We start from the raw sequence: 288,358 nt of genomic DNA, 5'->3' as shown, positions 1-288,358 counted from the left end.
TGTTCACAGTGATGTTAGTGCATGAGCCCCATGGATAGAGCACCTTGTTGTTCAGCCTACTTGGGTTTAAAGAAGGTCTTTGTAGAAGCTCAGGCATTAGAAAGCTACATATACCATTGTTTATCAGTTGCTGTTAGCAGGTGTATTTGCCAACTCTTGCTCAAGTTAAACAGGAAGTAATTAAAGGACTCCTTGAAGTTAGGAAGGTAAGAAGAACAAACACTCATAATTATGAAACAGCAGAGTCTAACCCTTTATTATGGGCTTTCCATGTGTCAACATATCCAAGCCTCTGAACAATACTAAGATGACAGTATTATGATCTTAAGTTTTACTATCTGCATTGCATATGTGAGAAAACTGAGGCTAAATTGATAAAACTCTAGAAGAAAACATAGGCATAAATATTAATAACCTTGGATTAGGCAGTGGTTGCTTACATAGAGTAAGAAAAGCACAAGCCAAACAATAATAAAAATGGCTAAACTGGACTTTTTCAAAATTAAGAACATTTGTGCTTCAAAAAATGCTCAAGAACATGAAAATACAGTCCACAGACTGGGGGAAACATTTGCAAATTATATATCTTATAAGGCACTAGTATTCAGAATGTATTTTAAAACTCTTATAGTTCAACAGTAAAAGGACAAATAACTGATTTTTTAACGGTCTAAGCATTTATATAGATATTTCTCCAAATGGTTACACAAGTGACCAATAAGCCCATGAAAAATCCTCAACTTCGTTAGTTATTAGAGAAATGCAAATCAGAACCATAATGAGATGTCATTTCATATCTACTAGAATGGCTGAAATACAAAAGGTTAATAATAACAAGTGTTGGCAAGGATGTGAAGGCACTGGAAACTTTATACATTGCTAGTAAGAATGTTAAATGGTACAGCATTTTGGAAAACAATTTGCAAGTTCCTCGAAAAATTAAAAATACAATTATCATGTGCTTAGCAATTCTACTTCTAGGTACATGCCCAAGATAATTGAAAACATATTTCTACACAAAATATTGTATACCAGTATTCATAGCAACATTATTTACGTTAGACAAAATGTGGGAACAACCCAAATGTCAATCAACTGATGAATGAATAAGCAAAATGTAACTTATCCATACAAGGAAATACTATTCAGTCATAAAAAAAAAGTGCTGATGCATGTTGCAATATGAATAAACATTGAAACAAGCCAGACACAAAAGATCACACGTTGAATTATTTCATTTATACAAACTCTCCGGTATAGGAAAATTTATAGAGACAGAAAGTAAGTTAGTGGTTGCCAGGGGCTGGGAGAACAGGAGTTTGAGAGGTGATTGCTACTAGGTATGAGGTTTATTTTGGGGATATTGAAAACATTCTGAAATTAAATAGTGGTGATGATTTTATAACTTTTTGAATATACTGAAAACCACTGAATTGTACATTTTAAAAGAATGAATTCTAGGGTATATAAATTATATCTTAATAAAAATTAATAATTAATAAATTTAATTAATTAATGGAAAGTGCAACGGGAACTCAGAAAAGATGAAACTCAAAAGTAGCAGGAGGGATCCAGAAAGGCTTCCCTGAGGAGGTAACACAAGTTCTCCCCTTCTTAACTCTCAAGGCCCTGAAGCATAGTACATGCACAATTACTTTAGAAACTAATGTCTCAGCAGAGCAGAATGGTCCTACATCACATCCTGATACTCCTTCCCAGTGCCTTCCTCTCCTCTATACAGGCTTTACGTAATAATCACAAAATCCCCTAGCCCCATCTGTTCACCTATTTTTCAGTAGAAGCTTCTTCTACACCTAAATACATTTTTTATTGCCATTTTAAAATCAATTTCTAACAGACATCTTGCACAAAAATTCTCCTATTTTCCCTATGTTCAAGTTCAGAGCTGGGTGGGAAAGGCTGATCATGGGGACGTAAGGAAGGGGGCTACTAGAGGCTGAATGCCAGAGTGTAAGGGGCATTATTCTGTGACTTGTAGCATGGAAGCATAGTGACCAAGCACTATGCTTCAGCATAAAAGAACCACAGAAGCAATGCTGGTAAGGATGTCGTGGCCCAATGCCAGTATCCATTAGGAATGTATTCATCTGAATAGGAGACAGAAGACAGAAACAATCTAAAGGCAGTGGTGGAAGTCTCCAAGTGGATGGATGAAGGACAGATTTGGAAATGGGCAGGGCTGGGTGGAGCGGAATCGTAACTCAAAGTCCTGAAGCAGAGAATGTTCACATTTAGAACAGGAGGTGGCTTCCCCTCTGGCTTTCTGGACCTTCATATTGCTGAGGTTTGAGAAAATCGCACCCTTTTAGTTGGGATGTTTTTGAGATGAGGGTAAAGGCACTGATTGAAGGCCATGGAACTTAACTGATAAATGAAAGGGAGGGAATGATATGACATGAGACTAGACAAGAGACAAGGTCCAGAACACAGAAACCCTTACAGGCCAGGTTGAGGATTTGGGGCTGACCGGGTGCAGTGGCTTAAGTCTGTAATCCCAGCACTTTGGGAGGGCAAGGCAGGAGGACCCCTTGAGCCCAGGAGTTCGAGACTAGCTTGGGCAACATAGCAAGACTCTATATTTACAAATAATAAATTTTAAAAATTAGGTGGGCACGGTGATGCACACCTGTAACCTCAGCACTTTAAGAGGCCAAGGCGGCCGGGCGCGGTGGCTCAAGCCTGTAATCCCAGCACTTTGGGAGGCCGAGATGGGTGGATCACGAGGTCAGGAGATCGAGACCATCCTGGCTAACACGGTGAAACCCCATCTCTACTAAAAAATACAAAAAACTAGCCGGGCGAGGTGGCGGGCGCCTGTAGTCCCAGCTACTCAGGAGGCTGAGGCAGGAGAATGGCGTGAACCCAGGAGGCGGAGCTTGCAGTGAGCCGAGATCCGGCCACTGCACTCCAGCCTGGGCGACAGAGCGAGACTCCGTCTCAAAAAAAAAAAAAAAAAAAAAAAAAAAGGCCAAGGCAGATGGATTGCTTAAGCCCAGGAGTTCGAGGCTGTAGCGAGCTATTATTGTACCACTGTGCTCCAGACTGGGTGACGGAGAGAGAACTTGTCTCAGAAAAAAAAAGAAAAAAAAAAAGATTTGGGGCTTGATGCTAAATGCAATTGGAGGTATTAAAAGGGTTTAAGCAGAAGCTGATATAATCCAGTTTATATTTTGGCATTGTGGTACAAATAACCATCCATCCGTCTAGGTGGAGGGGATGTAGGGAGTCCAGTTGAGGCTATTTATGGACATCCAGGTGAAAGATGGTGATGGCTTGGACCATGGTGGTGGCAGTGGAAATGGAGAAAAGAGCAACAGAAGATGACTGGGCTTATGGGGGAAGGACATGAGTTCTGTCTGGCATTGTTTTGGCTGATGTGTCTTTGTGACAGCCAAGTGGAGATTTAGAGAAGGAGATTGAATATGAGAGTTTGCAGCTCAGAGAAGTCTGGGTGGGGATATAGATGTGCAAGTCTTTGCTATGGAGTTGGTAACTGAAGTGTTGGTGGTGGATGAGGTTTCCCAGGGAGCAGTTTTAGATGGAAGACAGAAAAGAGCCTGACTAAGCCTTGAGGAATCCACTATACTGAATAGCCTGGTGGGGAGGAAGAGTCTGCAAGGGGGACCAGAATGAGTATCCAGAGCACCAGGAAGAAAACGTGGAGTGAGAGTTTCCCAAAGTATAAGGAAGAGGGTATTTCAAGAAAAAAAGAATGGTCAAGTAAAGTAAGGGTGGATGAATGCCCTCCGGATTTGGTGATTTGGTGGCCTTCATTGACCTGAGCAAGAGGTGTTTCAGTGGGGGGGAAGAGAACAGAAACCAGACTGGAAAGATAAGTGCTTGTTTTGCCAGGCATGGAGGCACACACCTGTAATTCCAGCACTTTGGGCTGCAGCGGGAGGATCGTTGGAGATCAGGAGTTTGAGACCAGCCTAAGCAACATAGTAAGACACTGACTCTATTTAAAAAATTTTTTTTCATAGAAATGAAGTGTTTGTTTTGAGAAATTTTGACTGAGATAGAAGAGAGAAACAAAATAACACAACAGAGGGGAGGTCCTGTGTGCTTTTGTTTAACAAAGTGAAGCTTGAGCAGATTTAAATGTTCTTGGGAAAGGTTGATTGAGAAGTAATTGAATATATGGGAAAGATAAGCAATAATTAATGGCATAGGGTTCTGAGAAGAGAAAGAGGGTAGGACCCCAGGCAGCAGGAGAGAAAGGCTGAAGGGGGCAAATTTTGATTCATTTGTAGGATTGGTGTTAGAAATTTGAGGAAATTCCCATTTGATGACTTCAATTTTCTTTGAGAAGAGGAAAATGTGCTGTTAACAAAGCAGGAATTAAGATGATCAGAAGGTTGAGAGAATAAGAGCTTAAGACAATAGTTGAATTTCACGGAAGAGAATTGCAGATGTCACATAAGCACAAGAAGAGATGTTCAACATCATTTGGCATTAGAGAAATGCAGATTAAAACCACAATGAGAGAACTGCTTCCAGGAAAACGAAATAGAGGAATGCTTTCCTATTCTTCCTGCTAAGAGACACTAAACACCCTCAATATTTTATGTATAAAACAAATACAGGAAACTGAAAGACGCAGAGAAGGAAAAGCTGCCTAGAGATCTCAAGATGGGAGAATGACACAGTGATGAGTTCTCTAGGTTTTCTTTTTGCCTCATTTATCCAAGATTTGAAACTAAAGAAGAAGTCAGTGGCTCAGTCAAGATAATTAATGTAGCAAAAAAAAAAAAAAAATACAGTCCCAATAAAAGGGCTGTTTAGCCAAATAAATGGGAAAGGGGCAGCCTTTAGGCAATAGCTGTCCCACTCCAGCAAAACTCCTTGGAAAAGACCATGGCCCCCATCCCCACCAGCCCAACAAAGGTTGAATGAGGAGCCTAGACTTCCACTTTGGCAGGGCTGTAAAAAGGCAACAAAGACCCCTTTTGAGATGGTGTCAGGTAAGTCTAAGTAGGGAACTGAGACTTTTATTCTCAATAATCAGTAATGAGCCCACCCCAAATTGTCAGTGGAGACCACATGGGCAACCTGGACTTCCACTTCCATCTGGCAGTAATGAGGGGCCCTCCCCCAACCTCAGATGTCAACAGAGGCCAGGTGGAGAACCTGGACTTCTACTTCTACCTGGAAGTAACAAAGAGGTGATCCCTCCTTCCCTTGCCAGAAAAGTGCCAGGGAATATCAGCTAAAACAGAAAGTTTCAATAAGATCCACAGGCTCATATTATAGGAAAATATCCAGATTGCAAGTGAAAATTACTCATCATGTGAAGAACCAGGAAGATCTCAAACTAGATGAAAAACAAACAATTATAGATGCCAGTGCTAAGATGAGAAATTGATTAGGATTATCTGACAAATACTTCAAAGCAGCCCATATATAATATATATAATATATGCTTCAAAGCAGCCCTTATATAATATATATATTTATTATATATATATAGTTTGTGTGTGTGTGTGTTTTGAGACAGAGTCTCGCTCTGTTGCCCTGGCTGGAGTGCAGTGGCCCAGTCTCAGCTCACTGCAGCCACCACCTCCCGGGTTCAGGCAATCCTCGAGCCTCAGCCTCCCAATTAGCTGTGATTACAGGCACGCACCACCACGCCCAGCTAATTTTTTGTATTTTTAGTAGAGTGGGGGTTTCACCATGTTGGCCAGGCTGGTCTCAAACTCCTGGCCTCAAGCAGTTGGCCTGCCTTGACCTCCCAAAGTGTTGGGATTACAGGTGTAAGCCACTGCACCCGGCCAATATTTTTTTAACAAAAAATTTGGAACGTGCATGAAACAAATGAAAAGAACTAGAAAAACTCATCTAGGAAATAGATTATATAAAGAAAAAACTCTGGATGGGCTCAACAGCATAATGGAGGGGAGAGAAGAAATGTTAAACAAAATAAAGCAGGAGCAGCTACACTAATGTCAGACAAAGTAGATATCAGAGCAAAGAAAATTGCCAAAGAGAGAGAAGAACCCTATATATGATAAAGTGGAAATCCTCCAAGAAGACTTAATAATTCTGAATGTGTGTGCACCAAATGCCAGAACTGAAAAATATGTGAAGCAAAAAGTGATGGAATTGAAAGCAGAATTAAACAATGGAAACTTCAATAACTCCCTCTCAATAATTGTGAGAACAACTAGGCAGAAAATAAGCAAGGATGTACAAAGAACTCAACACACCATCAAGGAACAGTTTCTAATCAACATTTATAGAATGTTCCACTCATCAGTAGCAGAATACACATACTTTTCAAATGCCCATAAAACATATACCATGATAGGTAATATCTTGTGTCATGGAGTGTAGTGGCATGATCTCAGCTCACTGCAACCTCCACCTCCCAAGCTCAAGCAAATCTCATGCCTCAGCCTCCCTAGTAGCTGGGATTACAGGCATGTGCCACCACGCCCAGCTAATTTTTGTATTTTTAGTAGAGACAGGGTTTCGCCAGGTTGGCCAGGCTAGTCTTGGCCTCCCAAAGTGCTGGGATTACAGGTGTGAGCCACCACACCCAGCCAAAAAATTTAAAATAACTGAAATGATATAGAGTATGTTCTCTAATCACAATGAACCAAAATAGAAATCAACAACAGAAAGATAACAGGAAAATCTTCCCATACTTGCAAACTAAACAAAATACTTTTAAATGATTCACGAGTGAAAGGGAAAGCATCAAGGGAAATTTTTAAAATGCATTTAACTGAATGAAAATTTTAAAATATAACATATGAAAATGCATGAGGCACAGCTACAGTAGTGCTGAAAGGGAAATTAATAGCACTAAATACATTCATTAGAAAAGAGAAAAGATTTCAACTCAATTGTCTAAGCTCCCACCTCAAGAATCTACAAAAGAAGAGCAAAATAAGCCCAAAGCAAGCAGAATAAAGCAAATAATAAAGATAACAAAATTGACTGGACGCGGTGGCTCACGCCTATAATCCCAGCACTTTGGGAGGCCAAGGCAGTTGGATGACCTGAGGACAGGAGTTTGAGACCAACCTGGTCAACATGGTGAAACCCCATCTCAACTAATAATACAAGAAAATTTAGCCAGGCATGGTGGTGCACACCTGTAATCTCAGCTACTCCAGAGGCTAAGGCAGGAGAATCGCTTGAACCCAGGAGGCAGAGGTTGCAGTGAACCAAGATTGTGCCATTGCACTCCAGCCTGGGTGACAAGAGGGAAACTCTGTCTCAAAAATAAATAAATATATAAATAAATAACAGCAAAATCACTTGAATTAAAAACACAAAACTACAGAAAACCAGTAAAACAAAGAGCTTTTTTTTTTTTTTTGAAAAGGTAAATTCACAAAACTCTTGTAAGAATGACAAAGAATAAAAGAGAGAAGACTAAAATCTCAAATATCAAGAATGAAACTGGGATGTCTCTATAGATCCTGCAGACAGCAAAAGGATAATATGGAAATACTACAATCTACACTCATAAATCTCCGAGCCTAGATGAAATAGATCAATCCCTCAAAAAAGCACAAACTACCACAGTTCACCCAATATGAAACAGATAACTTAAGTAGCCTTTTAGCCTGGTGTTGTGGCGCGTGCCTGTAATCCCAGCTACTAGGGAGGTTGAGACACGAGAATCGTTTGAACTTGGTAGGCGGAAGTTGCAGTGAGCTGAGATCATGTTACTACACTCCAGCATGGGTGACAGAGCAACATTCCATCTAAAAAAAAAATAAAAAATAAAAACATAAGTAACTAAATAGCCCAACAACTAATAAGTAAAATGAATTTATAATTTCAAAACTCTAAAAAAAGAAATTCCAGACCCGGATGATTTTATTGGAGAATTCCATCAAATGTTTAAAGAAGAATGAATACCCATTCTATGCAATATTGTCTAGAAAATGGAAGCAGAGGAAACACTTCTCAATTCATTTTATGAAGTTAGTATTAACTTGATACCCAAACCAGACATGACAAGAAAATAAAACTACAGACCAATATCTCTCAAGAATATAGATGCAAAAACCTTCAACAGAATATCATAAAATAGAAATTAACAACTTACAAAAAGGATTATATACCATGATCAAATAGGGTTTATTCCCAGGGATACAAGGCTAATTTTAAAATGGGAAAATTTATCATTGTAACCCACCACACTAACATACTAAATAATTTAAAATCCCATGATCATATCAATAGATATAGAAAAGGTACTTGACAAAATTCAACACCCCATTCATAGCAAAAACTTTCAGAAATATAAGAATAGAGGAGAACTTCTTTAACTTGATACAAAATCTACAAAAACTTATAGCTAACATATTTAATGGTGAAAAACTGAATTCTTTCCTCCTGAGATCAGGAGCAAAGCAAGCTGTCTGCTCTGCTCTTGCCAATCTTATTCAACATAGTGCTAGAATTTCTAGCTAGTGCAATTAAGGCAAGAAAAGGAAATAAAGTGCATACAGGTTAGAAAGGAAGAAATCAAACTGCTTCAATTTGCAGATGACATGATTGTCTGCATAGAAAATCCCAAGGCATCTACAAATAAGCTCCCAGAATTAATTCATCATCAATGCAGGCTGCAGGATAAACATCTAAAAAGCAAATTTTTTCTGTATACTAGCAACACATGGAAACTGAAAATTAGAATACAATACCGCTTACAATTGCTCAAAGAAAATTAAATACTTAGGTGCAAATATAAAATAACATATGCAGGATTTGCATACTGAAAACTATGCAATGCTGATGAAAGAAATCAAAGAATATCTGGATGCACAGAAAGACGCATCATGTTCATGAACTGGACTACTCAGCACTGTTAAATATTAATTCTCCCCAAATTGATATACAGGTAGAAAGCAATGACTATTAAAATCCTAGCAAAATGTTTGTAGCTATAGATTATTCTCAAATTCATAACAAAGGCAAAAAAGCAAGATTACTTTAAAGTTTTTGGAAAAGAAAAAGAAGGAGAAATCTGTCTATTCGATTTTAATACACAGAGCTACAGTAACCAAAACTATGTAATTTGGTGGAAGGATAGTCACACAGATCAGTGGAACAGCACAGAGAACCCAGAAACAAACCCATACCAACATACCTAACTGATTTTGACAATGGTGCAGAAGCAATTCAACAGAAGGATAATCTTCCAACGAATGATACAATTGGACATCCACAGGCAAAAACAAATAAACAACAAACAAAAAGAAACCTGACATATGTCCTACATCTTACACAAAAATTAACTCAAAATAGATCACGGATATAGATATAAAATGTAAAACTATACAACTTTTAGTAAAAAACTTGGGAGAAAATCTACAGAATAGAGGGCCAGGCAGAGTGTTCTTAGAATTGATATCAAAAGGACAAGTCATAAAAGGAAAACCTGATAAATTTCTCTTCATAAAATTAAAAACTTTCGATCTGCAAAAGGACTCTGTTATGACGATGAAAAGAAAAGCTCCAGAATGGAAGAAAATATTTGGAAACGATGTCTGACAAAGTGCTACTGTCTAGAGTATATAAAGAACCTCAAGACTCAACAATTAAAAAATAATGCAACTCAAAGTGGGCAAATATATGTAGAGATATTGTACTGAAGAGAATATACAGATGGCAAATAAGCACATGAAAAGATGTTCAACCTTATTACCCACTAAGAAAATGCAAATGAAAACCAGAATGAGATAACCTCACATAGCTATCAAAATGACTGAAATTTAAAACAGGCCACACATGTTGGCTCATGCCTGTAATCTCAAAATTTTAGGAGGCTGAAGCAGAAGGATGACTTGAGCACAGGAGTTTGAGACCAGCCTGGGCAACATAGTGAGACCCCGTCATTATAAACAAATAAATAAATACAGAGACAACATCAATGCCAGTGAGAATTGCGGAAAATTCACCACTGACACATTGCTGCTGGGCATGTAAAATGGTACAGCCACTCTGAAAGACAGCTTGGTAGTTTTCTTAAAAACTGAACGTGCAACTACCATACCACCTAGTACACCTCCGGACATTTATTCCAGAGAAATGAAGGCTTTTGTTCACACAAAAAACCTATACCCAAATGTTGATATACCCAGCTTTTTGCCCCACAGTGGAATAAACATAGCTCTCCTTCAAAAGGTGAATGATTAAACAAACTGTAGTATGTACGTACATGGAATACTATTCAGTAATCAAAAAGAATGAACTCTTGGTGTACACAACTATCTGGATGAATCTCCAGAAACTTATACTGAGAAAAAAATCCCTGTAACAAAAGGTTACACACTGAATGAGCCCATCTATATAACATTTGTGAAATGACAAAATTTTAGAAATGGAAGACAGATTAGGATTTTTCTGGAGTTAGGGATGGGGCGGGGGTACGAGGAAGGTGGGGGTGACTATAAAAGAATACATGACGAATCCTTGTGCTGTTACAGTTGTTTAGTATCTTTGTTACGATAAAGAATACACGAACCTACACAGGTGATAAAATTGTATAGAATTTATAAACACACACACAAATGAGGACAAGAAAAATAGAAATTGGCATAAGAACAGTGAGTTATATCAATGTTAGTATTCTTGTTGTCATATTATGCTATAATTCTGCAAAATATTCCTGCTGGAGGAAACTGGGAAAGCTATGCAAAGGATCTCTGTATTATTTTTCTTTCTTTTTTTTTTGAGACAATTTTGCTCTGTCACCCAGGCTGAAGTGCAATGGTTCCATCTCGGCTCACTGCAACCTCTGCCTCCTGGATTCAGGCCTTTCTCCTGCCTCAGCATCCCAAGTAGCTGGGACTACAGGCACGTACCATCACGTTTGGCTAGTTTTTGTATTTTTAATAGAGACGGGGTTTTACCATGTTGGCCAGGATGATCTCGATCTCCCGACTTCAAGTGATTTGCCCACCTCGGCCTCCCAAAATGCTGGGATTGCAGGCATGAGCCACCGCACCCGGTCTGGATCTCTGTATTATTTCTTACAGCTGCATGTGTATCTATAATTGTTTTTCCATATATAAATTAATAAAATTATAGATTTTGTTTCATATAAAAATATAAGTTGACTGGAGAGTATAGTAGGAGAAGCTTGGGACAGTAACCATGATCATTTGAGGTAGGTGACTATAGTCCTGTTGTTGAAGTTCCTCTAGCACCTCTTGGCTGCTCAGGTAAGGCCTTGAGAGGAAACTATTTGGGTTCATCCAGAGGTGGGGTTTTGTTGATGACCATGAGAAAAAAAAAAAGATTTGGGGCCATTAAAGTGACAGTGTTGAGAATCTAGTCCTTCCGAGCAGTATAATGAAGAGAAAGAGGTGATGCTTTGGATGAAAGCAAAAGAGTCAACAGACTAGAAATCCTAATGAAGTAAAAACACAGAGTGGGTATGTGAGCATGCAAGCTGGTTGTAAAGGAGCAGTCAGAGAGAATGAAATTCTAATTAGACTATGAAGGCAGACCATCTTGGAGCGGACACAAGGTCAAGGATGACTATGCAAGTCATGGGTGAGGTAGAGTGGACAAGGAGTTCACTGGTAATAAGGACGTCAAGGAAACAAGAGTCGCAGATATTGGATGCTGAAGTCATCAGATTTATGGACAGCTGATAGAATGAATAGCAGGACTTTGCACCATGAACCTAATGCTTTAGCCTGCGAAGTGGTGTAGTGGCTTAGTAACACATCAGCTTGCCTAGGTGGAAGCAGGTTTCCTAGAATCCCTTCCCTGTTTGTTTCCGGTTAGGCTTGGCCACAAGAGACAAATTGCAAGGCATGGAGACATTTTTCTAACACTTGAAAAGCCTATGCAAGGGCACCAGGCAGCTCATGCACCTTGTTACTTATCTACTGGGTCCCCTCATTGGCATGGGACACCAGCCAGGCTTGCAGCTGCTCCATTCTCCCCTGAATTTGTACTTCAGCTTCTCCATTCATGGGTAAGATATGTGTTCATCTGCATGAAGAAAAGCACCAGCTTTATTTACAAGACACCATATATTTAAAATTGGAGGCAGTGCAATAGTAACATGGGTTCCAGTCCTTCTGTGTTCATTTCAGCTCATGTTTGTCACCTCCAGCTTGTCCTTGCTCTCTTCCACTTTGCAATCATCTTCCCTTCCCTTCCCAGCCTGCCCTGAGGACTTCATGGTTCAGCAACAGATATGAAGATGACAGCCCTATAGAGACTATTTAACCAGCTTCTAAGGTGGTTAAATATCTTACCAGCCTATGTAAGGTCAAATTCTACTAACAAATCACTAGCATATGTAATATCCCAGTGGTTTGCTTCTCTAATCAAACCCTGACTATTACAGGTAAGAATTTTGACAAGAATATATTAACAGCTTCTAGGAGGAAGAAAGGGAAACTCATTTCAGGTCAATAGAGATTGTCATTTGGGACCCCTTCAAGACAACCAAAACCAATTATGACTCTCTCTAAAATATCCAGCCTCCATTCCTCACTTTTGTCCTAGTGGTAATAAGGCATTCATCATGTATCTTTCAGAAGTCTAGATACCACTGTCTGAGTAGTTCTTTAATCTGCTTGTCTGGTTATTCCATCAAGAATGGCTCAAGTAAGTCTGGCACGCCTTGGGCTTGGTGTGATTTTCTACACAAAACACACGTTATAGGTGGACCCAACAATTAATCTAATTAATAAGAAATGCTACAGTCAAGGCATTTTATCCCAGACTCAGCTATCTCAGTTATAAGAAAAATATGTTTTCTATTTGAGAACCCGTGGATTTATGCATTCAATTTGGAGGTTAAAAGGAATAAGGATGACAGTTCGTAGTGTTTGCTGTATCCAAACATTTTTACAAGGTGAAGATGTGTTAACTAGTTACTATTCTGAGCTCTTCATACTAAAGTTTTGAGTGAAAAACGCAATCTGCTAAGTCAAGGCAACAATATTTTTCTTTTTTTGAACTTACTACACCATTTAAATTATGAAGAAATCAAATGTTAATAATCATAAACACTTTTCGTTGTAAAACTGCTTTCCCCTCTTTCCTTTCCTTCACTGTACACTGTACTGAAAACGTTTCAAATACTTCCAAAGACAATTGCCTTTAGGCCAGTCACACACATTCTCCTTTAGCCTGGACATTAACTCAGCGAGCAGCAGCTTCAGAATAATGCACCTGTGATCAGGCCAATTGGGATAGAGGCATCATCTGCCCTTATCTTCTCAGAGCCAAAGAACCTAACTTTCTTTTCCATATTAGCTTCATTTTCCCCCTTACTCACTGCCCAGAGATTAATTCTTGGTCTCAGCCCCACCCCCTGAAAAGGCTGTCTATTCAATGAGAGAGACACAAAGATGGCTTGTACAAACCAAGCAAAAAAGACACAAGAGGAATTTATTCTGGTTAATAAGCTGGGAGCAAACATGTACAGGCTAATTGTATGGTGAGTACAAGAAGAGTTTCTTATCTGGGGAGTCTATAATGTTGGAGTAGACACTGTCATTTGTTTTCTTATCCAATAGCCATCATTCTTCATTGCTTAGAAAAACCTTTGCGCTACAGCCATCAGGCAAGTGGCATGGGATTTAGGAGAAAATTATTTGCTGTCAGCCCTGAAGGATGAAGGAATCACAATTTCTCTGTACAATCATGGTAGTCAGCTTTCAAGATTCCTCAAATGATTCTCATCTCCTGCTATTCATGCCCTTGTGTAGTTATCTCTTGCATAGAATAGGGCTGATGTGTGACCAGTAGGATATTGTGGAAATGGTAGAATTTGATGTTCATAAAAGACATTGCAGCTTTTACCTTGCTCTCTCAGATTATTCACGCTGGAGAAGGTTGCTGCCAAGTTGTGAAAACATTCAAGTGGCGCTCTGTGAAGTCCATGTGATCAGGACTTCAGGCTTCCTGACAACAGCCACCATGAATTTGCCGACCATGTGAGTGGCACAACTTTGTTCAGGTGACTGGAGGTCCAGCTGGCATTTTGCCTCTATTTCATAAGAGACTTCAAGCCAGAACCACCAAACAGAGCCAACTAAATCTCTTCCAAATTCCTGGCCTGAAGAAACTCTGAGATACAATACATATTTATTGTTGTTTAAGCCACTAAATTTCAGAGTAATTTGCTATGCAGAAAAAAATAACACCAATTGTGTTCAATCCCATTTCTCTCTCATGGTATATATGTAGTCAGAAAACCATAGACTAAAATCCACAGGCATATATGATAGTCCTTGATATTACCCATGCCTTATTTTAATAATCTGGGCTAGTTAAGTACTGCTAAGCCATATATCTAGAAAAATTTAGAAAGCCCTAATTTGCAGTGTTTACCTAGTTGTGTGGTGCAAATATTCCCACTGGTTGACATCATACTACCAACACAGAGTTGGGAAGAAATGCCCACAGTTGGTTCTTGCAAGCTTATATGAGCCCCAAAGCACCACTGAATTGAGCTCAGAAGAAACAGATTGGGTCAAGTAATCATACCTCTGCCTAGTTGGCCAGAAGGATCTTCAGATGTAGTGTAATGTTTTGACAATAGCTTTAGGACCAAATGACCAGGAGCCTAATTTTGCCTCTGCTGTTTCCTGGCTGAGTGACCTCAACAGGTACTGCTTATTGGCAATAAGTGTCAGATTCTTCATCTGTAAAATGAGGATGGCAATTTCTGCTTATCAGAGATTTGAGAGAATTAAATGAAAATAACAATAGCAAAACAACAGTTATAAGTACTTACTATATATCAGGCCAGAGTTGCTTATAAGATATCATTACTTAATTTAATAATACAGGCAAAGCAGTAGGGACTAAATGAATGTTAATTATCAGTGTTGTTATTACCTTTCTGAGCAGGGAGCTGTTCATTAGAATGAACTGAATCAGAAATTGTTGGAACTGACCTGTCTCCTATTTTCCAACCTCGATTCATCGTCTTCCTATGTTGGGCAAAAGACTCCAGTGAAGAGCTGTGAAGCTTATCTATGGGGACTCACCAGGGGTCAGCCCAGGCTGCCCACAAGACCATGAGCCACTCTGTGACTGAAGGAAGTGGAGAGAAGGGAAAGTAGTTAGGAAATCAAGAAAAGTGTCTTTCAGCACCATGGCCAGAAGTTGTGCCACAGAATTGGAACAGGAAAACCCGGGGAGCCGGTGCTGTCCTAGTCCTAGTTCTGAATGATCCCACTGGTCCCCTTAGAAGGGCTCTGACTTAAGCCCACCAGCAGCATGTGCACTCATCAGCTTTCTAGCAGAGTTGGAGATCCCCAAGAACAAGAAATCTCTTAAAATGAAATGAAACTTCAATCAACCAAGGCCTTCTAGCCTGATGTGAGCTGTCTTTACACATATAGACCTTTTTAACAATGAAGAAGAAAAGAATGGACATTGATAGAACTTGCATTCTGTGTTCATCACCAGGATAGTTGCTTTATAAGCATCATTTTGTTTTCAGTCACAACCCCATGCAGCATTTTCCCTACTGACAAAGAACCTGAGGCATAGAGAATTTAAGTAACTCGCTGAAGGCCACCCAGCTAATCAGCAGTGGGAAAAAAATTTAATTATAGATCTTTCACTCCAAAGCCCAACTCCTTACACTTTGGAAACTACTATTTCCAAAAAGTCCACAACACTGTAGACTATCAACCTAAACAGTATTTGAAGCAGTAATGCAAATTGTTTTCTAATTTATTATGGTCGGTTCTCTTCTTTGAATCCAGGTGATACTGATGTCTCCATACCTCCTCTTCACCCTTCAGAGGAGGTCTTCTTGCTTCTAGAAAGAGAATACAAATATCTACATTCTTACTCAGTGGGAGAAAGTGAGACTGTTCCAGAAGATGAGGACTCAGGCTGGTAATGTCCTGAGGAAATGACTATGCCAACCTAGAGATCCCCTTGTGTGTGGTAAGGTCCCAATGAACAGAATGGGGCCGACACCTGACCACATCTCAGGCATGGCTTCAAGATGGGTTTCAAACCAGAAAGTAATCATGTTGTATGATTACTACATACTACATACATTGCCATCCTCATTTTACAGATGAAGAATCTGACTCTTATTGCCAATAAGCAGTGCATATTGAGGTCACTCAGCCAGGAAACAGCAGAGACAAATTTAGGCTCCTGGTCATTTGGTCCTAAAGCTATTGTCAGTAATCTCAGTATACCTGAGATGTGGTCAGGTCAGCATACTTTAGAATGAGATTTTATGCTAAGATAATAACATGGTGGTTAAGTATTGACTCAGATTGTCTACATTAGCATTAAGTTTTCACTGTGTTATTTGGGGGCACTAACTCCATAAGCCTCAGGATTTTTTTGTTTTTGTTTTTTATTAGATGGAGTCTCACTCTGTTGCCCAGGCTGGAGTGCAGTGGTGTGATCTCGGCTCACTGCAATCTCCACCTCCCAGGTTCCAGCAATTCTCTGCCTCAGCCTCCTGAGTAGCTGGGATTACAGGCACCCACCACCATGCCAGGCTTATTTTTGTATTTTTAGTAGAGATGGGGTTTCATCATGTTGGCCAGGCTGGTCTTGAACTCCTGACGTCATTATACACTCATCTCGGCTTCCTAAAGTGCTTGAATTACAGGCATGAACCACTGTGCCCGGCGGGTTTTGCAGCTTTAAAATGGGAACTATAGGGTTGTTTACATGCAATTATGTGTGTCATGTACTTTCCCTAAGGAAATTATTCAATAAACTTTAGGTAGTTTTATTATTATGATTATTATTGCTGTGCAGTGATGCAGGTCACTGAAGGAAAAGGGGAACATTTTCAACAATAAAAGAGAGACATTCCTTTAGTGTATCTCCATATTCCCTGAAGGGGAGCTGAAATGACAGGACAGACTTGGCCTCTCGGCCCCAGGCCTTCCCTGTTGGAGTCTCCATGATACTCCTCAGAAGCAGCAGCCTCAGTCATATCTGGAACCATTCCTTACCAGACAGGAGGACCTTAACTCGTGATCTGTACCAAGCCAAGCCTCTTTTGGGGTACCCACCAAGCCTCAGGCCTCTCCTTCTCCGCCCTGTTGTCCCTGCCCATGACCTGCTTTCTGACTAGTTTCCACTACTGGACACTTGTCTGAGGCTAGGTCCCCACCTGGATCTTGCGGCCTCTTGCCCAGGGCTTGGTGGGAAGTTGCTCCCACACTTGAAGATGGCGGCTGAGCATGGTCCTTTGTGGATGTGCTGTCAGGAAGACGACAGTGCAATCTGTTTAATGTGCCAGTTGTCTCTGTGAGCTTCTCATCCGGATGAGCACTTGTCACAGCCCTGCAGAGCCCCAGCTGGTTCTCAGAGAGGTGCTCCAGCTCTGTGATTACCTAATCTGTCTTCCCAATCTACCCCACAATGTGTCATTGCTGAGGTCCCTGTGGGTCTTGCAGATAAACTTGCTACAGACATCCTACACACAAAAGCAGCTCGTTGTCATGAAACCGGCCTGCTCTTTAGCTCCTGGGCCCTAACTCACCCCAGATTGCTGCCAGCTCTTTTGTTTTCCCACTTAGACCAAAGGGATTGAGAAGCTTTCCCATTCCTTAGAGCTGCCACCCTCCATTCTGTATCCTCTGGTGGAACACAGTAAAAGGCAGTCTTCCCCCTTCACCCGGCTTGCTACACCCCAGATGCTGCAAAGCCCATGTGCTGTTCTTGACTTCAGTACTTCAGATTGCTGTAGGAACACAGGCAGCAGCCAGATGAGAAATGGAGTTTGACTCCGGAGTATTATAAAGTCCTTATAGTTACTGGCCTTAGGTATAGGGTCTGTATTATTAAAGAGAAATTATTTACCAAACACTTGTTAAAAATGGCAAGACAGTTTATTTAAGAGTATCGCAATAGGGAAGTGCTATGGTCTCAATGTCTGTGTCTCCCTCAAATTCGTAAGTTGAAACTTCACTTCCAAGATGAAGGAATTATGAGGTGGGCACTTTGAGGGATGATTATGTCATAGGTTAGAGCCCTCATAAACGAGATCAGTGCTCTTCTAAAAGAGGTATTGGGAGAGACCCCTCACCCCCTCCATCATCTGAGGACACAGCCAGGAAGCATCATCCATGAACCAGAAAATTGGCCCTTACCAGACACTGAATCTGCTGATGTCCTGACCAGGGGCTTCTGAGCGTTCTGAACTGAGAGATAAATTTCTGTTGCTTATAAGCCTTCCAGTTGATGATATTTTGTTACAGCAGCCCAAACAGACTGAGACAGGGAGAGAGATGGAACTCAGCTTCAAATACAAACAGTGACAAGTGGGGATTTATAGGCAGTGGGCCCAGTGAGGGAGAGGACAGAGAATTACTATGGGGAACTTGGGGTAGGGGAGAGAGATCTGATTAGATATCAAGGGCAGGGGGGATTCTCAATAAACTGCCTCAGGATAATTTTTTGCTAAAACTGGGCTCAGCAGGCCATGGAGGAGGCCTAGTTGAGAAGAGGGCTCAGAGTTTGGTCAATGAGAGAGGCTTTGTCCATTTCAGTCAGGGTTCTTCAGAGAAACAGACACAATAAGAAAGAGAGAGATTGAGATTTATTTTAAGGGACTGAGTCATGCAATTTTGGATGCTGGCAAGTCTGAAATCTAGGGCAGGCCCCTTGGATATAAATTCAGACAAGAATTGAAACTGTAATCTTGGACCCAAAGTCTTCAGGGCAAACCAGTGGGCTGGAAATCTAGACTGGATTTCTATGTCAGTTTTGAGGCAGAATGACTTCTTCCTCAGACAAGGCAGCTTTTGCTCCTAAGGCCTTCAACTGATTGGCTGAGGCCCACCCACATCATGGAGGGTAATCTGCTTTACTTAAAGTCCCCCAATTGTAAATGTTAATCACATCTACAAAATAACTTCCTAACGGCATCCAGACTGGTTGACCAAACAACTGGCCCCCTTTGCCTAGCCAAGTTGACAAGAAAAATTAGCCATCACATGGTCTGAAGAGAGTATGTGGACACCCAGACAGATATGTTCTGTCCACCTTCACTTCCAAGGGATGCTCGCAAGTCTCCCCAGTTGATCATATTTTTAGGGAATACAATGCAGAGGATCCTCCCCCACCCCCATCACCCCTTTCCATAACCTAGAGATAAAAATGAGGTAAGAAAGATTTGTTTCTGGGCCGGGTGTGGTGGCTCACACCTGTAATCCTAGCACTTTCGGAGGCCGAGGTGGGTGGATCACAAGGTCAGAAGTTCGAGACCAGCCTGGCCAACATGGCAAAAACCCATCTCTACTAATAATACAAAAATTAGCCAGGTGTGGTGGTGGGCGCCTGTAATCCCAGCTACTCAGGAGGCTGAGGCAGGAGAATTGCTTGAACCCAGGAGGCGGATGTTGCAGTGAGCCAAGATTGTGTCTCTGCACTCCAGGCTGGGCAACAAGAGCAAAACTCTGTCTCAAAAAACAAAAAAACAAAAAAATTAAAAACAAACAACAAAAAAAGATTTGTTCCTGTACCTCAAGTGGACAACTGATGTCCAGAGACCCACTGGACTGAGAACATCCACCTCCCTCAGTTTCTGACTGCCGAACAATGACAACTGGGGACATTTCATGCAGGTACATCACCAAGGAGTGAAGAAAGTAGTCACCTGAACCAAATAGTAAGGTCTCTGTCCCAGAGAGGCTGGGGGTTTGGCAAAAATGCTGTGAACACCGATATGGGCATTGCATTGTTAATCTGTACAAGTGAACAAGAAAGGATTAGGCTCCAGACCTCATACTCAAGGATGACTGGAGTGGAAAGTCCCACTTGCTATTGTGCTTCTGCTTCCTGATGCTCAATAATAAGCTTTAGGCTTGACCAAGTGGGGGTGGGGGGAAACACAGACAGAAACTGCCACTATCCTCCCCACAAGGAGAAAATTTTAAGAGTGTCTTGTGCTCTAATGAAGTTTTGTAACAGTGCCTATGTGGTGAAAATGAAGCAGCTTCCAGCATGCTCAAAACCAGGTTTAAGCTGCTGGCTGCTACTGTTGCTTCACCAAGCACCTTAGCTCCAAGGAATGGGCTTCACCTCTGTTTCATAGAGAAGTCCCCTTTGTCAAAGAATGTGGGTGGTCTACAGGGAAGCAGGGCAGTGAACATACTTTCCCTACCTTCTGTGATGCATATTCTTCGTGCAGCTCAAAAGCAAGATTGTTTGTTGTTATAATGATGGCCTTTCTGTCTTTACTTACAACATCCTGTTCTCCCAGGACATTAAAGGCTGGGCTGAGAGACAAAAGCTGAGGGACGCCTAGTCTGCCTGCCTCCCTGGTGCCAACCAAGTTCCTGATTGGATCAGGCTCAACCTACAGGAATTCCTCCCCCCGTCATTCACTCACTACTGTGTTTTAAAAACATGTTTTGAGTGCCTACTGCCGGTGCTGGGGAAACAGCTGTGAGTAACCATCTCTGACATTCTGGGGTGCCCATCCTCACTAAGGAGACCTCTGCTCCCAGCACACCAGTGGCAGATGTGTCCACATAGATCTGATTCTAGTTCAAACTCAAGATGACCTCTTTTACTCCTGCTATGTTATATATATTTAAATATTTTTAAAACATTTGTTAAATAGCATTTCACGGGGATATAGTTTCTCTTTCTCTCTCTTCTTTCTCTTTCTTTCCTTCTTTCTTTCTTTCTTTTTCTTTCTTTCTTTCTTTTTTTTTTTTCAGCCTCCCTCTGTCGCCCAGGACGAAATGCAGTGGCTCAATCTTGGCTCACGGCAACCTCCACCTCCTGTGTTCAAACAATTCTCCTGCCTCAGCCTCCTGAGTAGCTGGGACTACAGGCATGCACCACCACACCTGGCTAACTTTTTTGTATTTTTAGTAGAGATGAACTTTCACCACGTTGGTCAGTCTGGTCTCGAACTCCTGACCTCAAGTGATCTGCCCATCTTTGCCTCCCAAAGTGCTGAAATTTCAGGTGCGAGCCATGGTGCCCTGCCAGATGGTAGACATAGTTTCAAAAATTAGATATAGTTTCTGCAATTAGAAAAATGCAGAAAAGTGGGCCAAATGCAGTAACTCATGCCTGTAATCCCAGGACTTTGGGAGGCCAAGGTGGTCAAATCACTTTAGGCCAGGAGTTCAAGACCAGCCTCGCTAAAATAGCAAAACCCCATCTCTACTAAAAATACAAAAACTAGCTGGACTTATTGGCGCACGCCTATAATCCCAGCTACTTGGGCAGCTGAGGTAGAAGAATCGCTTGAACCCAGGTGGCAGAGATTGCAGTGAGCCAAGATCGTGCCACTGCACTCCAGTCTGGGTGACAGAACAAGACTCTGTCTAAAAAGGAAAGAAAGAAAAGAAAAGAAATAAGGAAGGAAGGAAGGAAGGAAGGAAGGAAGGAAGGAAGGAAGGAAGGAAGGGGAAAGAGAGAAAGGTAAAAAAGAAAATAAGCAAAAACAATAAAATCAGAAAGAAAAATGCAGAAAAGTATAAAAAAGAAAAAGTATCGCTTCTACATTCATATCCAGAGATAACAACTAGTAAAATACTGGTATGTTTTCTTTCAGCCTGTTTCCCATCAATATATGTAAAATAGGAAACATGTAACACATCCTTGGCTATTATCTCCCTTTCCTTCAGAAGGACTTGGGAGAACAAAGACTCTTGCCTAAAAACAAAATGAAGGTCTTTTTGGAAAGGCCATTTCACAGCCCCTCTCAGGGTAACCAAGGGAGCCTCCTTTGAAGCATAATGTGGCTTTTTATTTTCCAGGCTGGCCCCAAAAGGCAGGAAGCAAGCCAAACAGGACACAGGCGCAGCATAACAATGTGGTGTACTGACTCCCAGGAAAACGGAGGCGTGCTCCTAATTAGGAGGATGTTAAGGAAAGGGCTCCTTCCTCATTGTGGGTTTGGGCATGGCCCCTGACAATTGGTACTAGTGTTTGTCCTTGGGAGATGTGGGTGGTGATGCTTGATGTAACAGGTGCATAATTTAAGGAGGCAGAAAAGCCCGAAGGTTGCACTGGGAGGGATGTTGCCAAGAAAAGCTGACCCAGTGGTAGTGTCCACCTGGGCTCCTGGTATCTGAGCACCAAAGTCCCTCCCATCCCAGGATGCATAGGGAATGTCTTCAATGGGGGGCTTCCTGCCCACCTGCTGAAGCCCGGGGGCTGCTCAGGATGAAAGACTCAGACTAGAGGAAGGCACTGGAGTCATAGAAAGAGATGGGAGTGGGGCAGGAGATCCTGTTGCTCAGACAGGGGGCCTCTGTTGCCCAAAAGGGAATGGAGGTTTAAAGAACAATGCATCACCACAGCAAGGCTGGACCTGGGACATGTCCTCAGTTACAACTCTGTGAGGGGCCCATCGACCATTGCCATCCCTTTGTCTTGTTTGTTTGTTTTTCTTGAGACGGAATCTCGTTCTATCGCCAGGCTGGAGTGCAATGGCACAATCTCTGCTCACTGCAACCTCCGCCTCCTGGGTTCAAGCGATTCTTGTGCCTCAGCCTCCCGAGTAGCTGAGATTACAGGCACACGCCACCACACCCAGCCAATTTTTGTATCTTTAGTAGAGACGGGGTTTCACAATGTTGGCCAGGCTGGTCTCGAACTCCAGACCTCGTCATCTGCCCGCCTTGGCCTCCCAAAGTGCTGGGATTACAGGTGTGAGTCACTGCACCTGTCCCCTATCCCTTTGGATTTTGGGGAGAAGTGCTAATCACTACCCTCAATGAAGCAAATCTTCTTCCTCAACTGCCCAAATCAAAGCCCCCGAATGATGTCAGGACAACCCAGATTGTAGTGGGGGACAGAGGCCATGGGAAGGGAGCTTTTCTCCTGGGCTGGGTGGGGGGAGGGGAGGATAACTCTGTATCTGATACCACAGAGACCTTGTTTTTGTGTTTATTGTCTAACCGAAGTAAAGAATGTTAGGACATTAGAAAAGAAAGACACAGCTATACAAGAAGGACAATGTGGTCAAAACGCCCTCCTTAGCTCTACAAAGAACACTGTCAATGTGGACCTAATAAAGTAACCTCTGTTTATTGATTTGACCAAAAATAGAAATAGAGCTACATTAGGAGAATGAAGAGAGGGGAGGGAGATGTAAGAGAGCTAAGTCATGGTCTATAGGAGGTAAAGCAGCAATGTCCAAATTTAATAAACTACAGCTATGAGTGTACGCTTGGGGAGAGATAGGGTATGGTTAGAGGTGGCACAACACAGTGCTTTATCATAATCTTCATCGCCATCTCATCATCATGTATCCTCTTAGTACTCTTAGCAATGTTTGTGTATAACTTTTACTAAAAATGTATACACCTATAAAGAAAAACTGCCCGAACCATCTGTAAAATGAAAATGTGCCTTCTGGGGTGGCTGCTGTAGGAAGCAGGTACCCTGGGGCTAGCAAGGGGGTTGGAGGAGAGGGGCCTCATGCACTGTCCTACCATCCCTGTGCTGCCTTGGAGGACGAGCAGCAGCCAGGCCCAGGTGACCTGGCAGAGACCAGTCACCCAGCAGGTCATGCTCTTCCAGCCATCCAGCAGGAAAGAGCTCCTGATGCTAAGGACCCCCAGAGAGGATCCCTCCCGAACCCTGGGTCAGAACCTACTCTCTGCTTCCACATATGAGAAGCAGCTGGCCCTCACTGGGGAAGGCCAGGTCAACTCTCCAGTTTCACACAGCTCTGTATATGACTTTTTCCATTTAACATTATCTTGCGGGCATTTTTATGCAATACGTATCTTTTGGAATTTGGTGTAAATGCTATCTGGTCTCGTTGTGTGGCTATACCATGTTAACAGCATATCTAAAACACAACACTGTGGTGGCTAAGAGTGCAGGTGCATCAATCCTATTTTCTCAACTAGAATCCTGGCTCTGTCACTTTCCAACTATGTGACATGGGGGGACACACAGCTTCAGCTTCTATCTCTATAAAATAAGGTAATAAGAGTACCTAATTCACAGGGCACTTGTGAGATTTAAATAAATAAGTATTTATTTATAATTATAAATATTGCAAAGTGCTCAGAGCAAGACCCACTGCTTAATAAGCACATAATACATTCTAGCTATTACTATTTTTTAGCAATCCTAGCCAGATTAGGTGGCTGGTGCCTGAAATTCCAACTACTCAAGAGGCTGAGGTAGGAGGATCCCTTGAGCTCAACTGTTCGAGGCTGCAGTGAGCTATGACTGTGCCACTGCACTCCAGCTTGGGAGACAGAGTAAGACGCTGTCTCTAATAATAATAATAATAAGAAGAAGCCATCCTTATTTTATTTTATGTATTTATTTATTTTGAGACAGAGTCTCGCTCTGTTGCCCAGGCTGCAGTGCTGTGCATGATCTTGGTTCCCTTCAACTTCTGCCTCCTGGGTTCGAGCAATTCTCTTGCCTCAGCCTCCCCAGTAGCTAGCTGGGACTACAGGCACACACAACTATGCCTGGCTAATTTTGGTATTTTTAGTAGAGACAGGGTTTCACCATGTTGGCCAGGCTTGTCTCGAACTCCTGACCTGAGGTGACCCACCTGCCTCTGTCTCCCAAAGTCCTGGGCTTATAGGAGTGAGTGACTGCTCCTGGCTGCCATCCTCATTTTAAATACAGGGTCTCTTTTTCCTAAAGCTCACTTTAATAAACCTCCTTACACAATTTATTTTGTAAAACTTAATCACACACAAAAAATCATATTCATTAAAGAAAAAAATAGACAATGCATATGAGCAAAAAACAAAACACAAAAGCTACTTGGAATATTACCCTTTTCCGCCAAAGATAACCACAATATATTTGGTGTATATATTTCAAATCTCTTTCCTTCACGTGTGTGTGTATATATATGTATGTATACATATATACACACACATATATACACATATACACACCATGTATTTATACACTATATACACACATAACTCCTTACAAAAGTTTGTTTTGTGATACTGTTTTGTAGTTTTCTTTTTACCAGTTAAGAATAGATCTTTGGAGTTATGTGTGTATATAGTGTATATTGTGTGTGTATGTGTATATACGTATATGTATATGTATACATATATATACATACACACGCAAAGGAAAGAGATTTGAAATTTCCCCCTTTGGGGGAAAAGGGTAATATTCCAATTAACTGGATGTGGTGGCAGGTGCCTGTAGTCCCAACTACTTGGGAGGCTGAGACAGGTGAATGGTGTGAACCTGGGAGGCGGAGCTTGCAGTGAGCCTAGATCATGCCACTGCACTCCAGCCTGGGCGACAGAGCAAGACTGTCTCAATAAAAAAAAAGAATAGATCATTTATAGTTTTCTTTTTCCATTTAAGAAAAAAGTCAATAATAATTTTTAATGGCTGCCTGGTATTCCTTTTCATGTTTGTATTACTCTTTGTCAGTACCCATTGTCCATCACAAACAGCATGTTATTATTCCAAGTTTTATGTGCGTTCTGAGATAAAAAGTTGACACAGTCTACTCAGGTCCAAAGAGTATAGCTTTTCATTCTCTCTGTAATGATCATAAGACAGTCTCCACTGCGTGTAATAATGAGAAAAACTTAGATGTGCCATTTAAAAGTTTAGCTATCTCGTCTGGTTTATGTCTCTGATTATTCTGTCAATATTCAGTCTCCTACTTCTGAAATCAGCATCTGGGCTCATGGGGAGAACAGCGTATCTTCAGCAGGCCTCCCAGCTGTGTGCCCTGTCACATCTGGCCATGGAGTGGAGCAGGCACTTTGGCCTCATGGAAGCCTCCCTGTGCAAACTCCTGCAAGCCCTCCATGCCTAGACCATTTCGTCATCAGCCTCCTGGCCAGTCTGTCCAGACTGGTACTTTCAGATTTCAGCATGCATGCAAATCACCTGGAAAGTTTGTGAAAACAGACTCCCAGGCACCACACCCACAGATCCTGATCAGTAAGTCTCGGGTGGGATGGAGAGTTTGCACTTCTCACAAGCTCCCAGGTGAGGCAGGTCCCAAAGCCACACTTTGAGTACCCTCGTCGACATCTCCACCACAGCCTTGCTGTGCAGTCACTTTGCTCTCACCAAGGTAGTACCTTGGCTGGTCTCTGGCTCTCAACCGACCTGCCTCCCCACACATTACCAACAGCTTAAGAGATATCTTAGATTCCTGGCTTTCCACAAGGGAAACCAGAGTGGGGAAGGGGGCAGTGCTGTCTGCAGCCCTCCCTCTGAGGACATCCCATGCTGCCTCCTCTCCCCCAGGTTGATGTGAGGGTTCCTTTTCAGAGGCGTCTTTCCAAAGCACCAACTGGAAAGAGAAACGCAAGCTCTTCCCCGCCCCCCTTACTTCAGACTTTTGTTCCAAGGTAATTTTTATCTGCCATCTTCTTCCATTTTAATATTAAACCTGAATGTGTAGAGAGGTAGACGCAGGGACAGTTATCTGACATCCTACGCATCTTTCTTACTCCTCACTTTCCTCCCAGAACCAGAGAGCCTTTCTTTTGTTTCCCTCTTGTCTGGAAGTCACTCCTCCATTGTTAATACCTTGTTTTGTTGTATGTGTGTGTGTGTGTGGTGGGGGGGGGTTGACATTTGGCCACCTTCCCTAGGGCCATAATGGCAGAGTGGCTTCTGGGGAATATAATTTATAGAATGTTAAAAATACACAGTTTAATGTTTTCAAAATGTCTCTGGTACACATAGTAATTGTGTTTTTTCATTACATTTGCCAGATTTTATCTATTCGTTTATGCTGTTTTATTTGATTTTACTTATTAATTTTACTTTTTTCCTATTTTCACTCAATAATTATGTTACCTTTATTATATAGGGTAATTATATGTAATACCCTATTATATGTTTTATATTTTTTTTCTTCTACCCTTCTAGGTTTTCTCTGGGATCCTGTACCAAAAGGAAGATTAACAAGCAGAAGTTTATTAACATATATATCTAATAAATAGATGGGAGACGCCAAAGACATGACTTTAAGCTAAAACAAAGGAAGAAAGGTGTGAGGGAGGCAAGTTATGGGAAGGTAGCCAGAAAACCAGGTGACCAGGTGAGGTTATGCAGACTGAAGCTGGAGCCTTCTCCATGGATTAGAGTATTAAGAGTTGTGATTTTTTATTTTCTTGACACCAAGTCTTGCTCTGTCGCCTGGGCTGGAGTGCAGTCGCGCGATCTTGGCTCATTGCAATTTCAACCTCCCAGGTTCAAGCGATTCTCCTGCCTCAGCCTCCTGAGTGACTGGGACTACAGGTGCGCATTACCATGACCAGCTAACTTTTGTATTTTTGTGATTTTTTAAAAGTATATTTTTAGATTTTTTGTTTCGTTTTGTTTTCAGTTTTTCAACTTCTATTTTAGATTAAGGGCATAGGTGCATTTTTGTTAGATGGGTATGTTGCATGATGCTGAGGTTTGGGGGACAATTGATCCCATCACCCAGGTACTGAGCAGAGTGCCTAATATTATTTCAACCCTTGTGCTCCCCACCCTACTGTAGTCCTCAGTGTCTGTTGTTGCTATCTTTATGTCCATGAGTACCCAATGTTTAGGTCCCACTTATAAGTGAAAACACGCAGTATTTGGTTTTCTGTTTCTGCATTAATTTGCTTAAGGTAATAGCCTCCAGCTGCATCCACATTGCTGCAAAGAACATGATTTCACTCTTTTTTATGGCTGCGTATCTTTTGATTCAGAGCCACCCTTCTCTTCCTGGTACAGAGAAGAAGACACTCTTACAAATGGAGATTTCCTCTATAAATTTAAATTTCCTTTACCAAAGGGTAACTTATACTCTCTTTCAGAGCTTCTCCTGTGGCCACTGTTGCTGAAAATAATCAGCTCAAGATAATCCTTATGCCAAAGAAGCATATTTGGTGCAGTATATTCTGGTTTCCTACAGTCATATTTTGGGGTAGCATATTCTGGTCTCCTACAGCTATGTTCTACATTTTTAGATTCTTTTCCTTGTTTTTCCTAACACCCTGAATGGAAGGTTTCTTTTGTTTTCATCATTTTGAACTTTAAAGATATATTTCACACTCACATAGAAGTATGTAACTGTACATACATGGGATCATGCCATAGGTGCCGTTTTTACTGTAGAGGACTTCTCTGCCACTCCCACCTCCACCATCCCTTCACCTCACATCTTTCTTCTTATATAATAAAACATCTGAAGCTAGAAGCTTATTCTTTCTTTTCTTTTTTTGAGATGGAATTTTTGCTTTGTTGCCCAGGCCAGAGTGCAATGGTGTGATCTTAGCTCACTGCAAACTCTGCCTCCTGGATTCAAGCAGTTCTCCTGCCTCAGCCTCCCAAGTAGCTGGGATTACAGGTGCCCACCACCATGCCCAGCTAATTTTTGTAGTTTTAGTAGAGACGGAGTTTAACCATGTTGGCCAGGCTGGTCTCAAACTCCTGACCTCAGGTGATCCAACCGCCTCTGCCTCCCAAAGTGCTAGGATTACAGGCATGAGCCACTGCGCCCAGCCTAGAAGCTTATCTTTTTATATGACTTGACTGTATCCATTACTTCAACATGTAGTATTATCACTGTCTTTTAATTTCTAAAGACATGAAAATCCGGCTGTAGTTTGAGCCATAAATAATGTGAATTTGGAGACAATGCATATCTAGATCTATTGAGATTGGGGCTTTCTTTCCTCTTCTGAACTCTCTCTTCCTTTTCAAACGGGGCAAGCTAAAATTCTTATCTCCCACAGAGGAAGGAGGATATTAAGAGGAGGAGAGATTGGGCAGTGAAATGAAGAGAACATGACTACCAACTTCATGGGATTCTCCTGACCCATTCTCCCCCATCAACTCGATACCAACCAGCCTTGAGATTCCTGATGACATGGTTAGGCTTTGTGTCCCCACCCAAATCTCATCTTGAATTATAATCCCCATAATCCCCATGTGTCAAGGGAGAGACCAGGTGGAGGTAATTGAATCATAGGGCCAGTTTCCCCCATGCTGCACTGGTGATAATGAGTTCTCACAGCATCTGATGGTTTTATAAGGGGCTCTTCCCTCTTCTCTTGGCGCTTCTCCTTCCTGCTACCTTATGAAGAAGGTGCTTGCTTCCCCTTTGCCTTCCACCATGATTGTAAGTTCCCTGAGGCCTCCCCAGAAATGCTGAACTCTCTTTCCTTTATAAATTACCCAGTCTTGGGCAGTGTTTTATGGCAGCATGAAAATGAACTAATACACCTGAGATTATTGCTTCTGTCCTGGATGTCTGAATCAGCCACAGAACCTAGCATTGCCCTCATATTTAAGTTGAGGCAGTCATCTAAGAGCAGGTATTAAAGAAAAATTACTTAAGACACTTGTTAAGGATGGTAGGAAGACTTTTCTCAAGAGGAGTTACTGCAATGAGGGCTTTGCAGTGTGGAGGAGAGAGATCAAGCTCCACTCTAAATACAAGAAGGACACATGGAATGTTTAGCTGAGTGAAATGGGAGTTAGTGGATGGAAAATTCCTCAGAGGGAACATCAAAGCTAGGGGGACTCCTGCTAGGCCAACTTTTTTTTTTTTTTTTTTGAAAAACCACTTTATTGAGGCATGAAAAAAGCTATACATATATAATGTATATAACTCAGAGTTTGGGGATGAATACACAGCCGTGGAGCTATCACTATCATCAAGATCATAAACATATCCATCACCTCCCAAAGTTTCCTCCAACTGCCTTTATTATTATTATTATTTGCGTGTGTATGCACGCATGTATGTGTGTAGTAAGAACACTTAATGTAAGAGCCACCGTCCTAGAAAATTTTAAGTATACAATGCGGTATTGTTAACTATAGGCATCTGCTGTATAGTGGATCTTCAGAACTTATTTTTCTTAACTGAAATTTTGTACCCTTTGACCATCACCTCCCCATTTCCCACTTCATGCAGCACCTGGAAATCACCATTCTACTTTCTGTTTTTATGAGTTTTTTAGATTCCACATGTAAGTTGTAGATCAGATAGTATTTATCTTTCTGTGTCTGGCATATTTTATTTAGCATAATATCCTCCAGATACATCCATGTTGTCCCAATGGCAGTATTTTCTTCTTTTTATAAGGCTGAATAATATTCCATAATGCATCTATACTGTATTTTCCTTATTTGTTCATATGGAAATGTGTAGGTTGTTTCCATACCTTGGCTATTGTGAATAATGCTGCAATGAACATGGGAGCGCAGGTATCTCTTTGAGATCCTGATTTCAGTTTCTTTAGATAAATACCCAGAAGTGGGGTTGCTGAGTTATATGGGAGTTCTATTTTTAATTTTCTGAGAAACTACCATACTATTTACCATAATGGTGGTGCCAACTTACATTTCTACCAGCAGTGCACAAGAATTTTCTTGTCTTCATATCCTCACCAGCCCTTTTTATCTTCTGTTTTTGACTCAACAGGATTCTTGTTTGCTGAAGGCAGGCCAGCATGATAAATAATGTGAATTGGGGGTGGGAGGTGAGGAATTTGATCAGATATTGAGAGTAATCAGCTACCAAGGTGCGGCAGTTCCACTAAACTGACTCAGCAGTCCAGCATCTTGCTGGACTAAGTGGTCCAAAGACAGAGGCCAAGGTGGGGACCTAGTCAAGAAGAGGAGTCAGAGGAGCCTGGCTCAGGTTTGGTAGAGGACAGAATCTTTGTTACAGATAGCACCAAATGCAGTCAGGACCTGGATGGATTTGGGGAACTCCCAGCTATAAACACTTGTCCTGATCAGGCACAGTGCCTCATGGCTATAATCTCAGCACTTTGGGAAGCTGAAGCGGGAGGATCACCACTTGAGGCCACAAATTTGAGACCAGCCTGGGAAACAGAGTGAGATCTTGTCTGTACAAAAAAAAAAAAAAAAAAAAAAAAAAATCATGACTCACTACTTTCCACCTCATCCTCCTGTAACTGGCAGTCTTCTTGACTAAGGGTGTGCCACCACGCCTGGCTAATTTTTCTAATTTTTTTAGAGATGGGGTCTTACTATGTTGCCCAGGCTGGTCTTGAGCTCCTGAGCTCAAGTGATCTTCCCACCTCTATCTCCCAAAGTGCTAAGATTACAAGTGTGAATCACTGCGCTTAGCCTATGAAAATGTTTTTTAAAACATTAACCAGACATGGTAGCATGCACCTGTAGTCCCCATTACTCAGAAGCCTGAGGTAGGAGGATCACTTGAGCCCAGTAAGCTGAGTTTACAGTGAGCTATGATTATGCCACTGTACTCCAGTCTGGGTGACAGAGCAAAACCCTGTGTATAAACATAAATAAATAAATAAAAATATTTTTTTTTGGAAAAAAGGATAAAATTTGGTTCTCTAAAGCCATCTCATTTCTTAATGATTCTAGATAATGTAAAGAAAAAAAAAAGACAATTACAACACCTGCCCTGCATCCTTCATTTCATTAGCCTCTCAATAACATGATCTCATACATTTTACAAGACTGAATTTTTCTGGACCATTTTAAGTGAGTTATGGTGGGGGTTAACTGTCTGCTCCCATCCCCCTATCCCATGAATGCTCAGCCCCAGAGAATAGCTCCCTCTCTCTGACGCTCACTCACCCATCTGCTCTCCTGGCTTATTCACATCACACTGTGGTCCCAAACTCCTGGCTTTTCTGCATCTCACATTCTTGGTTCTCAGCGCTGCCTGCTCTTTCCTCCCTCAAGCCTGCTTGCTTCAACCACTGATTCTGGTACTTTTCAGTTGTGTTTTCTTCTTCTTATTTTCTAATTTGTATTGATTTTCTATTATGAATAGGTATTTTATGTACATGGTACAGCATCGAAAAGCTACACAGGGTATATGTACAGAAGAAATTAAGTCCCCTTTCACCCACATCTCATAGTAATGGAATCTTCCTCTGTGAAAGTAACCATTGTTACCAGTTTCTTGAGGATCTTCCCAGAGAAGACCTGTGAATTTATAAATATTTATGTATATACACATATTTCTTTTCTTCTATACAGATCGAGCATACTATACAGATTGCTTAGTATCTGGCATTTCCCCATTGATATCATAGCTTGGAGAGTGCTCCATTTCAGTGCACAGAGAGCTGCTCATTTTTGTTATTACTGTCACTTTTCTTTGGCTTTGACCCTTGGAAAAAAATGTCTTGGGCCATTCTGGGAGTGTCTCCAAACCTGCCCTCTGCTCCCTGTACTGCAGTTTCTAGCAAGAGGTACCCTTTGTCCACCCTCCTCAGGGACTTGCACCATCCGCACGCCTCTCCCTGGCCTTCCTGCCAGTGATGGAGAGGAATGAGCCATTCTAGCCTACAGAACTTTCCATTTCTCCAAAGAACAGCTGAGCTGAAAAGGGAAATGGCTCTTCCTGTAAGGGAGTCTGAGGACTTTTCAACAACGACATGCTGGTGCCTGGCAAGGAGCCCAGACTCACAAAACCCTCCCAGCCGTATCAGATAAACGGCATTTATACCACTAGGACCAAGATCAGCAATATCAAATCAGCAATCCTTCCTGCTTAATATGTATGCTTCTCTTTTAACATAAACAAGGGGTCACTTTGCGCAAGAAATAGTCATCATCCTTCTCAGGGCCCAGGGCTGCATAGCATCTCAATTTTGTTACAACTTCATCATACATGTAAGTTTCAAGCAGGGGCCCTCTTAGCAGGTTGTGTAATTACCACTGCCTAAAAATTTAGCCTCTTCTCCTCTAATTCAATGCAGAGACAAACATACAAGTCCAAAAGTTAGACTTGGTTAAAAAAGAATTTAGGGGCTGGGCCCGGTGGCTCACCCCCATAATTCCAGCACTTCGGGAGGTCAAGGTGGGAGGACTGCTTGAGTCACCAGTTTGAGACCAGCCTAGGCAACAGAGCAAAACCCTGTCTCTACAAAAATATATATTTTTTCAATTAGCTGGGCATGCTAGCACATGCCTGTAGTTCCAGCTACTTGGGAAGCTGAAGTAGTTGGACTGTTTGAGCCCAGGAGGCCACGGCTGTAGTGAGCTCACCATGCACTCCAGCCTGGGTGATGGAGCGAGACCCTGTCTCAAGAAAAAAAAAGAGTTTCAGTAAAATTTGGTTAAGAAAAGAATCTTTGTTAAGGGCCAGAGTCTAGGAATGAGGGACTGCAAAAAAAAAAAAAAACCTGAAGGAATCCACGTCCATACTAACCTTGTACCACATCCATCATGATTGGCTTCACTTCTTACCACGGACTTTTGGTACCCCCATTTTCCCGAAAACAGCGGGTCAACTCTCTACTTTTTCCTAGTGCAGGAGCACAACTTCTCCCAAATGCTGCCATAAGGTATTGAAAGCTACCACCTCTCTCCATATATTTAGACACAATCTTAGAAAGAAAAGCAAAACTGGAGGCAGCTATTGAGATCTTGGGCCTCTTTATCTAACACTGATTGAAGACTTCTTAAAAGATATTATTCGAAAGATCACCTGTATCCAAGTTTTAAATAGATTAATATTTTGTAATTATTTTTTCACAAAAAACAGCAGATACTCAGGAAAAAATCCAGATTACTTATAGTCAAATAAAGGAATTTCTCTTTTCCTACCATTATGGGCTGAATTGTGTCCTCTTAAAATTCATGTTGATAGACTGGGTTTCTTAAAAAAAAAAATTATAATAATAAAATGAAAATATATTGTTATTAGTATAAAAAAATTTACTCGCTGAGCACAGTGGCTCATATCTGTAATCCCAGCACTTTGGGAAGCCAAGGCAGGCAGATCACCTGAGGTGGGGAGTTCGAGACCAGCATGGCCCTTGTGGAGAAACCCCATCTCTATTAAAAATACAAAATTACCTGGACATGATGGCACATGTCTGTAATCCCAGCTACTCGGAAGGCTGAGGCAGAAGAATCACTTGAACCTGGGAGGAGGAGGTTTCAGTGAGGCAAGATCATGCCATTGCACTCCAGCATGGAGAGCAAAACTCTGTCTCAAAAAAAAAAAAAAAAAATTAAAAAATATATGTTAGACTGGTCATAGTGGTTTATACCTGTAATCCCAGCACTTTGGGAGGCCGAAACAGGAGGATCACTTGAGGCCCAGAGTTCAAGAGCAGTCTGAGCAACATAGTGAGATCTTGTCTGTACAAAAAATTTAAAAATTAGCCAGGTGTTGTGGCGTGTGCCTATAGTCCCAGCTACTAGGGAGGCAGGGGTGGGAGGATGGCTCAAGCCTGGGAGGTGAAGGCTGCAGTGAGCTGTGATTGCATCACTATACTCCAGCCAGGGCAACCTAGTGAGACCCTGTCTCAACAACAACAAAAAAGTGGTTTGACCTAACCCCCAGATGGGAGGAACAGATCTGAGTCCAGCCTTCCAGCTCCTTGCTGGCTGACCTTGCAATAAAGCGTTTTATGTTTTCAAAAGCTGGTGCCCTAGTATTGTCTTCTATGTGCATCGGACAGTGAGCCCTTTTCTTGGAAACACCTTAAATTTTTCACATAAATGGGAGCATGTTGTAATATCCAGTTATTTAGCACTTCCTATGTGCCACGCTTACATATGTAAACTCACTTAATTTTCTTAGCAACCTAATTTATTCTCCATTTACAAACATGAAAACTGGGGGACAGAAAAATAAAGTAGCTTGCCCAAAGCCTCACAACATGGAAGTGACAAGTGGCAGAGCCAGGATTTACAGCAAGGTGGGAGGCTGTGCCACCACCTGGGAAGTTTCTTCCCAGACACAGAGAAACTTGTTTTTTCACTTAAATATACTTTCTGGTAGTTTCCAGGGATGGTGGTTCATGCCTGTAATCACAGCACTTTGGGAGGCCAAGATGGGTGGATCACTTGAGGTTAGGAGTTCAAGATAGACTGGCCAACATGGTGAAACCCCGTCTCCACTAAAAATATAAAAATCAGCCAGGCGTGGTGGCGGGCACCTGTAATCCCAGCTACTCGGGAGGCTGAGGAAGGAGAATCGCTTGAACCTGGGAGGCGGAGGTTGCAGTGAGCTGACATGGCGCAACTGCACTCCAGCCTGGGCGACAGAATGACACTCTGTCTCAAAAAAAAAAACAAAGATACTTCCTGGTAGTTTCCCACCTCATTGCACATATATTTACTGCATTTGTTTTAAGAGCCACGTGGAATTCCATGTCTTATTCTAGGGTATAAAAATGAAGCCCGCATATTGCTGCTTTAACAAGTAGCCTTCTGTCCACCTTCAAGAACAGTGACTCAACTGGAAAGAATGAAGGCATTTCTCTCATCAATAGAAGTAGAGATTGGTCATTGTGTTTCTAAAGACTAGTGTATGCTCCTTAACTTAGAGGGAAGACACTTTTTTCTTCGTTAACACTTAGAGCTTCTTTTTGAGAAGCTTTACCTGAGAGGACATTAAGCCTTATTATAAGAGAAAGGAGGCAAAATGAGTGTTTGCAGGAGTGGTACTAGAAAGATTTGGAGCTGGCACCCTAAGGCATGACTGGGAGTAGGGAACAGGGCCGAGGTCTCTGGGTCCTGAGGCTGGGAACCTGGCCATTGGTGAATGGTCCCACCTGTGCTTTGTGGCCTGGAATAGATCTGAATGGAGGAAGGGGCTTTAGGGGGTTCCGGACAAGTGCCCAAGAGGGTTATCAGACCAGGGAAGGGGCGTCCTGCACCCAGAGGCAACTCAGCAGGGCAGGCCCAGTGGTGGGAAAGGAGTCTGCTGCGGTGGTCATGTCTCCTGCCTGCCCCGCCCAGTGTGGCCTTAAGTCCATGTCCCACCACGAATCCTCCTCACAGCTCAGCTGCCAGTGAAGGTCTTCCCCTTAGTGCCCCAGGAATTTGGCAAGCTTTCAAGATCATCTTTTTCTCCTATTCTCAATCTCTTTTTCTGTTTGCTCCCATTTGCAGATATCCTCAACTTTATTTTCTAGTCCTTCTATTGAGTTTTCATCACTGCTATATCTTTTTCATTTCGAAGGACTCTTTTGTGTTTTTTATAACATTTATTCTTGTTTCATGGATGCAATATTTTTTCTGATTTCTCTGGACTTATCATTTATAGTTTTTAGGAAGGAAGCATAAGGGGGGTAGTTTTCTTCCTCTTGCAGTTTCCAGGTGCTTTCAGTTTGTTTGCCTGGGTCTCTATCTTCTATGCTACAGGTTGTTCTCTAGTGTCTTGCAATTTTGGTTTCTTATTTGTTGTTAAATGGGGAGAGCAAAATAACAGATCTTACCAAACAATAATGAATTCTATATATATATAGAAGACAAAATTACCTTCTTTTTCAAATGAACATAAAACATTCATGAAAATTGACCACATATTAGGCCACCAAGAAAATCTTAAGAAATTCCATACAATAGAAATTAAAAATTGCGGCCGGGGGCGGTGGCTCATGCCTGTAATCCCAGAACTTTAGGAGGCTGAGGTGGGCGGATCACAAGGTCAGGAGATCGAGACCATCCTGGCTAACACCGTGAAACCCCGTCTCTACTAAAAATACAAAAAACTTAGCCTGGTGTGGTGGCGGGAGCCTGTAGTCCCAGCTACTCAGGAGACTGAGGCAGGAGAATAGCATGAACCTGGGAGGCAGAGCTTGCAGTAAGCTGAGATCACACCACTGCACTCCAGCTTGGGCAACAGAGTGAGACTCTGTCTCAAAAAAAAAAAAAAAAAAAAAAAAAATTAAAAATTGCATTCTCTGATCACAATGCAATAAAACTAGAAATTAATGACAGATTTTTTTTAATCTGAAAATTCCTTTTTCCCGGTAATTTAAAAATACTCTTTTAAGCAGCTCTTTGGAGAATAAAAAATAAAATTATTGAATTTCTTGAAAATAATAATAAAAACAAGACATAGAATCTCTGTGATAATGCTAAAGTAGCTGTGTTTGTTGTTATGACATGTATATTGTTCTTTGTCCACAGTTCCTGGCTCATAACTCCCATAACCTTTGTTAGTCTTCTGTTACAATGTTGGGTGTGTTGGGTCTCAGGAAAGAGAATCTCTCTGACCTTCTCCTGCCCTTCTTTCACCTGCCCCAAGGCAGGACTCTAATCTTTCCTCATTTCTGACTGTGGGTCCTAAGGCCCTTATTCCAAAGAGGGTTCCACTCCATTCCCTGCGGGAAGAATGCTGAGGTCCTGAAGCTTCCATGAAAACCCAAGAGCCCTGAGTTCAGAGAGGTTCTAGGTAGCTGAATACCTGGAAGGTTCTGGGAGTGACCCACCCCTTCTCCCCTACCTCTGCCTATGCATCTCTTCATCTGTATCCTTTGTTAGATCCTTTCAAATAAACCATTAGGCCAGGCGTGGTGGCTCACACCTGTAATGCCAGCACTTTGGGAGGCCGAGGCGGGTGGATCATGAGGTCAGGAGTTCGAGACCAGCCTGGTCAACATGATGAAACCCCGTCTCTACTAAAAATACAAAAATTAGCTGGGCATGGTGTCTGTGCCTGTAATCCCAGCTACTCCAGATGCTAAGGGAGGAGAATTGCTTAAACCTGGGAGGTGGAGGTTGCAGTGAGTTGAGATTGCACCACTGCACTCCAGTCTGGGCGACAGAGCAAGACTCCATCTCGGAAAAAAATAAATAAAATAAAATAAACCACTAAATATAAGTGTTTCCTTGAGTTCTAAGAGCCACTCCAGCAAATTAATCAAACCCAAAGAGGGTCATAATAATCCCAACTTTTTTTATTTAATAGAGATGGGATCTCAATATGTTGCCCAGGCTGGTGGCAAACTCCTGTCATCAAGTGATCCTCCTGCTCCCAAAGTGTTGGGATTACAGGCATGAGCCACCATGCCCAGCTGGGAACCCCAACTTGAAGCCGATCAGTCAGAAGGTCCAGAGTCTCGGACTTGCCACTGGGTGTTTAAAGGGAGGGAGAGTACTCTAAGGACTGAGAGCCCTCAACCTGTGGGATCCGATGCTATCTCCAAGTAGATAGTATCAGAATGGAATTGGAGGATATGCAGCTGGTGTCCACTGCTTGTTGGTGGGGGAAAAATTCACACATTTGTCGATTGCTGTGGTGGTGTAAAAGCAGAGAAAAAACACGGTTTGAGAATTTTTCCCAAAGAGCAGTTATTACAGGAAAATTTAGATCTTTAAGTATCTGGTGCAACAAAAATGAAAGCATAAATATAAATAAATTTAATCTCCAAAATAGAAAACAAAATGGCAAAGTAAACCAAGAGAAGCAAAAAAGGAATTAATAAAGATAAAATTATAAATAATGATTTGGAAAACGGAAGAGTAAAGATAATAAATTTAAAAGCTAGGTATTTGAAAAACACAAAAAATACACAAACTCTTATCTAATTTAAGCTTTAAAGAGAGAAAATACAAATACATAAATATAGAAATAATAGCATAAAAAACAGAAAGCAATTTAAGAAGAAAGTACTTTTTTCAACTCTGTGCAAGTAAGTATGAAAATCTAGAAGAAATGGGTATTTTTTAGACAAATACAACTTACTAAAATTGAAACCAGTAGAAACAGAGAGTCTAAACAAACTACTTTCTGAGGAGGAAATGAAAAGCTGAAAAGTTCTTTCACAAAAACAAAGAAACACTAAGCCACATGATATGACAAAGAACTACATAACCTTTAAGGATCTGCTAATTCCATTGTTACTTAAACTATATCAGGACATTTCATTTTAGGAAGCACTTATACTATTAATCCCCCAACCTGACAAAGATTGCATTGTTTTTATTCCAATACATTTCAGATTTGTTTGGAATAAATTTCAAAGACTTTTATTCCAATAAAAGAAAACCACAGACAGTTCTCCCTTAAGAATTTCAATTCAGAAAACTTAAAATAGACCCTAACAGCAGATTAAATGATGCATTGTGATCAAGTGGGGTTGATTTTAAGAATGCAGTGTCTCAATGTCAAATTGAAATTTGAGAATGCAAAGTGTTTCATTAATATATGATCATCTCTACAGATGTACAAAAGGCATTTAGCAAATTCAATGTCTGTGTATTTTTTAAGACAAGACATTCAGTAAACTAGGAATTGATAGATATATCCTTAACATGATAAAAAAGATATCATAGCCCAAAAGTCAGCATCTTAGTAGCTTTTCTGCTAAAGCAATGAACAAAACAAAGATTTCACTATGGCCTCTGCCATAAAACATAATGTTGGCAGCATTAGCCAATAAATGCTATTTACAGAGGTCATGATTATGTCTGGAAAACCTTGGAGAATTGGTGAGAAAACTCATACAAACAAGATAATGTAGTAAAGTACCAAATGTTTACAATCAAATTAACATATAAATACCAAAGACATGCATACACACAAACTAGAAACAGAAAACATAATGGAAAACAAGACCCTACTTATTACAGCACACAAAATACCGGGCATAAAAATAAGAGATAATGTCCAAAAGATGAAAGCTACAAAATAATTCTGAAATCACAAAAATGAATTTGAAAAAATAGAAAGACATGCCAAGTTGCTGGATAAGAATATTCAATCTTATAAAGATGAGGTCTTATATGACGTATTATAAAACTAATTTATAAATGCAAAGCAGGCTTGGTAGGCTCATGCCTGTAATCCTAGTCCTTTGGGAGGCTGAGGCAGGAGGATTGTTTGAGGACAGTTCAAGACCAGCCTGATTAACATAGTGAGACTATTGTCTCTACAAAAAATATAATAAATAAATAAATATAAAGCAATTCCAATAAAAATACCATCTACCTTTTCACCTGGAACTAGATAAGTTGATTATAAAATTTATTTGGAAGAACAGAGAAACAAAAATAACCAGCAAACCCGTGGAAAAAAATTTAAAAAGGGTGAGACTGGGGGCTAGCTTTACCAGGTATTAAAATATATTATTCAGTTTCTATATTTAAAACATTTTGAGGCTGGGCGAATTGGCTCACGCCTGTAATCCTAGCACTTTGGGAGGCCGAGGTGGGTGAATCATGAGGTCAGGATTTCGAGACCAGCCTGACCAACATGGTGAAACCCCGTCTCTACTAAAAATACAAAAATTAACCGGGCGTGGTGGCATGCACCTGTAATCCCAGCTACTCAGGAGGCTGAGGTAGGAGAATCGCTTGAACCCAGGAAGGCAGAGGTTGCAGTGAGTTGAGATCACGCCATTGCACTACAGCATGGGTGAGAGAGCAAGACTCCGTCTCAAAAAAAAAAAAAAAAAAAAAAAAAAAAAAAAATTTGATAATGGTTCATTATAGAGAACATTTAAAATCCAAAAATAGACTAAATTGAATTTGAAAAGGTGATACATGACAAAGCAGCATCTTAAACCAGTGAGGAAATAATAGACTTTAAAAAACACTCTTTTTTTTTTTTTTTGAGACAGGTCTTGCTCTGTCGCCCAGGCTGGAGTGCCGTGGCGCAATCATGGCTCACTGCAGCCTCAACCTCCCAGGCTCAAGTAATCCTCCCACCTCAACCTCCCCAGTAGCTGGGACTACAAGTGCACACCATCACACCTGGCTAATTTTTGTAGAGATAAGGTTTCACCACGTTGCCCAGTCTTGTCTCCAACTCCTGGACTCAAGCGATCCACCCACCTAGGCCTCCTAAAGGGCTGGTATTACCAGCATGAGCCACCATGCTCAGCCAAAACAATATTCTTTAATTGAGGTTATTATATTAAAATGCACAGCTTTTATTTGAATGGTTCAATGAATTTTGACAAATTTATACACCAATGAAACCACCATGACGATCAAAACATAGAGCATTTCCAGGACACCAGAAAATATTATCTTGCAACTTTTCCTTCACCATCTTCCCATTTGCCCCCAAGGCAACCACCATTTTGATTTCTGTCATCACAGGCTAATTTTTTTCTGTGGTAGAATTTTATATAAATGAAATAATACAGTATGCACTGTTTAGTGTCTGGCTTCTGTTGCATGTTTCAGTGGTTCATTCCTTTTAAATGCTGATCTACTATTCTCTTGTATGAGTATACCACAATTTGTTTATCCATTTACCTGTTCATAAACAAGTAATTATTTCCAGTTTTGGCCTTTATGAACATACTCACTTAAGTCATTTTGTGGACATATGTTTTTATTTCTCTTGAGTAAATACCTAAAACTGAAGTTGCTGGATCACATAGCAAGGACATGTTTAACTTTATGAAAAACTAACAGAGTGAGCTTCAAAATAGTTTTATCATTTTAAATTCTCACCAGCAGTATATGAGAGAGTTCCAGGGGCTTCATATTCTTCCTAACATTTGGTGTTGTCAGTCCTTTGAAATTCTTAGCCAAATTATATGTTAATGTGAAGTGAGATGTCATTGGACTTTAACGTGCATTTACTTGGTGATTAATGATGTTAAGCACCTTTTCTTATGCTCATTTATGTGTCTTCTCTTGTGAAGTGTATATTTAGTACTGTTGCCCATTTCAAAATTTGGTTTGTCTTTTCATTATTAATTTGGTGAGTTCTTTAAGTATTCTTAGTACAAGTTGTTTTTCAGATTCACAGTTTTCTTGTGGTAATTAGTTTTTCTTTGAAATATTCAATTTGTATTTTTAGTAGAGACGGAGTTTCACCATGTTGGCCAGGCTGGTCTTGAACTCCTGACCTCAGGTAATCCACCCGCCTTGGCCTCTCAAAGTGCTGTGATTACAGGCGTGAGCCACCACACCTGGGCAATAGTTTCTTTTAGAGTTTAAAAAAGCATTCCAGATCTCTTCCACCTTGAATTAAATTTGATAATTTTGAGGGGAAATTTTTCTTTCATTGAGATTATCAAATTTATAACTATAAAACCAGTCATACTTAGAATTTTTAAATAATTAAGTCTTTTAAGGGTCTATTGTTAGCCTACATGTTAATATTCATGATTAACTTCAGTTGCTTCTTATTATATGATATTTAATTCATTTAATTCTCATAAGAAAAATATATTTCTTAGCTTTTGCAGGTCTGCCTATGTCACTGACATAGTTTGATATATGTCCCTGCCAAATCTCATGTTGAACTCTAATCCCCAATGCTGGAGGTGGGGCCTGGTGGGAGGTGTTTGGATCGTGGGGATGGATCCCTCATGAATGGTTTGGCCGTCCCCCTGGTGATAAGTGAGCTCTTCCTCTGAGTTCATAAGATATCTGGTCATTTAAAGTGTGTGGCATCCCTCCCCTCCACTCTCTCTCTCGCTCCTGCTTTTGCCATGTGATGTACCTGCTTCTCCTTCATCTTCTGTCATGATTGTAAGCCTCCTGAGGCCTCCTTAGAAGGCAAGCTGATGCCAGTGTCATGCTTCGTATAAAGCCTGCAGAACTGTGAGCCACTTAAACCACTTTGTAAATTACCCAGTCTCATGTATTTATTTCTTTTTCTTTTTTTTTTTTTTTTGAGACGGAGTCTTGCTCTGTCCCCCAGGCTGGAGTGCAGTGGCGCGATCTCGGCTCACTGCAAGCTCCGCCTCCTGGGTTTACGCCATTCTCCTGCCTCAGCCTCCCGAGTTATTTCTTTTTCTTTTCTTTTTTTTTTTTTTTTTGATATGGAGCCTCATTCTATCGCCCAGGCCAGAGTGCAGTGGCACAATCTTGGCTCACTGCAACCTTCGCCTCCTGGGTTCAAGCGGTTCTCATGCTTCAGCCTCCCGAGTAGCTGGGATTACAGGCACCCGCCACCACGCCCAGCTAATTTTTTGTATTTTTAATAGAGACAGCGTTTCACCATGTTGGCCAGGCTGGTCTTGAACTCCTGACTTCAGGTGATCCACCTGCCTTAGCCTCCCAAAGTGTTAGGATTACTGGCGGGAGCCACTGCACCTGGCCTCAGGTATTTCTTTGTAGCAATGCAAGAATGGATTCACACACTGCTGTAGAAATCAGTATGACATTTCCTCAAAAATTTAAAAAAGAATTACCATATGATCTGGCAATTTCACTTCTGAGTAAATAACCAAAAGAATGGAAAGCACAGTCTTGAAGAGATACCTGCACACTCACGTTCATAGTAGCATTGTTCATGATAGCCAAAAGAAGGAAGATACCTAAGTGTCCACCAACGGATGCACAGATAAGCAAAATGTGGTTTATGCATCCAATGGAATGTTATTCAGCCTTAAAAAGAAAAATACTGACACATCCTACAACATGAATGAACCTTGAAGACATTCTGCTAAGTGAAATAAGCCAGACATGAAAAGACAAACACTGTATGATTCCACATATATGAGGCACACAGAGTAATGAAATTCATAGAGACAGAGAGTAGAACAGTGGTTCCCAGGGAATGGGGGAGAGGGGAATGGGGAATTGTTGTTTCATGGGTATAGAGTTTCAGTTTTGCATGATGAGAACAGTTCTGGAGGCGGATGGTGGTGATGGTTGCACAGCAACATGAGTGTACTTAATACTACTGAGCTATACAATTAAAACTGGTTAAGAGGGTAAACTTCATGTGTATTTTACCACAACAATTAAAAAAAAAACTCTAGTGCATATCAGGTTCACAATCATGTTAGTTTAATTTTTCCTTTACAGGAGAGGAAAACATAGAAGCAATGTGAACGCTCCATGCATTTGTAAGCTAAATCACATAGAATCCATACTCTCTCTGGAACCTCTATAGCAGGATGGCAAACTGCAATACTTACAGGAACCAGGCAAGCAAATGAGTGGATAGAGTTAGTGTAGACAAAAGGGGCTTGAATGACTCTGGCCAATTGGAGAGAACTGAAAATGTGGATTTTTTAAATGTGTGAAATTCATCAACTTTAAATTTTTGGTAATGAATTCAATTTTTAAAAATCATGGCATGGCCAAATAAAATGTACCTGTTGGCTGAATTTTATCTAAAGCTGTTATTTTGTACGCTCTGTACAAGAGATGAAGGGAAGGATGCTAAGGTACAGGCATCGTGCCTGCTGTGGCCAGGCAAAGAGGCTATGGTGATAGGGATGGAGGTTATGAATGGGCTCAGCAACATGGACTTCCACTCACCAAGGCTGACCTGGCTACGGCTACCATTAAGTGCCCAATTTCCCAGCAGCAGAGACCAACACTGAGCCTTTGATGTAGCACCATTCCTTGGGGTGATCAGCCAGCTACTTGTTGGCAGGTTGATAATATTGGACCTCTTCCATCATGGAAAGGACAGCAGTTTGTCTTCACTGGAATAGACACTTGATCCAGATATGGATTTGCCTATCCTGCACACAATGCTTTTGCCAAGATTACCATCCGTGGGACTCATGGAATGCCTTATCCAGCATCATGTTACTCCACACAGCATTGCCTCTGACAAAGGCACTCACTTTACAGCTAAAGAAGTGCAGCAGTGGGCTCATGCTCATGGAATTCACTGGCCTTGCCATGTTCCCCATCATCCTGAAGCAGCTGAATTAATAAAATGGTGGAATGGCCTTTGAAAGTCACAATTACAATGCCAACTAGGTGACAATACTTTGAAGGGCTGGCAAAAAATTCTCTAGCAGACTGTGTATACCTTGAATCTGCGTCCAATGTATGACACTATTTCTCCTGTGGATTCTCCTTGAGGATTCATGGATCCAGGAGTCAAGGGGTGGAAATGGAAGTGGCACCACTCAACATCACCTCCACCCATCATCACCCCTAGTGACCTACTAGCAAAATTTATGCTTCCTGTTCCTGCAACATTATGTCCTACTGACCTGGAGGTCTTAGTTCCAGAAGGAGGAATGCTGCCACCAGGAGACACAACGATTCCATTGAGCTGGAAGTTAAGATTGCCACCTGGCCACTTTGGACTCCTCCTACCTCTAAGTCAACAGGTTAAGAGGGAGTTACAGTGTTGGTTGGGGTGATTGAGCCATACTATCAAGATGACATCAGTCTACTACTCCACAATGGAGGTAAGGAAGAGTATGAATGGAACACAGGAGATCCATTAGGGTGTCTCTTAGTATTACCATGCCCTATGATTAAGGTCAATGGGAAACTACAACAACTCAATTCAGGCAGGACTACAAATGGCCCAGACCCTTCAGGAATGAAGGTTTGGGTCACTCTACCAGGTAAAAAACCATGCCCTTTTGAGGTGCTTGCTTAGGGCAAGGGGAATACAGAGTGAATAGTAGAAGAAGGTAGTCGTCAAGACCAGCTACGACCACATGACCAGTTGCAGCAACAAGGACTGTAATTGTCATTAGTATTTCCTCCTCCTTTTGTTAAGAACATATTTGTGCATGTGTACACTTGTACTAAGAAAATATATTCATTTTATCTCCTTTTTCCTTTGTCATGTGACACAAGATTTATTGACTTCATATCAGCATTTAAGTGTTGTTAACTTTATGAAATAGCATTTAGGTTAAGGATTAGTACACTTCCGGTTGTATGAAGGATAGCTGTTTTGTTAGGCATAATTATGACCTTATTATTATCTTTATTTGAAGATTATGTATGATTTCAGGAGATGTGTATGGGTTCAAGGTTGACAAGGGGTGAACTTGTGGTGGTTAATATTGTCAACTTGATTGAACTGAAGGATGCAAAGTACTGTTCCTGGGTATGTCTGGGAGGGTGTTGTCAAAGGAGATTAACATTTGAGTCAGTGGGCTGGGAGAGGCAGACCCACCCTCAATGTGGGTAGGTACCATCTAATCAGCTGCCAGCACAGCTAGAATAAGGCAGGCAGGAGAAGATGGAAGGACTAGACTTGCTGAGTCTTCTGGTCTTCATCTTTCTCCCGTGCTGGATGCTTCCTGCCCTCAAACATCAGATTCCAAGTTCTTCAGCTTTTGGACTCTTGGACTTACACCAGCGATTTGCTGGGGGCTCTTGGACCTTTGGCCACAGACTGAAGGCTGCACTGTCGCCTTCCCTACTTTTGAGGCTTTTGGGACTCGGACTGGCTTCCTTGCTTCTCATCTTGCAGATGGGACTTCATGTTGCAATCGTGTGAGTCAATACTCCATAATAAACTCCCTTTCATATATACATCTATCTTATTAGTTCTGTCCCTCTAGGGAATTCTGACTAATACATTATTTTTCACTTTCTGGGCCTTGCCAAGCAATTTAGGGAATGAAAAGAAGGAGTTCATTCTACTTTGCTCCTGTTTGTCATCTTCACAGCTGAAAAGCAGGCTTTCTACAGGAGGCCAGATCTTGGATACTCCGTCCTTTACTGGTAAAGATGCTCCTTGTTGCTGGATTCTAGATCCAGAAGGCATCAAGGCATGCAAAGCCTTCAAAATTAGGGCCAAGAAGGAAAAATTTCTGTGACTGTGGGAGCCAAGAGTTCCCATCATCAGACTGCCTTCTGTGAAGAACTGGTGGTCTCTTCTAGAAAATCAGTCCCATTGACTCCTGTCCTTATTCATGACTTAATCCAGAACAGTGCCTGTGGATGCTCAGTAAATATTTGTGAGATGAAAGGAGATTTCTTTTTTATTCTTATTTATTTACAGATGGGATCTCACTGTTTCCCAGGTTGGAGTGCAGTGGTGCAATCATAGCTCACTGCAACCTCAAACTCCTGAGTTCAAGCAATTCTCCCACCTCAGCCTTCTGAGTAGCCAGAACTACAAGTGTGCACCACAAACCACATCCAGCTAACTTTTATTATATTTTTATTTTTGTAGAGATGGGGGGTTCTCACCATGTTGCCCAGGCCGGTCACAACTCCTGAACTCAAGTTATCTTCCTGCCTTGGCCACCCAAAGCTCTTGCTTGAGCCACCATGCCTAGCCAGGAGATTTCATCAGAGATTCTTATATGTTGTATTTTTTTTTTCTTAGAGACAGGGTCTTGCTATGTTGCCCAGGTGGGGCTTGAATTCCTGGCCTCAGGCAATCCTCCAGACTCAACCTCACAAGTAGCTGGAATTACAGGTGTGTGGGACTGCACCCAACTTGTCTGTTTTTGGATGGTCTCCAGAATCATCTCCTACTGGGGCTCTGACCAACTGTTTCATTGTGCTGTTTGTCATGGAACCCTAAAACTTCCCCTGAAAGAATGTTTCTCTCTTACCTCAAGAGGATGCCAAAAAAGGAGAATTTAGGTTGCAGATGGAATTAAGGCTGTTAATCAACTGGCCTTAAAATAAGGTTGTTATTCTAGAGCATCCAATTGGACCCAACATAATCACGTGTCTTTAAAAGTAGAAGACTGAGACAGAAGAGGAGGTCAGAGTGATGCAATGTGGGAAGGACTCAAACTACTCTTGCTGGTTTTGAAGATGGAGGAAGGACAGGCCGGACACGGTGGCTCACACTGGTAATCCCAGCACTTTGAGAGGCCGAAGCGGAAGGATCACTTGAGGTCAAGATTTGAGGCCATCGTGGCCAACATGGTGAAATTCTGTCTCTACTAAAAATACAAAAATTAGCTGGGCGTGGTGACACATGCCTGTAATCCCAGCTATTTGGAAGGCTGAGGCAGGAGAAGCGCATGAACCTGGGGAGGTGGAGGCTGCTGCGGTGAGCCCAGATCTCGCCACTGCACTCCAGTGTGGGCAACAGAGCAAGATTCCGTCTCAAAAAAAAAAAAAAAAAGAAAGAAAGAAAGGACCCAGGAAAATCAACTGAAAACAAATAAAACATATCAAGGATGCTTATAAAATTAGGAAAATACACTAAAATGCTATTGTGATTCTACTAAGTATGTACATGTATTAGCATTATGGGAAAGTTTTTTCCTAGCCTTTTTTTTTTTTTGAGAGAGGATCTTGCTCTGTCACTCAGGCTGGAGTGAAGTGACATAATCATAGCTCACTGTAGTCTCAACCTCCTGGGCTCAAGTAATCTTACTGCCTCAGTCTTCTGAATAGCCAGAACTACAGGCATATGTCACTAAGCCTGGTTAATTTTGTTTTTTTCATAGACTAGGTTTCTATGTTACCCAGGCTGATCTTGAACTCCTAGGCTCAAGTGATCCTCTCACCTCAGCCTCTCAAAGTGTTGAGGTCGTGAGCCACCACCCCTGGTCTGTGTATGTATTGTATTGTATTGTACTGTATTGTATTGTATTGTATTTTTGAGACGGAGTCATGCTCTGTCTCCCAGGCTGGAGTGCAATGGCGTGATCACAGCTCACTGCAACCTCTGCCTTCCAAGTTCAAGCAATTCTCCTGCCTCAGCCTCCTGAGTAGCTGGGATTACAGGAATGTGCCACCATGCCCGGGTAATTTGTTTGTATTTTTAGTAGAGATGGGGTTTCACCATATCGGCCAGGCTGGTGTCGAACTCCTGACCTTGTGATCATCCCACCTCAGCCTCACAAAGTGCTGGGATTACAGGCATGAGCCACCGTGCCCGGCCTGGTGTTTGCTTTCTTAATCTCACTTAATCCAAAGAGAAATTGCACAGCATTTAGACCTAGTCTTTCTCAACATTTTAAGCACACACATTATTGTCCAATAAATTAAATATTTTAAGATTGACATTTAAAAGACATTATTTTCTAAATATAAAAGTATATTATTAAATGAAATGTGGTTATACAAATCAGGCATTCCATCTACTTTTTCCATTCGAGTATCATTGATCCGGAGACATGAAAGAACGGGATATTTTTCAAGCAGTTCCCTTGAAATGTTATTTATTGCAATCCAGCTGTTGGGGCCGACAAAGATTTCAGAGAACTGCAAGTCTACAACTAGATAAGGGCAGCTCCAGAGCTTTAAACAGCCGGCCAGGCCCTGAAGTCTTCCAGGCTGAGGACTCTCAGAGGCAGGATTGGCCGTGGTAGAGGAAAAGAAGAGGGGAAAAGATGGCCTCTGGGGGATGGAGGCCCCAAAGGGAAGAAAGACCTGGTTTCTGGCAAAGAAACCACGTTGGCCAGGAGCTGTGGCTCACGCCTGTAATCCCAGCACTTTGGGAGGCCAAGGTGGGAGGATTGCTTGAGCCCAGGAGTTTGAGATCAGCCTTTAAGACCACTTTCCCCATCTCTAAAAGGAAAAAATAAAAATTAGCCGGGTATTTGGGTCAATATGTGATAGTTTACTTTGACTAGTGTGGTCTTAGCTGTAATTATTTCGGAGGCGTGGTGATGCACGCCAGAGGTGAGAGGATCACTTGAGCCCAGGAGGCTGCAAGTGAGCGGTGATAGCGCCACCGAACTCCAACCTGGGTGACAGGGCGAGACCCTGTTTCAAAAAAAAAAAAAAAGGAAAACCAGATCAGCACTTGGGGTGCCCTTCCTCTCAGCCTTAGCAAGATCCTGTGTTTTGATGCGGTAGGCAGGTGCGTGGTTCAGTCATGTCCAATACTGAGATCACTCCTCACTTTTCACATCCTGGAGGAGGAGCTGTCAGGTTTGACAGCGGTCAAGCAGCAAATGTAGTCCAGGGGACGGCTAGAGGTGAGGTCAGCCGCAAGACTGGCGTCACTGCTTGGGCCGAGCAAAAACCTGAGTCAGGAGGCGGCCAGGCAAGGTCAGTGGAGGGGGCGGGGCCCGAAGCAGAGGCGGAGCTTAGGAAAGCCTCGCGTGAGGGCGGGGCGGGGCCAGAGGTGGGCTGAGGCTGGATCAGGCGGTGGGGGCGGGCCCCGTAGCCCCGTGAGGCTCGCGCCTGCGCACGGGCCCGCGGCGGGGCGGGGCTGCGCGCGCGCGGTGCGCGGGCCTTGGAGGGCGGAGTCCGGGCGGGCGCCGGCCAAGGGAGGGGGCGCGGCGGCTTTGGAGTCCGGCGCTCCCTCAGGCCGCGGACGCGATGCTGATTGCTGCGGCTCAGGCGGCTGGGCTGGCGGAGATGTGACGGGCGGCCCTTCGCCTCACCTTCCGTCCTCGGGCCCGCAGGTCGCTGGGCGGCCTGCAGCCTGGCCGCGGCCGAGGAGGCAGCGCGACCTCCGCACGGTGAGATCCGGGCTCAGGGCCAGAGCCGGGACCGGGGTCGCGGCGGGCGCCGGGGGCAGCCCAAGACCAGGCACGCAGTCCGGGGCGGGGCGGAGGCCCGGGCTCCCGGGCTGAGGCGGTGGCACCCTCTGGTCTCCCGGCCTCCAGGGTGAGCCTCTCTAGCCCCTCGCGAGCCGCCCGACGCGGGGCGGGCGCGGACCTGGGAGGCCGGAGGGCGCCCTCCCTGCGGCTGTGACAGCGCGGGGCCTCGGGCCGCGGGCGCCGCCGCCTTTTAGGAGAAATCAGGGCGAGGCTGAGGCACTCAGTGATTTCGGAGCCTGGTTGCGTGTGAGGGTGGATGGGGAAAGTACCGGGGCTCTCCGAATGAGTTCGATTTTTTTTTTCTTTTAATTGCAGGGCTAAATGAAAGACACACCCTAAAACACATCCTGAGGTGAAACTTTGGTGGGGCACATCGTTGCCGTAGGTTCAGATCTTCTCTCTTCTCTTTAGACATGTATTTTCATACAGTTTTAAATAATGCATCTACTTTCTTGATAAAGTAAAAGGAGGAATGAAAGGACTCCTTTGTGGTGGTCCTTGGTGGTGAAGCTTAAGTTTCCATTTCAATAATTGCATATTCATCTGTGTGGGCTCCCCGACCAATGAGGCTGGCTGCTCCCAGACAAGGCCTTAGCGGAGTGGAAATGACTGATGCAGGGACGCTGTGGTCTCAGATTAATATTGGTAGCTCACTTCAATAGGTGAGAGAAATTGAGGTTTAAGCTTTTTAAAATAGCCATAGGAAAGGCATTCCTTTTCTCCTGAGCATTAAAATATAACGGAACCTATTAATTTGGCCAATTTTTTTTTTAAAGCATCATCTTTTAGACTTTTTTTTTTAAAGCATCATCTTTTAGACTAGAGACTTTAGAGATGGCAGCTGCTCTTTGACCAAAAGGAACTTAAGATGCTGTCCTGAAAAAGATAGGTTCAAAACATGTCTTATCCGTCATCCATATGTGATAAAGATGTAAATATTCCTGTTTGCCTGAAATCAGTCTTTTTCCTCTTGGACTTTATTACTGTTTGTTTCTCTTAATTTAGGAAAGCTCGTTACTATTATTTTTTGTTTTCGTTTGTGTTCTAAACAACATTGGCTTCAAATAATCTTCAGGTTAAAAATGCACATTTTGTTGAACCCTTTAGCCATAATTCATACTGTCGTACTTCAGCATAAGCCATAGTTAAGAAAGCACTAGATGCCATCCTGAAAGCAAGCAGAAAGTCTCCATTAAGAATTCTGTAAAAATTCTACCTTTCCACATTCAGACCTGCATTTTTTGTTGCTTTGACTCAACTCCTTTGACTGTAGTTTGGAGGAAGGGACTTTGAATCCGTATTTACAAGTCCTTCAGTGACTCTCCATAGTCTATATCAATAAAATTAAAAGTCCTTCATGATTAGTAGTATTTGTCTACATTCTAGTGTCATCTTCTACCATTCTGCTTGCCCTCTCTATATAAGACTGTTGCACTTCTCTGAAGATGACATCTTCCTCTGTGGTTTTTCGGTGTTCCTTGTTGAGAATTCTCTGCCTAGTAAACAACTTGCCCTTGAAGACCTTATGAAAGTATCACTTCAGAGCCTTGTCTAGACATCTCATCTCATCCCTTTTGTCTTGACTGATTCGTACACTCTGCAGTTAGTATGTGTCAGCTGGGCGTTAGTGATTTGTTTATGTGTCTGTCTCCACCAGGTTTTGGGGCTTCTTTTTTTTTTTTTTTTTTTGGTACAGAGTCTTGCACTGTCGCCTGCGCTGGAGTGCAGTGGGCTCATCTCGGCTCACTGCAACCTCCGCCTCCCGGGTTCAAGCGATTCTCCTGCCTCAGTCTCCTGAGTAGCTGGAATTATAGGCACACATCACCACACCTGGCTAATTTTTTTTTTAGTAGAGACAGGTTTCACTATGTTGGGTCTTGAACTCCTGACCTCGTGATCCGCCCACCTCGGCCTCCCAAAGTGCTGGGATTATAGGCTGGTTAGGAATGAAACCCCAGTTATTAAAAAAAAAAAACAAAACAACAACAACAAAAAAAAGTTTTATGATATAGGAGTAAACAGGGCATGACCAATAAGGATTGCTGCTTCATCGGTCGTACAACTTTATTTTGAGGTGCAAAGTCATGCACGTAGAAAGGAACGGCAGGGATTACAGTCCAGGTCTTTTGACCCTAGTCTCCTAAGTCTAAATCTTAATTGTTTTACAATTTGAATGGGGGTTGTGAGCTACTTGGATGTGTACTGAAAAAAGGGTCTGTTAAATTAATAGAGTATTGAACTTGAAAGAATTAACAGATTATTTGGTTCAACTTTAAAAATTTTACCATTAAACAACTCAGCCTAAAAAGACAAATAACTTGTTTGAGATTGCGTAGGCTCACCTACATCTCATATCTCCTGACCTCCTCATTGTGTGTTTTTCACTACTCCATGGTGCTTTGGGGTGAAATGAAGGAGCTGCCAGTTTTTCAGAGGGAGTGCAAATCTGCTTGCACTTTCTCCCTCTTTGAATCCATAGCTGCCACTCATAGGGACTCAGATCCCTTGTGGCTGAGAAACATGATAATTCATTTGGGGATATAGGAGAAACCTAACCTTCACTATTCCTCTCAGCTAGATAGTTTTAACTTCAGTGCCTGGGGAACTCTCTCCAGATGCCCCATAACAAGTGGCTTCTGGATCACCATATGGAGAGCTCACATACAATTAAGTTTTGATGGTACAATGAGATTTTAATATAAGAAGGTTGCAGCTGGCTAATAGCATGGCTAAAATTACTTGTATGGCTTGTCTGCAAGAAGAGCCTGTCTTACTCCTATGTGATAGGATTTTGGGGGAAAAAGTTGATGACTGTGACTGCCTCTAAAAAGTTGAAATGCATACTTAGTGGTGTGGGCCTGACCAATTCAAAAGGCTTTTTATCTTGCAAACAACTGAATGGTCAAATAAATTTTAAAAATCAAAACAGACTTTTAATTTTTCTTCTTATTTCTTGTCATATCTAAGTGATTTTATATGATAAAGCATAAATGTAATGTTTAATATTTGCTTTCATATTTGATGTTTTATTTTTGCTATAGTTTTTATACCTTTAGGTGATTATACAGTGTTACAATGACATTTCTTAATAATTGGACATCTAGATTGTTTACTATGTTGCAGGTAATGCAGTTAGTATATAGCTGTTCATCATTTTGCTTCTTTCCTTTGGGCTTAAAGCCCAGGAGCAGGATTACAAAGTCAGGGTATGAAGGTTTTGTTAATTTTGAAAGATATTACCAGATTTACTTCTAAATATACTGATTTACACTGACTCCAGTAGAGTTTGGTTGACCAGTTCTGTCATACTTTGTAGGTTTTTGCTTTTAAAAGTTGGTTTTTTAAAAATGAGGATAAGGTTACTTGCAGTTTAACATCATAGTCCATAATAGAGAAGCAAATGCAGTATTCTTCTGGTTTTATTTTCTCCTTTATTTGTCCATCGTCCATACATTTACTGGAATCTTCTCACCAATTTTCATTAGCACTAACATCATAAATATATTAATCTCTTGAAAAATATTTCTGATCTATTTTTTCTTATTGCAGGCTTTATAGGTTTTATATTATTAAATTTATATCATATATATATATATTTTTTGAGACAGAGTCTTGCTCTGTCGGCAAGCTGGAGTGCGGTGGTGCCATCTTGGCTCACTGCAACCTCCACCTCCGGGGTTCCAGCGATTCTCTTGCCTCAGCCTTCTGAATAGCTGGGACTACAGGCGTGCGCCACCACGCCCGGCTAATTTTTGTGTTTTTAATAGAGACAGGGTAATCCCTGTGTCATATTTTTAAAAGTCAGTGTGGCTGGGTGTGGTGGATCACACCTGTAATCTCAGCACTTTGGGAGGCTGAGGTGGGAGAATCGCTTGAGCCTAGGAGTTCAAGACCAGCCTAGGCAACATAGTGAGACCCCATATCTATTTAAAAGAAAAAAGATAAAAGAAAAAAGTCAGTGATTTTTGTCTTTTGATTGTGTTTTTTGAGAATGAATGCCATGCACCTGTTTGATGCATACTTTTATTTTCTTAAGCTTCTAGAGTTCATTTTGTTATGTATATATATTTAGAAAGTTAATATACAACTGAGATCAAATTTCATTTATGTGTATTTTATATTATAGAAAACTACATTATTATGTTTCCATTCTTTTTTTCTGAACTTAAATAGGAAAACAGAACAAAATAACCTAACTTTAATAAAAATGTGTTCTTGTTTTTAATAAATTATGGTAAGTTTTAGATAAACTAAAACTTTTATGACAGCAATATATTGGTTAATTGAAATTTTTGTCTGTTCAATATTAACCAGAAGGTTGTCTTTAACTCTTATTGTTAATCATTCTAAAATATATGAAAGGAAACCTTAGTAATCTCCTCCCATTGTGGAGTAGATTACTCCCATTCTAGATGGATGAGACAGCCCAGGATAGTAGTTAACATTGAGTGCTGGGTTTTATGCTGGTTAGTTTCTTACCTAATCCTCATAGCAGCCCTAGGAGGAAGATTCTTTTAGTATCCTCATTTTTTGGATATGAAAATTTAGAGAACGTGACCTGCGAAAGATAATATAGGTGGTAAGCATTGCAACTGGAACTCAGTCAGCCTGCTTTTAAAAGATGCTATTTCAAAAGTATTATCTTATTTTCCATGCCAAGGATTTGGACTTCATTTCTTAGACATTGGAAAGATTAAGTGTTGCAAACCAAGGGGATGATACGGTATATTATCTCTTTTAGGGAGATTGCTCATGTGACAATGTGGCTATATATTGAATTATGTTTATAATAGGAAGTGGTTGAAATAGTCATGTGAGAAATGAAGCCTAAACCTTGAGGTGGAAGTGGAGATCGGGATAGTTTGGAAAGATGCAGGATTTAGTAACTGATATACAACAGAGTGGGAAGGCAGAGTATTGATTTGGAAGACATTGAGTAGGGTAATGACGGATGAATATGTGCTCACAGCACTTTGTTATATTTCTTTCACAGCATTGACTGTGATGTATTGTACCTAATTCTAGTGACATATCTGTCTCCCCCACTGGATTGTGTCCTTGTCAAAGATAGGAACTAAGTAGAGGAATGAGTGAATATAGGATGAGATAATACAGAAAGAGGTCGAGAGACTGAACTGGGAAACACCAGATTACCAAAATGAAAGAGTGGGTGGAGGAAGAGTAGCTCTAGAATATGACAGCTGTCAGGGAGGATGGGGGAAGAGCCATCAGGGAGGGAGCAGAGGGGAGGGAAGTATTAGCACAGATGTGAGCATGTAGAATGGTGCCACCTCAGGCTACAAACAGTTGTGGTTGGTGTGCCCTAGTGTCATAAGCTGATTGTGGTTGTATAGGGTGAACTTGTCTTTCCTTTGTTATTGACTAAAGTTTTCTCTGAGTATCTGATGGCTTTCTGTCTCTTTGGCTTCTGGCTTCTGCTTGCTACAGGTGCTGATGCTGGGGTGTGATTCAGCCTATTGAGATCAACCAATGAGAACAGTCCTCTCTTTTTAAGTGAATTGACCATTCACAGTATGTGAGGTGTAATCTTTGAGTTTTTAGCTCTTCTCTGGTGAGCTGATTGCTTGGGAATGTCCTAGAGTTACTTCTCTACCTTTAAAGACTTTTGGTTGCTTGTATTAAGGTTTGGAGCCATTGGAAAGCCAGAGGTTTCTTGAAGGTTGGATCCATGAGCCCTGAAGTTTTTTACCTGTTTACTTTTTCATATTGATCAGTAACTTAGTTTCAGTGTAGTTGGATCATCTTTGAAGATTGTTGGTCTTAAAAATGCCACAGATTATTCCGAATAATTAAGAATCTATGTTTTCTTTGTACTTTATAGCTATGTAAGACAGGGGCTTGTTTTAAATTTTCTTGGTCAGCTCCTAACTTACTTCATATGTCTGTTTTTCAAAGAGTTACTTGGTAAAGGAATTTGCTCTTGATTTTTTCTACAACCATTTGCTTCAGGTCATCCTTACCCTCTGTTCTCTGCCTTCTCCTGTTTTCATCTACCTGATTTCTGTCCTTGGTAAGGACAGTGGGAAGGAGAAAAGAGAAAAAGCATGAGTGATTACTCCTTCCTTCCCTTTGTTATGATAGTTGTTACTGCTCTCCTCCCTTCCGTCACTGCTCCCAGCTGTTCCCTTTGGCATGGTCTCCTACCCTGTATCTTGAGTTCTGTGTGTGGGAATAGAAATGCAAGGCATGGCTCTAGCTGAGGAACGATGGGCATCTCAGGGTTTTGGTCCTTCTGTGATCTCTCTTTTGGTGCCTGGTATTGAAAAGCCCAGTGACATCTTGTATCTGAGCAAGTGTTTTCTGTTCCCCAGCATTTTACTTCTCTCTCTCTCTTTTTTTTTTTTTTTTTTGAGACAGGGTCTCTGGACCCAGGCAGGAGTGCAGTGGTGTCATTATGGCTCACTGCAGCGTTGACCTCCCGGGCTCTAGCTATCCTCCTGCCTTGGCTTCCCAACCTGTACTCAACCTGTAGCTGGGACTACAGGCATGTACCACCATGCCTGGCTAATTTCTAAAATTTTTCATAGAGACAGGGTCTCCCCACGTTGCCCAGGCTGGGCTCAAACTCCTGGGCTCAGTTGATCCTCCTGCTTTTACCTCCCAAAGTGCTGGCATTACAGGTGTGAGCCACCACAACTGGCCCTGCTTTTCTTTAAAATGCAAAATTAAATTCCAGTCCTGTTTTTTTGAATTGCCTACGCTCCTCCCCAACACTGCCCCCATATCAAGATAGCAAAACCTTTGATGAGGAAGCCCCTAGTAAATACGCTAGGGACAAAGAAGCAAGACAGATTCCAGAAGGTACTTTGAATTGTTGTTGTCATCATATTAATGATATTTCGTTGCAGCCTGAGTGCTTTAGGGCAATTTGAGAGCTTTCTCTGACCATTATCTCTTGGCAGCCAGTGTTAGGGTTGGGAGTTATATAATAATTTTCTCTGAAAACCTTAGCTTAGAAAAACAGGGACTATTCATAACAGCTCTTTAAGTCTGTAGAATGGACTTGATGATATTTTGGTCAGAGTTGGTTGTCCACTTTATAGGAAACATCCAGGTGATGTTTCTTTTTTGGGGTGGGGAGGCAAGGATGGCCATCTTTTTGTTTTGTTTTATTTCTTTTCCTTATTTAAAATTTTTTCTCAGGTATATTTTCCTCATTTTAGGAATATTATGGTATGGCTTGTCAACCTTTATTTATTATTGGTACTAGCTAGAGTTGTAGACTTGGCCATTGTTGTGGCCTTTCTTGCAGTCATGTTTTTCCAGACCTTGAGATGTTTTACATTCTAAATTCCTTCAATCCTGTCTTAGAGAATAGATCCTCAGTCTGGATTTTTCTCATTCATTCATTCAAGAAATGTATTCTGAGCACTTGCTAGGAATAGTTCAGTGAACAAAACAAATTTTCTGCCTTTGTGGAGCTTACATTCTAATGACAAGATACAGAAAATAAGTATATGTGTAATATGTCATCTATTGTATTGCTGTAGAGAAAAGTAAAGCAGGAAAAGGTGAAAAGAACATGTGAGGGTGATGCTGCTGTTTTATCTAAGGTGGTTAGGGAAGGCTGTAATAAAAACTAGTATTTGAGCAGAGATCTTGAAGAAGTGAGAATGTGATCTATGCAGATATTAGGAGAGAGAGTACTTGATGAAGATAGATCTAGAATGCAAAGATCCTGTGGCTGAAGCTTGCTTGACCTGTTCTAGGAGTGGCAAGTAGGCCAGTGGAGGCATTGAGGGGAAATGATGAGGTCAGAGAGGTGGGTTGGGTTGGGGGGATGTCTGATCATATATGGCGTTGTAGGCCAGTGAGACTGGTTTTTAAAAGGTGGGGAGCCACCAGAGTTTTGACTTGTTTTAAGTAGAACTCTCAGCTGCTATGTAGAGAATGTCAGGGGTAGCACATAATAAGATTATTTAGCAGGCTGCAGCAGTAATCCTAAGTGGGAGATGATGATTTTAGGCCGGGATTGGGAGAAGTGCTCACATTTTGTATACATTTTGAAGGCAGAGCCAACAATTTAATGATGGATTGAATGTAGGCTGTGAGTTTGGCTTGAACAGCTGGACAAGTGGAGTTAACATTTACTGAGAAGGGTAAGAGCACAGAAGAAGCAGGGTTTTAGCAGGGGAAGTAATGAGTTCAATTTTGGACATTTTAAGTTAGTAATCTAAGTGGAGATATTGTGAAGAGAGCTGGATATGCACGAGTCCGCAGTTCACAGCTGAGGTCTGGGTTAGAGATATATAAATTTCCAGTTATTAGCAGAGAGATAGTATGTAATGCCATGAGAATGGATTAAAATAATTTAGGGAGTGGGTGTGGCTGGAGAAGTCCCACAAGTTAGCCTTGGGATCCTGTAATGTTTTCAGAGGGAGAGAAACTAGCAGAGGAGACCAAGAAGCAACACTCCCATAAAGAAGGAAGACAATTAAGACTGAGTGGTATCAATGAAGCCAAGTGAAAGTTTTAAGAAGCGAGTGAGTAATCAGCTATGTCAGAAGCTGTTAGATTGAGGACTAAGATATAGCAGTATGAAAATCATTGGTGACCTTAAGTTGTTTCTGGTTTAGTAGTGGAAGTGAAGACTTGATTGGAGTGTGCTTAAGAGAGAATTGGAGGAAAGGAATTGTAGACTACTGGGATAGACAGTTCCTCAAGGAGTTTACTATAAAGCGAAGCTAAATAACAGGTGGTAGCTGGAGGGGATGTCCAGTCAAGGAATTCTTTTTTAAAAGATGGATGCTTTTCTTTTTTTGTATTCTTATTTATATACTGTAAACCAAAAAGTATCTGAGACAGGTCTCAATCTATTTAAAAGTTTATTTTGCCAAGGTTAAGGATGCATGCCAGGGAGACAAGTCTGTCTTTCTCCAAAGATGATTTTGAGGGCTTCAATATTTAAGTGGAAAAAGCAGGCTGGAGGGGCAAGAGAGAGGGTATTATCACATTACTGAATCCACATGCTGTGAAAGAAAAGGAGCAGATAGGGGAATAGTCAGTTATGTATTTGTTTAGTGTTAGTAAATTGGCGCTTTACATAAGACAAGGTGAACACTGAGTAGTTACCCGTGGACATATTTAACTTTTTATCTGTAGCGTGGACATATTTAACTTTTTATCGGTAGCTATCAGCTTAGAAACAAAAGGAAAGGGGGCTGGGCATGCTGGCTCAGCCTGTAATCTCAGCACTTTGGGAGGCCAGGGCAGGCAGATCACCTGAGGTCAGGAATTGGAGACCAGCATGACCAACATGGTGAAACCCCATCTCTACTAAAAATACAGCATTAGCTGGGCGTGGTGGCGCATGCCTGTAATCCCAGCTACTTGGGAAGCTGAGTTGAGGCAGGAGAATTGCTTGAACCTGGTAGGCAGAGGTTGTGGTGAGCCAAGATCGTGTCATTGCACTCCAGCCTGGGCAACAAGAGAGAAACTCCAAAAAAAACACTTCAAAAAAAAAAAAAAAACACCCCAACAAAAACAAAAGGAAAGGCAGCTTCTTTTGTGACTCAGCTTTCAGCTTACTTTTTTCTTTGGCATAGTGAAATTAGGGTCCCAGGTTTTTACTTTCACAATACAAATATATGTAGTTAACAAAATGTTTCGACAGAGGAAAAAAAATACAGGATCTATGTCGTTGAAACATAAATGAAATTAATTTTATCCTAATCTGTGCGCTCAAGCTCCATCATCATCATCATGATGGACTGTACTGCAGTTTTGTGCAGTGCTTGCCTTGTAGTAGCTTCGAAATTTTGATTTAGCAACGTGTTTGTTATGGTAGTTTTACCTTTTTAAAAATAAAAGTTAAATTGAAGAATAAATGAGCAACTATTCCAGGGAAATTTTGACGGCTACTCTTCTCCACCACTCCTTTTTTTCTAATGTACCTGATCTCATTTTACTGTAATTGCTTATGATTATTGAGTTGATGTTTGAGATTTCAGAAACTATGTTGAAAGCACATAGTACAGTTATAGCACTTTATATGCCTCTTTTCGTGGTTCATTTATGTTTAAGTAAGTAGTAGTCAATATTTAGTGTTGGAGCATCATTGCAGTTGCTTCTTAACCCTCTTCATTGGTCTTTCTCCAGATTTTCTTCCCTTAGCCACTGATCCATGCCCCTGACTTGCGGATTTCCGAAACACACATCTGACTAGGTTGTGTTTTTGCTAAAAAAATCTTCTGTGTCTCCCTATTCTCTACAGAAGTTAGTTTCCTTTCCTTTCCTTTTTCCTTTCCCTTTTCCTTTCCCTTCCCTTTTCCTTTCCCTTCCCTTCCCTTCCCTTCCCTTCCCTTCCCTTCCCTTTTCCTTTCCCTTCCCTTTTCCTTTCCCTCCCCTCCCCTCCCCTCCCCTCCCCTCCCCTCCCCTCCCCTCCCCTCCCCTCCCCTCCCCTCCCCTCCCCTGTTTACCCACCTTTTGCCTGCACATGCTTTAGGGGATCTGGAGTGCTCCCTAGGGTGTCTTGCTGTGTTGGCCAGGCTGGTCTCAAACTCCTAATGTCAAGCCATTTTCCCACCTTGGCCTCCCAAAGTGCTGGGATTATAGACGTGAGCCACCGTGCCCAACCTCCCTAGGGGATTCTAATGCACATGTGATGTTTCTTACCATAAGGCTATAGAATAAAGATCAGATTTTTTATTAGCATACAGATAGTCCTCCAAGAGGAGGTTCCATGAAAATGAGAAATGCTTTGGCATCTCTTGGCTTTTGCACATACTGTTACTTTTTTTTTTAAATTTATTTTTTATTTTTTGAGACAGAGTTTCACTCTTGTTGCCCAGGCTGGAGTGCAACCGCGTGATCTTGGCTCACTGCAACCTATGCCTCCCAGGTTCAAGCGATTATCCTGCCTCGGGGGATTACAAGCATGTGCCACCACGCCTGGCTGGTTTTGTATTTCTAGTAGAAATGGGGTTTCTCCATGTTGGTCAGGCTGGTCTGGAACTCCTAACCTCAGGTGATATGCCCGCCTTGGCCTCCCAAAGTGCTGGGATTACAGGCATGAGCGACCATGCCCGGCTGCTATTTCTTTTTTTGTAGAATACCATTCATCTTCTCAGTCTTCTCATTAAATCACTTTATCTTTTTTATATTTATTTATTTATTTATTTATTTATTGAGACGGAGTCTTGCTCTGTCGCCCAGGCTGGAGTGCAAAGGCACAATCTCTGCTCACAGCAGCCTCCGCCTCCCAGGTTCAAACAATTCTCCTGACTCAGCCTCCCAAGTAGCTGGGATTACAGGTGCGTACCACCACGCCCGGCTAATTTTTTATATTTTAAGCACAGGCAGGGTTTCACTATGTTGGCCAGGCTGGTCTTGAGTTCCTGACCTCAAGTAATCCACCTGCCTTGGCCCCCAAAGTGCTGGGATTTCAGGTGTGAGCCACTGTACCCCGCCATCACTTTATCTTTTTAAGAGGCTAACATAGATGCCTCTTCTTCCAGGAAAGCTGCTAGACATATGTTCATTATGCCTCTTCCGTCTGTCCTTCGTTGTATTCTGTTACCTGTGTTCCTGTTAACATTATGCAGTTATTTTGTTACAGTATTTGCTGTATCTTACTGTTTGTTTTCGTGACAGGTTCCTCTTGCCCTCAACTTATAGACACTCGATAACTTTTTTATTGAATGAATGAGTAAAGCAAGTAATTATTCAGTGTTAACCCAGTTTTGATTGACCCATTTGGTTGGGAATTTACGCCTCAATTTGTACAGAATATACAAATGAACAATTCGAATAGTGTTCTTAAAGACAGTCATATCCTAAACTGTTAGGAATTCATATTTATTAAATATTTTTGTTCATGAGCAAATAATGAGACTTGTTGATTTATTTTCTAAATATCTCTTATTTTTGTCTGAATTTTTTCCTCTTCTGGTTTTATTTTTTTTCCTCTTTGACATCTCTATTTGGATGTTGACCTTAACCATCCTCTACCCTAACTAACTCATCCCCTAAACTTGATCCCCCTCTTGGCTTCTCCATTAGTGTTTTCTCTGTCACCATCTTACAAGTCATTTAGGTTTCTCGGTAGTATCTGTAGGTCTTACTTCTACATCTGATGAGTTACTGAGTTCAACAAACATTTTTTTAGCCACTTCCTGTGTTCCTGACTTGTTAGTGTTAGTAATAAGGGGCTGAACAACAGAAGGTCCCCGTCTGCAAATGATTATGATACAATGTGATGAGTATGGTAATATAGTAATAGTGAATATATAGGGCACTATTAGAACATAGAAAAAAAAAAGAAAAAAACAGTGTTTTTTCCTACTCTCAAATACCACTCAATATAACCCCTTTTTTTTTTTTTTTTTTTGAGACAATGTCTTGTTCTGTCACCCAGGCTGGAGTGCAGTGGCTTGATTATAGGTCACTGCAGCCTTAACCTCCTGGGCTCAAGTGATGTGCCCTCCCGAGTAGCTGGGACTACAAGTGTGTGCCACCATGCCCAGCTAATTTTCTTTTTATAACATTTTTATGTAGATATGGGGTTTTGCCAAGTTGCCCAGGCTTGTCTCAAACTCCTGGCCTCTAGGAGCCTCCTACCTTGGCCTCCCAAAGTGTTAGAATTACAGGCACAAGCCACCGTACCTGGCCTTTGTAACTCTTTTTTTTTTTTTTTAAAGAGGCGGAGTTTTGCTCTCTTGCCTGGGCTGGTCTCAAACTCCTAGCCTAAAGTGATCCTCCTGCTTTGACCTTTCAAAGTGCTGGGATTACAAGAGTGAGCCACACAGCACTTGGCCACACAGCACCTCTTAAACTAAATGTATGGAGATTGTTTTGCCGGACACCAAGCAATTCTGACACCAGAATCTCCAGTGAAGAACAGCTGGATGTCCTGTAATTTAGTTCAAATCTGACACTGTCTGCCTGTAGATAGTGTTAAATCCTGGAGGATAAGGGCTCAGTCCCACAAGACAGCCCCCCACTCCCACTTCAGATGCATGCTCCAGGTTGTGACCTGTGTCTGTGACCAGCCATAAATTGGGGTTCCCACGACCCCCTTCTTGGGTTCAGTTAATTTGCTAGAGCAGCTCATAGAACTTAGGGAAACACTTTACTTGTTTGCCCATTTATTAAACAGCATATTACAAAAAATATAGATGAACAGCCAGATGGAGGAGATGAATAGGGTAGCTCATGGAAACGGGCGTGGAGCTTCTCTGCCCTCTCTGGGTGTACCACTCTCCAGGTATGTCCACGTATTCAGCTCTCTGAACCCTGTCCTTTTGGCCTTTTATGGAGGTTTTATTACATAGGTATGATTGCTTACATCATTGGCCATTGGTGATTAACTCAACCTTCAGTCCCCTTCCCCTCCCTCAAGGTTGGGGGATGGGGCTAAAAAGTCCCAACCTGTACTCATGCTCTGGTCTTTCTGGTGACCAGCTTCCATCCTGAGGTTAACTAGGGGTCCCCAACTAGCAGTCCTCATCAGCATACAAAAGACACTCACTCATCACTCTGGAGATTCCATGGGTTTTAGGAGTTATGTGTCAGGAACCAGGGGCAGAGACCAAGTATATGTTATATATGGGATATGATGTCATATCACAGTATCACAGGCAGCCTGGGAATAAAGAATATCTCTTTCACATATTCCTTATTTTTTACTTTGGCTACTGCCAGTCTCTTTCAGGTCCTCATTACTATGTTTAGATAATTGTAAGACCTCTTAGTAGCTTCTCCTGCCTTAACTCTTGTCATTCCAGTTCCTCATGTACTGTGTCATCAGAAAGCGTTGAGAAAATTGTCTTATAAAGGAAAAAAGATGTTACATGCCTTTCCTTCTCCTATTCACAGAATAAACTCCAAGAATAAAATCTAGAATTCAAAGCCCTTGACTCAGACTTCGTTTTCTTGTCTTCTGCTACATGAACCTTTCATCCAGCAAAACTCTTCTACATTCTGTTTGAAACATGCTTCACACATTCTTTTTTTTTTTTGCCTTGATTGTGTAGTACTCATTCCCCCAGAACATTTTACTTTTGCTTCCTCTATTTACAGAAACTATGTCTATCTGTTGACATAGTTCTTAATTGTTAAATCCACTGTGAACCTTAGACCATCATGCCCATGTTCTTGAACTTTCTTTGCCTTCAAAAGCATCACTTTCTTGTTTCTCTTTCTTTTTCTTTTCTTTTCTTTTTTTTTTTTGAGATGGAGTCTTGCACTGTCTCCCAGTGCAGTTGTGCAATCTCTGCTCACTGCAACCTCTGCCTTCTGGGTTCAAGCAATTCTCCTGCTTCAGCCTCCCAAGTAGCTGGGATTACAGGCACCTGCCACTACACCCAGCTCATTTTTGTATTTTTAGGAGGATCCGGGGTTTACCATGTTGGCCAGGCTGATCTCAAACTCCTGACCTCCAGTGACCCGGCCACCTTGGCCTCCCAAAGTGGTGGGATTACAAGTGTAAGCCATTATGCCTGGCCGTGTTTCTCTTTCATACCTATTCTTTTCCAGCTGTCTTTACTGTCTCTTGTTCATGTATTCAGCTAATTTTCCCGTCTTAGTTAATGATACTGCCAGTCATTCAGTTGCCCGAAGTATAAACCTGGGAGTAATCCAGACTTCTCTTATCTCTCATTTTCCATTTGTTGTCAAGTCTTTATGAGGTATCTCTTCTCTCTTCATTCTCTTTACTGTTTCCTTGGGCTAGGTCTAATATCTAGAGTAAACCACTATAAAAAGCCCCGTCAGCGTAAGTACTCTACCTGGTCCTGGGTATTATACATGACACGTATTCAGGAAATGCATTTTGGTTATAGCCAGTAGGAATGTCAAACACAAAATACAGTTTTGAGTTGACCACCCAAGAATAGTGTTTTAACCACGGACTGATTATTCTGTATCCATTAAAGGTCGATTTCCTAAAATATCTCAATTAGATGACATTGTTATGAAGTAATTTTTACTTCTTACAAAAAATTTATTTAAGGTTTAAGAAGATGATGTATTAGTATTACAAGGAAAAGGCAAGAAAAGTTGTATGGAAACAGGGCTCTGGATGGGATATGTGCCAGAAATGATCTTGTAGATGTTTTATTAATGTGCTAGAAAAGAGTTTAAAAGTTTGCAGGTAATGTTTGGTGCTTATTTATTCACATGACAGTATAGGAGCAATTAGCTACAGGAAGATCTTGAGACTGGAATAGACAAAATTTGAGTATTAGTGTGTGGAATTGTAACCTAATATAGTTGAGTAGTACTGTGAAGATGCTGTTTAATTGTCAGTTAATACCCAGGAGAAACTCCTGATATCACTGTTTCATGTTCCTGGAAGATACTGACATAATATGCTGATGCTTAAGATGTGGTAACATAATCACTGTACCTCTGCATCATTTAATATGTTTCATAAGCACAAGCTGTTTAGTATTGAAGAATTCTTTTTTGACCCCAGACGTAGTCATAGAAGAGCCCTTTAGTCTCGACATTTTTTTTGGTTTGCTAATAGTAGATCTTAGGATTTGTCTTACTTGTGCCATTAAAGAAAAGTCCAAATTTGCATTATTTTCTACTTTAAAACTTAAGATCCCCTTATTCTAAATGTATTTTGCACGTATTTCAAAATAACTGAATTTATATTTTGTGAATATTTTACAAAAGTATTTAGAACTTTTTTTTTTTTTTTTTTTGCTGTCGCTTTATTTTTTTCTTTTTCGATGTTATCTTTTGAATATATGTTTCTTTATTGTTGATCTTTACTTTCTGATGAATTTAGGGGTTTATGAGGCTGGCACTAGATTGTCACATGGACGTCACCTTGGAAAATCTATCTGAGTACTCTGTATTGTAGCATTTTGAAGTTGATAGTGGGATGTGTATATCATTTTGGCTTATGTTATTCTGTCCAGGGGATTTTCCGTAGGGAAGGTGGGAAAGAAAGGAGGAACGCTTTGCAGAGAATTCCCCTGGTGGACAAGTAGCATTTTGAGTCAAGGGAGTAATGTGCACTCTGGTAAGGAGTCCTGAAAGAGCATCTTATGGTTACAGATCCTTAGGTGGTTTGGTCTGGTTGGAAGGCAGGCTTTGTTGGTTAGAGGTAAGAGGGAGCAGCTGTAAAGGAATACCAAAGCCGCAATTTGAAGGCTTGGGTAATTTTAGCTGCATGCACTCATTAACTGTGCATCTATATGTGATTTCCCTAAGTTTCAATTTCCTTAAATGTGCAAAATGAGAATAATAAAAATATCTACACTGTAGGATTGTTGTGAGGTTTAAATTAGGTAACATTGGTACCTGGCACATAAGTACTTAATAAATATAAGCTGCTGTTTTTAGGTATTTGTACTTTAGAGACTTATTGAAGGATTTTAAAATTGAAGAGTGACATGATCAGAATTAGAATTTAGAATATTAACCTCAGGAACAGTGTAAAAAATGGATTGAAGGGGAAGAAACTGAAGGCAGAAAATTAAGTAGGCCTGTGCTAGAATACTGGCTAGTAAGATTCTAGATTAAGAAATGAGGAGAGGACAGGACGGGTTTGAGAACTATTGCAGATTGTCATGTGCATTATATTCCATGAGTTGGGGAGATCTTAAGGGAACTAGGGGAATTGACAGCAAGAATACGGACAGAATACCTAGCTGAGTAAGAAACATTGTATTTTCCTCCTCTTAATACAATTCAGAAACATACTTTAAAAGTATTTGGTATTTTGACATTTGGTTCTGGGACATTTTGAAGTATTACCATATAATCATTTTTGGATAAAGATACATGTCTATTTACACAGTTTTTTTTTTGGAGTACTTTATGTACATTCTGGTTGAATACTCTTCTATTTGGCAAGTTTCGTTATAGCATTTGAAAAACTGCCCTTTCCCAGTAAAATGATTAGATTTTAATTTGTTTACTCAATTCAGTGTTCTTACCTTACATAATTTTAGATTATTTGATAACAGAGAATAAAGTTCTCTCTAGACTATGACGTGTTTTCTTGTCACTGAAGTGTTCCTAGCATTGTATTGCCCATTTGTACTATTGGTTAAATATAATGTACTTTAATTTTAAGGTGTGGTTGAGACTCAGGCCCAAGATATTTTACTTTTTATTGGTCATATTTTATGAAATTATAATGATAATTATTGAAGTAAACAAGATTTTGGGATTGTGTATAAGGTCATAGGCATTTTCACTTGTTTATCAGCAACCGCTAGAAGTTATGTCTCCTTCGCTATTGAATTAGAGTAAGACTCTATACATACTGCTATATCCAAGGGCAAAAAAAGTAACGTTTAGTAAAGATATGAAAGATTTTTCAGTGATATTTATTTCTTCACCCAATAGCTTTTATTAAGTGTCTTTTTATGTATTAGAATAATTGTTTTTGAGACTCTTTTATGTATTAGAATAATCTTTGTTGAAACTCTCAAGTTTTACTCTTGTTGCCCAGGCTAGAGTGCAATGTCGCAATCTCGGCTCACTGCAAACTCTGCCTCCCGGGTTCAAGCGATTCTTCTGCCTCAGCCTCCTGAGTAGCTGGGATTACAGGCATGCACCACCATGCCTGGCTAATTTTGTACTTTTAGTAAAGACAGGGTTTCTCTGTGTTGGTCAGGCTGGTCTTGAACTCCTGACCTCAGGTGATCCACCCACCTTGGCCTCCCAAAGTGCTGAGATTACAGGCGTGAGCCACTGCACCTGGCCATGTATTAGAATAATCTTTAGGAATTAAAATAAATAAATAAATATTTTGTGCTCCTTGTCTTCAAGGAGCTCTCAGTCTAGTGGAGAAAGTAGAACACAGGAAAACATGATCTTAAAAATAAAATAGTGTAATAATTGCTATAGCTAGGGATACCCAGCTAAACCATGGGCATTTGTAGGAGGAACATCTAATCTTCAGGTATCACATGAGCATGCTAATTTGATAGATTTGTTGCTAAATATTACATGATAAGAGTAGATCCAGAACTGAAAGGAGTCTATCATCCAGCCATCTGTTACAGATCAGGACAGAGTACATTTCAGAGAGCACAGTTAGGAACATGCTACTTCATGGGAGATGGAAGATTGCAAGAAGCCTCTTGGCAATCCTCACTTCTTACGCCATTTCTTTATATAGAGTAAGTTGTGTATATTCCTTGTCTCTCTGATGGGGTCACTACTCTAGGTAATGGATGAGACATGATGGAGTGGGTTGAGGAGATACATATTTGAATTATTTGGAGTGAATAAGAGAAATCTGGGACTGTTTTAAAAAAAGTTTTGGGTTTTTTTGGTAATAATTTTATACTCAGAGAAATGTTGCAAGACCAAGAATAGTACAAAGAATATCTACTCTTTATCCAGATTTACCTGTTGTTAATATTTTGTGCCATTTTATCATTTGCTGTCTTTCATACATATGTATATAATGAATATGTATATATATGTTTATATGCATATTATGGCCCTTTACCTCCTAAATACTTCAACATGTATTTCCCAATCATAGGGATTTAAAAAAAAATTTGCACAGTATGGACTTTACTAAATTTAACATTGATGCAATAGTTTAATCTACCATTTGTATTCCAATTTTATTTTTCAATTGGCCCAGTCACCTTTATAGTATTTCCCCTTCCACAGACTGCTTTTTAAAGAGCAAAGAATGAGTCATGAGTAATTTTTAGTAGAAACTTTCTATTAAGAGTCTAAAGACAATCATAGTGACTTAAAGTTAGATTCCTGTTTTGATCCACATCCATGCCTCCCCCAAACTTTCCTATCTTAGAAAATGACAGCACAGTCCCATTAATTGTTCAAGCCAGAAACCTGAAGCTTACTTGGTTTCTCTTTTAACTTTATCCTTTGAGTTTAACCCATCACTGAGTCCTGCAGTTTCTGTCTCCGCTATGTATGTTGAAACCCATCTTTTGGCTGGGTACAGTGGTTCTCGCCTATAATCCCAGCACTTGGGGAGGCAGGAGGATCACTTGAGCTCAGGAGTTCAAGACCAGCCTGGGCAACATAGTGAGACACCGCCCATCTACAAAAATTAAAAAGTTAGCTGGCGGTGGTGGTGTGTGCCTGTGATCCCAGCTATTAGGGAGGCTGAGCTAAGAGGATTGCTTGAGCCCAGGAGGTCGAGGCTGCAGTGAACTATGATCACCCCATTGTACTCCATTCTGGATGACAGAGAGAGACCTTGTTTCAAAAAAAGAGAAAGAAAGAAACTTGTATATACCTCTCTCTCCATCTACTTCAACCAGCCTAGTCTATCATCGTTTCTCATCTGAACTCCTACCTAGTTTCCCACCTGATTTTTTTCCTGCTTCTACATTTTCTTCTTTCCTATTCATTCTCCACATAACAGCCAGAATGATCTTTTAGAAATGTAAATCAGATCGGCCAGGTGCAGTGGCTCATGCCTGTAATCCCAGCACTTTGTGAGGCTGAGGCAGGCGGATCACCTGAGGTCTGGAGTTCAAGACCAGCCTGGCTAACATGGTGAAACCCCATCTCTATTAAAAATACAAAAATTAGCCAGGCGTGGTGGCGGCACCTGTAATCCCAGCTACTTGGGAGGCTGAGGCAGGAGAATCGCTTGAACCTGGGAAGTGGAGGTTGCAGTGAGCCGAGATCATGCCACTGCACTCCAGCCTTGGTGACAGAGCGTGACTGCATCTCCAAAAAGTAGCAATAATAAAAGGAAGTAAATCAGATCGCATCACCCTCCAGTTTATACATTTAGTGGTTTTCCACTGCGCCAGAGCGGTCTCTGCATAGCTTAACTCTTCTTTAGTCCACAACTGTAAAATATTCTCCCTGAGAGAGGCCTTACTTGATGCCTAGTTTGTTATTTTTCCTAAAGCATTTCATCGTTTTCCTTTATAGCACTTATGATTTGTAATTATTTAATTTTTTTTCTTTTTCTCTATTTCCTACACTAGGTTGTAAGTGCAAAAAGCACAGGGACCAGGTCTGTTTTGTATACTTTTATATACCTAGCACATTGCTAGGGTTATAGCAGGTGATTAATAAATATTTGAATATTTGAGTGAAAGGAAACCTGAGAGGTTATCTAGTCTTACCTCCCACCAATTTAAGAGTCTGCACTATCTGTCAACTGCTTATCTAGCTTATTTTTTAATGCTTTCACAAATGGACAGCTTAGTGTTTTATGTAGTTTACTTTGTTGACTATTTTGACAGTTTGAAAAGTTTTACTTTTTTGGGCTGAAAACTGCCCTTTTCTTACTTCTATTCATTGGTCCTAGTTCTGCCCCTTTGTCACAACTTAAACTATTTTGACCCTACATATAGTATCTTAAACTATTTGACAGCAACCGTCACGTGTACTCTTGGCTTTGTTAGGCTAAACCATTTATAAGTGCTTCAGCTTTTCATCATGTGACGTGTTTCTTTACCCTTACCTCCTTTGTGTCCCTTTTGCCAGGGTAGCTCTAAAAGTGGTGTAATGAAGGATAATAGATATTTATAATCTTTGGGTCATCGTCTGTGATTAAATGATTTATAGCACATTAATTCCATGTAATATATTGTGGCCCTTAAAATAACAAATATAACTGTAGAACTGTGGGATATATTTATAAAACAGTGATGTTTTAAAAGTAGAACATTAAATTGTATCTAGATAATATAGCTGACTCTGTGTGTGTAGATGAAATTTAGAAGGGTACATGAAGTAATGAGAATAGTTGTACAGTTGTGTTAGGGAGGTAGAATTATAGGGAGAAGTTTTTTTTTTTTTTTCTTTTTTCTTTGAGACAGAGTCTCACTCTGTCACCCTGGCTGGAGTGCAGTGGCGTGATCTCGGATCACTGCTTCCTAGGTTCAAGCGATTCTCATGCCTCAATGTCCAGAGTAGCTGGGATTACAGGCATCTGCCACCATGCCTGGCTAATTTGTGTATTTTTAGTAGAGATGAGGTTTCACCCTGGTGGCCAGGCCTCACGTGAGCTGCTCACCTTGGCCTCCCAAAGCCCCAAAGTGCTGGGATTACAGGTGTGAGCCACTGTGCCTGACTTTATTTGAGATACTGGGTTTCACTGTGTTACCCAGGCTGGACTCGAACTCCTGGGCTTAAGTGATCCTCCCACTGTAGCCTCCCGAGTAGCTTGGACTATAGGTATGAGCTACCATGCCTGGCCCAGAAGTTTTAAAATACAGAGTATTTTATAATTAGTTTAATAAGAAAGGAGAAAATATAATGCTTGGAAATGTCATTCCAACTAGAATTAAGTGATATTTCAGTAGTCTGCATTAGGACTGTATTTCTTTTAATGTAGTTTAAGAATGCTTGTTTTGTGGCCTTATCACATTATAATAATAGCCACGTTTGGCTAGTGGCTACTGTATTGACAGGGCAGATATATGTATTGGGTAAGGGCAGGTGGAGAACATTTCTTTTGGTACAATGTTCTTTGGATAGTGCCAGAATAAGAGATTGTGTGGGATGGATCACTCATGACAGCAAGATAGGCAAAATGGTGACTTGTAGGTCTGCCACGGTGGCTTACGCCTGTAATCCCAGCGCTTTGGGAGGCCGAAGCAGGCGGATCATGAGGTCAGGAGATCAAGACCATCCTGGCCAACACAGTGAAACCCTGTCTCTACTAAAAATATAAAAAAATATTAGTTGGGTGTGATGGTACACACCTGTAGTCCCAGCTATTCCGGAGGCTGAGGCAGAATTGCTTGAACTCAGGAGGCAGAGGTTGCAGTGAGCCAAGATTGTGTCACTGCACTTCAGCCTGGCGACAGAACAAGACTCTGTCTCAAAAAAAAAAAAAAAAAAAAAGGTGATTTGTGTGCATGCAATCCTTTTGCAGCTCAATCCTGAAGGTAGAGGAATCAAGGTGAGGTGTGGGAACAGGGCCACAAGACAATAGTTCATGGCACTGGCCGTTAGGTGGCAGTGTCTCCTCAGGCCTGCTAGTTATTGGAGACTCACTCAGGGAGTAGGAAGAATGAGGGGAGCAGTCTTCTCGGTGAGTGGGCAAGGTTTCTGTATATGTAAAAGTTTGTTGGTAGTGTCTTTATATTTCAAAGGGTACCTCTCACCACCACCACCGCTGCTGCTGCCACCACCACCACTACTACCACCACCTCCTCTTACCATATTAAGTGCCACTGACAGGTTCAGTGGTCCTGATTTCCTGACTCTCTGTATGAACTTGGACAAATTACTTAACTTCTCTGAGGCTATTTCTTCATCTGGGAAATCAGAATAAATATACCTATATAGTAGTTGTTAAGGTAAGAAGTTAAGGTTAAGATATGATAGTTCTTTTTTTTTATTTTTATTTTTGGAGACAGAGTCTCTGTCACCCAGGCTGGATTGCAGTGGTACAATCTTGGTTCACTGCAACCTCTGCCTTTTAGGTTCAATTGACTCTCATGCCTCAGCTTCCTGAGTAGCTGGGATTACAGGCACGTGCCCCCACTCCTGGCTAATTTTCGTATTTTTAGTAGAGACAGGGTTTTACCATGTTGGCCAGGCTGGTCTCAAACTCCTGACCTCAGGTGATCCACCTGCCTTGGCCTCCCAAAGTGCTGGGATTACAGGGGTGAGCCACTGCACCCAGCCTAAGATATAATTCTTATAAGTGAATAGCACAGTGCTACGCATACACCTGCTTGGTAACAATTAGTTATCATCTAAGGGCCCTTACAGTCATGTTCTCCTCTTTTGTTTTCAGCAGGGATGGTTAAGCCTTTCCACCCTCTGGTTGCATAGGAAGGACACTTTCTTGTCTCGGTCATGGAGATCCCGTATAGCCTGTCTTCCACAGGTGTTCCTGTCTCTTGAGATAGCAGCTGAGCAAGCCCCGGGACATTATTCATTTGTATGCACTAACATCTGTTATATGCCAGGCTCTGTGCTAGATGCTGAGTATTAAAAAAAATGAGTCTTTAATTAGGCTATTGAGTATATGTTGTAGATATTTTCATTATGCTTATGTTTTTGAAATTACTTGTTTTGCTCATGTTCTGTATGCTTTTATTGGTTGAGTTTGCTCATAACGCTTAGTAAGATCTAGTCCCTGCTTCCTCCAGCCCCGTTCAGCTGCAGGTACGATTTCCACACCCTTCAGGTTTAGCCAATCCTGACTTAGGTGGGTGAATGGGGCCTGCAATTAGCCTGGCTACCGTAGGCACAATGTTTACCATTCCCATCAAGCTGCCACTTTCTTCAGGGATTAGCTGTAAACCAGAACTTCTGCCTTGTTTTCCCCTGTAGCATTTTCAGTCTCCTGATGGTACTGGGAGCCCACTTTGATCTCATGGTGGGATCTTGTTCCAAATTTTGTACCTGCCATTTTCTTTATTTTTAACCTCCTCTTTGAGCTCTTTTCCTGCAGAAAAGAGGGTACAAAATAAAATAAATAAACCCAGGCCAGGCATGGTGGCTCATGCATGTAATCCCAACACTTTGGGAGGCTGAGGTGGGTGGATTACTTGAGCTCTGGAGTTCGAGACCAGTCTGGACATTGTGGCGGAAACCCATTCTTTACAAAAATTAGTCAGGTGTGGTGGCACACACCTATAGTCCCAGCTACTGGGAAGGCTGAGGTGGGAGGCTTGCTTGAGCCCAGGAGGTTGAGGCTGCAGTGAGCTGTGTTTGCACCACTTCACTCCTGCCTGGGTGGGAGACAGAGGGAGACTCTGTCTCAAACAAAAAACAAAGAAGATTCCCTCTATATTGTCTCAAGTTACTGTTTTTTTTTTTTTTTTTTTTTTTTTTTTTTTTTTTTTTTTTAATAGGGTGTGTTTGAAAGAATAGGTTATGTTTCCTGATGGTTTATCTCTTTATTCTTGAACCTGTTGTAGTCAGGTTTGTGTACCTCATCTTGTCTCCTGAAACTGCTTTGGCAAAGGTGACCAAATTTGTAAACTACCAAGCCCAATTATTCTTTTTAGTTTTTAGTTTACTTATATGTGGAATTTGACACTACTGCTTGTTATCTTCAAAGTTTCTTTCAAATTACTTTTTTAGTTCTTTTCTTTACCCTTGGATCATATGTTCTTTGCACCACCCCCGACCCTTCCTCCTATCCATTTTTTTAAGTGTCGGTGATACCTTTCTCTCCTTGTTGTACATCTTCTCCAGGTGACCTCACTTATTTTTGGTGGAAAATCTGACCATCATTCCTGTGCTGATAATTCCCAAATCATCGTCTCCCTTTCAGATTTTGCCCTTGCATTTCAGACTCCTTTGACCAGTAAACACCCTGGTGTATGCTCTCTAGAAATGCACCTCCAAGTTAGCTTGACGTGCTAAGTTTGTGATCTTTTTCTGCAGACATTATGTTTGCCCTCAATGAAAGGCAAACATTATGTCTGGGTAAAAAGATCATGTCTAGTCAGACAAGCCCAGAATTTTGAGCTCTTTCATCTCCCACATCTAATCAATCACTCATCCATTTGTTAGCTAAGTATTATGCTCTCATTTTGTGCCCAATATTGTGACAAAATTCTTTAGATTTAATATTGCTGATATCTTTTGTACCTTTTTGCTACAATCTTTGTTGTCTTTCTCATGTTGTAACGCCTTAACCCATCTCCCCTTCTTAACCCATCTCCTCCATACTTAAAGTGACTTTTCAAAATTCAGGTGAGATCTTTTTTTTTTTTTATGGTTTAAAACCCTTTAGTTTCCTAATTGCCCATAATAAAGTCCAAACTTCTTAGTATGACACATAAACCACTCTGTAGGCTGTATTTTTCCCCTATTCTTCCTTTCTTCTTATGCATTTCTGAAACCCTGTTCGCTACCATTGTTCAGTCAACAACAATTTTCTGAATGTGTCATGCTGGTTCCATGCTTCTGTTTATGCTCTTAGGCTATATTGTTTTTTCACATTGAGTGTCTGTATTTCTATTTACTATTTATCTTTTGAGACTCAGCTCAAGCATTGCCTCCTCTATGAAACCATTTGTTATCCCTCTCTCCCAGTTAAGCACTTTCTTTTTTGTTCCCCCATGTGCTACCCCATATACTCTGCTCTAGCAGTTATAGTACTTCATTCCCCTTCTCTTGTCTACATGTCTTTTCCCTTATATTGGAAGGTCTTATTGTATCCACAACCTCTATCTCACAGCCTTATTGATAATAGGCTTTCAATAAATGTTTAATGACTGAATGAGTTTTAAGTCATTGCTGTAATAACAGCATTTCTTCCTTTACCAGATGATAAGCTGCTTATGGCAAGTACTGTATGTACCTTCTTTACTTTTCAGGATCTTGTCTTATAGTCACTTAATAAAAAAGTGTTGTGGCTGGGCACCGTGGCTCACACCTGTAATCCTAGCACTTTGGGAAGCTGAGGCGGGTGGATCACCTGAGGTCACGAGTTTGAGACCAGCCTGACCAACATGGTGAAACCCTGTCTGGACTAAAAATACAAAAGTTAGCTGGGCATGGTGGCAGGCGCCTGTAATCCTAGTAACTTGGGAGGCTAAGGCAGGAGAATCACTTGAACCCAGGAGGCGGAGGTTGTGGTGAGTCGAGATCATGCCATTGCACTCCAGCCTGGGTGACAAGAGCAAAACTCTGTCTCAAAAAAAAAAAAAAAAAAGAAAAAAGTGTTGTATTAATCTGAGGTAGAGGTTTGCAGTGGATTAAGTGTGCCCTGTCTACAAAGGAAGAAGTTGAGTTGTGTTAGTCCTAAGCACAATAAGATATTTGATGGTCATTATAATTAATTTATAGATGCAAACATTGCACCTAACTTTAATCACTTTGGTATTTGGCAAATCAAGCAGATTCTCAGTGTCAGTACTCTGGGGATTGGTTAAACACTGTTAACTATTTTAAGGATTTTTACTTTTAAAAAATGTTAAGGTATGGGTGTCCTAGTTGCTATTAAGAGTTATGTGAGCAATTATCTAAAACATTTTGTAACTAAATCATATAGGGAGTCAGCATTTAAAGAGCACAGTCATACTGAGATTAAAACTGTGCTGTACTCCATTTCTTTTGTAATTTAGTATTTTTTAAAAAATATATTTTATGCCAAAAGTTTTAAGTTCCTTCTTCAAAAAAATGAAAGAAGTAGGTGTCGTGGATATGCGTAGAGATTGAGATTCTAAATTAGAATACATTATTAAGAAGGAAACTATCAGGGAAGAGATTAGGTTTCTTCATTAGGGTTAGTAACTCAGTGTAGTTTGCGGAGAGGTGGAAAAAAAATCAGTATCAGTGTTAGTACCTGTTTTACTTATGTAAACAGGAACCTATAAGTAGGAGCTTATAAACCAGTTCTATAGGGCCTCAGATATTAATTGAAATATACTGCCAATTGTGTGATAAACTGTTTTGCTTTATGCGTGTGTGTGTATGTGTGTGTGTGTGTGTGTGTGTGTATATATAGATGTGTTGATAATGTAAATTTGAGGTAAAAATTAGTAAAATACCTAGCAAGACACTATTAAGGAATATGCTGTTTATTCTTTCTTTTAACCTACATTTGTAAAAAGCCAGTTAGGTGCCAGCCTATGTCTTAGGGCTTGACTGAGGCAGCAGATGAATGAAAGTCAGTCTGTGTTCTCAAAGAACTTGGCCTCCAGTGGATGGAAAATAAACTTTGAGTGGTCTGAGTGGCATTACTTGGTGTGTTGACAAGAAACAAGAGCCCACATCTGAGGCTGGTGGGTTTGGCTTCTGCAAAGGTGGTTTGATACCATGAAGAATGTGTGAAGGGTGAGGGGTAGTGCATTTCAAACACAAGACTATATATGTAAACACTTGTTGGTGAGACCATGGTCTTGTGGGATCTGTGAGTCTCAGAACTCCCAACAAATCAGGCATAAACCTTTACAAATTAGTCGAATAATTGGGGCTGATGACTAGCTACACCGTCCATAGAAACCTTGAAAAATCCCTAGCTTCCTTTTCCCTGCATTGGACTTGCTTCCCAGCATATGTCCTCATACTTCTTTTTTATGACATTAATTATATTTTTGTGTGTAGTTTTTTTTTTTTTTTTGAGACAGAGTCTCGCTCTGTTGCCCAGGCTGGAGTGCAGTGGCGCGATCTCGGCTCACTGCAAGCTCCACCTCTCGGGTTCACGCCATTCTCCTGCCTCTGCCTCCTGAGTAGCTGGGACTACAGGCACCCACCACCACGCCCGGCTAATTTTTTTGTATTTTTAGTAGAGATGGGGTTTCACTGTGTTAGCCAGGGTGGTCTTGATCTCCTGACCTCGTGATTTGCCTGCCTCAGTCTCCCAAAGTGCTGGAATTACAGGCATGAGCCACTGCACCTGGCCATATTTTTGTGTTTTTAAATGTCTAGTCTTTGCTAGGCCATTAGCTGTAGGAGTGCAAGGTTCATATCTGTCTGTGACAACTGTATCCACAATAACTTGTGCAGTTGCTGGCACATAATGGATGTTCAGTAAATGTTTAGTAGGCAAATAATGCTTTTATGGGTAACATAATGGTGTTATGGAAAGCATATAGTAGTTCTGTTGAAGAAGAGAATGTGGTTTAACGCATGATTTTAAGTATGAGTTTTTTCCTTTCCCATTAGGTGGAATTTAGCCACCTTGACAGTAAAGAACACACATGCCTCTTGAGTTGCTCACCTCTGTTTTCCCCTGCCTACAGTGGTTTGGAAGACATAGATAACTACGAAATAGGACATTTTGGGTGAAGTTAGGGTCTAAAGTTAGCATGGAGTTTAAAAATCTCGTATAGTTGAAATTGCCCTTGAGAAACCATGTGGTGACTTAAGTTTAACCTGGTTATCTTTTCTTGCAGCTTTGGTTGAGTACCAAAGAGTTGGTTAGTTATGAGAGTTGGCTTCTGCAAAAAAATACCCATTTTCAGATAGTAGTATCTCACTCTTGAAAATTTGCTCATACTGTGCCAAGCATGTGTAAACTGAGACTTACTGAGGGAGAAAGAGATTCATGTCTTTTCCTATACGTTCACTTTGTAAGTATATTTTTATAGAGTGGAATGATGGGTGGAATCACCTACACCATTAATGTTCCTCTAGCTCTGGAAAGTAATTTTACTTTGTCTAAATTCAAATATATTATATATATGTTGGGAGGCCAAGGTGGGCAGATCACCTGAGCCCAGGAGTTGAGACTGCAGTGAGCTGTGATACCACCACTGCACGCCAGCTTGGGTGACAGTGAGACCCTATCTTTATATATATATACACATATATATGTATATATATAATACACAGACATAAACATGTAATGTGATTGCCTCTACTATTCCCTCCTCCACCATCTCCACTCTTTTCAGGTACAGAAATTCATTTATTTACAAATAGTTTAAGTTCTGAAAGGCTGTTCATAAATTCTTTTTGTAAACAATTGCTAACATCTTCCTTTGGTGTCAGGCATTGCTGAGAAACTTTTATTTCGGTTGGTTGCTTTGGTCACATGTACAGAAGCTTATGAGTTGAAAGTAGAGGAGTTTCTGTGTGTGGGACCTGTGAACCTAGGCATTTACTGTCTCCTGGTCCTAGGACCCTGCTTTGCTTTGTGAAGTTTGCTTTTCAGAAAGATTCCTGTAACCTTCTCCCATTGGAAATGACTCAAGGCCAGGAACATCTAAGTTTCAGGACATACACTTTTTTTTTTCCCAACTTTTTTTTTCTTTTTAAAAAGTGCTTTATGTCCAAAGGATTACTTAATTCCCCAAAGATGAGTTAATTCAGGCATTATTGTACCAATAGTGTTTTATACAGTTGTGGAACTGGGAGGGGACCCTGGTGCACCTGCAGTTCTGAAGGGTCCATTGTATCTGGGGGAAACAGAATGGAATGTAAAAAATGTTTAGTTGATTTATGTGAGGGTCGGGTCAAGAACAGGTTAAACTAATTATGATAATAGGGGTTAGAATAGAGCAGTGGTTCCGCAGTATTTGTGTGTATCAGAATCACCTGGAAGACTTCATTAAAACAAGATCTCTGGGCTCTACAGAATTGCTGAACACTATATCTAAGGTAAGACCTTAGAAAATCTATTTTTAAGAAGTTTCTAGGTGTTATTGATACTGCTGATCAGCCTTGGTCAGGTTAGTTAGAAGTTTATGCTTTTGCTAATTGAAGAGTCCTTTGTCTTTTGTAGGAGGAGTTAAATGTAGAGATCCAGGGTTTGGGAGTTCTCTGAATAGGAGTATGCAGGTGCTCCTGAGAGAGAAAATGAAAATGAATGCCAAGAGAAGGAGGATAATGTGGAATGTGCCGAAATTTATTTCATACCTCTTTCCCTAATGAAAGCGTCCTTATTTGGGGTTTACTTTTTTATTTTTATTTTATTTTATTTTATTTTATTTTCTGAGATGGAGTCTCACTCTGTTGTCCAGGCTGGAGTGCAGTGGTGCAATCTCAGCTCCCTGCAACTTCTCTCTCCCGAGTTCAAGTGATTCTCCTGCCTCAGCCTCCCAAGTAGCTGGGATTATAGGCACCCACCACCACACCCAGCTAATTTTTGTATTTTTAGTAGAGATGTGGTTTCACCATGTTGGCCAGGCTGGTCTGGAACTCCTGACCTCAGGTGATTACCTGTCTCGACCACCTAAAGTGCTAGGATTACAGGCATGAGCCACCGTGCCCAGCCGGGGTTTACTTTTTTAAATGGAAATTACATATGGATGCTTTCAAACATAATGTTTAGAGAAAACAGCATAATTCACCCCTAGTGTTACTTACCACTCACCTTTTAATAGTTTCAGTTTTAGCTGTCACACTCCCTTTCTTGAGGGGTGTTTTGATATTTGATGGAGTGTTTCAGATTTTCTTACTTTGTGATTCCATCATTTTTTAAAATATTTATTAGTTGTGGTTCTTCTATAAAGAAGATTTTCTGTCAGTTTTTTGATTACTTTGAAATACAGGAAGAGGATACATGCTTAATTCTTTTATCAATTTGTAGAGTAAGTTGTCTTCACAGTAAGGCTTATTTTTACTCTTTATAGGATTAGAAGTAGTTTGAGGCTTTTAATTTTTTAAGAGAAGTTTTAAAAAATGAAGCATAACTTGCATACTATAAAATACATAAATTTTTTTTTTTTTTTTTTTTTCTACCCAGGCTGGAGTGCAGTGGTGCGATCTCGGCTCACTGCAAGCTCCGCCTCCCAGGTTCATGCTATTCTCCTGCCTCAGCTTCCCTGCCTCCCGGGTTCATGCCATTCTCCTGCCTCAGCCTCCAGAGTAGCTGGGACTATAGGCATGTGCCACCACACCTGGCTAATTTTTTGTATTTTGAGTAGAGATGGGGTTTTACCGCGTTAGCCAGGATGGTCTATCTCCTGACCTTGGGATCCGCCTGCCTCGGCTTCCCAAAGTGCTGAGAATTACAGGTGTGAGCCACTGTGCCCGGCCAAAATACGTAAATCTTAAATGATGTACTCTTAGTGAATTTTACACCGTCCAGATCAAGTTGCCAACATCTCAGTCAACCCCTTTTCAGTTAGCCCCCTCTTGCAGAGTTAATCTCTGTCCCGGGGATTTTCAACATATGAACTCCAGGTCGGCAGAATCAACATCACCTGGAAACTTGTAAAAAGTACTTTTTCCTAAGGCCTTACCTTAGATATGTTGATTCAGAAACTCTGGGAGTGGAGTCCAGAGATCTTGTTTTAATGAAGTCTACCGGGTGATTCTGATACATACAAGCACTGTGGAACCACTGTTGTATTCTAACGCATATTATCATAATTAGTTTAATCAGCTCTTGACCTTACTCTCACATAAGTCGATCAACTGAACATTTCTCACATTCTGTTTCCCCCAGATGCACTGGATTTTTTCCTGTGCCCCTGGGTGAGAAGTCTTGCTGCAGTTTAAGGCTTCCCCAGCAGTTTAAGGCTTTTGCTTCAGAGGACAGAAGGAGGCAGGGAAGTGAGAGGCTTTGTGTTTGTTTCAGTGCAGCCTTTGATCACCTCCTGCATGCCTGTGCCATTAAGAGGGGGCTTTCTCGGCCGGGCGCGGTGGCTCACGCCTGTAATCCCAGCACTTTGGGAGGCCGAGGCGGGCGGATCACAAGGTCAGGAGATCGAGACCACAGTGAAACCCCATCTCTACTAAAAATACAAAAAATTAGCCGGGCGCGGTTGTGGGCGCCTGTAGTCCCAGCTACTCGGGAGGCGGAGGCAGGAGAATGGCGTGAACCCGGGAGGCGGAGCTTGCAGTGAGCCGAGATCGCGCCACTGCACTCCAGCCTGGGCGACAGAGCGAGACTCCGTCTCAAAAAAAAAAAAAAAAAAAAAAGAGGGGGCTTTCTCATATGTTTCTCTTGAGTACTAGGAGGAGGAGCCTGCTGTTGTGCTAGTCCACATTTGGCTGTTAAGCAGACGTTAAAATGTTAGCTTATTACTCCTTTTTGTGGTGGTCATTTCTGTCTCTTATGCTCAGCCAAAAGTGAAACTGTTAAATGTCCCATCTCTCCTTGGAGGGGCTTGTCTCCCTTTGGAATTGGGTTTACTTGGTTGCCTTACAGTATCAGCTTTCTGATGGGCTTATGAAAGGTTATGATTTTGAAGCTTATCTGGCTCTTCCAGGGTTTTAGATAGGAGTGAAATTAATTGCAGCTTTTTACATCGAAAATGGAAATCTGACCTTCATATAAATGGAATCACACTATATTTATCTTCAAGTCTCTGGATTCTCTTGTTTAAAGGAGCCTGTTAGTTTTTCTGTATTGTTGTGTATAGCAATAATTAGGTCTTCATTACTATGTTGTAGTCTAGTATGTGGAAACTACCACTAACATTTTTCTTTTTTTTTTTTGAGATGGAGTTTCGCTCTTGTTGCCCAGGCTAGAGTGCAATGGTGCGATCTCACCTCACCACAACCACTGCCTCTTGGATTCAAGTGATTCTCCTGCCTGGCCTCACTAACATTTTTCTATGAAACTATAATTCTAATGTATGTAGATCTTTACAAAATGTTTCGTGTTTAGGTATTTACTGTTTGTCGTATACTGAGCAAGCTTGGACTTCAGTAATGTATTCTGGTGAATCAAACCCAGTATGTGCCATTAGTGAATTTATGGCCTAGTAGTCTTCCATCCGTGTTAATGTTACTCCTGTTACTCTTATTCCTGATGCTGGACCTCCTATGGCTTTGTCCCTACTGCCCATTTAATTTAATTTAGGGAACTTTGCTCAAGCAAATCCTATATAGACTGAAATATTAAATGTTTGCTTGTGATTTGACCTAGTGTTTGCGAAATGTCTGTACTTAATTGTTATACTTGTCTACTATTTTAAAAGGCATTATATGGGTCAGTATTCATGTAGTTTGGTATGTGTCATCTTTTCCTAGCTTTCTGCACATTAATGACATTTGCATGCCCCACAGGTATTTGAGTTTTGTGTTCCCGTACCAACTGGTAAAATTTGGAGGGAGAAAGTTTTATGGTTTGGCCAGGGGAACTTCTCGTTCCTCTTTACTTGTTAGTATTTTTGTTCTTTTAAATTTAAATTTCAGGAAGTAATACACATTGGATCTGCGTAATAACTTTATTTAATGTTCTTAAAACACAAATTCCTTGCGAGCCTAACTTTTACAAGTTACTTTGAACTCCATTTATGTGAGTGAAAATGAAGTTGTAGCTGGAGCACAGAAAGGTCATGTTGATACAATAAAGAGTCTTTGTGTTGAGCATGGCATGTCCTCTTTAAAATCTTGAAGAATCTGGAAGTGCACTGTTTTAAACCTTTACTTTGGCTAAAGTTGTCATTTTTGCTTATCTATTAGCATTTTATTTTATTTTAGAGATGGAGTTTCACTCTTGTCACCTAGGCTGAAGTGCAATGGCACAATCTCCGGTCACTGCAACTCTCTGTTTCTAGGGTTCAAGTGATGCTCTAGCCTCAGCCTCGCAAGTAGCTAGAATTACAGGCACCTGCCACCATGCCCAGCTAATTTTTAAATTTTTTTTATTTTTTATTTTTAGTAGAGATGGGGTTTTACCATGTTGGCCAGGCTGGTCTCAAACTCCTGACCTCAGGTGATCCTCCCGCCTCGGCCTCCCAAAGTGCTTGGATTACAGGCATGAGCCACCATGCCTGGCCGCTTATTTAATTGCTATAATCAAGCCTTTGAGTAAGCTTATGCCACAGATGACAGCCAGGAAAAAATGGGAAAAGGGGATATGAAAGAAGTAGTTGAGTAACACAAGGTTAAAAAAAATCACTTTAAATTCTAATCTAGTTGTCTGAACGTGAAAGCCAATTTCAGAAGTAACTGCTTATACGTGTGTAGTCATCAGTACTGTTGTTCAGTTAATTGCTCTTGTACTTAGTAGTGAGTTTATTCTGTTTAAACCCCTAAAATGCAGACAATTTATACCTTCTAAAAAACTATTTGAAAAACTAGAAAAAGACAGTGAGTGGGTGGTTCCTCAGATGATGAGGTAATGGATATGAAAGGAGTTTGAAAAAGTGACAGCTCTTACTGTTCTGCTAAATTTCTGTAATTAATACCTAGGTCCTTTGCCGTCTTTATGCTTCTCCTCTGACATTAGCCATTCAGTCCCTTCCTTCATTCTTGTCCCTTGCTGTCAGTAAGCTTCTTAGAATACAGGTATGCATCGCTTAACGAAGGGGATCTGTTCTGAGAAATGCCTCCTTAGGCCATTGTTGTTCCGCGAACATCAGAGAGTATACTTACACAGACGCAGATGGTATAGCCTACTATACACCAAGGCTATATGGTATACTATCTTGCTCGTAGGCTACAAACCTGTACAGCATATTACTGTATTGAATACTGTAGGCAGTTGTAACACAACGGTAAGGAATTGTTTATCTAAAGTTATCTAAACATAGAAAAGGTACAATAAAAATATTATATAAAAGAGAAAAAATGGTGGTATACCTGTATAGGGCACTTGAATGGAGCTTGCAGAACTGAAAGTTGCTCTGGATGAGTTGGTGAGTGAGTGGGGAGTGAATGTGAAGGCCTAAGACATCATTGCACACTAGTATAGACTTTATAAACACTGTACAAACAGGATACAATAAATATGTAAAAAATAAAGTAATTGCATTACAATGTTACAATGGCTACCATGTCACTAGGCTATAGGAATTTTTCAGCTCCATTATAATCTCTTGGGACCATCGTTGTAAATCACTGACTGTAACATCATTGTGTGGCCCACTGACTGTATTTCATTTCTTTGTCATGAAGGCAGTTTTCATTGGCCCTAGAATCAGGTAAACTTGAACCTGAATCCTCTTTGACAGTTTATGAATTTGTGACTTTGGGACAAGTATATTAGCCTCTCTGAATCTTGGTTTTAGCTATTTAAGATGGGAAGATATCTACTACCCTATAATGTTATAAAGATTAAACAAAAAGGATGAAGTGGTAAGCATGGTACGTATCATGTAAGTGCTTAATCATATTTGCTGCTGCTTTTCCCTTATTCAGTTTTGAATTCCTTTTAAAAGTGAGAAACTTGTTTTATGGTTTTTAAAAAAGGCATTTATAAGTATTTTTGAAATTTTTTTTTTTTTCTTGAGATAGAGTCTCGCTCTTTTGTTCAGGCTGGAGTACAGTGGTGCGATCTCGGCTCACTGCAACCTCTGCCTCCTGGGTTCAAATGATTCTTGTGCCTCAGCCTCCTGAGTAGCTCAGATTACAGGTGTGCGCCACCACACCTGGCTAATTTTTGTATTTTTGGCAGAGACAGGGTTTCACCATATTGGCCAGGCTGGGCTTCCTGACCTCAGGTGATCTGCCTGCTTTGGCTGCCCAGAGTGCTGGGATTACAGGTGTGAGCCTAATTTTTCAGGCCACCTGGCCTGAAAAAAAAATTTTAAAATATGAAATACCAATACTGTAAATGTGCTATACTTTAAAAAATTATTCTTAAACTAAAAAAAATCTGACATTTTCAAGCACTGTTTCAGATATTAGTCTAGTTCACCATTAAATTAAAGCTCACAGATGGCATTAAAGTGTCTCAGAGAAGATTATATCATTAGATGAGGTAGGCAACATATATTTTTTCAAATTGTTAATGAATGGATTTTTTAGACACCTAACCGATTACAGATTAGGTAAAGTGCATCAAAGACAGCTTGGCTACCAAAATGAAGCAGACTCACAATGTCTATTTTATTTTATTTCAAAATTATAAGCAAATATAAGCGAAATTTTCATGAACATTTAAAGACAGAAGGTATCTCATCAACAAATGAAATGATAATATTCATAACGTAAACTTCATACTGGCGCTGTCAGACTAGTTTATCTTAAGACCAAAAGTTCAAGATGATTGATGTCATTTGTGTTGCAATTATTTGTACATTTAGAAATCAGTATTCTTTATAGAGAATAGCACATTCAGGTTCTAACATTATTCTTTTCTCCCACGAAGTGGTGGAACCACAAACACTAGTAACAGTGTGTCTGTCTTTTGGGCTCATCTTGTGCCTCTAAGTTATTAATACTGAAGATGCTCTTGGGAGGTAACATGTATTACCCTCATCTTAGGCAGGAAAATAGAGACACAGAGAAGGGAAAGAGTATGATTTTCTTTCTGTGGTCTACTTGTGACAGGCAGGAAAATGTTAAAGCCTTTCTGATTCACAGGCTCTTTAGTCTTTAACATGTATTATTTATTGATTTGCAAAATGACCCTAATATGTAATATCAATACCAGTTTTCTTATGTTTGTACCAAAAGTGGTTGTAGGTGTTTTGTGGAAAAGACCATTATCAAAAAATGAGGAAGACAGTTGTCTGGCATGGATACTGCCACTGTCCCTTGCTCTGCTCCTGGCAAACATTGCTGCTTGATCATGTCACTACTTCAGGTTTGAAGCTAGATTTGACCTCAGCATCCTTTTGTTTTTTAAAAACGTTAATGTTAAATTTTTAGTGGAGATGAGGTCTCACTATGTTGCTCAGTATGGTCTTCAACTCCTGAGCTCAAGCGATCCCCTCGCCTCAGCTTCCCAAACTGTTGAGATTACAGGCATGAGCCACTGTGCCTGGCCTCAGAATCTTTTTCAACATAATGCCCAAGGGAGCTATTACCAGTCAATCACAGGTCCACAAAACAAAGTTCTTTTTTAGTCTTTCCTTACTGTTAAATTAATCTGCATTAAGAGATTATGCATTTACTTACAAGTTTAGGATCTGTTAAATTTGTATTCCTGTAGCTGACCTCAAAGTACAGTATATAAGACTTAGTTTATGTTCTCAGCAGGTTTACTTTCCTGTGGGTCAAATAGACATACACACAATTAGAAGACAAACTCAGCTATATTATTGCTGTGAAGAGAATAGAGAGTGATGTAAGATTAATTTTAACTGGAAATGTTGGTGGATGTGGTGATTTTGAACTTTGAGGATAGAATCTTCCAAGTGGTCTTTAGCAAAGGCATAGAAGATAGAAAATATAGGATGGATTTTGGGGAATGACAAGTAACATATCTTGACTTAAGTATATAACAAGGATAAGGTAGAACCAAATAGCGTAGCTTGCTCCCTGTACAATGAGTTTTGGGTTTTATTTTGTTGTTCCTAGTCTCACAGATGGTTTTTAATCAGTAGAATGACGTGATCCAGGTCTGTGCTTTAAGAAGATAAATGCTGACAGTTTGAATAGAAGTAAGGTTGGAATCTTGACATAAATGTAGGAATCCTTGGTAATAGTACAGGAAGAAATGATGAGCATAAGAACTAAGATTGTGGAATGGAAGTGGTGAATTTAGAATAAATTTTAAAGGTAAAATTAATGTGATTCCTATAGGATTAAATTATCCCTAGAGGCTCCAGCATTTCTTTGGAAGGATATCCAGTTATTTCCTTTGTATATTCCAAGTTTAAAAACATTTTTAAAGGTGACTTTTTTCTCTACTTGTATTTCTGGAGAATTATTTCTTTATCCTTGATATTTCATTAACTTAACTAGGATATGTATTTGCATCTGTGATTTGGTATATTTTTTCTTTCCTTCTATAGATTTTTTTCACCTTTATTTTAGGGATATTTTCTATTATGTCCTCCTGCCTTTTATCTTCCATTTAATTAGTTATTCTACTTCAGAGATACTAATTATCTTTCTGTTTAGCCTTTGTCCTACATTTTCTTTCTCATTCTTTTGATATCTTTGTCTTTTTTTTCCTCCTCAATACTTTTTTTTTTTTTTTTTTTTTGATACAGGGTCTCACTCTTTCAGCCAGGCTGGTGTGCAGTGGCTTGATCACAGCTCACTGCAGCCTCGACCTCGTGGGCTCAGTTGATCTTCCCACTTTAGCCTCCTGAGTAGCTGGGACAACAGGTGTGCACCACCATGGCTGGCTAATTCTTGTAGTTTTTGTAGAGATGAGGTTTCTCCATGTTGTCCAGGCTGGTCTCGCACTCCTGGTCTCAAGTTATCCACCCACCTCAGCCTCCTTAATATGCTCTTGTTACCTTAAGATTTTTCTCCTTGCCATTTGTTTAAGTCTTTGGTTCTTTTTCTTGCTTTGTTTTTTTTTTTTTTCAAATTCATTGTTCTTCTTAATTGGTTTCCTTAACGCTGAAGCCTTTTTTTCAATTTACCTGTTTTGTCTTTTCATCTTTGGGCTTTTGTTTCATTAGATGCATGTTCTTATTAGGTTGTTCTGTGTTACAAGAAACTGTTTATATGATTGTATGGCCATTTCTTTTTGTCTTGCTCAGGCTTAATTTGGATACCTAGGTCAAGTACTTTGCTTTGTGGCCCTATGCTTTCCCATCTCCTTAGATTGTGTTAAATGTCCTATACGTGTCTCATTTCATACTGCTGAGGGTATAGTACCTTTCTATGGGCTTCAGATCCTTCCCTCAACTCAGTATAGGGCCTTAGAAGTTGGCAGATCTGATGCTGCCTCTGCCTAGGTTTTGAAGCCTCCGTGCTCAGGATATTTTTCCTAAACTTTTCTAGGGCATGACAAATCAAATTTTTCTTTCCAAACTAGAGGTGTTTCTTAAACTTTTCAAGTTATTTAGTTCACATTTCTTTCTCACTACTGCTTCCAGGCAGTAATCAGGCTAGTCATACTGTACCATACAGAATTTTTTTCTGTCCACCACTTTTTAAAGTTTATAGGTTCTTAGTTTAAATAGCTTTTTGTATTACACTATGTTGGTGGTGGGTTTTCCGCTGAAAAATCACATGCACACAAATATATATATATTTATATATTTATATCTTTTATTAGTTGTTGGTAACAGGACATTCTTTAGTCTTTTTTCACTCTATACTTGGACATTTGTGTGATTTTCTAAATATTTACTTTTGACATAATTAATAACATGTGTGATAGGAACTCTACTTCTTAGGCCAGGGTTGACTTGGAATCAGTTGTTTTAAAAATTAAAAAAAATTGGTCTGGTGCGGTGGCTCGTGCCTGTAATCCCAGCATTCTGGGAGGCCGAGATGAGTGGATCACCTGAGGTCAAGAGTTTGAGATCAGCCTGGCCAACATGGTGAAATCCTGTCTCTACTAAAAAATAGAAAAAATTAGTCTGGCATGATGGCGGGCATCTATAATCCCAGCTACTCAGGAGGCTGAAGCAGGAGAATTGCTTGAACCCATTAGGTAGACGTTGCAGTGAGCCGAGATCATGCCATTGCATTCCAGCCTGGGTGACAGAGAGAGACTCCATCTCAACAACAATTACAACAAAAATTTTAAAAATTTAGCTGGGTGCAGTGGCTTATGCCTGTAATCTCAACACTTTGAGAAGCCAAGGTGGGAAGATTGCTTGAGCCCAGGAATCCCAGACCAGCCTGGGCAATATAGCAAGGCCTCCACCTCTATAAAAAGTAAAAATAAATTAGCTGGCCATGGTGGTGTGCACCTATAGTCAGTCCTAGCTGCTTGGAAGGCTGAGGTAGGAAGATCGCTTGAGCCCAGGAGTTTGAGGCTGCAGTGATCTGTGATTGCACCACTGCACTCTAGCTGGGTGACAGAGCAAGACCATGTCTCTTAAAAAAAAAAATACAGTGTCATACACTATATTAAAAAATCAGTATCCCTAAGGCATTTTTAAAGTTGCATTTTCGCTTGTTAGCGTTTTTACAGAATTCTTATATAATTACAGTGAACATATTGTGACCATATATTTGTTAATATTAGAACAAACATTTTAATATGTCTGGCTCATCTTTATAATCTCATCACATGATATATCATGATTCATTAAAAAGTTACTCATAGAAGACATTAGTGGTTTCTAGTTTTATGCTCTTTTGTGTGTATTGAACCTTTTCATTTTTGTAGTTTTGTGTTATATTTAAAATAAATACAAGCTTTGCACGGTGGCTTATGCCTCTGATCCCAGCACTTTGGGAGGCCAAGGTGGGAGGATCACTTGAGGCCAAGGCAAGAGGAGCACTTGAGGGTAGGAGTTCGAGACCAGCCTAGGGAATATAGCGAAACTCTGTCTCTACAAAAAATTTTTTAAAAAAATTAGCTGTGTGTAATGCTGTGTGCCTTTAGTCCCAGCTACCTGAGAGGCTAAGGTGGAAGGATCACTTGAGCCAGGGAGGGGGAGGCTGCAGTGAGCCATGATCGTGCCACTGCGCTCCAGCCTGGGTGACAGAGCAAGATCCTGTCTCAATAAAATAAAATAAAATAAAAATTGTGTAAAATTGAGATTAATGGACAAATCAACTTTATTAAATCTTTACACTTCTCACCCTGGCACTGTCATTTGTATTTATGTTACCAGATGGAAATTCTTTGGAGATAGTTGTCTAAAATGACAGCTTATTACTCAACCCTTAATACCAAAAGAATTGTTTGATGCCATTATATTCTTCACCTACATACGTCTCATGGCTTTAGTAATTAAGGTTTTTCAAATGTCTTCTAGCTTTTATAAAATCATGTATTTTTTAAAAAATATATTCTTTAATTACCTTTTATTTCACGGGCTTTAAGGGAACAGGTGATTTTTGGCTGCATGAGTGAATTGTGTAGTGGTGAAGTCTGAGATTTTAGTGCACATGCCACCCGAATAGTGTGTAGCACCCTACTACATTGTGTAGTTTTAAAAAATCTCTCACATCATCCCCCCTTCTGAGTTTCCAGTGTCCATTCTACCTCTCTGTATGCCTTTGCATACCCATAACTTAGTTCCCAATTATAAGTAAGAACATATGGTATTTGGTTTTTCATTCCTGAATTACTTCAGAATAATGGCCTCTATCTCTATCCACATTGCTTCAGAAGATATTATTTCATTCTTTTTTATGGCTGAGTAGTATTCCATGGTGTATTTTCTTAATTCACTCATCGGTTGGTGGGTACTTAGTTTGGTTCCACATCTGGCAATTGTGAATTTTTCTGTGATATACATATGCAGGTTTAAAATTTTTTTTTTTTTTTAATTTTTATACAGTTTTCCTTTGGGTAGATACCCAGTGGTGAGATTGCTGGATCAAATGGTAGATTTAGTTCTTTGAGAAATCTCCATACTGTTTCCCATAGAGGTGATAATTAATTTACATTGCCACCAGCAGTACCTAAATGTTCCCTTTTCGTCACATCTATGCCAATATCTATTGTTTTTTGGCTTTTTAATAGCCATTCTGGCTGGGATAAAGTGATACCTCATTGTGATTTTAATTTGCATGTCCCTGATGATTAGTGATGTTAAGCATTTTTTTCATGTTTCTTGGTCATTGTATACCTTCTTTTGGAAAAATGTTTATTGATGTCATTTGTCCACTTTTTGATGGGATTATTTTTTTCCTTGCAGATTAGTTGGAGTTCCTTATAGATTCTGGATATTAATCTTTTGTTAGATGAATAGTTTGCAAATATTTTCTCCTATTCTGTGGGCTGTTTACTCTGTTTATTTTTTGCTGAGCAGAAGCTTTTTAGTTAATTAGGTCCCATTTATTTTTTTTGTTGCATTTGCTTTTGGTGTCTTAGTCATAAATTCTTTGCCTAGACCGATATCCATAAGAGTTTTTCCTAGGTTTTCTTCTAGCATTTTTATGGTTTCATGCCTTAGATTTAAGTCTTAAATCCGTCTTGGGTTGATTTTTGTATATGGTAAGAGATAGGGATCCAATTTCATTCTTCTACATGTGGCTATCCAGTTTTCCTGGCAACATTTATTGAATAAGGTGTTCTTTTCCCAATTTTCATTATGTATGCTTTGTCAAAGGTCAGTTGATTGTATTTGGCTTTATTTCTGGGTTCTCTACTCTGTTCCTTTGCTCTGTGAATGTACTTTTATACTAGTACCATGCTGTTTTTGTTACTATAGTAGCCTTGTAGTATAATTCGAAGGTGAGTAATGTGATGCCTCCAGATTTGGTTTTTTGTTTAAGATTGCTTTTTGGTTCCATATGAATTTTAGGATTGTTTTGTCTAATTCTGTGAAAAATGATGTTGGTATTTTGATACAAATTGCATTGAATCTGTGGACTGCTTTGGGCAGCATGGTCATTTTCATGATATGGATTCCTCTAATGCATGAGTGTGGGATGTATTTCCATTCGTTTGCATTGTCTGTGATTTCTTTCTGAAGTGTTTTACACTTCTCCTTGTAGAGATCTTTTACTTCCTTGGTTAAGTGTACTCCTAGGTATTTTATTTTATTTTTTTGCAGCTATGGTCAAAGGGATTGAGTTCTTGATTCTCAGCTTAGTCATTGTTGGTGTGCTACTGATTTGTGTACTTTGATTTTGCAACCTATACTTTACTGGATTTATCAAATCTAGGAATCTTTTGGAGGAGTTCGTAGAATTTTCTAGATATATAATCATATCATTGGCAAACGGAGATAGTTTGACTTCTTCTTTTCCATTCTGAATGCCCTTTATTTCATTCTCTTGCCTGAGTGCACTGGCTGTGGCTTTCCGTATGTTCTTATTTTTAAAGGAGAGACTTTTACCCAAAACGAAAAAATTATTTGAATTGGAAAATGGGAAGAAGTACTCTGAAAGTATTATTTTTTACATAGTCAAATTTGGTAGTTTAATTTTATTATTTCTGGATTTTGCTGTCATTCATAGCATATGTTTATAAAAGTTTATAAAAATGTTCTTTATTTTCTTCCAACATAAAGTTATTAATTTAATTAGTGCATTCAGTATTTGCCAGGAGTTCTGTAGGAATCATGAGTAACTTTTGGGCTTTTCTGCATATAAAAGTGTAAGTATCATATTATGTAATAATTCATGTAATTATCCTTATTTAGGAATGTTTAATGTGCTGCCTTTTTCTCTTCACAGATTCTGTCAGCTTTTAAGAACAAATGCACCTTATAGCTCATGGAAGAAAAAACACAAATCAAGACGTTTTTGGGTTCCAAGTTGCCAAAGTATGGAACAAAATCTGTAAGAAGTACATTGCAGCCGATGCCAAATGGGACACCTGTTAATTTATTAGGAACTTCCAAGAATAGTAATGTCAAAAGTTACATCAAAAATAATGGCTCTGATTGTCCATCATCTCATTCATTTAATTGGAGAAAAGCAAATAAATATCAACCTTGTGCACAAGGTGCTGGAGAGCCTAACAATACTCAAAATTCACATGATAAAATAATTGATCCTGGAAAACATGTTCCTACTCAAGGAATATTTGATAAAAATGGGATGAAGGGAGGTTTGAAAAGTGTTTCTTTATTCACATCAAAGTTAGCAAAGCCATCCACTATGTTTGTGTCATCTACAGAGGAGTTAAACCAAAAGTCTTTTTCTGGACCATCAAATTTGGGTAAATTCACCAAAGGCACATTATTAGGAAGGACTTCATATTCTTCGGTCAATACTCCAAAATCACAGTTGAATGGATTTTATGGAAACCGGTCGGCTGGTAGCATGCAAAGGCCTAGAGCAAACTCCTGTGCCACCAGAAGCAGTTCTGGAGAAAGCTTAGCTCAATCCCCAGACAGTAGTAAATCTGTTAATTCTGAAAAAATGGTAAGATCACAGAGTTTTTCACATTCCATTCAGAATTCATTCCTTCCACCTTCATCTATAACCAGATCACATTCCTTTAATAGAGCTGTGGATCTTACAAAGCCTTATCAGAATCAACAGCTATCCATTAGAGTGCCTCTACGGTCAAGTATGCTAACAAGAAATTCCCGGCAGTCTGAAGTACTCAATGGGAATGAACATTTGGGGTATGGATTTAATAGGCCTTATGCTGCTGGTGGAAAGAAGTTGGCTTTACCAAATGGCCCCGGTGTAACTTCTACTTTAGGTTATAGAATGGTTCATCCCTCTCTACTGAAATCTAGCCGATCTCCATTTTCTGGGACTATCACAGTTGATGGAAATAAAAACTCACCTGCTGAGACATGTGTAGAGGAAGATGCTACAGTTTTGGCTAAGGACAGAGCTACTAATAAGGACCAAGAACTGATTGAAAATGAAAGTTATAGAACAAAAAACAACCAGACTGTGAAACATGATGCTAAAATTAGATACCTGAGTGATGATGTGGATGACATTTCCTTGTCGTCTTTGTCATCTTCTGATAAGAATGATTTAAGTGAAGACTTTAGTGATGATTTTATAGATATAGAAGACTCCAATAGAACTAGAATAACTCCAGAGGAAATGTGTCTCAAAGAAGAAAAACATGAAAATGTGCCACCACAGGATATATTTGATTCCCCCAAGGAAAATGAAAAAGTCTTCAGTAAAACTGATGAATGGATAGATATAAGTGTCTCTGGTAAATATTACTAACCTTAAGTTTTTTTGCTTTCTTTTAGGTAATATAACTGAACTTATATTTAGGATTATCTTCAGATAGATTTCAAGATATTATCAGTTTCACGGAGGGATGGATCTAGACAAAATTGGGGTGGGGCAACATTTATTTTCCTGTGACTTCCATACCCCATTTTTCACCCTATCCAAGACAATATTAGTAACATTTGTTGTTATTAATTATAACATTTGTTGTTCTTTGGCTATTATACACAGCCTATTCCTGCTTAGTATAGACAGTGCTTCTAAATGACTTTTCCCCTACTTACCTCAACCAGCGTGGTATGCCATTAAACAAACCATCTCTTCTCTTAGGGTAGCATTTCATTGCTATTTGTTAAGAGTAAAGCTGTACCAAAGGGGAAATTAGATAATATAGGTTATGTCTAATCTGATGGATTTTTTTATCTTAGGAAATTTTTCTTGTTTAGCAATTTTTGTAGATGCGCTTCCTGAGAGAGGTTTATTTATTTATTAAACTGAAGAAAGTGAAATAATACCTGGTAAACATTTCCTCTTATGTTTGATTATCCTGTTACTAAATGCTGGAGAAAATGTATTTGGTATTTGTACACCCATATACCTGAATAAAGAACAACTAAAGGGATTAGACATAGACATGTGGTATAATGAGGGGACTAGAGCATGCATAGAGATGCATGTACAAACCCTTGATTATCTATAGGTCTTCTAAAAGAGACTACCGGAACAAGTTTATTTCCTTTTAGGGAGGCAATTATGAGTACCCTACATTATTTAATCTCTGAAGTTAAATAGTATACACAGAGGAAAAGGAGTTTCCTGGCCAGTGTTTAAGTATCTTGGGAAATATTATAGGAATATGAAGGTTTATTTACATTTTTGGAAATATTACAGAAGTGAAAGATGACTAAATGAATTTTCTTTTAATCTATTAGAAAATATTTCAGTAGGTTATTTTAAAGATTTTGCCTCTTGATGTTTTACTGCTTAGGATATAGAAAGTGCTGCAGTTATGAGTGCTTTTTTTGAGCCAGCTTTTTGGCTATGACATTCCAGATTATTAGCAGTTATATTTTTAGGACATGAGAAACAATTATATTTTTGTGACTCAATAACCTTTTTTCTCTTGAAGACAGGAGTGAATGTACAAAACATACTTCTGGGAATAATTTGGTTTCACCAGATACAGACTACAGAGCTGGTTCTTCGTTTGAACTATCTCCATCTGATAGCTCTGATGGAACATACATGTGGGATGAAGAAGGCTTGGAACCCATTGGAAATGTCCATCCGGTTGGGAGCTATGAGTCCTCTGAAATGAACAGCATAGTATGTATGGATTTATATACTCTTGGAATATTTTGTTTACCCTACTATAGAGAGACTTGTGATATGATTGATTTTTTAAAACATTTATGAATTAACTTTACTGCTTTGAGAAATGGGAATTCATATTTGTTAAGAGCCTATAAAATATCTGACTCTAATGTGAAATAAAGCATGGAGAATGTATGACATTTGACGTAAATATACTCAACATGTGTACATACATATTCATCATACATATGTGCATATTAGTAGGTTAATCTATGCCAGTGGTTCTCAAAGATGGGGGGAGGAGGTCAATGACTGGAGGTGGTTTTGTTTGTCATATTGATGAGTGCTTCTTGGCATCTAGTGGGTAGATGCCAGGGATGTTGTTTAACATCCCACAGTGCACAAGACAGAGACCACAATGAATTATCTAGCCTAAGATGGCAGTAGTGCTGCTGTTGAGAAACCTTGGTCTATGCTATACTGAGGTAACATTGAAGTGCCAGCTCTGAATGGGATAATACCAGTATATTTTTTTACTCTTAGGAAGTCTGTTGTGGGTCTGGACAGCTCTCTAGGGCAGCTGTCTTTAGTGATCTAAACTGCTTTGATTTTGGGGCTTGACCATCTTTTGAGGTCCCTTCTTGTCACTATGGCAGAGGAAGAGAGTGCCAGAGTGTCTCACACATATTATTACTTGCATTGGCCTGCAGGCAACACTTGGCACTTCCATTCATGATCTGTTGACCAGAACTAATCATGTGGTCCCACCTAAGTACTAAAGGGTTGGGAAGTGTAATCTTCGTGTGTGCCTGGAAGGCAAGGGAACCAGGTATGAGCAAGTGTTAGAAGACCTGCCATGAATTTATATGTGTAAATTTTAAGAAACATGGCAAGTAATGTGGATAATATACTGTATGGGTAAACTGTAACTGGTATGTTTGAAGTGACTCATTGCAGTTATTCAGTATATAAAATATTATTTTCCAGTAGTTGTATGGGAAAATTGGTAGTCTTTGTGGATATATTAAATTCCAAGTGGATTTCAGGCAGTGTAATTTTCTATACTCCTGTAAACCTTTTACTTAAGCCGTTGTTACCAGAGGCTTAAATTGCACAAACATTTTTTTAACGTCTATCAACACCTTGCATGCAAACATTTAATTTAGAGACAGTGTCTTCACTTCATTAGATAAAGGAGGCTCAGAAAAGATAACAGTTTAAGACCTTACATGCTATCTTACTAGGCGTTTTAAGGCAAATATGATTGACGTGCAAATGAACATGGTGTCCAGCAGATGGCAGCAATAAACCACTTAGTACCTGACAGTTTTTAGAGGCTAACCATCTTCAGTTCATTGTTCCTGTAACTAATCCCAAAATAGCTTTCTCTAAAATATTGCAGACTGCATCTGGATTGACTGTTAGTCCTTAAGATCCCTGAGTTTCCTCCTTGTTCAGTAGGTTTCTGTATATGGTATGGGAAGCAACAAAAACATTCATTCTGTGCTTTGGAACAAGATGGTGTTTCTGTCTTTCTCTTCTGATCTAAGGAGAAGATAAAGTCTGAGAAAGGATAGAAAATTGATGGCAAAAGTTGAGAACAGTGTGTTGAGTTCTTCTACAGTGATGTTGGATTTACCATTTTTGCTCTGAAGTTATGTGAATTTTTTGTTTTGTATAAATTTTAGGCATGTACCTGTTCAAAATGTGTTTTTTTTTTTTTTTTTTTTGGTGAATTGGACTTTCCATCATTACTTAGTGATCTTCTGTATCTCTAATTATGCTTTTTGTTTTTAGACTTCTTTTTTTCCAAATATTAATATATCTTACCAGTTTTATTTGTGTATTTTCCCTTCTTTTACTATCAGTCTTTTTTATATATAGCAAATAGTTTATTATTTTAAAATTTTCAGTTTGTCTTTTTCTTTTGACTAGTGAGTTTAATCCTTTTATGTTTGCGTTTATTGTTATAGTTGGACTTTATTTACTCTGCCATCTTACTATTTTTATTTAAATTGTCTTGCTTTTTTTTTGTTTGTTTCTTTTTTTTTTTTCCCCCTAAAGTGGTTCAAAGTAGTATCTCTTACTTAACCCCCAAAGACCTTTAGCTTATTCTCGCTTTTCTTGGTCTCTGCAACACTGCTTCTTCCAGTCCAGGTCAAGATAAGGAGCTTTCACTAGAATATACATCAACTGTGTCACTTCTAACACAGTTTAATTCCACCCACTGTTCATTTCTGCTGAGATTGTTTTTCTAGTAAGTCTTCCTTTTTGAAAGAAACAGTGTGTTCATATACATTCTGGTGCAATCTGCTATTCATGTCAGGGATCCCAACAAATAGTTTGTAGACTGATTGCTTTTCATAACACCAGTCTAGAATCCTGGTTATTTATTTGTTTAAACGCTACCAGTATTATGCAGAGATCTAAATTACATACAGTAAAATGCACAATTTTTCTGCAGACAGACCGGAGAATTTTGGTAATATGGATGTATGTGTATGGATGATTATACATATGTGATGTATCTTAAAATCATCTTTCCCCCACTGTATTTCAGGGTCATCTTTGTCATAAATGAATGACTGCATATATAAATATTGCATAGACAAATATTTCTGTTTATTTTGTCAGTTATATGTTATTTTCATTTTTGTAGCTTTAAAATAAATTTTGCTGCCTGGTAGGGTAAGTCTTCCAGCTTTGTTTTTTCCCAAGATTTCCATAGCTCTTCTTAGTCTTTTGTATTTCCAATTAAATATTAGATTGAGCTTGTCAGTTTCCAGAAAGGACCTGCAGGGATTTTGAATGGGATTGCATTGAATTTATAGATGAGTTTGGAGAGAATTGACATATTTATGATGGAGATATAGTCCTCCATTAATTTCATACTTTAGAAATACTTCTTGCTAATGTTTTGTACTTTTCTGCAAAATGTTACACATATTTGATTTTGACACTGTAAGTGGTACCATTTTTATAATTTTATGAGTTTTTGTTATATATACAAATACACCTGATTTTTGTTTGTTGACTTTTCTAATAACCTTGTAAATTCATCTACTAGTTACAGTAATTTGCCTGTGGATGGTTTTGGAACTGGTATATACACTATATAATCATACCATTTGCAAAGTTGTCTCACCATCCCAGCGCTTGCCCTATTACACGAGTTAGGACCACCAACATAATGTTGAATTGAAATGGTGATAGAATTTCAGAGAGAAAGCCTTAATAGTTCACCATTAAAGTTTTTGGGAGCTGAGAGGGAGTTTAATCAGAATATGGAAACTGTCTTTTATTTTGTTTGCTGAATTTTTGTTGCGAATGAATATTAAGTTTTACCAAATGCTTTCTCTACATCTGTTGAGATAATGAAATTTTTTTTGTGTTAGTGTGCTAGATTGCATGGCTTGATTTTCAAATAGTAAACTACCTTTCCATTCTTAGAATACATTCACTTGGTCATGATGTATTATCTTTTCAAATGTAGTTAAACTAGATTTTCTAATTTTTAAATTTTAAAATTATTTTTAAAAATTAATTAATTTTTTTTTTTTTTTTTTTTTGAGGTGAAGTCTCACTCTTATCACCCAGGCTGGAGTGCAATGGTGTGATCTTGGCTCACTGCAGCCTCTGCCTCCCAGGTTCAAGCGTTTCTTCTGCCTCAGCCTCCCAAGTAGCTGAGATTACAGGTGCCTGCCACCATGCCTGGCTAAATTTTGTATTTTTAGTAGAGTCAGGGTTTCACCATGTTGGCCAGGCTGGTCTCGAACTCCTGACCTCAGGCGATCTGCCTGCCTCAGCCTCCCAAAATAGTGGGATTACTGGCATGAGCCACTGCGCCTGGCCTAAAAATTAATTTTTAGAAAAGAGATGGGGTCTTGCTATATTGTCCAGGCTGGCCTTGAACTCCTGGGCTGAAGTAATCCTCCCCCCACAGTCTCCCAAGTAGCTGGGACTACAGGTGCATGCCACCATACCCAGCTCTGCTAATAGTCTATGTTTTTACATGTATGTTCATGAGTAAGATTGTTCTGCTCTGTAATTTTCTTGTTTTTCTTTCTGATGATGTTGCCATGTTTTGGATCAAGATCATGCTGACTTTATAATGAGTTGAGAAGTGTTTTCTTATTTTTCTGTCCTTTGAAAGAATTTGTGTACAACTAATGTGCTTATTCCTTAGGTATGTAAAAGAATTTGCAAGAATTCAGCCTTCTGGAACTGGAGTTTTCTTTATGAGAAAGTTTTTAGTAACAGTTTTAATTTTTAGATACTGGCATATTAAAATTTGTATGTTGGTTTTTGAAAATTTGTCCATTTCATCTAAACTTGTCATTTGTTGGTGAAAGTTGACTAGGATTATCCTTTTTAAAACATCTTTAGGGTCTTATAAGGACGTCTGCTTTTCATTCCTGATACTGGTAATTGGTGTTTCCTTTCTTTTTCTTCATTTCCAAGAACCAAATTTGGGCTTTGCTGATTTTTCCATATTGTGCTTATTTTCTGTTTTTATTGATTTTGGTTTATATCTTTATTTGCTTCCTTCTACTTTTCTTATTTTTTTAAAATTTATTTATTTATTTATTTTTATTATTATACTTTAAGTTCTAGGGTACATGTGCACAACGTGCAGGTTTGTTACATATGTATACTTGTGCCATGTTGGTGTGCTGCACCCATCAACTCGTCAGCACCCGTCAACTCGTCGTTTACATCAGGTATAACTTCCAATGCAATACCTTCCCTCTCCCCGCTACCCCCTCCCCATAATAGGCCCTGGTGTGTGATGTTCCCCTTCTCAAGTCCAGGTGATCTCATTGTTTATTGTTCAGTTCCCACCTATGAGTGAGAACATGCGGTATTTGGTTTTCTGTTCTTGCGATAGTTTGCTGAGAATGATGGTTTCCAGCTGCATCCATGTCCCTACAAAGGACACAAACTCATCCTTTTTTATGGCTGCATAGTATTCCATGGTGTATATGTACCACATTTTCTTAATCCAGTCTGTCACTGATGGACATTTGGGTTGATTCCAAGTCTTTGCTATTGTGAATAGTGCCGCAATAAACATACGTGTGCATGTGTCTTTATAGCAGCATGATTTATAATCCTTTGGGTATATACCCAGTAATGGGATGGCTGGGTCATATGGTACTTCTAGTTCTAGATCCTTGAGGAATCGCCATACTGTTTTCCATAATGGTTGAACTAGTTTACAATCCCACCAACAGTGTAAAAGTGTTCCTATTTCTCAACATCCTCTCCAGCACCTGTTGTTTCCTGACTTTTTAATGATTGCCATTCTAACCGGCATGAGATGGTATCTCATTGTGGTTTTGATTTGCATTTCTGTGATGGCCAGTGATGATGAGCATTTTTTCATGTGTCTGTTGGCTGTGTGCATGTCTTCTTTTGAGAAATGTCTGTTCATATCCTTTGCCCACTTTTTGATGGGGTTTTTTGTTTTTTTCTTGTAAATTTGTTTGAGTTATTTGTAGGTTCTGGATATTAGCCCTTTGTCAGATGAGTAGATTGCAAAAATGTTCTCCCATTCTGTAGGTTGCCTGTTCACTCTGATGGTAGTTTCTTTTGCTGTGCAGAAGCTCTTTAATTAGATCCTATTTGTCAATTTCAGCTTTTGTTACCGTTGCTTTTGGTGTTTCAGACATGAAGTCCTTGCCCATGCCTATACCTGAATGGTATTACCTAGGTTTTCTTCTAGGGTTTTTATGGTATTAGGTCTAACATTTAAGTCTCTAATCCATCTTGAATTAATTTTCATATAAGGAGTAAGGAAAGGATCCAGTTTCAGCTTTCTACTTATGGCTAGCCAATTTTCCCAGCACCATTTATTAAATAGGGAATCCTTTCCCCATTTCTTATTTTTCTGAGGTTTGTCAAAGATAAGATGGCTGTAGTTGTGTGGTATTATTTCTGAGGACTCTGTTCTGTTCCATTGGTCTATATCTCTGTTTTGGTGCCAGTACCATGCTGTTTTGGTTACTGTAGCCTTGTAGTATAGTTTGAAGTCGGGTAGCGTGATGCCTCCAGCTTTGTTCTTTTGACTTAGGATTGTCTTGGCAATGTGGGGTCTTTTTTGGTTCCATATGAACTTTGAAGCAGTTTTTTCCAATTCTGTGAAGAAACTCATTGGTAGCTTGATGGGGATGGCATTGAATCTATAAATTACCTTGGGCAGTATGGCCATTTTCATGATACTGATTCTTCCTATCCATGAGCATGGCATGTTCTTCCATTTGTTTGTGTCCTCTTTTATTTCACTGAGCAATGGTTTGTAGTTCTCCTTGAAGAGGTCCTTTACATCCCTTCTAAGTTGGATTCCTAGGTAGTTTATTCTCTTTGAAGCAATTGTGAATGGAAGTTCATTCATGATTTGGCTCTCTGTTTGTCTGTTACTGGTGTATAAGAATGCTTGTGATTTTTGCACATTAATTTTGTATCCTGAGACTTTGCTGAAGTTTCTTATCAGCTTAATGAGATTTTGGGCTGAGATGATTTAGTTTTCTAAATATACAATCATGTCATCTGCAAACAGGGACAATTTGACTTCTTCTTTTCCTAACTGAATACCCTTGATTTCTTTCTCTTGCCTGATTGCCCTAGCCAGAACTTCCAACACTATGTTGAATAGGAGTGGTGAGAGAGGGCATCCCTGTCTTGTGCCAGTTTTCAAAGGGAATGCTTCCAGTTTTTGCCCATTCAGTATGATATTGGCTGTGGGTTTGTCATAAATAGCTCTTATGATTTTGAGATACGTTCCATCAATACCTAGTTTATTGAGAGTTTTTAGCATGAAGGGCTGTTGAATTTTGTCAAAGGCCTTTTCTGCATCTATTGAGATAATCGTGTGGTTTTTGTCTTTGGTTCTGTTTATATGCTGGATTACGTTTATTGATTTGCGTATGTTGAACCAACCTTGCATCCCAGGGATGAAGCCCACTTGATCATGGTGGATAAGCTTTTTGATGGGCTGCTGGATTAGGTTTGCCAGTATTTTATTGAGGATTTTTGCATCGATGTTCATCAGGGATATTGGTCTAAAATTCTCTTTTTTTGTTGTGTCTCTGCCAGGCTTTGGTATCAGGATGACATTGGCCTCATAAAATGAGTTAGGGAGGATTCCCTCTTTTTCTATTGATTGGAATAGTTTCAGAAGGAATGGTACGAGCTCCTCCTTGTACCTCTGGTAGAATTCAGCTGTGAATCCATCTGGTCCTGGACTTTTTTTGGTTGGTAGGCTATTAATTATTGCCTCAATTTCAGAGCCTGCTATTGGTCTATTCAGGGATTCAGCTTCTTCCTGGTTTAGTCTTGGGAGAGTGTAAGTGTCCAGGAAATTATCCATTTCTTCTGGATTTTCTAGTTTATTTGCGTAGAGGTGTTTATAGTATTCTCTGATGGTAGTTTGTATTTCTGTGGGGTCGTTGGTGATATCCCCTTTATCGTTTTTTATTGCGTCTATTTGATTCTTCTCTGTTTTCTTCTTTATTAGTCTTGCTAGCAGTCTATCAATTTTGTTGATCTTTTCAGAAAACCAACTCCTGGAGTCATTGATTTTTTGGAGGGTTTTTTGTGTCTCTATCTCCTTTAGTTCTGCTCTGATCTTAGTTGTTTCATGCCTTCTGCTAGCTTTTGAATGTGTTTGCTCTTGCTTCTCTAGTTCTTTTAATTGTGATGTTAGGGTGTCAATTTTAGATCTTTCCAGCTTTCTCGTCTGGGCATTTAATGCTATAAATTTCCCTCTACACACTGCTTTAAATGTGTCCCAGAGATTCTGGTATGTTGTATCTTTGTTCTCATTGGTTTCAAAGGACATCTTTATTTCTGCCTTCATTTCGTTATGTACCCAGTAGTCATTCAGGAGCAGGTTGTTCAGTTTCCATGTAATTGAGTGGTTTTGAGTGAGTTTCTTAGTCCTGAGTTCTAGTTTGATTGCACTGTGGTCTGAGAGACAGTTTGTTATACTTTCTGTTCTTGTACATTTGCTGAGGAGTGCTTTACTTCCAGTTATGTGGTCAACTTTGGAATAAGTGCGATGTGGTGCTGGGAAGAAAGTATATTCTGTTGATGGGGTGGAGAGTTCTGTAGATGTCTATTAGGTCTGCTTGGTGCAGAGTTGAATTCAATTCCTGGATATCCTTGTTAGCTTTCTGTCTCGTTGATATGTCTAATGCTGACAGTGGGGTGTTAAAGTCTCCCATTATTATTGTATGGGAGTCTAAGTCTCTTTGTAAGTCTCTAAGGACTTGCTTTATGAATCTGGGTGCTCCTATGTTGGGTGCATATATATTTAGGATAGTTAGCTCTTCCTGTTGAATTGATCCCTTTACCATTATATAATGGCCTTCTTTGTCTCTTTTGATCTTTGATGGTTTAAAGTCTGTTTTATCAGAGACTAGGATTGCAACCCCTGCTTTTTTTTGTTCTCCATTTGCTTGGTAGATCTTCCTCCATCCCTTTATTTTGAGCCTATGTGTGTCTCTGCATGTGAGATGGGTCTCCTGAATACAGCAAACTGATGGGTCTTGACTCTTTATCTAATTTGCCAGTCTGTGTCTTTTAATTGGACCATTTAGTCCATTTACATTTAAGGTAAATATTGTTATGTGTGAACTTGATCCTGTCATTATGATATTAGCTGGTTATTTTGCTCGTTAGTTGATGCAGTTTCTTCCTAACATCGATGGTTTTTACATTTTGGCATGTTTTTGCAATGGCTGGTACTGGTTGTTCCTTTCCATGTTTAGTACTTCCTTCAGGCTCTGTTGTAGGGCAGGCCTGGTGGTGACAAAATCTCTAAGCATTTGCTTGTCTGTGAAGGATTTTATTTCTCCTTCACTTATGAAACTTAGTTTGGCTGGATATGAAATTCTGGGTTTAAAATTCTTTTCTTTAAGAATGTTGAATATTGGCCCCCACTCTCTTCTGGCTTGTAGAGTTTCTGCCAAGAGATCTGCTGTTAGTCTGATGGGCTTCCCTTTGTGGGTAACCTGACCTTTCTCTCTGGCTGCCCTTAACAGTTTTTCCTTCATTTCAACTTTGGTGAATCTGACAATTATGTGACTTGGAGTTGCTCTTCTCGAGGAGTATCTTTGTGGTGGTCTCTGTATTTCCTGAATTTGAATGTTGGCTTGCCTTACTAGGTTGGGGAAGTTCTCCTGGATGATATCCTGGAGAGTGTTTTCCAACTTGGTTCCATTTTCCCCCTCACTTTCAGGCACCCGAATCAGACGTAGATTTGGTCTTTTCACATAGTCCCATACTTCTTGCAGGCTTTGTTCATTTCTTTTTCCTCCTTTTTCTTTAGACTTCTTGCTTCATTTCATTCATTTGATCTTCAATCGCTGATACTCTTTCTTCCAGTTGATGGAGTCGGTTACTGAAGCTTGTGCATTTGTCATGTATTTCTGGTGTCATGGTTTTTATCTCTGTCAGTTCATTTATGGCCTTCTCTGCATTGATTATTCTAGTTATCCATTCTTCCATTCTTTTTTCAAGATTTTTAGTTTCTTTGCGCTGGGTACGTAGTTCCTCCTTTAGCTCTGAGAAGTTTGATGGACTGAAGCCTTCTTCTCTCAGCTTGTCAAAGTCATTCTCCGTCCAGCTTTGATCCGTTGCTGGCGATGAGCTGTGTTCCTTTGGAAGGGAAGATGTGCTCTTATTTTTTGAATTTCCAGCTTTTCTGCCCTGCTTTTTCCCCATCCTTGTGGTTTTATGTGCCTTTGGTCTTTGATGATGGTGACGTACTGATGAGGTTTTGGTGTGGGTGTCCTTCCTGTTTGTTAGTTTTCCTTCCAACAGTCAGGACCCTCAGCTGTGAGTCTGTTGGAGGTTGCCTGAGGTCCACTCCAGACCCTTTTTGCCTGGGTATCAGCAGCAGAGGCTGCAGAAGATAGAATATTGCTGAACAGCACATGTACCTGTATGATTCTTGCTTTGGAAGCTTCGTCTCAGGGGTGTACCCTGCCGCGTGAGGTGTGGGGTGTCAGTCAGCACCTAGTGGGGGGATGTCTCCCAGTTAGGCTACTCAGGGGTCAGGGACCGACTTGAGCAGGTGGTCTGTCCGTTCTCAGATCTCAACCTCTGTGTTGGGAGATCCACTGCTCTCTACAAAGTTGTCAGACAGGGTCGTTTGCATCTGTAGAGGTTTCTGCTGCTTTTTGTTTAGCTGTGCCCTGTCCCCAGAGGTGGAGTCTACAGAGACAGGCAGGCCTCCTTGAGCTGCTGTGGGCTCCACCCAGTTTGAGCTTCCCAGAGGCTTTGTTTACCTACTTAAGCCTCAGCAATGGTGGTCGCCCCTCCCCCAGCCTCGCTGCTGCCTTGCAGTTAGATCGAGGACTGCTGTGCTAGCAATGAGGGAGGCTTCGTGGGCATGGGACCCTCCTGGCCAGGTGTGGGATATAATCTCCTTGTGCGCCGTTTGCTAAGACCCTTGGTAAAGCGCAGTATTGGGGTAGGAGTTACCCGATTTTCCAGGTGTTGTGTGTCTCAGTTCCCCTGGCTAGGAAAAGGGATTCCCTTCCCCCTTGCGCTTCTCAGGTGAGGGGATTCCTCGCCCTGCTTCAGCTCTCACTGGTCGGGCTGCAGCAGCTGACCAGCACCAATTGTCCGACACTCCCTAGTGAGATGAACCCTGTACCTCAGTTGAAAATGCAGAAATCACCCATGTTCTGTGTCGATCGCCCTGGGAGCTGGAGACTGGAGCTGTTCCTATTAGGCCATCTTGCTCTGCCCCCAGGACGTTTTAAAATCCCTTCTACTTTTCTTTAGTTTAATTTGTTTTTTCTTTTCCAAAGTTTTTGACATGGAAACTAGATAATTGATTTTTAGCCCTTCTCCCTTCTCTGGCATATGAATGAATTCTCATAAAGAGAAACCTGTATTATTTGGGAAAGAATGCATTCCATAAACACCCTAGTAGTAAATATAGCAGTTGGTTTCACTTTACATGCCTTGTTTTAAAATTATGAATTCTAAGGCATGTTGTATAGGCCATTTTCCTTAATGCATTTATATATCCATGAACAATATACAGTATGATTTTGTATGTGTTTTACACCTTAGGTAAGTGATACATAATATTCTACAGGTTCTTTTTTTAACTCATTCTTTTTTTGTGTGTATATGTGTAGTTCTAATTCATATTTATTACTTTATAATATTCTGTCATTTGAATATACCAGGATTTTTCTCTGTTCCCCTGCTAATCTACTTTTCAGTTATTCTTTATTGCTAATACTAATGTCTACATGGTGTAGCAGTGAACGTTCGGATTTAGTTCTCTTTGATCATATAAGTCAGTTTCTTTAGGATATAAACCTAGCAATAGCATTCCTAAGATATAAAACTAGGAATAGTGTATTTTCAACTTTAACGATATTATCAAACTTCTCCCTAAAAGGGTCCTACCAGTGTATGCCTTCCAGTAGAGGGTGAGAATTTCTGTCAGTCCTCATCTGAACCCCATAAGTCGTCATCTGACTTCAACATTTTAATCAGTTTGGTGAGTGTGAGATGATACATAATGTCAATTTACATTTACACCATTATTGATTTTGTCGCTTTTTTCACATATTTTACTGGCTGTTTCATTTCCTTTTATGTAAATTTATTCTTCACTGATTTTTCAATTGGGTTTTGCCATTTTTCTTTTTTCTTTTCTTTTTTTTTTTTTTTGAGACGGAGTCTCGCTCTGCCACCCAGGCTGGAGTGCAGTGGCCGGATCTCAGCTCACTGCAAGCTCCGCCTCCCGGGTTCACGCCATTCTCTTGCCTCAGCCACTGCGCCCGGCCGGGTTTTGCCATTTTTCTTATTGATATGGAAAAGTTTTTTTATGTGGTTGGAATTTAATTCTTGTTAAATGTGTTGCAGATAATCTTCTCTGAGCCCATGGCTTCCGTTTTGTTTTTTGTATCTTTTTACCATTCATAGTTTTCAATTTTGACAATTAAATTTAGTAATGTTTTTCTTCATGGTTTTTGCTTCACATGCTCATGTATGCGTGTGTGTGTAAGACACCCTTTCCCATCCTAAGGCCGTACAGGTATTTTGTTTATAGAGAGGTGTTATGGCATAATGATTAAGAGCCAGGGCTCCAGAACAAGCTAAGTAAAACTCCACCTCTGTCATGTACTAGCTGTGTCTCCTTGGATTCTCTGTGTTCCTTTTTTTTTTTCTTTTTTTTGGAGACAGAGTCTAGCTCTGTCACCCAGGCTGGAGTGCAGTGGCGCAATCTCGGCTCACTGCAAGCTGCACCTTCCTGGGTTCATGCCATTCTCCTGCCTCAGCCTCCTGAGTAGCTGGGATTACAGGTGCCCGCCACCATGTCAGGCAAATATTTTTCTATTTTTAGTAGAGACAGAGTTTCACCGTGTTAGCCAGGATAGTCTCGATCTCCTGACCTCATGATCTGCCCTCCTCGGCCTCCCAAAGTGCTGGGATTACAGGCGTGAGCCACTATGCCCGGCCTCTCTGTGTTCCTTTTTAAAAAATGTGGATGATAATTGTACCCACCTCCAGGGCTGATGTTAGGAAGTCTATGCCTGAATGGTATGACAGTCGTGTGATTCCCTTGTGATACTGGTTGTTGAGTATTTTGAGTATCATCTCTGGCTAACTCATGGGATTACTATGAACATTAAACGAGGTCATATATATAAAGTACTTATTAATGCCAGGGATATAACAAGAGCTCAACAGGTGCTTGTTATTTTGTTTTCTAATTGTTTTGTTTTACATTTAAGACTTCAGTCTATCTGAAGTTGGTATTAGGCACAATAATTTACACTCATTAATATTCTTCCACAATATATTTGGGGTACTATGCAGAAAAGAGTTAATGTCACAGGTCTAAGATTGCTACTTCTTAGATAACCCACTTGAAAGTTTGGCCCTTGGCTGGTAAAGAGTTCCTTACAGTGCTATAAAACTTTTCATAAATGATAAGAGCGCAGTAGGTTTGCTGTGCCTAAACTGTTTGCACAGATAATGTGATTTATGCTGAACACCTGCTTTCCTTCTGGGAGTGTAGAATTTTGGTATGTGTGAGGCAGAGGGTACCCACAAGACCATCCCCCAGTGAAACCTTGGGCGCTGAGTTTCTTAAGAATATCCATGGTGGGCTGGGTGCAATGACTCATGCCTGTAATCCCACACTTTGGGAGGCTGAGGCCGGTGGATCACCTGAGGTCAGGAGTTCAAGACCAGCTTGACCAATATAGTGAAATCCTGTTTCTACTAAAAATACAAAAATTAGCCGGGCGTGGTAGCGCCTGCCTGTAGTCCCAGCTACTCGGGAGGCTGAGATGGGAGAATTGCTTGAACCCGGGCGGCAGAGGTTGCAGTGAGCCAAGATCATGCCATTGCACTCCAGCCTGGGTGACAGAGCAAGACTTTCTCAAAAAAAGAAACAAAAGAAAAAAAAAAAAAAGAACATTCATCGTGGACAAGACTTTGTACTCTTTGCATGTATTGTCACAACTGGTTGCTGGAGTAGTTAAGCACATCACATCCTGTGTAACTCCATTGAGAGAGGAGTCTTGGGTGCTTACTCCTGATTTTGCCCCATGTGCCTTTTACTTTTTAAATTTGCTTTGTATCCTTCTGCTGGAATAAATCTTAGTTGTTAATATTACTGTATGCTGAATCCTTTGACTCCTCTTAGTGAATTGTCTATCTTGGGAGTGGGCTTGGGGACTCCTGACACAGGTACTGATATGAAGTTATCTTTGTTTACTTCATGATAGCATCTTTTTTTGCTCATCATCTTTTATATTAATCCTTTGAAATAGCTATGGACTACTTACTACCTTTGGTTTCGACTAGGATGAATTCTAGAGGAGTTGAGTAAATTGGCACAGATAGGTTGGGAAGTAGTTTACTACTTGTTACACTCTCAGTCTAGTGTTCTTGATTTTTAGCCTTATATCTGCTCAGGATAACTCAGAATTTTTGAACTCAATAAACTTTTAACTGATATTTAACTTTCTTGAAGATTAAATATAGCATTTTCTGATAAATATTATAATCATTGTATGTAGACAATCTTAGGCAAAAACATTTTTTTCTCTTGTAAACACAGTGAGCCCTACTCAGAATCTTCTTTGCAGCAATGCTATGACCAATATGAGAGCTCTCATTGAAGAATAGTTGAACTACAATGTCATTATGATTGATTTTCTAACACTAAAATATTTAGGAGGTGATAATTTTAAATCATCACATGGAGGGCCTTTATTTTTGGAATGATTTTTATAGGAGGCCCAAAGAAGTGTTTGAATCAGATCATCACTGAAAGTATCTGGCCTTATTTTCGTTTTATCAGTCTTGCCTTATCTTCACATAGTGGGCAAGTTTAACTCCTTATTTAAATGAGATTCTTGTTCACTTTAAAAGGTAGATCCAAAAACTTACTTGAATGCTTTTGTCACAGCAACAAGTAGTTATGCCTTCATTTTCATGAGGCTAACACATTTTATTTACATTTCTTTATCTGTGTTTTACTAAGGGGAGAGCTGTCTAGATTTGAGTTTCTACCTTGTGATTGATGTAGCTAGACTTTATTGAGATTCAAATGTCTGCTGAATGTCATAATATTCTTAGCAGTGTTTGTGTGGGTATATGGGTTCCCCAGATTATTTGCACTGAAATTCGGAATTTCTCTAGTCCAAAAATACAGAAGAAGAGTATAAAAAGATCAAACCTGGCTTTTATTTGCCTTATTTGGTTTTGAGTATTAGAATGAATTTAGGAAGTTTTAAATTGCTCTCTAATTTTCTATCTGTGACATTTTACTTAGCTTGGGTTATTTTACTCTAAGGAAGAGACCAGAGATGCTTTAATCTTTTTTTTTTTCCTGTTTGAGACGGCATCTCTCTCTCTCACCCAGACTGGAGTGCAGTAGTGCGATCTTGGCTCACTGCGAGCTCAGGTTCACGCCATTCTCCTGCCTCAGCCTCCCGTGTAGCTGGGACTATAGGTGCCTGCCACCACACCTGGCTAATTTTTTGTGTTTTTTTAGTAAAAACGGGGTTTCACCATGTTAGCTCCTGACCTCAAGGAGCTATCTTTGAGGTATCTTCTGACCTCAAGATTAGTTATCTTGACCTTAAGGTTAGTTATCTCCTGACCTCAAGATCCGCCCACGTCAGCCTCCCAAAGTGCTGGGATTACAAGCGTGAGCCACTGTACCTGGCCGAGATGCTTTAATCTTTCTAATGTATATTCACATGTACTATCTCAGGTGGTTGCACCTTCTCTACATTTTGCTAGTTTTTTACTTTATTTAACAGTATTATACTACTTTCAAACTGTTTTCATTAAACTCTGGTGAGATCATATTGCTGTTGCTTTAAATCTGTATCTGAATAACAAAGATCAGAGCAGAACTAAATGAAATTGAAATTTAAAAATCATAAAAATGATCAGTGAAATGAAAACTTGGTTCTTTGTAAGGATAAACAAAATTGACAGGCTGCCAGCTAGATTAGCCAAGAAAAAAATATTCAAATAAGCATGATCAGAAATGATAAAGGTGATTTTACAGCTGATACCATGGAAATACAAAAGATCACCAGAGACTACTATGAACATCTGTATGTGCACAAACTAGAAAACCTAGAGGAAATGGACAAATTCCTGCAAACATAACATCCCAAGATTGATCCAGTAAGAAATAAAAATAATGAATAATGAAACTGAATCATCATTAAAAAAAAGCTACCAACTACAAAAGCCCAGGACCAGACAGATTCACAGTCGAATTTTACCAGGCATACAAGAGAGCTGGCATCAGTCTTACTGAAACTATTCCAAAAAATTAAGGAGGAAGAGGAGGAATTCCTTCTTAACTCATTGTATGAAACCAATATCATCCTGGTACCCAAATCTGGCATGGACACAACAAAAGAAGAAAACTGCTGGCCAGTATCCTTGATGAACACACATGCAAAACTCTTCAACAAAATACTGGCAAACGAAATCAAACAGCAAATGCAAAAAGATAACTCATCGTGATCAAGTGGGTTTTATTTTAGGAATGCAAAGATGGTTCATCATGCGCACATCAATAAATGTGATTCACCACATAAACAGATTAAAAACAAAATCCATATGTTCATCTCAATAGATGAAGAAAAAACATTTGATAAAATCCAGCATCCCTTCATGATAAAAACCCTCAGCAAACTAGGCATCAAAGGAACATACCTGAAAATAATAGGAGCCCCATATGATAAACCCATAGCCAACATCATACTGAATAGGCAAAAGTTGAAAGCATTTCCCCTAAGAGCTGGAACAAGACAAGGATATCCACTCCCATCACTCCTGTCAGCATAGTCTTAGCCAGAGCAAACAGGCAAGAGAAAGAAGTAAAAGCCATCAAAATTATAAAAGAAGAAGTAATTATCTGTTTGTTCATATTATCTTGTACTTAGAAAACCCTAAAGATTCCTCCAAAAGACTTTTAGAATTGATAACTTCAGTAAAGTTTCAGGATACCAAATTAATATACAAAAATTAGTGGTATTTCCATACACCATCAGTGCTCAAATAGAACCAAATTGAGAGCTGAAATCAATTTATAGTAGAGAGACACACACACACATACACACACACACACACACACACACACACACACACCCCAGGAATACATTTAACCAAGGAGGTGAAAGACCTTTACAAGGAGAAGTACAAAACACTGATGAAATAAATCATAAATGATACAAACAAATTGAAACATTTCATTCTTATGGATTAGAAGAATATCATTAAAATGACCATACTACTCAAAATAATCTACAGATTCAAGGCAATTCCCATCAAATTACCAACATCACTTTTCACAGAATTAGAAAAAACAATCCTAAAATTCATGTGGAACCAAAAAGCACCCCAAACAGCCAAAACAATCCTAAGCAAACAACAAAGCCGGAGGCATCACATTACCTGACTTCAAACTATACTACAAAGCTGTGGTAAGCAAAACAGCATGGTACTGGTATAAAAATAGACACACTGATTAATGGAACAGAATAGAGAACCAGGAAGTAAAGCCACATACATACATCTGACTGAACTTCAACAGAACTAACAAAAATAACAGGGAAAGGACACCCTATTCAATAAATGGTGCTTGGCAAATTGGCTAGCCATGTGCAGAAGAATGAAACTGCACCCCTGTCTCTCACTATGCACAAAAATTAAGATGGATTAAAGGCTTAAATGTGAGACCGAAAATTATAAAAATCCATGAAAAAAACCTAGGAAAAACTCTTCTGGACATTGGTTTAGGGAAAAGATTTATGAGTAAGACCTCAAAAATAAATGCAGCAAAAACAAAGACAAATGGGACTTTATTAAGCTGCTGCACAGTGGAGGAAACAACAGAATAAACAGACAACCTACAGAACGTGAGAAAGTATTTCCAAGCCATGCATCTGAAAAGTGACCATATTCAGAATTTACAAGGAACTCAACAAGAAAAAAATGTATAACTCCATTAAAAAAATGGACAAAGGATATGAACAGACATGTCTCAATAGAAGACATACAAGCAGCCAACAAACGTAAAAAAAAAGCTTAACATCACTAATCATTAGAGAGATGCAAATCAAAACCACAGTGAGATGCCATCTCACACCAGTCAGAATGGCTATTATTAAAAAGTTAAAAAATAACATATGTTGGTGAGGATGGGGAGAAAAGGGGAATAATTATAACACTGTTGGTGGGAATGAAAACTGAGAATTAGTACAACCTCTGTGGAAAACAGTACAGAAATTTAGGAAATAACTAAAAATAGAATTACCATTTGATCCAGCAGTCCCACTGCTGGACATCTACCCAGAGGAAAAGAAGTTACTGTATCGAAATGATATCTGCACTTGTATGTTTATCATGATAAATGTAAATTATCAAAGTAGCAAAGTCATGAACTCATCGTAGCAAAGTCATGGAATCAACTTAAGTGTCCATTAGTAGTTGATAGGATAAAGAAAATGTGGTGTATATACACCATGGAATACTATGCGACCATAAAAAAGAATGAAACTGAGACTGGGCCTGGTGGCTCATGCCTGTAATCCCAGCAGTTTGGGAGGCTGAGGCAGGTGGATCACTTGAGACCAGGAGTTCAAGACCAGCTTGGCCAACATGGCTAAACCCCGTCTCTACTAAAACTATAAAAATTAGCCAGGCATGGTGGCACATGCCTGCGATTCCAGCTACTTGGGAGGCTGAGGCACAAGAATCACTCAAACCCGGGCAGAGGCTGCAATGGCCTGAGCTGAGATCATGTCAATGCACTCCAGCCTGGGCAACAGAGCAAGACTCTTTCTCCAGAGAAAAAGAAAAAATAGAAGAATGAAGCTGTATCCTTTGTAGCAACATGGACAGAGCTGGAGGCCATTATTCTAAGTATAATAACTCAGAAACAGGATATCATATACTGCATGTTCTCACTCGTAAGTAGGAGCTAAACAGTGGGTACACATGGATGTAAACATGGAAATAATAGACATTGGGGACTTCAGAAGTGGGGAGGATGGATGGCGGATAAGAGTTGAAAAATTACCTATTGGGTACAGTGTTCACTGTTTGGGTGATGGGTTTCTAGAAGCCCAAACCTCACCACTATGCAACGTGTTCATGGAGTAAACTCACACATCATGAATCTAAAATCTAAAAAAATACCTGTATCCGTGTTCAGGGCCTTTTTCATACTACTGCTACCTTGCCTACATTCCCGGGCTAAGACCATTTGAAATTGTTTATATTTTTCTTAATGCTCCCATCTATTCCTCCTTTAAGGCTGTATTCAGACTTTTATTTTCTCCCCTCCATCTAAGGGTTAACTGTTCAATGTTGAGACCCTATAGCACTTTAAATCACACACTGGTTTTGTTTTCTGCCTTTCTCCTTCCTGTTACATCTTGAGGACAGCCTCTTTTCATCTTTCTGTGCTGTGATACTGACAGTGTGTGTAGGTACTCGATAAATGGTTCTTTCCAGTTAGAATTAATTACTCCTTCCTTCCTACTTCTAATCAGTTGCTGCCTCCTATGTTTGGCACTGTATTTCAGTTTGTAGTATACTACTTTGTATTGATCTTCATACCTGCACTGAAGTAATTTTGAAGACAAGGATTGGACCTTTCTTTTGTTTTTTTGAGACGGAGTCTTGCTCTTCACCCAACCTGGAGTGCAGTGGCATGATCTCGGCTCACAGCAACTTCCGCCTCCAGGGTTCAAGCAATTCTCCCGCCTCAGTCTCCTGAGTAGCTGGGATTACAGGCACATGCCACCATGCCTGGCTAATTTTTTGTAGAGACGGGGTTTCACCATGCTGGCCAGGCTGGTCTCGAACTCCTGACCTCGTGATCTGCCCGCCTTGGCCTCCCAAAGTGCTGGGATTACAGCGTGCCTGGCCTGTACTTTTCTTTAGTAAAATTCTCATTTTCTGATGCTTATGCCCCTTTAACTCAGGTTTTATCATACATCCTGCATCAGTATTAAGTTTCTTCTTAGTTATGTATGTTTAGATTCTATTGCTTTGGGTTAGAATAAAGTCTCAAATTTTGGTTTGTCATCCATAAGGTTATTTCATGGCTGGACTTTGCCTTGTTTACATTTGTCCTTTCACTGTGAATAAATAGCCTTTTTAAAATCTTTTCTACTGAGGCCACTGTAGAGTGTTATTTTCCCCATTCATTAATACTCACAAAGTGGTGGGAAGGGTTGGGGAGGTGGTGGTGATGGTCTCTACAAAGTGATGCAGAAACTAGTGTTCTTGTATCTATTAAAAAGTGACAGCAAAAAGTACAAATGACTCCCCCCACCCCCTTGAGCCATTTAAACATAATCTTCCTACCTGAAGCCCTATGGCCTTCAGATACTTTAATACAGTAATTCCCAAACTTTCTGCCACCAGGGACTGGTTTTGTGGAAGACAGTTTTTCCGTGGACTGGAGTGCAGATGGAGATGGTTTTAGGGTGAAACCCTTCCACCTCAGATCATCAGGCATTAGATTCTCATAAAGTGTGTGCAACCTAGATCCTTCATGTGCACAGTACACAATAGGGTTCACTCTCCTATGAGAGTCTATTGCTGCTGGTGATCTGACAGGAGGTGGAGCTCAGGCAGTAATGCTGACTTGCTTGCTGCTCACCTTTTGCTATGCAACCCAGTTCTTAACTGGCCATAGACTGGTACTAGTCCATGGCCCAGGGGTTAGAGACTCCTGCTTTAATGTATATTTCTTGGAAACAAGAACATTTTCCTGTATAATCACAGAATAACCATCTGCATCATGAAATTAACATGAATAGATTACTACCACCAAATCCTCAGACCCCATTCAAGTTCCTCCATCTGACCAATAATATCTTTTCTTTTCTTTTTTTAGTTGTCAAATGATCCTTTATTGAAATATTTTCCTTTGTGCTTCTTAACTAGCTGGCCATTCTGCCACACCACTGTTTATGTCATCTACGATGTCATGAGGGTGACGGCCATCAGCATTGCAGCCCACCGACTAGGCAGTCCCCAGGATCTCTTTAATGGTTCCAGAGAGTTCTCTGGCTAAAGATCTGTGCCCCATCTGTCGAGCAATGTTGACAGTCTCATCAAAAGTGATATTTTCACCTTGTTTAATATTTTCCTGTTTCTTTCTGTCTCCTGGCGGTTCCTTGAGGGCTTTGATGATCAGTGCAGAAGGAGCCACATCAATCTGGGCGTGTCTATTCTGAATAGTCAGTTTCACTGTAATTCTCAGACCCTTCCAGGTACTGGTTGCCTTGGCAATATTATCACCAACCTTTTTTGGAGGCAGACCCTGGGGGCCGATCTTGGGGGCCAGTGCAGACATGGTGTAGACTTTACCTCGGTACACCTTAGAGACAAAACTTTGATCTCATTGGGGTGGAACTTCAGCAGCATGGTGGAGGCAGCTGGTGTCAGATGAACCTGGATTTGGTACAACCAAAGAGAGTTACACCTTGGCCTCTTCTGAGCCAAAAACTGAAGGCAATAATATCTTCTATAGTAAAAAGATCCATGTTAGAATGACACGTTGGTTTTATCATGTACTTTAGTCTCTTCAGTCTCCTGGCCAGTGAGTGCTCCTTCAAACAGACTCCTGTGCTTTTTTCTTCTATCTCTCATAATTCTTTGAACACTCCCTTGCTCTTTTGTACAAGATAATTTAGTCTCATCTTTCATTTTTTTCTGCCCTAGGCCTGGAATGAGTGATTTCTCCTAGAGCCCTTGTTCTTTTTATTAGGAAATGCTGTTTCGGAGCCAAGTTTTAGGGGCTAGATGTGTTCACTGCTATTGAAAAGTTGCTGCTTACAGACATCTTCAGTGATGAGAGCTGGGGAATATATATATACATATATACTTGCACACACATGTATCAATATTTATGTCCACATTATTTATATATTTTGAAAACCATGAATTCACACTAATACCAATTCCATCCTAACACCACAGGATTCAATTCTAGTTTTTTCCCTTTCTATATTTGCAACCTCTGTCTCTGATGGTGATAAACCTGACTTCCATTATTATACTTAAAATATTTACAGTTACGCATTATTTAACAATGGAGATACATTCTGAGAAATGTGTTAGGTAATTCCATTGTTGTGCAAGCATCATAGAATGTACTTACACAAACTTAGATGTTGTAGCCTACTATATACCTAGGCTATGTGGTATTAGCCTATTGCTCTTAGGATACAAACCTGTATAGCATGTTACCTTATTGAATACTGTAGGCAATTATAACAATAATGATATTTGTGTATCTAAGCATATCTAAATATAGAAAAGGTAATGCACCGCTCTATGATGTTATGACAGTTACGACATCATTATGTTACTAGGCAATAGGAATTTTTCAGCTCCATTATAATCTTAAGGGACCAGTTTTATATGCAGTCAGTCATTGACCAAAATGTTGTCATATGGTGCATGACTGTTCTTATTTGATTAACTTCATTCTTTGTAACCCATTTCACTTCTGCCACCATATCCTTTTCCACATTGACGTCTTTCTCATCCTACTTGGGCTCTGAAACCTCTACACCATTAATGCATGGATTATTTGAAGGATGATTTATGGAGATGATCTGGGACATCTTAATAATACAGATGCAGTATAAATATTCTAAGACTTAACATGTATCTGTTTTGTTTTGGTTTGTTTTTTCTTTTTTATGGAGTCCTGCTCTGTCACCCATGCTGGAGTGCGGTGGCGCCATCTTGATCTCAACTCACTGCAACTTCTGCCTCTTGGGTTCAAGTGATTCTTTGAGTAGCTGGGATTACAGGCACACACCACCATGCCCGGCTAATTTTTGTCTTTTTAGTGGAGATCCACCTGCTTTGGCCTCCCAAAGTGCTGGGATTACAGGCGTGAGCCACTGTGCCTGGCCAGGCATGTATCTGCTTTATTATTAAAATGAATGACATTAAAAAATCATGAAAAATGCTTCTGTGTGTAATAAGCTTTATAGGATCTGGATCATTTAGTGTGATTAATATGGAAGCTTGGAATTAGAAGTGTGCAGAAAGCTGAAAGCTTCATTTTTTTCAAACAATATTTCAAAAATTTGGTGTAAACTCTGATTTTTAGGGAATCCGAATTAGATTATCTTAATGGTCAGTTTATGTGATAGTGTTTAATTATAATCAGTCATGAAAGTGCACAGCAACTAATGTTGGAAGGATTTGTAAGAATCCTGAGATCAGCTCAATCCTAAAGATTCAAGAAGCATCTATTTCAAAATTATTTGAAAAGGGAAGAACATTGTTTATTTAGAAAAAAATAGCACATATGATACTATGTTTGTGGTGTATTTGTAGAGATAAAAAATTTACTGTCCTTTAAAAGAATCTCATTAAGGGTTCTAGGTATCCAGGACTTTTTTTTTTTTTTTTTTGTAATTAGGGTCAGGCTGAATAAAAAACACATTTGTAAATCTGTTGATGTATTAGTTTTCTCTCATTGCTGTGACATATTACCACAGTTAGTAGTTTAAAATAGCATCTGTCTTACCATTTTGAAGCTCAAGTCCAAAATGTGTCCCACTGGGGCAAGGCTGTGTTCCCCTGGATGCTCTAGAAAAGCATGTAGACCTCTGTTCTTCCATTCACTTGGACTTTTACTGTTTGGCAAAGCTGTAGTATATTTTATAAGCAGAAAAATTAGATGCTATAGAATCAAGGTCATAGAGATTATTTAGTCTTATCCATTTATTTCATAAATATACTGAGGCCTAGAAAGGTAAAGTCACATAGTCACTCTAGCAGTACAGAGTAATTAAAAATCGGAACAACTGTCATTGTTTTTACTGCCACCATAGATTTATACTGGGTTTCTCCTTTAAGGTAAAGAAGAACCTGTTTAGCACTGTTCTCTTTTTTCTGTCTGTTACCAAAAGACTCCCTTTTGGAGAATGGTTCACTTGGACTCTTGTTGGAGAAACCTTTTTTGAAAACCAAACATTCAGATTATCTGCTTCCACACTTGTTTTTATCTCTGTACCAAACTATAGTAGAGTCTGAGAACAAACAAAAGGAGAAAAGGCAGTATATGGAGGGTTTTCTTTATATGTTTCTTTTTGGTTCATTCATTTATGTTCAGCTTGCTTTTAAAAATTGCTTTCTATTTGCTACGGCTGGAAGAATGTTGAATGCTTTAGGAAAGGGCGGGAGGGATTGTGGAGTGTATGAGGAACTATGAGAAGGCCAGGATATCCTGAGCACTGACTCAGAGGAAAGAAGTGGCAGGAGAAGAGGCTGTCAGTACAGAGCTTGAAGGATTTGGATCTTTGCCTTAGAAATTGAAGGCAAGCAGTTGGAGAATTTTAAACTCCAAAAAATTTAGTTCAGTTTACATTTTTAAAATGCTCTGTATGAAGATTGAATTAGAGGGGAGCTAGACAGGATCATGGAAGCTAATATTCAAGTGAGCGGTGGTAGTAGCTAATAACATTGTGGTGGCAAAAGTGGAGTTCTGGAGGGGTGGGTAGTTTTGAAAATGGGTTTAGAGGGTACAGTTGACCAAATTCCATTATTGATTGACTGTAGTGATGAAAAACATCACCTCCCTACCTTTAGAAGTTATAGCTAGTGTTTCTGCTTTGATTCATTTTGCCAAATTATTTTGTCACCAGTTTGACTTGTTACTTTTCTTGTGGCTTTCCCATTCCTTCTATGTATATCTACACTTTGGCTTTTTTCTTTTCATAATCTGTTCTCACTTTTATTTCAGTCTGTCTAGTCACTTTTAATCTCTAGTTACTACTACATGTTCCTGAATGTATAGTTGATACTTTATTATCTCCTTATCTCTCCTATAAGTTTCTGGCACCAAATAAGGACAAAATAAATAGTTGCCGAAATGGGTGTCATGATGACATGTGATAAATATTGCCTTTTAATTGAAAATAAATAGAAACATTGAAATTAAAGGTACTGGCGCTGGGTGGCCGTGACGGCAGCAGCAGCAGAAACAGATGTTGGCAGCCGGGCTGCCAGGAGCAGTTCCGCTGGATTTTGCCATTCGAGACTTCCTTCGGGGCACCCCAGCAAACTAAGATGGAGTATGAGTGGAAACCTGACAAGCATAGGCTTCAGCAAATCCTGCAGCTGTTAAAGGAGTCCCAGTCCCCAGACACCACCATCCAGAGAACCGTGCAACAAAAACTGGAACAACTTAATAAATATTCAGACTTTAACAACTACTTGATTTTTGTTCTTACAAAATTAAAATCTGAAGATGAGCCCACAAGATCTCATCTTGAAGAATAATGTGAAAGTACACTTTAAGAACTTCCCATATGGTATAACAGACTTTTATTAAAAGTGAATGTTTAGATAATATTGGTGACTCCTCTCCTCTGATTAGAGCCACCATTAGTATTGTGATCACAACTCTAGCCTCCAAGGGAGAATTACAGAATTGGCCTGACCTCTTACCAAAACTCTGTAGCCTGTATGCTGAAGATTACAACACCCATGAGGGAGCATTTGGCACCCTTCAGAAGATTTGTGAAGATTCTGCTGAGATTTTAGGTAGTTATGATTTAGATCATCCTTTCAACATCATGATTCCCAAATTTTTATAGTTCTTAAAGCACAGTAGTCCAGAAATAAGGTCTCACGCTGTTGCACGTGTCAATCAGTTTATCATCAATAGGACCTAAGCTCTAATGTTGCACATTTATTCTTTTATTGAGAATCTCTTTGCATTGGCTGGTGATGAAGAACCAGAGGCACGGAAACATGTGTGCCAAGTACTTGTGATTATTTGAAGTTCGAATGGATCGCCTGTTGCCTCACATGTATAATATAGTTGAGTATGTTCTATGTAAGACTCAAGATATATGGCCATGTTTTCACTGATCAAGGACAGTGGCTCAGCAATATGATGAAGATGGAATTGAAGAGGAAGAAGATGATGATGAAATTGATGATGATGATACAATTTCTGACTGGAATCTAAGAAAATGTTCTGCTGCTGCCCTAGGTGTTCTTGCAAATGTGTATCATGATGAACTGCTGCCACATATTCCACCCCTTTTGAAAGAATTACTTTTTCGTCATGAATGGGTTGTTAAAGAATCAGGCATCTTGGTTTTAGGAGCAATTGCTGAGGGTTGCATGCAGGGCATTATTCCATACTTGCCCGAGCTTGTTCCTCACTTTATTCAATGCCTCACTGATAAAATGACTCTTGTACATTCCATAACATGCTGGACTCTTAGCCACTATGCATACTGGGTAGTCAGCCAGCCACCAGACATGTACCTGAAGCCATTAATGACAACTGCTAAAGCGCATCCTGGATAGCAACAAGAGAGTACAAGAAGCTGCTGACAGTGCCTTTGCTACCCTGGAAGAGGAGGCTTGTACAGAACTTGTTCCTCACTTTGCTTATATACTTGATACCCTGGTCTTTGCATTTAGTAAATACCAGAATAAGAACCTACTCATGCTTTACAATGCCTTACGAACATTAGCTGATTCAGTAGGACATCATTCAAACAAACTAGAATATATTGAGATGCTAATGCCTCCACTGACCCAGAAATGGAACATGTTAAATGATGAAGATAAGGATCTCTTCCCTTTACCTGAGTGCCTATCTTCAGTTGCCACAGCACTGCAGTCTGGCTTTCTTCCGTACTGTGAACCTGTGTAAGAGACAATGAGGAAGACTCTTGCACGAGCCGTGCTAAACAATGCGCATCCAGATCAATATGAAGCTCCAGGTAAAGATTTTATGATAGTGGCTCTTGATCTACTGAGTGGCCTGGCTGAAGGACTTGGAGGCAACATTGAACAGCTGGTAACCTGAAGTAACATCCTAACACGAATGTATCGTGAATGCAGGATAAAATGCTAGAAGTTCGACAGAGTTCTTTTGCCCCTTTAGGTGACCTCACAAAAGCTTACTTTTAGCATGTTCAGCCTTGTATAGCTGATTTCATGCCAATATTGGGAACCAACCCAAATCCAGAATTCTTTTCAGTCTGCAGCAATGCCACATGGGCAGCTGGAGAAATCTCCATTCAAATGGGTATAGAGATGCGGCCTTATATTCCTATGGTGTTGCACCAGCTTGTAGAAATCATTAACAGACCCAACACACCAAAGACATTGTTAGAGAATACAGCAATAACGATTGGCCGTCTTGGTTATGTGTGTCTTCAAGAGGTGGCCCCGATGCTACAGCAGTATGAAGACCCTGGTGCACCTCTCTGAGAAACATAAGAGACAATGAGGAAAAGGATTCAGCATTCCGTGGAATTTGTACCATGATCATTGTGAATCCCAGTGGTGTAATCCAAGATTTTAGATATTTTTTTGTGTGATGCTGTTACATCATGGATTAACCCAAAAGATGATCTCAGAGACATGTTCTGTGAGATCCTTCATGGATTTAAAAATCAAGTTGGCAATAAAATTGGAGGCATTTCTCTAACCAGTTTCCTCTTCTCTTAAAAAGAGCATCTTGCAGCTGTTTATGGTGTTTAATCTAATACACTTAAGCTGCAGTCCCAAAATTTGGGGTCCTTCAGTCTTGGAGACTATGAGGGAGCCTCTGCCCTCAGGGAAAATGCTACCCTTTACGCGGGAAAGGGTAAACCAGTAGGCAATACACTACAGTCCCCACCGTACTGAGAGGGGCAGGAGGGAGGTGTTGCCGTCACTGTATTAAGTCGATGTTGGAAAACGTTTTAACATCTAGAGCCTTTGTGGGTGGAAATATGTCTCCAGTTACAACTCCGCAATGGATTTGAAGAAGAAAAAAAAAATCTGTTCAGTCTACTCACAAAACAGCACATTGTGGAATATTATGGAGAATTGTACCAAAACAGGAACCATATAAATGATGGATGGGGACGAGAAAGAGGAACAATTTTACAGCGCACAATAAAGGAAACCTAAGAATGGGAGCTACAAATAGTAAAGAAGCTTTTTTCTTTTTTAATTTAAAGTTTTTTTTTTTAATCCAAGTTTTCCCACATGATGGGGCCTTGTTTTGCATGTTGATGAAGAACTACACAAACAGAACTAATATAGTTAAAATCAGCTTGCCTTCCTGTAGTAGAAGCAGGTTCTTGGAAGTTACAATTTAAGGTACCCCAAAAAAGTTGGAAATAAAACAAAACAAACATAAACAATGAAGCACTCTGTGAAATGCCAAATGAGTCACTCCTTTTACCTTTTTTAGGGTGGGCACAGAGGGTGAAATAAATGGGGTTTGATATATCAAACTAAAGATGATATCTTAATTTTGCATTTAACATTAATGTAGTGGATATAATTTGATGGTTGTACTTCATTAGATTTAATTTCTAGGCCAATATGTTATTTTTTAAAGTGTAGTTTAAGGTTCAGGCATGCATTCTGGCTCATAGTGGTTGAAAGTAATTTAAATTAGTGGGAAAGTAGCATGCTTGCATCATATAGAGTGAGATTGGTATTCATTTACCTATGTTGCAGAAATTTGCGATGCAGTTTACCCATTTAGTGTAACCCTGCATTTAAAGTTACCTTTTAAGATTTGTGGGTTTTATTTTTATTAAGAATATAGATATATAAAGTACTGTAGTTTACAGCTAGTCCTTGAAATATCTTTTTTAGGATCTGTTAGGAATAAGATTGATACTGCATTGTGTGTGACCTGCGCAATGTGGAAAGCTGATATACCTGTGCAAACTCTTTGTCTCTGTGCTGTCAGTGTGATGTGCTTTCCGCATGGTTATATACTACTCATGATTTTATCAAAACTTCTAACATTTAAATTACGTGGTAAAAGATCTGTAAAAGACTACATAAATGTTAGTTGGCACATAAAGACAGTTGTAGAAATTGAAAAATGATTGCTGTATTTCAGTGTTTATTCCCACTCAACATACTGCCTTCTAAGCTTCCTTTTTTGTTGTTCAAAGTGTGATCTTAAAGATATGTTTAAGTTAATGAGTGTAAGGCAGGGTTCCTATACTATATTTTGGTGCGTGTTGGTGGCCCTCTGTGCTGTAGATATATGCACACAGGTTGCAAGTTAAAAGCTATAGAGTGAAAGTTGGTTTGGATCCTCTTCATTTCATTTGTTTAGCTTTTCTGTTATTTTTCTCTACTTACATGTATTCCTGTGAATAAATCCTTGTTAAGTTAACCCTTAAAAAATTAAAGGTACTGTTTAATACTTTTCACTTAGTTTTCTATACACATTATGACATAACCTATTTACAAAGTAAGTTTCTAAGGTATCACGTGTCATAATAGCAAGCTGCAAGTAACTAAAAATGTGATGCTAGCATAGATGTGGTAGTGGAGGGACAGCTTGTATAAAGTTGAGATGGTCCTAATGTAGGTAAATAGAAATCTCAAACTGATACTGATACTTTCAGGTATGCTTTGACATTGAGTTACAAAATTTGAACGAATAGAAAGGAGATACTCCACCTCCAGTAGTGAATTTTCCATGTACATTTAATTATCAGTATAGATCTTTTTGTCCTATTAATATAACTTTTATGTATGAAGAAAAGTTTAAATTTATGAAATGTAGTTGTTGCGATTCTTTAAACATAATTATATTTTTCTTCAGTATTAATGTTTCTTATAGATTAAGTACATTACAATATGAAGTTCAGTTCAACAATTCTTGAGCTTCTACTACGCTCCAGGCATACTCTTAATTTCTGAGGACACTGAGGTGGATAAGGCTGTCCTTGTCCTTAATTAGTTCAAAATCTTGTTTGATAGGCAGATAAATTATAAAAACATGATCATAGTATGAATTTATAAATGATTGGTATGCATGTGCTCTTGAAATAACAAAAGGAAAGTGTGTGTGTGTGTGTGTGTGTGTGTCTGTGTGTGTGTGTTGGGGGGTCATTCAGAAGCTTTTGAAGAGGAAGTTACTTCTGAGTTGAGTGTTGAAGAATGAATGCAAGTTTTACCAATTGGCCAAGGAAATTAGATGGTGAGCGTTTTAGCATAGGGAACAGCATGTACAGCATGAATGTATCGCAAAATCATGATGTGTGAGAGAGGAATATCAGCATTGCTAAGAGTATAGGGTGTGGGGTAGAGGGTAGTTGGAAATGACCCCAGGGAAGTAAGGTGGTGGAAAGGAAGGAAAATTCAGTATCTCAAACTGAAAGGACAAATGATATTTACAAATCAGATTTTTAAAATAAGAAAGATATAACATTAAATATAACATTAAATATTATAAATACTTCTGTATCAGATCTTCATACACACTTCCCATCTATGTATAAGACCATGAACAGAGAGAGTACATCTTTTCTGAACAATTTTTCTCATAAAAATGAAGTTATTGGATTATCTAAACTCCTTCTTGATCAAAGCCTGTGTTGCAGAGAAAAAGTCAGTGAACTTAAAAGTAATTTGTTAATAAACAGAGAATAGGCGGGATGTGGTGGATCATGCCTGTAATTCCAACACTTTGTGAGGCTGAGGTGGTAGGATTGCTTGAGCCCAGGAATTTGAGACCAGACTGAGTGATGTAGCAAGACCCCATCTGTACAAAACACTGAATATTAGCTGAGCATGGTGGCATATGCCTGCGGTTCCAGCTACTTGGGAAGCTGAGGTGGGACGATCACTTGAGTCCAGGAGGTTGAGGCTGCAATAAGCCATGATTGCACCACTGCACTCCAGCCTGGGTGACACAGCAAGACCCTGTCTTAACGAAAAAAAAAAGAACAGAGTGTAATATGTTACTTTTACCTAGCATTGTACCTGGCATAGAGTAGATGTATAATGAGTAATATTTTTGGAGAAAATACTGAATTCTGCGATTTAGATCAAGTAGCTATTATAAAATTGTTATAGTTAATGAGGACACTGAAGCTAGAGTCTTTCACTAATTGAATGAATTTTAGGAGTTGTTGAAGTTGCTATGGTAGCCTGAATTAGTAATTAAATAGTTTTCAATTTAGGCTATTCTGTTTTATTGTCCCAGGTGATTAAAAGTATTGCCTTCAGGCTCTTCAATTTCTAGTGGCGTTTATGTGGTACTTCCGCAATCTTTTATCCCTTTCCTGGTCTTGGGAGTCAGACAACCTGTATTAGCAGAAGCTGCCAGCTTGGTAGCTTAAGTTGGGTTGCATGGAGACACAGATAGGAAAGTTGGTCTGTGGAACCTCTTTCTACGTTTTAGTATATGGTGAAGGAGAAAATAACATGAGAACATTAGACCAACCACTGGGAAACCCAGATTTCAGCCGTAGCTGAATAAGTAGTGTCTCATATGACCACAAAATATTCCAGGCTTATCTTGTATTTTCCCTGCCCCAGCCCTAGAGTCATCATGTCTCCAAGGAAGATTTTTATTGGAGAATGAGATTTAGAAACCAAGATCTGGGGGCTAGGTGTGTTTGTTGCTACTGAGGTGTAATTGCTTTTAGTTATTGTGGCAGACAGAACTGACAATTATATGTGTATACACACACTTCTCTTCTATATTTATTTCTGTATCCATTTCCATATATATTAAAGACCAAGAGTTCACACGGATACCTTTGACTCCAATCAAATGCTACAGAATTTGTTCTAGCCTTTCTTCTTATTTTTAAGTCTTTTCTCAGAAAGTGAGAAAATTGGTTTCTCAACCACAATATATTTACTTAGTTATTCAACACTGTGTGTGTGTGTGTATAAGGATTACAGTATATATTTATACATAGTTATAGATATGTTATAGTATATATTTATAGTATATTATATACTATATACTATATACTATATACTATATTTATACTGTATTATATACACACAGAGTTTCAGAATTGCTAACTTAACACCCTATGAAAAAGATTTACTAACTTATAATATTTGCTTAGCATTCTTTTTTTTTTTAACCTTAACCTTACAGAATACAATAAGTACTGTTTTCCAAGTTTACTTGTGTTAGTTCTTTTAGTTCTCAATCCTTTCAGTGCGATTGTTCATTTGTAATACTTTTAGGTTCATTTGTTGCTATTTGTATTTCATTTTGGGTTCTGCCCACATCATGGTTTATTTAAAGTAAGTACTCATTTATTTCATATTACTTCGAAGAGGTCTTCCCTTTTCTTCTTTTTAAAAAAATATTTTATTTTAAAAATTTTAGCCTATGTATGTATTTATTTATTTTGAGACTGGGTTACGAGACTGGCTAATTTTTGTGTTTTTGGTAGAGATGGGTTTTCACCATGTTGCCAAGGCTGGTCTCGAACTCCTGGGCTTAAGTGATCAACCCATCTTGGCCTTCCAAAGTGCTGGGATTACAGGCGTGAGTCACTGCATCTGGCCAAGATCGCCCTTATTCTTTTTGTACCACTGTATACTACTTATTTTGTAGACTGTGCATTGTTTATTCAATTACTGTCCCAACAATGGGCATCGAGATTGTTTCCAATATTTTACAATTATAAACTGCCATAATGACTATGCTAGTGTATAGCATTATTATTTTTGTAATTTAGATAAAAAACACAAATTTAGATCTACCACCTTATTTGTGTCCATACCAGCTCCTATTCAGTTGTTTAGAAACTTCTGCATATAAAAATACTAGTCAGTATTACTGTATGATAGTTGTTACGCATGTTATTCTATTTTCCTAGAACATTTCAGTCACTTTCTACTCTTACCTAAAACCTAACTGGTAAATCTTAAGTGCATTGATTAATAAATCTCTGGTATTACCATAATCTACTCATAAAATCATCCTATGATATTTTTACTACCACCTCCCCCAAAGTATAATATTCTTAAGATATGAAATTCTGCAGTAAAATGGAACAAAAAGAAAAGCTTTTCAAAAATGTTACTGAAACTTCACTTGATGTAATATGCAAAAGTGTGATGGGGTTGTTCTCAGGTTAAATGGGCACTCATGGATGCACTGTAAATTGACTGATTTGAGGACAGAAAATTGAACCTAAAATAAGGAAATTCTGACTGCTAAAGGAATTGAGGTCACTCAATACATTCATTTTCTCTCTAACAAAAGGACTACACATACCACTAATGCACTTGGCATTTTGATTTATTAAATATATATGTTAACTGAAATCTGCCACCCATTTGTAATCAGTATAGCTAAAATTACTCATCTGAAACCTGTGAAGGCTGAAGTAAAAAAGTAAATTTTAAAAGGCTTAAGTAAAGTCCAGTCAATCAAAACTTGATTTGAGCTTACTGCTGAGGTCTACGGAACATATTACATGACTGCAACCATTAGAAGTCTCACCAGACACACCTGACTCTTCTCCTTTTTCAGGTGCTCATGTGCTTCTGTAGTGGTCTGTTTCTTCTGTTTCAGCTTTCTGTGAGGCATCACAGAAAGGAAGGAACAAATATTTAAATTATGGAAAATGAATGCGGTAAGAATAGGAATGACTCTAAAACAGTAGAAACAAATAAGCCTAATTATAGCATTTGAGAAACAGGGTGTGTACGTTTTCTCTGGCTGCTATAACAAATTACCACAAATACAATGGCTTAAAACAACACACTATTTGTTATCTTACTATCCTCTAGCTTACAAGTCAGACACATGTCTCTGCAGGCTAAAATCAAGATGTCAGCAGGGCTAAGTGCCTTCCTGGAGACTTGAGGGAAGAATCCATTTCCCTATCTTTTTCAGCTTCTAAAAACTGCCTTTGGTTCATGACTTCCTTCCTCTGTCTGCAAACCCAGCAACACCGCACCTCTTTGACCATTCTCCTTCTGTCTCTCTTCTGCCTCCCTCTTCCATTCTGAGTGATTATTATACATTCGGCCCCCTCAGATAATCCAGGATAATACTCCTGTTTTAAGGTCAGCTGACTGGCAACCATAATCCCCTCTTTGCCATGTAAGGTATCGTATTTACAGGGATTATTCTGCTTATCAGGAAAATTATTTCATTTCTCTGGAACTCCTGTTTTTATTGTAGTAGAATTCTTAAAATATTTAATGAGAAGCCATAATTTCAGTTTCGAGACCCCAAAATGAAACAGTATTTATTTGTGCCTTTTGAAAGGAGCTACGTGCTTTCCTACTAATTTCTTCCTCTTTATTTCCCAGATTTTGAATTTATACCTGTTTATTTTTAAAGTTCCTGGGTCTTAAGGTAGGTTTGTTCCAGGGAAGGATAGAGAAAAATCTAAGGTCATTTATTGAGAACAGAAGAAAAATTTGTAAAGAATTGAACTATAGCTGAAGTATACCAATAATGATGAATATACTTTTTTTTTTTTTTAAAGTAATGATTTTGTTTCATAGGGTATTCTTAAGTGAAGAATTTATGTAGACATATTCACAGAGCCCTGTTCTGTTTTCTTGATCAGGGAACCAATATATTTTAAGGAAGTTTCATCTGTACATTGCCTGTATTCTGGTGATGTTTTGTAAGCTTGTTTAAAGTCGGTCACTCTTACCACATCTGGCCATTTGAGTTTTACAGAGAGTTACAGTCACAGTCTCATCCTATTTTCCAGAAAGATTTTTTAAATTTAATTTTTATGTATTTTGGGAATACAGATGCAGATTTTTTACATGTGTATATTGTGTAGTGGTGAAATCTAGGCTTTTAGCATACCCATCACCTGAATAGTGATCATTGTACCTATTGGTAAATTCTCAATCCTCACCTCCTTCCCATCCTCCCACCTTTTGTAGTCTCCAATGGCTGTTATTCCACTCTGTATGTCCAGCTGTACCCGTTGTTTAGCTCCCATTTATAAGTGAGAGCATGTGGTATGTGACTTTATGTTTCTGAGTTATTTCACTTATAATAATACCCTCTAGTTCCATGTTGCTGCAAAAGACATGAGCTCATTCTTTTTTTATGACTGAGTAGTATTCCATGGTGTATACGTATTTCCCACACTTCCAGAAACAGTTTTGTAGCAATACTATACCTGAAATCTCTCGGGGTAGGAATTTTTGGGTGTCACAATGATAGTGGGAGATAGGAACAGTGGATTAGAAGTTACTGGGGATGAGTGTTAGTCTGGATTTATTTATTTTCACTAAATATGTTTTGGTTACCTACCAGTTAGTAATTTTAAATAAGATAATGACATTTTTTAACCCTTCCTAAATGGAGAAGTTGTTCCATTATTCTTTTAAATCTGGAAAATGTTCATATTTAATTATTATATCCCTTCCATTGTTTCTGTGCCCCTTTTCTAGAACTTCTAATAATTGGCTGTTATATCTCTGTTGAGGCTTTTAAAATTTTCTCTTTGTTTTCATTTATTTTTTAAACCTTTATTCTTTTACCTTTTTTGGCCTTTTTTTTTTTTTTTGAGAGATTTCATAGAGCTTATTTTTAAACCAGGCAATCACTTAACCCTTTATGGAAATTTCAAATATATTCACTGTTATTTTCTTTTTCTCTTTTTTTCTTTAAGTAACCATCTTACTGGGCGTTAAGTGGTATTTTATTGTGCTTTTGATTTGCTTATTCTCAAATGAGGTTGAACTTTTTTGTGTGTTTATTGTATATTTGTATATCTTTAGAGAAATGATTTTTCAAGTCCTTTGCCCATTTAACCGGTCTGTTTGTGTTTTTGTTGTTGAATTGTAAGAGTTTCTTGGTACTAGATTCTTATCAAATGTGTGAATTGCAAATATTTTCTCCCATTCTGTAGGCTTCTTGATAATGTCCTTTGATATACAAGTTTTGAATTTTTATGAAGTCCAATTTTTATCTATTTTTGTTGTTGTCATTGCTTATGCTCTTAATGTCATATTGAAGAATTCATTGCCAGTCCAAAGTAAAAGTCACAAAGATTTATCCTTATGTTTTTGTTTTGTTTGTTTTTTTAAAAAAGACGGGGTTTTGCTATGTTGCCCAGGCTGGTCTTGAACTCCTGGACTCAAGCAATCCGCCTGCCTTGGCCTCCCAAAGTGCTAGAATTACAGAGTGAGCCACCGCACCCAGCCTCTTTTTTTTTTCTTTCTGAGCGTTATATGATTTTAGTTCTTAGATTTAGGCCATTGGTCCATTTTGTGTTTTTGTATATGGTGTGAGGTAATGATCTGACTTAATTCTTTTGCCATCGGTTGACAGTTTTTTTCTTTTACCACTTTAAAAGTGCCATTTGAGACCAGGCGCAGTGGCGCATGCCTGTAATCCCAGCACTTTGGGAGGCTGCGGTGGGTGGATCACCTGAGGTCAGGAGTTTGAGACCAGCTTGGCCAGCATGTCGAATCCTCATATCTACTAAAAATACAAAAATTAGCCAGGCATGGTGGTGGGCACCTGTAATTCAAGCTACTTGGGATGCTGAGGCAGGAGAATTGCTTTAACCAGGGAGGTGGCCATTGCAATGAGTGGAGATCGTGCCACTGCACTCCAGCCTGGGCAACAGAAGTGAAACTCTGTCTCTTAAATAAATAAATAAATAAATAAATACCGTCTGTAGCCAGGTGCCATGTCTCATGCCTATAATCTTAGTTCTTTGGGAAGCTGAGGTGGACAGATTGCTTGAACTGAATGAGAATGAAAATATATTTTATCAAAATTTGTACAATGTAACTAAAGCAGTGCTTAGAAGGAAATTTACAGTGATTAATACTTGCATTAGAAAAGAAGGGTCTCAAATTGAAAATCAAAGCTTGGACCTTAAGAAACTAGTAAAAAATCAAATTAATTCCAAATCAAGTAGAAGGAAGGAAATAATAAGGAAAACAGAGATTAATGGAATTAAAAGCCCAAAAGTAATTGAAAAAAAGCAATGAAATTGAAAGGTGGTCTTTGAAAAGATCAATAAAATTGATAAACATTTAGCAAGACTGGCAGAAGCATAGTGAAAGATTGCAGGGTTGAAGGAAAAAGGTACTGCTACAGACTCCACAGAATTAAAAATATAATGAGAGAAAACTATGAGAAACTCTTAAGCACATACATTTTTACTACTTGAGTGGACCAATTTCTTAAAAGCACAAACTATTAAACTTCACTCAAGTTGAAATAGATAATTTGAATAGCCCTGTAACCATTAAAGAATTTACTCTGTGGAAAAAAAAAAATTCCAAAAAAGATCTTGTCCACTTGGTTTCGCTGGCCAATTTTACCAAACAATTAATGAAGAAGTAACAGTAATTCCACATAGACTTTTCCAAAAAGTAGAAGAAAAAGGAAAGATATCCCCTATTTATTTTACAAATCCAGCAATAACCTCATACTAAAACCGGACAAACACATTATATGAAAAGGAAACTATAGGCCAATATCTCTCATTAAGATCGTAGTGCGTGCTTGTAATTTTATGTGGCTTCAGTAGCCATTTCAAATGCAGATTTCGCTTTCTAGTGCCAGAGGCAGAGGCAGGCCATAGTCACCCTTGACATGGTTTCCATTTCTATACTACACCCAAATGGCCAGAGGTAAGAATTGAGAGGCATGACTCCTGCCTAGCAGACAGCTTTCTCTTTCCTGCAGCTTGCATTAAATGGACCATTCATTTATTATATTTGCTGATGAACTTAAAGTGACCACACCCTATTTCCCAATAATACTAGTTGCCAAACTCTCTTTTTCTCTCTACCAGCCTGTGCTCTGCATGTGGCCTCAAGGCATTCACTGTATGCTTCAGGGTCTGTAAGTACTTAAAAAGTCTTAAATTTTCACATTGTATTTGTTTCATTGAAGCCTTGTCTACAATCTGACCCGTAACTGCAATGCCTGCCCTGAAGGGACCCATGCAAGTGAATACCCTGTGAGCACTCTTTTGTCTGGGTCCCTGGTGGCTGCTGGTAACGGTAGCCCCCAGCCTGTGTTGACAAAGAAACTTGAAGAGTTTTATTCAAAATAAAGATAATCTTAAAAGTCTTCACATAATGTCAGCATATTGAAACTAACGTGTAAAAACAAAACAAAACAAAAATATAACGTTAGCAAATTGAAACCAACATGTAAAACAATGAAACAAAACAAAAACAAAACACTATTTGCCAAATGGGCTTATTCTAGGAATGCAAGGTTGAAAATCGATCAGTATAATCTATCATGTTAACAGTTTTATGGGAAAACAAATCCTAACAATTGGTGGAGAAAATAAATTTCATTTAGCAAAATATAACATCAATTAATGACCTTTGCCAAACTAATAGAAAAGAATTTGACATCTTCAAAAAACCTACAGCTAACATTATGTTAATACTTAATGAAGAAAGATTAAATGCTTTTCTCCTAAATTCGAGAACAAGACAAATATGTCCATTCTCACCACTCTTATTCAATGTAGTTCATGAAGTTCAGCCAGTGTAATAAGCCAAGAGAAAGAAAGAAAAGGGATTTTTATTTTCAGATGGCATTCTCTGCATGGAAGACTCAACATAGTTAAGATGTCAGTTCTTCCTAAATTTGTAAAGACTTAATGCATTTTTTTTCATCAAAACCCTAGAAATAAATTTTTGTAGATATAGACAGGCTTATTCTAAAATTTATATAAAAAAGCAAGGGAACTAGAGTCGCTTACACAATTTTGAAAAATAAGAATAAAGTGGCAAGAATTACTCTACCTGATGTAAAGACTTAATAGTTACAGTAATCAAGAGAGTGTGGTATTGGCAGAAGCATAGACACATAGATCAATGGAACAGAATAGAGAACCCTGAAGTAGACCTACACAGATATGCCCAAGTGAGTTTTGAAAATTTTTTTTTTTTTTTTTTTTTTTTTTGAGACAGTCTCGCTCTGTCACCCAAGCTGGAGTGCAGTGGTGCGATCTCGGCTCACTGCAAGCTCCACCTCCTGGGTTCATGCCATTCTCCTGTCTCTGCCTTCCGAGTAGCTGGGACTACAGGCGCCCGCCACCACGCCCGGCCAATTTTTTGTATTTTTAGTAGAGATGGGGTTTCACCGTGTTAGCCAGGATGGTTTCAATCTCCTGACCTCATGATCTGCCCGCCTCGGCCTCCCAAAGTGCTGGGATTACAGGCGTGAGCCACCACGCCCAGCCTGAAAAATGTTTAGAGGCAGTTTTAACAAATAGTACTGAAACAATTGGATATCCATAGGTAAAACAAAGTAAAACAAAATAAATCTCAAACTAAACCTCTCACCACCTATTAAAATTAATTCAAAATGGATCATTGATCGTATAAAATGTGAACTATGAAACTTGAAAAGAAATATAGAAGAAAATCATTAGGAACTAGGGCTAAGCACAGAGTTCTTTGATATTAAAAACATAATCCATAAGAAAGAAATTGACAAATTGGTCCACATTAAAATTAAAAATGTTTACATTGCAGAAAACTCTATTAAGAGGATGAAAACAAGCTACAGAGTGGGAGAAAAACTTTGCAAACCACATATCTGACAGAGTTCTCATATCCAAAATATCTAACAAACTCTCAAGTTGAACAATACAAAATACCAGCAATTTAATTAGAAAAGGAGTAAAAGACTTTTGACATTTCACCAAAGAGGAGATATGGATGGGAAATAAGGACATGGAAAGACATTCATCATAATTAACCCTTAGGAAATTGCAAATTAAAATCACATTCTATACACCTATAGAATGACTAATATAAAAAACTGTGATAATACCAAATGCTAGTGAAAATGCCAAGAAACAACATTTCATGTATCTCTGGTGGAAATTAAAATAGTTCAGCTGGATAAAATATATATAAATGCTCCAAGCTAAATAAATTGGGCTGGAAAAAGCCTCTTTGTGCTCTAGAAGATAACAAATGGGAGACAGTTTGTCTTTGTTCAGAGTATGGAAAATAATTCAGAAGTTACTGATTTAGAGAGGGAATACACCTTGAATTCATTTCTAAACCAACGGTCTTTGAAAATAGGGTTGCCATCTTGACTTTCTGGACCAGATCACGAGGGAGTAAGACTAGCTTTAAATTTAACATTCATTACCTGGGTTGCTCTGTAGCCAGATGCTAAAGGGTCACATCCTGTGGGCACACAAGGAGCCACCTCTGTTCTGATTTCATTAAACTCCCCTGAAATCCACAGGATACACACGGGGCTCCATTCCTTGATCCTCAGTATCAAATGACTGTCATTTCACCATGCCAACCCCTTTGAAACAAACTTAACCCCTCCAGTTTCTTTTGTTGATGGGGAAGCAGGTTGGAGTATTCTCAGCTTACTAACAAGGTTGTTTAAGGAGTCTTCTTAGTCCTTTGACCTAATACTCCCATTTTCTTGATTTTAAGTGTGGTTTAATATTGACAGGATTAGTTATGCAACTACTTAAAACTGAGTGGACAGGAAGCAATCAGATGCCACTGGGACAAACTGGATGTGGAGCTCAAGCTGCTTGATTTTGTTTCACACTAAATGAAATTAGTGCTTGTTTAGGACAAACCTCATGGGCCACCACAGTTGAGCATGTTTGTCCAGTTAGCTATTGAACTACTAAATATGTGTTCTGTTCCAATTGAATCATTGTCCTCAAAAGGCAATTTTTTTAAAAGTTTGACTTAAAAAAACAAGATTCCTATAAGTAATAAATGAGTTTAGCAATGTTGTAAGATATAAAGTCAATGCACACAATTCTTATTTCTCTGTATCATCAATGACTAGTTATAAACTTGAGTAAATATAACAACGTTGTTTATAACATCTATAAAAACACTTATGTATAAATCTAACAAAGTCTATACTGAAGAGTATAGGGAGCTTATGAAAGAAATTAAAGAAGATCTAGATAAAATATGACCTACATAAATACATAAAGTAATGTGGTGTTCATGGACTGGAAGGCTTAGTGTAGTGAAGACATTACTCAATCCCAAAGTGATGAAATACTAATCAAAATCCCAGCAGGAGTACCAATCTATTTTGTTGGAAAAAGCAGAACAAAGCTGGAGGAATTGTACTAACCCATTTTAAAGCTACAGCAATCAGGACACTGTAACATTGGCAAAGAGACAGTCAGTTAAACCAGTGGAACATAATAGAGACTCCAGAAAAGAAATGGAACCACATAAAGATGGCCTGTGGATCTTTGACAAAGATTTAAAAGAAACTCAGTGGAGAAATCTTTCAACAAATGTTGTTGGAACCATTTGATCGTTCATATATTAAAAAACAAAAATTGAACTTTGACTAAAATTTTACGTCTTATACAAAAATTATTCCAAAATGGACCTTTGATGTAATTGTGAATTGTAAAACTGTAAGAAAACATTTTAAAATACTATGGCCTGGAGATTAGGGGGAAAAGTTATTAGAAATTATGCCAAAAGCATGATCCATAAAAAATTAACTGGATTACGTTAAATTAAAAACCTTTGTTCTACCAAAGATACTGTCAAGAAACAATAAAAAGTTAAATTACAGACTAGGAGAAAATATTTGTGACTCACGTATCTGTCAAAAGACTTTTATCCAGAATGTATAAAGAACTCTTAAAAGTCAATAATAAGTAAGTAGACAACCCAAATCAAAAAATGTATAAGAGACCTGAATAGATACTTTACCAAAAAGGATATGAGTGGCACATAAACATGTAAAACTTTGTTCAACATCATTAGCAAATTCAGGCCATGCTGAGACACCATTGCACACCTATTAGAAGAGCTAAAATAAAGATTACTGACAGTAACTAAGGGCTGTTGAGGATGCGGAGCAACTAGAAGTCTCATTCATTGCTGATTGATATGTGAAATGTTACAACAACTCTGGAAAATGACCTAGCAGTTTCTTAAGAAGTAAACAAACACTCACTGTATCATCTAGCAGTCCTACTCCTGGGTATTTACCATAGAGAAATGAGAACTTATATTCACACAAAAACTTGTACATGCATGCTTATGATAACTTCATGTATAGTAGCTAAAAACTAGAAAGAATCGAAATATCCTTCAGTTAGTAAATTGATACACAAACCGTACATTTGTAATGGAATACTACTCAGCAGTAAAAAGAAACCAGTGAACCTTAAAGGCATTATGCTGAGTGAATGAAGTCATTCTCAAAATGTTGCATGCTATATGATTCCATTTATTTGATATTCTTGAAAGACGAAACTATGGGGATGGAGAACCGATCAGCGTTTGACAGAGGTTATGGATGGGAGGAGGGTGTAACTATAACTGGATAGTATGAGGGACTTCTTTGAGGGTGAAGAAACTGTTCTGCATCCTAATTGCGTTGGTGTTTACACATCTATTTGTGCTTTAAAATTTATAAACTGTATAGCCCCCAAAATTAATTTTATAGTATAATTAAACTAATGATGGTGTCATTTGTTAGAAACATTTATAATGAAGGAGAAATGTGTGAAGGAAGCACCAACCCACCATCTCACTGTTCATTCTATTTGAATAGAAGTGTGTTCTCAAAGTCCAAGGAAGTTCTATGGTAAACCTGCTCATATGTGCTCAGAGTTTTAATTCCAGTCAGTCTTGTGGGAAGCCTCTGGAAGCCAGAGAATATACACATTTGGGTTTTCATTGTCATACTCCCAATTAATGATTGCATTTTAATGGTCTACTAAGGAGAACAGGTCTATATGGATGTTGGCTCCCAATAAGTGCAGGACTGCCAGTTAGAGAAAGAGGCTGCCACAACAAGCAGAGAATAGAAACTCCTTCCCACATTAACCAATTTCCGCACTACATGGTTTCCTCTTTTCCTGTAAAAATGCAGTTTCTACCCTGTGCAGATGATTTCTAAGCTGGTAAAGAAAAGTTAGAGTAAGTTAATTTTTCTTTCTCCCATTACCTGAACCCTTACTCTAATTCTAGTGATATCTGTGATGTCACTCCTTTCAAAATCTGATGTTAAACATAGACCTCCCCAAAAGATGGGCAAGGGAAGAATTGCCTAAAGCAGATGTTAGAATTCAGTAATCTTACTCTACGGTGTTTTGTCAAACTTACTGTTCAACATCTTCTGGTTGTCATCTATTTGGTAACAACTCCCACAATTCAAATCTCTTTACTTAACTCTAGACCGCTATATTCAGTTGTCATTTGAGTTTGTCTTCTAAAAGATGCAGCATGCACATCAAAATAATTGGGTTTCAAAACTATGTATTCTTTTACATTCTTCCAGATCTGGCCTTCCTTTTTAGTTTTGCTTCTGTTATTGTTTTATCTATTTAATCTTTTCCAGCTTTATTGAGGTTGACTTTCCTTTTTTTTTGTTTTGCTTCCATCATTTGTTTTATTTATTTGTTTAATCTTTTCCAGCTTTGTTGGGGTTGGCCTTCCTTTTTTATGCTTTATTTCAGTTAATAAGCATCATACATTTGTTTCTCAAGCCAGGAACTAAGGAGTCATCCATGGCTTCTTGCTTACTTCTCAGTTAACTTTCATCCTATAGAGTCTAACTCCTCAGTATGTTTCATAACTGCTGCTTATTTGTTCTCACTGACACTGATTAATATCAGGCCACTGTCATATGCCACATGGATTCTGCAATAGCGACAAAGCTGGTTTTCTGTCTGACTTAAATCCATTCTATACACTGCAGCCAGAATAATACTTCCCTAGTGCAAATCTCAATTTGTCACTTTTTAAAACTCTTTCGTTTTGTTTACCTGGGCATATCCTGTACCCAGATTAGTGCTTTGCATATATTAGTAGTGTTATTTGTAAATTACTGAGAATATGTTTTCTGGATCAATGCCTAGCCCCCCAAATTGGCTGGCTGCCAAGAATGATGGTACCACACATGTACCAAAAGTGTTTGAAAAGACTTAACTCACAAAATGAGACTTTCTGGGGAGAACAGGGCAGTCACCCACACTGGCTCACAATGGTTTACATGGAGGGGAGGGGCGGGTGGCACTGATATTTGTCGTGGTTAGTGAATGAGCTGGGTTGAAGGTTCCCACATGCAGGTTGGTTTTGTGTGATTAGAACTTCCCAGTGGTGCCAGGACTTAATACAACATGAAGTTTTACTTACTATAAAAGCCCTATGTCCTTTTTACATAAAGGAAAAATTTATTATTACAGAAAAGTAAAAAAATATATATAAAAAACGTAAGTATGTGCTTATGTTCTCACATATTGGAAGATTGTAATTGTCCTTCAGTTTATCACCTGCCAGATATTTGAATGTATTTTTCAGCGTTAAAATTGTAGTCATATTGTGCATATGTAATCTGCTTCTTTTCTTCTCCCTCATTTTACAGAGTGGATTTTTATCTAATGAGATGAATGTTTGAAACATCATAAATAAGGATTTATTTATATATGGATAGTTTTCTTCTTTTCCTCTCTCTCCCTCCGTTTTTTTACCTCTCTTCCTTCCTTCCTTCTTTCCTTTCGTGTTCCTCTTCCCCCTTCCTTTTCAACTGGGCTTTTTTAGTAACTTCGTAGAGTGACATAATTATTCGGTCACCTTTACATTAATTAGAGTAGACTCACTCCCATTCTTTGAGGCTATATGTTTTAACCATTCATTATAAAATGAAAGGTACAGAAAATCACATAAAATGTAGGATTTAGTTGGTTATTAAAAGTTTGGCATCTTTTTAACAGTGGTAACAGTTCTCCTTTTACTGATTCAGTGCTGCTCCGCAGGCCCTGCTCTGGACTTAGAGCACAATGCTATATTGCTTTGGATTCTTTGCCGTGGCCTTAATTGTCAGATCTGGCCCAGGGTACCCAACACTGTCTTGTTTCACACATACTCAGACATACATACACAAACAGCCAAATGTTTCTTGAGAGGGTATGATTTTGGGGGGAATAAAGTTACTTATATCATAATGCTTATTGTGATAAATGAGAAAACATAAGTACTCTAAACCAAACAAGAATAAAACTCATTTCTTCTATTTATTTTATTTTATTATGTTTATTTATTTATATTTTTTGAGACAGAGTCTCCCTCTGTCACCTGGGCTGGAGTGCAGTAGTGCGATCTCGGCTCACTGCAACCTCCACCTCCCGGGTTCAAGCAATTCTCCTGCCTCAGCCTCCCCAGTAGCTGGAATTACAGGTGCCTGCCACAACGCCTGGCTAAGTTTTGTATTTTTAATAGAGATGGAGTTTCACCATGTTGGCCAGGGTGGTCTTGAATTCCTGACCTCAGGTGATCTGCCCACTGTGGCCTCCCAAAGTGCTGGGATTACAGGGATGAGCCACCGTGCCCGGCCTATTTATTTAAAGAAAAAAATGTGTTTTTTTTTGTAGAGGTGGGATCTCCCTATGTTGCCTAGGCTGGTCTCAAACTCCTGGGCTCAAGCAATCCTCCTGCCTCAACCTCCCAAAGTGCTAAGAATACAGGCATTAACCACATTAGCCACTTTGGAAATATGAGATTTCCAAAAGTTAATTTGTGTTTTGGTTTTTTTCCAACTATTTTCTATGTATATTACAGTGTTTTTATTTTCATAAAATGGGTAATTCTGTACATGCTGTTTTAGATAACTGCTGCTTGCTTTTTTTTTTAAACAGTTAACATCTAGTTCATTAACAAAGAACTATGTTCAAATGGGGGAAAACATTTGTGAAGAAGCATGAGGAACATTTTGGAGTTAATGTATATGTTTGTTGTCTTGATTTCGATGGTGTTTCCATACCATGACTATAATGTCAACATTTATCAGTTTAGTTTTTTCGACTTTTATTTAAGTTAACTTTTATTAAGTTTAGGGATAAGTGTGCAGGACATGCAGGTTTCTTACACATGTAAACGTGTGCCATGGTGGTTTGTTGCACAGATCATTCTATCATCCAGGTATTAAGCCCAGCATCCATTAGTTTTTCTTCCTGATCCAATCCCTCCACCCACCCTCTGCCCTCTGCTAGGCCCCAGTGCATGTTGTTCCCTGCAGTGTGTCCATGTGTTCCCATCATTCAGCTCCCACATGTAAGTGAGAACATGCGGTGTTTGGTTTTCTGTTCCTGCGTTAGTTTGATGAGGATAATGTCTGCCAGCTCTAACCATATCCCTGCAAAGTACTTGTTCCATTTTGTGGTTGCATAGTATTCCATGGTGTATATGTACCGCAGTTTATTTATCTGGTCTGTCATTGATGGGAATTTAGGTTGATTCCATGTCTCTGCTACTGTGAATAGTGCTGCAATGAACATATGCACGCATATATCCTTATATAATAGAATTATTTATATTTCTTCAAGTATATATCCAGCAGTGGGATTGCTGGGTCAAATGGCATGTCTGCCCCTAGGTCTTTGAAGAATCACCACACCATCTACCACAATGGTTGAACTAATTTATACTTCCACCAACAGTGTAAAAGTGTTCCTTTTTCTCCACAGCTGTGCCAGCATCTGTTGCTTTTTGACTTTTCAATAATAGCCATTCTGACTGGCGTGAGATGGTATCTCATTTTGGTTTTTATTTGCATTTCTCTAAGGATCATTGATGTTGAGCTTTTTCTTCATGTTTGTTGGCCGCATGTATGTCTTCTTTTGAGAAGTGTCTGTTCATGTCCTTTGCCCATGTTTTATTGGGATTGTTTGCTTTTTTTCTAATAAATTTGCTTAAGTTTCTTGTAGAGTCTAGTGACTAGACCTTTGTCAGATGGATAGATTGCAAAAATTTTTCTCCCATTTCATAGGTTGTCTGTTCACCCTTGTGATAGTTTCCTTTGCTGTGCAGAAGCTCTTAATTAGATCCCATTTGTCAATTTTTGCTTTTGCTGTAATGCTTTTGGCATTCTCATCATGAAATATTTGTCCGTGCCTAAATCTTTATCTGAATGATATTGCCTAGATTTTCTTCTAAGGTTTTTATAGTTTTGGGTTTTACATTTAAGTCTTTAATCCATCGTGACTTAACTTTTGTGTATGGTGTAAGGAAGGAGTCCAGTTTCAATTTTCTGCGTATGACCAGCCAGTTCTTCCAGCACCATTTATTAAATAGGATGTCCTTTCTCTATTGCTTGTTTCTGTGAGGTTTGTTGAAGATTATGTGGTTATAGGTGTGCAGTCTTATTTCTGAGTTCTCTATTCTGCTCCATTGGTCTATGTATCTATTCTTACACCAGTACCATGCTGTTTTGGTTACTGTAGCCTTGTATATGAAGTGAGGTAGCATGATGCCAGCAGAATATGGGTGCTCCTGTATTGGGTGCCTATATATTTAATTCTTTTTGCTTAGGATTGTCTTGGCTGGGCTCTTTTTTTGTTCCATATGAATTTTAAAATAGTTTTTTTCTAATTCTGTGAAGAATGTCAATGGTAGTTTAATGGGAATAGCATTGAATCTGTAAATTTGCTTCGGCAGTATGGCCATTTTCATGATATTGATTTTTCCCATCCATGAGCATGGAATGGTTTTCCATTTGTTTGTTTCCTCTCTGATTTTGTTGAGCAGTGGTTTGTAGTTCTCCTTGAAGAGGTTCTTTACTTCCATCGTTAGCTGTATTAATACGTAGGTATTCTATTCTTTTTGCGGCAATTTATGAATGGGAGTTCATTCATGATTTGGCTCCCAGCTTGCCTGTTGTTGGTGTTTAGGAATGCTAGCCATTTTTGCACACTGATTTTGTATCCTGAGACTTTGCTGAAGTTGCTTATCAGCTTAAGAAGCTTTGGGGCTGAGATGATGGGGTTTTCTAAATATATAATTATGTCATCTGCAAACAAAGACAGTTTGACTTCTTCTCTTCCCATTTGAATACCTTTTATTTCTTTCTCTTGACTGATTGCCCTGGCCAGAACTTTCAATACTACGTTGAATAGGAGTGGTGAGAGAGGGCATCCTTCTCTTGTGCCGATTTTCAAGGGGAATGCCTCCCAGCTTTTGCCCTTTCAATATGATATTGGTTGTGGGTTGTCATATATGGCTCTTATTATTTTGAGGTATGTTCCTTCACTACCTAGTTTATTGAGTGTTTTTAACATGAAGAGATGTTGAATTTTGTCAAGGGTCTTTTCTGTATCTATTGAGATAGTCATGTGGTTTTTGTCTTTAGTTTTGTTTATGTGATGAATCACATTTATTGATTTGCATATGTTGAAACAGGCCCTGCATCCCAGGCATGAAGTCTACTTGATCATGGTGGACAAGCTTTTTGATGTGCTGCTGCATTCTGTTTGCCAGTATTTTGTTAAAGATCTTTGCATTTATGTTCATCAAGGATATTGGCCTAAAGTTTTCCTTTTTTGTTATATTTCTGCCAGATTTTGGTGTCAGGATGATGGTGACCTCATAGAACGAGTTAGGGAGGAGTCCCTCCTTTTAAATTTTTTTGAATAGTTTAAGTAGAACTGATAGCAGCTCTTCTTTGTGTACCTCTGATAGAATTCAGATGTGAATCTATCTGGTCTTGGGCTTTGTTTTTGGTTGGTGGGATATTTATTACTGGCTCAATTTTAGAACTCGTTATTGGTCTGTTCAGGGAATCAGTTTCTTCCTGATTCAGTCTTGGGAGGCTTGTTGGGGTGATCAGACCCAATAACAGGTCGTTGGGATGATGAAGTCCAGTGGAGCCAAAGGGATGAGACAAAGATAGTTTGAGAGAGGAAGTGGGACCAGGGGTCCATTGTGAGTGTGGAGGCTGTGAAGGCCCCGATCTTGGGAGCCCATGCTATTTATTGGTGCTCAAACAAAGACACAGGTGGTGAGGATGTGGGGGTTGAAAGGAAATGGTGTATTAAGTGAACGAGAAACATATGGCTACTTGAGATAATGGGAGTGCTAGAAGCAAGGAGCCAGCAAGTCCAGCAGACTTGCAAGCCCTGCCTCAGCTTCTCTCCCAACTACTCAACTTTTCTCCCAAAAAGGGTGTATGCGTCCAGGAATTTATCTGTTTCTTCTAGATTTTCTAGTTTATGTGCATAGAGGTATTTATAGTATTCTCTGATGATTGTTTCTATTTCTGTGGGGTCAGTGGTGATATTCCCCTTATCATTTCTGATTATGTTTATTTGATTCTTCTCTCTTTTCTTCTTATTAGTCTAGCTAGTTGTCTATTAACTTTTTCAAAAAACTGTTCCTGGATTCGTTCATTATTATTTTTTTTTTTTTGGAAGGGATTTCTGTGTCTCCATCTTCTTCAGTTTAGCTCTGATCTTGGTTATTTCTTGTGTTTTGCTCACTTTGGGGTTGGTTTGCTCTTTGTTCTCTAGTCCTTTTAGTTGTGATGTTAGGTTGTTAACTTGAGATCTTTTTAGCTTTTTGATGTGGGCATTTAGTGCTATAAATTTCCCTCTTAACACTGCTTTAACTGCATCCCAGAGATTGTGGTATGTTTTCTTTTTGTTCTCCTTACTTTCAAAGAACTTCTTGATTTCTGCCTTACTCTCATTATTTTCTCAAGAGTCATTCAGGAGAAGGTTGTTCAATTTCCATGTAGTTGTGTAGTTTTGTGAATTTCTCAATCTTGAGTTCTAATTTGGTTGCACTATGGTCCGAGACACTGTTATGAATTCAGTTCTTTTGCATTTGCTGAGGAGCGTTTTACTTTTGATTATGTGATCAATTTTAGAGTAAGTTCCCTGTGGCCATGAGAAGAATTCATATTCTGTTGTTTTTGGGTGGAGAGTCCTGTATATATCTATCAGGTCTACTTGATCCAGATCTGAGTGCAGGTCCTGAATATCTTTGTTAATTTTCTGTCTCAGTGATCTTTCTAATATTGTCACTGGGGTGTTAATGTCTCCCACTGTTATTGTGTGGAAGTCTGCATCTCTTTGTAGGTCTCTAAAAACTTGCTTTCTGAATCTGGGTACTCCTATTTTGGCTGCATATATATTTAGGATAGTTAGGTCTTCTTGTTGAATTGAACCTTTTACCATTATGTAATGCCCTTCTGTGTCTTTTTTGATCTTTCTTGGTTTAAAGTCTATTGTCAGAAACCAGGAGTGAAACCTCTGCTTTTTTATGTTTTCCATTTGCTTGGTAAATATTCCTCCCTCCCTTTATTTTGAGCCTATGTGTGTCTCTGTATGCAAGATGGGTCTTTTGAAGACAGCATACCAGTGGATTTTGGCTAATTATTTAGATTGCCATTCTGTGTCTTTTAATTGGGGCATTTAGCCCATTTACATTTAAGGTTAGTATTGTGTGTAAATTTGATCTTGTCATCATGATGCTAGCTGGTTATTTTGCAGACTTGTTTATGTGGTTGCTTCATCGTGTTACTTGTTTGTGTACTTCAGTGTGCTTTTGTAGCGGCTGGTAATGGTTTTTCCTTTCTGTATTTAGTGTTTCCTTCAGGAGCTCTTGCAAAGCAGACTCCTTTGCTTATGAAGCTTAGTTTGGCTGGATATAAAATTCTGGGTTGGAAATTATTTTCTTTAAGAATGTTGTCTATTGTTCCCCAACCTCTTCCTGGCTTGTAGGGTTTCCACTGAGAGGTCTGCTATTAGTCTGATTGGCTTTCCTTTGTGGGTGACCTGGTCTTTCTCTCTGGCTGCCCTTAACATTTTTTTTTTTCATTTCGACCTTGAGAATCTGATGATTATGTGTCTTGGGGTTGATCTTCTCATGGAATATCTTATTGGGGTTCTCTGCAGTTCCTGAATTTGAATGTTGGCCTGTCTTGCTACCTGGGGGAAGTTCTTCTGGATGATATCCTGAAGTATGTTTCCCAAGTTGGTTCCATTCTCCCCATCTCTTTCAGGTATCCCAATCAGTTATAGGTTTGGTCTCTTTACATAATTGCATATTTTTCAGAGATTTTTTTCATTTTCATTCTTTTTTCTCTAATTTTGTCTGCTTGTTTTATTTCAGCAAGATGGTCGTTAAGCTCTGAGATTCTTTCCTCTGCTTGGTCTGTTGTGCTATTGATACTGTTGATTACATTGGGAAGTTCTCATGTTGTGATTTTCAGCTCCATCAGGTCAGTTATGTTCCTCTCTCAACTGGCTATTTTGACTATCAGCTTCTGTGTTGTTTTATCATTCGGAGCTGCTTTGCATTAGGTTACAACATGCTCCTTTAGCTCAGCAAAGTTTGTTGTTACTCACCTTCTGAAGCCTACTGTGTCAGTTCAGCCATCTCATCCTCAGCCCAGTTCTGTGCCCTTGCTGGAGAGGTGTTGTGGTCATTTGCAGGAGATGAGGCACTCTGGCCTTTTGAGTTTTCAGCGTTTTTGCACTGATTCTTTCTCATATTTGTGGGCTTATCTACTTTCGATCTTTGAGGTTGCTGACCTTTGAATGGGATTTTTGTGGGGTCTTTTTTGTTGATGTTTTTATTGCTGTTGTTTTCTGTTTGTTTTCCTTTTAACAGTCAGGCTACTCCTCCAAAGAGCTGCTGGGGTTTGCTGGCATTCCTCTTCAGACCCTAGTTGCCTCAGTTTTTTTCTTACCTGGAGGTATCACCAGTGAAGGCTATGAAACAGCAAAGATGGCAACCTGATCCTTCCTCTGGAAACTCCATTCCAGGGGTTACTGACCTGTTGGCAGCCTGAAGGATGCACCTGTAGGAGGTGGCTGGAGACCCTGTTGGGTGGTCTCATCCATTCGGGAGAAACAGGATCAGGGACCTACTTAAAGAAGCAGTCTGGCTGCTTTTTGGTAGCACAACTGTGCTGCATTGTGGGGGACCCTTCCTTGTTTGGACTATCTGGACTCTCCGGAGCCAGCAGACTGGATCAGCTGAGTTGACCAGACGGCAGAGATGGTGGCTGCCCCTGCTCCTGGAAACTCAGTCCTTCTCAGGCAGACTCTGGCCTGTCATTGCTGGCTGGCTGGAATTCCAAGTCAGTGGGTCTTAACTTGTAAGGTGCCGTGCAAGTGGGGCCTGCAGAACGACGCTGCTTGGATCCTTGGATTCAGCCACACTCCTAGTGGTATGTAGGGACAGATCTGCCTTGCCGGGAATCCCAGGGGTGGAATATGCAAAACTCTTGCATCTCTGTGTGTGCCCGAACTGCTGCCCTACCTGGACGCCACACTGCTCTGTGTGTTGGTGACATGGTCTTATGAGAGGATCTCCTGTTCTGCTGGTTGCAAAGACCTGTGGGAGAAGTGTGGTTTCCCCAGGTGGGATTGCACAATCACTCACCACTTCCCTTGGCTGAGGTTGGGAGTTCCTTTGTCTCCACATGGGTCCCAGGTGGACTGTTGCCCCACCCTGCTTTTCTTCATTCTCTGTGGGTGAAACTATTTGTCTAGTCAGTCCCAATGTGAGAACCTGGATATTTCAGTTGAAGGTGGTGAATTCACTCGCTGCTTTCATTCCTCTCCATGAGTGCCATAGACTATAGCTGCTTCTAATTGGCCATCTTGGCACTCTCTCCTGTTTGCTTTAAATGTGTACAGTTTAATTGCATGTCAAACATTCTGCAAGAGTTTTTTAAAATGAAAAAAAAAAAAAAATTTCCAGAGATTTTGTTTTTCAGATAATTTTTCTAGTTACTTTTGGAGGGGCCAACACAAAATTGAACATATTTGCATGGAACACCCAACATAGGAAACAGTTTTAATTTTATTCATATTGTCTGTAATAAAGTAGATATTTCCCTTCTATAAGAGTTTTTTATGACCATGATGTCTCAGTCTTTTAAAAGTTTGTTGGACTTTTGATCTTTTTACTTGTATATACTAAGGAAAGGTCTTATGATATTTGGATTCATTCTTGGATTGTAAGGACTCACCAGTGGGTTATAGGTCAAACTGAGTTTATTACCTTGACCTTAGTTTTTGTTTATTCAGTTCTTTAGGCTTCAGCACAATAGTCTTTGAAAATAAAACACTTCTTTTGTAAGAAGTGATAATAGCTGGTAAGATTGCAAATAAAAGCCAGCAGGGACTGCGTATGCCAGTTTGAATAGTCTAGTACTATCATAGAAAAAGAATAAATGTAGTCCAGCCAAGGAGGTGACAGAGTGCTTAATGGTAGCAGGAGGTAGGTTTGGCACAGTAAAGGAAATGGAATAACCACATTATTAAAGACTTATTTTATTATTTATGTAAGTGGTCCCATCCCTGGACATAATAAAACATAGCCTCTCACCTCTTATACCAATTATGAATAACTTTTGGGTGATTCTGTACTATTTTTGGTTCTTCAATATGTTACCAGGGAAGATGTTAAAAACATGGACTTAAAGTTTTTTAATATGTAAATAAAAATCTGTTGGGGAGGAAGACTAGGAGGGAGGAAGACTAGGAGAAGGATGTTAGAAATAGCTTAAACTAGTTGAATCTATTTTTATTTAAAAAAATTTAAAACCTGTTTTATTCTATTCTTTCAGTGCAGATAATGAGCAAATTCAGTATATCATATAGTTCAATTTCTGTTTTTTTTTTTTTTTTTTTTTGAGACGGAGTCTTGCTGTGTCGCCCAGGCTGGAGTGCAGTGGCCGGATCTCAGCTCACTGCAAGCTCTGCCTCCCGGGTTTTTACGCCATTCTCCTGCCTCAGCCTCCCGAGTAGCAGGGACTACAGGCATCCGCCACCTCGCCCGGCTAGTTTTTTGTATTTTTTAGTAGAGACGGGGTTTCACCGTGTTAGCCAGGATGGTGTCGAACTCCTGACCTCGTGATCCGCCCGTCTCGGCCTCCCAAAGTGCTGGGATTACAGGCTTGAACCACCGCGCCCGGCCATATAGTTCAATTTCTAAAAATGATGGTTGTACATATCCTTAGAGCTAGATTATAGTATATTTTTTACTGCTTTTGTTCACAGGATATTTTGAATAATCTTGAATCATGTGACCTTGAGGATGATGATCTTATGCTTGATGTGGATCTGCCTGAGGATGCACCTCTTGAAAATGGTAAGTTGAAACAATATTGAACCTTCAGAGGTATATACTTGAGCTACTTGACTGTAGCCAATTTGATATTTGTTGCTTGCAGACTTCGTAATCTTAATGGAGCCTTTCAGACTGAGAATCAGTCTTAAGTGATATAAAATAGGTTCATTTGCAAACTAACTTAAATATTTAAAACCTGATTTTGTAAGTCTTAGATATAATTCTCTATGATCCAATAACATTTTATACCATAAAGTAAGTTGCAGATAAGAGTTGTGTTTTCTTTTTCTGTGTATGTACCCAGTTTTTCCTCCCTTTATCTCGTATTGATTTTAGGAAGAAATGTATTTACAGAAACATACCATCTGACTTGTGAAACACTATAATATCTTAATTTGATAAATATTTTATAAAGATTAATTCTGGAAAGTGATGACCTTCTGAATGGATCATTCTGTACATTTTACTCCCAATTCTAGTCTGTCTTTCTCTCTAGATCCCAGTAACTGCTGGGGTGAGGCTTTAGATAATCCATATGGGAGAGGGGACTTAGGTTCTTTTTGCTCCAATGACATAGCACTTGTAGGATTTTTTTATCTTAAGGACTGTTGGAGAATCAGAAACCAGCATAAAAAAGCCCTGGGGGCAAAGGTTGAAATGGGGATACTCCTGGGGAGAGGGCTGCCCTTAGGAATCTGAGAATTTCCTGTCAATCAACATTTGCCTGGTCTCACAGGCCTCTATGGGCTAGAAATAAAGTAAAAATGGTGAGTGGGATCCTTTTATCCATGGTGCTAGAAAAATGCAAGGAATATTTCAGAGAGGTGAGATATCTGTCCTAATGCTTCACTGGGGTGTTAGTAGCCTGCTTTACTGCTTTACTACCAGCTTCTATTTGTCATACTGGTGAGGCTTTTATTTTTCCTGCCGGAATGCTGTATGGCATTCTCAAAATCTCAGTTGCTTTCAAAATAAACATTTATTTTTCTAATTTATGGATCTAAGGATTAGCTGGGAAGCTGAGGCTATGGGACTGGCTTGAGGTCTATTCCATGTTTCTTCATTTTGAGACGAGGACCACTTTGGGGCAGGTTGTTCTCATGACAGCAGAAATGCAACAGGATGAGCAGAAACATGCATATTATGTCTCTTAAAGTCTTAGCTAAGAGCTAGCACTTTTTTTTTTTTTTAGAATAACAAAAAATATTTTACTAAAACATAAGATTTACAAAAGTTTCCAGATAAGCCATACCAAATGGTCACAAGATTTTTTGAAGTGGGGAATCTACACTTGACAGCAAAGCCACAGTGTTATTAGTGAGGGTTTGATAGTTGTTTAGTGTTCCCATTTTAGTTCAAACAATCCAAGCTTGTCCATCTGCATTGTCTAAATAAGGTTAGATTTGGTTAGAAAGCGTATTCTAAAGAACTTCTTAGCAGCTTTTAACCAATGCAATTAGATCACCAAAAAAAGGGAGAAAGGAGCCCATAAAATTAAAATAAAATCACCTCCCTCCTCAAAAAATAAAATAAAATAAAATAAACATAAATGAAATAAAATAAAAAAGAAAAACACCCAGACCCCTGGAGCTAAACTGACAACCACTTTCATTTACAGAAGACACTTATTTCTAAGCACATTCTTTTGGCCAAAGCAGGTGACATGGCCAAACCTAGCACCTTTGGGACTGGAAAGTGTATTCTTCATAATGAAGGCTCTGCACATGATAGAGGACATTGCATGTATAATTCCGTAAGGAGAGAATGAGAAGGTGAGGACAATATCCACTACTCTCTCACAGCGATAGAGATTGTTACACCTTTTTGTGGTTCTGCTGTCGCTTAGTATGCTCTGGCAAACAGCTGAGTTCTAGTGCTGAAAAAGAAAAAAATCACAGGTAACACTGAGGAAGAACAAGGAAAATGACAGAACCCTGGGGATTAGAGTAGTCCAAGGAGATAATCACTTAGATGGAATTGCAGCACAATTTTTTTCTGGAGTTAAAAGACAAGATTTCCCAACAGAACAGTTTATTCAGTAAATGACAGAAAGCATCACTGCTATTGAATCCAAATTAGTGACTTGAAAGATCAAGTAGAAAAATATTGTAGAACACAGAGGAAAAACATAAACCATTGGAAAGTTATAGGGGAAGAATAATGAGACTTGATGATCTGGGAAATTTAATGGTAATTTTTAGGGCTGGTAGTGAGGAGTGAGGGATTTACTTCCTCGGAATAAATCACATGCTAGGTAATGCATTTTACTTTGACAGAATTATAACAACTTCTCTTGGAAACTTTATGCCCTTTCTGAGTGGAAGCAGAGAGAAAGCATCTTAGAGCCTGCCTTATCTTTAGCAGACAACAGAAAGTTACCCAAATATTAGATAAAAGTACAATCGCAGGGAAATTTAGTCTTTGAGGTCTTGATTGGGGACTTGTGAAAAGTAGAAGGGAACTCTTGGAAACATCCCACGTAAACAGTACTTTAGATTTTTCTAGAAGAAGGCAAACAACTATTGGCTATTTCGAGTAAAGGAACATTAAAGAAAGCATGTAAGAACATGGATCTAAAATATGTAGCCTCCTGAGGCACCAAAGATAAAATAATATCTAGGTTTGGTACTATAGGAAAGTGGGAAATTATTGTTTTTATGACTCTTAAGTCCCGAATGACTATACACATCCATTACAGTTTTTTGGCTGGGAAGATGAGAATGTTACAGGGACTGGTAGAGGTTTAGGGAGTCTTATAATATGCTTTCTACTACAGGTTTTAGTCCTTTATAGGTTCTGGTTGTTGATTATATTATGCAGGTTTGATAAACATTTAGACTGGGGCTAGGCGTGGTGACTCACGCCTGTAATCCCAGCTCTTTGGGAGGCTGAGGCGGGCAGATCACGAGGTCAGGAGATTGAGACCATCCTGGCTAACATGTTGAAACCCAATCTCTACTAAAAATAGAAAAAAATTAGCTGAGCATGGAGGCACACGCCTGTAGTCCCAGCTACTTGGGATACTGAGGCAGGAGAATTGCTTAAACCTGGGAGGCAGAGATTGCAGTGAGCTGAGATCGTGCCACTGTACTCCAGCCTGGGCGACAGAGCGAGACTCCATCTCAAAAAAAAAAGTTAGATTGCTCACTGTGAACCATAACGAATGGTTTCAGTGCCCCTAATTCTACCAGTACCAGTGGAGTTTTGGCCCACAGAAGAGTGGCACCTCACTGAAATCTTTAATTTGGATACAAGTTTTCTGTGACCTCATTATGAATGACAGTTGTTAAATTGTCATTTCATGGAAGAAGCCATGAGGAGACTCTTTGTTCTGGTGAATGCATTTGTGCAGTTAATCTTTCCCTACTAAGTGATATATGTAGTCACACAAAGAAGGAGAGAATGTTGGTCAAATGTTTTCTGGACATTTGTGGGCTAGGATTTAGAGACTGTTATTGGAGGAAAGTTTTTGGAGATTGTATTAATCCATTCTCATGCTGCCATAAAGAACTGCCCAAGACTGGGTAATTTATACAGGAAAGAGGTTTAGTTGACTTACAGTTTTGCATGGCTGGGGAGGCCGCAGGAAACTTAACAGTCATGGTGGAAGGGGGAGCAAACACGTCCTTCTTCACATGACAGCAGGAGAGAGAAGTGCTGAGCAAAGGGGGAAAAGCCCCTTATAAAACAATGAGATCTCATGAGAACTCACTATCACAAGAACATCATGGAGGAAACTGCCCCCATGATTCAGTTATTTCCACCTGGTCCTGCCCTTGATACATGGGGATTATTGCAATTCAAGGTGAGATATGGGTGGGGACACAGAGCCATACCATGTCAGAGAATGTAGGGGCAGAAAAATACGATACTTTTTCTCAACCATCATAAGGGTCATGGCTGACATACCTATAACAAAAGACAAGTTAACAAAAAAGTGTAACACATTTATTTAATCAAAATTGTACATGACATGGGATTCTTCAGAAATGAAGACCCAAAGACCCAGGGAAAACTCTGATTTTATGCTTAGGCTTGATAAAGAATGGACAGCTGTATAGAAATGTGATTGGACAAAAGGTTATGATCTAATGGTGATAGACTGAGGGCAGGGAGGGTGACCCAGCAAGGACTGTCTGTTCAGATTCTTCTTGGATTCTCTGTAGTATTCCTGCCTCCCACATATGGTGCAGAACCCCTCTGGAATGAGGGTCTTCAAGGAAGAAAGGAAAAGAGAATGAGTGATCTTTCTAGGTTTTAGGGCTTCCTTTGAGGGAGAGGATTTTTAGTTTCTGTGACCTGCCTTGGGGAGAGGAATTCTGGTTTCTGTAACTCACTTTGGAGAAGGAAGAAGGGCAGGAAACAAGAGGATAGGAAGATCAGAAAGACCTTGCCTCTGAGGCATTTCCAGTTTCCCTTAGTTCAAAGTACTCATCTTGCCAAAATGCCACACTTTGTAGTATCAGGTTCTGATCCCCAACGGAGAAATCCACACGTGAGTGTTTTGGTGACCCTGAGTGTAAGCTAACAGTTGTGGGGTCTAAGGTTGATATTTTAGTGCCTGTATCAATAAAACACTTGTCAGGTTGTCCTTTAATATTTAGAGAAATTTATTTTTGAGCTTAAGGGTAAAACAGAAAATTTGGTGCTTGACTTCCCCCTCAGAGGACTTTGCTAATCACACTTTTTTCTTCTTTGTTTCTTATCTCATGCTAAAGACTTCCTTCAGAAGGCCTGTATTTTTCTCTAGCAGGGGTTCTCAACTCATCGTTAGGGCCCAGTCTCGCCTGCATCTGCATCTGGTTGTGATCAGCACATTGAATTTTTGAACTGGGATGCCTTCAGGTTCACCAGTTTTTTCTTTAGTTTGCCACAAGCCACCATCATTCCCTATGGTATTACACATATTCAGAGGGACTCATTTTCTTTCTTAATCTTACCTGTTCTGTTTTAAATTTAAATTTATCAGTCTCTGCGTCAGGGGTGGTGGCTCACGCATGTAATCCCAGCACTTGGGAGGGCAAGGCATGTGGATCACTTGAGGTCAGGGGTTCAAGACCAGCCTGGCCAGCACAGTGAAACCCTTTCTCTAGTAAAAATAGAAAAAATTAGACAGGCTTGGTGATGCGTGCCTGTAATCTCAGTTACTCGGGAGGCTGAGGCAGGAGAATAGCTTGAACCTGGGAGGTAGAGGCCGCAGTGAGGCAAGATCATGCCACTGCACTCCAGCTTGAGTGACAGAGCTAGACTTCATCTCAAAATCTTTAATCTTTTCTAAGAAACCAGCAGCAGTGTTGTTCCACATTATCTTTTTAGCAGCATTTTAAAATATATAACACGTGATTGATGGATGCCTTGAGAAGTTAAACATGATACTTTCTGCAGAATCTTGGAGCAGTCATTTCTCTAGAGCTTAAGCCCACTTTGTCTCAGTTTGAACATTAGTCTTTTGTGGTTATGGCAAATGTTTGCTTCCAGTGCTTACTTGCCATTATGCCCATGTTTGAGTTCAAGTTTCAATAAAGATTCCTCAATTTGGAGTCTGTATGTGGAACCTACAACTTTTAGCAAATACGAAAGCACCACATCAGTTTCTACATTGTAATTGCTCACAATATTTAACCCATCTCCTGGCCTATTCACGCGATTTGCTTGCTTCGTCCTCTATGTGGACAGTGTTGATACCATTCGAATAACCTATCAAGTTGTTTTTTTGACAATGTTTCTTGCTTTGGGAGTGAGTGGAATTTCTCTTGCCTAAATTGAGGAAAAATATGAATTCGGAACAGTTAAATGTAGATTATCCCTTCATTATATAGAGTTACTTAAACTAAAGAAACATTTTAATACCATGTAGAAATACTTAACTGGGTCTTGACTGAATCTATGAATATAATACAAATACGAATTTATATATGATGTTGCTAAAGGCACTAAGCTAAAAGCAATTTTAAATCTTGAAGCCTGGGCATGGTGATTCAGGCCGGTAAGCCCAGCACTTTGGGAAGGTGAGGTGGAAGAATCCCTTGAGGCCAGAATTTTGAGACCAGCCTGGGCAGTATAGCAAGACCCCATCTCTTAAAAAAAAAACAAAAACAAAAGACTGTGCATGGCCTCTCATGCCTGTAGTCCTAGCTGGTCTGGAGGTTGAGGCGGAAGGATCACTTGAGCTCAGGAGTTTGGGGTTACAGTGAGCTATGATTGCACCACTATACTTTAGCCTGGGTGACAGATTGAGACCCTGTCTCATCAAACAAAAAGAAAAACCTTCTCGAGATGATTATTTAAAATTTTCTTTTGCTATCTTATTTTCTACTTCTGACATTTTTGGACATAATGGTCACCATGCCTTTATTTGTGAAGTTTTCTATAAGTGAACTTACAAAAAAAAAAAAAAAACTTGGTTTATTCCTGTAAGATGACAACAAATTGAAATAAGTTCAAATGTAAGGTTTCTTTTAAAACATGAAAAAAATTTTTTTTCACATTATTAAATGTATATTTCTTCTTAAGGTGATTCTAGTGAATATAAACAAAATTTCAGTGTCCTTTAAAAAATGTGTGTAAATTGTTACACATTTCGAAGAAATACATTAAAATGAATTCAGTATATATGAGAACTGAACATCTGTACTTTTCAAACTACAATATCCTTTTTTGGAATGCCAAAGTTTGTTTTTATCCAGTATACTGTAATGAAACACTCGTCATGTTTCAAATTCAAGTTTTTGGTTCAGTGAAACAGTAATTTAAATAAGCGAGGTTTTGTTTTTGTTTTTGTTTTTTTAAATGGGGATTATGTTGATTTTTATAGCTTTTTATTACAAGGAATTCTGAACATGCAGGACTTGAACTTTCTCATGTAGTAGTTCTCAGACTAGAGAAACCTTTCCTGTTCTGTGGCTTGGGTTAGTGTTTAGCAGTATTTTTAGTAACCGTCCTAAGTCAGTAGCTATGTAAGCACTGAGTGAAGATGGAGTCACAGGGCAAACTGGGCTTGCTTCCCACAGGGAGGGCTGGGAGTTGAGCAGGAAGGAAGGCCTGTTCAGCAGTGCCTTGGGTGCAACTATGTCTGAGTAGGCAGTCGGTAACACAATGTCTCCCTTGTGCAAAGTAACTCTCTTAGTGAGTGCTCAGATATGTGAGGAAAAAGTATTTGGGTAAGTGAAGAAGCTTGGGGTGTTTCAAAGAGATTCTTTTCGTGTTTTTGTGGTATTTGGATTTAAGGGAGTGTACTGTTTGTTGCTGCAAAGTACTGGCTTTGTTTTCAGTGGCATTTTAGACTTTAGAACAAGCTCCTATTGCAGGCAGATTGAAGCGTCTTTCTTTCTGAAAATGTGAGCTTAATTTTAAAAGTGTGATTTGTTTGTGATGAAAAGTTAATTTGTGCTTCTGGAAATCAATGAAAATTAATTGTAGCAGTCATTTATAGGAATGAATTCTCTTAAAAATCTACTGTTTCCTGTCATTTTCATTCTGAAATCAGAGCCAACTTGTGACAGTGATAAAAACCACCTAAAACTGATTATGAGTGTTTAGATGTATAATGTTGATTTCCAGGATAATTTGCCTGTTTTAAAACAGTGTGGCAGTTAATTGTTTACATGACTGTGATATAAAAGTTTTATAATTTACTTCATTTTGAATGATATTAAGTTCAGTTTTCACCAGAAGAACTGGTTATGCTTTTAGAAATCTTGATATTGTGATTAACATAAATGGCTGGTATTTTTAGAATATTATTTTTATATTTTCAGCAACGTTTAATTATCAAGCTATAAGAGTTAACTTTTATGGAGTATGTACATGTTTATAGTCTTTTTCTTTTGAATCTGTCTAGTGGAGTGTGACAATATGAACCGCTTTGACCGACCAGACAGAAATGTTCGGCAGCCTCAGGAAGGTTTTTGGAAAAGGCCACCCCAGAGGTGGAGTGGACAGGAGCATTACCATCTCAGCCACCCTGACCACTATCATCACCATGGAAAAAGTGACTTGAGCAGGTAAGTACTGTCCTAACTTAGATTTTATTTGCTGTCCTCTGATTTTGAATTATAATTCTCCCTTTTCCACAACCCTCAAAAAACCTGTTTTTATCTGGTTTGTTTTTAGAGGCACCAAAAAGCACTCAAGTTTTATGTGGTACTAATTGGAATAATATGTCTAATTTGTTCTTTTTGACCCAAATGTTTTTTCATTAGTTTTATCATAAATATAAATACTTTATGTATATCTGCTTTTTGGACTTCAAGTTATGGTATGATTTTCTAGCTCTCATTTGGAAATGATGAAATGTTAATTTTGTTAAATTTATAGTTTTTCCAAATAATATTTAAAATTAGTGCCAAGTGATTGGTCGTCTTTTGCTCATGTAATAAGTTAAAATTTAAAAATTCCACAAGTACCATTAAAAACAGAGGAAGGTACTGTTTAGTGCTGAAGGTACTGTTTAGTCTTTTCTTTTTCAAAGTAGAGGATAGTCTTTAAATTGATCAGATCTTATTTTGTAATGAGGCTCCGTAGTCACTGAAACCTGGGATCAAAACCTGACCTGGCACAGATTAGCTTTGCAAGCTTAGATAATTTATTTAAACCATCTCCACTTTACTATCTTTAAAACATAATTAATAATATCTCTCTCAGTGTTTGAGAATCAGGGGTAAAAGTGCCTAGAGTAGTGTCTAGTTTACAGTAGGCACTCTATGGAAGTTATTAGTTTTTCCTTTTCACTTTCTTATCTCATTCCACAGGGATTTCAGGTCATTTTGGAGCACATTTACAATACAAATAGTTCAACTGGTTTAAAGAAATAATGGAAGAAAACCATGGTGTTGTATAGTTCCTAAAGTGAGGGAAAACATTGATTCTAAGATTCTTTGCAGTGAAAGCAAAGAATAAAATTCAATTTATTACAACATACACAGTATGCATAAGATAAAGGGTGTGTTTTTTTCCTGAATTAGTTTGTCAGAAAAGTTAAGCAACATTTTCAAACAACTGTTCCTTGGATGTCAACAGTTGTAGAAAAAGAGAGGGTCCCCGGTCAAATGAGTGTGAGAATGAATAGATTATAAATATTTTTTAAATGGCGGACTCCATTGTGCTTTTATGTATAAATATAGTACTGTGATTTTGCAAAAGGTGGTAAAAGATATAATATGTAGCCATTTTCCAAAACGTGATCACAAATCCCTTATACTTAGTTTATTTTAAGGGACTATGGTGTGGATCATGCACACAAGTGGTTCTTACTGAGGAGAGAAAAATGTACAGCATTCTTAGGGGTTGCTAATTTGACTGACTTAGCACAGAACTTCCCAACAATTGGGCTGAGGTATAGTGGTTTGTTGTGAATGGATATAGATTGATCAGTTCATTGAAACTCTCAATCTTTGGGGTGTTGGTGCTGGGTTTGAGACACCCAGATCCACCTGAGCAAGTTATGGGATGGGTGGTACAGAAAGAAACCTCCTCCAAGACGAGCCTTACCCCAGCATAACTTAAAACTATTAATCTCTCTCTGTGCCTTGATATTAGAAAGGTTTGGGTGTACTAGCCCCAGGGCCTTTTCAATATTGCATGTGCAAAAGACCTTTTTCCTTTCTAAAACTTCCTGAGTATTGCTTCGCTTTCTTCTGTCCCTTAACTCCCATTATTATTGTCATTAGTTATAGGATCATGCCTTATCCTTTACTCAGGGGTATTGGAAGACTGGTGGTTGAGAACTAATACATCCACTCATGTTCTCATCGTAATACTCCTCTGTCTTTTTACCTGGTCTAATCTTCCTCTTTTCTTTTCCGCCTAGACCTCCTTTTTTTCTACACCTTTTGATATGCTATCTGGAATTCTCACATATCCTAGCACACTCACATTCTTCATCTCTTCACCTACATTCTTCTAATCATAACTGAAACCTAGCTCTTTCCCAAATGTACTACTTCCCCAGGAACATTTTTACACCGAAGATTCTTATTTTCCAGTCACCCTCTTCAGTGAAACTCCTCTTCACTGGTTCCTACCTGGAGCTTACAAAAAGGCTTGGCCCTTGGCCCACTTTCCCTCTTTGTTATAAGCTTTACTGCAGTCCTGAGTGGCTGCAGTGTTCATGTACAAGTCATTTAACCCTCTGTTTGCTTAGTCCTGTAGACAGTGGTCTCCAACCTTTTTGGCACCAAGGACCAGTCTCCTGGAAGACAGATTTTCCACAGGCCACAGGTGGGAGGTTGGGGGCTGGTTTTGGGATTGGGATGAAACTCTTCCGCCTCAAATCTGCAGGCATTAGTTAGATTCTCATAAAGCGTGTTCAACCTAGATCCCTTGCATGCGCAGCTCACAAGAGGGTTCGTGCTCCCATGAGAATCTGATGCTGCCACTGATATGACAAGAAGTGGAGCTCCTGTCAGATAAGCAGTAATGCTTGCATGCCTGCCATCTGCTCACCTCCTGCTGTGCGGCCTAGTTCTTAACAGACTGCAGACTGGTACTGGTCCCTGGCTAGGGGTTTGGGGACCCCAGCTGTAGGATTTTCTGTGAACAAGATACGTTATCTGCAAATAGTTTTTACCTTTTCCTTTCCATTTTGGATGAATTTCTTTTTATCTTTTGCATAATTGCTATGGCTACAACCTCTGTTGAGTAGAAGTGGTGAAAGCCAATAGGTGTGTCTTATTTCTGATATTAGAGGGAAAATAAATATTTTAAATATTTTACTGTTAATGTGATGTTAGCTGTGGATTTTAAAAGAGACTTTCTGTCAGTTTGACGTTCCCTTCCATTCATGGATAGTTGAGTGTTTTTATTATGAAAGGGTATTGGATTTTGTCAGTTACTTTTTCTGTGTCTATAGAGATAATCTTTTTTTTCCGCTTTCGTTCTACTAATGTGGAGTAATACACTGACTTTTTCAGATATTGAACCAACCTTGCATTTCTTGGCAAAAGTCTACTTGGTCATGGTATATAATTATTTGGTATGTTGTGTGTTGTGCTGGTATGTTGGTATGTTGTGTGACTCAGTTTGCTAGTATTTTGTTGAAGATTTTTTTTGTGTGTGTGTATATGTATTCTTAAAAAATATTGGTCTGTAGTTTTGTTTTTCTTCTTGAGATATCCTTGTCTTGTTTTGATATCAGGACCACACAGATTGAATTGGGAAGTATTCCTTTCACTTCTACTTTTGGGAAGAGTTTGTGAAGGATTTCTGTGAATTCTTCTTTGAATGTTTTGTAGTATTGACCAGTGAAGTTATTTGGGCCTGGGCTTTTCTTTGTGGCAGTTTTTTTTGATTGCTAATTTAATTTTTATAGATATTCTGTAGATGTCTTTTTGGTCTTGTTGGTTTATAATGTTGTTTAAATCTTCTACTTTCTCATATATCTCTAATTGTTCTGTCCATTATTGAAAGTGAGTTGTTCAAGTCTCTAACTTCACTGTATCTTGTAGGGAAGGTGTGTTAGCAGTAAATTCTCTGTTTTTGTTTATCTGGGAATATCTTAATTTCTCTTTTATTTTGAAGGATAGTTTTGCCAAATGTAGACTTCTTGGTTGGCAGTGTTCCTTGTAATATTTCAACCCCCATGCTTTCTGATGAGAAATCAGCTGTTAATGTTATTGAGCATGTCTTCCACGTGATGAGTCCCCCCGACCCCCACTGGCTTTTTTTTCTGCATTAAGGATTTTCGCTTTTTCTTTGGCTTTCAACAGTTAAATTGTAATATACCCCTCTTTTAGTTTATCATATCTGTAGTTTGTTGAGCCTCCTAGATATGCAGATTAAAGTTTTTCATCAATTTGGGACATGTTTGGTCATTAGTTACATTCTTTCTGCCCCTCCTCACTTCACTGTGGCCACTTAACTAAGGGAATGTATGAGCATCATTCCTTGCTTGTCACAAAAAATTTGAAAAAATCAATACAAATAATGTGAAAACTACTTAAATCAGATTTCTCCCTGGCCAGAATTTGTTGTTGTTTTTTTGTGGTTGTTTACTGACTTTTCTAGACAGATTCTGTAAAAAGTCTGTATTTTAAAAAAATATTTGAAGTCTTTGCTTGGTTTGATTAGTGGTCAGCTAATGGTTGGAAGGAGATTTCATTGAATGCCTCGTACTAATAAGTCTCCCGCCCTCCATCAGGGCGCTCTGTGTGTTTGCTTAGGCACACCTACAACTCCTGTAAGTAGTTTGCAACTTAGGCACACCTGCAGTCCCCGGAAGTAGTTTGCAGCTCTGCCTTGGCCTTCACTTCCTGCTTGTTCAGTTTCAAAGTCAGCCAAAGGTGGAAGATTAGGGAATTCTCTGGTATTTCCTTGGCATGTACATCTACAGCCTATACATGTATATGTTCTTCTCTATTCCCAGGACTATATTGGAGCATTTCAAAGCCTCTTGTGGACGTTTCTTTCCTCAGGTTTTCCTTTTATGATTTTTGGTCAGCTTCTTGTTTGTCCCAATTGATATTGCCATTTCAGGCAGCTGAGATTTTAAGCAGTGCACTAGGGATAAGGGAATTAATGAACAAGCTTTGAATCAGCTCAAACCAACTCCTGAGAATGGGCTTTTTCTAGGGAGCAGCCAGAGAGATCGGATCATAGCAGTTCTTTGGAAGTGGTGCTTTTTGGAGAGTTCTAAACCCATTTTGTCCCCCAATCTCTAGTGATTGCTGGATTTCACAGCTGCCATGCTTGTTGGAATGCTTTTGGTTCTCAAGCTACCGCAAAGGTAGGGAGATGGGTGTGGCTATTGGATAAATTAAAATGCCACAGAGCTTGCTGTTTCTCTGAGATTCAGCAGTTTTTATTGATTAAATGCTCCTTAGTTGTCGTAAGCATTTGGCTGACTTCTAGAGTTCTGAAAAAGTTGATTTTGATAAATTTGCCAGTGTTCTTAGTGCTTTAATGGAGGAATGGAGTTTTAGAAATCTCTGTCATTCTGGCATTGTTTCTCTTCATTTGTCATGCTTTATTTTTCTTTCGTTCTTTTTTTTTAAACTAATAGATTTTATATTTTTAGAGCAGCTTTGGGTTTACAGAAAAATTGAGCAAAAATAGAGTTCTCATATGCTTTCTCACCTTCCGTTAGATACAGTTTCTCCTATGATTAACATCTTGCATGATTGTATTATAATTGATGAGTCAATATTGATATTTTATTATTTACTAAAATTCATAGTTTATATTAGGGTTCACTCTGTTTTGTATATTCTATGGGCCTTGACAAATGTATAATGCCATACCATTTCAGTATCATACAGAATAGTTTCACTACCCTTCAGATTCTGTGTGCTCCACTTACTCATCCCTCCCTTCTTTTGCTGAACTTCTGGTAAATACTGATCTTTTTGCTGTTTCTACAGTTTTGCCTTTTCCAGAATGTCAGAGAGCTGTAATCAGATAGTAGATAGTCTTTTCAGATTGACTTCTTTCACTTACCAAAATACATGTAAGGTTCCTCTACATATTTTTGTGGCTTGATATCTCATTTAAAAAAAAAACAAACAAAAAAACTGGCTAGGTGCAGTGGCTCATGCCTGCAGTCACAGCACTTTGAGAGGCCAAGGCTGGAGGATAGCCTGCGCTCAGGAGTTCAGAAAAAGCCTGGGCACATATTGAGTCCTCGTCTTGACAAAAAAATCAAAAAAATTAGCTGGGTGTGGTGGCATGTGTCTATAGTCCCATGTACTCGGGAGGCTGAGGTGGGGGGATCACTTGAACCCAGGAGGTTGAGGCTGCAGTGAGCTGAGATCACCTCACTCTCCAGCCTGGACAACAGAGAGAGACTCTGTCTCAAAAAACATTACTGAATAATATTTCATTGTATGGCTGTACTACAGTTTGTTTATTCATTTACTTACTGAAAAACATCTTGGTTGCTTCTAAGTTTTAACAATTACTAATACAACTGCTATAAACATTTATATACAGATTTTTGCATGGGCGTACATTTTTTACCTCATTTTGGTAAATATCAAGGAGCACTATTTTTGGGTCATATGGGAAGCATATGTTTAATTTGGTAAGAAACTGCCAAACTGTCTTCCAAAGTTGCTTTACCCTTTTGCATTTCCACCAGCAATGAATGAGAGCTTCTGTTGCTGCTCCATATCCTTATCAGCATTTGGTTCTGTGTTTTGAACATTAACTATTAGGTATGTAGTGGTATTTCAGTGTTGTTTTAATTTGCAGTTCCCTAATGATAAATGATACTGAACATTTTCTGACATGCTTATTTGCCATCTGTGTATCGTCTTTGGTGATGTGTCTGTTCAGATCTTTGCTCATTTTTATTTTTTTATAATTTCAACTTTGACTTTAGATTCAGTTGCTATATGTGCAGGTTTGTGTCACATATACATGGATATATTGTGTGGTACTGAGATTTGGGATACAGATGATCCCATCACCCAGGTAGTGAGCATAGTACCCAACAATTTTTCAGCCCTTGCTCCTCTTTCCCTCCCCTGTCTAGTAGTCCCCAGTGTCTATGTTACCATTGTTAGGTCTATGAGTACAATGTTTAGCTCCCATTTATAAGTGGGAACTTGTGGTATTTGGTTTTCTCGTCCAGCATTAATTCGCTTAGAATAATGGCCTCTAGCTATTTGCCCATTTTAAAATTGGGTTATTTATTCTCTTGTTGAGTTTTAAGAGTTCTTTGTGTATTTTGGATACCAATCCTTTATCAGATACATGTTTTGCAAATGATTTCTTCCAGTCTGTGACTTATTCTCTTGATAGTACTTTTTGCAGGACAGATTTTCAAAAAGTTTTAACGTTTCCAACATCCGTATTTTCTTTCTTGGGTTGTACTTTTCATATTATATCCAAAAGACTCATTGCCAAATCCAAGGTCACCTAGATTTTCTCCCTTTTCATATTATAGGAATTTTATAGTTTTGCATTTTGCATTTAGGTCTTTGATCCATTTTGACTTAATTTTTGTGAAAGATTTAATGTCATTCTTTTTGTTTGTGGATGTCCAGTTGTTCTAGTCTCATTTGTTGAAAAGACTATCTTTTATACTCTGTTTTGAACTGTCTTTGCTCCTTTGTCAAAGATCAATTGACTATATATATGTGGGTCTATTTCTGAACTGTCTGTTGTATTCAGTTGATATGTCAGTTCTTTTGCCAATACCACACATGCCATTTTGATGACTGTAGCTTTGTATAGTAAGCCTTGAAGTTGAGTAGTGTTAGTCCTTCGACTTTCTTCTTCTTCAATATTGTTTTGGATGTTTTGGGTCTTTTGCCTGTTCTAATAAAAAATTTAGAATCATCTTGCCAATATCCTTAAAATAACTTGCTGAAATTTTGATTGGGATTGTGTTATAATATTACCACAAACATAAAAATCTGTACATTTAACTTTTAGTATAAAGTTTTTATTAATGGTCACGAAACACTAATGATTTTATGAAAACAAAACTGTGACTCAGGTTACATAAGAAATGAAGAAGAAAAGTGTCCCCACCCCACACACGTACACACACACACACATACAAACATCTGCACTTGCTAGTCTCACCTATGAATCATGAACTTTTAGATTAGCACAAAATCACACATCTTAGTAATCAAGAAGTTCTGTTGGGAGTGGGAAGAATAAAGTTATTTGTAAGTATATGGGTGTAGCCATAGAATTTAGAGAAATTCCTTTAAAACTGCAGTAAATAATTATGCAACAATGATTTTTATGCTTGTGGGTTTAGTATCAGGTTCTGGAACTGTATGTGAATTCAGTTTAAGTGGGTAAAGAAGGTTATCTCTTCAAGATTCTTTTCTCTAGTTTATACCTTTTTTTATATATATCTTATTGATTTTATTGGCAACACTTAAAGAACAAGGTTAAATAATATTGGAGACAGTGAACTTTCATTTCTCATGCCTTTGAAACCACTGGACTCATTTTTGCCTTCGCCCATATCTCTAATGGTTCATGTCTTCATATTTACCTGCCTGTCTGGGCTCTGATTGGCCACATAAGATCTCACTTCATTAACACATGGCTACTAGCATTCTAGTGTGTTCATGCTACAGCAGCTTTGCACTCTTTGTGTTGCTTTCACTACCAGAGTTTTCTGTTAGAAATTCATGAATGTTAAAATTTATACAGAAGTACAAATTTATAAACTTAATGTGGGGAATTATGGCCAGTAATTCCCCCTTCATCTCTTATTTTTTCTCACCCTTCTTACACATTTGCCCCTGGATTTGTGTCTTTAGTCTTAGAAAGTGATTTTACCTCCCATTCTAAGATTTATTTTTTTATGTGGAAACTGCATCATCTTCTCAGTATCTGAAATCTCAAATTCTGAGATTAAAATCTTCATTATCTTTCTGTCCTGTGTTCCCGCTCCCTCCTATCTTCATAGTCTCCTTTTATTTTCTGAAAATAATCCCTGTTATATATTTGTTTTCTGTTCCATCTTTGCCTCTTTCTGTCTCTAAGATTTCTCTGTTATATTCATTTTTTCCCCAGAAAACTTCATTTGTTTCTCCCAGTAGTATTTTATGTCACTTTTAACTTATTGTCAGATGGTTTAGCAACAAATACATAGATGCAAAGCAAATGTGTCAGTATTTTAACAGTTAGTAAATATAGGTGAAGGGTATATTGTTGTTCATTGTAGTATTCTTTTGATACTTCTATTTGAAGAAATGTCTCAAGATAAAGAGGTTGGAAACTATTAATAATAATATGATAGTAAGTCATTTTTATTAATATTTACTATATATTATGTATTAGTCCAAGCACATATATTAACATATATTACCTCATTTAAGTCTTATACTAACCTAAGGAGACAAGTATTGTTATTATGCCCATTTTATAGTTTAGGAAATGAAGCATAGAGGGATTTGGTAACTTGCCCTGTGTGTTGTGTAGCTAGTAAGTAGCAGCTGAATTTGGACTCAAATGATCTATGCAGATAATATTAAAATGAGTAAGATATGGCTCTGTTTTCAAAGGACTTACAATCCAATTGGAGTTGAAAAGTGTATAGGTTTCTTTAGTTGATGCTGTGAAACAAATTAAGGATCATAAAATGATAGTTTTATCTAGTTGAGGGGATCAGGAAGGGCTTCTGAAGAAAGTAGCATTTCAGTACTAGGAAAAAAAAACAGGATTAATTTTGAATCTTATGGTGGAGGTGTTTGAAATGGAACCTAAGGCATATAAACTTTGTTCAATGAGCAGTAGAGAACATTGAGAGTTAAAGAAACTATGGCCCAAAGATAATAAATATTTTCAGTAGCTAATTACTGTCAGATATGATTTAAACTGAAATCTGAGGTGAGAGCTGGCTATTGTGGCTTTTCTAGATGTCAGTTCTTGGTGTCAATGAACAAGACTACTCTTCCTTAAAACGTTTTAAATTTTTTAATTCCATGCATTTGGATCACATTTATGTCAATGTATGTCCATATTCCATACCTAATTCTCATGGTGTAGCCTGCAGACCAGTCTCCTTCAGTATATTCCCTTTCTAATCTCTCTCTCTCACTTGGCAAAATAAGAAGTACCTTTTAATTTTATTATTAACTATTCAGATTATAATTCTAAAGCAGTGCTTTTGTCATGTGACAGCTACAGAATTTTAGAATCATGGAGATATAAGCTTTAAAAAAAATTCTAGTGTTTAAAATACGTGGTTCTTACGCATTCAGTGCAAAAATACAAAAACAAAAACAAAAAAAACTAAAAAACCAAAAACTCAGATGCAAAGGAAAAGAGTACACAGTTCATTCCATCATGGAGTTTATAATTTGGGCTGAATTGCAAACAAAGTATATTGTAATAAATACTATAATGGGACACAGTACAGGTCTCTATAAAACCACCTATGGAAGTACCAAGTCCTGCCTTAGGGGATTTAAGGAAATGTTCTCTGAAGTAGTGTCAGCTAATTTAAGATGAAGAGGAATTATCTAGGTCAAGTGCGCACAGTGGAGGGCAGAATGGAGAGACTGGCAAAGACTGCTCAGAGGCTGTGGGTTTGGAGGTGAGATTGTAGCATGCTTTGGGAATCTCAGGTAATTAGGTAGGAATTAAGAAGTCACTCTGAGAGAGGCAGGTGTGGTGAGGGAAGAAGTTGAAGAATAAATAGGATCCAGGCTGTCTGTGGCATCATAAGATCAACAGTTTGAAAATTTCTAAAAATCTTTTTCTTGGGTTAAAAGAAAGTCGGGCCTGAAGTACTTAATGAGATGTAGTTTCAGAGAAAAATAATCTGGTAAAACTCTACCTCATACTGAATATTTGAGAATTCAGAGATTTGGGAATATTTGTTAAAAGCTAGAAAATTTGGTAGAAACCGTATTTCTATGTTTCCAATATGGTTGAAATTTAATGCATTGGAATTTTTGCACATTTAATGCATTATGAATTTAACTTTAATCTTCATTTTAAAATAGCCATTATATTAGAGATAATATTTTTTCAGTGTCTTATATATTGAAATTTTGCTAGAAGTTCAAGACCAGCCTGAGCAACCCCTGTCTCTACTTACTCTGTGTGTGTGTGTGTGTGTGTGTGTGTGTGTGTGTGTGTATTTGCGATACAGCAAGTGCGATTTCACATATATTAGAAGTTCTCGGCTGGGCATAGTGGCTCACGCCTGTAATCCCAGCACTTTGGCAGGCCAAAGCAGGTGGATCACCTGAGATCAGGAGTTCAAGACCAGCCTGGTCAACATGGTGAAACCCCGTCTCTACAAAAATACAAAAATTAGCCAGGCATGATGGCAGGTGCCTTTAATCCCAGCTACTTGGGAGGTTGAGACAGGAGAATTGCTTGAACGCTGGAGACAGAGGTTACAATGAGCCAAGATCATACCATTTCACTCCAGCCTGGGTGACTGAGCGAGACTCCATCTCAAAAAAAAAAAAAGAAGGTTCTTGTCACAATTTAAGAACCAACTGGAATTAAAGTAGCCATTTTATATTGCTGTAACTATGACTTCTGGTTAAAATACTTTGGTTAAAATATTTTGCTTTTTACTCCCATGAAACACATTACTTTTTTTTCCTTATTTGGCATGTATGTTATTGTATGAAACTGAAGGGAAATGTAAAAAATTTTAGAGTAGTTTTTTTTTTTTTTGACACAGAGTCTAGCTCTGTCGCCCAGGCTGGAGTGTAGTGGTGCGATCTCGGCTCACTGCAACCTGCACCTCCTGGGTTCAAGGCATTCTCCTGCATTAGCCTCCCAAGTAACTAGGATTACAGGCGCGTGCCACCACGCTTGGCTAATTTTTTGTATTTTTAGTAGGGACGAGGTGTTACCGAGAGTAGATTTTTTTAATGCACTGTAAGATTAGGAAATACGCTGTATATATAAAACTTTTACAAAAGCTTAAATAACCTTTATTGGAAAACATGCTTTATTAGTAATATAAAAACAAAAAATTCGTCTTAACTGCCTGTTGGGACTTTCAAGAAATGGGAGTCCAAGGATGTACACAAATTGAGAGTTAATGTTGGTAGCATTGTTATGGGGCTAAAAAAGGTGTGCAATTTAAGAGATTAAACAAAGTTAAAAACTGATGAACAACAGTCATTGCAGAAAAGGAAGAATAAGTTTAATTTTTTCAGATAAAGTCTTTCCAGAGGATTTTGTTTCTATCCCAGTTCCTAAAGAAGGTTTATTCTTCCAGTATGTAAAATACACACAGGATGGGGGATACAGAAGATAATTGTTTTAATAAACTAGAGGTGATTGCACCTTTTGTGGAAACATATCAGTGACTGAGGTGAGTGCAAGTCAGAGGCTTGGTGATAATGATAAGTGATTTGTAATAATCACTGCAATAATTTCATTATCCTTATTTCTTTCTGAAATTGTATTGTGTATCTTTTCCCTCCACCTTCTTCCCTTCCAGAGGCTCTCCCTATAGAGAATCTCCTTTGGGTCATTTTGAAAGCTATGGAGGAATGCCCTTTTTCCAGGCTCAGAAGATGTTTGTTGATGTACCAGAAAATACAGTGATACTGGATGAGATGACCCTTCGGCACATGGTTCAGGATTGCACTGCTGTAAAAACTCAGTTACTCAAACTGAAACGTCTCCTGCATCAGGTGAGTACGTAATGAACATTTCCAGCTCTGATATTTTGAATTGCAAAATGGATTGACTTCAGTTTTTTTTTTTTTTTAAATAGTTACTTGGGTTCCTAATTTTTTTTAGGTTTCTGTAGAATAATGCTTGTAAATAGTATATAATAGAAAGTTTTGTGGAAAAAAACCTGTGGGATATTGCATGAGGGTCTCGTTACACAGTCCCTGGTATTCACGAGTTGTATGATATTTGGTAAGGCAATCTCTGCTTCTGTTTCTTTATTTTCATAATAACTACATTGTAAGATTGTTGAGAGAATTAGAAATAGTAGTTGTAAATTGGCTAATCCAATGCCTGAAACAGAGTAGTTATTCAGTATTCAGGGGCTGCTACTATGATTTGAAATAAGTGACAAATAAGAAACAACAATTTTTGCTTTACATAATGGTAGTCATATAATTCAGTTTTTGTTGGGATCTTCACGTTTAATCTTCTCTCTCTCTCTTTTTTTTTTTTTTCTGAGGAAATCTAGACTCATAGCAGTGCTGTCACTTGGTCACTTGTCCAAAGTTCACTTGTCCAAAGTCACAGGATAACGATGTAGGATCCTGGCATCTGATTCAGTAGCATTTAGTTTGTTTAAGCATTTAGCACTTACAGACAAGGTCAGATGCAAAGCAGAAAATCAAGGAATAAAATACTAATTTTAAGTCATAGATACCTTTCATTTGGTTTTAAATCTGTATTAGTACTTTGTACAATAGCCAACTTTAGCTTAAAACTACAGTTAAGAAAGAACAGCCTGACTTCTCTCTGCTGCTCAGTTTGCTTTCTGTCTTAGAATTCCTGGTGGCCATCAAAACAAAACATGCGGTATGTGGACATGAAAGGCTAGTTGAAGTGAAATTTGGCTCCTGTGTTAGAAATGATGGTTAATGTAAATATTCTATTAAAGTCAGGTAAATTGTTTTCTCTTACTCAGGGATTTTCTGTACTACTCCTCTCCATTCTTGTGGATATTTGACTACTGTTTTGAAAAGAAACTTTTCTGTACTAAAGAACAAAAGAGTAGAGAATCCTTTTTGGATATGGGATTGTTCAACTTCTCTTGAGGCAGAAATAAATTATATCATTGAATTATCCAGACATTGAGCTCACAGCCTAGTTTAACTGTAACTAGAAAATAGACATTGGTATATAGTGTTTTTCTGCTGGCTGGTCTGGGGAGATGATTTTTTGGTTAGGAGTTTTAGTGTCTAAGGGGAGAGGTGGTAGGGAATGGTGGGAAATAGGTAAAATATGTCAAATATCCACTGTGAGCCAGTCATTGTACTAGCTATACCACGTACCATCTTTTGTGTTTGGGTGTTTTGTCCTGAATCATGAAGCATGACTAAATATCAGCTAATAAGACCAGGCCACCTCTAATAATGAAAGAAGTAGCATAATTCAAGTAGTAGTCGGTGAATTGGTAACCAATGATTGGTACTATAAAAATAAAAAAGTGTTTTTTGAGGTTCTTTGTGTAAAGTTGTAAATGGTTCTTTTCTGTCATTATGGCCTCTGAAATCTTAGGTACTACACACGGATAAAATTGACCCTATTTTTTGTTATGTGATGACAATTATGAGAAGAAAAATTGTATGAGAAGAAAATTGTAAAATCTTTTTAGGTCATCTTTAAAGTTTCCCAAATGCTAATAGAAGTTTAAAGATGACTGAGTTCAAAATTTCGTGTCATTGCCTCTTTAAATTTGTTTCTAATGTGACTGAATTAAAAAAATCAATGTGATACGTATATATACTTTTCAAAAAAAAATTCATACACTATTCAAAGGCTTAATGAAAAAACAGTATGTCTGGCCCCCTCCCCACCTCAGTCAACCTGTTCTCATCTGAACAGGTTACTGTCCAAAGCTTCTCTAGAGCTGTCATGCAGGGACTTACTTTTTCCATAATCTGGGACTGGATCCATTCTTTCTATAGCCATGTCTTCTTTCTTCCTAGTTTATTCTCTCACTTTGCTGGAATATATCTTTACTTCCTAAGAGAGGATTAATGAATGGCATACTGTTTTGGTTACTTCATTACTGAAAATCTCTTTATTCTGGTCTCACATATGATTGATATTAATAAGTTTCATTGGTGTGAAATAGTTTTGTTGCAATAGAAGAGAGTTTTCCCTTAGAAATTTGAGGGGATTGCTTTTCTAGGATCTTATTTAGCCATTGAATGGTCTACTACATTCTGATCCATTGTATGTTGTGTTTTGCTTGTTTTTTATCTCTGGGATACTTTTAATCTTTTATTTCTAGCATTCTGCAGTTTCACAGTGATGTCCTTAGATTTGAGTTTTGTTGTAGTTGGTTGGTTGTTTTCCACTTAATGTTTTGGCAGTTATTAGGCTCTTTGGAGATTAATGTAGTGTGAAATTTTCTTGTTATTTTTATGATTATTCTGTTTCCTTTATTTTCTCTGTTATCTTTCTGGAATCTTTAGTAATCAGAAACTAGAATTTCTGAATTGAATCTCCTCACCTTTTTATTTTTTCTTATACATTTTTCTTTTTCTTTGGGTTTGGTTATGTTTCCTGGTGTATTTTCTCGACTTGATATTCCAGCTCTCTATTTTATTTAACTGTTTATCTTGGCAATCATATTTTCAATTTCCAAGAACTTTCGTATATGCTGTTCCTTATTCATATCATTCAACTGTTTTTTCAGGAACTATGGTAAGTAGAGAGTTTCTGTTCTGTTTCATTTTGTTGAGAATTCTTTGATTCCCTGTATTCTTTCTCTTTTTAAATGGTCATTTTGTTCTTTATGCTTATTTTGATTTCTCTTTCTTTTGGAATATTTCTTCAAATTTATAATGATTCTTTGTTGTTTATTCAGGACTTTGTACATGGGCCAGGCTTGTCAACTGGCTGGTTTTACTTTGTGCATTCTATGGATATCAGTGGACCCTCAGCATCTACTGAGTGAAGGGTTTTTCCTTCTGAGGTGGTTGTAATTTATCCAAAGAAGAAACCTGATTTTATGTTGGGAATAAAGTAGAATACTGGGAAAATGTTCGTTTCTTACACAGACTTTAAATTCATTCCCACATTTTTAACCGTAAGGGGTCATAAATGTATGCTTTTCTCTATCTGGCAAAATGGGTGATAAAAGAATGAGAAGAAGATAAATTCAGAAGGTTGGACATTCAGTAGGAAAAGCAGTGAGATCTCTTTGGCTTCTCATTGTCCTAAAAAGATGGTGGGGGAAGGTGATGGTGCTACATTAAAAGAAATGTAAAGAACAAGTAGATACAGTGTGAAATTGTGAATTGTATATTGATTTGGACAGATCAGCTATAAAGGACTTTTTGGATTAGTTGGGAAAATTTGAATATGGTCTGTATATTAGATGAGATGGAAATTTACTAAAATGGAAAGGGGAGATTGTTGACTGAAAAAAGTAGGTTATAAGGCTATATGTACGTTATGATCATTTATCTATCTATATTTACATCTGTATGTTTCTCCAGAGGGGTATGCTCTAAGGTGTTACTAGTGATGATTCCTGGATGGTGAGAATGTAATTTCTTTTTTGTGTGTTTTTAAAAAATCTGTGTTTTCTCATTTCTAATTCTCCACACATTATTGTTTCTGGGGGGAAAAAAAGGGTTTTTTAAAAGGTATGTGTCTTACCAGTGATCAGTTAATTAACTGAATATGTTAAAAATATAGGATGCTCACGCTACCTGACTCCAAACTATACTACAAGCCTACAGTAACCAAAACAGCACGGTACTGGTACCAAAACAGATGTATAAACAAATGGAACAGAACAGAAATAATGCCACACATTTACATTTACACGTATTTACAACCATCTGACCTTTGACAAACCTAACAAAAACAAGAAATGAGGAAAGAATTCCCTATTTAATAAATGGAGTTGGGAAAACTGGCTAGCCATAGGCAGAAAACTGAAACGGGACCCCTTCCTTACACCTTACACAAAAATTAACTCAAGATGGATTAAAGACTTAATTATAAGACCTAAAACCATAAAACTCTAGAAGAAAACCTAGGAAATACCATTCAGGACATAGATGTGGGCAAAGACTTCATGACTCAAATACCAAAAGCGATGGCAGCAAAAGCCAAAATTGACAAATGGGATCCAATTAAAGAGCTTCTGCACAGCAAGAGAAACTACCATCAGAGTGAACAGGCAACCTACAGAAGGGGAGAAAATTTTTGCAATCTATCCATCTGACAAAGGTCTAATATCCAGAATCTACAAGGAATTTAAACAGATTTACAATAAAAAAAAATCAAAAAGTATGCAAAGGATATGAACAGACACTTCTCAAAAGAAGACAATTATGCAGCCAAAAAACATTTGAAAAAAACTTCATCGTCACTGGTCATTAGAGAAATGCAAATTAAAACCACAATGAGATACCATCTCATGGCAGTTAAAATGGCGATCATTAAAAAGTCAGGAAACAACAGACGCTGGAGAGGATGTGGAGAAATAGGAACACTTTTACACTGTTTGTGGGAGTGTAAATTAGTTCAACCATTGTGGAAGACAGTGTGACGATTCCTCAAGGATCTAGAACCAGAAATACCATTTGACCCAGCAATCCCATTACTGGTTATATACCCAAAGGATTATTAATCATTTTGCTATAGAGACACATGCACACATGTTTATTGCAGCACTGTTCACAATAGCAAAGACTTGGAACCAACCCAAATGCCCATCAATGATAGACTGGATGAAGAAAATGTGGCATATATACACCATGGAATGCTATGCAGCCACAGAAAAGGATGAGTTCATGTCCTTTGCAGGGACATGGATGAAGCTGGAAACCATCATTCTTAGCAAGCTGATACAGGAACAGAAAACCAAACACTGCATGTTCTTACTCATAAGTGGGAGTTGAAAAATGAGAACACATGGACACAGGGAGGGGAACATCACACAGCAGGGCCTGTCAGTGGTGGGGTGGGTAGGGGAGGATAGCGTTAGGAGAAATACCTAACATAGACGACAGGTCGATAGGTGTAGCAAACCACTATGGCACGTGTATACCAATGTAACAAACCTGCACGTTCTGCACATGTATCCCAGAAGTTAAAGTATAATAATAATATAATAATAATAGTAATGTAGGATGCTAGAGAAGAGGCAGAAGAAATAGATTTAGAGCAGGTTGTCAAGGACCTTGTGTGCCATGAAGGTAGCTGGGACATTGTTCTGTTGGTAGTAGTAAGCCAGACAAGTGACTTGGCCAAATTGTTATTTTTTTAAAAAATTACTGTAAGGGATTTGTAGAAAGTGAATAGCAGAGGGAGTGACTTAAGTCATAATATTTAGGAGGCTGTTGCACACAACCAGATTTTAGGCTAAAGTCATTAAATTTATTTGGACATTCTTCTAGGTTCTCTGATATACATTATCTCTAGTCTGAAAAGTATGTGAGATTGGCTTCACCCTCATAATTGAAAGGGGTGAGGCTCAGAAAACTAATCAGTAATAAAACCAGGATTTTTTTTACCCTGATCTATATGACTCCAAGGCCTGTTGCACATAGTCGTGTTCTAGAAGATACCTTGTGGGACAGCAGGGAGAAGAGAGTGTGAAGGTAACCTACAACACTAATTCTACCATCATTCTGTGTCGCCTTAGCCAAACCCAAGCAAAGGAACCTTTGTTTTATTAAATAGTACTGTTTAAGAGTTCACTTGAAAAAAGTTCTCACTGCACACAAAATTTTAAAAATTGTAAACCATTATATTTGGCCTTTGATCTATTTTTTATTTGTTACTTTTTTTTTTTACTTGTTACTCAAATTAAGGTTACTTTATAGTTTAAACATCTCTTTTGTGTACCTCATACTACTCATCACAACATCATTATAGGATAAGAAGGACAATAGTAGTAATTCCATTTTAATGGTCAGAAAACTGAGACCGAAATTTGACTGTGTTTTGCAAGGTCACCCAGTTGCGTATTAATGTAGAATGCATTTTAAACTCAGGGCTTTTGAATTATTTTAGCTTAATACCTCTGTATAGTTTATTGCCTGATTTAGAAGTTTTGAATAAGAATTTTGATCCTGACATGAAGAATGTGGGGACATGATGAAAAGATAAATTTTTGTGATATCTTGTCTCTTTAAGTCTCTATACCCTGTTTCAAAAACTTCTTATCAAAGTATAATATACATATAGAAAAGGGTATAATTAATAAGTATTTATCTTAATAAATTTTCAGAAACTGAAAATACCTGTGTAGCCAGCATCTAGCAAGAAATGAAACATTACCAGAACAGAAGCCTCTGCCCATTCTCATGGTGGCCAATGGATTTCTGAAAATATAGATGAATTTGTCTGTATTTGAACTTTGAAATGAAATGAAATAATATAGGATATACTTGTTTTACATCTGGCTTCTTTCGCTTAAGATTATATTCATGAGTCATCCATTTTCTGCATCATTCTCATTGCTGTAGAGTATTCCATGGTGTTAATATAGCAGTTTATTTCATTTGTTTTATAATAGATATTTGGACAGGTTTCGTTTTTTGTTGTTTATTATGAACAGTGTTGGTGCTGTATTCTCGTATGTGTCTTTTGGTGAACATATGTATGCATTTTTATTGTATTTATAATACATTATATACAATATTAAATACAATATAATGTATTTTATTGTATTTCTATTTTATTGTATTTATTGTATATATAAGTGGGATTGCTGGGTTAGTTATAAGTTAGGTAAATATTCAGCTTTAGTAGATACTACAGATTTTCTGAAGTAGTTATACCCACCCACTCTTTCCCCATCTCATTTCTTTTCATTATTTTTTGTTTGCTCTTATCACATTCCGTATCTGTTTTGACCTTGCAATAAGAAATGAAGAATTTAAGATGGAGTAATGGAAAGGCATGCTGATACTTCTTCCTAACATTTTATTTACATTGCAAAATATTTGATTCCTATGATTTATGTTATGTCTACTTCAGGATGCTTGTTTGGGGGATAAAAATAAAGGAGTATATAATAGTGTTTTATGAACTGTCACATGTGATATATAAATGTTTCGTTTCATTATTCCCTCCCCTCCAACGTTGAGAATAAAACCAATAATTTTTCCCTCACATAATTCTCTGGTTCACTGTGTGTGGGGGCAGTGCGGGTAGTGGCAGTGGTAGGTGATGGAATATTAGAAGTGGCATCATCCTAAGTGGGGTTTACCAAGAGCTAAGAGGCGATTGAATGATTGCCACGTGGTAACAAAGAACCAAAGAAGAGCCAGAGCATGCATGTTTCCCTATTCCCATATTTTTCTCATCACTCCAAGAAAAAAGGAGTTTATGAAATATTCGTAATAAGAATATATGCAACATAAGGGTTCAGTTTAACTTAGAATGTGAAGGAGCTAGTACTCTTGACCACCCAGATTAAGAAATAAGACATTAATAAGCTTCCTGTGTGCTCTTTCCTGATTTCAGTACCTTTCCTTTCCAGAACCTAGAGTTTTCCCTCTCATTTTTACCATCTGTGTTTGTATTTCCATGAATATAAGGTTTGCCTCTTTTTGAACTTTATATAAATGGAATTATAATTCCCCTAAGACTTCTTTCATTCAACATTTTTTGAAGGTTCATTCATGTTTGGCTCTACTTCATTAATTTTCATTTCTCTATTGGTGCTCCAATCTATGAACAAACCGTAATGTCTTTGTCTGTTTTACTCTTGATGTCCATTTTGTTTGTTTCCAGTTTTTTGTTTTTTGTTTTTTTTTTGACTCTGACAAATAATATTCCTATGAACATTTTCCTGGTACAACCATGAGAAAGTTGCTCTGGAGTATCTAATCAGAATTGGAATTTCTGAGTCCTGAAGCATGGAAGTCTTTTACCCTAGAAAATCCAAACTGTTTTCCAAAGTAGTTCAATCTTTTTTACTCCCCTCAAGTAGTAGATATTGTTTTTCTTTGTTTCACATGTATGCAAACTTGATATTATCCAACTTATGAATTTTTGTCATGTGGATAGAATATAGTGACATTTAATTGTGGTTTTAATTTGCATTTCCCTGACTAATAAAGTTGAACCTTTTTGTATGTTTATGGAATGTTTGTTGCCTGATCATGTCTTTTGTGTGTATGAGAGAGAGAGATTTTTGTATATTCTAGATGCAAGTACTTTGTTGGTTGTATGTGTTGCAAATATTATCTTCCGTTGTGTAGACTGCTTTTTCACTCTGTGATATCCTTTGATGAAAAAAAGTTCTTAGTTTTTAATATAGTGAATTTATCAGACTTTTTCTTTGTGGTTTGTACTTTTAGAAATCCTTGTTTGAAAATCCTTTCTTGCTCTGAAGTCATAAAAATATTCTGTTCTTTTCTAAAAAATTAAGAATTTTGACCTTCACAATTAAATCTCAAATAACTTGGAATTGATTTTGGTGCATTTAAGGTATGAGATAGAGGTCCGCTTTTATTTGTTTTTATCTGTGGATGATCAGTGGATTCAGGGCTTAAAGTATGAAGAGTTCATTCTTTTGTTTTGTTTTGTTTTTGTTTTGCTTTGCTTTGTTTTGTTTTGTTTTGTTTTTTTGCGACAGAGTGTTGCTCTGTCACACAGGCTGGGCAGTGGTGCAGTGTCGGCTTACTGCAGCCTCGACTTCCTGGGCTCAACCGATCCTCCCAAGTAGCTGGGACTATAGGTATGCACCACCACACCCGGCTATTTTTGTTATCCTGCTGAGATTCTGAATCCCCGTGCATGGCTGCTCCCACTCTTCCGTGTACCCTTTTCTCATACTACTCCAGTTCTGACTCCTTGTCAGCCCATTAGGCTCTGATATTCCATGCCAATCTCCATCTCCAGATGGACACCTTCTCACTCTGCTTGGCCTCTGACACTGCACGTCAGTTGAGTCTACACATGGATTCCCTCCTTACCCATTTTGGGTCTGAAACCTGGGATTGGGCCCTTTACTCATTATCATGCCTGAGCTCTGGCAACCTTTGCCAGGCCATCCTGTGTGTGGATATCCACCTCACTCTGCTTTGACTTTGATAGCCCATGCCAGGCTGCTGATTATGCACATACACTCTATTCTTTCCACTTAAGTTTGACTCTAATATCAAGCTGTTTCCCTACCCCTCATGGATGCTGTTTTTACTCCTTTTGGGATATGACATATATTGGTAAGCTGCCTCCCTGTGGAGACATGCTCTTTCAACCTGCTTAGGCTCTGAAATTTCCTGCTGGGCTTTTGGGGTGGAAACCTATTTTGCCGTGTCTTACCTAATGGCTTGTTAAGAAAGGGATAGGAAGGTGAAGAGGATAATTTTTTTTAAAAGTATCAACTTTATTGAGACAGAATGTACATTCAAATAAACTGCACCCATTTTAAGTGTATAGTTTGTTTTGATGAAGATACGCAATTGTGTAATTACCACCACTTTCAAGATATAGACCATTTCTGTAGGTGATAAAGTTCCTTCATTTCCCTTTGCAGTCAGTTATTTCTCAAACCCGGCCCAGGCAACCACTATTTTGCTTTTGGTTCTAAAGTTTTATCTTTCTTAGAATTTCATCAAAATGGAGCCATATGATGTGTACTCTTTTTGTTTCTGAATTTTTTACTCATCTTAATGGTTTTGATATTCATCTATGTTTTGCTAGTATCAGTAGTTCATTTCTTTTTATTGCTGAACAGCACTCCATTCTACATATATGTACCACAATTTTACTTTTATCAATTTTTCTGTTGATAGACATTCAAGTTGTTTTTAGTTGTGGGATAATTGGGATCATGTTGAATCTCTACATTTCAATGATGAAAGTTAATAGGAATAAGTGTAATTAAGAAAAATCAGGCCAGGCTCGGTGGCTCATGCCTGTAGTCCCAGCACTTTAGGAGGCAAAGACAGGTGGATCACCTGGGTTCAGGAGTTCAAGACCAGCCTGGCCAAAATGGCGAAACCCCATCTCTACTAAAAATACAAAAGTTAGCCAGGCATGGTGGCATGTGCCTGTAGTCCCAGCTACTCAGGAGGCTGAGGCAGGAGGATCACTTGAACACGGGAGGCAGAGGTTGCAGTGAGCCAAGATCATACCACTGCACTCTAGCCTGGGCAACAGAGTAAGAGTCTGTCTCAAGAAAAAAATCAGAATAGACAATTCCAAGGTGGAGTTTGGGTTCAGGCAAATTTTCCTACTTGTACAATCTTGGAAAAGTTGTTTAAACTCTCTGTCCTGCAGTTTCCTAGAAGAGATAATAGAGATTGTAATAGCTCTTACTTCAGGAATTTTGTGAAGAATGCATGAAGTAATTCCCATAAAATGCTAACGTAGGGCCGAGCGCAGTGGCTCACGCCTGTATAATCCCAGCACTTTGGGAGGCCGAGGTGGGCAGATCACCTGTGGTTGGGAGTTCGAGACCAGCTTGATCAACATGGAGAAACCTCGTCTCTACTAAAAATACAAAATTAGCCGAGCGTGGTGGTGCATGCCTGTAATGATCACGAGGCTGAGACAGGAGAATTGCTTGAACCCAGGAAGCGGAGGTTGCGGTTAGCTGAAATCGCGCCATTGCACTCCAGCCTGGGCAACAAGAACAAAACTCCATCTCAAAAACAAAACAAACAAACAAACAAGCAAAAAACACAGTAAAATGCTAACACAGTATCATGCATAGTATCTTAAAATGCTAAGCATATTATGCTGATAGTATTCTAAAATGCTAAGCATAGTATGCTGATGTATCAACATAACCTGATACATGTAATACAGTTAATGCATGTTAGCAGTTAATAATAGCAGCTACTGTAACATAAAAGTCAAGGGTTTTTAATTGCTCACAATTTTATGTAGCTGCCCAGAAAGCTAATTTTATTTACTTCAATACCTGCATTTGTTTAGTTATTATTATTCTGTCAGTACCAAGGATCCAAGAGAAAAATAAAGAGGACACAGTTTTTAACCTGTACCCAGTACATTGTTCTGAAAACTATAAGTTAAAACTGGTTAGTGGGTCTTAAAATGAATTTTCATCATGATTAGAATTTTTGGTAATGAAGTAAAACAGTATAAAACTATCAGAGGACATAATATGTAATAAGGACAAATACTTTTTCATGAAATTTGTTTTTAGTGAGAGAGATATATGTATATCTCCCTATATTATACACATGGATATATGCATACACATGTAAATACATACCTATTCATGTATATATGAACTTGGTTGTGTTATAAAATGTATTTTTATTGTGGATCATGTCCCCACCCCACGCCCCAAAATATAAAACTCTATTCTAGTAGATAAACAATACTCCAAGGCCAATAAATCATAGAGCTGGGACTTCAGTAGTAAATAAGGCAGCTATCACTGTATAAATAAAACATTAAATTAGCAGTAAATTTACTGAGAGACATTTACGGTGCTTTATAAACCTGAGAAACTTTGTGGAAACCATTTATGTTCTATGGGAAGACTAAATATTATAAATGCTACAGGTATTAAAGTAGTAATCAAGATAGCAACTTATAGTCTAGGGGAATATACATGTATTAAATTAAATAATTACAAGAATGATGTGTTGCAAAGGGTAACAAATTAGATGTTGTAAAAAGATTGTGTAAGATACAATCTGAGTGTGTAATAAATTGTGTGTTGTATAAAGATTGTATAAAACACAATTTGAGTGTATGGTGTGTATCTACAGTTATTCTCAGTACGATTTATAGATTTAATACAATTGCAGCCAAAATCACAACAGCTTTGTTTTTGGAATTCATCAAAATGACTCCAATATTGGAAACACCAAAGGATAAGATTTGTGTACATTGAAAAGGAGAAAGGGGAAAAAACCCTTTTGAGGAGGATATAATACTGACACAAGTAGACTCTTAGAGCAATGAAAGAGAATAGGAAACATAGAAATATGTGCTGAAGTATTTAGTAAAAAATAATTGGATATAGAAAGGTTTTTTTGTTTTTGTTTTTGTTTTTAAAGAACAGGGTCTTGCTATGTTGCCAATGTGGAGTGCAGTGACTATTCACAGGTGTGATCATGAAGTACTGCAACCTCAAACTTCTGGCTTCAAATGATTCACCTGCTTTGGCCTCCCAAGTAGCTGGGACTACAGGCATGTACCATTACGTCCACCTGCATATAGAAAGATTTTTTGCAAAAGTTACTGAGGAAAATTTATTAGTTTAGGAAAAATTAGTTTCTTATACTGTAGCAGAACACAGATGGCTTGAGGAGTTGGATATTTTTAAAAAATCAAAATGTAGAAAAATAGTAGAAATTAGGAATATCTTTAAGTGCCAAAACAAACCTACAGGAAGGGATATCTGGGTTCAGATATGTACAGATGTAACAGATATGTAAATATGTAGGTTCAATAAAAAATGTAAACAGAAAAAAATTTGTAAATACTGTTTGCTTAGAATATTATAAAGGTTCTATTTATGTATAACAACATTCCAGTTAACTTGGATGCCAGATAGATATGTTTTTTATTTCAAAGTGTCTTTGCCCTGACCATCTGTGAGGATCACTTCACCTCTAAAGCACTTATTAAAAAATGGTATTTTGTAAGTCTCTGTTTTTAAAATCCTCTCAAATGTAGCTTGAATTAGTAGATTTTAAATCCCACTGTTGAATTTTACATTATTACTCAAAAGTTATTTTTAGTGTACATTCTGGACTGTGTGATGTGATGTGATTGTTCATCCATATACCTTTGTATTTAAAAAAGAAAAACAAACTTTTGAAAAGAAGAGAAAGAAAACATCTTTCTCCTCTTCCTCTGCTCCCTTTCCTCTTGTGATTATGGGTGCCTCTTGTGATTATGTTGTAGCATATCTGAAACACAAGGCAGCTTTGTTGACATCACTGATGATGCTTGTTAGTAGGGACTTGTCAGTGCTGCCAAACATTTTTGTTAGTCATTTCAAGTATCCATGTCCATTGCAGCTGCTCTGGAACTCATAGGAAGATCTCAGTTTTTGCAAACTCATGGAAGAATCACCTGGGTAAGAAGGAGTTTGTTACAGGGTTTTCAGCAAGTTAACATGTGGAAGAATTACAGTACTAGAACAAAAATTTACTGTTGTGATGTGTCAAAAAAGAAGAATGGAAGATGGTTTGCTGACAATAGTCCTCTAATGCTTTTACAATAGAGGAAGGTTTATCCGTCTTTAATAAAATGCTGATAATATATTAGCATCCTAATTGCATTTAGAGTTAAGAAATTCTAACTAGAACCTGTAGAAACTGCTAAAACATTTCACCTAGTAAAGCAGCCCAGAATTCCTAGACAGTCGGTTAACTATGAATTACTTATTTTTTGTTCAGTTGCTATGGATTTTTTGTACGATTTTTGCTTCTATGCATTTATTAAATATGTTTATGCAAAACACTTGGAACAGTACTCAGCACTAGTCAATAAATGTTAGCTCTTTAGTATGTATAATGTGAAACATGAAAATTGAATGCATGAAGTTATTTCTTCAGTATTTTTTAGAAAGAGTATGTTTTCTATTTTATGATTCCCTCCGACACCGCCCCCACCAAATGTTTCCTAATTTTGGCCTGGGCACTTTCATTCTAGTCATGGATTAATAGAGAGTAGTAACCATTGGTTAGTGTCAGAGTTATTAGGGGGGTAACTAATTTGATTCAGTTATTGTTATATTCCTAATCTTTAAGGCTCTTGTGCTTTAATGGAAATAATAGCTTTTTCTCTTTTTGATCTCCTAAATTCTGGACTGCTAGAGTGTTTAATAAAAAGGAGCAGAATTTTTTGAAGCATGTTAATACCTTAAACACTAGTAACTCTTAGTTGTCTTGGGCTATCCTATGCATTTATTTTATTTCATTTTTTTTTCAGTTTTCAAAAATAATAACTTGGTATGTGGGGCTTTCACTTAATTTATGTCTAATTTCTAATTTTTTAATTGATCAGAACAGTATATTTCTATGATATAAATTCTTTGGAAGGTGTTAATATTTTCTTTGTGGGCTAGAACAGGGTTTGGAAAACTTTTGTTTAGAAGATCACATAGTAAATATTTTAGCCATTTTGGGCAAGACACAAAATTGAGGCTATTATGTAGATAAAACATCTCAAATGCAACCATTTAGAAATGTGAAAGCATTCTTAACTGTAGTAAAAAGAGACAACTGGCCAGATTTGTCGTGTGAGCCATAGTTTGTTAATCTCTAGCCAACAGTGTGGTCTGTTTTTATGATGGCTCTGTTTGTTTGAATAGAATATATGCTTTCTGTATCTTAGGCAGCAGTATGTCTATTATATCAGGCTTGTTAATTGTACTATATATATCTTGTTTATCCTTACTAAATTTTTGCCTTTGATGTGTGAATTTCTCAGAGTAGTGTTAATCTCCTGCTATAATTACACATGTCTCAATTTCTCCTTTTAATGTCCGTTTTTGTTACATTTTCAGGCTATTGTATCAGGTATATATACATGTTTATGACTGGTACATCTTCTTGGCAGATTGGTCCTCTGATTACTAATTAGAATTCTTTGTTTATCTTTTTTAATACTTTCCTTCGGTAATGCTACCCTGCTTCTCGTGTTATAATAATATTGCTATTTCAGCTTTTTGTGGGTGCGATTGTTGAGATTTATCTGGTGTTTTTCTCTCCTTTTGGTTTGCTTTTAGCTGTTTTTGATCAAATCTTATCTTAGGTTTTTAGAGCTGCCAAAGCAAATTACCACACCTTGGAGGCTTACATCAATAGAAGTTTATTCCGTCATAGTTCTGGAGGCTAGAAATCCAAAATCAAGGCATTGTCATCAGGGATTTGCTCTGTCTGAAGGCTCTGTAAGAGAAACTTGCGTTTCTTCTACCTTCTAGTGGTTACCAGCAATCCTTGGCATTCCTTGGTTTGTAAATGCATCTCTCCAGTCTCTACTTCCATCTTCACATGACCTTCTCTGATTACATTGTAAAGGCCTATTTTCAAGTAAGGTCATATTCACAGGTTATGGATGGGCATGAATTTCTAGGGGGGACATCATTCAAGCTAATGCATTTCTATTGAGCTGTAATATATACAGTAAAATTCATCCTTTTGGTGTACAGATTTTTTTGACAGTTTAATACAAGTATTTTATTTAAATAAATCCTCTCATAGGAAATGATGAATTCATTGCCTTTACTTAGAAGAAGGCTATGTAAATAGCTGTCAAATTTATATATGCAGCTCACCAATATTTCCTTTTTGGCAACATCTGTATTTCCACAATACAGTTCCCAGAAGGACTTCTAAGTCTCAAAATTCTGTCTCCTTTGATGTGCTTCTCTCTTGGTTACACCCAGACTTTATTAATGATTTGCTTCATATCATTATCTCCTTCTCCATATATTTTCTTTAGAATATTCATCAATCCCTCACTAGCATCTGTTTCAGTGTCATAGGAGGGTTTCTCCTTGTAATTGATTTTTTTTTTTTTTTTCACATAATCCCCATGTGTTGTGGGATGGACCTGGTGAGAGGTAATTGAATCACGGGGGAAAGGGTTTTTCCCATGCTGTTCTCATGATAGTGAATAAGTCTCATGAGATCTGATGATTTTATGAAGGGCATTTCCCCCACACATGCTGTCTTGCCTGCCGCCATGTAAGACATGCCTGTGCTTCTCCTTCCGCCGTGATTATGAGGCTTCCCAGCCACATGCAACTGTGAGTCCATTAAACCTCTTTTTCTTTATAAATTACCCAGTCCCAGGTGTCTTTATTAGCAGTGTAAGAACAGCACTCTTTTTCAACCTGAGCCAGGTAATCCCTCCCACATTGTGTTTTCCACTTTCTTTCTCTTCTTTTTTTATTTTTATTTTTTGAGAGTCTTACTCTGTCACCTAGGTTGGGGTGCAGTGGCGCAATCTTGGCTCACTGCAACCTCCACCTCCAGGGTTCAAGTGATTCTCCTGCCTCAGCCTCCCAAGTAGCTGGGATTATAGGTGCCTGCCATCACATACGGCTAATTTTTGTACTTTTAGTAGAGACGAGGTTTTGCCATGTTGGCCTGGCTGGTCTCAAACTCCTGACCTCAGGTGATCCGCCTGCCTCAGCCTCCCGAAGTGCTGGGATTACAGGCGTGAGCCACCACACCCAGCCTTTTCCACTTCCTTTCTGCATAAAATGAGAACTGTATCAGTCTTGACTTTTTTTGAACTACCTTCCACAGAAATGTGTTTCAGGAGATTGTTCACAATCATAGAGTAACTCTTCCCACTTAGATTCTTTACCAAAAGATCAAATGACCTCGCTGTGAAATGCACCTGCACATTCTCAGTGGGAACTTGATGAACTCCAGTTAAGGTAATGTGGATTTTCACAGACTTATCTGACTGATCCCATCCATAATTACTGGTTTTCACTGTATGTCCCGTTGTAACAGGATCAACTACAGCAGCTGGCTTTTCATTATCAAGAAGTTCTGCTTTCTTCTATGATTTCTGTTGCATCTTGTTCTGGATTTCTGTCTCAATTTTGGATTTTTCACCTGTAAGGGCATCGTGTACTCTTTTCCTAGTATCCTTCTCCAGCAACACCTTTGCTTCTTCTAGAGATTTTCTGTAGCTCTTCCAAAGCCTAAGTCGGGCTGGGTCAAACCAAAGGCCCGAGCTGCAGCCACACGGGGAGAGAACAGGAAATGCCATGCTGAGCCCTCAAATCAAGCACAGACCGCTACCTGCATGAATTCGGTGTACAGTTTTATGAGCTTTAACAGACAGTTGTGCAGCTATTACAGTCACCTCCCAGAATTCCTTATTTTCTTTTAAAGTCAATTTCTACACCCACTGCTAGCTCCTGGCAACCACTGATATGAAAAGGTTGTCATATAAATGGATATGATATAGCCTTTTGAGTATAATATATAGCCTTTGAGTCTGGCTTTTTTTACTTAACATAATGCAACTTGAAAAATTCATTTATGCTGTACCATGTATTAGTAATTTGTTTCTGTATATTGCAGTTAGTGTTCTATTTTAATGCTACCAGTTTGCTTATTCATTTGCCAGCTGAAGGGTATTTATGTTGCTTTCTAATTTTTTTACAGTTACCAATAAAGCTGCTGTAAACATTTGCTTACAGATTTTCATGTGAGCATGTGTTTTCATTTCTCTATGTTGTGTCTGTTATTTTCCTTCAATTCACAATATTTTCTTGTTTTTCTTGAGACTTCTTCTTTGACCCAAGGATGATTTAGAAGGTTGTCTACTTTTCAAGTGTATGGAGATTATCTTTCTGTTATTAGTTTATACTTAAATTCTCTTATATTCAGAGAGCATGTGTTTGGTGTATTTTTTGTTCTTTTAAATTTGGCTTCTCAAATCTGTAGGTTTGTGTCTTTCACCAAATTTGAGGTGTGTTTATCCATTATTTCTTGAAATATTTTTTTCTGCCCACCCCTATGCTTCCGTGACTTCAGTGACAGAAACGTTACCTCTTTTGTTATTGTTCCCATATGTTCCTTAGCAGGCTCTGTGAATTTTTTTTGACCAATCTTGTTTCTCTTCATCATTCAGATTGGATAATTTTTGTTGATCACTCTTTGAAATGGTAGTATTTAGCCCATCAATAGTGCACTTTAAAATTTTGGTTTTTGACTCTTTTCAGGTCCAAAATTTCCATTTGTTTGTACTTTTTATATTCTGTTGTTTTTTTGTTTTTTTTCCTGAGATTTCCTCTTTGTGGTCCCTTCAAGAGTTCACTCTTTTGGAGAATTTTAGTAACAGCACTGTTAAAATATCTTCCAATTCTAACTTCTGTGTCTTTTGGTGTTGGCGTTTTTTGATTGTCTTTTCCTTTGTGAGTTGACATTTTCTCCTTTGTTTAGATGTTGAGTCATTTTGGGTTATATATTAGATATTTGAACATTGTATAATGAGATTCCTGATCTTCTTTAAATCTTTATTTTGTTTTTAAACAGGCAAACAATGTGGTTGAGTTTAGGCTACAAGGTACAGCTAGCTGTCTTGATTGTGGTTTTAATGCCAGCTCTGTTTTCAAAGCTTTTGCCATGCTTTCCAGATCTGTTCTGAGTATAAATCTACCAGAGGCTAGTCTGGGATCTGGGAAGTGATCTTAGGTTGTTTTTCAAAGTCTTTGCTGTGTACTGTTTAGGATCAGATCCAAGCAAGTGCTGCTCAGGGATGGACTGATTAATTTACAAACAGCTTTATGGAGTTACTTTACTCAGTTCTTGGTATTTTGTGACCTCCCTGGTATTTTCTGTTTTGTATGACTTCTCTTTTTTCCTCTATCCTAAATGCTGTTGTTTTATTTTTTTCTATTCTGCTGTACACTTCCCACAAGTGCACCTGCATCTAATGCAAAGCAGTATGTGCTTATGTTGTCTCACATTCCTTGGGGTTCCTGCATTGCAGTTGGGAAGAAGACATTTAGATATTTGGAAATAATTCAAATTTTATAGTTTCTCTGTCTTCTCAAATACACTTGTAGGTAGGACTGGCCATGCTTTTATATGTCTAGGCAGTAATAACAAAGATGAACTTTTTACTGAGATGAGTCCTGTAAAACTAACTTTACTTTCTTTATTTCTTAATTTTAAAAAACGTGTTCTGAGAATATTGCTATTCATTAGAATGTTGCCTATGTTCTTAGATCAAAGTCTTAATGTCCATTTGACACCACCATAGAAAAGTAATTTATCTGTCCTGGAAATTTGACAAACACTTACTCTTGACTGTCAATCAGCATTACCTTTTGAACTTCCCTAAATACACATTTAGAAATTCTGGGCCCCTCCCTAGAGATTCTGTGTCAGTGCGTATACAGTACAATAAGTTAAGAAGAAAATAACCTACATGCTCACCTCCCCTGTTGTAGACATTATTCATGGCATGGAAGAACCAGAAAAGATATATCTGAGGAAGATTGCGATGTTATGTTCCTTGAAGGTTGCTATTCAGTCACTGGGTTTACTGAGGCAGCCAGGAGTCATATGAACAAATAAGGTGTTGAACCTCAGTTGTACTGCCTTGGTCAGGGGCTCAGCCCTGATCAAGGTAGCACATCATCCAGTTGTATTCTTCACTGGTTCATTTTTCTTGAGGCTGTCTTTCTGAACCATTGAGCATGTGGTTTCTTATTACTAAACCACTTCAGCAAACGGTGGAACTTAATATTGTCATCTTATTTTCTTTATAATGTTTTAGAACAAAAATCTTTATTTCAACCTTTTTTTGAGGCATGATATACATCCAGTAAAGTGGTTAAGGTGTACCAATCTTAAGTGTACAGCACAAGCTTTTCATATGTATGTTTAACTACCATACACTCAGGACATAGAACATTTCCAGCTTCCTACTAGGTTCCCTAATATTCCTTCTTAGTCAGTAACCCCCTTCCCTTTAGTCTACCATCATTCTTCTGATTTCTAACACCATAGTTTTGCCTTTTCTCAGACTTCATATACATGGAGTTATGAGATATATATCCTCATGTAGCTAGTATTTTTAATTCAGTTATTTTTGCTGCTAAGCCTTATTGAGTTGTTTAATATTATTGTTTATGGCTCCTAGTACTCAAAACATGTCTAAACCAAAACAGATTCAGTTGACTTTTGTTTTACATTTTTCTTAGGTGAAACAGTCTTAAAATTCTTTAGGAAATTTCTCATGTGTTTAATGGTTCTCTATTTCAACTGCTTATATAGTATCCGTTATTTACTTCCACAGATTATTCTTGCCGTAGCTCCCTTTTTTCTTCTTCCACATTTCCTTCTACCAGGATATATAGGGGAAAAGAAGATTTCTAAAATTTTATCTCCCATTTGTTCTTCACCATGCTAGCATTTGGTCTGGGCAAATTCAGGTTGAACTGAATGTCCACAATTACTGTATTAATCGAGTGTTTTTCTTCCCTTCTTTCTGACAGCATGATGGAAGTGGTTCATTGCATGATATTCAACTATCATTGCCGTCCAGTCCGGAACCAGAAGATGGTGATAAAGTATATAAGGTATGACTATGTAGTCATGCTGGATTTTTCAAAATTCTTTTTAAATACTAAAATAATGATACCGTGACAATGAAAACAATAATAAATGTATTAATACCTACAGCATCAGGTTTGTTCTTAACTTTTGCTGCATTGTTTAGTTGAAATGATATCTCTGTGGTGCTTTAATTTGAATTTATCAGTCGGATAATGATTTGTCCCTTTATTACTACTGTTGCAGGATTTTAAAAGAAAATATATTGCTCATAATGATAAATAATTGAGTTTTTAAAATATGAGTATGAATAAAAGTTAAAATGGTTATAGGTACTTCTCATATATAAATCCTAAAATTGAAGAAATATACCAAAAATGAGATTAATTTATCTTTTTTCATGTTTAAAAATACAGAATACAGATGTATTTTTGTGAAAGTGTTTTTTTATAAGTCTTACTATCTTTATGTCTATGTTTAGTTGAAGAAAGCTCTTTTATTTTGCAACTATTTGCAACTATTTAAGTACATATTTATTTCTTAAGCACACACAGAGATTCTTGGTTAACTTAATGTTTTCAAGTCAAGTTATAGTTAGCTTTTACATCCCATTTTCAGAGTACACTTATTAGTGTTTGCTAGTCATCTGCAGTAACAACCTGAAAGTAATGGTGGCTTATAATAATGAAATTTACATTTCACTTACATATTGGCTGTAGATCAGCTGGGACTCTGCTTCATGTGTCTTCTTTATTCTGGGATCCATACTGAAGGATCAGTCCCTATTGTGGGAGATGTTATTATGCTCATGAGAAGAGAACTTTGATAGGATCACATGTGAATTCTGCTTGGATGTGGCACATATCACTTTCAAAACAATTCAAGGGGCCAGGCCTGGAATTAGTGGGACAGAAAAGCATTATTTTCTCATAGGTTGCAGAGTGATTTATTGGGAAGAAGATTATATGTAAAGCAATCAAAATCATAAGAGTATAGTACAGTAGTCAATCTTGTTCTCTCATCTTGGCTTTTCAACTTGTTGACTACCTGTCCTTGCCCGAATTACCTCCCAACCCCGAGCTTTCATCCTGCTGTCAGTATAATACATTAAGTCCGCAGGTTCACAGCAGGCCGTCTCTTTCTCAACACTCAGTTGAGAACCATTGACTTAGGTAATCTCTGATGACCTCCCAGTTTAGAAAAAAAAATTGTGAATTTGTCACTGACATTTTAAAAGCAAAGTTGACCTCTTTCCTGAATTTTGTGTGTGTGTGTGAAAAAGTTTTTTACATATAAAGATTTTATTTTTTATTTTATTTTATTATTATTTTTTTAGATGAAGTCTTGCTCTGCCACCCAGGCTGGAATGCAGTGACGTGATCTTTTTTTTTTTTTTTTTTGAGACGAAGTCTCGCTCTGCCGCCCAGGCTGGAGTGCAGTGGCGGGATCTCAGCTCACTGCAAGCTCCGCCTCCCGGGTTCACGCCATTCTCCTGCCTCAGCCTCCCGAGTAGCTGGGACTACAGGCGCCCGCCACCTCGCCCAGCTAATTTTTTGTATTTTTTAGTAGAGACGGGGTTTCACCATGTTAGCCAGGATGGTCTCGATTTCCTGACCTCGTGATCCGCCCGTTTCAGCCTCCCAAAGTGCTGGGATTACAGGCTTGAGCCACCGCGCCCGGCCTAGTGACGTGATCTTGGCTCACTGCAACCTCGGCCTCCTGGGTTCAAGTGATTCTGCTGCCTCAGTTTCCCAAGTAGCTGGGATTCCAGGCATCTGCCACCATGCTCAGCTAATTTTTTGTATTTTTAGTAGAGATGGGGTTTCACCATGTTGTCCAGGCTGGTCTCAAACTCCTGACCTCAGGTAATCCACCCACCTCGGCCTCCCAAAGTGTTGGGATTACAGGCATGAGCCACCACACCCAAACAAGAAATTATGTTTTAAAGAAAAAAATTTAATTCCAACATTTTTACACAATTGGTATCTTTACTTTTTTTCAGTGTTCCTGTCTAGTTCATCTAAATATTTAATGTTATATGATAGACATTTTGTTACACAGTATTTATTTCTTGTCCCTGCTCCATTTCCTTCCAGGCAGATTATTCCTAGTCTTATTTAAGCTGAGATGCAACAGGTTATACTGTCTCTTTTCTTCAGTATTCTGGTCTCTTTTGCATTCTCATCAGCAAATCCCCAACTATGTCACCTTTCATCCAAAATGATTTAGCAGTGCAGTTTCAAATGACACAAATACTGCATCTTGTGCCATTAAAATTTTTGGATCTAAAGTCTCCATTGGACTTACCATGCCTCTAATCTGTCCTTTTATATATCTCAGGACAGATCCCTCTCCCATTCCCTTAATGAGCTCTTTCAAATAGCCCTATGAAGCTCCATGCTCAGCTATCTCAACCTCTGCAGGTAGCCTTATGTTTGTTCATCCAGTAAATATCTTATGTTTCCTGCCTGCTTCCCTTTTTTTTTTTTTTTTTTTTTTGAGACGGAGTCTCGCTCTGTCGCCCAGGCTGGAGTGCAGCGGCGTGATCTGGGTTCACTGCAAGCTCCACCTCCCGGGTTCATGCCATTCTCCTGCCTCAGCCTCCTGAGTGGCTGGGACTACAGGTGCACGCCGCCATGCTTGGCTAATTTTTTTTTTTAATTTTTTTTTTGTATTTTTAGTAGAGACAGGGTTTCACCGTGTTAGTCAGGATGGTCTCAATCTCCTGACCTGGTGATCTGCCTGCCTTGGCCTCCAAAGTGCTGGGATTACAGGCGTGAGCCACTGTGCCCGGCCTCCATCTTGCCTTCTAACTTACCTATATTTGTCTCATTCTTACTCCTTTGTTCCAGTTACAGGATAAAAATGCCCACTGTGCTATGTAATATCAGCTCTTCTTCTGTGTTCTTAACTCTTGTCTTCTGCTGCTGCTTAATGACCTAACTGCATCTCTTCCTCCTCTCTCATCTGTCTTGAGCGTGATTCCTTTACTTTCTTGTCATTATTCATTTGTAAATGTGTATATTGCACTTAATTTCAGTAAATCAAATACACTTTTCCTTGACTCCCTTTAAACTCCTTTCCAGTTAGTGTGAAAACTTGGAACAATGAAAATATCTACCATTTCAATGCTGTAGACGTTTGACATGACCTTTGTTTTAAAAACTTTCTCCTTTGGCTTTTGTGTCACTTCTCTCTGGAATCCCTCATACCTTTCAACATTTTTTCCTGTAGTTTTCTCCTCTTCTTTAAATGTTAAATTTATATCTTTAGTCCAGTCCTCTTTGAACTTCTTACTCTCATAATTTCAAATATGACACATATGGATAACATGTAAAACGCCTCTCTTTCATGCTTGGTAATCCAATTGCCCACTGGACACACTTCTATTGTGTGTCCCACCCATAAGTACCTCTAACACAGTCTCTCTCTCTCTCTCTCTCTCACCCCCCCCATATATGTGTGTGTGTGTATTTGTATGTGAGATGTCTTAAACATTTTATTTATTTAATGAAAAAATTGATGACTGTTGAGCTCAGAAGCCAGTACCCCAACATACAGTGCTTTGACGTACTGAACTGAAGAATAAGATCTCTTCTGACTCCGCCATGCCCCCACCTCCCTCCTACCCCCCACCCACCCATCTAACAATATATTTAAAGCTCACACATATTCCTCTTTGGACATACTTGTTGTTCTTCCGTATTCGCCATTTCCTTTGTTGGCACAGCTATTCACCATGTCACTCAAGCTAGAAATACAGTGTCACCCTTGAATGCTCCTCTGTTCTTTTCTCACATGCAGTGAATTGCCAAAATCTCAAAATTTTGATTTCTTCTCTCCTTTTTCATCTGTATGATCACTCTGTTGGGTCAGGCTTCTACTCTTATTTGGATTATTATAATATTTTCATAAGTGCCTAGCTCAGTTTTGTTGCTGTTGTTAAAATTTGTCCTCTAAACACCTGTCAAAGCCATCTCAAATGCAAATCTGTCACTACCTAGCTAAGGCCATGCGTGATAGTCATGGCTGTCTGTGATCTGGCCCTTGCCTAGTTTACTAGCCAGTTGCTCCTCACCATTCATCAGAGCCTAAGTGCAACAGCGACACTGCTTATGATTCTCCAGATGTGCTATGCTTGCCCTCACCTTTGTATTATTGTGTGACACTTAGAATCCTTTAACTAAAATTTCAAGCCTACCACACTCCTCTGTCTTCTGAATCTTGTGCTTATCCTTTGGAACTCCACTGTAGTCCCTCATTCCTAATGTGTGATGTCACTTCTTTGCCTATCTTTATGTATAAAATCAGTCAGTGTTCCCAATGCAAAGAGATGATCAATGTTTGAGATGGTGGAAATGCTAATTGGCCCGATCTAATCACTATACATTATATGTATCAAAACATTACTTTGTAAACCATGAATATGTACAGTGTTATGTCAATTAAAAATAAAATTAAAACAACGAAATGGTTTTGGTGGGAAAAAAAATCCTTAGAGCAGTGCCTGCCATATAGCAAGTGCTATATACATGCTGGCTATTAATGTTCTTAGCACATTGTTTGTTGGTTTCATTTTTGGGTCCATTTCTTGTGTAACACTGTCAGAACCTACTGGTGACTGCATGAATGATGGCTGTGTAGTGTTCCATCAAGTTGCTACATTTTATTCCAGTTATCCTCCTATAGGACAATTGTAAACTTGTTAACTTTCAGATAACACCTTGTTACAGGTTTTCTCTTACTTAGGATCAATTCTTTCACATAGATTCCTAGGAATGGGATAACTGAATCAGAGCGCAGGTATTTTGATGGCTCTTAAAAATACAGCTTTGTCCAAAAAGGTTAACTGCTGTGTCTAATGATGTGCCATTTTTTCTGTAGTCTGGTTAATTACATTGGGTATTTCACCACTAACTTAATATTTATAAAACAATACTTTATTCAACAAGTTAAATACAACATTTTACCATTTATATGTGTATTTGTGAGAACTGGCTATGTGTCTGTTGAGACCTAAAAATGATCTTAAATGTTTGGACAGGCTCTTAATATACTTGAGATATAAATCCTCTGTCATATTTGCGTGGATTTTTCAATTGCTTTTAACTAATGTTAATTGTTAAGATGCTTTAAAATGTTATATAATTAAATATAAATAATTTCTTTTGAATAGCTGTATTTGCTACATAACTTAGAAATGTGTCCTTCTAAATGTATTCTTAAAAATGTGTCTTTCATGATCTGCAGTACATCTTTTTTATCTTTATGAATTTTTATAATTCCTAAACTTAAAATTCAAGTGAAGATTATTTTTTGTATGTAATAAAGTCTTTTTCAATTATAGTATACATAATAGCATTTTAAAAATCTTCCACATTGTTTGGGATGCTTATGTGATATGATCAAACCTTTGTAAAATGTCTATTTCTGATCTCTTTGTTAAAGAGAATATATGTTTTTGTTCCCAATGTATCTAAAGGGGATGACATTCTTTGCTTGTTGTAACACAGTCTAATTATTTGCTTACTTGTTTTTCTCTCTGGAAAGATATTATTCACATCTATACTTGAATTTCCTTGCTTATATTACTTTCTCTTTTGGATAACTGAATAATGATACACAAACAACATGGACTAACTATAGAGTAATGATTAACACTTTGGAAATGTAACTGAATTCCTGCTTAACTTGACAGTAGGTTTCCATTTAATAGTATTAGGCATTTCTTATAGATCCAATTGACAAGGTGTTCTCTCTTTGATTCAGGAGGTACTCCTCAAAAAGTAGCTCATGGACAAAGAATCTTCCTTGTTATCCTTCAGGCACATTTATCTTTTTTGCTGATTTCTAAACCAGCCATGAAATGCCTCTGTGCCTTTAATTATTCTGTTGCCTCTGCTTCTCATGCCCTTTGTTTTCTTTCACAGGCTAGTTTTATGTATCTCTTGAAGTCTAGCTAAAGTTGCTTTTTTGTATGCGATTTTTTTTTTTTAACTCTGTGACCTATGTCCCAGTTTTCTTATATGTAAAAAAGGGATTACAGCACCTACCTCAGGAGTGTGGGTAGAATCAAATGCTTAAATACCTGAAAGTGCTTAGTTTTTAACATCTAATAAGTGCTCAATAAATGCTAACTGTTGCTGCTACTGTTGCTCATTATCAACATGTCAGACTTCATTATTTTTTTTTCTTTCCCCAGGATCATAGAGGCTAACAAATCCTGCCTCAGGTTTATTTGTACAAAAAGCACAGGAGGACCCCAGCCCCATGCAGATGGCAGCCCAGAGGTGGGGGTGGGGGGTCGCACCAGTCCTTCTGTCCTCACGTTGGCAGACAGAGATACCTACTCTGTAGCCTTTGTAGTGGCCTGGGCACCTTTGGGAGCCTGAGCTGGAATTGAAGCTGGAGCTGCAGCCTGGGCCTTGGTTTGATCCTTGGCCTTGGCCTTGGCCTTTGGCCGGCACAGCCGGAGCCCCTTGGCAATGCGAGCACGAGCACGCTTCCCAAGCTTGGGGTGGGCAATGTAGGCAAGTCGATCAAGCTTGCGGCTGACACCCTTTGGGATCTTGGGCTTAACCTCCTTGGGCTTTACGAGGGCCTTGACAGCCTCGGCACGTGCACTCATGGCCTTGGCATTGTTGGCCTGCATCTTCTTTAGGCCCTTCTTGTTGTGCTTCTTGGCAAAGCGCATGTTCCTCAGGAACTTGGAGTCCACCCCCCGAGAGATTCATATCTTTGTGATCGGGGTTTCTTGATACCGTTTCTGTGCCATTTTCGGGACTGGTTGTGTGTGGTGTGGTTCTTGGACTTGGCCATGTCTGCACCTTTAGCCGCGGCTCCCGAAGCGCCTAGAACCGGAAGCCAGACTTCATTATTGGATGAAATCTTGTGTTTTTTTTAAAAAGAGGATTTCCCCCCTAAATGACCAGATGGTTCATTCATTACTGTGTCTTCATCATTGATTTCATGCTTCTCATTATGGTATTTTAAATACCTCATCTAAAAATGTTTTAATATTTCAGACTGAAGATTTATTAAATGAAATAAAACAACTTAAAGAGGAAATAAAGAAAAAAGATGAAAAGATCCAACTATTAGAACTTCAGCTTGTAAGTATTGTCGTGTAATGTGTAGAGACTTTTCAAACTGGGTGAAATGTGTTTTTCATAAAACTCTGAGCCAGAATTAGAGTTTAGCTTTATTTTTGGCTCTCAAAGTTGCACTTTTATATTATTTTTAGATTATATTCACTGTAATTAATGTGTGTGTTTTAACTTTTAATCTAAATATTAAGTATTTGGTTTGGAAAATTCTTCATTGATTCAGTGACCTCAGTTTTGGGTATTTAAAATTCACCAATTTGCATTCATTTTGTTGATAGAAGGGTAAATAGCTTTTCTTCAGATATATTTAAAGAAACAAGTACTAGTGAGTTGAGAACAGGATATTTTCTCTCTCTGTGAGGAGAATTAGCCTGGGTGTTCAGATTTAGGTAGCTGCATAACTGTCAGATTGAAGAGTATTCCAAGAAAATGTTTATTTCCTATGGATGATGTTGAATGATCCATCAGAGTCATGTTTGAATCTTTATAATCTAATAATTGTGCAATTTCAAATATTAGTCTCCTTTGAAAACAATATGGTGTATTGAATTTAATTATTATTTAGTTTGTATATAAAAGACCATGATAAGAAGAAAATAATGGCCTAAAAATCACAGCAGTCAAAAGGAAATCTTTGTTGTGAGTCAAGAGCACATTTTGGTCTAACAAAGCAATTTGGTGAAATATTAATCTCACTGAAAATATAAAGGATATACTGAGCTCTGAACCACTGGGGTCAGCTCACAGAGATCTATTTCATGAATAAATAGAGCAGACAAATCAAATATTATGATTAAAGAAAGAAAATTTATGAATCTGAATTAAAAATAGCATAATATTGCAAATTGAAGTCCTGTCACATACAAAATTAAACAGGCAAATAATAAGGCCTAGTGTTTGTGTTCAAAGCCAAAGACAAGAACCCAATCAACTTTCAGGGAGAGGAAAAAAGACAACAAAGGAAATTATGTAAGCTTCGATTTTTGCAAAAATATATTACAGAGCACAGGATATTGTGTCTTGTACAATTCAGAGAAGAGGTTATGAACCTCTTATTTTATATCCAAGCAAGTTTTTATTTATATGCAAAGGTAAATTCTGACCTTTAATGTCTTGACAGATATGCTACCCAGTTAATACATTTCAGATATTTGAGGGGTACATTGAAAAATAACTCAAGAATAAGGAGATAAAGATTAAAATGAATGAGCAGTGAAATGGAAACTAAGTGGTATAAACTTTTGAGCCACTAGTTGGAGAAAACTTACTGCCCATTTTACCTAGTGTAAATTACATATCATTCTAATGTTGGGATTTCTTTGCATTTACAAATCCTTAATTTTTCTGAAATTAAAAATTATTTTTAATTTTAAATTTTTAAGTTGCTATTAATTTTGGAAAATATTCAGATTAAATAAGTTTGAGGAAGAAGGTAAAGAATATGCTGAAGGAAGTTAGAAGTACTGAATTTTTTATCTTCTACAAATGAATATTCTACATTCTTAATTTTTAAAAATATACTTAGATAAATTATAATAATGTTTATGACATGCTTTAAAGTAACTATTAGTAAGTTGGAGTAAAGTATCTTGCAAAAGTTAAAATTAAAAAAAAAAGACATAGTAGAAAAATAAGGAAAACTTAAAAACAGCACAAAACTAAAGTAAAAGAAATTAGACCAAATATAACAAATATAATAGTAATTGCAAATAGTCTTATGCCTTGGAGAGACTTCCCTTGAGGATCTAAAGCAAAATCCAGTAACTTGCTTTGTATAAAATAAATTTAGCTAAAGGAAAATGGCACAATAAGGCTGAACGTAAAAGACTAGGGGAGGCTGGACATGGTAGCTCACTCCTGTAATCCCAGCACTTTGGGAGGCCTAAGTGGATGGATTGCTTGAGGTCAGAAGTTCGAGACCAGCTTGGCCAACATGGTGAAACCCTGTCTCTACTAAAAATAAAAAAAAATTAGCTGGGTGTGGTGGTTCACGCCTGTAGTCCCCAGCTACTTGGGAGGCTGAGGCAGAAGAGTCACTTGAACCCAGGAGACAGAGGTTGCAGTGAGCCAAGAGCGTGCCACTGCACTTCAGCCTGGGTGACAGAGTGAGACTCTGTCTAAAAAGTAAAATAAAAGATTGGGGGAGACAGAATAAAATTATTCTCATCAAAAATATTAGGATTGCAGTAGTAAAATTAGAAAAGTAAATTTAAGACGAAGATTTGTGAAAAAGGTCACTTTATATGGACATATGATAAATAATGAAAGATGAATCTTTTTATGCTGTGAAGTTTTGATAACATATTCTTTCTTTTAACCTCAGATTGTATCTTTAAAAAAGTAAGAACAGGTCTCTTCATAGCTCAAATTATGTTACCATCTCTAAGCAATTAATAGTAATTCCTTAACATCTTCTAATATCTAGTCCATACTAAGATTTTCTCAGTTGTTCCAAAAACATCCTGTACTTTGATGTCCCTAAACTAAAATTCAGTCTAGGACTATGCACAACCAGTTATATCCCTTAAGTCTCTTTTAATTTAGAACCATTCTTTTGTGTGTGTGTGTGTGTGTGTGTGTGTGTGTGTGTGTGTGTGTGTGTGTGTGTTGATTTGTTGAAGAGACTGCACCAGTTGTCCTGAACAGTATCTCACCTTGAAAATAATTTTTAGAAAGATTCAAGAAATATTGAAGAGCATCCTAAAGAAAGAAAAGTGAAAGCATTAATCTTTATCAGTAGGTACCTTGAAATTCTCTGTACACAATATATTCAACCTAGAAATCATATTTATCGTAAAAGAGCCTGCCACCTGTTTTTCTAGGTGGTGTGCATAGTTTTCCCATGGATTGCTTGGGAAGCTGTGGTATATTCAGCTAGAAATTCCCTCTGTAAACACCTTAGAATCTCATTAGTGTGTTTACAAATTGCAGAGGAGCTGTGGCCCCATACCAGGAGAACTCTGATATTTTCTTTACAGTTCATGTAAAGACTAATGTTATTGTGGTTTTCTCAACATAAATTTAGAGGATTAGAAAAGATACACTGCTTCTCACTGCAAGCAGTGATCTCTGTAAAGTGAATGCCTTAGTTTTAGGTGGCCAAGTATCCTTCTTATAGTAGAAAATTAGAAATTACTCAAAGATTTTAATAGTATCAAGTTTAGTTATAGAACTTGAGAAAGTCACTTGTTCAAACCAAGAGAGTTTTAACAGATACAAACCATTTGAAAACAAAGATAAGTAACAGCATTTTTCACATTATCAAATTAAAATCACCTATTTTAAAATTTTTAAATTTTTTTTACATTTCTATTCTTAATATAAGAATAAAAATCAGAAGAATCATAGACTAGGAGTTAAAGGACTTGTTTCTAATATTAATTAGGTAATGGCACTGACAGTTTCCATCACCTCTCTCTAGTACTTTCTTTATCCAAAATATGAAGGTTTGTCTAGGTGATTTCCAAGTTCCCTTTCAGTTATAGCCTTCTATGCTTTTTTATCTTTTAAAAATATATACATTCAACTCCAACCTATGTTTGCATGCAAACTTTCATAAAAATACATTGACATTATAAAGTGTTGTATTCAAAATATGCTGATTTAAAATCAGATTGCACTGCTTTGAGAATTAACTGAAAGGCATAGAAGTTAAACTATTCAAACCTTATTTAAAAATTCTAAGAATGCCTGTTTATCTTTACTGCAATATCATAGTTAAATAATAGTACAGATACATTTCTCATTGACTCTTCAGAATAATCTTGGGAAATTGCTAGTGTAGAGTTTCCTTTATGGAGACACGTAGACAGTGGAACTCACGTTAAGTGGGCTAGCAGCATAGTATATTTGAAATGCCAAGACAGACCTGAGTTCAGATCCTGACTTTGAAACTTAATAGCCACGTTCTCTGAAGGGAGTTCTATAATCTCTCCTAGGCCCCTTCTGTAAATGAGGATAATAAAAGTAGGACTGGGCCGGGCACAGTGGCTCATACCTATAATCCCAGTGCTTTGGGAGGCAAAGGCAGGCAGATCACCTGAGGTCAGGAGTTCGAGACCAGCCTGGCCAACATGGTGAAACCCTGTCTCTACTAAAAATATAAAAATTAGCTGGGCATGGTGGCGTACACGTGTAGTCCCAGCTACTCGGGAGGCTGAGACAGGAGAATTATTTGAACCCGTGAGGCCGAGGTTGCAGTGAGCCAAGATCGCATGCCACTGCACTCCAGCCTGGGCAGTGGAGCAGGACTCCATCTCAAAAAAAAAAGTAGTACTGACCATATAGGGTTATGATAGTTACGTTGTGATAGAACTACATATGTAAACTACCTAATGCCTGGTCCGTGGATACATGATGAATAGCAACTCTTATATAAGCCCTAAATCATTCAGTGTAAATCAGTGCATACCTTATGATGTTTTAAGTTCCAAGTAAAAGTCCCTAACTAAAAGTAATTTTAAAAATAAAAACAGTTGTAAACTCAACAAGAAATTGTATAGGTCCCATCCATTTCCGTGGTTTCTTATTGGTCATTTGGCTAATGATTGATTAGGTTCCAGATGGATTTTTTTGGAATCCTCTTGGCTGTCCATTCATGGTCACAAGATGTCTGTTGCTCTGTGTGTCACATTCTCACACAGTAATACCCAAGGATAGGTTAAGGGCCTATTATCTCCAGTGTCTGTTTTTAAAATCAACAAACCCTTTCTCAGATACCCTAGACTTTCCTATTTGATTGGCTAGATTTGAGTTACTTGTCCCTTCCTAAGCATAGAAGAATGGGATTAATCACATTGGTTCAGACTAATTAAGATCTAGCTCCTTGGGATAAGAGATTAGGACACATTTCCCCAAATATGCGACCAAATAGAAGGTGAGCATCTGTACAGTCTCTCAGCAATAAAGAAGGCAGATGGTGAGAAAATGATTTGTTAAGTCATTTTATATATGTTGATGTGCCACTAGAAACTAGACTTTCCAAATTTTGGAAAACTCTTATATTTGCCAAATATTTTTCATGTGTTAGCATATAGAACAGAAAATAAATTATAGACAGTCCACTACTTAGGAGTTTTTGATTATATGATGGTACAAAAGTGATACTCATTCAGTAAGCTCCTCAACTTATGACAGAATTATGTCCTGATAAACCCATCATAGGTTGAAAATAATCCCAAGTCAAAAGTGCGTTTTTAGCAATATTTGAGTTTATTCAGGTGTGACCCCATCATAAATCAAGGAGCACCTGAATTTCTGGAATTGCAATAGGATGGAATAAGTAAAGTGCTTTCATTTCAATAGTGTTTTTAAGTTACCTTTCTGTTCATCATATACCCCTCATATATGTTAAAAGTTGATCCTATTACAGTGAATTCCAAGAGACTGTAAGTTGACTCAATTATATATTGAATTTAGGGGGTTATTTTGGAGTTAGCATCTCACTCTGTCACCCAAGATGGAGTGTGGTGATGCAGTCTCAGCACACTGTGGCCTTGACCTCCTGAGCTCAGGTGATCCTTCCCTCAACCTCCTAGGTAGTTGGGACTACAGGCACATGCTACCATGCCTGACTGTTTTTGTTGTGTGTTTTTTGTAGATACAGGGTTTTACCATGTTGCCCTGGCTGGTCTGGAACTCCTGGGCCCAAGCAGTCCGCCAGCCACAGCCTCCCAAAGTACTGGGAGTACAGGTGTGAGCTACTGTACCCGGCCTATATTGAATTTTGTTTCAGTGACTGTCTCATAGGAATGGAAAATATGTCTCTATGATAGACATTTTTGTTTTTAGATTTTATTTTGTATGAGGAAATTGGAATGATCTGATTGCAGTTAAGAAAAATTTTGAATATGGGTAAATATTATTAAAGTAGAAATGTCTCATTTTAACCTGATGCAATAATCAAGAATTTTTTAGTTTCCTATGAGAAAGTATGTCTACCTCCAGAGAGGTTGTTTAACAAATAATGTGGTTATTTTCTAGATTTTCACTAAGGGAGAATTCTCTTTTTTTTTTTTTTTTTGAGATGGTGTCTCACTCTGTTGCCCAGGCTGGAGTGCAGTGGTGTGATCTCGGCTCACTGCGCGCTCCGCTTCCGGATTCATGCCATTCTCCTGCCTCAGCCTCCCAAGTAGCTAGGACTACAGGCGCCCGCCACCATGCTCAGCAAATTTTTTGTATTTTTAGTGCAGACGGGGTTTCACCATGTTAGCCAGGATAGTCTCGATCTCCTGACCTCGTGATCCACCTGCCTCCGCCTCCCAAAGTGCTAGAATTACAGGTGTGAGCCACTGCGCCTGGCCAGGAGGATTCTCTTTATCAATATTTTAATGATGTTTTTTGAAAGTGATGATTATTTGAGAAAGTTACTTTGTGTTATGTAAATGAGTGTGCTTTGAGTGGAATCGTGTGGAGAAATCATTTGTGAACAGAAATGGTCAGATGGATCTTGTCAAAGGGCTGACACTCTTCAAAATATTTCAGTCCAGTAAAGTCAACACATCATGAAAGAGGCTTCATCAGACGGCACATGAGAACAGACATCCTGACAAGTGGACTGGTGGTATTCAGTGTCCAGCAGAGTCCCATAAAAAATGCATTTAAGAAACTGAGCTTTAGTGACTGTAGTACCATGACAGTTTAGGGAAATACTGTAAATTCTGCAGTTGTATTCTTTATATACTGAATATTCCTATATGTTCTACATCCATATACTTAACTCTATATATTGATTTACATAAAATCATATATTGTATGTTTTATGGACAATATAAGAGATTGCCAAGGGTAATTTAGATTATTCAAAATTCTAACCTTATAAGGTTAGAATTGAGGCTGACTCTCAAACCCACTCCCTGAATAAGATGAGAGACCACTTAATAGACCTTAATGTTTGCTGTTGATAACGTTTTTTTTTTTCAAAAAAAGTAGCCAGAACTATTTTGCCATGTGTGACTTTTTTGTTGATTTGGTTGCATACCCCCTAAAAGAGCCCTGATTACCTCCTGTCATAGCTGTTACTTTTTTTTTAGGTAATTTATTTTTGCTTGTCTCTTAGGTGTTTATGTGTTTTCCTAAAGCTTCTCTTGTGTGTCTTGGTGTGTATATGCAGAATTAAACCAATGTAAAAATTTGTGTTTTTGTTTAGGCAACTCAGCATATCTGCCACCAAAAATGTAAAGAGGAAAAATGCACTTATGCTGATAAATATACCCAAACACCCTGGAGACGAATTCCTGTAAGTAACATGTGCTCTTAGCCTCCTCTCCGGTCATTTGCTATTTTGAGGTTTTATTTCACTCTTTTTACAGCAATCTCTAATAATTTTGAATCTGTCATGGCTGTTAATTTTGTTGTAGGTAATTTATTTTTGCTTGTCTCTTAGGTGTTTATGTGCTTTCCTAAAGCTTCTCTTGTGTGTCTTATGTAAGTGAATGTGCATTTAATAGCTTTTTCATTCTGCACACTATGGTTCATTTTATTTGTGTGTCTACTCTCCTCTTATTGCATGTATTTGTGAGAGTAGTTCCACATGCCTTAAAGGAAGCAGCAGTCCTGTATGCAGTCATCCTACTTTAGCAGCATATGACACTTAGAAAATATATGATGTAGCATATTCCTTTTTTGTTAAAACTTTTTAAATGTGTTTATTATAATTACTCAGATGTCGAGGGTGTTAGGAAATATAAATGCACAAAGATACAGACAATAAAAGTTTTGTTTTAGGCAGAACTAGGGAATGGTTTACTTTAAATAGAAAGTACCTGTGTGTTCCGTGCTTATTTGTTTTTCAGAAATGTTGTATCTCAAAACATGTTTAGTGCTAAAAATACTCTATCATTTAATTTGAGTTATTGAGAACTCAGTTCAGGATATGTGTGAGCCAGAGAATTATCATATGGACATTAGTCATTCTATTGTTTGGGGCCAGGTAATAGACATTTCTTATTAAGAGATTGCCTAATAAGTCAGCCTTGACTCTTCTTTTGCCTTATATTTAGGAGTGGAATTCTAGTAACACAAAGGAACAGAGAAATGTAATGGCTAATATAATCAGCAATTTAGTTTGTAAAGCTTAGCCATAAGCCTTTAAAGTTTATAAAAGAGTTTTGTTTCTTTTCATATAACAAGTATTTTTTTTGTGTGCTCTTATAAGATACGATTGTAGGAGTTAATCTATTCAACAAAAGTTTGATGATCCTCTCTCATCCCAGATATTTGGGTTTCAAACTAGAAGTGGGGAATTAGGGAAGGAAATACACAGACAAAGAAGGATTCCTCCGTTTATAAGTACTTCTTAAAGAAATTGGGAATACATTGATGTAGGTAAAGTGCTGTGTAAGTCTATAAGGTTCAAAGGATGTGGGAAATCTAGTTGAAAGAATCAAGGAGCTTGGTGAAGAAAATGAAGGTTGTGTTTGAATCGTGGAAAGCAAAAGACACCAACAGACAAAGATGATGTAATATTTTTTAATGTCAAAGGCGGTGGAAGCTCATCTGTTTGCAGACAGTTGTTTAATAGAAGACCATGCCCCTTGCTTCTAGATGGAAGTTTGGGCTTTCCAGGTGTCTCCATTTAACCCATAGGGATGTTATGTCTTCTAACTGTGCTACTAAGAAGATTGGTGATTCTATTAAGCATGATAAGTTCCATTTTGCCATCCTCATGGAAATCTTTATACCACCTCTGGCTCCTTCAACCTCACTGTTCTGGAAACTGGATGTTAGTCTTCCTCCTCATCAGACAAAAGTAACTCGTTCTGGAATGTATTCTTGAGTTAGTTTTACTATGATCTTAGGTCAAGTGAAGATCAATTTTTCAGCCTAGCACACCTAACAAACTCAGACTTCAGCTTTCCCTGTTATCTGTTACTATAGGAATCATCTGGCCAAATACCTTTGTTTTGTAGCTAAGGTAGCAAAAGCTAGGGAGATAAACTGGTGTAGCAAAGTTTCCATAATTAAAAAGTGGCTGAGCTAGTACTACAACTTAAGACTCTTGACTGCTAGTTCTAGGTTCTTTTCTCCAAAAGCACATTGAAGAGCCTTTGAAGGAGAGTGGTTTGCTGCCAACAGCAGCAGAGCAAAAATTTGAATGTATTGAGATTTTTCCAAGGGGATTTTGGTATCACTTAATGGCTGCAAATAAGATCTCTGAAGTAGAGAATCAACAGGAAATAAGAAGAAGAAATATAATAGTAGAACAGGGGAAAGGAAGAAAAGCAGATATGCATTTACTCATTCAGCAGATATTTATGTGCCTACTTCAGGCCAGGCACTGTATTAATTTGGATGTGTAAATATAAAGAAGATACAGTTCCATCCCTCAAGATGCTTGTAGAAACCTCTGGTATGCTTAAATGATAGTAAGCACACTCTTTTTCTGCATGTAAAGAAGCTAAGATGCAGAAGTGACTTGAGCAAGTGTTTATACAACTTGTATACAGCAGTCTTATTTTAGTTGCTTTTCTTTTGAATGGTTGCAGGAGGTGAGTGGGCTAGAAGGAATAGAGAAGAGAAAAGAATCATAGCTCTGGGAAGGGAGGACAGAGGCTTAATCTTAGTGAGAGATCATAATAAGGACTTACTTCCCTGAGAGGAAAAAAACAGGTGCTCAGGTTTGCACTGCATCGTAGAAGACTTAGCAGTACACTGTGATAATCCATAAAAACATACTTGTATTTTAAAAATTATTTAATTTATTTTGAGACAGGATCTTGCTCTGTCACCCAGGCTAGAGTGCAATGGTGCGGTTATGGTCCACTGTAGCCTTGACCTCCTGGGCTCAAGTGATCCTCCTGCCTCAGCCTTCCAAGTAGCTGGGACCACAGGTGTGTACCACCATGCCTGGCTAATTTTTTGATTATTTGTAGAGACAGGGGTCTCACACTCCTGGGCTCAAGTGATCATTTTGCCTCAGCCTCCCCAAATGCTGGGATTACAGACATGAGCCACCATGCCTGACCACATACATACTTGTATTTTAAGTTACTGAGAAAAAAGGATTTTTGGTTGAAAAGGCATAGTTTCAGTAACAGTGTAAAAGAAAACTCCTCTACAACCAAGTTAGGTTCAATCTAATGTGAGTATGAAGAAATCTTTTGACATATTAAATTACATAAGTCATTTTCTCAATAGAAATAATAAAATTCAATACCTCTCACTAAAAGAATGAAAAAATAGAATACTAAGGATACTTTATGAATAACATGAGGCCAAAAAATATATGTTTAAAAGAGAAGTACTCTAAAGTGGATTTTTCCTTTCCTGTCTATTTTTATTGAGAGATAACAATATATTTATTCTATAGGAAATATAGAAAATAGAGAAGCAAAACAACTTAAGAAAAATTTAACGTACTTAACTCATACAAGCCAATGACAGTCATTGTTAACATTTCATATATGGTCTTCCAGCCTTTTTTGGTGATGTGTGTATATGTGTATGTGCCATCTGTCATATCTATTTAGATGGAATTTGTTGTATATGTGGCATTTGAACCTACATAGGTAGTGGTAATGATGGCTGCTATTATTATTTGGTTTGATTTTTTGCTAAACCAAAATGAAGAATGCATTACCTTTAATCAAGTTAAGGAGTTAATTCCTTTACTGGATGGTCTTTGTAAGGTTCTTGAAATAAATTACTACAGGTTTTTTTTTTTCCTGAAAGGTTTATACAGGCTTATACTACCACCAACAAAGTATGATAAGAAAGTGGCTTGGTGGCCATGATGTTAAGTTGTATGATTCAAGTATTTGATGTCATTAGGTTATATATATATATATATTTTTAAAAGCCCCTGGTATTTCCCTCCACAAAAGAGGAAATAGAAGGGCAGGAGGGCTACCCCCTGTGCCCCACACCGTCATTTCAGATGGTACTGGGAAGCCACTCCCAACTATTTATATAATGACCATTCCTGTTAGTGTTTCTTATCTTACAAATTCTTTCTTCCTCCTGGCCTAAAAACCATTTTATCATGCTATTTTCTGCATATATTCAACCTCACCTTTTGTGTATTGATTTTATATGTATCGATCCTCAGAATTTTAGGAGTTTTTTTCTGCCTGTAGTAAAATTTGGCTTTCATGCTACAGGTGCTTTTGGTGTTAGAGCTGTACTGATAAAGAACAAAACTGTTTGAGTTTGGATTGGTTGTTTTTTGTGAGACTAAACCCAGCAAGAGAACATTAGTAGTCACCTGTGGGTCCTCTTCATTTAGGGCAAGACAAAGGTTTCTACTACTATTGGGAACTGCCTAAGCCATGCTGTAGGCATAATACAGGATGTTTTCAAGTATAAGTTTTTAAGAACAGTGTTTTCAGCATTGAGGACCACAGTGTGAAACACTTCTTACTGGAGTAAGGGATCTATCTTCTACTTGGGACAGCAATAATATAGTGTTATAAACTCCCCTGAGCCTTGCATTATAAAAAGAGGGCAGCCATAAGTCATATTCCAGAATTGAGAATGCCCTACTCTAGAGCGGCACAGTCCTATACAACTTTCTGTGCTGTCCGTTGTAGTACCTGTAGCTACATGTGACTGTTGAGCACTTGAAAATGTGGCTAATACAATTAAGGAAGAAAATTTTTCATTTTCTTTAGTTGTAATTAATTTAAATGTAAATAGTCACATGTAGCTAATTGACATCATTTTGGACAAAGCAGCCCTAGACCTAATGATATCTACTTACATGGATATGGAAAGCCACCTAGAACAGTAAGTAAAGGGCAAGTCAGTAAAAGCAATTTTCAGAAGAAATGAAGGAAAATAAAAAAGATGGAGTTCAGATTTAGGTGGAGAAAAAAGAGGGAAAAGAGATAAGAATGAGCTGTAAGAGCAGAAAATGATACCTCCAGAGGAAAGTGGGGCAATTTTTTTTCCCTCATCTGAGGGGCAAAATACCAAGCTACAATGATGAAATGAGTAACACGAAAAGAAGAATAACAATATGGAAGGTGCCTAATCACTCAAATGAAAATAGTTGATGTTACTGTGAATACTGCTGGTGGATGTTGGTTATGCGAGAAATCAAGATTCATTTTAAACATAAAAACTTACGAAACCATTTTTAAACATAGTGTATGGATCCATGTACAAGCATATTCTTAAAAATTAGCATTATCTTGAACTGAATTTATTTTTATGTATTTCCAATACTGTTGTAAAAGCATTTAACATCAGTATTTAAAAATATGAATATTTTGCACATTAAGTAAATTGTAGAATCTTATGATATGTACCTTTTGTAAGCCATTTGTTTGAACACCTCAAGTTAACCAGAGAAGCCAAAATATTAGGAAAAAAACATTTCTGGACTCATACCTTCAAATGCCTTATTACTTACCCCTTGAATCTCTAAGCAGGGAGAACAGGGTAGACCCAAAGGATCTACCTGGCCTGTCATGTAATGACCTGACCTGGATTACTCTGAAAATTGAGTGTATGAATACACAGACCGTTGTATTGGTATCAGTGTGAAAAGGTGCCTACTAGTTAAAATTCTGAATGGGCACAATTTGATCTAATGCCAATTTTCTCTCATATTTTTAAGAACTAACTCTGTTATATATAGCAAAGAGGCAAGAAAAGATGATTTTATATACATTAAAAGTGATCTGTTGGAATTATAGTACTGAAAGATTAATCCGTGTTATGGTACGTATAAAAGATATGCATATGTAATTTATATAAGTTCAGCAATTGGAATATGGTCAGCATTGTCAACCATCCTTTTTGTGCTTGGAATTAGGTTTTTGGTCCCAGCACTTTGGGAGGCCAAGGCGGGTGGATCGCCGGATGTTGGGAGTTTGAGACCAGCCTGACCAACATGGAGAAATCCTGTCTCTACTAAAAATACAAAAATTAGCCAGGCATGGTGGTGCATGCCTACAATCCCAGCTACTCAGGAGGCTGAGGCAGGAGAATCACTTGAACCCAGGTGGTGGAGGTTGCGTTGAGCTGAGATTGCACCATTGCACTCCAGCCTGGGCAACAAGAGTGAAACTCTGTCTCAAAAAAAAAGAATTAGGTTTTTGGGCCTCAGATTTACCGAGTCAAGTATTTTCCCATCATAAATATTTATAAAATAGAAAAAGTAAAAGCAGAAAACTATCACAGTTACATCATAAAAATCACATCAAATGTTTATGATTTCCAAAGGAGACAGATTTTACCTAGTTTCTAGCAACCATGGAAATTTATTAGCAAAGAACTCCGCTCTATTTTTTCTTGACTGAGAGATGGGATGGAATGCTAACCAAAAGACAATGCAGGCAAACGATTTATCTTATGAATAATCTCCCCCAAATCCATTTTCTCAGACCGTAATCTTTCCTGATTTGGAAGTGGGCAACATTATTGATTAATTTTTATGTGGCAAAAATGTCAATTTTTTTTCTTTTTCTTTTTTTTTTTTTTTTTTTTGAGATGGAATCTTACTCTGTTGCCCAGGCTGGAGTCAGTGGTGTGATCTTGGCTCACTGCAACATCCGCCTCCCTGTTCAAGAGATTCTCCCACCACAGCCTCCCAAGTAGCTGGTACCACAGGTGCATCCCACCACACCTGGCTAATTTCTGTATTTTTAGTAAAGACCAGGTTCCACCATATTGGCCAGGCTGGTCTTGAACTCCTGACCTCAGGTGATCTGCCCACCTCGGCCTCCCAAAGTGCTGCAACCACAGGCATGAGCCACCCACCGTGCCCTGCCAAATGTCCTGATTTTAAATTTAAATGAGCTCATTATTTCTCTGGAGAGACGTTGCATGTGAGTGCGTGTGTGTGTGTGTGTGTGTGTGTGTGTGTGTGTGTGTTTGTGTGTGTGTGTGTGTGTGTGTGTTCCAGAGGGAATTACTTCTTTAAGGTCTTTTATTTGTATTCACTATTACTTATATTTTTAAATGCTGCTAAAAGTATTTGTAGAGAAAATCATATATACATTGGTGTTTAAATAAGTAATATTTATGATCTGGTCATACAGTTATTTTTAAATTATTCAGTGTTTACTCAATATTAGACATTGGCCATGGAATACAGCCTGTGTTTTGATGATCTGAATGTTGACAGGAGCCATCTATGTTGCTGAGACATTGTGTGGCATGCAGAATTTATGACAAGAATTCTTTTGTTTGTCATTTCTTCTATTTTTTTTAAACATTAGTTGTGTTACTTTCTTTCATGGATACAGGTTAAACCAATAACCGAAAAAACAGAATTGTTTCTTAAGGATACAAACAAATTAAATATAGTTATTATAGCAATTGAGTGGTTTATTGGTTATAAGTTTACAGGTATCTAAATCTGTATTTTTCAATACCAGATACCAGAACTATGTAACGCATTTTTGAAAACTTTGTCTATAGTATCCATTAGAAGAAGCAGTTTGCCCATAGTGTGATTACAAAAGAGTGATAAGAAGTTGCAAAAAATGTAGAGAGAGCTTTTTTATCTTTCAACCAGTTTTCCACAATAGTTACATTTTACATAATTATAGTACAGTACCAAAACCAGGAAATTGGCATTAGTGATGGTGTGTGTGTGCATGCATGTGCACTTCTGTGCCATTTTATAACTTGTGTAGTAACGATCATCATATTTAAGGTATACAACTATTGTACTACCACAGCATTTTCCCTTGTGTGGTACCTCTACATTCATAACCATTCTCACTTTCTCTCCATTCCTAGCCTCTGGCAACCACTAAATCTGTTTTACGTCTTTATAATTTTGTTATTTTCAGATTTTATATAAATACTATCTTACAGTGTTGAGCTTTGGAGCTTGGCTTTTTAAAACTAGCATAGCACCCTGGAGATCCATTCAGGTAGTTGTGTGCATCAGTAGTTTGTTTCTTTTTATTGCTGAGTACTATTCCATGATATGGATGTACCACAGTTTAAATAAACTGTTTAAATAAATAGTAAAGATGTTGATTCTCCCAATTTATGAATACAGTATGTCTCTCCATTAATTTAAACCTTTTTGATTTCTTTAATCAGCATTTTTCAGTTTTCAGAACACAGTTCACTACGTGCTTTCTTACATTTCTTTCTTTTTCATGTTTGGGGGTGGTTATAAGTGATACTGTTAAATTTCACTTTCCCTGTGCTGATTGCTGGTACTTAGAAATAAAATTGATTTCTGGGCCGGCGGGGTGGCTCATGCCTGTAATCCCAGCACTTTGGGAGGCTGAGGCGGACAGATCACAAGGTCAGGAGATCTAGACCATCCTGGCTAACACGGTGAAACCCTATCTCTATTAAAAATAGAAAAAATTAGCCGGGTGTGGTGGCGGGTGCCTGTAGTTCCAGCTACTCGGGAAGCTGAGGAAAGAGAATGGCGTAAACCTGGGAGGCAGAGCTTGCAGTGAGCCAAGATCGTGCCACTGCACTCCAGCCTGGGCAACAGAGCAAGACTCCCTTGCAAAAAAATAAAAAAATAAAAATAAATAAATAAAATCGATTTCTGTATATTGACCTTGAATTTTGTGAATTTAGTAATCTCACTTACTAGTTTTGAGAGTTTTTCTGTAGTTTTGGGTCTCCCCCCACCGTGCCCCCAGAGACGGAGTCTAGCTGTGTCGCCCAGGCTGGAGTGCAGTGGTGCAATCTCGGCTCACTGCAAGCTCCGCCTCCTGGATTCATGCCATTCTCCTGCCTCAGCCTCCCGAGTAGCTGGGACTACAGGCGCCCGCCACCACGCCCAGCTAATTTTTGTGTTTTTTAGTAGAGACGGAGTTTCACCATGTTAGCCAGGATGGTCTCGATTTCCTGACTTCGTGATCCACCCGCCTCGGCCTCCCAAAGTTCTAGGATTACAGGCGTGAGACACCGTGCACAGCCTGTAGTCTGGGGTTTTCTATGTTGACCATTATGTCATCTATAAATAGTAACAGTGTTCTCACTTTTTGATCTGATGTCTTTTATTTCCTTTCTTTGCATTATGTCACCAGCTTGGATTTTCATTACTGTGTTGAATAAGAATTATGAGAATGGGGATTCTTGCCTTTTTCCTAATCTAAGGGGAAAAAGCATTCAGTCTTTCACCTTTAAGTAGATGTTAGCTCTCGATATTTGGGAGATGGTTTTTATCAAGTTGAAGTAGTTTCCCTCTATTCCTAGATTGCTAAGAGTTTTTATCATGAATGTGAGTTGGATTTTGTTACTCTTGTTTTGGTCATTGCTACGAACCTATGAGTTTTCTTCTTTAGCCTATTGATTGCACTGATTGATTTTCTAATACTGAACTAATCTCATAGGCCTGAAATAAACCCCTTTAGTCATGGTATGTAGTTCTTTTTATATATTCCTGAATTCTAGTTAATAGTATTTTGTTAAAGATTTTTTCATCTGTATTCTGGGGGTTAATGCTTTTTATTCTTTATTTTTCTTTTGTTGTATTGTCTTTGTCTGCTTTGTATTAAGTTAAATCTGACCTCATAAATACTTTGGAAGGTGTTTTCTCCTCGTCTGCTTTATGGAAGATATTGTGTAGAATTAATGATTTTTTTTTTTTTTTTTTTTTTTTTTTTGAGATGGAGTCTCGCTCTGTCACCCAGGCTGGAGTGCAGTGGCCGGATCTCAGCTCACTGCCTCCTGGGTTTACGCCATTCTCCTGCCTCAGCCTCCCAAGTAGCTGGGACTACAGGCGCCCGCCAACTCGCCCGGCTAGTTTTTTGTATTTTTTGGTAGAGACGGGGTTTCACCGTGTTAGCCAGGATGGTCTCGATCTCCTGACCTCGTGATCCACCCTTCTCGGCCTCCCAAAGTGCTGGGATTACAGGCTTGAGCCACCGCGCCCGGCCAGAATTAATGATTAATTCTTCTTTAAACGTTTAGTAGAATTTATCAGTAAAATTATCTGGGCCTGGAGATTTCTATTTTGGGAGTTTTTAAAGTTATAAATTCAACTTCCTTAATAGTTATTGACCTATTCAAATGACTTCTTTCATCTTGGATGGATTTTGATAGTTTGTGGTTTTGAGGAATTGGCCCTTTTTCTCAGTTGTCAAATTTATGACTGTAAAGTTGTTCATAATATTCCTTTATTACCTTAATGGCTGGAGGGTCTGTAGTGATTTTCTTTGTTTCATTCTGATTTTGGTAATTTACCTTCTCTTTCTTTGTCACTCTTGCTAGTGGTTTGTCAATTTTACAGATCTTTTAAAGAACCAACATTTTGTTTCCTTGATTTTCTCTATTTTTCTATGTTCAATTTCAAGGAGCCTGCTCTTTTTATAGTGAAAGTAAGTTTATTAGAGAAGTAAAGAAACAAAAGAATTGTTACTCCATAGACAGAGCCCTGAGGGCTGCTGGTTGGCTCTTTTTAATGGTTTTTTTTCTCAGTCATATGCTAAGCAAGGATTATTCATGAGTTTTCTGGGAAAGGAACGAGAATTTCCCAAAACTTTGGGTTTCTCTTTCTTTTAAATTATATAGTGCAGCAGTCCCCAACCTTTCTGACATCAGGGACTGGTTTCGTGGAAGACAACTTTTCCAGACGGGGAGAGGGTTGTTGGAGGGGTGTGGATGGTTTAAGGATGATTCAAGTACATTACATTTATTGTGCACTTTATTTCTATTATGATTACATTGTAATATATAATGAAATAATTATAGAACTCACCATAATGTAGAATCAGGGGGAGCCCTGAGCTTATTTTTATACAACTAGATGGTCCCATCTAGGGGTGATGGCAGACAGTGACAGATTATCAGGCATTAGATTATCATAAGGAGCAAGCAATCTAGATTTCTCGCATGTGCAGTTCACAATAAAGTTCCTGCTTCTATGAGAATCTGATGCTGCTGCTGATCTTACTGGAGGCAGAGTTCAGGTGACAATGCAAGCAGTGGGGAGTAGCTGTAAATACAGATGAAGCTTCAACTCACTCGCCTCCTGCTGCTCACCTCCTGCTGTGTTGCCAGGTTGCTAATAGCCCATGAATTGGTACTGGTCTGTGGCCCAGGGCTTGGGGACCCATGATGTAGGGTAACTTCTGGACATTCTGATGACATTTGTGAATTGTCATGGTGCTGATGGGAGTGTCTTTTGGCATGCTAATGTATTATAATTAGCATATAATGAGCAGTAAGGATGACCAGAGGTCACTTTCATTGCCATATTGGTTGTGGTGGGTTTTGGCCAGCTTCTTTACTGCATCATGTTTTATCGGCAGGGTCTTTGTGAACTGTTTATCTTAATGCCAGCCTCCTCATCCAGTGACTCATCCGGTGACTGAGAGTGCCTAACCTCCTGGGAATGTAGTCCTGCTGGTCTTATCCTCATTTTACCTAGCCCTTGTTCAAGATGGAATTGCTCTGATTCGGATGCCTCTATTTCCCTCTCCCCTTTACAAGGGGACCCTTAATCCTAAAAGTTGTAGAGCAACCAAGATCGATCTTCTGTGGTATCTTTTGGCTTAATAGGGGTAATGATATTCCTTCCTAATTTGTAGGGTCTCTTGTAGTCAAGGTAGAGTGGAGCGCAGTCATAAAGCAGCGATGTGGTGAAAGCCACTCATAACTCTGAGTCCTGACAAAAGGTGATATTTGGAAGACCAAAGTATTGTCTGTTCATGGTTCATTATGGAATATATTACCGGAAAGGGTAATCCAGACCCCAAGAGAAGGTTCTTGGATCTCACACAGGAAATCTTGGGTGAGTCCACAGAGTAAAGTGAAAATGAGTTTATTAGAGAAGAAAAGAAGCAAAAGAATGGTTACACCACAGAACTGCTGATTTCTGCTATCCTCATTTTTTTTTCTTTCTTCTTACTTTGGGTTTATTTTGGTCTTATTTTCTCTGGTTTCTTAAGACATCAGTTTAGCTTATTGAAGATTTTTTTTTCCCTTTTCTGTCTCTACTTCAGCTGTTTCCTACATATTATATATTTTTTCAACTGTTTCTATACATTATGTATTTTCTTTTCATTCAGTTCGATATGGTTTGTTTTTTTGTTTTGTTTTTTTGGTTTTTTTTCCCTTGAGACTTCCTCTCTGACTGACCCATGGATAACTTAGGGGTATGAATTTTAGTATCCAAGTGTTTGGACATATTCTTGTCATCTTTCTATTGTTGATTTCTAATTTGATCCCATTGTGGTCAGAGAACACATTCTGTATAATTTCAGTTATTTTAACTTTGTTGTGGCTTGTCTTGTGGCCCAAACTGTGGTCTGTCTTGGTAAATGTTGTGTGGATGCTTGAAAAGATTGCTTTTTGCTATTGTTGGATAGAATATTCTGTAAACATTGACTAGGTGCTGTTAGTGGTGTCCTTGAGTTTTATATATCATTGCTGATTTTCTTGTCTAGTTACTTTTATCAGTTGTTGGGATGGGGTATTGAGCTCTCCAATTGTAATTGTAGATTTGGCGATTCAATTTTATGAGATTTTGCTTCAAGTACTGTACATTTCTGCAGTTTGGTGTACTGTTAGGATCACTGTGTCTTCTTGGTAGATTGACCTTTTTATCATTTTGTGAGGTCTTTTTCTGTATGTGGGTATTCTTTTTGCTCTGAAGTCTATTTGATAGTAATATAAGCACACCAAATTTCTTTTGATTTTTTTTTTTTTGGCGTGGTATATCTTTTTCATCTTTTACTTTAAAATATATATATATATATTTATACATAACATGAATTTCCTGTAATCTGCATATAGTTAGGCCGTGATCTATCTACCAATCTGTCTTTTAATGGTGTATTTCAGCCCTTTATATTTAATGTAATTTTTGCTATGTAAGTCTGCCATTTTATTTATTTTTGTTTTCTTTTTTCTTTATTTCTACTTTCTTTTTCTTTTCTGTATATTAGTTACTTTTTAAAATAATTCCATTTTTATTTATATATAGTGTTTTGAGTTTATGTCTTTATAATAATGTTTTGGTTGTTACTCTAGGCATTATATTTCACACACACACACATTTATATTTAACTATATATAGTCTACTACATGTAGAAACCTTATATCCCTTTAAGTCCCTTTTCCTCCTCCATTTATAAGTTTCTTAAATATTTTCTATGCATATTTTAAGAAGTACATAAGAAAATGTCACAGCCATGCAAGGGTGGAGGCCTACACTCCCCAGTCCTCCCTTTCTGTTTTTTTTTTTTTTTTTTTTTTTTTTGAGACGGAGTCTCCCTCTGTCGCCCAGGCTGGAGTACAGTGGCATGATCTCGGCTCACTGCAAGCTCCGCCTCCTGAGTTCATGCCATTCTCCTGCCTCAGCCTCCCGAGTAGCTGGGACTACACGCACCTGCCACCATGCCCGGCTAACTTTTTGTATTTTTAGTAGAGACAGCGTTTCACCATGTTAGCCAGGATGGTGTCCATCTCCTGACCTCGTGATCCGCCCGCCCCCTAAAGTGCTGGGATTACAGGCGTGAGCCACCACGCCAGGCCTTCCCAGCCCTCCCTTTCTGATGGGAATGGGGGCTGGGGCCACAGGTTTTTCTGTGGTGTTAGGTAGATTACTGGATACAAGTTTTCTGCATTGCTAGGCTACTTCTTTCCTGATCCTTTGACTAGAGAGTGCATGCAGACTTTCTTAATTGTTTTGTGTGTTCCTTGGCATTTGCAGGTGCTAGCTTCTATCACTCATTTTAGGATACATTAGGCAAAAAGAAAATCACTGTATTTTTCCTTGGGTCCCAAGCTGGTCTCACTTTTTCTCTCTACCTTTCGGAGTATTGTGTTTTATATGTAGTGCCCAAGGTTTTTAGCTGTATTTGACAGCAGGAAAAGGGAGCAGTATTTCTACTCCATCTTTCCTTGAAACTGGAATTCCCTCTTCTATTAAATGCTGATCAGAGTATGTTATTTCTACTCTGTATAAGTAAATTGAAAGAAGCTAAGTAGTTGACACCAAGAAAAGTAAGAGAGCTGTTATTCTCAGGGTGGTTATATTTAGTAGAAGAATTTTTAAGATACGCAAATCAAAGTGAAGAAAAAGAGGAAGAAAGATTCCACCAATTGCTGTGGGTGTTTATAAACAAGAATGATCATAATTAATTTAGGTAGGATCAGGAGAAGCTTTTAGGAAATGGGTTTGAAAGAGCCTAAGGGGGCTGCATGGGTGTTTGACAGATGGGTAGAGAAGTGTAGGAAGCATTGTAGGTGGCAGAAATAAAATGAGTAACATTCTTTATCTTTCTGGGCATAAGCTCAGATGGCATACAACTGTTCGATAAGCTAATAGATGGGTGCCCCTTGGCAGTGGCAGGCAGCGCTGTTTATGTATTTATTTCACAAAGTTGTCTTTCCCTTCTCATACTCAGACCTATGCCAGAGATTATGATTTGTTGGTCTTGGGGAAATGAAGATAGATATCATTGTTTTTGTTTTTAAAATTTCTTAGGTGGTTATAGCGTGTGGCCAGGATTGACAGATCTACAACTGCATCTCTAGATAAACACAGTTAATTAATGTAATTTTGTTTAAATCAGTAGTTACTTAGTGTCTGCTATATGCTGGGGGAGTTTTAGGCTATAGAAGGTCGGACATCGAATATCTTTTAAAACTCCTGCCAAGTTATAGGTACTGTGACAGATACTTTCACCTAAATTATTTCAGGAATTAATGATCTAGCAGGAGAGACAATTTAATACAAAGTTGATTGCTTTAAATGCCATATAAATAGAGTTACAAAATTAAAAATAGAGTTATAAAATTGCTGGAGTGGAGATGGGTACAGATATGAGTAACTAAATTATAGGAACTAAAAGTAAGAGGGTTCTTCGAGATGAACCAGTCCAACCTCTGCATCTGACAAATGAGAAAACTGAGGCCCAGAAATCAGTAATTTTCTCAGGGTTATGAGGCTTGGGAAAGATGCAAGGAAAAAAACAGTTTCCCTGACTCCCAGGTCAGTGCTATTTCCACAGACCTGCAAAGGTAAACATACCTGCTTGATGAAGGAGTCTATGACTGTTTTCTTAAGCATGTCTATGATGTTCCCATCTGAAAGTTTCTTTACTTAGTAGTACAGTGGGTAGAAGCTTGGTTCTGCAAAACGCATAGGGAAGATTTGGTTGAGAATCTGTTTAGTATAAAGCCTTTGAACCAAAACATTTCACAAACAGCAGAACAGCAGGTAGTATCTATGGAGAGCATCTGAGGTCATCAGCTTATTCAATATTTTCTAAGCTGTTTTTGCCAAATTAGCAAAAATATATATATATAATAATTTCAAAAGATAAAATTTTTATTTATTAGACTATCCTAAAGATTGTTAATTTAGTTTTTGTAGCTGTTGTTTCCCTTCATCAACATAGAAAATGGATCTTTTATGTTTCTGTTTTATATTGAACAATGTGGGATCACCCTTAAATTTAAAGAAGTATCTGATTATGCCTGAGTCAAAGAATGTTGATACGGAAAGTGAGAAAAATTTTTTCATTTCAAACTGTTCATAAGATCTGTAAACACTGATAAACTATTATCAGTAATTTTTAATACTTTATTTTTAAGTCAGATTAATTGGTCTGAAAAAATATACATAATTTCTTTTGCAGATTTAACTGGGTATGATGATGATTTGTAGGCTGATTTTCGTTGATGATATTTTAATAGTGTTTCAGTAGTTTTATTTGTGCATATGTTTCAGTCAGTGAGGAGGCTAGGGACATAAGACCCAATATGGTTCCCTTTGTATAACATTGAACAGTTCCTTTCTTGAAGAAACTTTTCTGTAAAGTGAGGAAATTGAAGTAAATGACATTTCGAGAGTATCATAGTTCTGATAATCTGTGATTAAAATAAGTAAAGCTAAGAAGCCACAAGTTATTCAAATTAAAAAGCATGCCCACGTAACCTGTGGCCTGCATGTCACATTACAACATCCTAAAAATCTTTTTTAATGCTGTGTCGCTTTTGCTAACTTTAGCTAATGTTCTTTTTTTTTTTTACCTGCTAATCCTCTGAAAACTTGTGATTTCAGAAGAAATTTTTTTTTTTTTTTTTTTTTTTTGAGACGGGGTCTTGCTCTGTCACCCAGGTTGGAATGCAGTGGTGTGATCTTGGCTCACTGCAACCTCCACCTCCAACGTTCAGGCGATTCTCCTGCCTTAGCCTCCCGAGTAACTGGGATTATAGGCAGCTGCCACCACACGTGACTAATGTTTGTATTTTCAGTAGAGATGGGGTTTCACCATTTTGGTCGGGCTGGTCTTCAACTCCTGACCTCGTGATCTACCCGCCTCACCCTCCCAAAGTTCTGGGATTACATGCGTGAGCCCACTGCACCCAGCTGAAATAAAAATTTTTAGATGATGATTTTTTTGTATTTCCTGATTCACAAATTGTTGCATTTTCTGTGTGTTTAACACCTAAAATCTATCTCCCCCTTTAAATTCCTTCCTTTTCTGCAGAAGACTGGAATCTGCTACTTTAACAAGAGATATATGATGATAAATGTAATGTATACCAGAAAGAATATATTATTTCTTGTACATTGTACTACAAATATTAGAGGAAAATAATTTTTAAAAATATTAAAAATAACTGGGTTTGGATTATGATGTGTTTTTAGTAATTTGAGCTGCCTGTATTTTAAAAAATGACATCTGTCTTCTCGTTAACACTATTGCTCTGTGTTATTTAAAAATAAAACAAAGTATGACTTGGTTTCTCTATTTTTTGGTTCCCTTTTTTATTATACCTCCCTACCCCATCTCTCTCTGCACAGGGTGGGTATTCTGCTCCCTCCTTCTCTCCTTGGCAGGGCTCCTTCCAGGGGATCCCACGGACTGTTCCACCGCACCGCAGACAGAGTGAGTCTGTGTCTCTCACTCCTATCCTGCTCTGGCTTCCCCTTCATGGTACTTCCCTTCTGCATGACCTGTTCCTCCCCAGCACCTCCTTTTCTATCCTGAGTGCTCTGCAGGTGTCTGCTAAAGCAGCACTCTCTGTGGTCTCCTCTCTTAACATTTCCTTTTACTGCATGTAAACAGACCTCTACTTAGAGCCTTATGGAAGCTGTCTGAGGTTAATTTCATTCTAATACTGTTTAAACCTATTGCCAGTGACCCTAGACCTACTGACATGCATCTGTCTTTAATGTATTTTCAAACCTTGAAATATGTGAATAAAAATTGTTGTGTTATCTAATTGTTTTAAAAAGTGTACATGCGATCTACAATGGTATGATGGACAGATGCATAATGTGTAGGGAGCAGGCTTACTAGACCATTGCACATTTCTTTAAATAATATTTCCTAATTAAGGGCTTGGATTGCATTTCACTGTCATCTAAAATAAATATATTTCTAATTGTTTTTTCTAAAAGTGGTTTAAAACAACTAAGATGTTTTTTGTAATCTATCAGCTTTTCAGCACAGAAGAAATGGCTTTTGAATATGCATGGTTTACTAACATTTCTAATGATTTAGTTACTGTTTGACCTTAAAATTTTTGTTTACATTAAATCTCTTTTCCAAAACAGTGTGGGTTATTTTGTTTTATGTACTTAAGTATGCCTGGTAAGTTGGTTATATTTTATCTTTTTTGAAAAGTCACCCATAAAAAGCTATTATTAATGAAAACGAAATATAAATACAGTCAATCAGAGATATTTTTATGCCTTCTCTAAGGATTTTTCCTGATTTGTGATTCATTCGGTTTTTTCATTATCCATTTCCATGTGAAGTATCAAAGGTGTAAATGAGGAAATTTTAAGTAATTAGGAATGTGATTTATTTAAAGAAAATTTTATTTCTTGAATTAGCCAAAAGTATGAGGTATCGACATGAATTCCAGAGAAGGCATGAAGTTTATTTTTTGGCTGCTACATCTCTCCTTCCCTTCTGTACTTTTTGTTTTAAAGAAAAATAGTTCCTGTAGACTTTTATATGATGTTATTTAGTAGCAAGTTCATTTGTTTACTGGAAGCAATGAGAAAAGGAGTTTTTTTGTCCTCCTTTTCTATCTTCCACCACCTCAGTAACTCCTCCTTTTTACTTCTCTGGTCTTCAAGTAAGTTGCTTTCTTTTCTCCTCTGTTTAAATAATCCTAACACAAAAAGAATCATACTAAAATGCTAGTCAAGTCATCTGAAATTTCAAAGGGCAGATATAACAAATTATAATATGTTCTTAGGCTTGTGGTCAGTAAACAGCAAGGTTTGAGATTTCCCCTCAGATTGACACACCCACCTGTGTACTTACTCAAGCACCCTTTTAGCCTGTATTCTTTTTTGTCACCATGTTCCTCCCCCTTTGTCCTTCGCTAGCTGTAATACAGAGTTGAAGTTTGGGATTAATTATTCTGTATTACAAATAGAGTTTCTGCTTTACTTTTAAAAACATGTTTATCAGAAACACCCATTTCATTGGTTTATTTGTATAGCATTAGAATTTTCTTATCTTTTCCTTGAGTCAGTGGCTCTCCATTTTCAAGTGCTTCTTCTCCTTCCTTCTTGGGTTCAGAGCTTTCCTTTTTGTTTCCAGCTGTGAAGCAGCATTATCCTACAATTCCTGCAATACTAGTAAGATCTGCTTTTTTTTTTTTTTTTTTTTTTTAACTTCTCTAGATCAAACCTTCTTTCTCTGCATCTTCAGATTAACAAAAAGAAAGTTTTGATTCCCCAGAGTTTGGATGTATTAGTCATCTAGGAAAAAAAAATATATATATATATGTGTGTGTTTGTGTGTGTATAGGAGTCTTTTCCTGAGTAGGTTCTCACGGCCTATGCATCTGAAGGCACTGGCCCTAGGATTTGATCTTTGAGACTTGTAGGACCCTGTTTATGTGAAATAATGGCCAGAGGGCCTGTTCACAGCCTTTTAATACTGTTAATGACCTTGAAAGGTTCCTTTAGAGGGGAAATATGCTCTAAACTACTACTGTATTTTGAATTCACCCTGAGAACAACTAAAGCAGTTTACTAATAAAGGGGGTTTTTTTAGTTATAAAATATAGAAAAGAAAGGTATGAAATTATTAGAATAAATCTAGTGGTTTTCCAGAGGGTTTTGAAACAGATCTTTTCCTACACTAAACTTATAATCAGATGATACTTGTCTCCACATTTAGTCAATATGTGGGTCCTAGTACTCATGTTTGGAGAGGTTAATTGTACTTAAGTAATGGAAGATAGTTGAGAAATTTCTCCATTACAATGTTTCATTAAAAAGTTCTTTGGTGACTTTTTTTTTTTTTTTGAGACAGAGTCTTGCTCTGTCTCCCAGGCTGGAGTGCAGTGGTGAGATCTTGGCTTACTGCAAGCTCCACCTCCCGGGTTCATGCCATTCTCCTGCCTCAGCCTCCCGAGTAGCTGGGACTACAGGCACCTGCCACCACACCCAGCTTATTTTTTGTATTTTTAGTAGAGTCAGGGTTTCATCATGTTAGCCAGGGTGGTCATCTCGAACTTCTGACCTTGTGATCTACCCGGCTCAGCCTCCCAAAGTGCTGGGATTACAGGCGTGAACACCGTGCCCGGCCCGAACTCCCTTTATCTTCTAAATGTGGAGGCCAGGTAAAGCTTGGCTGTGAGTCTTCAGTAAGAGCAATCTGTTTGTTTTTTAAGTTACAGGAGTATAGTAGACCTTCTAGTATGAAGATAGTCCATGCTAAATATTCAGAGGGAGATAATGTTTACAGGGAATATTTAGCCCTTGTCACTCTAGAAAGCTGTAGGGGACAGCAGTGTTTATACTGTGTTTAAGAATATAGGAAAATAGACCAGGCACGGTGGCTCACACCTGTAATCCCAGCACTTTGTGGGGCCGAGGCGGGCAGATCACAAGGTCATGAGATCGAGACCATCCTGGCTAACATGGTGAAACCCTGTCTCTACTGAAAATACAAAAAATTAGCAGAGCGAGCCAAGATCACACCACTGCACTCCAGCCTGGGCCACAGAGCGAGACTCCGTCTCAAAAAAAAAAGAAAAAAAGAAAAGAAAAAAAATATAGGAAAATAGAGATAAATGGAAATTTCTGGTCTTTATTATTTTTCTTAGGAAATTTTGACTTACATTTCTTAAGTATATTACTAGTCTCTACTTCATGATACTTTTTTATTTCAAATTAAATTTTCTCTAGGTTAGCAGAAAATATCTACGTTTAGGTCTTTCCTACTGTTAGTAGGGATTTGAGCTTTTGTACAAATTCACTTAACAGGCATTGGTGTAGTCTTTCTACTCTAATTTCCAACTGTGTAAAATTGGGAATAATAAATAACCTACTTCAAAGTAGGAAAATTTAATAAAAATAATTGCTTTTGGCAAGTAGAAAGCCTTCCTGGTAATTCCAAATAGCATTTCTTGCCAGAGCACGTACTTACCGGAATACTCGACTTTTCAAAAAGTATGTTTTGAAATAATACTTAATTTCTTATTGTGTCTCACTAAGCTTTTAAAACTTGCTCTTTAGTATCTTGCTTGCTAAATTTAGAAATCTTATTTATTTTTACCTTCCATGTGCAGTGACTTAGTGGGAAGGGAAAAAGTTATTTTAAAACAACAAAAATTATGTAAATGCATCTATATGTGTCGTAATAGCCTGATAGTTTCTTGATGTAGTGTTGTGTCCACCATAATTTTATTAAGAATGACAAATTTATATTGTGTCACATCTTCTTTTTCTTACAAATTTCAGGGGGTGTTTCACAAACATTTTTGACATGCAGTGATTATAAATTTATTTTACATGACAGCCCAGTATGTATTTACTGAGAGAAAGTATGTATTTACAACCCGATTCACTGTGTATGTATATTTAAAATTTGGATAAAAGATTCATGGGACAATACTTTCTCTTAAACCATTTGATCCTCTCATATTTTTTCTCTCTATTCTATTTTTTTAAATGTTGCTAGCAACCTGCAGTTAAAAAAGCATTGGTCTGTTTTGCCCATATAAATATCAGCATTTAGGTTTTAATATACTAACTTTAAATATGAAGGCTAAGAAGTGTAGATAATTTAATGTGCATAGATTTTGTGTGTATAATCATAGTAAAGCTTTTTTTATTTTGCAGAAATACCATTTTTAAGTGGTGCCTCCTAAGAATTGTCTGTGGCAGGAAAAAATTTTTGTTGTTGAATATTAATAGAGTGGCTTAAGTGGCTAATGAGCCCTTTGTCAGAGTCAGCTTTTCCTCAGTTCAGTCAAAATGTTGATCTTACTGAATGCCCACTTTTGCCATTTCCCTGCTTATCCTCGACTGCGCTGTCTCACTTTAGTAATTCACTATCCTTATTCTTTTAGTCCTTTTGGCTGGAGAATTGTTCTTTTAAAATTCATACAGTTGGATAATCTTTCTAAGAGCTACTTAAAAATTACACTTTCACAAATATTCCTATAGGAAACTCTTATGTATATTTTTTAAAATTTAGCCATACATTTTAAGAAAGGGGAAAAGACTAATATTAATTGAATACCTATTATGTTTTTAATGTCTTAAGTACTTTTCTGAGCATTTCATTTAAATTATTTGATTCTCACAACAACTCAGAGTCAGAGCTATTATTCTAATTTTATAATAAGGAAGATGCAAATAAATAATAAATCAATAAATGATGTAGTAATTTTCTCAGGGTAAGTGAACAAACCATAATTCTGTTCTACTTCCAGAGTCTGAACCTTAAATATTTTTTGTAAATACAATGACTCTTGCTTCAAAATGTACATTTGTCCTATTTATAATAGTAATGTAGTGACTCACTATGGAGGAATTAGAAGAAACATTTTGGTATATTTCCTTTCAGTCTTTTAAATATTATGTTATAAAGTTGAATTTATGTATTTTCAGTCATTCTGCTTTTTTCACATAGTATCATTTTATATATATACACACATTTTTATATGGTAAATATTCCTTGAAATTAACATTTTAATGGCCACTTGATAATGTGTTATATGGATATATTCTAAATTAGATTTTTTTCTATTGGGCATTAATGTTGTTTCTAGTTACTGAGAGGAATATTGGTAAGCATTTTATCTTTGTGTATAAATCAGTGTCAGTGTCTTTCTTTTCTTAGATAGACTTCCTGGAAGGATATCATTTAATTAAAGGATATGAACTTTCGAAGGCCACTTGATGTGTCAAATGTGTATTTGACAATTGTTGAATTGTCAAACATGCTCATAATGTATAAATTAACAAGGCTTAATCTGATTGACTCCAATATGTGTCTGTAATCAATTTTATACATAAGAATAGCTTCAGCTTCCTTAGAAATTAGCTCTGGGAGTGACTTTTCATAAAAATAAAATATTTTTGAATGAAATGCAAACTGAGTAACTCAGTAAAAAAACTTTACTAATTCAATTTTGTGTATGCTCATTTTTAATTTAAATATGGTTAACATCGAATATGGTATTTTCTACCTTTTTGCAGCCAATTTCAAGGACTATCTAGTATAGTCATTGGTTAATTGACTAGAAATGTGCATCTAACTCATGGTCCAATAGGCCTTCCACAAACATAGGCATGGGTTAGTTTCTTGGAATTATGAGAAATGCAGCATTAGTGTTTTCTGTATAAAGCATTTTATTACAATCTGCTTTGCAGCTTGTGAGATTTTTTTAGCCAGTCTTTTTTCCTGTGCCATAATGCTTATAGTATTCTTGTACTCTGGATAAATATACTGTGTCTGTTGGTCACATCAATTGAACTATACTATTATGATGCCATTTAGGTTTTTTTTCCTGAACTACTCTACATCGTCTGAGAGGTAGATGTTAATGGATTCTGTGTCTTTGAGATGTAGACCCACGAAATTAATCATCTAAAAGTGATCGTGCCTCTGTAGTAAATGCTTAAGTCCCTCTTAATCACTGTGATACTTTAAAAACAAAAACAAAAAACGGCCGGGCGCGGTGGCTCAAGCCTGTAATCCCAGCACTTTGGGAGGCCGAGACGGTTGGATCACGAGGTCAGGAGATCCAGACCATCCTGGCTAACCCGGTGAAATCCCGTCTCTACTAAAAAATACAAAAAACTAGCCGGGCGAGGTGGCGGGCGCCTGTAGTCCCAGTTACTTGGGAGGCTGAGGCAGGAGAATGGCGTAAACCCGGGAGGCGGAGCTTGCAGTGAGCTGAGATCCGACCACTGCACTCCAGCCCGGGCGACAGAGCGAGACTCCGTCTCAAAAAAAAACAAAACAAAACAAAAAACCAAAAAACGATTAATTAGTCATCAACTTAGAAAAGCCATTGAACTCTTTATTTCAGAAATTATATATAAACAATTTATATTATCAATCTGCTATCTCAGTTTTCTGAGGTCTAGAGGCACCATTTTGAGATACAGAGGAATAAGAGCATTCCTGTTTCCCAAAAAGCACTGGAAGCTGTGATTGGCTTCATGTGATCTCTAAAACAAAAATCTTTAAATCTAGTTGTAATACAGTATTAGGGATACAGTTAAGTATTTCTATACTGATGTGCAGAGCCTCACTTATAATTTGCATCATATTCAGATTAAGATCAGATTATACCTTTAGTGGTCCTTAATGCAATGGCAGTAATAAAACTAAACTGGCCGGGCGTGATGGCTCATGCCTGTGATCCCAGCACTTTGGGAGGCCAAGGCAGGTGGATCACAAGGTGAGGAGTTCGAGACCAGTCTGGCCAACATAGCGAAACCCCATCTCTACTAAAAATACAAAAAAATTAGCTGGGCATGCTGGCAGGTGCCTGTAATCCCAGCTACTTGGGAGACTAAGGCAAAGAGAATCGCTTGAACCTGGGAGGTGGAGGTTGCAGTGAGCCAAGATTGCACTACTGCACTCCAGCCCAGGGAACAGTGCAAGACTCCATCTCAAAAATAAATAAATAAATAAATCTAACACATACTTAATCTTATTTAATTTTATAATATGCAGAAGCCTCTCAAATTATTTAAAAATTAATTTCTATCTCCTTCATAAGGGGTTACTTGGGACTAAAAATTTTTAAGTATTTGGAGTATGAATATTAAATTTTATCAGAATTATTTTCAATATTTTGTTTGGTAAGAGTCTTCAAGTGATTTCTCTTAAGTGTGAGAAGTTTTACACATGCCTTTCTGAGTTTATGAGTATTTGTACTAACTCACAAATTAGTAAGAAAGTATAAATCTAATGTTTTTGTTATGTACAAATATATTAAATGAAACAATGAATAATGCCTAGGAAAACACAAGAATAGCAAAGCAAATACTTGTGGCTGCCACCCAGTCATGGCAATCCTTGGTGTTGTGTGTGGTCTCTGATGCCATTGTCCTGTCTTTTTCTTGTCTCTGCTCTCCCATTATGCCATTGGCAAGGAGTTGAGAAGTTAGTCCATTACTTCTCTGACAAAGCGTGGTACAGTACAATTTCGGATTTTTTCCTACCACCTTCCCCATAATCACTTTTTTGGTTTTTTTTTTTTTTCCAGTTTGCATGATATGCATGTCAGAGCCTGCATGAAAGTACAGGCATGTTACAGATGGCTCTATTTCCACCTTCCTTTTTATGGTTAAAATGTATTTAATAATAACAATAAACTTGTATGTACCCGGGAAAAATTAGCTAAATTCTGTCTGTCATACAGTAGCATTATTACACTTTGGAACATTTCCTGCTTTCTACTTGGTACACTTTGACATATTTTTACTCCATCAGGACTTGACATTTTAGCTGCCATCTTTTGCTAATAACCCTAGAACAAGAATGCTTTCAAAAACTGGCGTGAGTGCCTTTCCGTATGCTAATGCTGTAGATCTTTGAAGTGTTGTAGAACAGTAAAGGTGAACTGTTTTGCTCATTGGTGGGTACTACTATGCCTTTTTTCATGTTCATTATGTTTCCCCCAATAGGTCACTGTGGAATCACCTCTTTCCAGATATACTGTTCCATAGTGTGGCTTGAGTATAGTGTCTGAAAGTTATCCTGGGTAGGCTAGATCATCTAAGAAGGAAATAGGACATTATCCAGGAAAGTTCGTTCCCTAATATTGGTATTACATCTGCCTGTAGTGTTTTAAAATATATTAAAATAATCATCTGGTTATATTGCATATTCTGAAAGCCTGTGAACTCATCAAAACTAATCAAATTGCACAGAATATTAAATTTTAGTGCTGTATTTTAAGAAATTCTCTGATGGTTCAAATTCTGGCTTTGCCATTTGCCAAAATGTTTGAATTTGAACATGTTAACATTTTTTGACCCCAGTTTACTCATTTATAGAAAGAAAAGAACAGTATGTTTCACCTAGGAGTCTCATGATAACTAGAGATCATGCATGCAAACTCAAGAGTTTGGATCTATACCCTTGGGAAGAAGGGAACACTGTTCTCTAAGAGCCCAGAGTGTAACATTTCTCAGGTGTTTATGTGTCAGGCATTGTACTGTTACTGGTTATTATTTGCAACAATTCCATGAAGTATATATACTGATATTACCCTCATTTTGTAAATTATGAAATTCCATTTCAGGGTAGTGGGATTATTTTTACCCAATATCTCGCCTCAGTGATAGATCTATAGGTGATAGATCCAGGATTCAAACTCAGATCAGCCTGATTCTAAAAGCTAAGTGATTCAATATTGTGTTGTACCACCTCCTTTGTAGAGCCATTGGAAAGTTCTCTCTAAACTTGCATGTCTTTGCTCTGGTTCTTATCTCCAGGAAGGCAATTAAAGAGCCTTGACTTCTATGTCATATCAAATATGCTTGATATGGATTCAGAACATATAGATAGTGTTGACATTATTGAAATATGTTTTTGAATCCTAGAAACCTCATATTCTAGTTTATTATTATATTGCTAAAGAACTTACTTTTGTTTCGAAGACCCAGTTACAAAATAGCTATGGCTTGAACTCATCATTCTTACATCCTTTAATAATCATAGATGAAATTTATTGAGCACATAGTATGTGCTAGGAAGTCCTATGCTAAATGTTTTACATATGTAATCATATTTAATTATTAGAATTTTCTAGTAGCTGAATGCTTGTTAAGACACTTTTCCCAACCTATTTCTAGTCTTCAGATAAAAAACAGTTAGTGGCTAAGCTTTTAAAAGGTCATTATGAGAGGTACTTGCATATAACATGCAGTCAGTATTTCCTGCTATCCTTCTAAACATGAATCATTAAGCTAATCACAGACTTATTTGGAGGGAACAATGGGTTTTTCCTATCAGATTATTTTTCATCAGTGTTTATTTTTTGAAACCAGTTTTTATTTAAGCATTAATGCTTCATCATTGACCTAAATCAGTTTGGTAATTCTTGGCCAAATAAGTAATTCTTGAATATACCACTAATATTTATTCACTTATTTATTTATCTAGCAAATATATATTTAATCCCTACTTTGTGCCAAATACTAGAAATACCAGCTATAACAAAAAATGAATAAAGCATAGTACATGCCTATAAGGAGCTCCAAGTCTCTGCTTATCTTTGTAAAGCAGCCTAAAATAGACATTTACGATTATTATTAAAGATGTCTACCAAGCCTTTTGCACAACCACCCTGTAGTGCCTATTGCTGACATTCTTGACCTTGACGCATGGAACTTTTTAATCTGAGAATTATCAGAATGGTGTGCTGAAGTTTACATATCTAATTAAAGTAAGACTTGAAGTTGCTGAGTTCAGTTAGAGGCACTTAGCTCTGTAAGTCTGGGGATAGGTCCTCGTTTTGATGCTTCAGTAACCAACTCCTCCACAAGTTTCAGGATTAAAGTTTTACTCATTTGTGACTACAGGGAGTAGTTAAGATACGAGATCTTTCCTGAAGTCCCCCAGTAGTGGGGGGATTCCTTTTGCCCTCTAGGTTTTGTGGGCTTCTGAGGCAATGAAATCCACGGATTAGTGGACAGCCTCCCCAAAGGCCTTTTTTGTATACAAGCCAATACCTCATCTTGCCAGTCCCACCTTCACATCTTTTTCAGTCCTCTCCAGATTTTATGCCAAAAAGCTTATGATATGGTTTTTCTAACAATTTCATCCCCACTGGTTACATTCCTCACTGGTTCCGCTGGAGTGATCATTCTAAAACACACACATTAGATATTCTGATTCCTCTGCTTAAAATTCATCCACATCTCCCATCATCTACAACACAAAGTCATAGCTACTTAGCCTGACATGAGTCCCTTAGGAGCTGGCCCTTAGCTATGCTTTTGCACTAGCCTTTCAAATTCAGTCTAAAATTTGAAGTGACTGGAACATGGCATGGTCTTTTTTTGCCTTTGTGTTTGACATGTACTAGCTCACTACACAGAATATTCTTTCCTTCTTGTTTACTTGATAAACTCCTGTTCACCCTGTTAAAACTCAGGGCAGATTGTTCACCATTCTGGTATGCCTCCTGTGACCTCTCCAGGCAGGCATGTTTTCTTTTTGTTCCCATATGTTGTTGTGCTTAAGACATGATAGCATCATTCCTTTACCTTATTGTCTCCCTCACTAAGCTCCTCAAGCACAGGAACAAAGTTTTGTTCAGCTCCAGATTTTCTCACTTCTGGTACAGTACATGATACATAATAAACATTTAAAAAGTGTATAGTTTTTGATATTCATTCCTATTTATATTATCCGTGAGGATATGCAATCTTTTTATATTTACACTCTAAAAATGTCTGAGGGCATCTTTTTAATGGCCATAGAAGTAGTAGTGGATGTGGGCAAGATGAATTAATATCTGGCATTTATATTAACACAGTTGAATGTTTAGAATTTGGGGAAATTGTAGCAACAAGCCATCAGAACACATCTCTGCCTTGCTTGCTAGAGGTTGAGAGGTAGCTTGTTGTTCAACTTGCTAGCAGGTGTAATTAGCGGCAATCCAGTTTTTAGTGGGTAGCCACTTCCATGTAGTCTTCCACATATCAGGAGCAAGTTGTTTCCTTATTCCTCACATTATAGGTGTTTCTTATTCCTTGTGAAAGAGACTTTTTGTTTTTACAGTAGTGGAATTGATCTTCCAAATATAGTTACCAAATAAATAATAAAATAAGACATTGATTTGGGAAATTATATCATGCCACCAAAATTAATTTTTAATAAAAATATAAAATTTTATTTAGCAATGGAAACCACTGATTTAGTTAATGTAATTCACTAGTAGTATATATGTCTAACTTGTAGTTTAGACATTTATTTATAAAACTGTTAAATTCCTCTCAGTTGACTCAACATTTTGTTATTCTTTAAAAACTGGCTGTTTTCTAATTCATTAATATTTGATATGAAGCTTTATTGCATTTAATACAAATAGCTTGGTCTTTCTGACTCTGCTGTATTTCCATTTATTTCTCTGATAAGCAGTGGTCAGTTGAGTACTGTGAGTAATCAAAACAGTACAAGTGGTGAGTACAAAACAGTACAAATTTATAGTTCACAGTGGCCCTTTCCTGGGCATTTCTGGAGGTTGGTTGTCTTAATAATCAGTTTATTACCTGTCTTAATTGAAAAATCATCTTTTTATGCTTTTCACTGATAGCACACGTTTATACCTTTTTTTCTTATTGGCAGTAGACATATTACAGTAAAGTCCAAAATTGTCACTGATATTTTCAGAAGTCTTAAATTGCTTTAAGATTTTTAACTTGGCACTAGAATATCTTACCATGTTTGAGGGTGAAAAGGGAAAACAAATCCCCATTCAACCAACCAGTTGATGATGCCTCCTTCCTGATTACTTTTTATTCCCTTTGGTAGATTTTCGTTTGTTTAATATGGTCCTGCTCTATTTTTTCACTAATCTTTCAAGGTTTTTGATCACTTTGGTACAGTTATTTTTGTCTAGGGAACCCCAGGGAGAATCTGTTGATTTAATTATGTGGTGATTTTAGTATCTTCTGTTTTGCGGGACAGTTTATTAATTTTTGTGTTGATGTACTGTGAAAATACCCAGTGACTTTATTTTTATTTTTTATTTTTTTGAGACGGAGTCTCGCTGTGTCACCCAGGCTGGAGTGCAGTGGCCGGATCTCAGCTCACTGCAAGCTCTGCCTCCCGGGTTTTTCCGCCATTCTCCTGCCTCAGCCTCCCGAGTAGCCGGGACTACAGGCGCCCGCCACCTCGCCCGGCTAGTTTTTTGTATTTTTTAGTAGAGACGGGGTTTCACCGTGTTAGCCAGGATGGTCTCGAACTCCTGACCTCGTGATCCGCCCGTCTCGGCCTCCCAAAGTGCTGGGATTACAGGCTTGAGCTACCGCGCCCGGCCACCCAGTGACTTTAAAGTCTGGGATATTTAGCTTGAGGCAGCAATTGAGCTGTCTTGTTTATTTCAAACATTCTGCAATATGATTTAATGTGACATATTTCTGTACAGATTAATTTTGAGTAGTCACTGTCTTGATTTTTTTTTTTTAATGGCAAGTCAGCCGTATGCCATCACAGCCAACCCTCCTCCATGAGTTGATGAGCCTTGCCCTCAGTCACTCCCAATCCAGCCATAATCTAATCTCTGGCTGCTGATCCTGGGCAGCCATTGTCCAGTGCTGGTCAGGGAGGTGGAAGAACTGAAAAAACACAAATGATGCAGTATAAATAGATCCGCCCCTTCTGTTGGGGAAATTAGAGCTAATATGTAGATTTATTCATAGATTAGCTTAGCAAAAAAAAAGTTATTAGTGAGAAATGGCCCTTTGAAGTTCACGTTGTAAAGCCCTTTGCCAAAGTCTTTGACATTTTGGCCCACGTTATTTAAAGAAAGTGTGTGTGTGTGTGTGTGTGTGTGTGTGTGTGAGAGAGAGAGAGAGAGAGAGAGAGAGAGAGAGAAGAGAGGAGAGAGGAGAGAGGAGACAGAAGAGAGATTGAAAGAGAGTTTATGCATTTGTAGCAAATACCACTGCATCAGGACAGGCCTGGTAGGCCCTGCCCCATGTATTTTAACTATTTGGGCCATTGAAAGATAGTTTTAAGATTTGTATTTTTTACTAGATACCACCAAGTCGTGGAAATTGCATAGTTCCTCTGATTTTTTTTGAAACGTAACTACACAATGAGCTTCAGGGAAGTACGTGTGAGGCATATAGACCGTAAGAACCTTGTTGTCGCAGGCTTCTGTTCTTTAGTTCCGGTCAAAGACAACTTCACATTTGTTTTAGTCTGAGCCATCATTCAAAAGGCTGATTATTCTAAATTCAAGTAAATGAATGTTTACTTTTGATTAGAGTACATCTGTTTTTCACATGTCAGCCATAATAGCAGTGAGACAGACCAAATAAACTCTAAAACATTTTATTTGGAAACTTTTCAACAAATATATTAAAAGGAGATTAGCATTAGCTAAATATCTTGACCTATATTTGTTAAATATATAGAATTTCACATAAACTGAGAATATAGTATTTACTCTAAATCTTGTTATCTGCTGGTAATTTTCATTCTTGACAGAAGAACACTTGTTAATGTGGTATACAACTTTTTTTTTAACTTTAGTGTAAGTAGTATTCTGAAGGTCACAGTTAACACCTGAATGCTTTGTGGAGGTTAAACCAAAAGCTATAGAATCATTCTGTCAAGCTCTAAGGTTTTAAAATACCTAACGAATCTATTATGGCAGGAATTTTTCTATAATAAATTAGTATTTTAATGTTTTCTTTTTCTCATTTAATTTTGGATCTTGTTCAGTGTTTACTGCCTGTATCATTTTTTGTTTGCATTATCACTCTTGTGTGTGTCTAATTTGCTTGAATATTGCAGTTCATTTTTTAATTAAAAGAAACTCCACATATTTTCCATATTAAAGCCATAATAAGTACCAACATAGCCTAATTGGTATTTATATTAAATCTGGGTGGAATTTCTAAAATAACTTGTTGCTAATGTTGTTTTTAATTTTAACAGCCTCAAGTACTACAGCCTTCCAGCAGCCTTCCCAGACCCACAGACCACACCCAGGGAAAACTAATAAAGCCACAACATATCGAGGCCCACAGTGAATGCGCAATCCAAGACATGCATCAGGGTGTTGCGCATCTGGAAGAAAGCTTTACACAAGTCTTGCAACAAGAAAGCAACTATGGTTTGGAAGAGCAGCCTTTTTCATCAGGCCCACAATTAACAATGGATGTGGCTAAGAGTACACCTTCTGAAGCAAACTTAAACATTACTGTAAATGCTCAAGAGCCTTATCATTTGGCAAACAATCAAATTAGTGACATGCAGTTTATACCCACTTCTCTTCAGACACCTCCCCAGTCAAGTACAGTAGACCAGGCTAAGAGAGTTGGAAGAAATCAGTCTCCGCCAGTGGGTTATGTGTCTCAGCCCAAGTCCTTGCAGCTTTTAAAGCCATCCATATTGAGTTCTTTGGTACCGCCTCCAGTTTCTGAATCATCTCCAAGTAGGACTTCCACTTGTAAAAAGTCACCAATAGTCGCAACATGTAATTCAGCAAAACTTCAGCCAACATCTAGTCAAACAAATCTTGCAAATAATCAGAATCTGAAAGCATCTAAGCTCCGCCCCCCCTCAGGCTCTTTCAAACAAAAACAAACAAACAGCCCCCAACTAGAGCCTCAAAGCTTCCAGGCCAAGACAAGCATACCAAGGCCACTAACACAACGAAAAGAAATCATGCAGAATCCGAATGGCAATTTGCATTCTGGGGATTGTTTGGCCTCTAATCGATATTCTCGTCTTCCTAAACCAAAGATACATTAAGTACATAGCCATCACCTGCCAATTTGTTTCTTAAAAACAATCTGTTCTGTAATAGCTTTATGTGCAGCTTGCTACCATGGTGGAGGTTCCATTGAAAGCCTGCAAATCTTAAATTAAAATGTGGAAGCTTCTACTAGTTTGGCTCCTTCATTTTATATTCTGGTTGAAGTACATGCCATTTGAGCATAATTATCTCAGGTAAACACGAAAGTTTGCTTACCCATTTCAGAGGCCTGCTAAAGGCCCGAATCATGTTATCCATCCCTCTCCATGTCAGAAAATTCATAATATTTTACTGAGCAGGCAAGAAATGTGCTTTGCTGGTTTAGTCCTGTTAAGATCTGTATTTATTGTGGTTGTCAGAACCTCACCCCTTTTCACTTGTCTCTCCTGTGAATATGGCTACTATTTTAACTAAAGATATGGTGATAATGGAAGATGGTAGTCTGTAAGCAGAGTTCTGGCCAGTGTTTTGTATATTTAAAAGGTCTATGCAAAAGCTTTGTGATGAATAAAGGAGATTAGGCTTTTAATGGAAAGTCTATGTAAGTTTTGTTTTTACTTGCCAGGGTCAGCCAGCTAATGTTACTATTGATTCATTTCCCAAATTCCCCAGGCTGAAAATGTTTCTTATTACATACAAATCAGTTATATATTCCTTTACATCTTGTTTTACAGACACATGCGGTGCGCGCGCACACACACATGTACACACACATACCATTTATATTTGTATTTGTTACTGGGTAAATTTTGGAGAGCTTGAGGTACATCTTGAAACCTGTACCTAAAGATGTATTCATTTGTAACATATGTTGGTGCTAGAGTTTTGCTGATAATTCAGTTTTGAACCCTTGGGCTTATGGATCCATGATAGCCATTTTAAGGTTCCACAGCATTATGTCTTTAATTGTAATATTTATATTTATTGATTTTCTGCTAATATCTGAAGACTGAAATAATGAACTTGAAACATTTGCACAAAACTTTGATGGGATATAAATATACCATATATAGGGATTTTAAACTATTTTCTATAGCAAAACAAGTTAAAATATTTTGAGAAAAATAAATTTAAATAAGACTATCTTGAGAAAGCTGGAGTTCATAATATTCCCCCCACCCTCCCCAGTCTCCTAGGTTTCCCTTTTCTGTGATTTTTCGGGTTTTTTTGTTTGTTTCTTGAGACAGAGTCTTGCTCCATCGCCCAGGCTAGAATGCAGTGGCGCATCTCGGCTCACTGCAACCTCTGCCTCCCGGGTTCAAGCGATTCTTTTGCCTCAGCCTCCCAAGTATCTGGGACTACAGGCATGCGCCACCATGCCTGGCTAATTTTCTTGTATTTTTAGTAGAGATGACGTTTCACCTTGTTGGTCAGGCTGGTCTCGAACTCCTGACCTCAACTCCTACACCTCATCTATGGTGTATTTTTGAAAGACAATTTTTTAAAGGTAGAGTTTGGAAAAAAATAGAATTGAAGATGGGAAATTTTGTTTTATTAAAAAGGTGCTAGAAGGTATTTCAAAGACAATATTCTTATTTTAATACGCTGTAGAAGGTAGGTGTGGAACCTCCATGCTACCATGTGCACGAACCTAATTATGCTTTCGGCCACTTGTCAGTTCAGTAAGTCTGCCTTCCTCTTCTCCCAAATCATGTCATCTTTAGGTTGTTGACCTGCAGCTGCTTTAAATGAATTAGTATCTTTCAGATAGATAACCTTACAAGGAGAATGTTTGTTTTGAGCAGCTGACCAAAAATGTATCAAACAGGATTATGGCCAAAAAGTCGCTCAAATTTCTAGAGGTTCCTTTAAAAGATGTATGTTGATGAAATTGCCCCTTTCTAAGAAAAACAACAGCAAGTCTTTTAGTAGAAATTTGAAAGAAGTGTTTGCTACCATTTTGACCCATTATTCCCTTACCTATCAGATGAATTTGCCATTCACTGGATGGAAACCATTCTTGGATTTGGTAAGAGGTGAGCAACACAAATCTAGTATCTTATTCTTATGTACCAGCACTTCTGATGGAGAAGCAGTGAAGTTCAGAACATTCTTCACGTAGTCCAGATACTGTTAAGAGTCAGGCAAATCAGCAAAGCACTTATTTGTTTATGGAGTTGACCCATGATGGCTGCAGTTGTAAGTGGGCATACGTAGTCTATCATTTTGAAGGAGAAAGAAAACCATTCTCACATGTTGCAAATATGTGAATCATACTGTATTTCCCTAAAGTAAAACATACCGTGACTTAGTGGTTTTTGGTTTATTTAGAAGTTGGTTTAGACCCTTATGAAACATTATTTACGAGCTGGCCTTATCCTTAAGGGAAAAGTTCTAAATTTTTAAATTTATTTTTAAATCCCTAGTCTGAGGGAAATGTCTTTATCGTCCATTACATAAAAATGTTGACTCCACTCATTTATTTTTCTCCATTTTTTCCTCCATGCATTTATTCTATTTTTCTCTATTTTTTTCTTCCCTGTTGGATTTGCAGAAATGTTAACCAATTAGCTCAACTTTTCTGTACCTTTGTTGAGTCTTAATCTTTTCGAAGATAGGCTCCTCGTATATTTATGAAGCATACTATATTAAGAGAAAACAAATCTAGGATGCTTGCATGACATAAAGTATTTACCTGCAGTTTTCCTTAAAAACTGCAAGAATATCATGCTTGTCTGCTCCTTAGTAAATGTTAAGTCTGAAATGGAAGTGAGGATGTAACTCTACTGAATAATCAAAGATCATCTTAGATTTGGCTTCTGTGTTTATTGCTTCTATTAATGTAAATCAACTCTGTGCCAAATCCTCCTCCACAGGAACACAAACCATTTATTGTCTTAGTTCTAGTGATATCAATGAAAATAGTTACAGTATATGAATTCTAAGTCCTGAGGAAGAAATTTTATAGGCTTTGTTAAGTTTCACATTTGTAAAAGAGGAAATTAGTATTCAGACTTCGATATTTGGCTGTTAATGGGATGCATATCAAATTTTTAAAAGAAAGCTTGGCCTAAGGAGTTTATTGGTACAGGTGCAGATGATTTTAAGGCATTAAAGGATTATAGAGTTATGTCATTTAGACTGTTTCTAATAACAGACCAGCTAACATTTTTCTTTTGGAGTCTCATTTTTATTTGTGCAATATTTTCAGGCATATAGGCTACTGTTCATTGTATTTATATATATATTAGAATTTACTAAGTACTTTAACAAGTAAAAATCTGAATATGAAAGAAAATATCAGATTTGCACTTTAAATGAGCTTAATTGCTTGGAGTTGTGCCTGAAATATCGAAATGCCTCCTGTTGGGTATGGCTTTGTTGAAATAAATTTGTAATTGTTGCTGTTTGAAGATATCAGTACAGCTGTTCACAGAACTATATTCCCAGCATGTCACTTTTCCCATTAAAGCACTAAGTTTTCTTTGAATGTTCCATTGTCCTGATAAGTATTTTACTTTTTTCTCAGTACATCAAAGAGCGCGTGATGCCCCTACAGCTGTCACTTCCAAATGTTCCTATAGCATAAATGGTGTTACAGACACGGGGGTGCATTCTTGGTTTCTGAGCAGAGTTGTCATACTGGTTTCCTGGTCTCTAGGGTACTGGGGATGTACTTTGAAATCACCGAACAGGCTTGCAATTAAGATCAATAAGACTGCAGCACCATTTCAATTTACTTTCCATCTTACACAGTAGTTTTTGTGTTTTTAAATTCGTTTGGGTGGTTATGTTTGCATGCTTATGCACACATTTGAAAATTAATTATAGCTGTACTACCTGATGTTTTTCCTTGGGGATGACGGCCTTGTTACTTTTTAAATTCTCATGCTTGAATTATGTTTTCTAATGATCTTTCACATCTCCCTTTAAGTTTTTTGCTGCAGCAATTTGAGAGAATACTTTTGATTAAATGATTCTGATGGTGGGCACCAATCTACAACTGTGTCATTAACTGAAGATACATGTTTTAATCTTGTTGGGAATAAGCTCACCCACTTTCTCCTTGGTAAAGCATTTACTTAACAAAATAATACCCTGAGAATGTAAGGTCTCTAAGTCATTACTAACAAAGAGCAAAAATAATATCTGCAGTATTGTTTTTCCTATTGATTTTAAAAGTCAGTTTAGAGTACAAACTGTATATTAGAATTTGCTTGTAAAATGAATTCTAAAAAACAGATGTAAAGTGTCTCCTGAAAATGTTGGCATAGTAAATAAAAATAAAGTTCATAATTATCAAAGTTCTCTTGTCTTTCTCAACATTGACTCCCATAGTTTACTTTTTCTTTGATATCTTTTTCCCACAAAGATCTAAGGTACTGTTCATTTGCTTATGTTTTTCCCAACTCTGACACTTTATTTTACATGCTGCCTTCTTCACACACATCTTCACACCCCAAGCCCTGACTGAGCAGGAGTTGATCAGTATTTTGTTGTTGTGTCTTCACAAATCCTGTAAGTGATCTAGTAGTTTTGTTTCCATTGTAATAAAATATCTGCTTTATCTTAGAATATTGGGATAATGGTTAATGGACATTTCAAGAAACAGTAGCACCTTAGATTTAGAATGCTGTACAAGGAAGAAAACACTTGTAATTTTAATTATTTTGTCTTACTGTTTTTAAGCAGGATACAAAATAGCTTGAGGCAAGAAAGGTGTTTAGTGAAATGTTACATAATTTTTAGGAACAAAAGGAATAAAGAATACATATTTTTTCAGTTTTACAGTTTAGTCATAAAGATGCAATAGTCCTAGTATGTAATAAGATACAAAAAAGTTGATGCAGTGATGTTATTAATCCAAAATGGTTACATGAATTCTGGGAAAGGAGGGAAATTTCATTAATAGTAAGTTTGATAATAGCATTTATTACCTCTTAAGACACCTGTATGAACTTTAAGGCCATCTGAGTTGTTAGTGTTGCAGAATTTTGCTCCTTAGATGAGCTAAATCAGGATTCTTGTGTCAGGACCAGGAACATTTAGACACGCGGACACATTGAAGTGTGTGGGGAATGGAATTCATTGGGCAAAAAGGAAAAAAAATCTCAGCAAAGCAAGGGGGGATTCTGTTAACAGGCCCCCATCTCACAGATTGATTCCATGCCACCACACCTGTGAGCTGAAGAGCTCAGGCTCCTCCCACCTGCCCAAGGCTGGAACTTCCCATGGCCCCACCTAGTTCTCCCAGTGCACAGGCTGGTTGGAGATTCTCTGGGAACCCTCCCCCTTATCTGCCTTCTGCATCTATCATTAGCAAATATTTTCTTACACTAAAAATTTTCCCTTTTAATTTTGTCAAGTGTAGTCATTTCAGTTTGTTCATTTATGCTGTTGATTGCACATTTTCCATTTTGAAAATATTTTATCCCTACAGAAAAGACAAGCATGAGCTAAAGAATTGACTTCCTTTGTTAACTTGGTTTAAGTCAGTTTGGTGGGATGTCTTATCTGTGTCACTCGCTGTGCTGGTTGCAGGGTGTACAAAGATAACGATACAGGTTCTGCCTCATGGAGCTTAGGAACCCTAGGGGATTTTTAACATCATCCCATCCATTGCAGCGCTGAGCCCTTCCCTTGCATTCCCTGATTATTATCTTCCTTTGAACCTACCCATCTCCTTTGACTTTTCCTCTTCAGTTTCATTTCATTCTGGGCTTTAACTCCCTTGCACTATTCTCATCTTGGATTCTATATTATATTTATTCTTGTTTGGTTGCATGCCTTCATTTCCCTAGAAAACCTGGCCTTTTATTATCATTTTATCCAAGAATGAACTCCCTCTTTAGCCTCTATTAAATACTCTGCTTTCTACCTTAGGTTCTTAGAATTTAATTTTAAGACTTCTCAACTATCATAAGACCACCGTCCCTTTTAGAACCTCAACCCGTAAGATGTTGCTTTCTGAAGTCTAACATTCAAATTCATGTCCAGGCTTTTCCTTCCATCCCATTCTCTTGGATAGGTCAAATATAATATGGTCTACTTGACGTTTTCGGTTTCTATTTAAATTTTTATTTTTAATTGTTATGGATATATAATTATACATATTTATGAAATACCTGTTATTTTGATACAAGCATACATTATAATAAATCCGTGTAATTGGGATATCCATTACCTCAAACATTTATTATTTCTTTATGCTAGGAATATTTCAAATCTACTCTTGTGGTTATTTTGAAATATACAATAAATTATTGTTAACTATAGTCACCGTACTGTGCTACTGAACACCAGGTCTTATTCCTTTGAACTGTATTTTTGTACCTATTAACCATCCCCTCGTTATCCCGCCTCCCCACCACCCTTTCCAGCCTTTGGTAACCACTATTCTACTCTCTACCACTGTTAGATCATTTCTTTTTTATCTTCCACATGAGTGAGAATGTGCAACGTTTGTCTTCCTGTGTGTGGCTTATTTCACATAATGACCTCCAGTTTCATTCATGTTGTTGCTGGTTTCCTACCACTTCTTGCCATGGAGTCTCTAAGGAGGAATTTAGGTCATCCAGAGAAGCCTTTTCCTCATTGATGAATCCTCTCACCCACCCACCCGTACATACAGCCCTCAGATTAGCATCTTTCCTGTGCAAAAATCAGAGAGGAAGAAACAGTTCCTCACAGTCTCTTCTCTGGTTTCTCAACCTGAAAAATGATATTGCTGTTTTCCAGATCTCAAAACAACCCACTCCTTAATCCTCACATGAATTCATTCAGATACCCATTTTGAATATGAATAATCCTTCTTTGCTAATATTTTAACTGATTACAGAACAAATGCTTTCTGCAGCAAAAGTGTATCTCAAATGTCAGTCTACTAAAGTGAAAGGTAACTACTCCCCACAAGAAACATGGTTGAAATGCTTGTTTTGTGCACAGCCCTGGTTTCGATCTTGTGGCAGGAGGTGGATGAGACAGAGACCCTGCAACCGAAGAGATCAAATTGCAACATGACAAGAGGGATCCCAAACAAAGCACTGTAAGAGAGCCACTGGGCAGGAAGGAGACGTTTGGGACCACAGGTGAACTCGCTTCCAAAACCATTCATCCTTGACAAATGTGCATGTGTGTTAGGATTTCTTTTTAATTACAGTTAAATAAAAATTAGGCCACTATCACATAATCTGTAGTGGTAACGATACCTTCAACGAACCTGAGACCTTTTTAAGCACGTATCAGTTCAAAATACTTCGAATTATCAGGAATTTAAAAAATTTTCACAAGTTTTAGCTGAGGTTTTGCATTTATAGTAGGTCAAATGCAAATGTGAATTGCAATGAAAAACAAAAGTAATAGGACCTGTGATGAATTGTTAATGCAAATGGTTTCTTAAATTGTGTTCCAGTTTTGCTGAGATGCAAACACAGATGCTGTAAACTCCCTGCTGCCAGGGGCCACCTCCACCAGGTTCAAAGATTCAGGACTAGACAGAGCTCATAGGAGGTGTTTGGGAAAGGGTTTGGGCCAGACCTGGGCACTCAGAACCCTGGTCCTTGGTCTGACTACTCTCACTCTAAGAAGAATTTCAGCTGAGGGAAGGCAAGCAGAGCACACAGTGCTTTCCTGCCTTAAACAGCTCCTGAAGAGTTCAAGGGGGAAGCAAAGGTCGAGACCATGGACTTAGAACTGTTTGTGAATATTACAAGAAGCATTATTGAAGTCACAGAACAAACCAACCACAAAAGTACAAATCAATGATTTTTGCTATTAGTCAAAGAGATGCAAAACAGAATGACATGCTACTTACATACCTTTATATGCAAAGAACTGTTTGAAAGAGTGGAGCACTGGAAAAAAAATGTCTGACAGTAGGAGAATGATTAAATTATTTGTATGACAAGATGATGCCACAGTCAGCTAATGCTCCTGGGGAATATTTACTCAAAATATTTACATTATAACAGTATTTATTCAAAATATTCATATTACAACTGAGGACAAAAGCAAAATTACAAACCCATGAATGTAGTATAATATCAATACATATATGCTTATAAATACCTATATAAAAGAATAACTTCTTAATGGTGGCTGAATTATTGGCCATTTTATTTTTTATCTTTTTACACATTTTCTGTTTTTTAAAAATGGTGAGACTATGCTCTTATAATCAGAAAGTGCCTGTGTATGTCTGTGTGTGTGTTTAATAGCAGGGTCATTTCTGTTGCCCAGGCAACATTTGTAAAGCACCTGGCAGATAGGCATCCAATAGTTAATCTCTCTTGCCACAGATTAATGAGTGGTCTTGGTCATCATGGGATGATGTTTCAGAAAATTTTAAGTCACTTATGCAAAGACATAGCAAATGGCCTATCTCCCTGACCTCAAAACTAGTATGACTGCATTATTGTTTTACTCCTTTTTGTTCTGGTAATTGGGGTTGGGAACACATTACCTTATGAATCAGGATCCATCCACTGTCAGTGACAAAATCTATTTCTCCCAAACCTGAATAGTTTGTTCCCTTAGTATGTAAGCTTGGAGAGATTCATCCTTACTTACGTCGACCCTTCTCTGTGTTCTTTGTGTAGTATTTTCTTATTAGTCATCAGTTCCATCTACACCATCCCCAATAGGAGTGCCCTAAACAAAATCTTTATAGACTGACAAGTCCTTTCCAGTGTCCTGCTGCATGAGGGCTGTTTGCTGTGGGATGTCAACTCTTAGTATATTAACTGGACCTTAGTGCATAGTGTGACCGAATGCAAATTGCATTGGACACATTTTTATAGCATGGCTCGATGGTGCTGGAAACCAGAACAGACAGATCCCAGGGCTTTGCCCCACACGCTAGTTACAGGATTGAGGATTCCTCTGGTTTGTTCAGCCACTGCTCTGCTGCCTCCTGCTTCCCAGGCTGGGATGAACTAACGAACAGGCCATCTAATTCTGCTCACTGGTTTCAAGTCATGGAAGGAGACCCTAACCTTTAATTATAACATTTACTTATGGTTTCCTTAAAGCTAAGCAAATGCTACTCTGGTTGAAGTGACCTACTAGAAAGCCTACTAGAGTCCAGTTGCCCAGCTCTCAGGAGCACAAGGCCTGGTCAGAGCTTCCTTCCTTAAGGAATAGAACACAAGACTGCATGAAAAAAATAGGAAAAGGAATCCTAAAGCAAGCAACTGTGTTAAAATCCAAGCAGGTATTGACTTCTTTTGTACAAAGAAAATTTTTCCCACAACAACAATTTTTCTCTTTGTACGAATATTTAATTTTCTGTAACCACACTTCATCACCACTTTTCTAGTAACTTTTAACTGCAAAGTTATGTGACCATTTCCTCTGCCTGAAGAAAAAATATATATATATTTTTTCCTTTCTTCTGAATATTGCCCTCCCCTCACCCCCTCCCAACCCCCCGCCTTGTGACAAGTTCAGAACATCAAAGGCAAGTGCTTATGCACCGTGTACCTTCACTGTCTGCCTCTGCCAGACTGGAGGGGAGTGCAGAGACTTGTGCTGGCCAGGTCAGGCTCTGTGCACAGGGATTTGGGCTGTGGGGGAAGCTGCTTTTTATCCTCTTCTGCCTCAGGGCAGGCAAGATGGGAACACTCTTCTTAGCTTCCTTTAATCCATGCTGTCTGTGGTCTCTCCCGCTTCTGAGTATTCCCAACAGTCAAAAGAATTTTGCCCAGTTTCCCTCAGTCCTTTGCAGTACACATTATAAATTACTTTTGAAGATGCATCTTCACATAAGGTGTCAGGCAGTGTAAGCCACCCCATCCCCATCCCCACTCAACAGCCACTGGTGAGAAGATAAGCCATTTTTTAAATGTTTATAATTATGTTTTTTGAGATGGAGTGTCTCTCTATCACCCAGGCTTGAGTGCAGTGGCGCGATCTTGACTCACTGCAACCTCCGCCTCCGGGATTCAAGCGATTCTCCTGCCTCCGCCTCCTGAGTAGCTGGGATTGTAGGCACCCGCCACCACTCCTGGCTATTTTTTTTTTTTTTTCTGTAGAGACAGAGGTTTTACCATGTTGGTCAGGCTGGTTTTGTACTCCTGACCTCAGGTGATCCACCCACTTTGGCCTCCCAAAATACTGAGGTTACAGGCATGAGCCACTGTGCTCACCAAACCATTTTTTTTTTAAATAGGTTAGTTTTCAAAAGATGTGTGGTCTCATTTTACTGTTTTTTGTTTGTTTTCTTGAAGAGTCATTACTTTATTGAAGCACATTTTACATATATAATTTATCTATCCAAGTATACAATTTAAAGATTTTTTATAATAAAAAAATTAGCTGAGCATGGGGTGACATGCACCTGTGGTCTCAGCTACTTGAGAGCCTGAGGTGGGAGGATCACCTGAGCCCAGGAGGTCAAGTGAGCCGTGATCACACCACTGCACTCCAGCCTGGGTGACAAAGTGAGACCCTGTCTCAAAAAAAAAAAAAAAAAAAAAAAAAAAGATTTTTTAGTAAGTTTACCAGGTGTGCAACCTTTGCCATTTAGAATGTTAGAATATTTCCATTACCCCAAGTGTTAATCTCTGCCCCCTCTTGATTAAATCAAGCATCATCTACTTATTGTCTCTATTTATTTGCTTTTCCTGTACTTTTCACATAAATAAAATAATATCAGATGTATTCTCTTGTGTCTGCTTTCCTCCACTTAGCATAACGATTTTGAAGTTCACCAAAAATCACAGCAGGAATCACATCTTTTTTTATTGTTGAATAATATTCCATTATATGGGTATACCTTATTTTGCTATTCATTCACCAGTTTATGGACATTTACATTGTTTCTAATTTTTGGCAGTTATGAATACTACTGCTAGCAACATTTATGTGTAAGTCTTCAGACATATTGAGAGAGGAGGAAGGAAGAAACCCATCAGGCAGGCAGTTAAGGGAGGGTCCTGGGTTGAGTTCTTTCAGACAAAAGAACAGCCTGCAGGCACAGATAAGGGACCTTGCACAGTGGGGCTTGCCTGAGACATGCCCACAGCCTCACAAATAAAAGCGGCTACACAGGAGATTTGCCTAGATATGCCTGCAATGGAAAATTCTGTCCCCTGACACATGCACAGTAAGGGGAACAAAGCAATGCAGAGTAACTCAAGCTAAGGACCCACATGCACACTACGAGTATTACTGGGGGCTCCTTGCTCCCAGAGCTCTCAAGATGGCGGCAAGCCTCTTGTTTTCTGACCTAGAGTTCTTGGCCTCACAGATTCCAAGGAATGGAATCTTGGGCCATGCCGTGAGTGTTATAGCTCTATTAAAAGCTGTGGGTCATGAAAGAGAACCATGGAACCCAGCAACTAGTGTTCAGTTTGATTAGGACAAACCCAGGCACTTAGCCTTGGAGGAACAATGGCAAGCCTTTAGCCCGATCAGGAGTGGCAATGGGCGCCTCACTGGATCAGGAGCACAGTGGACACCCTGCCAGATCCAGAGGGGTGGAAGTCAGCAGTGGGTCTGCGACAGCAGCAAACAGCAAAAGCTCAGCTTGAGCCGTAACAAACGTGGACCAAAACAGTGTGCAGTTGCAAGATTTAAGAGTGAATACAGAGCTCCCATACAAAGGGAGGGGACCCAAAGGGGGTAGCTGTTGCCAGCTCGAATGCCTGGGTTTATATCCCAATCATTGTCCCTCCTGCTGTGCTCTTAGGCGACAGAAGATTGGCTATTTCTTTACTTTCTGTTTTGCCTAATTAGCATTTTAGTGAGCTCTCTTTACTACCTGATAGGTCAATAGGTCGAGTGTGAGTTAAGTTGCAAGCCCCTTGTTTAAAGGTGGATGTGGTCACCTTCCCAGCTAGGCTTAGGTATTCTTAGTTGGCCTAGGAAATCCAGCTAGTCCTGTCTCTCAGTCCCTGCTCTCAACAAGAAAACCCAAGTGCTGTTGGGGAGGTTGGCTGACGACCGCTCTAACTGCTTCCTGCTGAATTGGGGCATAGTAGGGGTTGTGCAGTTGAGATCTCCTCAGGAGAGGTGTCTTCGATGTCATTAACATTGGAGCATGGGCTAGCAGGCCAGTCCAGGGGTCCACAGTAGATCTTAGTTATGGACTGCATCTGGAGTTCCATTTGAAGAACGATTTATAGTTTTACAGCTTTGATTCTGGAAGAGACAAACTTAACAAGAAGGTTAAAGATACAGGGATTGAAATGTATGACCTGAAGTGCAGGGGATTATTTCTTTGGCACACTTCACAGGCCCTGACTATCTACTTGATAGTTTTGAAAAGGCCTGGTCCAGTAAATAATAATTTGGCCATCTGATGGGTGCTATCAATGCCTAAGTGAAAGCTTTGGTAAAGGATTTTAAGTAATTTCCACTGGTTAGCTGCAGGCAAAAGTATTTTTCCTTCTTCCATGTCTAGCCATCCTGAGGGGAGGAAACGATGTCCTCATGAGGTTCCCCATTCTATTTCTTCTACTGAGTACTGGGGCTTGGGTTCTCAGAGGGGATTACCCCATACTAGGTGTCCTTCTATAAGCATTTCTAATGGAGGGTCCCACCTTATGACTCTTTTGGCTTCAATATCTACTTGGCGGTTCCCTTCTATTTCCCTTTCCTTTCCTTTCTGATGACCCTGGCAGTGTAAGACTGCCACCTCTTTAGGTTTCTGTACAGCCAATAATAATCTCCTAATGGCTTCCTGATGTTTGATAGGTGTTCCCTCGGAAGTTAGGAATGCCCTTTCTCTCCATATGCTGCATGGGCATGGAGGACTAGGTAAGCATACTTAGAGTCTGTATATATATTTACCGTTTTTCCTTCTAATTTTAGTGTATAATGGCCCCTGCTTTTGCTAGGATGTCTCTCCCTGACAAAGCAGTGGGGCTTTCAGGCATAATTAGAAAGGCATGTGAAAAGAGTAAAGTTCCCCAGTCACAACTTAGTGGCTGGGAGAAGTATCTAGTGACTGCCTGTCCTAGGACCCCTTGGATAGTGACAGATCTAGAGGACAGTTGTCCGGGACAGGAGAGTAAGACTGAGAAGGCCACGCCAGTGTCCAGGAGACAGTTTACCTCCTGGCCCTTAATGGTAAAGCATACCTGGGGCTCTGTGAGGGTGATGGCATGGGCTGGCACTTGCCCTGGGCACCCTCAGTCCTGCTGCTGGATCATCTGGTTAGTGGCTTCTGACTCAAGAACTTTGTCTCCTGGGGCAGTGGGCCTTCCAGTGACATAAGGGGCATGGGTGAGGGGGCGGCTTATTTCTATTCAGACAATCTTTTTTAAAGTGTCCTTGTAGACTGCACTGGAAGCAAGCCCTATTAGGCATTCAATTTTCCCAGCCTTTCTGTGTTCCAGAGCCTCCAAAGTCTGCTTGCCTGAGGGCCATGACTAAAGTGGTAGCCTTTTTTTTTTAAATCTCATTTGTCCAGTTCTGCCTGTTCTTTCTGATCTCTATTATAAAAAACCGAGATTGCCAAGTTCAATAGGGTTTCTAAGTTTTGCTCCAGGCCTAAGGCAGACTTTTGAAGTTTTTTTTAAATGTCTGCAGCTGACTGAGTGATAAACTTATCCTTTAAGATTAGTTGGCCTTCAATAGAGTCAGGTAACAGAGAGGTATGCTTCCTCAATGCCTCCCTCAGTCTCTCCAGAAAGGCTGCAGGATTTTCTTCCTTTCCCTGTGTTATAGTGGACATCATGGAATAATTTATAGGCTTCTTCCTAGTTTTCCTTAGTCCTTTTAGCACGCAAGTTAGTAAATGTCTGCGGCACCAATCTCCATGTTCTGATTCTGCATCCCAATGAGGGTCTACACTGGGAACTGCCTGCTGGCCTGTGGAGAATTGTTCTCTTTCCTCTGTTGTCATCCTATCATTGACCTGACTGAGATACCAGAGATCACCAAACTCTTGGGCTGCAGTTATGGTGGCACTTCTCTCATTTGGGGTTAGTGTCTGATCCAGCAGTAACATTGTATCTCTCCATGTCAGATTAAAGGATTGTCCTAACCCTTACAAAACATCATTATAGCCATCAGGGTTATCTGATAATTTACCTAGGTCTATTTTAATTTGCTTCAAGCCTGACAGGGAAAAAGGTACATACACTCTGACTGGGCCGAATTCTCCAGAATACATCTTAGGGGCGTTTTTGCCTTGGGGGGAATGTTTCCCATCTGAAAACAAAAAACAAACAACCACAACAACAAAAAAATAGGGATGTCAGCACCCTCTATGGTCCTAATGCTTATTCCTTTCCAGGGTGCGTAACCACCCATGGACCTCTGCTTATCGGATTAGTTACGCTCACCGATGTAGCAGTCCTGCATCCCTTTTCCCACTTTTCTTGACCACAAAGAAAGGGGTCTGAGCTGCTGCATTCTAGTAGTCCTTTACCAGCATGCCCAACATTGCCTTTGGTCTCAGGGGTGAGTCCTAGAGCTGGGTTGGGTTCCTGAGTATTTCATAACAACCCAGATGCCCCATCAAGATGCATTCCCATAAACAACAGTTCTTGTGCAAATTCATTTCAGAGAGGGTGTAGGTAACATTTTGAGTCAGGATTGAGATAGAGTTTTTTTAATTCTGTAAGTACTTTAAGGCTTAACTGAGTGCAAACAGCTCTAACGTTTGAGCAGACCAATTATTAGGCAATTCTCCTAACTCTGCTTCCACAAGAGTCTCCCTATCAATTACTGAATACTCATTATGGTTTTTTTTTTTTTTTTCCTCGATCACCTGGGAGGAAGTATGGAATCCTCATACTGAAGGGAGTTCCTCCTAGGTCTGGTCAGACCTTTGTAGAGTAATTAAGATTTAAATCTCCTGTTAGGAAATCTGCTGGGTTAAGGGAATTTTCAGTGGTTAATGTTAAATCACCTTTTTTCTAACAGAATAGCCCCATACTTTAAGATTTGAGGTAGTAAGTTACCTTTTTGCTTTTTTGACTTAGGATAATTCTGAACTGGTGAGTTGTGTCACAATGAGGTTTCCCCTAAAAGTTATTTTTCTACTTTCTTCTGTTAGCAAAGGAGTTGCCACTACAGATTGAATGCATTTGGGCCATCCGTGGGTTACTGGGTTAAGGATTTTTGATAGGAAGGCTACGGGTTGTCAGTGGTCTCAGTGTTTTCAGGCTATGCTCTTGTTTTCACTGACAACAAGGTAGTGTTGGAGTGTTATAGGGTCACGGAGAAGACCTTCAGTGATCAATTATAGGTTTTGAATGTACCCTGGCTTTTAAAGGGATAGGGCACACTTTTTTCTTTACTACTTCTTTCTCTCTTTGACTCCCTCTTTGTCTTTCTCTCTTTCTCTCCCCTCTGTCTCTCTCTTTTTCTCTCTCTTTTCTCCTAGCCCTTTACAAACATGGGGCCCTGGCAAGGGTGGTGGGGAATGGGTCCCACATAACTGCCCATGTCAAGAGCTGTGTGCCTAAATTGGGAGGGACACCAGGGACATGACTCTCAGGGTTCATAGCCCAGGGGCCTAAGGATGCAGAGTAGAGCTTGCTTAGATCCCTTTGGAAATACAACTTGCTAGAGGAAATGAAAGTCTGAACCGTTAGTACCTAGGAGGCAGGGATCGGAGGAAGTAGATTCAGAAGTAAGGAGAATTTTGGGGCTACACTTTCAAGAAAGTCGTGGTCAGGACCCAGGAGGTATGGGTCAGAAGGAAAGGTAGGGGTGCACGCATGGGCAACTATTGAACAGAGACTTCTGGCTGTGCCATGATCTCAACCGGCTAATGCCGGGAGTTTGAAATGACAGTTTTCTGCCTCTAGTTGGCCCTTGGCTTTCCCAGGGAAATTGAAAGTGGAAGCTGGTTCTAGGCAGACCAACGCTCCCAACTCAGAAGGGTTGGGGGTTGTTAGAAAGCCCTACCCCAGACAGCCTCATGTCTGAGTCTTAAGTCCCATGGCCATGCTAATCATTTTTAACTGGCTAATGGGTGCCCAGTATTTTCCTCCATTTCTAAGGAAGGATAGTACAGAATAGCAAGCAAAAGTGGTCCAATATTACTTACCGCTTTGGAGGTCCTTATGTGGTTGCCAAAATGTTACCGGGGGGGTCGTTGCTCCCAGAGCTCCCAAGATGGTGGCAGGCCACTTCCAAGATGGCAGCAAGCCTCTTGTTCTCTAATCTGGGGTTCTTGGCCTCATGGATTCCAAGGAATGGAATCTTGAGCCATGCAGTGAATGTTATGGCTCTATTAAAAGCCGTGGGTCATGGAAGAGAACCATGGAACCCAGCGACTAGTGTTCAGTTCAATTAGGACAAACCCAGGCACTTAACCATGCAGGAACAATGGCAAACCTTTAGCCCAGTAGGGAGCAGCAATGGGCACCTCGCTGGATCAGGAGCACAGTGGACACCCTGCCAGATCTGGAGGGGTGGAAGTCAGCGGCAGGTCTGTGACAGCAGCAAACAGCAATGATGGATGGCGAGTGAAAGCTCAGCTCATGCCGTAGCAAACATGGGCCCAAACAATGTGCAGTAGCAAGATTTAATAGAGTGAAAACAGAGCCCCCATACAAAAGGAGCAAACCCAAAGAGGGTAGCCATTGCCAGCTCGAATGCCTGGGTTTATATCCTGATCACTGTCCCTCCCCCTGTGCTCTCAGGTGGTAGATGATTGGCTATTTCTTTACCTTCTGTTTTTGCCTAATCAGCATTTTAGTGAGCTCTCTTTACTACCTGACTGGTGGGATGTGAGCTAAGTTGCAAGTCCCTTGTTTAAAGGTGGATGTGGTCACCTTCCCAGCTAGGCTTAGGGATTCTTAGGCGGCCTAGGAAATCCAGGTAGTCCTGTCTCTCAGGAGGATGGCGTGGAGCTACCAGAAATTCATGCCTTATGCAAATGAGACAGGTAGCCCTCATTAGTTTCTTTTAAAAGCCTCTGTATTCAACTGTGAAACAGCAACCCTTTCTTAGGACCCCTCTCGGTGGCAGAGAGCTTCCTCTCTTTCTTTCCCTTATTAAACTTCTGCTGTAACCTCACCCTTGGCATGTACGTGTCCTTGATTTCCTCGGCTGTGAGACAAAGAACTTCAGGTGGCACCCCAGACAACAAGGCCATTTCAATATATTTTCGTTTCTCTTGGGTAGATACCTAAGAGTACAATTTGCTGGATCATATGAAAAATTTATGCATAACTTGTTAAGAAACTGCCAAACTGTTTTTCAAGGTGGCTTCACCATTTTATGTCCCTAGCAGCAATGTATAAGTGTTCCCATTTCTTCACATTCTTGACATTTGTTACTGTATATTGTATTATAGCCATTGTACTGCATGTGAAATGGTGTCTCATTGTGCTTTTGCTTTGTGTTTTCCTAATGACTAATACAATGAGCATCTTTTCATGTGCTTTGCTTATTAGCCATTCATATACCTTCTTTGGTGAAATATCCATTTAAATCTTTGTCCATGGTTTTTGATAGGCTTGCTTATCAAGTATGAGCATTCTTTGTATATTCTAGATACAAGTCACTATCAGATATGTGTTTTGCAAATATTTGCTCAGTCTGTTGCTTGTCTATGTCTTTTAGGGCACAAGAGTTTTTTGATTTTGATGAAGTCAAATTTGTCAATTTTTTTCTTTTGTTTTTTGCTTTTGTGTTATATCTAAGAAATTTTTTCCTTGCCCAAGGCCTTGAGGGTTTTCTCCTATGTCATTCTTCTAAAAGTCATATTGTTTTAGCTCTTACATGTAAGTCTGTGATCCATTTTAAGTTAATTTTTGTGTATGGCATGAGGTGGGGGTTAAAGCTCGTCTTCTTGCATGTGGATACCAAATTGTCTCACCACCATTGGTTAATAGGGCTATTCTGTACCCAAGGAGCTCTTTTGGCACTTTTGTTGAAAGTAAATTGACTGTAAATAAAAGAATTTATTTTCTGGATGGTCAGCTCTGTTCTATGGATCTATACATCTGTTCTCATGCCAGATCACATTGTCTTCATAATTGTATTATAGCTTTACAGTAAGTTTTGAGGTTAGGAAATTAAAGTCCTCCAAATTTGCTCTTCTTTTTCAAAATTTATGTGGCTATTCATGGTCTTTCATAATTCCATGTAAATTTTAGGATCATATTATCAAGTTCTGCAAAAATGCATCCTGGAATTTTGATAGGAATTGCATGGAATCTATTCAGTTTGGGAATAGTCATCTTGTCAACATTGAATTTTCCAATCCATGAACATGAAATGTCTCTAAAATTATTTAGATTTTTTTCTTAATTTGCCTCAGCAATGTTTTATAATTTTCAGTGTAAAAATCTTATACTTCTTTTGATAAATTAATTCCTAAGTATTTTATTTTTTGTTGCTGTTTTGTGCAAGGAATTGTATCCTTAATATCTTTTTCAGATTGTTCATTGTTTATACATAGAAGTGCAATTGGTTTTTGTATATTGATCCTGTATACTGAGACTTACTGTGCTTATGATATGGTTTGGCTGTGTCCCCACCCAAATCTCATCTTAAATTTTAGCTCCCATAAATCTCATGTGTTGTGGGAGGGACCCAATGGGAGGTAATTGAATCATGGGAGCAGATCTTTCCTGCGCTGTTTTCATGGTGGTGAATAAGTCTCACGCGATCTATGGTTTTACAAAGGGGAGTTTCCCTGATCATTCTCTCTCTTGTCTGCCACCATGTAAGATGTGCCTTTCACCTTCTGCCATGATTGTGAGGCTTCCTCAGGCATGTGGAACTGTGAGTCCATTAATATAAATTACCCAGTTTGGGGTGTGTCTTGATCAGCAGCATGAAAACAGACTAATACAGTAAATTGGTACTGAGAGTGGGGTGCTGCTGTAAAGATATCTGAAAATGTGGAAGCAACTTTGGAAGTGAGTAACAGGCAGAACTTGAAACAGTTTGGAGGGCTCAGAAGAAGATAGGAAAATGTGGGAAAGTTTGGAACTTCCTAGAGACTTGTTGAATGGCTTTGACCAAAATGTTTATAATGATATGGACAATAAGGTCCAGGCTGAGGTGGTCTCAGATGGAGATGAGGAACTTGTTGGGAACTGGAGTAAAGGTCATTCTTGCTATACAAAGAGATTGGCAGCATTTTGCCTCTGCCCTAGAGATCTGTGGAACTTTGAATTTGAGAGAGATGATTTAGGATATCTGGTGGAAGAAATTTCGTTCTCTCTTTTTTTTTTTGAAGCGGAGTTTCACTCCTGTTGCCCAGGCTGGAGTGCAATGGCGCAATCTTGGCTCACTGCAACCTCTGCCTCCCAGGTTCAAGCAATTCTCCTTCTTCAGCCTCCTGAGTAGCCGGGATTACAGGCATGCATCACCATGCCCGGCTAATTTTGTATTTTTAGTAGAGATGGCGTTTCTCCGTGTTGGTTAGGATGGTCTCAAACTCCCACCCTTAGGTGATCCGCCTGCCTCAGCCTCCCAAACTGCTGGGATTACAGACATGAGGCACTGCACCCAGCCATGGTGGAAGAAATTTTGAAGCAGAAAAGTGTTCAAGAGGAAGCAGAGCACAAACATTTGGAAAATTTGCAGCTTGATGACGTGATAGAAAAGAAAAACCCATTTTCTGGGGAGAAATTCAAGCCGGCAGCAGAAATTTGGATAAGTAACAAGGAGTCCAGTGGTAATCACCAAGACACTGGGGAAAATGTCTCCAAGGCATGTCAGAGACTTCAAGGCAACCTCTCCCATCACAGGCCAGAGACATAGGAGGGAAAAATGGTTTCCTGGGCTGGGTCCAGGGCCCTTGTGCTGTGTGCAACTCCGGGACTTGGTGCCCTGCATCCCAGCTGCTCCAGCTGTGGCTAAAAGGTGCCAGGGTACAGCTCGGGCCGTGGCTCCAAACGGTGCAAGCCCCAAGCCTTAGCAGCTTCCACATGGTGTTGAGCCTGCAGGTGCACAGAAGTCAAGAATTGAGGTTTGTGAACTTCTGCCTAGATTTCAGAGGATGTATGGAAACACCTGGATCTCCAGGCAAAAGTTTGCTGCAGGGGTGGAGCCCTCCAGGAGAACCTCTGCGAGGGCAGTGCAGAAGGGAAATGTGGGGTGGAGCCCTCACACAGAGTTCCTACTGGATCACCACCTAGTGCAGCTGTAAGAAGAGGGCCACCGTCCTCCAGACCCCAGAATGGTAGATCCACCAACGACTTGCACCATGCAACTGGAAAAGCCTCAGACACTCAATGCTAGCCTGTGAAAGCAGCCAGAAGAGGTGCTGTATCCTGCAAAGCCTCAGGGGCAGAGCTGTGCAAGGCCATGGGAGCCCACCTCTTGTGTCAGCATGACCTGGATGTGAGACATGGAGTCAAAGGAGATCATTTTGGAACTTTAAAGTTTAATGACTTCCCTATTGGGTTTCGGACTTGCATGGGGCCTGTGGCCCCTTTGTTTTGGCCAATTTCTTCCATTTGGAGTGGGTTTATTTGCCCAGGGCCTGTAACCCCATTGTAACTAGGAAGTATCTAACTTGCTTTTGATTTTACAGGCTTATAAGGTGGAAGGGACTTGCCTTGTCTTAAATGAGACTTTGGACTGTGGACTTTTGAGTTAATGATGATGAAAACAGACTTTGGGGGACTGTTGGGAAGGCATATGTTTTGAAATGTGAGGACATGAGATTTGGGAGGGGCCAGGAGTGGAATTATATGGTTAGGCTGTATCCTCACCCAAATCTCAGTTTGAATTGTAGCTCCCCAAATTCCCACATGTTATGGGAAGGACCCAGTGGGAGGTAATTGAATCATGGGGGCAGGTCTTTCCTGTGCTGTTCTTGTGGTAGTGAATAAGTCTCACGAGATCTGATGGTTTTATAAAGGGGAGTTCCCCTGCTCATTCTCTTTCTTGCCTGCTACCACATAAGAAGTGCCTTTCACCTTCCACCATGATTGTGAGGCCTCCCCAGCCATGTGAAACTGTGAGTCCATTAAACTTCTTTTCCTTTATAAATTACCCAGTCTTTGGTATGTCTCTTTCAGCAGCATAAAAGCAGACTAATAGATCTTTTTATTAGTCCTGATCGTGCTTTTATGGGTTCCATGGGATTTTCTGCACACAGGAGCTTGTCATCTACAATACAGAGTATTACTTTTCCTTTCTCAATGTGGATGCCTTTGTTCCCCACCTTGTACTTACCTGATTGCATAGCCCCACTTTTCTCTCGAGGCTGATGCTACTGAAGCTGGAACCCCCAAGAGATTGACTCCCTATGGCCATAGACCTGTGCTGTGACCTGTGGTGGCCCAGGAGGATAGCAGCAATGAGCCACAGCTGCCTTCCAACTTTGAGGGGGTGGGAAGGCAAAGCCTGTGCTCGCTGTCAGATGTCCATCACAGGCTCCCGTGGCCAGGGGGCATGGCCCCAGGTCTCTGTACCCTCTAATTTGGAGCCCCTAGTTCTGAGAGCCCTGCTGAAGATTTTGTGTCTGATTCCTACCTTATTCCTCCAAACACACTTTGTAGCAAAAGATGACTATCTGGGCCCCACATGGTGACCCCAAATTGTTTTAATAAAGTTAGTCTTACATTATTCCTTATCAGTGAGTGAAGCAGTGGGAATCTTAGAAATACAGCACAGAAGGTTTGGGAAGCTGAGTATGCCAGACTGTAGGGCCTGTGGTGTTTAGACATATCCTCCCCAAACTGAGGCAGGGCCTCATGTCTAATACTGATTTTTTAACACAGGAAGAGATTTAGAGATGGAGGTTGAGGGGGAATCACTTCTCATGGAACCAAGGCGCTTCAGGGAAGGTTAAGCTGCCTTCAGAGGGTTGATTCGAATATCTGAGGGGGTGGAGTTTAAAGAAAGAATATTCAATACTATAATTTTAATTTTGCTTTCCAAATCTGAGTTTCTTTTGCTGTAATATTTAAATCCAACAAAATCATTTTTGTTCTTGGAAACAGAAAATACAGCGAGTCTCAAAGGAAACAACAGGGAGTTTGAGGGTTTCTATGGTCCTGCAGGTGGAGACCGCGCTGGAGAAAACCCAGGGTTATACCCCCAGTTGGGTGTGGAATGCAGAAGCCTGGTCACGTAATAATATGTGATGTTTATTGAGTGTTCTCTCACACTCAACAGTAATAATATTTGTTGAGTGCTTTATAAATGCAGCCATTACAAATGAAGGACCACTCTTGTTTAGTGTTGACGCAGGGTGCAGTGGAAAAACTAAAACACAGCCTGGGAGCCAAAAGTTCACAATAGTGTCAACTCTTCACTTGCTTTGTCAAAAATGGGGACGGGATCCAAATACACTGCACAATGACATTCGTAAAGAGATTTGTTCACCTCTCCAGCCCACTTCCCGCAAGCCTTCCCCATAGCACAAGCTGCTCTGAGACATCTTTCTTCCCAGTACACCTACCACATCCCTCCCTCCCCACCCAGTTTCTGACCCCAAAGAGCACCAGGGCCGGGAGTCAGTTCTCCCACCTTGGCGCAAACAAGAGCCCACGTGGAGGCCTCATTTCCAACATCTCATAGACCAACAGGCACATGAGTGTCACACGGGGGTCTAAAAGCGTGAGTGCCATGTGCTGTGGTGGGTGCTTTATGGGTTGATGATGATAACGATGGTTGCTACTAACTCTTGATGTTCTGTGTGGCCAGGCATTGTTCTAAGCGCTTTATGCGCTTATGAGCTTAGACCCCTGCCCTCAAATTCTTGCAACATTCTTAAGAAGCAGGCACTGGCCTCACTGTTTTACAGAGGAGAAGCTAAGGCTTGAACTTAGATACCTTCCCTGCACTTACAGCAATTAAATGGCAAAATAGAATTTGAAACCAAGTCATCTGCATCAGAATCCATGTACTTAATCACAAGGCTACTTCTGCATCTCCAGCTATATTTCATCTCAGTTCATTTTCACAATAGCATTTCCTTTTTCACTTGATAAAACAGAGGCTCAGAGTGTTAAAGGTCAATGGCCCAAAATCATAGAGTTATTAAAGTAGTGGAATAGGCCGGAGTGGTAGTGGGGAGGGCCAGCGGGAGGCTGAATGTGGTAGTCTAGTGTACAATGCTCCCATCTAGTGGTAAAATCTGAAAACTTCCTTTTCTGCCCATTTCTAAAAATGATGTACAGTTGCTTAAAGTTTCAGAAGGCGGAAACCCTGTGAAATCCTCAAAGTATTAAAGTAGAAGTGAAAGGATAACAACGATATCATAATGGAGGAATAACCGAGGCAATAGCTTTTAACTGAGAGTCGACTTGGCTCTGAGTTTCCTGGCAGCCAAGGCTAAGAATGAAATGTGTGTCCCATTGCTTATTGCACAATAAAAAGTCAATTAATCCATCACCAGACCAGCCTTGGACTTCATTTTTAATTCAACAACAATGGCACTAAAGATGTTGTAGGTGCCCTCCTGTGGACATTCATTTACCTGGAAAAGCCAACCAAGGGTCCTGATGGAACAGGTATGCCTGTTTAGATAGGGGCCCTGGCTCAGTCTTTCCCCAAGCAGTCATTCCTGGGATGAGAATGCCCCATGGAGGCTTCAGCAAGTGCTATCCACTAGGTCTTTTGGGCCCAGGCACCACCCACATTTATGGTAGTTTTGGTTCAGTTATGTTTCGAAGGCAGCGCTGAGGGCCTGGCCCCTTGGTTTGGACTTTGGGTGGTGGCAGTGATGGTGCTCTGTTGTTCCATGAGATCCAGAGATGCACTCCAGACCTGCGCTGTCCAATAAGGCAGTCACAGGTCACGTGTGGCTCCTGAGCACTTGAATTGCAGCTGGTGTGAACTGAGATGCCCTGGAAATATAAAATCCACAGCAGATTTCATATAAAAAAGGTAAAATGTCTCATCAATAATTGTTATACTCATTACATCTTGAAATAAATTATTTCATGCTGGATTAATAAAAAAGAAGTTGTTAAAATTAATTTTACTTATTTCTTTGCACATTATAAAATGTGACTTTTAAAAAATTTAAAATTGCGTATGTGGCTGGCACTGTATTTCTTTCTAGTCTAGAGATAGAAGGAATATTCTAGAGAGAGTATTTCTCTTTCTACCTGGCTCCTGAGAGAGGTGGACGAGGCACTCTGGTCACCATGTGCAATGCCCCAAAACCCTAAGAACCTTTTGTGTTATCGTGGGGAGAACACTTGTCTTGGTCTTCTAGATGCAGGTTGGCTTAGAATTGAATTTGGGTAAAGTGTTCAGTGGCCCCAAACAACTTTGCTCTGCCAGTTGGGACACATTCTCTGTGTGTCAGCAGGCCGGGGATTGGGGTCGGGCTGTTGTCAATAATGGGAAAGGAGGGGCGGGGCAAGGCAAGTTTGTTTTTCAGAAGTAGAAAACCAACCCTGCACCTGAAGTGGGTGTCTCTTTTGAAAAGGATTATTTGGTCTCCAGGTATGTGGTGCTCCTTCCATCACTGGGGTCCAGGTCTGGGTCCCAGGATTTGGACTTCACACGCCAAGGCCAGCTCTGATTTGCTGATGTATCAGTTGTAGCTTTCAGAAGCCAATTTGCAAATTTCCTTTCAGATCTTAAAAAGGCTGGAAAGCAGGGAGATGAGGGCGTAAAGCTTTGTAAATTATCAAAATCCCAAGCACACACATCTTCAAGCACATGGGAACTACAAGTCCCCAGTCATTACTGTGATTCTGCTTTTTCCCCCATATTATGTGTTACAACATTATGAGTCAATTTTGCAGAAGTTTTAGCTGCTTTTCTCTGGCTGCACCAATTATATCAATAACAAACTCACAATCACATCAAATGACTGTCAACATATCCCAGTGCACCATGCTCCATGCAATGACTAAATAAAGCAAAATTCCTTTATGGATTCCTTGGAGTATAATTGATCACAAGTTTGAGAATCTTGGGCTAAATCCAAAAGACGGCATCAAGCTCCCAGGCAGCTGGCCAAAATGTGAAGGCAACCTGCCTGGATAAACTTCTTCAAAGTTTCCAGTTTACTCTTAGTACCTCTAAGGTCACTGTATGAGTCCATTTTCATGCTGGTGATAAAGAGATACCTGAGACTGGGCAATTTACAAAAGAAAGAGATTTAATGGACTTACAGTTCCACATGGCTGGGGGCCTCACAATCATGGCAGGAGGTGAAAGGCAGGTCTCACATGGTGGTAGACAAGAGAACAGAGCTTGTGCAGGGAGACTCCTGTTTTTAAAGCCATCAGATCTCACGAGACTTACTCGCTATCACAAGAACAGCACGGGAAAGACCTGCCCCCGTGAGAGACCTCCCACCAGGTCTCTCCCACAACACCTGAGAATTCAAGATGACATTTGGGTGATGACACAGCCAAACCACATCAGTCACACTCCAATTCTTGAATGAAATTGGGTAGGACCAGTGCCCACCCAAATGATCAGAATGGTGTGTGTGCCTCCCACACAGTAACTCCTCCTTAAATGTGAGTTCTCACGTCAGAGGTGCATAGGGTTGGGGAGCAAGAAGTATGTAAGGTCTCCGCCAGGCGCGGTGGCTCATGCCTGTAACCCCAGCACTTTGGGAGGCCGAGGTGGGCGGATCAAAAGGTCAGGAGATCGAGACCATCCTGGCTAACACGGTGAAACCCCATCTCTATTAAAAATACAAAAAAATTAGCCGGGCATGGTGGCAGGCGCCTGTAGTCCCAGCTACTTGGGAGGCTGAGGCAAGAGAATGGCGTGAACTTCGGGGGACGGAGCTTGCAGTGAGCCGAGATGGCACCACTACACTCTAGCCTGGGCAAGAGTGTGAGACTCCATCTCAAAATAAATAAATAAATAAATAAATAAATAAATAAATAAATAAATAATAAAGTGTGTGAGGTCTCTTCCTGGGCTTAAAGCAGGGAAGGAACCCAAAAGCCCCTTGCTGAGCAGAATACTCACTGTGGGGTTTGCCCTTTGGTAAGTCAGAATTTTGGTGGTCGAATTCAAAAGCCTCCTGTAGCGTGCAAAGGACATAGCTTCAGAGCCTTTCAGGGTGGCTGGCTCACGATGGGCACGCCCCATCTCCTGTGGAATAAGACTTAGTTGTCTGTTACTGTCTTGTTTCCTGTTACCCTGGGCTATGTCTCTTAGGTTGCCCCCAAATCTTCAAGGCAGCCTTGGAGGAGCCTCGCACCGGGCTCAAGCTAGAGCTCTCAAGGAAGAGCAAAGACATGGAGTGACTAGGTGCTCAGTGAGTCTCCAGGGGAAACAGGATGCAGGGCTGTGCTACCTGGCAGCCCTCCTTTCAAAGGGGATGCATCTCTGGCCATCATAAAAGATTCTGTTCTGTCAAGGGCCTTCCAACATGCAGAGCGTGAGTGAGGCCTGTCGAGGGGCTCCCGGGGCCTCTCTCACTTCGCCTCCTGCCTCCAGATGTTTCCTTCCTTGGGGTCTTGGCAGCCGGTCCTGAGCCCCGTGCAGCCAGTTTCCAGGACCTGCGTTCCCAGGCATGGCCACACGAGGTCGCGCGGCTCCCGCTCCGGAACCGCTTCACCAGAGCTGGGTCAGGCTGGCTCCGCGGCCGGTTAGGGTCGCGGGATCCCAGGGCCGGGTCCCTCGACCCTGCCTGAGCATCTGAGGGGCAACTTAGCTGCGCTTGGAGATCCGCTTGACGACTTTGTCTGCCAGGACCCCCCAGCAGGGCCAGCTAAGCGTCCTGGCCTGCGGCTGCAGCCTGTGGTGAGGGGTGGAAACGGCGCCCTCCTCCAGGGCTGCAGAGGCGATAAAGATTCCCGCGACCTGGCGGCACCAAGTCCTAATCAAGCTCGGGGGAGAGGGAGGGCGCGGGGGTCCTGGGGGTCTCCCTCGGAATGAGGGGTGGGACCCCCGACGGCGCCCCCAGCCAAGGCCAGAAGCGTGGGCGCGCGGCGTTCCAGGTGCTTCCGTGCAACACGTTTCTGTCTCGCCTGTTTTCCAGAGGGAAAAGTTGCCGTGGGAAGCAAGAGATTCCCGAGCCTCGGTCCTGTCCACGTGGTGCAGGGCACCTGTCTTCAGGGGCCTCCAAGAAGAGCCTGGCCCGGCCCTGCCCAGGTTCAGCCAGGTGACCGGGGCTGCAGGCAGGTCCAGATGACTACAAAGTGTTCTCCCCTCCATTCTCCAGGTCTCTCCTGAGGGCACCCAGCTGGAAGGCCTATGGGCTCCCACCCCTCAGGGCAAAGGCTGGACTTAAGGGCCAGGCTTTCCACGTGTCATTTCCTCTCCGAACCTCTGGGTGTCACTCAGCTCCAATTTCCTGTCTTTAGCTGGGCATTGATTGACAGAGCCGGGAATCTCTGCTGTCCCTGCTCAGGTAGAAAGGCTTGGCCTACTTCCCACAGGCCATGGTCCCCAAACACTGCTCAGCACCCCCAGGCAGGCTGCACATCTGGATGGGCATAGGGGGAATAGGATCCCACACTCACCCTCACCATGGCCTCCGGCCGTGCAGAGCAGGCTTCCAGGTCCTTGACTTTGGGTTTGGACAGATGACTTTGGCTAATGGAATATTAGCAGTCATAGGGTTAGCAGAGGCTTTGCGATGCGCTTGAGAGATTGGCTTTGCATTCCCTCACTCCACGGTTTGAACCTAAATGAGAAACGTTTCCTCCTGGTAGCTGCTGCCCTTTCATCCTGGACCCCATAATAAACACACATAGAGCAGGCCTGAACCCAGCCTGCAGTGGGGAGCCAAGTCCTACAGTCCCACAGCTTGAAGCAGAGCTGCCCTGCTGAGCCCAGCCTCCACAAGCAGTCAGTGGTCTTCAGTGGGCCAGGCTTACAAGCATGGGAATTAGCGCTTATTGTCATATGCCACTGAGAGCTTGTGGAGGTTGTCCAGCAAAGCTGACTGACCAACGTCCTTTTCTCGGTCAGGCCTGAATGACTTATGCCCAATTCCATGATACAAATGATATCACTGAGACAACGTTATCTTGAAAATTGTGCAAGCCACAGAGCTGTCTGTCTTCCTAAGAGCTTGCATGGTGTGTATGGTGTATATGCTGTGTGTGTATGTGTGTGTGTGTGTGTGTGTGTGTGTGTGTGTGTGTGTGTATGTGTGTGTGTGTGTGTGTGTGTGTGTGTGTGTGTGTGTGTGGTGTATGTGTGTGTGTGTGTGTATGTGTGTGTATGTGTGTGTGTGTGTGTATGTGTGTGTGTGTGTGTGTGTGTGTGTGTGTGTGTGTGGTGTGTGTGTGTGTGTGTGTGTGTGTGGTGTGTGTGTGTGTGTGTGTGTGTGTGTATGTGTGTGTGTGTGTGTGTGTGTGTATGTGTGTGTGGTGTATGTGTGTGTGTGTGTGTATGTGTGTGGTGTATGTGTGTGTGTGTGTGTATGTGTGTGTGTGTGTGTGTGTGTGTGTGTGTGTGTGTGGTGTGTGTGTGTGTGTGTGTGTGTGTGGTGTGTGTGTGTGTGTGTGTGTGTGTGTGGTGTATGTGTGTGTGTATGTGTGTGTGTGTGTGTGTGTGTGTGTGTGTGTGTGTGTGTGTGTGTGGTGTATGTGTGTGTGTGTGTGTGTGTGTGTGTGTGTGTGTGTGGTGTATGTGTGTAGGCAGGGGAGGACACTGTCTTCAGTCAGAGTTCAGACAAATGCCCTGCACCACCAGGACAAGGTGAAGGGTCAGGCTGCTACCCAGCGTCACCCTGGGATGGAATTCTGCAAAGACTTGGTAGAGGGGCCCAACTTGATATACCAACGTTCTTATTAATTGTCTCCAAATTTTGTAGCTTCCACTTAGGGAACAATCGACACCCCCTGATAGATTCTGATTTTCTTTCCTTTACTCTGTTGGGTGAGGCTGGAGCTGCTGTCTTGTCTCATTCAAAGCCATGAAGACGCCACCGCCAGTTACATCAGTGTTTCCACGCATCATAGCTTTCCTTCCCTGTAGCTCAGGTACAACAGCATGTTCTAAGGATCCTGATTTGCCTCGAGTTTACACAACTGATAAAGTGGTTTCCTTTCCAAGAGCCATAAAACACAGTGGATGGTGACCCGGGGGCCCAGCACAGGTATTCTAAAGCAATTAGCCACCAGCCGGGAAAAACCATTATATGAACAGTGGGCTGAGTTGTGATGGACAGGTCGCATTCCATGAAGATTCCCAATTAGAACTCTGGAAAAGGAGCGAACAGACAGATTGGCAAGCCTCTGCCTCTACTTTTACCCATTAGCAGCCCTCCACAGGTCACGGGGCGCTCCAGCTGGGCTTTGGCTACTGCGGCCCCCTCTTCCTCCCTTGCTGCAAAGCTGAACCCAGTGGTTGACTGGGTGGGTGGGGTTTCTGGTCAGGCCTGGACCCCTCCCCCTCTCCAGTCCTCCCCAGTCTTTACTGCCCTGTGTCTTTCTGGGGCATTGCTTTGTGCAAAGACAATACCAGGGAGTTCTCAGGAAATATGCCCCTCACAGACCCCATAGGACTCACTGCAGCTGACATCTGAGCTGCTTCTCTTCTAAAATGTTACTCCTAAAGCTCAAAAACAGGAGCAGATTTCAGCAGCCGCTCCAAGTTCTCTTGGCGTGATGGAATAATGAGGGAGAATTGCCCCGTGACATCTGATACAAAACGTTCCTGTTTCCAGTTTACCCACATAACAAGATAGCTTCATTTATAATGAGATAAGCAGAGAGCAGTGCTCGAGAAGGCCTGGTGTCATTATGGAGCTATTTCTATGTTAATGGCGATGAGAAGAGAATGCAGAAATGTCTGTCACAGATTGACAAAGGTGATGTTAAATACGCCTGCTGCAATGCAGCCACTGTGGAAGGCCCCGTTCAATACGTGGAACAAACGGTGGATGACTTGTATGCTTTGGGGAGAAGGCGGTATTTGTACCCCTCTCTGAACCCTCCTTGCCCTGCTCCCACAGTCTTTGAAGCTGTGTCTCTCACCTCCTCTCCTCTCTGCCTACGAGCCAGCCTCCCAGGGTTATCCAAGGAGGGTCTTTGAGATAGGTACAAAGCTCAGGTCATCAGCCTGGGAGGAGGCAGACCATGCTTTAAGGGGCCCAAAGTTGAAGATAGGGAAACTGACTCTAAGCTGGACAAGGGATAAAGTCATGAGATTAACTGAAGTAGATGATGGAGAACCAGATCCAAACTTGATAAAGCGGGAGGAGTTCAGGCGTGGCTGATTTGGGTTTGAAAGAAGCTGTACGGATGCCATTTCTTTTGATCCTTCTTTGCGCTCCTGTCTCCTCCACGTCAGGTCTGGTCTCAGGCTCCTACCCCTGGCAGGACAGTCACATCCTGTTAGGCTCCAGGGGGAGAGGGAGAGTCCCTTTCTAGGAAACCCAGTAAAGGTGTCGCTCCTTACCTGTGACTTAGATTGGGCCATGTGTTCATCTCTAAAACCACATCAGTTGAGAAGCAATACTCTGACTGCCCAGGCCTGGGCTGTGGATTCCACCTGAGTCATGTGGTCTGCAGGCAATGGTCTTTTGTAAGCCATTGCCAGGAGTCCAGTGAATCATACTCAGCTTCTTTTGGGCTCACGTTTTTTTGTTTGTTTGTTTTTCCTTCTTGAATCATTGTTGTCTGGGAAGCGAGGAACAGAGAAACTGCGCATACCGCTCCTCTCCCAGCGTCCCATAGGAGGAAGTCTTTAGTGTGGCTCAGAGCCTTCCTGGTTAGGCCTCCACTCTCCCACCCCAGCTGCCTCTCCAACCCATCCCGGTCCCCCAAACAGCATGCTTTTCCATCCTTCTGCTTTACATGAGCATCTGCCCAAGAGGCCCGGACTTTCCTCCTACAACCAAAATACTCCTATGGATCCCTCAGGACCCAAATTGTCCTACCCCTTCTGTGATGCTTTCCCCAAGTTCTTCCAGGCATTAGTCTATGGTCTGACTCCCTGTAAAACTCTTTATCACATTGTTATCTCATGACCCTAGGAGGCTGGGAGCTCCTGGAGGACTGTGTTTTAAAGTATTCTTTATTTTTCTTAGAGACAGGATCTCAGTCTGTCACCCAGGCTGGAGTGCAGTGGTGCGATCCTGGCTCACTGCAGCCTTGACCTCTTGGGCTCAAGGGACCCTCTTGCCTCAGCCTCCTGAGTAGCTGGGACTATAGGGGTGTGCTGCCACACCCAGCTACTTTTTTAAAAAAGATTATTTTTGGCCGGGCACAGTGGCTCATGCCTGTAATCTCAGCACTTTGGGAGGCCAAGGCGGGCAGATCACCTGAAGTCAGGAGTTCAAGACTAGTCTAACCAACATGGTGAAACCCCGTCTCCATTAAAAAATACAAAAAAATTAGCTGGGCATAGTGGCGGGCACCTGTAGTCTCAGCTACTCAGGAGTCTGAGGCAGATAATCGTTTGAACCCAGGAGGTAGAGATTACAGTGAACCAAGATCATGCCACTGCACTCCAGCCTGGGCTACAGAGCGAGACTCTGTCTCAAAAAAAAAAAAAAAAAGAATTTTTGTAGAGGTGGGATCTTGCTATGTTTCCCAGGCCGGTCTCAAACTCCTGTCCTCAAGCAATCCTCCCACCTTGGCCTCTCGAAGTGTTGGGATTACGGGCATGAGCCACTGTGCCCAGCCAAAATATTATTTTCCGTTTTTTTTTAGTATGAAACATTTTCAAACATTAAAAATATGTGTTCACCACCCAGATCTGATAGATAACAGCTTGCCACATTTGTTTTACCTTTGTCTCTCTCCTGGAAGAAATAAAATATTAAAACAATACAACTAAAGCCCCAATACCCCCATTCCCTTCCCCTCTACTCCCAGGCTTCTGAAATTGAGTTAAATCTCTATTCGATTTCACACTCTGAGAACTATTCGTGTTAATTTGTAAATATGTTTTGTTCATTTGTACTACAATGGAGTGCTTTTGATCGTAAGAATAAACCATGGTTACTTACCCTTTTCCCTCCTGGTGAGTACATTTGTTTCTGACTTTTCAACATTGTACACCTTCGGCAGTGAATGTTCTTGCCTGTATCTCCTGTTGCCAAAGCAAGAATCTATCAGCAGGTACACTAGTGGTGGAATTGTTGGCTTTATGTAGGATCTGTGCATCCTCAGCTTTAAAAACATTGTCAAGGCCAGGTGTCTTCCGAAGTGCCTTCCTAGCTACTCGGGAATTAGAGCCAGGAGGATTCCTGGAGCCCAGGAGGTTGAGACTGCAGTGAGCCATGATCGTACCACTGCATTTCAACCTGGGCAACATAGTGAGACCGTGTCTTAAAATCAACAACAAAACATGAATAAACATTACTTGAGTTTTCTCCACGTTCAATCTGACTATGAGAAAATGAAGTCATATTTTGGTTCGTTTGTATTTGCCCAGTGACTGATGGGGCCAAGCCTTTTTTCATATGCTTGTTGGTCATCCAAGTTTTCTCTTCCACAAATTGCTTGTTTTCCTAATTAACGGGTTGTTGGTCTGTCTGTGCCCTGGAGCCAACTCCTTTGTTTGTTATACACAACCTTGTCTTATCCATCAGTACATTCCTGAATCTTTCTCAGTGCCAGACACCGGCCGGCCCTTGATACATTTTTACTGGAAAAGGGAGAAATGAAGAAGACAAGCCCTCTGGAGCCGGTGAAACTGTTCTGACTGGCCCCGGGGGTGACCTACATGAGCACAGGACTGCTTAGGAGATGGATCTGCCTGGGACCTAGGCACTAGGTCTGAGCAGATAGAGAGTAGTGACAGCCAGACAGGACAGGGAGGTGGCCGATGGGGAGGGCGCTGCTGAGTCTAGTGGACCCTTTCTGGGCTCCACCCTCCATAAAGAGTCTCTAAGCCTTGCTGACTTTGTTGCCAACAGTTCTTCAAGAGGCAGCCCTGAGATCTCTGGAAGGCAGTAAGAAATCTGGTCACTTCTACAAAATGCCAGGATCCCAATCCCCTTCCCAAGGTGAGCCCATTAGCCACAATCCTCAGGACTCAGATTTAGACGTTTAATTTCCAATTTCTCCAAATCTTGCTCCTGTTCTGAATCATTAAACAGGCTCCCAGGTCGTCTCCATTTGAACATGCACTTGCTGGCTGAGGCAGCCCTGGGTGCTCTCAGGGAACACACACTAACAGCTCCCCCTCAAGCACTGCCTGGGAGAAGTGTGGAGCCCAGTTCAGGCCTCATCACGTCCTTCATTACCAAGCACCACGTGCAGCCACTCTGTGGCCAGAATTCAACTCTTACCTACCTGTGAATGATTTTTTAAATAAATACAGTTTACAAAAAGCTTTGAGAGGCCAGCAATCATAGCTGACGCTGGCCAGTGTCTCAGCACCTACAATGTACCTGGCACTTAGGAGGCCTCAATAGTGATTTATTCATTTATTTATTTGGAGATGGAGTGTTGCTCTGTTGCCCAGGCTGGAGTGTAATGGCGTGCTCTCGGCTCACTGCAACCTCCGCCTCCTGAGTTCAAGCAATTCTCCTGCCTCAGCCTCCCGAATAGCTGGGACTAGAGGTGACTGCCACCATGCCCAGCTAATGTTTGCACTTTTAGTAGAGATGGAGTTTCATCATGTTGACCAGGCTGGTCTTGAACTCCTGACCTAAGATGATATGCCTGCCTTGGCCTCCCAAAATGCTGGGATTACAGGTGTGAGCCACTGTGCCTGGCCTCAATAGTGATTTACCTAAGAAATGGATGAAGGGACCAGAACAATTGACATTATCAAGGTGGCAATTCTCTTTGAGTTTATCTAGAAATAGCATTCATTCAAGTAAAATATTAAGAGACAAATATTATCTTTTTTTAAACATTTAATCTAATCATTTTAAAAATTTATCTAAAATAATGAACATAGAAGAACAGCCACTGAAATCTTGATATGAAAAATTTCCAGATATTAAACCTTGCTTCAGATATTAAAACCTATTATAAAGGGACAATAATTGAAAGAATATGGTACTCTATTATAAGGGGACAATAATTGAAAGAATATGGTACTGGTATAGAAGTGGATATATCAGCAGACAATATTAAATTGCTGAAATATACCCAAATAATGCAATAATTTAGTTCATAGTAAACATGATGTTTCAAAAGGGTAGAAAATGATTATCCAGCCTCAAAGCGGGGAGTCTCTGAGCCCAGAGCTCTGAAGGGCCTTAGCAGTTTGGTGCCTTATAATTGCAAGACCCTATCTTATCAAGAGGTGACAGCTGTTGGGTGAGATGGGGGGAGGTTTGCAAAGCTAGCAGTCTCTAAATGGATAAAAAATTGCTTGTTTGAGCTATTTTAAAAATAATTGGATGTGCAAAAATTTTAGTTGGGTGCTGGCACGCTTTTGAGCTAACAGATCTCAGCCTGCAGTGCAGAAATAAGCAACCTATGGGCTAATGTACAGAGGCCATCTTTGGCTCATTTATAAAACGAGTCCCTGTTGGCAACTTCAGAAGCTACAGCTGGTGGGATCACCTCCCCGCTCTCCAGAGGAGCTGTGTCTAAAGGGACTCTATGATGCTTCCCAGTGAGAGTCCAAGGTGAGCAAGCAACTTCCCTTTCTGTGAGTTCTCCTACCCTCCTTTTTCCCATCAGCCTCTCATGATGGTCATGACAACAGGCAACATCTGAGCATTTCTTTGCCAGGCACTCGGTCAGACGCTTTCATGGAAACCATCATCAAATATACAAAGCAAATTTATGAGGTAGCAAATGTATGTATCATCTCCATTCTACAAATGAGGAAAGTGGGCAGACAGAAGCAGAGCGACTTGCCCTAGGTTTCACAGAGAGCACAGAGCAGAGCTGGGTTCTGACCCTAAAGGGTAACTCTCCCCCAATGCCCAATGCAGGTGAGCTTCCTCACCTGCACGCCTCCGCTTCCCTCCATCCCTCACCCCTAGTTTGTTCTTCTCCTTTTGGTACAAGTGTGTTTCCTGTAGCCCTCTGCAAGGCCTCCTTCTGGTTCTAGTCCTTCCTTCAATATCAGTCAGGGTCCCCTGGGGAGTCAGAACCACAGCAGTTATTTGAGCAGAGAGTATTTAATATAAAGATTGTTTACTAGGCATAAAGTTGTGAACTCCATAACTGAAAGGACATAAAACAGACTCTAAAGTACCACAGACGTGGTGACTGCAGGAAGCAGCACTCACACCTAAGGCTGGAGGAATAAGGGAAGAGAATGGAATTATTAAACTCAAGGCTTGGGCAAAGCCCCCTGGAACTGGAACTCAGATCGAGTAGGGAGCGATGGCCGGTGCTTGGGTTTCTGCAATGGGTGGGAAGGTAGATGGGATGAAAAAAACTGCAGAATGAATCCAGCTGCTGCTACAGGAAGGAGCTGCCTTTGCTGGGGTGAAGAAACATTGCTGGGGTGATGCTCCTAGGAGCAGAAGCCAGTGGGAAGGAGCAAGTTCTGCTCCATCCTCCCGCTCCCCAGTCTCCCTGAAGTGCCCCCTACTGGTAAAGTCCAACAGGCAAAGCAGAAATGTGGTTTGCAGCATCCTATCCTCAGCGTCACTGAGCTGAGATAGAAGGGCGGATTTGGAGCTGAAAGACAATTACTTAATAAGTAGTACACCTTTCTGTGGCCAAGGTTGAAACCTTGTCTCTCAGACTTCAGGATATGTGCCTCAATCATTTCCTCTCTGCTAAGCTTTTGGGGATTTCTGCTTCCAATTCCCACTTAGTTATTGTTCCTCTTCCATGGGGTACAGACGGCAGAGTGCCAGGGTCCCTCTCCAAATGGAACTGAGAAATGTACATACCTATTATGTCCTCTGCATGCAGGGCCTGAGACTCAGCCGTGTACACATCCCCACCCTGGGTACCTTGGAGTCCATATTCTGCTAACTGCAAGTCCCAGGCATTTAGCAAGCCCTTTCCCAGAGACACTCAGGCTGGCAGAGAGGGAGGACAGCTGAGGCCACGCTTCGGTCCCTTCCCTCCCCAGCCTGTCCAGCTCATTCCTGTCGTACATGTTTGCCTGAGCGTGGCACCGACACCTTGTGGAGTCTGACCTTTCTAGAAATGAATAATTTGATTTCTCAGGAAAGTAGTGAACATAAGGTAAACTTTAGCAACATCAAAGCAGCACATCGATTAAATATCTGCCTGAGAATTCTCTCTGGGTTTCTATATTCCAAAAGGCTTACCATAAAATTAACTCCAAAGTTACTGAACTGAGAAATGTACAATTACTGTCTTGTTGATGCAATAAAATAGAAAGGACTGTTTAGGCATTTAATTGGCTCCTAACAATATACGACGGTATGTTAATTAGACATCAATTATGACAGAATGCTAATTGACATTTGATAAGCATTCTAACTGATAACCAATGTTTGCTCTACCAAATTAAATGCCTCAGTGGGCTGTGTTTGACAGCTGGGAGGGGGTTTATTAGACGGCTGCAAGTGACTGGCATCTTCCAGATGGCTGCGGCTCTCTCTAGAACATCCTGCTACTCCTTGGGAAATACTTCCAGGGTCAATTGACTTTTCCTCGTTGCTTCTGGGAAAAGAAGTCACTCTTCTGAGGGAACCTGGCCTCGCTTACCTTCAATGCCCAATACTTTCATCTTCCCATCACCTGTTTTCTCAGTGTGTGCAGCCTCACATTTCAGCCCACTTTCTGTAGCCTTTACAGTCAAGCCTATTTGAATGCTAAACCTGGCTCCACCACTTTCCAGCTGTGGGCCCTGACTCTGGGCTTCGGTTTCCCCTTTCTGCAACAGGAATCTTGCCTAAGTATTAGGACTAATGGGAAGAAAGCAGTGACCTCGATTTTTAGCACAGAGGAGGAGCTCAGTACCTTTCATTTTCTGTTCTTCTCTCCCCTCATTTTCCCTTCTGGTCTCCTATTCCTACTCCTGGGCTATTGCTTTGTGCCACACTGTTGGACTGTGGCCCTGATGCCACGGTTCTCAGCCCTCCCTCTGAGCTGAAACCAAGCTTTGACTACCATCAGAGGAAAGTGTGGCTTCAGCGTGAGATTTAAGTGCTGGTTCCACCATGCATTAGCTGTGTGACACCGAGTCAGTTCCTTCACTGTTCTTTGGTTTTCTCATCTGTGTTGTGGGGATGATAATAACAGTACCTATCTTCAGGTTGATGCAAGCACTTAGGGTGGTGCTTGTGCGTGGAAAGTGCTCAGCATGTATCAGCTTGCAAACATTGTAAACATTAGACCCTGCCGTCTAGGGTGAAGCCACTGAATTTGATTCTCAATCAGGTTTTTTTTTTTTTTTCCCCCCAGCAACCAACTCTTGAGTGGATTCAGGCTTCCACAGTCTCTTTTTTCTAGGTGGCAAGGCAAAAAGTGGCCTCAGTCCCTCTCCTTTTCTTCCTGGACTTCTGGATCATTTCAGACAGACTCTGGCTGCTGTAATGTGGCCACTGCATGCTTTGTTAAAAGATTGCACACCTGTGTGTGCCACTTGCTGGTACACACAGTGATTAAGAGTTAGTGAGTCCTAATTCCTTTAGAGTACAAGAAATATGTGACTCTTTCTTTCTTTCTTTGCTACCAGTTAGTATTCTATTCTTTTACCTGGGAACTTAGATTGCCTATGTATCAAGGTCAATTCAAAGAAAACCAATTTATTGAATGGCTAATTTGCCAAAAGCCAACTCACCAAGAGTTAATTTGCTGAAATTCCGTTTGCTGAATCATCAAATTACTGAATGGCCAATTCCCTGAACACTGTCCAACCCTTAACCATATGTAGGCTGGGTGGCCGCAGACAGTTTGCTGTCAGAGCAAGAAACACATGTAGAAGTAGACTCAGAAGCTAAGCAAAGAGTAAGGCAGATGTCCCTAAAAGTAAATAAGATAGGAAGCCGAATCTACAAGAAAGTCCAACTCTTCACAGTTAAACGATGTCCACTTAAGAAGTGCTCTGCCTTTGAACCGTGAAATAGATAAAGATTTCAAGCCTGGGCAGGCTGCTTTGTGGTTAAATAACTGTAAGAAAGTGACACTGAAACTAAAACAAAAATCAATTCTCAATAATTTGGTAGCTCAATCATTTACACATTGGCCATAGCAAACGGATTTTCAGTGAATCAGTCTATTTCCTTCCGTACCTGCCTAGCCCTCAGGTATGCTAATACTGAGGTAAGAAACACCCGTATAGAGAGGGCGGCCATCTGTCCGTACAGAACAGGGGCAGAAGGTGGCATCTGGTCTGACTCTACATCTCAGCCAGGGTTGGGACAGGGAAACCTAGGGGTGGGAAGTGGGGCCCAATAGCCTGAGCCTCTAGGTGGTGGTCAGATTAGTAATTGAGCCAGTGGTAGCTCCCTGTTCCTAGAGGCATGCTTACCTCTAAGGCAGACCCCAAACATTGCCAAGTACAGGACATGCAGAAGCTCAGAGGAGGTAGCCTGGGCCCAGGACAACAGGTAGGGCTTTGGGGCAGGATCCCTCTTCAGCCCCAGACCTCTTTCCAGGAACAAAACAAAATTGTCAGAGGCTGGGGACAGACTCTGGCACTTCACTTAACCTGAGCTAGGGACTCCAGGTTCCCTGAATATAGGTAAATTTATTCATTAAAAATAATTATTTTGTGCTCATAGCCGTAAAAAGAAATAATATTAACTGAATATATTGAACATTCACTGCGTCCCAGAACCATGCTGAACACTTGTGTGCGTTATCTCACTTAATCATGAGAGCAGCTCTATAAAGGAGTTGCCATTTTAATTCCTATTTTACAAAGAGCTGAGGCTCAGAGACATTAAGAAGTTTGGCCAAGATCACAGAGCTCACAAAGAATCAGAGATTGCCTTCGTATCTAGATTTGTACGGCTCCAGATCCATGCTTTCGACCCAAACCTCACCTTGCCTTCTAACTACTAGTCAAGCATTGCACTGGGTTCTGGGAACAAATCAGGCAGACCCATTTTCTTCTCTGTAGAGCCATCACATGTGGTCACCAGACCTCACCCTATTCTAGGGGTCGCTCCAGGTATTTGTAGGACAGAAGGGGCTGGGCTTTGAGAAGGCCTGAGTATGGAATGGACAGGTGTCTGCAGCAGGTGGCACTGGTCTCCCACATTCTACCTGCTCAGCTTCACACTGAGGGCTTCTTTTCCAGCAAGCGTTCTCTGACACTTGCTAAATACTGCTGGACAGAGTTAAGCCAGCCTGGGAAACACCTAGGAAAAAAAACCATGGTCAGCTAAAGGCTGGTGAAGACAAAAAGATTATGGGATGGGTAATGGAAAATTTTAATCACTAAATATGGCCTCATATCTAGTTGAAGAAATGAGGATTACGATGTCTATATATAGTCTTCCTCATCTTGATATGCATGTATTTTAATATATTAATTGATTTCCCCTTTCTTCCCCCTCTACTGGCTTATGTTATGTGTGTTAGTTGGAGTTTACCTTATCACTTTTGGCTACCCAGGAGAGCACAATATAATTGTAATTAAATAACATGAAGAGTAAGTATCACTCAAACATGGATACAGGAACTTATGGTCTCTGGGCCTTCCCTTTTCAGGGAGAGGGTTTGTACACCTTTGTACTAGTTAGTACACCTTTGTACTAGTTGCATTACATTAGGTAGAAGCATGTTATTATTTGCAAGTTTAAATATAAGCATTTTTTCCTTGGTGTGTCATACATATGATAATATGTTTTAATTATATTTTTTATCCATCTTCTTTTTGATGTGATTTTATGTAGGATATTGTATACAGAATATCACTATATAGAACTAGAAAAGGATTGGGCATTACACAGTGAGCCTAGATACGGAGCTGGGTAAAATACCCAATAAGGCTTTGCTTTAAGGAACATGAGTACATTTTTCTGGGGTAAATAGTTTTATTATTTCAGATGAGACCATTATTGTTGTGTGATTGGGAAGATTAAGTATAGAAGAAGGTCTATGCTGTGTTGGACAGTTAAAGGAGTGAACTACAGTAGACATTTCTCATTCTCTTTGGTCATCCAGAAGCATTGGACATACTTCCTGTGCTTGAGGAATTTCCCACTTTATGTATCATGGTGAGAGGTAAAGACTATCTCCTCCGTGGAAATTTCCTAGCCTCCCTTGTAGCTGAAACTTAGGCATTTGACTCTGGCTTTGCCACTTAGTTATACTTTTCCAGACTTTGATTCAGAAGCTAATAACATGGAAAGACGTACCAAAGCATTCTGGCATGGTTTGAGACAGATACGTGAAGCCTGCAGAGGCAGATTTTCTCATTGTGACAGACAGTGCTTTACATCCATTGGGTCAACGAGGCAAGCTGCAACGTCTCTGCCCAGGGAGGATGGCCATGATGACTCCACTGTTCCAGCTCTGTGGAGTAATTTGGGGGCCTTTCTCTAACGAAATGCCAGGCCTGATTTTCTGGTCCTTCCAGAGTTTTCCTATCTTTTAACACATTTTATTTCTGTTTAAAATAGCTTGACTTATTTGTTTACATTTAAGAATTCTGGGCCAGGCGCGTTGGCTCACACCTGTGATCCCAGCACTTTGGGAGGCCAAGGCGGGCGGATCACGAGGTCAGGAGATTGAGACCATCCTGGCTAACATGGTGAAATCTCGTCGCTAGTAAAAAAATACAAAAAAATTAGCTAGGCGTGGTGGCAGGTGCCTGTAGTCCCAGCTACTCGGGAGGCTGAGGCAGGAGGATGGTGTGAACCCAGGAGGTGGAGCTTGCAGTGAGCCGAGATCACACCTCTGCACTCCAGCCTGGGAAACAGAGCAAGACTCCATCTCAAAGAAAAAAAAAAAATTTCTGACTGCTACAGGAAAAACAACAACCAGCACAATGACAACAAACCAGTATGGTGATCTTTGTATAATTGCCTTGTATCCAGTCACCAAATCACATTCACTTGAATTCATCATAACAGTACTTTTAAAATGAGTCTCTTCAATTATTAAGGAATACTATTGTGTCATATATAAATTTAAGATAATTTTCTTTCTTTTTTTCCCCAAGTAATAAAATGGATGAAAGTATGGATGGTAGAATTAATCAATAGTCACTATTCCTTGTGTCTGTTCAACTGGCTGCAAATGCTAGGTTCTTGTATTCCTTTACTCAAGGCTCTCCTGTGAGCAGACTAGGGATTGCTGTGGTCTATGACAAAGCAAACTTTGGCCTGGATATAATTAGTACCAAAACTCTCTTGCCTGTACAGCTTGGCTTGGTAATGACCAAATACAAATACTATAAAATGTAAATGGATCCTAATGAGTAGAGATGGTTACCTACAGAATGCAACTAAAAGTAGAATGAACCAAAGTACTTATAGAAGGACAAGCTAAAAAACAAGGCTTTATTAAAGTTGTAAAAGTCAGGAGAAAGCAGAGAGAAAGATAAAGTGAACTCAGAATCAGGAACTAGGAAGGACTGGGATGAATCAGGAAAAAGATTAAAAGCAAAACGAGAGAAGTACTAAGTGGTGGGCAATGATCTGTATTCTCCAGTTTACCTCTATTATTATTATTATTATTATTATTTTTTTTGAGACGGAGTCTCACGCTGTTGCCCAGGCTGGAGTGCAGTGGCGCGATCTCGGCTCACTGCAAGCTCCGCCTCCTGGGTTCACGCCATTCTCCTGCCTCAGCCTCCTGAGTAGCTGGGACTACAGGCGCCCGCCACCGCGCCCGGCTAATTTTTTGTATTTTTAGTAGAGACGGGGTTTCACTGTGGTCTCGATCTCCTGACCTTGTGATCCGCCCGCCTCGGCCTCCCAAAGTGCTGGGATTACAGGCTTGAGCCACCGCGCCCGGCCTACCTCTATTATTTACAAGATGAATAGTGTGTGAATTGCTTGAACAAACCACAGATGACCAGAGTTTATAAACTGAACCCTCATTCCCACAGAACTAGACTCTTGCTTTGACTCTCCACTCTGCAGTTAGTTTGATCACCTGCTTAAAACAGGGCTAAGCTCCCAAATGGGAGGAAATGTTTTATTGCCCTGAATTAAGCCTGTCCTTAGAGGTGGATTGGACTATTATCTAATCATTGCCAGAAGTAGGACATTAGATCAATATTCCAAAACGCAAGTCATTATTTTTTATAAGTGTCTGCCAAAATTTAAAAAGTATATAGAAACCTTTTAAGAAAGTATAGACATTAAAGCAAGAAACATCTCCATGAATGTGTACATGTGTTTGTGTATATGTATATTGTGTATATCTGTGTGGTTTACATACATGAATCACTATAAATAAATACACATGGTAAATTTAACAATATAAAAGGTAACAGCCTTCTTCTATTTTCAGTACTATCCCTTAAAACTAGCCACTACTAACAGTTTTTGTGTGTATTTCCATAACAGGTTTATATAATTATAGTGTATTAATATATGTAAATATTTACACACTTGTATCCTTTCCTTTTTAATACATAAGAGAAATATACTATTTAATCCTTTTGCTCTATTCATTTAAAAACATGAATTGGGATTTTTTCTGTGCAAGCACATGTAAATGCTTCATTCTTTTTAAAAAGTCAAGTGGTATTCCATTGTGTGTGTGTCAGTCCATTCTTGCATTGCTATAAAGAAATAGCTTAAACTGGGTAATAAAGTAAGAAAATAGGTTTAATTGACTCACATTTCCATGGGCTGTATAGGAAGCATGGCTGAGGAGGCCTTAGGAAACTTACAATCATGGTGGAAATGAAAGGGAAGCAAGCACATCTACATAGAAGGAGAAGGAGGAAGAGAGAGAGTGAAGGGGGAGGTACTACACACTTTCAAACAACCAGTGAGAACTCACTATCATAAAAACAGCAAGGGTGAAGTCTGACCCCCATGATTCAATCATCTCCCACCAGGCCCCTCCTTCAACACTAGGATTACAATTCAACATGAGATTTAGGTGAGGACACAGACCTAAACCATATCAGTGTGGTTCTGTTGAACCATATTTTATTTAACATATATGAGAGTTCCAATTGCTATACTAAACAATGCTTAGTATTGCCAACCTTTTTAAATTTAGACATTCTCATGGGTGTAAAATGGTATTTCATTGTGGCTTTAATATATAATTTTTTAAAGACTAATAAAATTGAACACATTTTAATATGTTTATTAGCCATTTTTTCTATACTTTTTTGTGAAGTACTTGTTCAAGTGTCTCATTTTTCTATTGCATTATCTGTGTTATTCCTATTGACTTGTAGGAGATATTTATATATTCTGGATTTAAGCCATTTTAAAATTATACATATATAATATTTATTGTATTGTAACTTTTGCTACATGCACATACGTGTGTGTGTGTGTACATATATAGCAAAAGTTCTCTCATTCTGTGACTTGTTTTTGATTCTTTTAATGGTATTTTTTGGAGTACAGCAGTTCCCAGGTTTAATCAGGTCTAATTTAGCAATCACTTCCTTTATTGCTGGTGCCTTTGGGGTCCTGTTTAGTTAATCTCTTTTTATCCTACAATAATAAAAAAAATTATCTTACATTATCTTCTAGGATCTTGTTTTGTGTTTCTTTTAATTTTTGTTTATATTTAATTTTAATTTTAATTTTTGAGACAGGGTCTTGCTCTGTCACCCAGGCTGGAGTGCAATGGTGCGATCACAGTACATCGCAGCCTCTACTTGCCAAGGTCAGGTGATCTTCCTGCCTCAGTCTCCCAAGTAGCTGGAACTACAGGCATATACCACCATGCCCTGCTAATTAAAAAAATTTTTTTTGGCCAGGCACAGTGACTCACGCCTGTAATCCCAGCACTTTGGAAGGCCGAGGCAGGTGGATCATGAGGTCAGGAGTTTGAGACCAGCCAGGCCAACATGGTGAAACCTGTCTGTACTAAAAATGCAAAAATTAGCTGGGTGTGGTGGTGTGTGCCTGTAATCCCAGCTACACGGGAGGTTGAGGCAGAGAATTGAGTGAACCTAGGAGGTGGAGGTTGCAATGAGCTGAGATTGTGCCACTGCACTCCAGCCTGAGTGACAGAGCAAGACTCCATTTTGGAAAAAAAAAATTTGATTTTGTAGAGATGGTGTCTCCTTATGTTGCCGCAGCTTGTCTCAAACTTCTGGGCTCAAGTGATTCTCCTGCTTTGGCCCACCAAAGTGTTGGGATTACAGGCATGAGCCATCGTGTCCAGACTGTTTCTTTTTAAATCTGCAATCTGCATGTTTGATTTCTTTGTGGATGGTATAAAGCAGAAGATAAGATCCAATAATTTTTCCAAATGTTTATCTAGTTGACCCAGCACCATGTTTATTAAAAGACCATCATATTCTCCTCTGATATGCAATATTACCTTTGTTATAAACCAAGTAGTTGTATTGTGGGTTTTATTTCTGGACTCCATTTTCCATTTCATTGACTTAATTACTGCTTTAATTATTTTGGCTTTTAAGTATTGATATTGAGGAGCTCATATCAGCCACACAGTTTTTCTTTCAAAGATCTTCCTGGTTCTTCTTCCTAAGTCTTCCCAAGATTTTTATAAAATCTTTAAGAGGGTTTTTACTTTTCTTGGTCTTTTGCATTTCCATATACATTTTAAAATCAGCTCATAAATTTCTAAGCCAAATTGGAAAACCCTGCTGATATTTTGATAGGAATTGCATTGAACCTATAGGTTAATTTCAGGAGAAATTAACATCTGTATAGTATTCTCTTCCACTTCATGAATATGGTATATCTCTCCATTTATTTACGTCATTTTCAATTTTTCAAAATGTTGTATAGTTTTCTGTGTAGCATTCTTGTACCTTCTTTGTTAGATTTATTCTCCAGTTTTTAAATTTACAGTATTATAATTGGAATATTAAATTTTTTTCTGTACTTGTTTGTTAGAATCTAAAGCTGCCACTGCTTTTTTCCAGTGATTTTGCTAAGTTTGCTTATTAATTCTAACAGTTTGTCTACAAGTTTTTGTGTGTTTTCTATTGTGTACTATGTAGTCATCTGTTACGTTTTATGTCTTTCTTTCCAATTCTTAAATCTTTCATTTATTGTTCTTGTTTAATTGCACTAGTTAGAATCTCAAGTATAATGTTGAATAGAAGTGGTGATAGCAAGTGTTTTTGTCTTATTTCTTTTTCTTTTTTTCTTTTTTTTTGAGATGTATTCTTGCTCTGTTACCCAGGCTGGAGTGCAGTGGTGCAATCTTGGCTCACTTCAACCCCCGCCTCATGGGTTCAAGCAGTTTTCCTGCCTTAGCTTCCCAAGTAGTTTGTATTACAGGCATGCACCATTACTCCCAGCCATTTTTGTCTTATTTTTAATCTTAGGGGAAAAGCTTTTAGGATTTTACTGTTAGGTGTGATGTTGGTTGTAGGTTTCTTGTATCTATAAATTAATAGATGAAGAAGGTCCCCTTCTAATTCGACTTTGCTAAAAGATTTTATTATGAATACATATACAATTTATCAAGTGATTTATCTTTGCTTATTAAAAAGATCATGTGATTTTTCTCCCTTATTCTATTTATGTGGTACATTAAGTTAATTGAGTTTTAAATGTTAAGTTCCCTGTCTTGGAATATGCACATCTAGGGTTGTGATGTGTTATTATTTTTATAAATTGCTAGATTTGTAATGCTTTCAATTCTGTTTTAAGAGAGATTGGCTTGTGATTTTCTTTTCTTATAATAACCTTGTCAGGGTTTGGAATATAAGATTATACTTCTACATAGAACAAGTAGGGAAGTGTTTCCCAGTTGTTGTTCTCTGGAAAAGTTTGGGTGTGACTGGCATTATTTTTCTTTAAATATCTGGAAAAATTCACCAATGTAGTTATCTAAGCCTAAATCTTTTGATAAAAGGTTTTCAGATATGGGTTTAATTTCTTTAAAATTTATAGTACAATTCAAATTTCTATTTCTTTTTTTTCTTATAAATTCATTTTTTTATCTAAATATGTGAATGTACCAACAACAGATTATACATTATTTTCACTTAATTTTGTTTTTAATCCCCCTTTCCATTCCTGATAGTAGTTTCTTGCACCTTCTTTTTTTAATGATTAATTTTTTCCAGTGATTTATAAATTTACAAATCTCATTCAAGTGTTCAAAGGGCAAGCCTTGATTTTGAACTCTGGCTTTCTTGATTTTTCTCTGTTCTACATTTGTTTTCCACTTTATTAATTTCTGTTCTTATCTTTATTATTTTCTTCCACTTTGAGTTTAATTTGCAGTTCTTTTTCTAACTTCTTGAGATGGATGTTTAGAGCCTTGACTTTTGGCATTTCGTCTTTTCTCATATGTTCACTTAATGGTAAACAGTTTCCTCTATTCATAACTTTAACTGAATCCCATAAATTTTGATATGTCATGTTTTCATTGCCATTCAGTTCCAGATGTTTTCTAATTTCCTTTGTAACTTTTTCTTTCACTTATGTACTATATAGAATTATACTGCCTAACTTCTAAACATCTGGAAATTTTCTAGTTAGCTTTTTTAAAAAAGTGATTTCTAGTTTATTTCCATTACAGTTAAGGAATATACTTTGGAAGATTTTAATTTCTTAAAAATTGTTGGTATTTGCTTTGTGAGTTAGTATATGACTGATTTTGGTAAATTTTCTTTTCTTTTTTTTTTTGTCAAGACGGAGTTTAGCTCATGTTGCCCAGGCTAGAGTGCAATTGTACGATCTTGGCTCGCTGCAACCTCTGCCTCCCAGGTTCAAGCAATTCTCCTGCCTCAGGCTCCTGGGTAGCTGGGATTACAGGCATGTGCCACCACGCCCAGCTAATTTTTGTATTTTTAGTAGAGGTGGGGTTTCACCATGTTGGTCAGGCTGGTCTCGAACTCCTGACCTCAGGTGATCCACCTGCCTTGGTCTCCCAAAGTGCTGGGATTACAGGCATGAGCCACCGTGCCTGGCCTGATTTTGGTAAATTTTCTATATGCATTTGAAAGTAATGGTATAGTTTGCAGTTTAGGTTATTGTATCTTATATATGTCAGGTAATGTATACTAAACAGATTGTTTAAGTATTCTCATTTTTAAATTTTTGTTTATTTACTCTTTCAGTTATGGAGAGAAGTATATTAAAAATTTCACACTACAGTTATGGACTCATTTTTTTTCTTTTAGGTTTGTTAATTACTAAATTATTTATTTTGATGCATACCATTAGGCGCATACAAATATATATTTTTTCAATTGTACTGATTGTTGATTTTTTGATAATTATGAAATACCCCACATTATCACTTGTAGCATGTTGGTCCCAAGGTTCATTTTTTCTTTTTTTTCTTTGAGATGGAGTCTCGCTCTGTCGCCCAGGCTGGAGTGCGGTGGCGCGATCTCCGCTCACTGCAAGCTCCGCTTCCCGGGCTGACGCCTTTCTCCTGCCTCAGCCTCCCGAGTAGCTGGGACTACAGGCTCCCGCCACCACGCCCAGCTGATTTTTTGTATTTTTTTTAGTAGAGACGGGGTTTCAACGTGTTAGCCAGGATGGTCTCGATCTCCTGACCTCGTGATCCGCCTGCCTCGGCCTCCCAAAGTGCTGGGATTACAGGTGTGACTAAAGTTCATTTTGTCTGATTTTTTTTTTTTTTTTTTTTTTTTTTGAGACGGAGTCTAGCTGTCTCACCCAGGCTGGAGTCTAGCTGTCTCACCCAGGCTGGAGTGCAGTGGCGCGATCTGGGCTCACTGCAAGCTCCGCCTCCTGTGTTCACGCTTTCTCCTGCCTCAGCCTCCCGGGTAGCTGGGACTACAGGCGCCCGCCGCTACGCATGGCTAATTTTTTTGTATTTTTAGTAGAGACGAGGTTTCACCGTATTAGCCAGGATGCTCTCGATCTCCTGACCTCGGGATCCGCCCATCTTGGCCTCCCAAAGTGCTGGTATTACAGGCGTGAATTTGTCTGGTATTAATTGCTGCGGTCATACCAGCTTTCTTTAAGTTAGGGTTTGCATGGTACTTTTTTTTCTTTTACTTTCATCTTTTTAATATCCACATATTTTGGGTGTATCTCTTGTAAAAAAGTATATAATAGTTGAGTTTTAATCCAAATAATAACCTTTACCTCTTAATTGGAATATTTAATTTGTTTTAAATATAATTACTCCCCGCTACTCGGGAGGCTGAGGCAGGAGAATGGCGTAAACCCTGGAGGCGGAGCTTGCAGTGAGCCGAGATCCGGCCACTGCGCTCCAGCCTGGGCGACAGAGCAAGACTCTGTCTCAAAAAAAAAAAAAAAAAAAAAAAAAAAAAAAAATATATATATATATATATATATATATATATATATATTTACTAATATATTTGAGTTTAAATCTATCTTATTTACTTTTTTTTTGAGACGGAGTCTCGCTGTGTCACCCAGGCTGGAGTGCAGTGGCGTGATCTCGGCTCACTGCAAGCTCCGCCTCCCGGGTTTACGCCATTCTCCTGCCTCAGCCTCCGAGTAGCTGGGACCACAGGCGCCCGCCACCACGCCCGGCTAGTTTTTTGTATTTTTAGTAGAGACGGGGTTTCACCATATTAGCCAGGATGGTCTCGATCTCCTGACCTCGTGATCCACCCGCCTCGGCCTCCCAAAGTGCTGGGATTACAGGCTTGAGCCACCGCCCCGGCCTTATTTACTTTTTTTATTGGCCCCACCTGCTCTATATTTCTTTCTCTTTCCTTTCTTGCTTTCTTATAGATTCATCAAATAGTTTTTATTTGTTCCATTCTTCTCTATTAGTTTGATAGGCTTATCTTTTTTGCAGTTTTAAAAAAATGGTTACCTTAGATTCCAGTAGGCATTCTTGACTTATTAAATCCTAGTAAAAATGATCTTCCACACTCTGGTAATTCAAGGGCTTTCAAGTACTTCATGTATCTCTTGCCTTTTGTACTATTTATTCTCACGTATCTTAAAAATTGCAGGTCTGTTTTTAAACCCCACATGACATCATAATTATTGCTGTTTCATACAGTCAGTGTTCATTTAGATCTGTGTGCGTGTGTGTGTGTATGTGTTTATAATATTCTTTCTAATGCTTTTACTTTCTTTCTGGAAATCTATGATTCCATCTAGAATTGTTTTTCTTCTGCTTCATTTTCCTTTAGTGTTTAGTGTTTCAACAAGGGTCTGTTAGGTTTTTTATTATCTGAAAAATAGTATCTATTTTGTCTTTATTTTGAAGGACATAAAAGACTTTTATGATGGCTGCAACATTTTTAGTTGGCAATTATTTTATTTATATGTGTGTATATATAAATAATATATAATACATATAAAAATATATAAATAAACATATATTCCATTGTTTCAGACATTCTCCCCCTTGTCCCTATTGGGTATCAGCAGCCCCATTTCTCTTTGATAATTAGGAGCAGGGAACCCAGCCTGTGCAGTCTCCTTTGTTGCTCGCTAACTCAGTGGCATGTGGAGCTCAAAATTGCCAAGCGGAAGTTTCAACTTGCAGTGACCTCTGGTAGAAACATTTCTTCCTTAGTAATTATGGGCTTTAAACCAGCAGAGCTCCACATGGTGAGAACTGAAAGCATGTATTTTGTATTCAGTAACTGGGTAAACTTCTACAGAGCGGGTTTATGGACACTGGCCAACAGTGAAAATGGACTGAGGCAGAAGCTCTCTGTATCACCTGTCTTCCAAAACCCCCAGTTCGACAGTTGAACTGCAGTGGTGTTTTAAGTCCTTGGGGGTTACTGTCCAATTAGAGCCAATGTCCCAGTGATCTCTGACAAGCCCGAGCAGTCCCTTCTCCACGCACCATCAGCCCTGTGCCTGCAGGTCCCATGGCGGGTATGAAGGAGGAATTACTATGCACACTTGTGGCAGTGTCCTAGGACTCTGCCACATGGGAGCTGGATTCCCTTTCAGTCAAGCAGCTCCACGTCGGTGAAGTAGCAAAATGCTGAGAATTGGATAAGAGGCCAGGAATCTTTGTGCTGTCACCAGACCTAATCTTTGTTTTTTTGTTTATTGATTAACTGAACAGAAAAAAATAGGACTTTGGTAGTCTCCCAGTCTATTTCAGTCACAGGAACAGTAAGATGATTTGACCACTGATGGTTATCTGCATGGGTTAAAACATTTTGAAATAATTTAAATCTGCTGCCAGTTATTGTACCTGCGCCTCCCTTATCTCTGTGGTTGAGTGCCTCTGCTTCCTCTATTCCTTTCAAGTATGCTCTCTGGTTCAAGTTGTGGGCTCTAAGCCAACAACATCAGCATCACCTGGTGATTTGTTAGAAGTGCAAATTCTCGGACCCCACCCAGACTTCCCGAATAAGAAACTTTGCAAGTGGGGCCCAGCAATCTGTTTTTACAAGTCTCCAGGTGATTCTGATGCATGTTAGTGTCTGAGAAACACTGCAATATACCCCACCTCTACTGAAAGAAAGGATTCCATTTCTGTCGCAATATCAACTAATGTCACCCCTGGCCAGTGGAGGACAGCCACTACTAAGCTTTGATAATGATGCTGGTGTTCCTAATGATTCTTCTTCTTCTTCTTCTTCTTCTTCTTCTTCTTCTTCTTCTTCTTCTTCTTCTTCTTCTTCTTCCTCTTCCTCTTCCTCTTCTTCTTCTTCTTCCTTTCTCCTCCTCCTCCTCCTTCTTCTCCTTCTTTCTTCTCCTTCTTTCTTCTCCTTCTGTCTTCTCCTTCTTTCTTCTCCTTCTTCTCCTTCTTTTTTTTTTTTTGAGACAGAGTCTTGCTCTTGTTGCCCAGGCTGGAGTGCAGTGGTGTGATCTCAGCTCACTGCAACCTCTGCCTCCCGGATTCTAGCTATTCTCTTGCCTCAGCCTCCCAAGTAGCTGGGACTATAGGTACCCGCCACCAAGCCTGGATAATTTTTGTATTTTTAGTAGAGACAGGGTTTCTCATCTTGGCCAGGCTGGTCTCGAACTCCTGACCTCAGGTGATCTGCCCACCTTGGCCTCCCAAAGTGCTGGGATTACAGGCATGAGCCACGGTGACTGGCCATAAATATATTTCTTAATGCCTCATTAAATAAAGTTTCTCTGTGTCTCCTGGGAGACGTATTTAGGTTATGCATGAGTAGATCACACATGTAAATCCACTGCAACATTCCTATGTTTCTAATCTTTGAGTTATTTTCTCCAAGAAAATTATGCCAAAATATCTTAGCACTTCCACTTGATTTAATACAGGCCATCACTGAATCCACAGTTTAGGCTACCAGTCTTGAAGTCTAACAGAGCCACTGCTTTATCTAATATATTGCAATAGAATGTCTAGTTAGAGTAATTATATGGGTATATTAGTCTGGGATCACAATTATGTTCTTTCTTCCCTGGTCTAGTTCCCTTAGTATCCCTTCCATAAATAATCCGTAAGTATTTGCTGTTATAAATTAGCAGAAGATTGGAATTCAGGGTGTTAGGTCCTTTTTAATGTCATATTTATATCCATACCCCTAGGTTAGGCTGAGATCTGATCCTAATTATGGGTTTTCTAGCAAGAAGGAGTGGTGGGGGCTGGAGAATGAGACTCCTTTCACAATTATGATCCTGTTGATTGCAGGTAAGATAATTGTCAGAGGCAATCAAATCAGAACGACTCCATTTTGAAGAAGAGCTGGTCAAAATAAGGATGAGGTCTTCAGGGCTGCATATCCAGGAAGTTAAGCATTCTAACCTCCTGAGATAGGTTAGAATGAGATAGGAGGTCAGCACAAGATACAGGTCAAAAAGACCCTGCTGATAAAACAGGATGCAGTAAAGAAGCCAACCAAAACCCACCAAAACCAAGATGGCGATGAAATTGACCTCTGGTCGTCCTCACTGCTCATTATATGGTAATTATAATGCTCATAGCATTATAATTTAGTGTGTCTTTAGCACATTAAAAGACACTCCCACTAGCACCACGACAGTTCACAAATGCCATGGTAATGTCTAGGAGTTACCTTGTACGGTCTGACAAGGGGAGGACCCCTTAGTCCCAGGAATTGCCTGCCCATTTCCTGGAAAACTCATGAATAATCCATCCCTTGTTTAGCATATAATCAAGAAGTAACTATAAAAATAGCTAACCAGTAGCCCTCGGTGCTGCTCTGCCTGTGAAGTAGTCACCCATTTATTCCTTTACTTTCTCAATAAACTTGCTTTCACTTCACTCTATGGGCTTGCTCTGAATTCTTTCTTGTGTGAGATCCAAGAACCCTCTTTTGGGGTCTGGATTAAGACCTCTTTCTGGTAACACAGAAAGACCCTGCCTTGCTTAGGGTCTTGAAGCAAGGCAGAGCTATGCATGTCAAAACTGAGGGGACATGGGAGACTTCTATTGGTAAAGGATGACTCAGAAGAATTTGAGAGTCCAAGGTATTCAGATTAATCCAAGTCTACCCAAATGACCCCATTGTCAGGATTAATTCCAATTGTTACCTAAATTTGCCATCAGACACCTGGTGAGGGTGTGAAAATCACTGACATTGTGATTCTGGCTCTTCACGCTACATATGCTTTAAGTTAGGAAATTCAGGAAACTGTTATTTGTCTCAAAAGTACACAGCCACAACAAGAAAGGTAAAATGTAAAGTTATTTGCAAGTCTGAAGAGAGCAGATGTCATGGTAAAAAGGGTAGAGTCATAAACAATATGAAAGATCAAATAGTAGGTTAAAGAATGTATGCAACATTTATGCCAACAAGATTATATTCTTTTAAAAAAGTGCTTCCATACATTGATCGGTGTATTAGACAGAGTTACAGCCCCCGAGACGTCCATGCCCTAATCCCCTGGACCTATGAATAAGGCTTTGCAGATGTGATTAATGGGCTCTGAGATGCAGGATTTTTTATCCTGGATTATCCTGGTGGGCTCAATCTAATGTAACCTTAAGTGCAACAGCCTTTCTGGCTGCAGAGAACAAAAGAGACAGTAGTGTGAGAAGGACTTGCCCTGTTATTGCTGACTTTGAAGATGATGAGAGGGTCTAAACCAAAGAATGTGGGTAGCTTTGAAGAGCTGGACAAAGCAAGGAAACAAGTTCTGCCCTAGAATGCTCAGAAAGAAACACAATCTGGCTGCCACCTTGATTTTAGTCCAGTTGAGACCGATTTTGGACTTCTGATCTCTAGAACATAAGTTTGTTTTGTTTAAGCTGCTGAGTTTATGGTAATGTATTATGGTAGCAATAGAAAACTAATACAGGAAGAAAAAGACAACTCAACAGGAGGAAAAACACCTGGCTAAGACTAGGAAGAGACAATTCACAGCATTAGCTAATTAACGTTTGAAGAGATGCTTAATCTCACTAATGAAGCAGGTAAATGCAAATGAAAAGGATGAGATTTCATTGTTCACTCATTAAATTGGCAAATGTTAAAACAATTGATAATGTTGATGCTCAGAAAACAACACCCAAAGGTATGGTGCTTTGGCATGCTGAGCACTTTGAATTAAAATAAATTGAAAGATCTTAGAAGCTGCTTCAGAACCGAGGATTTTCTAATCTTCTTTTGTTTCTCCCCTGTCCCCAAAGTGCAGGGAGAGGCTCTCTGGAATTTCCTTATCTGACTGAGGAAACTTCTCTCCAAAAGAAATGGAATTATCTTAATCCCCCTCCCTAGGAATCTTATTAAATAACCAGGAAAGATTAACCACCAGAGAAGAGGAAAGATTAACCACCAGAGAAGAGGAAAGACTAAACGTCATCACCATACCCAGACAGACTTTTCATCTTTTTTTTGAGGGCATCTCCGAGATTGCCTTAAAAGAGTTCATCTGCATAATTAGATGACCTTAGTTCGCAGTGCAATTCTACCCCTCACCTTCCCACAACTTGTCAGTCCCATTCAATTTCCTAAAACAATCATTTAAAAACTACTCTCTGCTCTTTGGACCCATTCCTTTCCTTTGAAAATCATTTACTACCCCTTCAACATTGCCTACATCACCCATCTTTCTCTCCCCTAAGAAGAAGGTATTTAAGCCTCAACCATCTGGCTCTTATTTGAGACTCATATTTTGTATGGCTTCTGTGCTTATGCATATTAATACATTTATATGCCTTTTCTCCTGTTGATCTATTTTCAGTTCATTTCAGCAGACTCAAACCTTCAGAGGGAGAACAAAATTCTCTTCACCCCTGTAGTAACAACACCCATGGTAGTGAGAAATAAGCACTTTGAAATATTGCTGGTGGATGTGTGAATTTCTATAACCTTTGGGAAACTAATATGGGATGTCTAGTGATATAAATAACACACAAATCCTTTGATTTAGTAAAATCAGTTTGGGCCATCATTCTCACGGAAATAATAGGTCATTATTTTTTCTGTAAATAGATGAGGCAATTTATAGTGGTGTCAAAAAACCAGAACTAATCTGAAGGTTCATCTTGAGGAATGGATAAATAAATTATGATGCATCCATAATGTGAAATATTGTGCATAAGGTAAAATTAATTAGATTTCTATATGGAGGTCTAAAAGGCTGTCCATTATATGCCAGTGGCTAAAAAAGCAAGATAATGTTCATAGTATGAATCCATTGAGATTAAAAATAACACAACAAAGCACAAAATGTTTGTGTACATATATTTACATACATTTATGTTTATAAAGAGAAAAGCGTGGAAAGAAACACACCAAGCAACGAACATTGGTTATCTCCATGTATGGCACTGGGTATGGAGGGCCATGGGGGAGGGCTGGAGAATTAACTTGTTCTTCACACAACTCTGTTTAGTTTTTTACAACGAGTGCATAAAACTTTTATGAAATTAAGCTTATCTAATACAGTACATAAGGGGAAGAAACCATGTGTTATCGAATGTACACATCTGCTCATCAACTGATGAATGACCCTTTCGACAGGTGCTTCTAGCACTGCCCACTGGCAAACAGTCCAGTTTTGGCCACAGCATACCTTATTTGT

General features: G+C 39.1%; 1 protein-coding gene, 1 long non-coding RNA gene and 2 pseudogenes across 10 annotated transcripts; 2 read left to right on the top strand and 2 right to left on the bottom strand.

Moving 5' to 3' along the window:
* Positions 1–49,492: 49,492 nt before the first annotated feature.
* CCSER2 (coiled-coil serine rich protein 2) lies at positions 49,493–238,010 on the top strand. 9 transcript variants are annotated; one of them, XM_074001654.1, is made up of 13 exons: positions 49,493–49,712; positions 50,109–50,174; positions 91,992–93,447; positions 94,600–94,796; positions 147,890–147,980; positions 155,800–155,962; positions 167,842–168,037; positions 187,990–188,073; positions 195,073–195,159; positions 202,301–202,390; positions 218,846–218,978; positions 226,415–226,454; positions 232,944–238,010. In XM_074001654.1, exons 3-13 carry the CDS (start codon positions 92,031–92,033, stop codon positions 233,005–233,007), a joined length of 2,562 nt encoding a protein of 853 aa, XP_073857755.1. In that variant the 5' UTR covers positions 49,493–49,712; positions 50,109–50,174; positions 91,992–92,030; the 3' UTR covers positions 233,008–238,010. The 9 variants fall into 9 exon arrangements, with proteins under 9 accessions (XP_073857755.1, XP_005565323.2, XP_015311588.2 ...); XM_005565266.4 differs by lacking the exon at positions 50,109–50,174 and having other exon boundaries at positions 218,846–218,930; XM_015456102.3 differs by lacking the exon at positions 50,109–50,174.
* Positions 119,281–121,994, top strand: LOC141407678 (transportin-1 pseudogene; annotated as a pseudogene).
* On the bottom strand, positions 194,352–194,912 carry LOC102131338 (large ribosomal subunit protein eL29-like; annotated as a pseudogene).
* Positions 238,011–256,984: 18,974 nt separating the features above from the next.
* LOC135964950 (uncharacterized) lies at positions 256,985–259,396 on the bottom strand. The gene is made up of 2 exons (XR_010577688.1): positions 257,997–259,396; positions 256,985–257,432 (listed from the first exon to the last, which is right to left on the bottom strand). It is a non-coding gene; the product is annotated as an uncharacterized lncRNA (long non-coding RNA).
* Between the last annotated feature and the right edge of the window lie 28,962 nt (positions 259,397–288,358).

This window comes from Macaca fascicularis, chromosome 9, assembly GCF_037993035.2.
Source record: "Macaca fascicularis isolate 582-1 chromosome 9, T2T-MFA8v1.1".
NCBI classification, from domain to species: domain Eukaryota; kingdom Metazoa; phylum Chordata; class Mammalia; order Primates; family Cercopithecidae; genus Macaca; species Macaca fascicularis.
This window is presented reverse-complemented; position numbering and strand designations above follow the sequence as displayed.

Coding starts and splice junctions, on each gene's coding strand:
- CCSER2 (XM_005565264.4), top strand. CDS start 92,031: ATGGAAGAAAAAACACAAATCAAGACGTTTTTGGGTTCCAAGTTGCCA. Junction 94,797..147,889: donor CCTCTGAAATGAACAGCATA/GTATGTATGGAT, acceptor TTTTGTTCACAG/GATATTTTGAATAATCTTGA. Junction 202,391..232,943: donor CACCCTGGAGACGAATTCCT/GTAAGTAACATG, acceptor TAATTTTAACAG/CCTCAAGTACTACAGCCTTC.